Below are 260,757 nucleotides of genomic sequence, written 5' to 3'. Positions count from 1 at the left end.
GATGACTAATATCCTTCCCTCGCTTTACTTTTAATTCAATGCTGTGTTTGGTTGGAAATTTTCCTTTATCATAGAAGAGAAGAATCAAATTTTTTGAAAATTTTTAAAATTCCTTAAAATTGCTTTCACAACAAAATTTCTTAAAGGTTAAAAGATTCCTTAAGCCTAGCGCACACAGCAGATATTTGTCGCAAAAGACGAAGATTTTTGTCTTTTTCATAAAAACTGATTGCCCGCACACAGCACGATTTTTTTCGGATTAGTGCCTCGATTAAGTTTTGTGACCTCTTTTTCACATTGTTTGAACTTCTTGGCGCGTAAAATAAAATTCCAAACACGAATAAAATTGCTCAAGAAACTGACAAAGGTTATGAATTTGACAAAAAAGAAAGCACTGTTGGCTATTATCCTTTTAATAAGACGAAGAAGAAGGAGGCGAATTGCGAGACGAATGTGGGTGAAATCCTGGATTGAGCGTAGAAATGAGCTGGGAGCATATCAGAATCTTGTTCAGGAGTTAGCATCGGAGGATAAACCTATGTACCAACGCTATTTTCGTCTCAACGAAGACCTTTTCAAATCTCTTCTTGCCAAAGTAAGACCAATGATTCAAAGAAAAGACACTCACATGCGAAAATCAATTAGTGCAGCAGAAAGACTTGCAGTCACACTACGATACTTAGCAACAGGTGAGATTTCACAATAGTCTGCCAGCTTGATTCAAAGAGAAAATATAGGATACAAATGAGAAAAGTAAAAATATATTTGTGAATAATAAAAATAACTTTAAATATTCTAAATGTTTCTTCTACAGAGTTCGTAGCAATACTTAATAACAATAATGACAATACTTCTTACTAATTGATATCTTTCACAAACCATTTCACCTTTAATGCCAATCATAATGAGCATTTTGAATTGAGTATCATCAAAATGAATGCAATCATAAATCTGATAATCTTACATGGAGAAATTGAGGTAATCATATCATTTTAGATATTGATTGGTATAATAAGATGTTGCATATCTTTACAGGAGAGTCATTTCACAGCCTGGGATTTTCATATAGACTTGGAGAAAGAACAATTTCATCAATAGTGACAGAAACTTGTGATGCAATTTATCAGAATCTTAAGGATAGATATCTTAAGGTACATAACATTTTTTGTTTTCTACTTTTTGGTTTTCAATACAATATTTAATGTGCTAATTAAAACCAACTCACATAACATTGAAGAGTGCAGTGAAAGCAATATACTGTATGAATTTTAAAGATTAGAATTGTCCGTACGATGGCCCTTCACTCATATCTTGCTGGTCAAGTGACTGCCTGAAAGACTGCATTCTAGCATGTTGACCAGCATGATATGGGTTGTTGAATTCATTTGAGAAAGAGCCCATCTGTGCCTGAAAAAGAGCATTTTGAATGTTGTTCATTGCAACAAGTCTTGTTTTCTCATCCATCACAGACAAAGCATGTGTAACGTATTCCCCAAAGGCAGCTGAAGGGCTTGGCTTTGCATCCTTTTTTGCAGCTAAATTTTCATCTGCAGAGAAAGATGATGCAAGAGACTTCAGAATGGAGAGTTCTTCCTCTTCCTTTTTCTGCTTTGCAGTTTTGGATTTTTTAACAGCAGCCAGTGGCCTGCTTGTTGAAACTGGTGTCTCTGCAGCAGGGGCATCATTGTCGTCCAAGTCTCCATCACAGTCACTGTCACCAGTGTTAAGCTGTGGCTCAGATAAACTTTCAGTTGAAGACTAAAATTTAATATTTTTGTATTTTAGATTCCAAGCACATCTCATCAATGGAAAACAATCAGTGATGGTTTCTACAATTTATGGGACTATCCTTTTTGTGTTGGTGCATTAGATGGCAAACACATTGCAATCAAACAACCAAAAATGTCTGGATCAGAGTACTTCAACTACAAGGGATATTTCAGCATAGTCCTTCTAGCATTGGCAAGTTATGACTACAAGTTGATATTTGTTGATGTTGGTGCAAGTGGAAGAAATGGTGATGCTGGACTTTTTGAAACATCGCCTCTAAATCAACAGATGAAAGACAAATCAATTGCCTTTCCAGAAGCTGAGCAATTTGGGGAAACATGCATCAAATGTCATTATCATATCATTGGTGATGATGCATTTCCCTTGAGAAATGATATCATGAAACCATTCCCATTTAGACAACTGTTACATGAACAGCACATTTTCAACTACAGGCTTTCTAGAGCACGACGGGTTGTCGAAAACGCTTTTGGTATCATGGCTAATAGGTTCAGGGTGATGCTGACAAAGATTATGTTGGAGCCTGAAAAGGCTAAGCAAATTGTGCTGGCAATTTGTTGTCTGCACAACATGCTGATTGATGAGCAGCCTTCATATAAAAATGCATGTGACAGTGAAAGAGACAACCATGAGCTTTTTCAAGGCAGCTGGAGATTAGACAAATCTCTAACTGAGTTACAGAAGACAAAAAACAGAAACTGTTCATTAAGTGCTAAGGGTCAGCGTGAGCTTTTGAAACAATATTTTTGCTCAACATCTGGATCAGTATCATGGCAAGATAGTATGGTTGCAACAAAAAATAATGAACTCAACTAGCTAGTGTTGTATTGTACCTGCAAATTAGAAATAGACACTCTGTTGGATACATATGGGCTTAAAAATTGAAGGCGGTCTTCTATCCATTGAGTCTTCTTCGTCTTTTTTGGTCGTGCACTTCCACTGCTTGGGATTCTGCGGGAGCGTGCATATTGCGTGCGCAGAGATGCGATTCTTTTTTTTACTTGATTCACTAGAATGAATAAAACATGAATTCGTACAGCAATGTTTCACTTCAAATTGAGTAGGCCTAAGAAAAGAGGACTAGCCTAGCTAGCTAGTCAAAATTATTCACTCACCGTTTGAAGAAAGTTTAGTTGCAATTTCGTTCAGGGCTGCTAGCTTCTTGTTTCTGTCTGAATATTCTGGAGACGTAACCATATACAGACAAGCCTTTTCTTGCCACAGATCGACAAGCTGCTCCTCTTTGCTTGCTGTCCATATACCGACTTCGTCTTCTGTATTCTCCATGGCGTTCTCGATCTTTTTTCTTTTGGCGGGAAAGAAAGGCTCCACAGAATTCACGTGACCATATAATCCAAGTTTTATTGGTTTAAAAATTAAAAACTTGTCTTTCGACCCCGCACATTGCACGATTTTTGTCTTTCGTCGTAAAAGACAAAGACAAATATCAAACATTTTTTATCTCAAAGATAATCGTAAAAGACAAAAATCTTTGCGATTTTGCCCCGCACACTACAGATTTTCGTCTTTTGAGACAAAAATCTTCGTCTTTTGCGACAAAAATCTGCTGTGTGCGCTAGGCTTTAGTTTGAGGAAATTTCCTTAAAAGTGAAAACACTGGATTTATATCCACGAATCGCACGCTGTGCTCATGCTGATGTAAGTTCGCTTATCTGGCTACAACGATTATGGTATGGCATACCGAAAAACCAGACCCAGAGCTGGACCCTTAAGTACTAACATCAAAAAGGACCCTTGACACCAGAAGGGTCTTCACCTCGAAAAGACAATAGTTGATCGCTATTGACTGTCATCATGGCACCACGAGGACATATCGTCTGTCAAATCCCGCTTTGGTGCCAACTACTGCTACTTCCGCATATCATCCACAAATCTTTCAAGGTCGTTTAATCTCTTGGGGTCAACAGTAACTTGATTTTAAAAAAGATAAGTTTACCTCGTTAGCCATTTTAGACCTTTATAATCAATGCAATTGAAGATGAAAAATATGCATGCTGTATATTTTTAGATCTCGCAAAAGCATTTGATACGGTGGAACTTAATACCCTATTGGACAAACTAGATTATTATGGTTTAACAGGTACCCCACTTCTTTGGTTCAATTCAACTTTATCGGAGAGGACACAGAAAGTTTCCATCAATGGTGTATTATCCGATTCTTGCTATATCAAAACTGGAGTACCACAGGGTAGTGTTCTTGGACCGCTCCTGTTTCTTCTATACATTAATGATATGCCATTAGCCATCCAAAATTCCACCTATTTGCAGATGACACAAGTAATTTTTACTCGCATGAAAACCTTAGCATATGAAAAACAATGTTAATAATGATTATATAAATTAATAATTATATAAAATTTCTAATTGGTTAACTGCTAACAAATTGACCTTGAATATTGATAAATCGAATTTTTTAATAATTTCACATCCTCAAAAAAGCCTTCTAACCAAAATAAGCTATCATTAAACAAAAAAAATATCTTCCGAGAAATTTCATCAAGTTTCTAGGAGTAATCTTAGATAAAAACTTAAATTGGAAAGAACATATGAAACATATAAATATAAGATAACTAAAGGCATTGGTATTTCTTCAAAAATGAGACATTTTGTCCCAATCCAAATTATGCGCAATCTTTATTTTGCTTTTGTCGCTCCTCGTGTCAATTATGCTCTGATAAACTGGGGCTGCGCAGCTGCGACATTAACCAAAACGATTCAGCGAAATCTTAATAAAGCATTAAGAATAATTAGCTTTGAGGAAAACAAAACTAGCGCCAAACCAATTTCAAACAATTAGGTATTCTCAATTTTGGAGACAGTTTCAATCTTGAATGTGCCAAACTTATGGATGATATTAACAATAATAATCACAACTCTATATTTGAGAAAACAACATCTCGACATGGATATCGAACCCGCCAAGCAACAAAAAAGCATTTTGCCACTCCACAAATTAAAACAAACTACAAAAAAAGATATCACGGTAAAATTCGGAATAACCTACCCCTTGTAAAAAGAGAAATGAAAAACAAAACTCTGTTTTGCATACATCTTCGCAAATGGTTATTAGAATAATTTTAGAAAAGTATTTGATTTGAAATTCTGAAAATAGGCCATGCAAATTTCCGTAGGCCTAACAATCTTCTTTCATTCGTACACTAAACATTCCCATCCCTTTTAGCCTGAATTGTTTTAACTTTTATCTTGTTAATTAATTTTACAAATTTTCAAATTCTCTATTGCTAATTTACATTAAGAAATTATCGTTGTTGTATCTTGATTAATAATATTTGGTATATTATATATACCTTGTTATTATATCATACTGTATAACCTTATTCTATTTAATTTTGCTACTTAAATTGTGCCCACTCCATTATTTTTGTTAACTTAATAGGGTGCTGGGCTCGAAAATTGCCTCGAATCTCTCAGCATCTAAATTCTGTTTTTAGTTGATTGTCTTGTACATAAAATTTTATGTATTTAATCTCGTATGTATTTATTTGATGTAGTAGTTTTAACAGTTGGCTTGGATTAGCTCATTTTACTGTAAATAGCTATGTAGCGCCAACTTTAAATAAATTGATGATGATTATTATCACATCTCATTCTTCCATCTACCAAGTTCTTACAATGCCAAACAGTTATCCGCAACTCTTTAAGACTGTCCCCAAACCAAGAGATTCGCCCTTTATGGAAAGACTCTAGCACTGGTACAAGCATACAATATGACGTTTATCGCAACACCAAACAAGTTCTCAAATCCATCCAAAGTGAACACGAAAACCGCATTGAAAACGTTCTTACATCTCAAGGATTTATTATCTCGTGCATCTGAAAATTTGCTTCTAAGGGAACTAATCAACTTTGGTCTAGTGTCCAGCAAAAGTTACCAAAAAACATTTACAACTTTACCATCAAATACCCAAACAACGAATCTCATTCACAGCCTAAGCTCAGCCTATTCTTCTATCATGTTTGTTAATCTTTCTATCAGTTCCCTAGGTATCTTTGGTCTCTCCTGCTCCTCTTTCATCGACATGTGCAACGCTCTAGATATCAGCGAGAATCATCTCCGCTTCATGATCTCCAAACAATCCAACTTAACTATCCGCACTACCTATTACATTTTCTGCCGCAGAAATAAATCTTGGAATAATCCTGAACTTCTTCAATTCTAACGATCTCTGCTACTGACGACTTCTAAAACAAACAATGATAAACACACTTTTTCCTTTTTTCTTTTTTTGTTAATTTCTTTTGTTTGTGCTTGTAATAGTCTTTCTCTTTGTAAACTCAAGCTAGCCAATTGCAAATTACCTTTGTAATAGTGAAATTTGTAATTGTAGTTTAAGTTCAACTGAAAATGAAATGTTTCCATTATTATTATTATAGCCTCCTAGGCAACTATACAAAAACGTTGTTATTTTAATTATCTTAATATTTTATACACAGCTAATTAGTTATCAAAATAAATTGTAAACCAAAATTGTTGTTGCTGAATTGCATGAATTTGAATTTGAATTAAGAAGAGACACTTTCTTTGGTTGCTGCTTGTTGCTTTTGCGTAATTTTTTGGATTTTGCCCTCCCTATTCTGAAGAAATAGCATTACTGGCAAATCATGGGGTGTGTAACAGAAGTTTTCTATAAAAACGCTATTGTAAATTTGGTTTGGTGTGCAATTTTAAATGTTGGCATATCTAAGAGCATACTTTATGTACCCGCATATAAGAAACTTGAAACTTTTAATAACACACTTTGGTTTCTTATACACAAGAAAGTGTTTTTAATCGACTAATGTCTAGAAGCTGCCTTTTATGTATTGTTTCTGGCTGAACTTTCAGGAAATCAATAATCAAAAATAAACTAGATGCCATCGAAAATAGACCCGAAATTAGAAAAAATTAACGAAATGATTCTGGAACTGATATCTACTGACAGAGGTCAGTTTCAAAACTTCTCTGCTTGAAAATGAGTTCAATTAGTTGTTTGATAATTGTTTTTCTTAAATCCAATGCCAGGGGTTCTCAGGATACATTTTTCAATATAAAGATTTGTGCAAAGTTGGTAGGAAAATATAAACAGTTCTGTGGCAACCACTCTCAAAGGGAACAAATAAAGAGATAACTAGAAGAAGCCCAAAAGGCTGCCATAGACTAACTTGTCGCTGTCTGACTCCATGACAGACTGATTTGAAGACAGCAGCTGATGTGTATAATGCCCCCCCCCCCCCATACTTTTGCGTGATGCGTTCGTTATTGGCGTGCATGAAATCGTGAAAACTCGATCTTTTAAGCGTGATTTCGTGAATTAAGATTCCTACGTGAAGCGTGAAACACGAGTTTTTCTTGCGTTACACTCTTTTTTTATAAAAACCAGTAAATTTAACATCAGGCTGACTGTTCTTAATTTTTTTCGAAAATCTGAGGCTGGATTGTTCTTAATTTGTTCTTAAATTAAGAGGGTGTAAGCAGTGCTATTGTTAGCTTTTTCGCACTAAGGAGGTGTTCAGGCCTCATTTGCCAACAAAGTGAGTGAGACAGCCTTAATTTGATGACAAATTTGAATATTCACCAATAAGCACCCACACATCGCTAAAAATCCTCGATTTTGAGAAAAAACGTTGCTCAAAATTGCATTTTGCAGAAGCTCAGCCTCAGCTTGTTCTTAATTTGTTCTTATTTTTTGACCAGTTTTGAGGCTCGTGTTCTTATACAATTGTTCTTATAAAAAAAGAGTGTATGTCGTGACTCGTGAAAAGGCTTTAACTATCCGTCAATTCGTGAATTAAATTTTGAATGATGATTTAAAAAATTGCCTCAATTTGGTGCGTGATAAACCAATAGTAGTTAAATCTCAAATTACTATTTTGTTGAGCCTTATCACAGATGAATCTCTATTTCACTGCGACGGGATCAAAGTGCGGACATTCAAAGTTTGAAAGTAGTGTGTTGAGTCAAAAAATTGTGCGTGAAAGCGTGAATCACAACCACTATGGGGGGGGGGCGATAATATGCGGAACAACGCTGTAGTAGGAGCAAAAGTGCATTTGACGGTTGATATGTCCTCGTGGTGCGATGATGACAATCAGCTGTGATCAACTATTGTCTTATCGGGGTGAAGACCCTTTTGGTGTCAAGGGTCCTTTTTTATTTCAGTACTTTAGGGTCCTAGGTCTCAGGGTTTTAGGGTCTGGTTTTTACGGTACGCCTTATGGTATCACGTAAGATGTTCGTATTTATCACAGCTTGACTCTTAAGTCGACAAAACGCAAACCAACACATGTGGCTTTCCCGGAAGTGACCTTTGTCTGGTGATGTGATTTGAAATAGTTGCAAAAATCTCAAATTGCGTCGCAGTACAGTTGATGTCGCTGCAAAGAGAAGCGAGAAATGCAAAATAACTGCAATTTGATTAAATGGAAGGGTGCCATGAGGCTAACAGCCGCATTGCTTTCACTTCAGTTTATCGCACAAGGTAAGTTTTCAATGATGAGCTCTTACGTAATGTAAAACTGGGATACCAGAAAAAGCCGAAATATTTGCGGTGAAAACAATGCAAGCAAACACAGGCAGACAAAATGTGTGGTTTGGTGAAATTCATCTCAAAAGCTATAGAACTGAACTAGGATTATATTTTCAAAGATCACTGTAATTTTGGATGGAATAGATAATTCCTGTCAGTCGCTTTCGCTTTCAGTCTCTCTTGGCACTTCCAGATAATTTCCTGTGTTTTCTCTAACAAAAATTTAAGCTATCGCAAAGTTACTGTATTCTTTAAGAAATTTGGGGGTTATGAAGACAAGTTTGACCGATCCTCTAACAAAATGGACCAGCTCTTCAAAACAATCAAGCAGACAAACAAAATGAAAATGAATTAAGTGCGCGCATAAAAATTACCTGGGACCTTTCTGCTGTGGTAAAATTGATGCTCCATTCTTTATGTAGCTCTTGGTCCACTGAGATTTTCATCTGGGGTACTTTAAAATTGAATCTGCCATTGAATGAAGGTTGATGGCCGACGTCGTCTTTTAAGAACTGACTGTTTGCCTTTACCTCGGTTTCACTCGACCCATTTTCTGGTAGGTCAGTACGACACTTTGGACTCCTCCATTACACAGGACAGGAACACCGAAAGCAGTTTGGAGGTGCCTCAGTGTAGCTTCTTACAAAGGGTACTTTTCATCAACTCGCAATTGAAAAAATAAATAAATTTATCAACATTTACTTTTGAGATTTATGTTCTAAAATTGTCCAAATTATTTTTTGCATCTCAGTTCTCGCAACAAACTTATGTCCACTTGCTCTGCTAACATTTCACTTTTACAGTTTTTCAATTACACTACAACAGTACCACGTAATGCCGACTAAAAACATAGCAAATAGAAAACATAGCAAATTAAATGAATAAATGAATGAATGAATGAATGAATGAATGAATAAATAAATGAATGAATGAATGAATGAATGAATGAATGAATGAATGAATAAATAAATGAATAAATGAATGAATGAATGAATAAATGAATAAATGAATAAATGAATAAATGAATAAATTAATTTTATCAAGGGGAATTTCAAGGGGAAACTGTAGGCTCAATTTTACTAACGTTAAGACGCAACCCTACCCAAATTGAAGAAAGCTAAGAAACTTTTTATGATTTGCAGTTTTAATTTTCCGAATTGACACTCGAAACAGTCTTGACATTGAACATCACTGTATATTGCAACACTTGACATGCAGTTCATTCTCAGTTAATTGCACACTCAGAAAGTTTCCATATTTAAGATTTGTGTTAACTTCAACTTGACATTCAATTTGAAGTTCGAAAAGCTTTCTATTCTGTTAACCTCGAATCTGAATGCAAGCAGTGCCCTCTTCATGAAGTTAATGTATGTTCTTTGGCCAAAAGCGTGATGGAGAAGAAGCAGACATTAGTTTATCTCTGAATATGAGTGAACTATTTACTTTACCTTGGAAGCACGCTTACAAAATTCATTACCTACGAATTTTGAGAAACATGTAAGAAACTTTTGATACCAAAATGGCCAAAAAATTTAAGAAACTGCCAACCAGAACCGGATCTTAGTTTCTTATAAAACATGACATTCTTGAAAGTGCCCAGGGGCCAGGGTGGAATCCGCTTAGTGCATTGAGTAGAGCCAGGGATTGAGTAGAGCCAGGGACGCCTGCACAAGATTAGGGCAGGAGGGGCAGTGTTGATGCTGAGGGCAAATCGTAGAATTTTTCTACTAACATGATCGAGTATTCCTGGTTAGGGAGGGTGGGGTAACATAACAAAATATTAACATGCATATGTGAAAACTATACAGCTGAGTTGTTCTACCATCAATGATTCTAAACATAGAGAAAATTGTGACGAAAATATCCATACATAAATGGGTATTAAACGGCTTTGTCATTATACACAATATTTGGATTTATAAAACTCATGGCTGTTCAAAATGGGTTGGTTGTAAAATTTTTATTGCAAATACCGTTTTATCCATCTTTGGTTTCTGGAGTACTTCTGAGGGAACAGGTCACTTGTTTATCTACTATTATCTTTGCCGCTCTCCCTCTTTTTACCCACCTTGCTATAGACAGCCTTTTCAACATTTGTGTTTTTGTGCTGATTTTATCATTTTTCTAATATTTTCTAATGGAAATTAACATAACGAGAGCGCTCAAAGTGGTCGTCAATGATCAATAAGATTCTGTAATATTTTCTTATATTTCAGGGCACTTCTTGCCCCCTCTGCCCCTCCTTGCAAAGGGCAGGAGGGGCAGCTGCCCCTGTAGCCTCTCCGGTGTAGGCACCCCTGAGTAGAGCAGCCAGCGTAGAACCCGCTTACCGTATCGGTTACCGTACCGCTTTCCGCTTTTGAAAGTTGAAATCATATCAAGGCAGCTTTTCTTCGCGGAATTTGTAGCGTTTGACTCCACAAACGATCACATACGAGGAATTACGTTATAACTTCAGCATCAATTATCTTCGAGCATCGAAATAATTGCATCTATATCTTCGCCCGACACAAGAACACTGCTGCATACTGTAAAGCAAAACAATTGCTTAGGTACTGTTGCTTTTGCTTTTCCAATTATCGGTTTTGCTGCATGTCACGTGACGGGTACACAACGGCATTGCATCAGACGTTTTACTTTGTGTCGGATGCATGTACATTGCATCATATACTTTTCTAGGGTTTGCATCATATGATTTTAACCTTTACCCCTATTTATTCATATATATTTTTATATATCGTGTAGCGTAGTTTTTAGGGAGACTCGCCGAAAGCTGTAGACGAATAAAGTTGCTGCCGAAATAATTTGCTGTTGTCGAAATAACTTGCTGTTTTATACGAGACATGTCTTCATTCGAGTTCTTCTGCTCAAGGTCGTAAGTTAATTCTACTTATTATTTAGAACTCACGCGTATTTGTTAGATCAAACTAGTGATTTAACAATACTTTCGTTGTTGTTTCTTTTAATGCACTCTTGAAAGGGCGTGGCATGCATTCTCAAACTCAAACAATAGTGCTATTGTTGTACGCCTGTCTTTCTAGGCTATAGTACTCTCGTTGCAGACACAAGAGCCGCAGAATTATACAGTCTTAGTAGCTTGTGTACCTCGGGCATGAATTCTTTTCTACTTTCTTCTGAATCTGAAATCATTCTGGTTTATGACATCACTTTCAAAATTCTGCTTCAATCGGTTCTCTTCCTTTGGCACTGTTGGTTTTATAGTCCTTTTCATTCCTGATAGAATTTATGCCATAGCGAAAAAAGCTGTAAAATCCTCGTCTGAACCATAGTCTGGACTGAACCCTACCAGACAAATCTGAAGCATTCAATGCTGAATTTATATCATTCTGTCATCTGCCTCAAGGGCCATGAAAACATACAACCCCCTTCATTTGCGACTTTTGCTAGAGCTTCCACTCCAAGGATAGAACCCACAATGATAGTTTTAACGGTGCTGGTTGTGACCATGACGAAAAGAACAATGATAATGATGATCGTCAAAAACGATGAAAAGAGTGGCTGAATGATGACGTCATAAATTTTTGTTATTAAATTTTATGAATTCTGCACCTTCTTGAATCGCAATTAATTTAGTAAGTTTGTACTTTGATAGATGCTAAACGAGTCTTTTCTAAATTATTAAGTCCAAAGTCAAATCTTTTGGCCTTTTCAAAAGTTTTAACATTGAATCATCTACATTTATATTAACTCGTACTTTCCTCACCTTCTAACTTCTCAGCTAATAGGTTTTATTATAACAATTATGTTACGTTTGGGTAAAAGAGCGAAATACTCAAGACCCGGCCAAACGACTCGATTATTCACTTAATTTTCTACTCGACAAGAAATCAAGTGAAAAATCGAGTCGTCTGGCCACCTTGTCGAGGGAGTCGAATGGCGTCGAGAGATGTCGAGTGAAGTTTGATCTCTATCAAAAAAGTCGAGTGAAAATGGTGTTGACGAATGAAAATCGAATCGTTTGTCCACCTTGTCGGGTGAGTCGAGTGAGCGTATGCGCAGTTATCATCTATTATGCTTAGTTATTCATAAAATAAATATATTCGAGAGCGGGGCGGCCAAAAGGGGGGGAGGGAAGCTTACTACCCTGGAACCTCGAGGTCCAGGGGATCTCTTAAAGAGATGAATTTCATTTTAGGAATGGAATTAATCAAACGAAACAAAATTTTGCCTTAAAATAGTAATTAGTAATAAACGTAAAAAATAGTAAACGAAAAAAATATCTAATGGCGGTTCCTGCATGAAACGAACGAACAGGGTCTTATGACGCTAACGATAAGAACGGCAGCCGCTTTGCGTTTCGTTGCCTTCATTTTGTTGGCGTGAGTGAAAAGTCGAATGAAAAGTCGAGTGAAAAATCGAGTGAAAAATCGAGCGAAAAATTGAGCGAATAATCGAATCGTTTGGCTAAGGCTAAATTAAAGCATTTTTCTCTTTATCATGTTGACAAATGATCTAATTGTCGTTCTAGTGACCTCTGCTACAAGAAATGGGGAAATAGGCTGTAAAAGAGGTAAAAATAGCCACAACTTTTATTCTCTGAATATTGAATATAGTTTTTGTTTCTGAAAGAAACATGTTGAAGAAATCAACTGATTCGTAGTCATTGATGATTACAAATAACTCGTGCTGACAAAGTCTGAAAGTCAATGTATGTTGATTATTTTCAGTTCTGTTTTGCTATAAGAATGTTTTTATGTTATTCTTCCATCAAGAATCGTGAATTCTGCCATCAAGAATTCTCGGTAGGCCCTTTTCTGTCATTCCGAAAAATTGTTTAAACATTAAATGCCATTTGAAAATCCAATCAAATCAACTCAAATGCCATTCATTCATCTCGCAAACCTGACAAGACTGTTATTCTTGGGTGTCACAATACACAAAGAATTACGAATGATTTTTCTTTAGTTAGTCTAGCGTCCTCTTTTCAAACAAGTAGACACAATGACAATTATCGAGTTATTCGATTTCATTTTTAGCAAAAATTTTTCGTAAAAACAAGAGTTACTTGTACGGCTATGAAGGAATTATAGAAAACGGAATCAAAGGAGCATCTGAGAACACCACTCAAATGCGGCTGTCAGCAGACTTGCATATCGACCATGTTGCTGGTTGTCAATACTCAATGCAGGTATAAGCAGTCGGCTATTCTCATTTCAGTGAACACGTTTCCTCGTATTATTCCATGTAAAATTTCTATCGATATCTTGCTTTGCTGTGCCATGAACATTAAATACAAAGTCGATTTGGTCTTTATATATTCGTGGCGACCCCTTCAATTTTTCGTAAGTTTTTAGCATTGCATTTTACTGGAGGTCATGGCCCTCTCCCTCCCTTCTGGTACGGCCCATCGCCTTTGATGGTCATTGCAAATTAGAAAGTTCGTTTGTGAAATCAGTTATCATGTTCACAAATTCTCTCCTTGCAGATGAAGAATGTGAAACTTGAAGAATCATTTGGAAGCAAAAGTCAATTCACATTATCAGCGGGTAGCATTTCAGCCTCACAAGCTTTGGAACGTTTTCCTGTTCGCTTCGTCGTTGACCATGGCATAATCACAGATGTCCAACCTGTTTTAAAGGAGAGAGAAAGAAATCTTCTGAATATTAAGCGTGGAATTCTCAGCTCTTTTCAAGTCAAATGGTCCAAACGAAAATCAGTCCGTGAGGTAAGGCAAGGTTTTGTCTTGATATCAAGTGACTGAGCATCTTAAACTTTTTATAGATGCGCATTTGCTCTCACACTTTTCTCGGTATCCTCACTAATACAAACAAGAGGTGGCTGTAATCTTTCGAAACCTTTTTCTGCCTTGTGCTCGCGGAACATAATTTTTGACTCCATCAAATGATTGCTAAGCAGTTTGTCCTGCATACCAAGCTTCAAACTGCCACGAATACTCTTTAGCAACAAAGCGTCTTGGTGGAGCATTAATTGATGGATAGGAATCCCCAAAATTTCAAACGTTCTTATAGCACGCCCAGTAGCGGAGCCACGGGGGGAATGGGAGGACTAGTCCCCCCCCCCACTTTTTCAGAAAGTTGGTCCTTGAGATTCTTGCAAACCCGAGGAGAAAACTTCAGAGGGGGGGGAGTATGTACGTTATCTAGATCGTCACATGTAAATTACTTTTCTTGGGAGACAACAGGTGTTTCCTCCGAAACAAAAAGTTTCAAACATGGGGAAAGGGCGTGGTCCAAAAGGGCGCTGTCCCTGACACACCTTTTGTCCCCCCCCCCACTTATCCCAGGCTGGAGCCGCCACTGAGCACGCCTTGTTGTAAAAGGTCTTTCTCTCTTGATAGCCCCTCCATTCTCGATACAACCCTAAACAATACATCTTGTCTTACTTTACTGGAATTTTCTGCTAAGAATTTTTCATTCCTTTTCTATTTTCTTTTGTTTTTCGTTTGTTTTTGGAAGTTTAAAATTCAGTTTCATTGACATCATCCGCCCCTCTCTCATCTGAACAGTTTTCTCTTGCAATTTTAGTTGATCGAAAAATGTTTTAACCGAGCATCATGATCTACCTGCTCCTAGGTTGATGTTTCTGGTGAATGCAGTGTCACGTACAAATTAAAAAAAGAGAAGGATGGTACGAAAAATGTTACAAAGCAAAAGAATCTGACTAGCTGTGAGCGCAGATCCATGGCACACTCGAACATTGACACGTCCCAGTACAAAGAGGTTTGGCTGTTAATAACAATTGTATTCTTATAGTTCAACCCAGAAAAGCGTAGTTCATTCTGACATGATTTTAAAACTTTTGATAAAAAAGGAATTAGATAAATTGTTTGGTGTATAACAGGTATATAATACATATGTAGTGTGTGAGAAGGAAGAACCGCAGGATGGGCTGTCCGCCGGATTCTGTGAATCTTGCAATGAGATTTTAAAATGAAAGATATACAGAAACAAAGCAATACGACGACAAGAATCCAATATCAAATAAAATTTTCAAAATAAATTAAATTTAAAGAATATACTAATTATTCGCCCTGGCATACAGGGCTTCATCAGAGTAAATGAAACGAACGAGTGAATGGATTTGAAATGTGATATGGTGGTACCGGATTGGTGGATGTTGAATGGCGTGAATGCAGCGCAGTGAAGAAAAAATGGGATGATGGAAGTGGGGGAGGGAAGGGGATGTGGGTGGTGCTATGGAGATTGATGCAATGAGATGATAATGATGACTGTGAATATGAGAAATTTTTTTTTCTTTTTTCTCATTCACAGCATTCAACATCCACCAATCCGGCACCACCATCTCACATTCCAAATCCATTCACTCGTTCGTTTTATTTACTCTGATGAAGCCCTGTATGCCGGGGCGAAATATTAGTATATTCTTTAAATTTAATTTATTTTGAAAATTTTATTTGATATTGGAATCTCGTCGTCGTATTGCTTTGTTCCTGTATATCTTTCATTATATAATATGTAGTCGAATTTAGGGAAGTTGAATTGAAAATTGAGATATAATGGGTCAATATCATTGTTTATGATATGTAACGAAATCTCTCTATTTGTCCAATACCACTGATGTAAAAAGCAAGCTAACAATTGTCATTATTTCATTTTAATAATTTTGGTGTCATTGTGCTTTATTGGTAACACAATCTTTATTTTCGTTTCGTTGTTTCTTTTTTCGTCTTGTTAATAATTTATATATTTTCTTTTTTAATAAATTGAAGTTCATTAGCTATACTGACAGAAGGGGTATCGTGATAAAGTTAAAAATAAATCCGTTTTAGATGTCTTCAATATATGAGGGAAAAAGCACATGTGCCTATTTTCTGGGAAAGAAGAATGAAATAAAAAATGTGATGTGTACAGAGTTTTACCTCATGAGGCCGTTTTCGACCAGTTTTGGTGCAGGAGCATTCACAAACATCAGGTAACATAAGCCATTATTCGCCTATGATGCGGCAGTTGTTAAAAGATGTGTTTTAAATGTCCAACCACGATGAGGTAACAAATTCAAACTGTATCTTGCAAAGTCAAGTAGAGACTTGGTCTTTTTAGAATTCCATTGAGATACTTAAATTGATTACCATTGTAGTTATTTGCACTTAGAGGGAATATGGACCAAGTTATTAAGTTTAAATGTTAGGAAAATCTTAGAAGTAATAATCTGAATTTGCAATTTGTATCCGTACTCTTGAGCAAAGAGCTAAACATTTTTTTTTAAATTAGCTGGTGGTCGATGTAACATCTGGGAAATTTAATTTAAAGATCTTCTTCTTTTGCTGGCAGCAAATCAGTGTTCTTAAAGAAGATCAAGAGGATTCGAAGTCACAAACAAACTGAACATGGTAGGTTCTTAACTAATCAGAAATGGCTGCGAGATATCCTCGGAAATATAGAATGCGATTAGATGTATCTTGAAACACTTTTCGCTGTTTTCTATAGAACAATCTGTATTGAATTTCAGAAGCAAGTCGAGTTTTATACAATCAGTTACGCGCTAATCATACGCTTTCCTTTGTCAACAGAATTCTACTCCACTTCACTTCTATTTACTCATCAACACGAAGACGATCTAAAGTCCTCTGATGACTCACGTGTTGTCAAACTACTCACCATGCTGGTGGGATATTCTGCAGAAAAGGTTTTGCCTGAAACATCGAGCCTCTTTACCGAACTGGTATTTGCAATGAGATCAATCAACGAGAGGAGCTTGGGTGAAATAATGAAGAGATTACAAACGTGCTTCGGTCACTCTAAATGCCAAGCAAAAATTAATAATTACTGGCAAGTTCTTTTTTAGTTATAAACATTTTTTAAGTGTTTCACATGGCAAAAAGTATTGTTTTTAAGTTGTGTTTCTTCTCAATCCAGGTCCTACTTTTTCGAAGCATTATCTCAATGTGGATCGACGGCCTGCGTTAATGTTATAGGTGGACTGATTATCTCCCAAAAAATTCCACGGGAAAGAGTTGATGATTTCATTTCAGCATTGAACTTCATTCAGGAACCATCGCCTTCAATGCTCAATACTGTTATGGTGAGTTCATTCTGTATTGCATCAATGGTTTTCCTAGTTCTGCTGATATAATTTGTTGTGTTTGCTGCTACCTGGCATAAAATAATAATTCTTAAAATATTTGACTTCAACCTGTTGGCGATTTTGTAATGCCTTTGTTGTACATGACAAACCTACTTTCTTATGAATGTTTTTTATACATTTTAAGTAAGTTCAAATGATCACGTTCCCTGCTTTGTTTCCAGGGTATCTACAAATCAACCCAAAACCCTAATGCACTTCTCCTTGTTGGCACGTTGATGCACAAGATGTGTAGTCACCGACCATCAGAGTGCCAAGGAAAGGTGAGAACGCGTTCTTCCATTCTAAGATTGTCGTGCAATTTCCCTCCTTTAGCATAATTATCATTCGTCTAAATGGGACCATAATGATATTCAGCTTTTTTCAATCTGATTTGTTCTCAATTCATCATTGAAACTGAAGTAATAAAAAGTTGTAAGTTTTTCCGTGTTGGTGCTCTGTAGAAAAAGGCCTAAGACAACGACGTACCATTAGAGGAGACTTTAGAGCTAATGCATCTATATCTGCCTTAGAGATTCCGATTTTCGGTGTGATTTATTGAGTCATATTTCCATCAGTAGGGGAACTATTTGCCCCTAGCACGATTAGAAAGCTTTGTTTTATTGTTTTTTGTTGCAGGGCCTAATTGGAGGTGTAATCCAGGAGGCAGAATACTTTTTGATCAGATTGCTTGGAAATGACTGCCGGAAGAAGGATGAGCAGCGAAATGAGATAATTTATTACAGTTTAAAAGCAATTGGAAATGCAGGAAGACCTTTGCAGATGAAAGATGTTATTATTGATTGCGTTCGACATTCAACCGAGCCAAGAATAAGCGTAGCTGCTCTCCATGCCCTTCGAAAAATGCCATTGGGTGGTAAAATTGCTGATCAATTGCGAATGTTGCTCATTGACAGAAATGTCGATTTAGAGAAAAGAATAGAGTCATTTTTGTTGTTGTTGGAAGAGCCGAGTGAAGACGATATCTTGCTGTCCATTGACATGGTGAATGATGAACGAGAGGCCCATCAAATTAGATCATTCATTTCCTCATACTTGAAGTCATTACAAAAGAATTCAAATCCTTTGAAGAGCCGGTATATACCATTTCGTTTCCTGTAGTCTAGGTATAAATCACATCAACACAAACGCATTCAATTCATTTCAGAAATAATTTTGATTCTTTAAAGATGTTTATTAGTCATGTGGTGATCTTAAATGAAAATGTTTTGAAAATAAAACACAACTATTTTTGGCGAAATAAATGGTTGTTTTGCTAAATGAGAAAAGACAGTGTTAGTTGCTCATTTGCGAGTTTGTCAAAAGCTTTACATGAGATATTGATGTCATTTCCCTTCAATATTATTTCAAAATTTCTTTTAGCTTCCTCTCCTTCCGATTTTACTGATGTAGCGGTTTATATTGCACTTGCTTCTAATATTTAAATGTTTTTATCACTTCATTGTACATACATTGATTCGATTTACAAAGTGAATTATTTTCGAAATTCCGATGCGTATCCTCTAGGGTGACCAATTTGCTCAAGGAATCTCTGGAGAAGAAGAAGATGGTAGAACTGTACTCGCCGCCATCGAGATTTTCTAAAGCTTTTGACAGATCGTTTTATATAGGTAGGCGTAATTTACAATTGAAATTGTTTTCATTATTTGCCTTTATATAAAAATGTCACATATTCATTGATTCACTTTCAACAAATGCTGCTAAAATATAATATCAAGAGAGGATGCAGCCAGAATCTTGGCATTATCAATTAAAAACAATCCATGAGCGCCGTGAAACCAAACTCAATTCTCTCCAAAAAATCCAGAATAGAGCTGCAAGAATAACTACAAATAGTCCTAATGATGCTCCTGCTGTCCCTCTGCTCCAAAATCTTGGTTGGCCCTCAATCAGAGATCTTATCAAAAAAGAAACAGCAACGCTGCCCTATAAGGCATTGAACTCTCTTGCTCCTCAATATTTAGGAGAACTTTTCAGCAAATGCTCAGAGGGCGGTGTTCGCAATCTTCGCTCTACTGGAACAAACTTGCAGATACCTCTTTTAAGAACATGCACAGGCCAAAAAGCATTTTCATATCGCGGAGCAAAATTATGGAATGAGCTGAATAAAAGCGCCGCATCAAAAGTACCGGAAATTAAAAGAGCGCCGCGGCGCTCACTCGAGTAATCATGAAACGTTTCCCTTTAGCTAACTAATTTTTTTTCATTATCCTCCTGTCATCAAAAAGCAAATGATAAAAGGAACACTGTGCAATATGGTTTTGCCTTTGTTCTTGTTATATTCTATCCATAAATATGACTCTGTCAGAAATCCTTTATGGGGAAATTTCCTTCTCCATGAAATCCAGACTCACTGTGATCTAAAGCCAAGTGCAATGACGTCACAATAATCTATTTTTGGAGTTTTTGAAATTTTCTCCCATAACCTGAAAGAGCATCATGAAATATCTCTAAATCTGCAAAATCAGTTAAAAGTATTACGAATTGGCAGAGATATGGCCAGATGAGCACAAGCTCTGGCCCCATCAAAACCCTGTAATTTGGTTTCAGTTCATAACTTTATGAGCTGAGCCAAAATAACAGCAAAGTCTTTGATAACAGTAATCCGTTAGCAAACTTCAAATTTTCTTTTTGCCTTAGCTCAGCCGATTTTTGACAAATTTAACTGATTTTGCATATATGGGAGTATTTTATGGTATTATTTTATGTTATTTGATTAAAATTTGAAAATTCTAATAGAAGTTTTTGTGACGTCACACTTGAGAACTCTATTCAGCTCTAGCGTGTTATTTGAAAAGGAGGTCGTAAAACGAAAACCTGGGTCCAGAACGAGGACGTAAAACAAAATTGTAAATGATTGATCTTTCTGCAGGTCAAGCTGATGTTGGTGGTGGTGTTCATGGTTACACGATATTTCACCCGGAGAGCTTCATCCCACGATCCGCTAGGTTTGGTCTAGGAGCGCAGGTTCTGGGGCATTCTGTTGATGCGTTTAGTGTAACTGTGAGAATGGAAGGTTTAGAGCGTTATGTTGAAAAGATAGTTGGAGACACTGGGTATTTTTCAAAACAGCATTTGAAGACGTTTTTTGACATACCAATGGACCTGGCACAAAAGAAGAAAACTGGTTCTCGCAAGAAACGGAACGTTGGTCGAGAATCGTTTTGGAACATACTAAAGACGCTAGAAAAACAGGTTAATTTTGTGTTCGTCTCTGTCTTAGCTTAGCTTTTGTATCATAATTATCAAAAGTTTTTGTTTGGCAGTGATATTTTCGAGAAAATTAATTTTCTAGTTTCTCTTGGGTTTCAGGTGAATATGAAAGAAAGTGTGCCGCAGTTGGATTTGACGTTTAGTATTTTTGGAAGTGATGTCCGAATTTTGAAACTGAAAGATATCCACCTTCTGAACGGTGAATTGGAAGATTTTAACGTCGTGAGAGCTTTGTACTCCTTAACCAAGGGTAAGAAAATGACACTGCGAAGGAGCTTTGTTTTTCTAGAAGGAAGCTACGTTGTGCCAACGGTTCTTGGTTTGCCCCTGAACTTCGGAGTGAACGGCTCAGCTATAATGTCATTACACCTAGATGGAAAAGTCGGCGTAAACAATCTCGTCCTGGGTCCAAAGAACATGAATATGAAAGGCTCGGTGTTGCCTAGGTATGTTATAATCGCGGATCGCATTTTATCTTGTAAATATTATCATCGATCTGTGGAAAACTGTTCCTTGAAGAAAAGCACTATGAAACTATTATAATATTTGTTGAATATGAATTGGAGAACCGTAGCACTGCAGCTGAGCCACCTCACTTTTTCATGCCACGCCCATCTTGCTACTTCATGTCACGCTCATCTTGCCACGCCCACTTTCTACGCCCATCTTGTCCCGCCCACCTTGCCACTTCGTGACACGCCCATTTTGCCGCTTTGTACTATACTCATCTAGTCAGTCTGTAGAGAGTGATACTTAAATTTCAATGTTTGCTTTTATCCCAGTGTATCCCTGGCTATATCAGGAAAAGTAACTGTTGATGGGTTCTTCTCAAAAGTCGGTTTGAGGCTGCATTCTAATACACATACAACCGCCAAGATTGGGGGTGAGGTTGACTACAAGGAAGGAAAGATCTTTGAGGCAAAGATCGATGCACCCAGTGACAAGGTTGACTTATTCAAATATAGGTATGTTTTTCATTTTACGTCTTGAAGAATAATTAGTTCATTAAGAAAGTAGAATACTTGAACCTTTTTTAAGAAAGCCAAGAATTGAAAGAGTGCACCATTTTCTAGGCGAGCGTGCTATGATTTAGGCAAATCCCAGCTTAGTTGTACTTTGAATATAATGACATATTCATTTTAAGAAAAAGGAACCAGATTCTGCAGTTAAGTATCCGGTTCCACTACTTAATCCTATATCATTAAAGTAACTCACAATGATGCAATTGTAATTTTTCAACGAAGGCACGAGATTTTTCATGTCCTTGGTCAGAAGGAAATAAGATTTACTGGATTGCAACGAAGGACCAATGTAAGTGTTGTTTTCTCGACTTTTTTCAATCACTATGTAATTTTTTGTGTTTTTTAACCATCTTTGAGGTATTTTTAAACGATTTTTGTTCTCAAAGGCATCGTATAACTTCTCATCGCGGAAAGATGTTTTTTGTTTGATGTCGATTTTTGCTCTGCTTTACTTCGATGTCGATCGATGTTTTAAGATTGAGTCAGCATTCTATGTTGAAAGGTTGTCGCTCCCCGCAATAAGTATGCTTTCGTATCAAGTTTTATTTGCCCTAGCTTGAATGTGAATAGAAGCATCAAAGAGATAATTTCTCCATTTCTTTCAACAGCTGAATCTTTGCGCCGATGAAGTCTACAACAGCTCTGAGTATTTTGGTGTCGATGTGTGTTCAGAATTCAGTTTTCCTGTGGCATATCAAAGCCTTAGTGCACCCTATTACCCACTTACTGGCCCTGCAAATGTCGGATTTACATTTCATAAAAGGGACAAATCGCTAAGCTTCTTTCATTTCAAGATAGCCAGTAAAAAAGATTTTTTGCAGGCAATTTTCGGTACCCCTGGAGCAAAGAATCCACGTATGAACAAAATGAATCTTGCAATAATGCCTAGTGGTAACAAGGGTATTGTTGGCGCAACATTCGGAAATACGAATCGTGGACTTTTATTAAAGTATCGGTAAATATCATTTCCTCTTTTGTGATATATAGCTTTCCATGATTTAAAAAGATGGAATTTGATTTTTAAGCTCATCTGCGCGAGAATCTTTTTTTGACAAGTTTTTAGCTCGTGTTAGTCGTCATTACACTATTTTAGACTGAAATTGAGTTGGAACATTAGCCCCAATTCATGTATTGCTTGCACCAGGTCTTTTGAACCAAAATTATCAAATGAATATTCCATGTCAACTACACGAAGGTAAGTTTTTGTATACATTTTCAAAAACTGGCATGTCATTTTTATAACAAATGAGCTTGTCAAAAACCGTTTTCATATTTCTCAGTCTCATCCAATAAACACAAGAAAATAAAAACATGTTCTTCTATTTATTTCTCTGAACAATTGAAGACTTTATGTCTAATAGCATTTTTTTTCTTAGATATGACAACATATCTCGTGGGCTGGAAGCAGAGCTAACTTCAAACATCACCAAAAGTCCTGTGGTTTTAGCAACACGCTACTTCAACGAAACGAACCCGCTCACGCTCGACATCAAGATGGGGATAGAAATACAGCTGGTGTCTGGAAATTCTGTAACGAAGACCTTTTTACATTTTACAGATACATACAGCTATTGGGGCTTTAAGTGGCTATTTGAACACCAAAAAGCACGCATGGATGCAGAACTCAAAGTTGCCTACAACCCACAGACGATTTTCATGAGCTGGAATTATGGTGACAAGAAGTTTGCTTTGCAACTTGTTCCATCTTTTCCAATATTTTCTATCGATTTGCTGGTCAACTGGCAACCTAAATACGCTAACTTAACTTTGAAAGGTGACGTTAACAAAGGAAGACTAGAAATCGTCGCAAACACAACAACATATTCTTTCGGAGCCATGGCATCTTTGAATAGATACCAAGGTTACAACGAACTATTGGTAGGTTTCGGATTCTGTCAAGCCGTTCACATTGCATTTTCTTCTCAGATGAAATTCATATTAATCATCTTTATCTTCAAAGAGCCTTTCTCGCACTCTATTTTGCTTTAGACTTTGTCTTGGTCCAGGTCTCCCAAGACTGAATATGGATCTTCAATTTTACAATGTGTAATGCGGTAGTTGATTTGATGTTTATTTTCCTTGTAGCTGAGCATGCGCAGCGGACTAGATGTGTATACATGGCTGACAAAACTTGATTATGAAAATTCAAATAAAATAGTTCAAAGCCAAGTGATTTTTAAAGGTAAAAAGTACGGCATAACGAGTCAATTGAGAAGAAGGGAAATCGTCATCACTGTCGATGGAATGCAAGCGTATTGTCACATTGGTGCTGTGCAGACCTTTCATAATAAAGGGCTCAACCTCACCTGGAACATTGGAGGTCGCTCAGGCCACTTCCTGGTATACTTTAATACTAATGGTCACCGTGAAGTATGCGCTGAGACAAATGTTGGAAATCAGTTCTCTTTCTCTTGCTTGCGCTTTGTAGAAGCAGGTGAGCAAAAAGGATAAAATGAAACTGGGATAGGTTTCACGAAATGATTTATAGGTTGTTAACGAAGTGAGATGTAAATTCTATGTAAAAATTATTGCTTGATTGTTAGTTTTTCTTTCTTTTTTAGATTCGTAAAAGAAACAGCTGGATGTTTGATTTTAGGTTTTTTTATATATTCCGCTGTTAAGAAAGGTTTTCTTTCATTCTTGTATGTCGCATTTGTTGCTGAAAAATGTTAGCAAAAAAAAGAATATTTTAAGTTGAATAGTTCTATATAAGGTTGGACACAATCGAAACCAATTTAATGACATGAAAAAAAAATTTGTTAAAAAAACATGCATCCATGAAAATGTGCCTCCTGATTGTATCTGGCTGCAGGATTTGCATAAGAAAGCTTGCCAGTAGTTTGGCCTCTTGTGCGATGACAGCGTTTTTTTGCTCCACGTGGATCATTGTTCTGCATGTCTTTATTTTGTTAGTGCCGGTATCACGAAAATGAGTTTAGTTTCTACGTTGACGTCAACTTAAAATTATACTTTACCAGAAGATGATGCCTTGAATTATCTTCTAGGACCCACTCGTTTTATTGAAATATCTGGAAAAAACAGTGAATCACGATTCATGGCAGTGCTTTCGAATACAAGAAAAACACAGCTGATTGGAAGTAAACAGAACTTGAACATTTTCACTTTAAAAGCAAAGATAAATGACGAATCAATCTTTGACTCGAAGATTGTTCTAGAATCTGATCTAAAAACGAAGCAAGAGCGGCTGTCCAGAGTCAATGTATCACTAATGCGCAACAGTTATGCACTGGATCTTAAAGTGCCGAGTTCCGATATCTTCAGAAGAGAGGTGACGTCAACTGGATGGCTGAAGCTAAGTCAAAAAACCTCGCAAGGAACAAACCTGGCTAAATTTGATATAGTATGACAATTTTATGATTTCTATGATGGCAATTTTGTTACTACTATGAAAAATAGCAAGCACTCAAGCACATATTAAAAACTTTCTTTAAAATTTCCTTGAACTGGATTTCCTGGTTTTTTTCCAATTTTCAGTTTAAATTCCTTACAGAGACACATTTGGAATGCAACCCTAAATACTTCGGACATTTTCTCGGAAGCAAAGTTCATCAGGCACAACGAAAAGGACACGGGTATTTTGGCATATCTCGAGAGAGTTGTACGCAATGGCAACGGCGAGTTAATTCAAGTGAAAAGAGAATTTTTATCAGTTTGGGGAAAAACTGTGCGTCTTGTGGAAGGTAACAAACATTCTTGTGATTTTGTTAATGTGATACTCTGTGCCATTGTGATGCCCCAGGGTCTTATTTGTAAAATTCTTTACTTGATAAAACTAACTGAAGTCCATTTTTCCGAGTGTGCTAGGTATAGCTTTGGACCTTACAACCAGCACGAAAGTACCTTCTCGCTGGAGCGCTTGTTTAATTGCGACAGAATGGATATGCAACTGCCACAAAAACTTGATGACGATATTATTGAATAGCAATAAAACCTTTGAGAATACCCAAGTAAAGATATGTTTCTTATAGCTTGCTCAGCTTGATCAAAAAATATCTCATTCCATTGCAATCCACTCAGCTTTTACGTCCATCGTTAACAAACATTTGTTGTATCTTCATTTTTGTTGTCAGTTCCATGAACTGTTATGATTTTTCAGGTCATGGCTACGCGGTATACGCATTCTTGTGCTCCCTGTCATAACTTCCAAAAGGTGTAGCAAAGTAGTTTTGCTAGTTGTGTATTAAGTAATTCTTTGATGTAATTCTTTGATGTAATTCTTTATGGAATTTAACTTTCAATAACAAAATATGGTTCCGATAAGTGAAAAGCCGTGGCCTATTTGCAAAATAAAAAATGCCCAAATAAAAAGTAATTTGGCAATTGGTCAACATGTGTAGGTGAACTAGGCAATTGGTCAACTATGTGAGAGGTTAGCAGTCGCTGATTGGTGAAAATCATAAGAAACAATCAACCGCTCTCTCCCTCTCAGGTTGTTTTCGATCCTCACCTTATGATATAAATTTTCTGCTTACTTTCGATCATTTTCCAGCGTTTAAACTTTGAAGAGTGTCGGACGAGAATACTTCAGTATGCTATGTCTCCGCTATTCCGTGCCATCTTCAAATTTTGCGTTACCAAAAATGTTCTCCTTTTTTAAATTGTATAAAAAGAGATTCATTTAGAACAAAATTTTCATTCAAAAAATGAGAGTTGTGAATATGTTCAATGAAAAAGTATAATTTTGAATAAATATTTCTAACAATATTTGCAAAATTTATTTAAGACAAAATTCACTGACGTGTTTTTTAGATGAATTGACATTTGGTCACAAGGATGGAAAAAAAATAAAGTGGGAAACAAAGTACAAGTCTGGAAATACAACTTCTCAAGAACTCGGAGAACTACTGATAAATGGTGTAAGAAGAGAATTTAAAAGTGTAAAACCAAGTGTCCGTGTGTTTGGAGAAGTAAAGAAAACATCTGGAATTGCCAACGACTTCTTTTACCCTAGTGAGTTGGAGGTCGCTGCGTTCAAGAATCGTATTTTTTGTAGAATTGATTTGGAGAAAGGTTTTGCAAAGTTAAACTCAACATTTCCTCACTTTGCCATGTCTCTTGAGGTGCTTTTCAAAAGTCGTGAAAGGTATGTCATTGCTTTAAGATATATGAACAGTTCTTTGGCGATGGAGCAATTGCTGGCTGTTGTGACAAAAAGTGACATCAATAACTCGTGGGAAGTTGAAGTCTCCTACCCAAAAATTAAGCACATCATCAGAACACTGAAGTCTGTCTACCGATCGGGATACCAAGACTACGAGGCCAAGCTGCTGGCTGCGTTTACTAATGTATCAGAAAACCTACAATTGTCAGTGAAATCTAAATCAAAGCTGCTGGTACACATAGCCGATTTGACAAGGAGCCTGTTACTTAGCAACAATGCCAGCAAGAGTATAGATGCTTTGCCGCTGAAGTGGAAGAGATTTATGGGGGTGATTTGGGATCAGATTACATTGCAGGCAGTTCGTGGCCTTGCAAGTAGAAGTTCTTGGACTGAACTAGAAGTTTCTCAGCTTAAGAAAGACTTGGATAACGTCATTATGAATTTAGTCCGAGGTAATGCTGATGTTTTTAGACACTTGTCGTCGTTGAATGTGCTCCCTGCTGTTCAAGCAGGTAACCAAGCAGTGAAAATGTTTCAAAATTCTTTAAAGAAGCTTGTTGAAAGCACAGAAGTCCAAGCAAGCATTTTTAAGGGCATCGAAAAAGCTTTGGTTATGCTCAATTTTTCTAAAGAAGTACAAGGAATGGTTCGCTCAAAGTTGAAGCACGCAAAAGATTCAAATGCGAAATCCCCAGTGAATACTTTCATCTTGTACCGTAACATATCGAATGTTTTGATAAATGCGATAATTAAAGAAAAAGCTGCCTTCACCTTGAAATATTTAAGATCGAAATTAAAAGAAACATTTCCACCGAAAATACAGACGAAAATTATGCAGAGACTGAAAGATACTGAAAGAATTCTTGAGCTTCAGAAAACCAAAGGTACACTGACGATCACCGATACGATTAAACAATTGCAGGAATTACAAAATTTGATCCATAAGTTGGTTATTGACATAGTAAAAGAAGAAATGAGAATATTAAAACTTCCAAAGCCTATGGAGAGGGCGATTTTACAATTTACAAAGAAATTTGGATTCAATGAACTTTACAGCAATGTGCTGATCTACGTGTCAGATACATTGAACTTGACAAGGAAATACCCTGACCTTGCGCAGCAGATTATGACAAATGACACACGCAGCCTGCTTGTGATTGGCGCTCAGATTTTCAATGATATGGAAGTTCATGAAGTAGTGCGAAAGAAGTTTGCAAAATATCTCAAGTTTATTAACAGGTCAGAATTAGTGAAAGATCTTCTGAATGTAAGTTTATCAAGGGAAGGCTTTCAAGTTGAGACGTTTGAAGGTCTTTTAAATTTACTAGACCCTAGAAACAGAACTAACACTAATTCAAAAGGCTCGGCTGAAGCCTTTTCAACAGATATTTCTGCTGTATTGAACGTTTTATTTGCAGACTTGGCTTTCCAACCAGGAAATGTGAGCCTACTTCACTCTATTCTCCGTTTGGCACACAAAACGCAAAATACGACACGTGACTGGGTGCATACTTTGAAAGATGTTAGTTCAACGCGTTATTTCGACACCGTTTTCAAAGAGGTGTTAAAAGAGCTAAAAAGTTCAGCTGTCATCCGCAAGTTTATAAACAGATTGGAGAAAGATGGAAATATACCACGAGCTTTAAAAGAAATCGTAAAGCAATTTCAACTTTTCAAAAACAATTCTGTTAATGGGAACCGCAAACAAAATGCTTTCGCTCTTGCAAAATCATCCTTTTTGAAACTTTTGTATTCCACTGCGTTACAGATTCCTTATCCGTGGCAGTCCAGATTCCAGCCTATTTTAGGTGGAGTTGTTAATGCAGTCAAAGAAATTAAAGAGGAAGACTTAATTCACAATACCACTAAAGTTCTCTTTGATATTGGAGAAAGTCTGTGGCAACCTGTTTTCAAATACGTAACCCAAAACCTCACAACTGACGTTGCAAAAGATCTTGAAGCTGCTTTCCACGTTTTGGCGCCAAGAATATCATTTGGAAATATTTCAATGTCAGAAGCTGCAAAGAGGTGTGTAATTGTATTCCCATCTAACTTCGTATTCTACAAAACAGACACCATTTCTTAATTCTCTAGTATTTGGTTTTTGCAATCTCAAAGCACTTTGTTGGTTTGTGGGCGTTCGTTTTTCTTTAATTGACGATGAAGCTAATCAACATTTAGCTTCATTAGCTTCAACATTTTTCTAAACTTACGTGCTAGTTTGCTATAAACCTTAGCTAATCGCAATTTTGCTAACAATTTGCACAGCTAGTAACAAATATTCTGAAAGTTTTGTCTGGGATTTATTCACTTTTAAGGGTATTATCAAGATAAATGCATTTATAACTGGGTAACATATAAAAGCAGTTACTAACCATTTTACAGAATATCAGAACAACTGCGAGCCAGACTTCGCTTCGTGTTGAGAGTGGCTGCACAAGTGTTCCCTGACCTTGTTTCACAGTTCGAAAGGACATACTTAAAGGATGGCAATTTCTCCGCAAAGCTGTACCAAGATTTTTTAGCGACAAATTTAACAGAGCCAAGTTATTTGAATCGAACGAAAGCGGCAATTGAAAAATTGACCAGGAAAATTTTGATGGAAGTCCAGAATGCAACTAATGGATTTTCAAGTGGCACTGCAGTTCTGAACCTTTTAAAATTCGTGAATGGCCTAAATTTGACAAGCTTAAATTCAGCGTCAAAGAGTTTTGATAAAATGAAGGGGATGAAATATTCAAATTGGTCCCTACCTGATCTTCTTGATAACTGGAAAGAGATTTTGAAAACAATGGGTCGTTTGCAAATTGGAAACCAAACTGTAAACAAACGGCTTCAACCCATGATTCTTGATTTCAAGGACATTTTACCGCACTTGGTTCAAAAAACGGAATATATTGCAAAGAAAATTGAAATTCTTTTAGACAATAGCACAAATGAAGTAAAAAGGCTCAAACTGATGTTACACGAGGTTCTTAGTAACACTGCAGCAAAAATGAAATATGGATTCTCCAACTGGCCAAAACTGCTGAACTTTCTCTCAGATTTGTTGGTTCCTGTCATTGGCACAACAAGAAATATGCTGGGCGTTGCTTTTAAGAAGCACACGTCGTCTGTGCATGGAACAAGTTTTGCTAATTTGAATACTTTGTGGATGCGATTTGACCGTGTGGATTTTACAGCCGAGCTTGTGAAAGTGATTGAAAGCGCTTCTGGTACGCCAATTGAACAATCATTCCAAACATTGTTGAAGAAAGGTGCAGCCGTTTTTGATGAAATTGAAAATTATGTGTTAAAACAGCTACAAGTTTATAAAGAGACGGTGCACGAGGCGCAATCAGAGGTAATAATTTTCGACGAATGTTTCAATTTCTTCAATCATTCTCATTCTAATTATTAATTTTACAACAGCACGCTTCTTATAATAATTACTCGAAAGAAACTGTCCAAAACTGTCAAAGGGGAGGTTCTACAACTTTAAAAAGTCTAAAAACCTATTCCCACAGGCCCGGCAAAGCAATGATTATCGTGCAGTTATAGAATGTCACATGCAATTTGCAGTGTTTATTTGGGTAGCCTCTCAGAAAGAGAAATGGGACCTTTTCAACGTCTTCAAGACAATATTTTCAAGATTTGATTAATCCAGAATGTAATACGAATGTTTAAGTAACTTCGTACCTTTATCAAGTTCAGAAAGCAATGAATAAGGTAGAAGCAGTTCGAGTCTTTGATTGCCTCGATGCTAAAGGTATTTTCTCATCTTTGTGGGCTTGGGCTAAAGAAGTTGAAAAGCTTATCAAACAGCAAACAGAAGTAATAGCCATCAGACAATGGCGTAGATAGGAAAATTCACAGAAGGGATGAGAAACTTAGATTTTCTGACAAATATCTAAAAAGCATTTATACTATTCCCTAAATATCAACATAATATAACGACATCGGAACTGAAAAAATAAATGTTTTGATATATTCATATATTCTTATGTTTATTTAACTTTAAATTCTTTCAGATCAAAACAAAGCAATTAGGTAAACTAAACTTAAAACTTAAAACGATCTTTCTGGACAACGGCTATCCAGAAGACGTCATTTATCTTATACTAAGGAGAAGATCGCAAGTTTCTCGGCTGTTCAAAAGTTTGGTCCGCAAAAGTGCCCAGTTTATTTGAAACTACCATGGATTGGTAACACTTCCTTGCGATTCGAGAGTCAGATTAGGCAAGCCATAACCAAATGTTTCTTTGCTGTCAATCCTCAGATTGTTTACAGCACTAGGAGAGCCCTTCCATCCATTCAAAAGGATTGCGTTCCTACCTACCAAAAAAGTTCCGTCATTTACGAATTTACGTGCCAGTGTTATTCTGGCTACGTAAGACGCATAACCCAAAGATCTGGGGATAGAATAAAACAGCATGTTCCTTCCAACATAAGAAACAAAACTGCCCCTCAAAGAGAACAGCCTCCTCGATCTTGTAGGTCTAGAAACATTGTTAAAACAAGTGATTCTGCCATCGGTCAACATCTTTTAGATAACCCAGGTTGTGCCAAACTCTATAATGACGACATGTTTCGGATAATTAGCAGAGCCCGGTCGTCCTTCCATCTAGCAGTTTTGGAGTCGATCTACATACAAACGAAAAAGCCGCCATTGTGTAGACAGAAGAAGTTCGTTTTCTCTTTTGGACTCCAGTGGTAATTTTTCTTTAGGCTCACGGCACTGATTTGTCAACTATATTGGTCTTGTGCTTGCGTTTTTCTGATTGGCCTATTTCGATCCACAACTGGGTATATATTTTTCATCGTGTTCTTTCGGACCCTGATTCTGACGTTTTATGCTCCGAGGAATGTCAGACGAAAAAGCTTTTAGTATGTTGTAAAATGTTTGCTTTTTACAAAGCCATTTTCAAATTCTGTACCGCAAAAAAATTGTTCAAATTAGGTAAACATAGACAACCGTGTTAAATTTCCGACAAGACCAGAGGTTTTCCGACATAATAGAGGTTTAGCTATACAGGGGGAGGGTTTGCCCCCTCTGACCCCCTCTATCTACGCCACTGCCACTAGAACAGTTTTGCCACCTTAGCAATCTTAGCAACTAAAATAGCCACCAGAGCAACTTTAGCAACCAACATAGCAACCAAAACAATTTTAGCAACCATCATTTCAAAAATTCCTGGGAAGCATTCCTCTATCCCCCAGAAGCTTCTGCCTAAGGTATGCATTTTTCGTCTTGATCTGGGCCCATCAATCCTTTCCGCGGCCCTGGTTCCTAGATATATTGTGTATGATGAATTTAGAATGAAAAGTTTTTTTTGAAACGGACCTTTGAGAAGGCATTTTCTTTAATAACATTTCTTTAATAATTTTCTTTAATTTCCTCCAAATGGACTTCATATTCAGCTTTGCATCCATCAGACATGGCTTCAGTCGTACTGTTTCCTTACTTACTTATCATTGCTACATTAAAGTTTTCATTCAAATTCTTTCATTTGCTCTGTTCTCTACTTTTCTAGCTGTATTTTTTTGCTAGTTCTATTTTTATTAGGAGCTATTATTATTGTCTTTTTCTTATTTTAGCTGCAAAGTTTGTTGAAAAAGGCGAGTAGGTTCCTCACAGCCAAGGCTGGCTACCCGTTGCATAAGTTTGTCCACAAATCGACCAAACACATTTACAACTTCCTGAACGGCACGCTGTATAATTCATCTTTCTACAAGAATTTGCAGGCTGAAGTGAAAACTTTTAATGAAGTCAAAGTTATTCTAAAGAAACTTGACTCTGTTCTTAGAAATACTTCGCATGTTGTGGGAAGAGCTCTCAGCTACTTGCATCCTCATGCTACAAAGCAATGGGCGCAAACTGCTATTCCAGGACTGGTACAAAATGGAAGTATTGCTTTAACCAATGGAGTTATTAAAATTCTGACGTTGCTGGAAAAAGGAAGAAAAGCGGTTGTGCGCATACCATTTTTGAAAGATCCAGCTGGTTTTCTTTACAGACTACCAAAAAATGTATTTTTAAAGCTGCAAGAGAGCATATCAGCAGTACAACCAGTTATTTACAAATGGATTTCTGATGCAGAAAGGATGACGAAAGAGAGCATCTTTGGTAGAGGGTCCATGTCGTACAGGTTGCGATCTGACGTTAAGGACACCATTTTGAAACTCAATAAGCTTTGGCATTACATGTCGGCTTTAGATGTTATTGAAAAGCAAAACAGGGGAGATGGCAAAACATATAAGGCAAGCATGAACTCGCTAAAAAAAATGATTGATGTGCTCACAAAGCACAGCAGCTTTGGAAACAGGTCGGCAGCATCTAGAGATTGTCATCAGTTACAGAAGTTTAGAATCACATGTCTGTTGCAGAAACAAGAGCTGCTTGCTGAAAAGGGTTGGTTTAATATCAAAGCATTGCTGCTGAGAATCGCTGAAGGAGAGGGAAATTATTTCAATTTTGAAAAAGAGATGATTAAGAACATTACTTCTTCAATTCATTTGGCAAAAGAACTTGCCAGAAATGTCTCTGAGAAGATAAAACAAACAATTACTAGTGCAAAGGGAGAGTTTTTATTGCTAAAAGCAAATGAAACGATCAAAGACATTTCTAAAGTCTTAGAATCTATGGCAACTTTCTTCAATCAACATGTTCGAGTGAAAAGTTCGAGTGACTCTGTTTTGTTTGTTGTTCCTGAAATTCAAAGGTTTGAAGAGATTATTGGTCGACTAATAAAGATAAAGGTCAAGGTGAGCCCTGCTTTTTTGAGAAAACTCTCTTCTTTTAGAAAATAATTGTCTTATTGCTCTTCATGCTGGTGGTCGGTTGAATTATTCTTTTTGTTAGCTATTTATGCAGTGAGCTATTTATTACTTTCTTTGCTATTCTAGAACTCTGCTCGTGGTGCTCAGGGAGCACATTCGCACGTGAATCGGCATCGGCTTTTAATGCCACAACCAACGGTGAGCGGTCTGCCATCAGCTTCAGTGCATTTACCCTCAGATAAAACAACGGCTGGGAAGATACCTCTTCTTGCAGTGAATCAGCAGTTAGGAAGAGTTGTGGAGATGTCTCTTGCGATGCTTCGACAAGCCTTTGACAATGGTAGAGAAGGTCTTGACAACGCAGTGACGGCCTATCAGGCATTCACTAACAGCATCGATTCTCGCTTTGACCTGCTTGCCAAGCAGACATACAACACAACGTTGATGCAACCGTTAAGGTGGTTATCAAAAGTGGCAACTATACCAGTACCAGGTGAAAAACTGCAATCGTTCTTCAAGACGGAAAATATGTTGGTCGATGCAAAGAGGGTCTTAGCACCCCTGCAAGGTTCGTTGAACAATGGTGATAAAGGGCATCAAATTTCTATTGTGTAAAAATAGCTATGGAACAAATATGAACGGTTTTCCGAAAAGGTTCTTTGAGGCTTTTTAAGTACTTTGCTTCGAGCGAATTCAGGCTTAACATATTTTTTACATTTTTAGAAAGTGCGACGTTCTATGACAACCATGTGTTTACATTTGACGGAGGCTACCTGTACTTGCCACGGGTTCGAGGGAATGGCCGGTGCATGTATCTGTTGGCAAGGGACTTTCGCGGAGGAGCCTTCACAATCCTTTATAAAAGGGACCAATTGTTGATGTATATTGGTCAGACAACAATAACATTTTCAAGATTTGGAAAGGTAATCGTTATATGACACTTTCGGAATGTAAGAAAGTTAGATTTTTAAAATTTTCTGTTGTTCTACCGATTGGTAGAAAGCCAGGTTTATTTGTAGGTTAAATTCGTAAATTCCAGAGTCTTTTTCCACGTACTAGCTGTAGAGAGGGCTGATGATATTTCTATTTCTTATATAATGACCTATCGTATTATTTTAATATAAGTAAAGTTTGTTCCACACCCCCTCCCTCCAGCTAAATTCACTGTCGTGGTATTCTTTTGTACAGGTTGTAATAAGTTCATTGCATGATGGAAGAGTGGTATCCACAAGCGACCTTCCAATGGCTACAACTGACGTTTTCGTTGAAAGCCATGGTACTACCTTCAGAGTTACAAGCCGGCTTGGGTTGCAGATCAGTTGCAACAAAGATCATTTCATGTGTAGTTTCACAATATCTGGCATGTACCACAACAAAACCCTTGGTGTGTATAACAGCACCAAAATTATAAGCTTTACAATGTGTCTTCCGAAAAGGTTTAGATTTACACATATATTTAACGTCTGTAATGAAGACTCTGCACTTTACATGCTGTACCATAGGCCAGCTATTTGTTTTCTTTCATTTGCTTCGGCGGTGTGAAGGACGGGAGTATCATGGAACAGTCAAGTTAGCGATGGGACCAACCAATTGGCATTGTGACTAAATGTTTTAAGCCATTTCTATATTTCGTCATGCATTCTCTTTGTGAAGTTAATATGTTTTGTAGCATCATTGGCGGCCAGAAAATCAGAACGTTTTCTCTCCAGAAAGGACTTTTCCTGCATATTTATGGTTAATGACAAAGTTTTTTTTTAATTTTTAATTCCAGGTTTGTTTGGCACAAATAACGTCGAATATGCTGACGACTTAAGACTACCAAATGGCAAAATCTCGATTGATGTTGTGTCCTTTGTAAATTCATGGGAGGTTTCTGGATGCCCTCAGTGTCAAGCTCTTGAAAGAGCTGATCTGTTGCCCAAGTGTATAGCACAACCAACGGAAGTTTGTAGGCGTTTATTCAATAACAGGTCAACGTCGTTGTCAAGGTAACTATAATAACACTCATGGTAGCAGTATCCTTCGTGTGTCGTAACAGATGCTGTTTTTCAATGGAAGTATTTGGCGATTTTTAAAATTAGACATTGTTGATTATCAAATGTTACTTTTATTTTCGAGAGACGCATTGTTGCTTTCGTTTTCATAAATTTTTATACAGAATACTTAATAGACAACTGGAATTTTCAGGCTTGAGAGCCATCGGTCTATCAAAAAAAAGAAACAGTTCTGTTGTATCAAGATCTTCTAATAACAGTTCTGTTGTATCAAGATCTTCTAATAACAGTTCTGTTGTATCAAGATCTTCTAATAACAGTTCTGTTGTATCAAGATCTTCTAATAACAGTTCTGTTGTATCAAGATCTTCTAATAACAGTTCTGTTGTATCAAGATCTTCTAATAACAGTTCTGTTGTATCAAAATCTTCTAATATCCCTTTGTAAGTTCTCTAGAACCACTGTAAGTAATGTAACTTGACCCTCCTGACAGGGGTATGTCCAAGATGAAATTTTTACTTGCCACTATCTCATAATGGGGTTTATAAAGAATTTAAGCCGCCTTTGCTTCATTGATTCTATTGAAATGTAGAGTAAAATGGTACAATTTTTGTCTAAATAATAGCGCGTTCAATGTGTTACGGCCACTACCCTACTTCATGGCTTGTCGACAAGAGGCATCAATGTGTGTCAAAAAAGCAAGAAACGGTGTGCCGTTTCATTGTCCTTTCGCTGCGATTTATACGAAGAAAGCTTTGCAACTTGGGATAAAGTTAGAGTTCCCTAAAGAATGTGGTTTGTACTTTTTGCAGCATATCTTCCACAAGTTCTATCTTATTATGTTATTCGTATCATACTGTTCGTATACACACTTGGATGTTAAGCTATTTAAAGAAGCAAAACAAGTGAGGCATAAAACAGAGACTAGCAAATAGCTTAACATTCAAGTGATAGTGTCATCGAGACTTTCCATTTTCATTTAATTTCTTCATTCAAAATATTGCAAAAGTATTATTTGTATGCAACGATGGTGGATCAGAATCATTACTTGGGCAGCAAGGGCCTAAAGTCACAAACAGCTGCCCATTTAATTTTTCAGCGCCTTATCGCGCAATGGACGTTCATTTCCGGTAACTTATTTTTGATGTAACGCTTTTTTCAGTCACATGCCAAGACATCAACACTCGCTCGCACCTACACAAACCTCGGCATTCTGTCGACTTTGTATTCATCATAAGAGACACGTCACATACAAAAAAGGCTTTGAAAAATTTGAAATCTGTAATGGTGCAGTTGGACAGCCATCTTCGTCAAAGTAGAATCGACCCAAGGTATTTACCTCTTCTATGTTCAAGGTCATTCATGTTTGAATGGTTTGTATTTCGTCAGATCTACGGGCTTATTTTTGCTAGGTGAATATTAATATTTGTAAGGTCAAGAAACAGATGTACGCGTTTATTTTGAGAATCAAGGACATCACAACCGAACTGAGGAACTAAACCTGATATTGTAAAGAACTATTCGAAATCGCATCAGATTTCTCTTCAGTTGGTTACAATATAGCAGCACTTTTGAGCCTTAGGCACACCCGGCGATCAAATTGTGCTGTTATTAGGCGTTTTCATTATTATGAATATATACACACTTATTGACTTCTTTTGAATCGATATGGTAGGGGTATAATCTTCATTTCAGGTATGTTGTTGTTGGATTTAATGGTCTACACCATCGTACCAAGCCGTTCATCCAGACAGGCCGAGGGGAAGCGTCAGGGCATATTAGCAATTTTGTCGCTGCCTTGGATAATCTTGAGTGCAAGAACCACATGAGATCTTCAAGCGGGCTCAAAGCTTTGCAATTCGCGGCTAATCTGGCTTTCAGGGCATCGTCAACAAAAATTGTTGTCGTCCTTGATTCAATAGCTGTTTACTCGGGAGCCCTGAAGGAGCTAATAGCAACAAATAATATGCTGAGGGAAAAAGGCATCATTGTAAATTCTATAAACAATTATAGATTCAGGAAACGTGAGTAACAAGTTGTGTTGATTGACAACTTTTCTGTGATTTTCTCGCTCTTCGATGTAAGATTTCATAATGTTCTTGCTTTTGATAATTTTCAAAAAATTAAAGATGTTTAATTTTTTTTCAATTCAGATGTAATTGGGAAGGACTCATTCAACACCCGCTACCACTTGAAGATTCCTAATGGAGAAATCTTGCGCATGCTCAGTATTGACACAAACGATGATTACGTGCCATTGGTGAAAGAATCGCGTGGTGGCATCATGGCATTGAAGAGCTTGACGTCACTCAATGACAAATGGATGAAGGCTTTTCCAATAAGTTTCAAAAGGATGATTCTGAAGCAGGTGAAGAATGACAAGTCACGGTGCAAAGCATGCCGCTGCGTCCCTCGTGCAGATGGTTATGGTGAAATGAGATGCACACAGGCAGCTGACTGCTAACTCAGGGATGTGTCCTGTTACTCATCCTCTTTTCATCTTTATTAGTATTTACACTTTTATCGGCATTGTATTTTAGATATTTTTAACTTACATCTTAAACGTCTCTAACACAGCTTTTCTCTGAGTGTACCTAAAAATTGTAAAATGCAAATAACATCACGGATTGTTGCAGATTCGTCGGGAATATTGTTTATGTTCTCCTTGAAAATAATTGCAGAAGGTAAATAATCGAACTCGGGTTGTTAATGCTAATCAGCTTTTGACTATTAAAACCCAGTTAAAACGCTCTCAACATTTCACTTATCATATTTTGCCCTGGCATACAGGGCATCATTAGAGAAAATCATGAAGAGCAAGAAAATAATGCTTGGAGTGTCTAGAAATTGTAGCTGGATCCATTTTAAAATAGAACAATCATTATTTTGTGGAGTTTCGTTGATACAGAGAACACCCCAGCAAGCAACGCAACTGTAAATGCTTGAAATTTGCGAATGACGACTTATGTTTCCAATATTAACATCAATTTGTAAATTTAAGTGCAATATAAGATCCCTCACAAAACTTCACACCGATATTCGAAAGAGAAGTGGACGAAATCAATATTTACCTTTACCAAAATTTTAAGGGCTCAGTATGGTGCAAGTTCCTTTCTGCCACTATTCAAAATGGCGGAACCTTCGACGCTTCTATACATTGTCTGGACAAAATCATATTAACATCAATTCATCAATTTAAGTGCAATATAAGGCCACTCACCAAATTTCACATCGATATTCGAATTTACAGTGGCGTAGCGTCTGTGTATGCTACGCTTGCGGGTCAAGCGTAAATAAATCTAGACAAATTCTAAAATTCTTGCAACACTTCTAACGGTAATAAATACGTTGTAGTGTTAAAGCCAATGCATAACATTTTCCGCAATAAACGGCTTCTTTTACTGGTCATGAGCAGCATGCAGTGAACTCCAGCGCCAACATGCCAATTGGCTATTTTTCCAAGTAAATAGATGGCCAAAAATTGTGAAATTCGAAAAATCTAAAGAACTGAAGCCCCTCGACATCACTCTTTTTGCCTGTCGAAAATAAGAGAAACGTGAAATGCTTCAGTGCAGCTCGAGAGAAGCTCGAGAGAAGCTTCTGAGACCAGTGAGAATTTTCCGGACTTGAGCTTTCGGTCCGCCTTGGCGCAAGCATTCTCAAATATTTGATAATTCGCAACATTTTTCTGCCTATAAGCTGCTTTTTGCGAATATTCTTTGCGTGATGCATCATTTCAAATCTATTTATTTTCCATTCTCTACTTTGTGACTGTTAGAAAGAGAAAAAGCTTCGTCCAAGTGGGGTCAAAGTCTATTTGTCATGATCTGCATTCCGTAATTCAAGTCAAAAGGCTTGCCAGTATAGTCAGAATTTACGGACCAGGGCATGCGGAAGACCTGAGCGCAAGCTTTGCCAAATAGTTGATGATTTGCAAGGAACAACTTTCTAAAACCATTACACATGTAAGCATCTTCAATTCTAACAACTCTCACAGCTCATACAATTGAGCTTTTTCAAAAACTTTTCGCATGGGTGATAATTTTTCCCTTGGCCCCCCTTCACTTTCCAACCTGTGTCGGAGCCTGTGATGCAAAGAATAGACACCAAAATTTATTATGTGTGAGAAGGAAGAACCGCAGGATAGGCTGTCCGCCGGATTCTGTGAATCTTGCAATGATGAGTGTTGCTATGAAAGATATACAGGAACAAAGCAATACGACGACGAGAATCCAATGTCACGAAATAAAATTTCAAAATAAATTAAATTTAAAGAATATACTAATATTTCGCCCTGGCATACAGAGTAAATGAAACGAACGAGTGAATGGATTTGAAATGTGAGATGGTGGTACCGGATTGGTGGATGTTGAATGGTGTGAATGCAGCGCAGTGGAGAAAAAATGGGATGATGGAAGTGGGGGAGGGAAGGGGATGTGGGTGATGTAAGGGGATGTGGGTGGTGCTATGGAGATTGATGCAATGAGATGATAATGATGACTATAAACATGAAAAAAATAGTAATAATAATAATAATTGTGATGGAACTGAGAATAATGGAATGTTGATGATAGTAATGGTGGTGATGATGATTATAATGGTAGGGAAAACATGGTGTGGGTTGTGAGGGCGGCGTGATAGGTGATAAGTTGTTTTGTAAAGTTAACGGTCGGTGGTTCTGTTCATGCCGTTGGGGGTGAGGGTGTTCGCCAGGCCAATGAGATATTGCTCCTTAGCTCGACAAGCACTCTCTCGTTTGTCATTAAGTCTAAGTAGTGGTGTGATGGCAAGGTCGTGGATGGTGTGTGCTGGGCTGCAGAAATGTTCTGCAACACCAGACTTTTCTTCTTTTTTGTTGAGAATTTATTATCACGATTATCATTAATTACCGTTTGTATTTTTAAGAAGCTGAAATTAAGATTACATTCATTCAACATGGCCGTATATTTTATGTTACCGCATGCCTTAGTTCTGCGCTCACGCTACGCCACTGCAAATTTATACGGGCTCAGTAAGGAGAAAGTTCCTTTTTCCCACTGTTCAAAATGGCGGAAGTAAACAAATTTGCCTCACAGCGTACCTGTGAATTAGACATCTAGCGCCTTCGGCGCTTCTATATCATTGTCCTGTGGTGTTAGAACGAGGCTATCCTTTTCGAAGAAACAGGAAGCTCTTCCTGATATGGATGTCATGTGACCACAGAATTGGTCATTAGGTTTGTAAAAAGAAGGCTTTGATCTGAAGCTGTGTGAATAAAGGAAAGCGAAAGAAAACTTTATTTGTGCTTCCTTATTCGTAGAAGAGAAAACTACGAGAGGATTTTGAAAGCAGAATAAAAACAGACTCAAGATCAGTTGCTTCAACAATCATGTTGAAGCTTCAAAAGCAATATAATTGAGCAATGGAGATCCCAAGAACAGCAAGTACGTAGTATTTAGATTGATCTTAGTTCGATGGTGCTTAATCCTCATGATACGAAATGCTTAAGAAAACGTTTTGTTGATTTTGTCAGAAAAATATTTAATGGTTACTTTGGTTTTGTTTGGCCTTTGGGTGTTGCATGGATCTTATGAGACTGCGTTCTGAGACTCTATGAATACAACTTATGCGTATTAAAAATGATTGACAAGTTAAGCATGCAGGTTGATGAAGTTGACAAAGGAACTTATGTAGAATTTAACTCAGCCAAAAGAAGGTACATTGCGGAAATGTAAGAACAAATTTGTAAAGGAGGTGGTTGAGAGCAGAATAGGGTATCAACGCCTCAAAATTAATTATTTTAAAGCATGTTAAAGTGAGACTTGGAGTATCCAAATGTTTAAGAAAACTTTATTACTAAGTTCAAGAAAACTTAAGAAACTGGAAAATTTCCTTTTTTTTAAAAAATGTCTAATTTTTTCTTCTTTTTTTTGAAAAGGTAGCATACTTAGAATTTTGATTTGCAGAGGTTTTCGTGACTAAAAACCTTAAAGTGCCGAAACTCCATAATTTGGATGTCAAATTCAGAAAATTTATTTATTTTTGAAAGTTTATTTTACACTAAGTTTATTTTTAAAAAAAGTGTAGCCATGCCAGACGAATCAGTGGAGTGTATGATGATATTCGAATTTGTTCTTACCAGGATATTGGCATTCATAATCGCCATTATATCAAAATAAAATTCCAATTTTGTCGTTATAAATTTTTATTGCCAGAAATCATTGCATTTTATAATTGAACATGTTTCTGGACTACATTCCTTAAATGGGTTCTTTTATCATAGATTATCTTTGTTGCCAAATCAAATTTGATAATTTATCGACATTGTAACCACAAAGCTGTGAGGTCAGAATATAGCAACGAATTCGAAGACGTTGTCAGGTCCAAATACGGAAGACTTCTAGAAAGAGGGGCCTAATTTGCATCCTCCCTAAAAGCAGTGCAGCTTCGATTCCACTTTTCTCGCTTGTTTATAACTCAGTATTAAATCAAATTGTAAATAAAACATACTAATATATTTTCTGGCCCATTTATATAACGCATTACATGATACTTAACCTGTATAAACATTGTAAAACTCTAAAAGTTGGCCAGTTGACCTACTTTCGCGGAAATAAAAACATTGAATATAGAGAGCGGCTCATAATACAGAGCCGCTCATATTACTGAAACAATGACAATTGAACATACTCTGAAATAGAAAACATTGGTTTCCCAGGCTACACAAGATCATGAAATGGCCCGCGTGTGCGTTTATCATAAATTGCTCGTTACAATACTCGTTTGGCGTGGGAGCATCAACAACGGCTACTTATTCTGCCATTACAATTGCATCATAAAATCTAATGGTGGCATTAATTGGCTAGTTTCTCTCCTCAGGTTTAAAGTAACATGAATCAGCGTTTTCTAACTAAAGACTGATTTACACGAGACGAATTTTTCGCGCGAAGAGAATTTCTCGCCACGAATTTTTTAGCTGCCAATTTTACAACTGGCAGAACCAATTTATGTGTGAATGAAGAAAAGGCCACTGTAGCAGGCTGCTCGACGCTCTCCAAGGAGTTCTTGCGGCGAAAAGTCGATAAAAAAATTTACACTGGCAGAAATTTTTATGCGAATTTGCTGCGAATATTACAAAATAATATAGCGACTGTCTCGTCGTAAAAAACAAAAACGTAAAAAATAATACAATCGAAGTGCTCTTATCAGAAGCTTAAAATTTTAATTGTATCAAAAAAGCGAGCAAAACAGCAAAAAGCGATACTGGATTAGAAAATTTATTCAGAACGTTTTTAGAAGGGGGAATTCCATCTTTCGGTAAGAGAGGTTTACGTTTACATTTATAAGGCCAGTATAACTTCTTCAAATACTTCCAAAGGTCGCTATCGAAGCTTGCACAAGCATGCGAGATCCAGTTAGTGCATCTGCTTAAAACTGTTGCTGTTGAGCAGGCCAATAAGCAGCCGACAATCAGTAATTTGAAGAAATTCTTGCCAATTTTTATAATTCTGACATGACATTGGGAGAACGATGAAACTTTCAAGCCAGTTTTTGTCAATTTGAAATTCAAATGTTTGAATAATAATCTGATATAAATCAACTTACATGGATTGTGTACAAGTAACAGGAAATGAATAATTACCAACCTATTTTATTGACGTTTTATAGGCGAGATTGTTTGAGAAAAAGAATGCTGAAAGACGTAGGCCATCTGAAACCAAAAAAAAGTCAGGTGTCTTCAAATGCTGTTCTGATTGGTTTATTCTCAAGGCGAAAAATTTCACAGCGACTTTGAAACAGAAATGCATTAAAGCAGCCTATAAGAATACCTATATTTTGACAACACCTTTTAATAGTGAGCCACACCCTTTTTGTCGACAAAAAGCGCTTCTTTGCCCTCCCCCCCCCCCAAATATTTTTGGCTTCACCCCTGATTATATTTACTTTGAGCAGGAAATGCACACCCCAACACTTCTCTAAATCCGCCCCTTCCAGCACGCATGCAAATATAGCGGCACCCTTCAGTTAATCTTAGTGAAATCTTTCTTTGGGACATTATTTGGGACACGAAAAGCTCTTTTTGAAAGATTTGTCAACTTTATAGAAGGGTGACCAATTTGAGGATTTTGCAAGCAAAAAGCAACGAAATGCTTTGCTACCTTTATTATCATCTCCAAATCATCATCAACTTATATAAAGAAGAAAGGGTATTCAAAAAAGCGGTAAGAGTGCACCAGAGATATAGTGCGGGGGGGACTCAGGGGGGCTGGGCCCCTTTGAGCCAATTTCTACTTTTGCTTTTGTTTCTGCAGCACCATTATTATTCTGATAATATTTCTCCCTAGTTCGAACTATAAATCGTGGTCAGATCACTCAGTCTCCTGATAAGACTGATAAAGCAAAAATTCTAAAGACTCTAAACCTGATAAAAGCTTGGTTTCGTGAATATAAATTATAAATGCACACCTTCTTCGGCAGCAAACAAACTGCCTTATTCAATCCATGAAGTTGCTTCATTTTAGTCTGAATTGGTTTTCTCCACTTTTGTAACAGTAAAATTCAACATACAATGCAATAAAATACAATACAAAGCGATTTAATACAATACAATACGATAAAGTACACTACAATACAATACAATACAATACACTGCTACTATGACTTAATTTGATTGCTTTTCAGTTATCATTCTTGGCTGTCTTGCTCTGATTTTGTTCATCGCATTAGTGGGTCATCTTATCTACAAAGTTTGGGAGTATTGGCGAATTCGAAGAGAGCGATTCAAATATCATCTTATCTCTGACAAATATTCCAGAAAGATATCTCAGAGCAAAGTTGCATCCCCAAAGTTTTCGATCAATTTTCCCACCGCACCGGTTTTTCTTCAACTCAGCAGCAAAGAATCACTCAGCAACAAGCATATTATAGGAACTGCAGAGGAGAAGAATGCGGGAAAGTTGAAGGAAAGAAGACGGAAGTATGGAATAGCGCAAGAGGATAGTTGCCCGTTAGAAAAAGAATGGCAATATAGACGCAACAGAAGGGTTCACTCTGAGTCTGACATTTCTATTTTCCAAAACCATGTCGATAATAAGAAGGAGCAAAAATCACGACGAGCTAAGAGTGAGTTAGAAGTTAGAGTTAGGCCAAGAAGAGTTACCTCTCAATCCACGCTGCGTGTTGTCTCTGAAGTTGGCGGAGAGCTTGAGTTCACGACATTTTATCACAGTGACAAAAATCTGCTTGTTATTAAGATCACCCAAGTGTTTGATGTTTCTGAAATCATGCCAGAACTTTTTGCTGATCGATGTGATGTAGTGGACGTTGATGCAGAGAAACCAGGTGACCATCCATACTTGGTACGGCAGAAAAATGGAATGCTCACGTTCAGCGATCTGAGCCAACTTGGCTTGGCAGTAGAGGTAATGAAATACCCAAGAAAGGAGCATGTCGGCACCACGGACTATCAGTTCGGATTGCAGAACCCAACCTTCAATGAGACATTCACGATTCATTGCCGAAGTTATAACCAGTTTTTGAAGTTGCTGCTTCGATTCCAAGTTGTGTTGAGATATGGCCGGCTGCCTCAAATGCCAGTTATCATTGGAGAAACCGTCTTACCCGCTCGGGATTGCAGACAAGACACCCTGAACACGTATAGACAGCACTTGAAGCATCCAATGGAAGAAAAAGAACTGGAGGTAGAATTGTTATCATGTTTATGCTTTAGGACCTAGAGTTGTTTATCATCTAGGGTATTTAAAGGAAGGAAAGCTGGATAGAGCCACTCTCAAAACATAGCGAGCCGACCAAATTCAATTTTAAGGATAAAATGCTGCTATCTTTTTCTAACAGACAGAAATTGCAGAATATCTAGCCTTTTTGTTTTTATGATACAGATTAATGTTGAATTTGTTCTAATTTGTTTATAAGAGAAATGTGCCTCTCCTCTTTAGACAATCTTTATGCAGCAAAAGAACATTGAACTGTTATTATCATTGAAATGGAAATTGGATAATTAAAGCAATTTCCTGTGTTTCAACTGATTTTATGAAAACAATAGAAACCTTCATAGCATTTAAGAGTATTTTAGCTTCTTTTAGAAAACTGTGTAGTAACAACAATATCTCAATCTCTGGCTATGCAAGGTTGTCTTTTCAAATCGATGTTTTTAAAAATGTGAACATCAAAAATTTCCCTACCGATATGTTTTTCACAGGAGTTACGTATTCGTTAGCATCCTTCATGACTGTTGGCGCTCAATAGTTTCGCCTCGCATTATACGAAGGTACCGATTATTCGCTGCTTCAACTTTCTCAGCCACCAAAGACAGCATTCTGAATGCTGCAATTATTCATAAAGTTGACTTGTTAAGAAAAATTGACATCCAAAAAGATGGCCCCATGCCCATAGCCTACCTTTATACGGGAGCCCACTAAAATATGGGACAGGATAGCAAATAGTTTCTTGAACATTGTCCCTTGTTTTTTTGTCTTAGCCTAGCACTATAGCACTAGCACTATGCCGAAGCAACTCTTCTTTATCATTTTAGTCGTCTGCAGATGACCAGATTGGAAGTGGTCAAATGACAGTCTCCGTACGCTACCAGCTTTTGCGTCATTTGCTTACCGTTCGCATTGTGGATGCATCTTACACCACCAAATTTGGCATTCAGCAACCAAGTAAGAATTTTCTTGAGGCTGCCTTGTAGTTTCACTGGGCTTTATTCAAACGTCAACCTATAACGTTCATTCATGCATTTTTACTTGATAAACTATAATCTGATTAATTGGATCCTATACGATCTCTGCTTACGGACTTCGCGACTTTTTATGGTGGATTGTGGTCTCTTCAATTTCAAAAATTTAACAACCTCCCACTACTTAAACAGTTTCGAAATTTAATACTTTAGATATGGATAAAAATTTATGCACAAAAATATGCATTGCTGGATGCATAATTCACCTTTTCTGATCTTCTTTGCTCCGCTATAATTGGTCAGAATTAATAAGTTGTTATGTACAAAATCTTCGTGGCAAACGTACCTTGCACATGAAGCTCATATTTTATCAGACCGTTATTTTGCTCCCCTATTATCGGGCCAAGCATCAACTAGAAATTGCTGACATAAAGATTTGTATCTTATTCAAAATTCATTATCTTAGCATTCTAAAGTCCTATAATTCTTCAAATCTAATTAGAGCTTCTTCCACTGATATATAATGTATAATGGAATGAGTTCCCTCATAAAATACCCACATTAGCTAGGAAACCATTTGACTTTATGCCATCTTTTCATGTTCAAGGTTAACATGTGAACTCTAAGCAATGCCCGGGTTCTTATTGCAGGCACTTCTGTCAAGATTGGTGTTTACATGGCGGAAGAGCGAGTATACAGGCAGGTGTCAGATGTTGTTAAAAGGACAACCAACCCGCAATTCAATAAAACATTTGATTTTGATGTACCTTTAGAGAGGCTGGTAGAAACGGGGATCTTGATCGAGGTGAGAAACCACTCGACCGTGCAGAAGAATACACTTGGCTTCGTGCACATTGGTGCCACTGCCAAAAGGCCTGCTTGTGACCATTGGAAAGAAGTTCTAGCTTTTTCTGAGTTCAATTCAGAATGCGTCTTGGATATCACTGCTAATAAGCCAACGAAAATCTGTTAGAAGTAATCATTTCGTTAGGTTCTTGCATAGTAGTTTATTTGCGAATAATTTATTTATGTATTAAAAAAGAGCACGCAATAGAGGTTCTTTTTATGCAGGAATTTCTAGTAAGTCAGAGAAGAACTTCAGTAAGTCGACGACAAACTAAAAACCGTTCTATCTTGATTCCAGCTACAAAGTTTAAAAATGTTTCAACAAGGCATGCGACTAAGTAACAGTTCAGTTAAATTCAGTTCAGTTTTATATTAAATTTTATATTATATTTTATATATTATATTTTAACAGCATCATTCTCTCAGGAACGTCTTTAAAAAACACATAATTTTTGGAGTAATATTTATTTGGTCGTCGACATACTGTTTATAAGTTTCTGTTCTCCTCTGTACATATCTTGTCCTTAATTGCCAGATATAGAGTCGGTTATGTCACTGTTTTAATGTAATGTAACTTCTAATACAGAAAATAGTTAGCTGAACTTCTATGGTTGCTGTGGTTGTGCAACTCAGCTCTCGGGAAAGTAATTTAACGCTCATGAAATTTCATAATTGTTGCAAGAAATTTCTTACTGTCTTATAGCCCAATTGCCCCCTTGCTCTACTGCCCCCCTGCCAAACGGCCCCCTGCTCAATTGCCCCTTGCCCTACTGCCCCCTTGCCCAACGACCCCTTTGCGCAGCTGCTCCTCCAGTACAAAGTGAACGCATGAGATATCTTTTGGCATAAAAGTTATGTGGCATAACAGTCCTGTAGTTACATTATGACATATGAAAGGAAACGTAATTTGTGTAAATTGGTTGGTTTTGCAGCCTAACTGCATGATTAACCTGATAATTTAGCTTTGTCTTAATATGTAAGGTTGAATTTGAGCTGGTTTTCTTGATCAAGCGTGCAATTACCTAGCTGTTTATTTAGACAGCTACACCATTCTTTCCTACTTTCATTTTCGAATCATTAGCTTATTATTTATATTGAAATCGAAGCGCTGGTCAACGGGTAGTCAAGCCCAGTCCCGTAGCCTATGTTTCTTATCTATTACGAAGAAAAGGAAAGTCTTGCGAAGAAAAAGCAATTGAAGAAATGAATTGGAATTAACCTCTATTCGACTGCCTGATCAGTGATTTGCAGGTGGGGAAGCAAACAAATCAACGAGCTGACAAATAGCCGGGCGATTCAATAGACACTCAATGAGTTTGACAGGCGCCTATATGCAGCGCAGTTACCTGTCTTGCTTCACTAATTTGGTTACTGCTTATCGAAGCTCAATGGAATTTACCAACTTCTAAGCAGTCTTCTTTGTTTCGAAGCCATGACAAAATATTATGGATTTGAGCAATAGTTTTAGAGCTAGATTCTAGATTGCAAACTTGGATTCAGTTATGACATGCAAAGAAGGAAATTCAATTGACTAACAATTTTATTGCAATGAAGAAGCAAATTTGCATTTTCCTCCACTTGGTTTTTTCAGTACTTTTATCACCAATTTTCAAACAGTTAGCGGATGCCCAAGTGTTCGAGCTCAATCTGCAAAACTTTGACCAGTTTACAAAGGACAAAGATGTTATGATGGTGGATTTTTTCGCACCCTGGTAAGGAACACTTTTGCAAGACAACGCAAATGCAACGAATTTTGTTTTATTTTTGTTTCTTAATGTTTCAATAATAGCGCGATCATTTCCCTTTATGCTATTGCTTTATAATAACATTGGTGCTTTGCTAAAATAGACAGCAGGGGTTACCCCATGGCAAAAAATGTTTATTGTATATTATCAACAGTTTTAACATTTCTCGTGGACAAGATGCAAGTAACAATCAAGCAATTTTAATCGTTGTACAGTGTCCAATGGGAGCATAGTTGATCTGCTAGAGCTCCATTCCTACCAGCTACCTTCTTAATCAAGCTGCTGATCAAGGCTGAAACTTTCCTTACCTGTTTGGGATGTGAAGAAATCTGGATTGGTTTTTCTATGACGCAAGGTTTTTTGAGTTTCAAATTGTCAGAGAACCATTTGAAAAAAGCTTAATGTTCAGTATTGCTTGTGAAAACATTTACGTAAAGTAGAAGAAATGAACCTTTTTTCCTTTCAATATCAGGCGCTCTTTTTCTTGTATCCAATGACAACGAAACTGATTCTCTTATATTTTTTATAAAAGCAAGATGATAAATTCACTTATTGCCGGGTTGGTGTACAGCAAAGTTTTGCAACAGCAGCTTTAAAAAACACGACATCAGATTAAAATTGCTTAAGGGTTCAGAGCTTTAATGATACAGAAAAACCTTATATAATGTAAATTTGTGGTTTTGATGATGGGGTTCAGGTGGGGCAGCGCCTGGTAGCCAATCCAAAAGGGTATATAATTTTTTATCGTAGTCTTATACACAGAGGGCTATGCCAGGTTCTCAGTCCCAACCCATATTTACCTATGCAGTGTGCTTTTCTCTACCAAAAACATTAGATTTATGCAATGATGTCGACATGCTTAGCTGAAACACGCATGCTCGCGAGCCGCCTGGTCTAGTTGCCTATACACTCGATACTGATGAAAGATAAGAGAGAAAAAAGGAGATATGAAAACCTCTCTGATATGAAATCGCATTCTTGTTGATACTTAGCTAAGTAGATAACTGTACGTTGCTTGTCATTGAAGGCCTAGTTTAATCCACAGTATTGTACAATTTGCGAATTATTGAAAAATAATTTGATGGATTGTTATCTGTTGTGCGTAGGCAAAAGTGGAAAGAAATGTAGTTTATAATTCTGTAGGTAGCTGTGCCTAGAGTTCACAGCACAAAGTAATGAAGTTGCGTTTTTTCTTTGGCCTTAACTTGACTCACAAGGTCTATTTTTTAACGGAAAAGTTCACAAAAACTTTACAAAGAGAGAGAAATCAGCTGTTAAAAGAAAAGAAACGGCTGAAAAGAACATTTTTTAGGATATTAGCAATAAATAATCGGCAGATTTGTTCTTTAAAAGTATCATCAAAATACTTGAAAGTAGCATCAAAAAAATCTAGTTGTGATTGTAAATTCTATTAAAACTAGTTTTGACCAGCACAGTTTAAAAGTCTTTCAAATCCAGGGTCTTTTTGGTAAAACCACTCTATTCCCAAAAAATTAAAGATACGATTTTACAACATAATACCCAGCTGTACAAAATTACCTAATCTTTCATTTTAATGTTAATGCTGTTATTAAACCGTGTTTCAATAATTGTTTTCTGCTTCATCTAATTTTTGGTTACTTTTTAAATCTAAAAAAGGTTTCATTTCGAGCTACATTAAAAGGGAAATTCTAAAACTTTGCAAGCCCTTTCCTATTTCATGTCAACATTGATATAGACGAAACTATAGGACATATTGATAAAACAAAAGTTGAAAATATTGCTTCAGATTTTCCTTAAGTCAAAAACCATTTTAGATACAGTTTTTGGCCATCCCTAAGTTCCCCTTTTTGTTAATTTTTGGTGGCCTTTCCTGCTTCCTTTCAGAACTTTGGCCCCTGTCCCTGAACTTTAAAACACGTTTCACCGGCCCTGAAACGTGAAATTATTTAGTTCATCTGATGCATGTAGAAATTCGACCACTGGAGTCTCCTGCAAGGTTTTGACCACTGGAAATAAAGCTCAAGACAATAATTAACCCGTAGTTTAGAAGTGATTAGAACTGGGGAAAGTTAGTTCATAGAGGCATCGCTGTATGAATTGTATTGATCGACTTAATTCAATGCACTGCAAGTGGAACTTGAGTTTTGTGCCAAAGCCCTCTAAATGATGTACAATTTTCTCAAAGGTGCCATCATTGTCAAGAGCTCCAGCCAGAATGGGAAAAAGCAGCATCGGCTTTGGCAGTCAACAGAGAATTCATTTTAGGAAGGGTATGTGGCTGATTTCTCTTAACTGGTTTAAATGAACGAAAGGCACTGTTTCAGACCAATGATACCCCTTAATATTGAAATAAATTTCTAATGAATCTATGAAAAATACTTTTTCAGAAAACCAGAGCAAGTCTAAGGCTTTGTCTGCAAGTCTTGGTAACTCAATTTCGCCGTATTCTGTTAGCCACTGGCTAGCAAATCATTACATTAATTGTCTAAATGTAATTTTAAGAATGCACCAACTAAAGTAAAGTTGTGGTAACTTTTTCATACTTTCCGATGACGTATCTATCACATAGTGAATTGTATTTCTAGGCTGATTGCATTGGCAATGGAAAAGATCTCTGCGATCGCTTTGGCGTTCAAATGTATCCGTCAATAAAGCTATTTCGTCATGGCGTCTTTCAGGAGGATTACAATGGGGACAGAAATGCAGGTTAGTAAAAATGAGTTGCAGAGCTTTCATTCGAAAGCTTTCATTCGAGAACAGCGCTCGCTCGCAACATTTCTTTCAATTTTATGAATGAACCAGTGGCGGACTGGCTCAGAATTTTTAACCGGCCGCAAAGAACTGAAGGGAGCCATATTCCTAAAATGAGGCAATTTGTCTGCAAAGATGGGGCCCTTTTGCCGGATTTTAAAGGAGGCACAGCGGCTACGGGCCGATGGGCCCGTGGGCTAGTCCGCCACTGCGCATAACCAATGTTTGGGCTACTATGAAACGTGCTCCCAGGTTTCAAATCACCCCTTGAAACTTTTAACCTAACGACGTCAGCATGCTTGCATCATTCTGTTCTCCAACTTGCTTTCCCAAATCAATTTGTTCGACTAGCAATTTGCTTTTCTTTGTCTTTCAGATGCAATAATCAAATACTTACAACAAGCACAATCACAAGTAGCTGCTCCTCAGCCTGGTATGTATTGTGTTAATTCGGCAATTTTTAATGGTATGCAACATGGCATACTGGAAGGCATGGTGACCTCTATGTCCCCGCCTTTGACCTCAATGACCCTGTTAAAGGCATTGAGTTATGGTAAATAGGCCTTCTATGAGGGTCACTTGGTTTTGGCGTTATCGCTGCAGTTTCATGCGATATTGGCACCCGTTGTTGATAACTTACTATTGATGGGAATTGTTTTGTTAATCAGTATGAGGTGAAGTCATGTGACCAGCTCCAGGTCAACCAATAGCATCGCAGCACGAACATCATGACTCGGCGGATTTGGTTACGTTTGGGTATACCCTATCCTTTTATAATGACCCAATGCTTTTAACGCCTCTTAGGTCTGTATGTATGTCAAATGAACTATAGCTACTTACAAACAAACTGTTTCATCACAGTAATCAATGATATGTTATTGGCATACTGGAAAATCAGATCCCTTGACCTCTTTGACTCTTGTGGGAACAGGCTAGGTACCCCCTGGCACCTCCAACACCCCCATGAAATTGTTGACATTAATGTGCCAAACATCAAAATGATGATAGACAAGCAGCGTTGTGTCATTATTCGTCCATGGTATACAGATCATCTTTTTGCATTCGCTTCACAGTCTCTCCTAAAAACGTGAAAATAATTATGCTAATTTGATGTTTTAGATGGTGGTTGGGCACCAGGCAATGACCCTTGGCAGACAGGAGCGAGCTTTCAGTATGCGTACCCAATGACAACTCCGCCTATGAACCCTACTTTACAAGCAGCAAGACCGTTTGAAGCCGCCGCCCCAGTCAGACCATTTGCAACACCGGTCGCCAATCAGTGGGCGCCTGTCGCCATGAGGGCAGAACCGCAAGCACCACCTGGCCCACCTGCAATGCCACCAGCTAATGGTAATAATCTATGGAATATTTTCAATTCTTTATGGAATCCAAATCGTTACAAACCACCAGCACCGTCGCTGTTTCAAAGTGCAATTTCAAGTAAACCAACTTTACCTGGCTTTGAAACTGTTCAGCAACGTCCCCGCCCAGAACCAATGCAAACCAGGACAGCCAGCGCTACAATTCAGTATCAAAGTAACAGTAACGCCCCATTTCAAGCACAAACATCAGCTTATCAATTAGGCTTACAAAACCCTCCATCTTCAAGCATTGCTGTACCTGCCACTCCTGTTGCTGGCACATACCAGGGTCTTCTCGATTCTTCAAACAATGGCCTAGGCACTTCTTTCATTGTAATAGATGGCAAGCCATACGCAATCAGGCGTGTAATTAACAGATATAGCAATGTTTTCACACCTGGAAGTTTAAACATTGGTCGTTTCCAACCATTCCCAAGATTCGGCCCAGTTTTCATGAGAGGAGAAGCTATACCACACGTTGTTCGGCAAGCCTTAGTAAGATACAATGCTCCAAGAGCACCAGCGCGACAAAAAATCGAAAACCCTCGAAAATGGCAATCTTCACAGACACCCATTGCTTCCCCTTTTTCTCGCCAAGTCAACAGAATTTTAAGTCCAAACCCTGTCACTAATAAACACAAAGCACCACTTTCAGCCAATAAAAAGCAGCCAACAGCTGGAGCTCAGAGGTTCCATGTTACCAGACCTAATTATATGCAAATGTATTCTAATTATGTTAAAGCACGAGAAACTTACAATCCAAAACCAAGTTTAGCATATTCTAGAAATAGAAATGAGCTGAATGTTATAGGAAACCCGCCGGTTTGGGTTGCTAAGAAACAGCAAGCACCATCCGGGATTCAACCTCCAAGTCTTTTGAGCCCTGGAAGAAAATATGCAGTAAGTATCAAGGGAAACCCAGGCTCACATGCCTTAGAGGCAATTAAATACAAAGCAGCTGCTATCCCAGGATTCCTCTCGAGTATCTTGTCAGGCCGTTCTCAGCTTTCAGAACAACGTGTATCAACGCCAGTGGTGCCCAGGAGAAGCCAGCAAATGAAAATGAATTCATTTCATTCGCTTGTGAATCTTCCCCAGACAGACAGGGCCCTCATTCGAGCTAAAATCATTCGTCCGACTAGTCTAAGAGGCAATTTGGCACCAAAAAGTGCACTACCTATATTGCCTCCCGCAAAAATTGTGTACATTCCGCAAAGTGCGTACAGAAGACTACCAACATGGTACAGGCCGAAAATTGGCCCGGCTCTTGTCAAGTACACAATCAAGACAACTGGTCGCTCAAAAGCGCCTGCTGTCCTTGGTACTGCAAACAAGAAACAGGCAATGGGTCGGCCACCGACATATGATATTTGGAGACGAATATATAATTTCTATAACAAGAAAGGCACAATCAACGGAAAATTGCCACAGGTAGACTTGGGACGAGTCAGGCCACGATTTACCGTGGTCAATGAGCCAAAACTGATGCCAAATGCTAGAAACCAGCCGGGTGTAGCTGTGGGTTCTCCAATTGTCCGTGTGAGAAATTTCCAAAAACTTAACGATTTACGAAAGAGTGACCAGCAAAAAGAGAATCTGAAGAAAAATCTTCAAAATTTTTCACAACCAAGGCCATCAAATGTGGGTGCGAATAATTTTGTTAATAGAGGTCAGACGATTAATAAGAACGCGAATAAAATAATTCCTGCGGAGCTTTGGGATAAAAGAAGTCGAATTCGCTCGTTTTTTATTAGCAAAAAGAACACTATTCCGCACAGGCCAAGCAGCTCCGGAAATTGGGGGACGCTTAGAAAAAAGCGCTCTGGCAAAAAGCAATGAAATAAAACTGTCCTAACAGCATTTGGGTGAAGAAGATTATGCGAAAGAGTGTAATTAGAAGAGGGTAGAAGAAGGTCATGTATAGTTAGCATTATCTGTACTAGTACATTTACATTTTTGAAGCAACATTTGACAGTGAATGATATTGTCACAAAATGAATGATCATAACAGCTGATGATATTGTCACAAAATGCATTGCATGTATGCACAAGGGAAAGTAGCGCTCACTGTGGCTTACAGCGTTTCAGATAGTTGAAAGAAATTTGATGGATCTTGAGTGTACTGCTCCCTGTTCCAAATGTTGGGTCGGTTAGGTTTTGCTCGTTGTCTGCACACGTCAAATCGACCCGCTAAGGAGTATGTAATCTCAGAGTGGGTTTGGCTTCAGTCTAGAGAACAACCAACAATCAATCGATATCTTTGACATCTTCGATTTCTTGAAAATGACAACTTATTTTGTGTACCTAGTCAGTGCCAACAACATACATAACTTTGTTGCTTCTTTAGCATCTTTGTTCAGCAAATTAAGCGATCGAGTACTTCGATAACACGACACAAAGAGTAGACACGTGTTGACAGAGACAAGCAAGTTGAAAGCCATATATTGCATATTGCATTTCAAAGTCCACAGAGTGATTTTATTGCATGAAAACGTGAAAAGGTTGCATTGAACTTTGAAATCAATGAAATATTGCAAAGCAAGTGACTTGCTTTGAAATGAAGACCGACTGTAAATAGCTTTAATACGATTATATTACTGTTGATATACAAATAGTATAATAAAAGAAAACATGTTTTGAATTTATAGTTAATTCAATGCGCTGTTCAGGCTGACTTGCTGTAGTACGTAGGTATTCCAAAGGCGAACTGAAACATTGAAAAAGGCGATCTTGCAAAGAGGAATATTGGCTTGTCATCACAGCTTCTATTTATATTCTACTTTGGTCTCTGGTAGTTTTTTGCTCGCAGGAAACTACGAATTGCAGCAAGTACGCCTTTAACTTGGCGATTTATTGACTCGTACTCACTTCATTGGCTATTTTGATCAGCTACCTATCATCTCGACAGTCTAGTTGAGATGAATTGTTAATGAACGGAGCATTTAGATTCAATGCATCTGTTTTTGTCTAACAACTGCTGAATATGTCGTCATATAACGACAAATCCATGTTTTTGGAAAGGTTCTTTAGATCATCACGAAATGGTAAAAAATTATGTTGTAAAGTTAACACGAAAAGGCTTTTTACAGCACACAACATCAGAATAGTGATCGACAATTCAAAGCTAGGAAATTTATATACCTTGTTATGGATCAAACAAGCACATTTAATTTGTATTAATGCAAAGTTGAGGATTTTGTCGATCTTTCGGCAGTAGAACTGTGTGGCAGATAAAAAATTGATAAGAGAGATAAGGCATATGAAGTCGCTTTACAAATATTTCAGAGAGGCAAATGAAACAACTAAATGTACACAAATCAACATAACTTTCAGTTGCCTCCTTTTTATTTTATGATCAAGTAGATCCGGAACATTACAGAATCTTATAAATGGTATCACAAATGCTATTATTATTGTCAATAGAATTGGTGTATACAATAGAACTGGTGTTTTGGCGCTGTTTCGAACAGTTCTCTTCAAGCGTGAACCTGTTTTTATATTGATAATGGACATTAAGTGGATATTGAGGGGAATGTTTAGAATTTAGTAATCGGTGCAAAGAAGGGAACTAACTCAACGAATCTACTTCTGTTTCTGTCAATAAAAGCAGTAAATACCAGCAAAATACTAACACTTTGCAAAAGTCGCTGGTTTTTTCTGATGCTAAAAGCATTGCTTTGCAAAGACAGAAGGACAAATAAGTAAGATATTAATAAATGCATCATACAACAATAGAATTAGTAAATTTAAACTCATGGTAGTATTCAAAATGATATTTGCAAAGTGATTTAACTAATATAGGTCTTTCAAATGTGTCACTTATGGTGAGCTTACAAACAGAAGCACTCTGTTAAATTCAGCCTAAGCTTGGCTGTGTTATGTTGCGAGCACGCCAAATACCAGGCTACCTTTTGTATTTAAAATCAGCATAGAAGACTGAAAACTAAAAGTATTATTTGACATTTGTTTTGAAGATAGTCAAAGAACCTCATAAGCTCAAAATTTCTCCTCCGCATGATCAAGAAATTTGAAGAGGGGCAACTAACCAAAAAGCTTAGAGTGCTATCAAGCGCTTTTTAGAAAGAAAACACGATTGAAATACATTATATTCAAATTTAGAAATCGTTTTCATTTTGTTCAGTGCCGTTTAGAGAGCATAAATGTAGAAGCATGACATATCCTTTTTAGAAATAGTCTATCCTAAAAACAGACATTGACTGCCACCCGACGTTTGAATGGTTAAGTGAAAACCGGTTAAGGGTCAGTTTCCCTTGTTTACTCATTTGAGTCGGTTACCCAATAGCCAGCTTTCATGAAAAGACGTAAATTTAAAGTATCCAGCGTTTGTACAATGATGATTGCCGGACTTCCCTGGGTGCCAGAGCCTCAGAGAGTCAAAGGATAACGAACGGGCAAAGGAATTTCGAAAGTGACACATTCTTTGAAAGTACAAGAGGAACTTAGATTGGCAAATCGCTTTCTGCAGGGAGAATCCTAGACATTGAATGAAACAACTTTTGAAACAACTTTTGAGACTTTCCATTATTGTTCAAATAACCTTCATGGTGATTGATGGTAAATTAGGTTTTGATATAAACTGGAAAAGTGAAATTAACCACCGACGATTCCTGCAATCGTAATCAACCACAGATACAACCTCACACACAAGCGCTGCGCCCCTTTCATTTCAACGGTGATATTTTTATTATTAGTGACACACTTAAAAAATTAACGGGCGGTTAGGTGTTTGACTCTCCATGCACCCTACCCTACATTTGTCTCGGCATTTGTAGTTTTCTTTATTTTCCAAACAAAATTGCTTTTTAAAAACAGATAAGTAATCTTTTTACAGAATAGTAACCTTTGCTTTCAACGATCTTATCGATAAAGCTGGAGATTTTACCAAGAATGCATTTAAAAACAACTTAAGGTAAAACGCATCACAGCAACAAATTTTGTAAATTTTACATCAGCTTTACTCGTTGATTTCATGGCCAACGTTAAAATCATTTTATCTTATAAGGCAAGTCCAATCTTGTTGGGCTAACTGGGCTATAAGAGGAAAATCGCGTATAGAAGTGCCGGGGCACTAAACTTGGAAGTCGAGGTAACAAGGAATCTAGACTTGATATTAAGGCTACAGAGCTTTTTGCAGTTAAAGACAACGACGTTGAAAAATTGTTCATTTTTCACAACTATTGGCCTTAAGAACTTATAATGAATCGCCTAACGATCGCTCAATGTGCAGCCAGTCAGACTGAAGGCCTAGGCTCGCTCCTTTTGTCGATAAAATTCTTTCAAACTTCCACGCAGGTCGGCATCAGAATTTAAACGGCAGCATTTCTGAGCTGGGCAAAGACATGCAAAGTTGGGTTAGTATGCTAGAGTCGCTGCTGGACAAACAAAGAACAACAACTTCATCTATCACCAGTGTACCCAGGGAGGAGCTGCAGCAACGGGACAATACTGCTGCTATGGAGCCTCCGCAGCAAATGTCATTCGGTTCTAGACTACAAGAAACAAGCGATCCAAAGATTCAGAACTTATTTAATCAGTACCCACAAATCAGTGAAACGTTCAAGCCTGTTGAGCAATTCTTGGCTAATTTCACAAAACTTCAGACATCTACTAATGCCCCAAATTCCTGGAGTAACTATCAGTATCAGACAAACCCAGTGTTTCCATATCAGCAGGACACGACAGGAATTCAGGAGGACACCAGGCAAAATGGCACCCCGCAAACCACTATTTTGCAAGACAATGTTCCTAAAGCACTCCAGCCGAACCAGTTTAATAGTTTTAACAGTGATGCTAGAGAAACCGTACAGAATAATAATCAAGTCACAGAGAACCAGCAAGATTATCAAGGCATGAGAAGTGGTTCAACTGGAGACAACCCAACAGGAGCCCCATATCCAGGATTCTACTGGAGCCCTACTCAAACGTATCAGTCTGATTGGAGGAATCGTCAGTTCGCGCCATCAGTTCCAAGTCAAAAGAGCCTCGATATGCGAGAAGACGTCAAGACAACAGGAAAGCCAATTCGAGCATGGCCTACTCCAAAGCCATTCAATTACAATATGGAATTGCTGAGGATGTACCAAGAGCGTGCTCTGGAAAAACAGCTTCTGCAAAATGAGATGCTTAATAGAAAACCCGCGATTCAACAGGCCGACCCGTTGTCAAAGCAAGCCAGTTCAGTTAAAGGATTCAACACAAAAAATCCTGTTGCCTATGACCATTTCCCTGCAATTAAGATTTCTCCATTTTCAGGGAATACAAAGAAACAAGATTCGCGTGTGCACCCATGGCCATTTGCTCTTAAGATTAAGGTCATACCTCCCGATGGCGGCAACTATATAATGCGCATAAAAGGACCCCTTGACAGCCTTGCTGGGTCAGCATCCAAAGACAGCGCCGCAGAAGGGCGCTCTAAAGGACTTCCAAAGAGCAGCATACACCAGGTGGTAGCAGGCAATATGAATGCGAAATATATAACACCAATCAACAGAAACTACCAGTTTCAAGCAAAAACGGAGCAAGCGAATAATCCGATTGTCTATCTGAAAGTTCCAAGAAATCACCAAAAGTTTATTGAGCTAACCACTTCATTCCCAAATAATGAAGAAAAATTAAGCACTGCTGCCATTGGTCAAACAAAGGACAAAGTTGTTTCAATGAAACTGCCATTCAACGTTTCCCTTGCCACTGTCTTGAAAAACATATATGAGAACATGTTTGCTAATTACTTGAATAAAAAACCATCTGAAGTAATGAAAGAAGAAATAGGGAAAGAGATTAGAAACAATGCTGTGAGTTCATCTGCAGCCAAGTGGCCGAGTCAGAAAACGTATCCTAATTTTGGAAACAGAGGGACTGCGATGTTTCGAGGACAAACACCTCAACAATCAATAAAATCATTCTTCAGGATGCAGAAAAATATCCTGGGATTGCCATCTCTGAGCCAGCAGGTTTCGAATTTAAAGCCGTTTAATGGTGCTAAAAAGGATGGAACACCTTTTAATCAACGCGGAAATGTAGGCTCAAACTTTGAAAAGTTAAAGGCTCTCGAAAGTGCACGAGGCTATGCAAAAAGCATTTCGTTTATGAAAGCAAAGAATAACCCTGCTATGCAGTACAAAGTCAAAAGTAGCATGATGACTAGGGACAATCTATATCAAATACCAAGTAAAGAGAATAATCAGCCTCTTAGCAGATTTGATTGGAAAAGAGTCTACGAAAAGCTGAAGAACGTCACGAATAGAAATCAAATCAAATTGCCAAAACCAAATCAAGCAATCAATAGCATACAATACCGAAATTCTTATCCCAAAAAAGACACAGCGAAAAAAGACAGTGATTTCCCAGAATCAATAAAAGTCAGGTTGTACCCTGGTTCTGGATTCGATATAAAGAAATTTGCAAAAAAATTTACCTCAAACAACAACCAAGGCACTATGCAAGGAAAAGCTACCAAACAAAGCTACTTTGCTCAACTTGAAATAAACAGGCCTATTACAGGTACCAAATTAACAGATGCCAAAGGTAGCCCTGTTGCAAGTAAAAGACATAACACCTGGAAAGCAACGCCTGGATTTGAACAACTTTTGAAAGCACAAATTCAGCGGAAAAAGCATGTGCCGCAAGTTTTTCCCTATCAGAAGATGGTTTCTCCACTGACATCACTTTCTAATGTTCTTCTATATCAGCAACGGCCACCTAGTCTTCTTCAGCGACAAATGACCAGGCAGTTTTCACATCAGCAGGTTGCTAAAGAACTTGGCCATCATGTAGGACTGCCGATCTACAGGGATCGATCTGATATCATAAAATTTGGTCAGATGAAAGTACCGTACCACTATTTGAAGAATCCGATTTCGATTGGACCAAAACTGAAACTAGTGCCCGTAATATCTATAGGAGACGACAGCAAATCAACAAAGCTGAAATCTGATACAGCAATCATTACCCAACAGCAAAAAGGAAATATGAATGTAGAAAGACGATTTCCTCTGATCTCACTCCAGGCTCCATCGCAGAAGAAAAAAGTATTGAATTATGCAAGTCAAATTCAGATGCTACGAGAATTGCAAAACAGTCGAGAACGAAAAACTTTACAAACAGTTTTAAACCCGGTAAATCAGGCACCAATTAATTTCAGAGACTATGAAAAATTCAAATTATACTCTGGAACACTTCCCAAAAACAAAATTTCAGCCAACCTTCCTAGGGCATATACTCCGGGGAGCCAGCTGGGTAGGGGACCGCCCCTGATTGATCGCCTGATTCATGGATTGCCTAAAATAGCACCAAAGAGCCCCAAAGTAAAGGAAAAGCTTGATACTGAGGTATCTAAAAACAAAAATGGAAAGTATGAAAAGGAATCTGGAAAAAGTGGGCAGGCACAGAAGGAGGCAGTTGTGGGTGTGTATCCAATGAGTATAGTTAGCAAACAAACAGGGAATACAGTTAATAGCGGTCCGATATTTTTAACAGAGAAGGCTCAAACGAGGTCAACTTTGGTGCCTTTAAACACTGTTGAAGATAAGGAGAAGATTAAAGAATCATCCAGAATATTAACACAGTTCCTCAAAGAAACAGCACCAATCGATTCAGAAAATTGGGTTAAAACGAATTCTGGCATTCCACCAAGCAACCAAGTAGAAGACTCGGAGATTGTTTCAAGAAGTACAATTCCCAGATCAAACGGCAACATGTTATCAGATGATGACATCGTCAAGAAAAGAAAACATTTCTTAAACAACAGACTCGTTCGATTGAAACGAAAAGGAAACGAGGGATGGACACAAGCAGTTAAAAGCCGAACATTGCAAAGGTCGAAAAGATTGCGATAATTTTCAACCAAAGAGTTTCATTGCAGCTCTGCAACTAGATCAAAAGATCTGCCTAACACCTTAATAGAGTAATTGTATAATATTGCTGTTTTAACACGTTGATAACATAATTTTATCGACGTAGTACAGCCGTTTAAACTGCATTAACAAATTCAATATGATAGTAGGACATATCAAAAGGTATCCCTGTTTCAAAAAGATTCAATCCACTTGACATCGAAACAAAATGATTCATAACTAGCCTACGTTTTCGTTAGTATCATCATCTACCTAACCAACTGCCTAGAACAAAGCATCTCTGACTAATTTTGGCTAGACCAGTTTCATTAGAGACTAAGCCAGTTAAATGTGTTTTATCAACAAGGTTTTGTTTTCTCAAAGTCGTTTTGAGCTTTAATTTGAGTTTTAAGCTCAAGTTTGCAATCATGAGTTTTCTCAAAATAAAAATGATTACAATCTAGTAGATGAAAAGGCTTGTTGAAGGTCAAATCTGAAAATATTCGGTCACGGATTAATCATTATTTAAGCATAATTAATTTGGACTAATTTGCCATAGATTCGTAATATGTCAGGAAAAAGTTATTTTATGAAGCCATTATACGTGTGTTGTAATGTAAATATAAATGGTACATTGTTTATTTGCAAAATGATTCATCTTTTTTTCTCCAAATGTCTCTCAAAACTGAACAGTTATGTTTTAAATGTTTGAATAAACCAGCAAGAATAGTAAAGTCAACATCACCGCTTTTTCTAATGATTGATTTTGTATTATATCACTAATTTGCTAACTCGGGACAGAAGTCATGATGCAAGTTGTAAGGTCAAATGCTCTCTCGGAAAAACATGCAATAGATTTCAGAAGGTCAGTCGTGAGTCTTCGTTCCCTCATTAACGAGAACGAGTTTGGCCGTTGGTGCATCGGTTACCAAGAGAAGTTGCGTAAAAACCAAAACATAAATCATATCTGAAGGAAATGGACAAGTATAGTACCTTTTGCCCAATATGGCCCAATATAAGAAAGCACCAAAACGTCAAAAATGTAAAAGATTACTAAAGGTATGATATGTTTTCATGATGCTGGAAAAAAGACTAATATTGTTGAGGTAATGTCGAAAAGAACATTTTCGTAAAAGGAAGCAAAATGAGGGTGGGTGGAATGGCAAAAAGCGAACAGCACTCTTGCAATAAGGCTTCACCAAGCAATAGTGAAAATGAGGAATAGAAGGGGTACAAGAAATGAGCCTTAGGGTACACCAACATTAATTTCCATAATTGGTGAACCAACACCGTTTCCCCTAAAATATTGCTTCCGGTTGTAAAGATATGATTTGAATGAAATGATATGAAAATGAATAAAGATATGATGTGAATAAAGATATGAAAACTGACTTCCCAATGTCAATAATAACATATCCCACTAGCTACTCGAAAGCCAGTCCTTTATACCAGTCATCAGTGTTTTTAAGCTGAAGTTTAAAATGAAGTTTAAGAAAACCAGACTGCTCTGGGGAGAAACATCCATTATAATTTGTGTGCTGGTACAATTGGTTGGTCATAAGTCTTTCAAAGAGCCTTTAGATGACAGGTAAAATTGATATACGGTGATTGTTGGATGATAGTCAGTTTTGTCTCCTTCTTTTAAAATTTGGGTAACTCTGACCAATTTCCATGGGTCTGGAAAAATGTTAGTTTTAAGTCATGTATTGAAGAAACAGGCCAAAGCGTTCTCAATGAGTGGTAAGGCCAGTTTTGGGAAATAGCAGGAGTTATTGTCATTCCCAAAGCTCTTTGAAGACCTAGTTTTGAAAATCCCATTCCTAATTTCCTGAAATTCTATAATCCTAAACTTAAACTTGACATTGTTGTTAGTACTATCAAAGTTCCTAGATAGAAGAGAGTTAGGAACAGTTTTGGTCTATGTTTTCACCAACTGTACAGAAAAAACCATCCTACATCAACCAAGGGAGTAAAAATGCTTTAAAGCTCTGCAACTTCAACCTCAAAACCACAGATGGACAAAAGACTCTACTGCATTGAGCATTTTCTTGGAGATTGGCTACCGTACACGTAAAAAACGAAGAAGAACTTCACAAGAGACCATAACAAACAGCACACAGATATCAACTTTGGGTGCGTGTAGAACGTACGGAATGTGATATGTTGGACGTATCAGAGCTTTATTAGAAATAATAAAAAAATTCAAAGTGAAACTGAAATGTCGTTCTACATCTTTTAAGATATTTTGATTGCATATAATCATTTTAGTCAGATATTTTTATAATCATGGTCAATCTTTCAATGCGTTTCAAAAGTAAATTTTGGTTTTTTTAGAAATTCTCATTTGAATTCCCTTTTCCTTATGATAAGGGTTCGTAAGTTTCACTGGTCATTTAGAAAAATTTGAAATTTTTTGTATTTTAGATTTTGCGTGAAGACTGATGCCAAAATGACTAAGTAGGAATTCTATATAAATGTAGAACAAGGGTATATTGAAAATTCTCTACCACTGATTATGAGGAAGAACGGACGTGTGCAATGAAAACGGTTTTTGAGTAACGCATTAGAAGCTTTTCTGACCAATTATAATCCAGAGTTATAAGGATGTGATTTATCAGATATTTACTTTTAGATGTTGTCATTTTGAATAATTTGTTGGCCTGTGCAGTGCCCCGGTACCTATCAGCTGGGAAAGTGGCCTCTCTGATGTCCATGTCTGCTAAAAGCACGTTTGCTTGCGCTAAAACAGAAAAATGGCATAAAGAGATCCCTAATTACCGTTTTCTGTTCTAATGTAAGTACGTTATGGCAGAATCTATGAAAAAATAGCAACTATTTTACATTTTTGTCGCAAAATCGAAATTTAAATTTGTTCCGTCTACACGGTTTTCGCGCTATTTCGCATAATTATGCGCAAATAATTTATCGCGTGTTTGTTGTTATTTTAAATTTGCATAAATTATGCGTTTTGCGTTGCTTCACTCAAGAGAGGGCGGTAGGCCACACAAAAGGAGCCAGGCGATCATTTCCTCAAACTTTCCACCATGGAATGCTCACATTTAGAAGCTTCTGTTGATGTGTCACCAGCTTTTGTAAGAAAACTTACTTCGGAAAACAAAACGTCTTGGACTTGCTCAGGTAAAACTAGTTTGCTTGCTACTTGTTGATAGTCGTGTTGGCCTATAATAATGGCATCTACGTGGAGGAGGTTGATATCATGAATTTCTCTTTAGCAGGAAAGCATTTTTATTTTCTTCCCAAATCTTCATCATAATTAGCAATTTCAAGATAATCTTCAAAGTTAAATACCTCTAAGTCACTGAACAGGCCAAAGTCATGGTCTGTAAGCTCGTCGAAATCCATGACATACAAAACCATGACGTAATTTTGGCATGTACATTCAAACGCCAACAACAACAAACCGCCAACATCGTGCTGTCTTATGTATACAGTTTGTTTTCTTCCAACTAAGTGATTAATGTCCCAGAAATAAGTCCCGAGAAAAAATTTTCATACAGAGTCGATTTTCCATTTCAAATGTATTAACTCGTGCGTTTTTGTAGATAATTTGGGGTTGACACTGGACTAGCGCATTCGCGTCACATGATTCACGTTTGCATGAATGTTTCCAAAGTCAATCAAAATGATAATATAATTGGCAAATAAATTTAGTACCAGAATGAAAATATAATAGTTTGATTGTAAAAAATACGACGTTTCGAGCATGTACTCGGACAAAAGAAAGATCGAAGTCACCTCCAGTTTTTATCGTATGGAAATTCCAAAATTTTCATAAGTGACACTTTTCTCTGAGAGGGTCTGGTAAATTGGTATAAAGGGATCTATCAAACGTGCTTTCAACTCCCGAAATGACTGGAACATATTGAACATATTGCATCAAGTCATACCTCCCAGCCCCAAAATTAACACATTGTCTTTTTGGGCCATAAAAGCATGGATATTTGACCTAAAAATTGGGTGTTTTTTTTGCAGAAAATGAGTAAAAAACATCTTTTTATACTTCATTGAACTGACTTTTTCAAATATGAATAAACTCTTTTTATCATGAATGACTCCTTATTGTAGATCATAGTCGATTTCTTAGATTTTTGTCATTTGTGGCAAGAGACCTCTCATTTTTTAAATGATAACTTCATTGCTTGACTGTTAAACAGGGTTCTGTATTTTGATGAGTGTCTGTCAATTTTTTTAGAATCTCATTTCTTCGGGTTTTAATACCCTAGACACAAAAGTACCATTTGTTTGGAAAATCAGCAGTTAGACGCTCTTTGGATGCTTTAAGAAAAATATCAACTCTTAGGCAATGGAAAAGATTGGCAAAGTCATGATGCCATAAAATCTATATATTTTAAAATTTTGAATTTTTATCACAAAGGTGTGCTCTATATTGTTAAGATAGACTTTGGTGAAACTATTTCTTTGCCAAGCTTTTGTTTAGCATGAAGTAAAAATTTCTTTTGGATGAAAGTTTTCACAAAATAGCTGCAAATTTTGTTTTTGATGGAACAGTTCATTAAAGCAGAGATTTTGAAATGATGCCTTTTACCCCTTTCCAGATTCAAGTGTTGGAACATAGAATTATTCCCTAATTTTGTGCACTGTTTGTTTTCAAAGTTCAGCCTAACCTCCTTAATTTTGCCTTCTTGATTGTCTTGCAATTTCATGGTATCATTTTGTCTATATTAATTTAATATTTTACAAATTTATAATGGTTCTTTTGTCGGGCATGGCTAGTTTAACGATTAGTTGCTCCAGTGTCAGTGCTTTTGCTACCTTGTTCTATGCATCTATTACACTCCCCTCACAAAAGTACCCGGAGAGTTTGAAGATCCATTGAGCTTTCGAAGAAACAAATTTAGGCTGGCGAAAACGACTTTTTAACTTAGTTATAATGATTTTTTGAGAAACCCTTCCAAAATAAACCAGAACATTAAAATGCTGCAAAACTTCTGCGCTTTTTATCCATTATCATTTTTTGTTATAATGAGAAACTTTTGCGCTACATACCTTACGCATTCAACTGATGTCAAATAAGCAGAGAACAGCAAAGTCAGGTGACTTGGACTCAATTAAAATGGGCCAATAAAACCTGGTTCTTGAGACACAAATACTTTCGAATAAAGAGAAATACAATGTGTTTACTTCCAGTTAGGAAAAATATTTGCATGGAGATGCCACCGATCAATAATTAAACATGGATGACATTTGGTAACATTTTACCAGATCAAAAACTTTCTTGCAAAGCAGACAAATCATTCAGTGCAAGGCCATAAAGCCTTATTACTTCTTTACCGCTGCAAGTCTTGCTGAAATCAGTTGGTACGAGGGTACATTCACAATTCTCTATTATGTTCCTTGCGATATTTATTGACAGCTTTTAACAGTTTAATTGCTTATGAACATTTAATGCTATTTTGCATAATGATGCAAGCCAGTTTTGATGCAAATTTGGTTAGGGCGGAATGCTCAGACCTTGGTGTCGTGAAAGCTCTTGCTCTTTTTGACTGTGAAAAATATTTTAGACTTCTTGTTTTTCAAATTTTTTTGCATATCTCGAAAGCGGCAGGCTTTGTGCATACAATGATACTAGCAATTAAATGATAGCTTCATCTCATCATTGTGATAAAACATTATTTCTAGACACTGCTCAAAAAAGTCAATTATTTTGTTTCGGTCGCTACCATCTTGAGGAAAAAGCCTTACAGAGTTTGCTTACATATCGATAAGATTACCAATAAATGGATTGAAGGCCCAAAAAACTTCAAGAAAAAATTCGAGGAAATTGATAAAAACGTTTTCATTAAAACTGACTTTGAAATTTGTAAACAAATTTCTCTAACAACAGATTCACAACTTTATTTGAAACTGTCCGGATACTTTCGTGAGGTGAGTGTATTTCTTGTATCCAGCTTTTATTTCTCTACAATGAAGTGAATTTGAGTAAATATCAAAATATGCACATATTTTGTAAAAGAATATTTTAAACGGCAAAGATCTGCTGCTACCAGGCAGAAAGGAAGCTCTAAGTATTTGCCATTTCCCTTTTTTATATGATTTCAAGAAGAAAACAATCTCACTGAAATGTATGAAAAGGATGTTGTTACATGCTATGTCTAAATTGCAGTTAGACATGAGGTAGAGAGGCTTCATGTCCAGTTAAGTGTGAAATCATTTTGCATGCAACAACTGACAGCTTAAGAAACCTGTTTTCCAATGCAAACTTCTCTTAGTTACATACATACATACATTCTGAGTTTCAAAAGGCCCTAGAGCAGGGCAGTTTCCATAATAGATTGTATGCATTAAGGTTAGCAGCCTTTTTTTATAGATATAACTGTTTGGCTGCCATTTTACTTTGTTTGTTATCTTTTCATTTGTAAGGGTTCTATCTTTGATCTTGTGTAGGAGTCATGCAGCCCTGCTATGTTGATAATCCATAGCATCCATGAGGACATTAGAACTTGTGCCCCAAACAGAAATACAGTATGTCATAGAACTAACCACAGTTTTGAAATATATGTCCTCTTGAATCTTGATAGGTAAATACGTTAGTCTCTGGATCATTTAATTTCACAATTACATCCTCAATGGATTTGGAAACACAGTACATTGTGGTGTCATCAGCATACATAAAGAGGTGTCCCGCCAATACAGCATCTGAGAGATCATTGACAAGAATCAAGAATAGACGAGGGCACAGCCCTGCTTGAACCCCCATTACTATCCATTTTACTATCCATTGATGACATATTTCACCCTCCATAAGCTTTTTTGGAATGCAAAGTAAAGAATTTGGTCGATAATTTTCCCTATTCCATTCTTCTCCCTTTTTGAAGATAGATAGACATCCATAAAAAGCCATGCATTAACATCCATAAAAGGTCACATGCCCCCTATGCCCCCTCTCCCTGGCTCCTATACGACTTTTATCATGTCAAGCCAAATTTCTTGAGAATAAAACTACATGGACAGGGCCAAAATCAATTTGCACTGTACTGCTCATTTGCATTTGATGGAAGTACCAAACCAAGGCAGTGGTAGAATAAAATATTTCTGCAAAGCCAACTAAAATTTAAAGAAAAAGGTAGAAAACTGTTGCCCAATGTTTTATTAAATGTGCTCTTAGCTATTTCTTAACCATTAAGATATTAAGAATTATGGAATACCTGTTTCACAAGGTCTTTGCTATGGACAAACTGTTAAAAAAGTTACAGAAAGGATGAATGTCAGCTGTTGAAAGAAAAGAAACTGCTAGGAAGAATTTTTAGAATACAATTTGAGAAAGTGATGGCAGATTTTTGTCTTTGAAAGCCTCCACAAAAAAGCATAAAAGTCTGATTTTAACAATGACCTTGTACTGCAAAGAAAAAGAAGAAAGTGTTAATTTTAAACTATAAATGAATATTTTTTTGGTCAAGGGAAATTACACCCCAACTCTTTAAAATGACTTATCTGTTATTTTAAGTTGAAGTAGTCATTTTGTTAATATATGTATCTTTATGTCTTTTTGTTGATCTGTGTTTCATTTATTTCTCTTCTCTGTTTTTTTGACTTCTTATTTAATGCAAAAATTTCTTATTATGTCTACAATAAACCAGATAAAACTATGGGGCATCTTGATGAAAAGAAGCTTGAAAATATTGCCTTGAATTTTTCTTGGATCTAAATTTATTTCTTAGATTTTTTTTCTGGTCATCCTTGAAATACCATATTTCTAAGTTTTTTCTAAGTCTAAGTAAATTTGCCTCTACTAAATGCTTCCACATTTTAGATGTTTTGGCCTCTCCACTTAAAGATACATTTTGCTAGCCATGAATTGTGAAGCCCATTACTTTAGTACTTCAGTACAGCTTCAGTACAGTCAGCAATTGATTGATAGAATAAAATAAGTACCAACATGCCAAAATGTGTTGTAAAAAGAATTTCACTTAAAACTTAAAAAACAAAGAACCAATCAGTAGAATTTTCCTTTCACTCACAATTCATTCATTCATCGGGTTCGGTGACAAGTTGTGATTTTTACAAAAATAAAAATAAAACTTCCGAAAAAGAAGAGAGAAGAAAAATGCTTTCGACAAAATTCGATCCACATCTTGGGATAAATTTTCTGTAGCCGTACTTTTAGTTATTATTCCATGTTTATACTATGAAGAGTGTTATATGAAAATGATTCAGTTTGCAATGTTTCCTCCACTATTTCATGCGGAACATTAGAATATATCTGCTAGAGACTTATAATGCTGTTTATTATCAGTTTTGTAGTTTGAATTTTTAAACTGGACATTATTTTTGCAGGATAATTAAGGGCTGGATGTGAAATATTTCTCAGTGTAGTTTGTCATTGTTTCCCTCATTAACAAATGAAAATACTCATGGCAAAAAAGCATTTTGATCAGCAGACATATTTTTGGCTCAAATAGAGTTTAGGTCAGTAATGTGGGTCAAACTCAAAATACATTAGGTATTAGTGGGTATTATTGTAGGTTGACAGGTCATAGTTATTCAGACAAAACTAACTCACTGGACCCCTAAAATGGACCAATAGACCAGTAAAATGGATTGGCATTTGTTTTTTATCAGCAAAAATTTGTGAATCTGTCCACTAACTAACTATATCTTTTATGGTCATTCAGGAGCTAAGTATGCAAACTTGCTTCTCCAAGGTCCACCCCTACAACTGTGCCCTTGCTTGCCTTCGCTTGCCCTCCTAGCTTAATCAGTATATCTAATCAACCAGCATCTTGTTTCAGTTTGTAGAACAAACAGAAGTCCTTGGATTTGTTTGAAGTGTGGTGTTGTTAATTGTGGAAGGTATGCCTTGATCATTTTTGCCAGATGACAGAAGTGTGTGTTGAAATAAAACTAACTTTAGAGGCATTGAACTGACATTAATCTAGAACTACGACTGATTTTCCAAAATTGAACTGAGGAAATTGAATAAGTTATTTTATCTCTAATCATCTTCAGATGATATTTTCTGTTACTCTTGGAGAATTATGGTGGCTTGTTGACTTTGTCAAATTTTCTGCTGTTTTTTGGATTGCATCTGAACTACATCCAAGTTTCTTTTTTTCCTTTAGACAAAAGCTACAAATGACAAAAATCCTTTAAATCTCATCATCTTTCCCATTTTTTAGATCTTCACTTTGCCAGTTTTTGAATTTAATAGAAAATTATTAAATTCTCAGGTACATAAATGCACATGCCAAAACACACTCGGAAGGCAGTGATGGACACTTTGTATGCATGGATGCTTCCTTGATGGTGTTTTGGTATGTGGTTCTCAAGTTTAAGAAAACTGTTGTAATAAAATCTTGACAACTGCATAAGTTCAATGTAGTTCTTTACATATATCATTATTTAATGTTAAGTTTTCACATTGTATCAGTCGGTCTCTACCCCAAAAAAAAATTTATGCTGTTCCTTTGCAAGACTTGGATGATTTAGTTTATTAGCCTGATGTTTGGCTGCTTCATAATATCTTGCCATTTCTTTTTCCACTTGAAGTCCACAATTTAACATTGATGTTTACTATTAGTGCTAGATACCTGTCGTTGATAAATTACAAAAGGATTCCTAAAAGCCTGACAAGGTTGAAAAATTCATTTTAGATTAAGGTTCTTTGGAAAAGTTAATGTAGGGCAGTGATTTAATCAATGCCATGTGGTCTTTGTTTTGTCAAATCTTTTGGAACATGCCACTTCCACACTCTATCACACTCTATCATTCTTGTTCTGGCTTCAACTTTGCATAGGTCTCAAACAACTGAAAAAAGCGATTTTTACAAAAAATTTAACAAAACGTAACCTCCAAAAAAACCAGGTAAGTTAAGTTGCCAGAAATTGATCTTGTTTGTAAAATGAAAAACCCTTTCTTCACAAATATTAGTTGCTTAGCGATGAGGTTGGGTTCTTAGGGCAAGAGACTTCTTGTTAAGATGCGTTTTAAACCTTTGCAAGCAGAGGACAATTTACCTGATATAATTTGCTAATTTATCTTACTAATCTGACTAATTTGCTGACTAATTTATCTTTTAGCTATAAATGTGATGAGTTTGTAATTAATGACACAAAGACCGGTGATGTACAATTGGTAAGAGATACACTCGAGGAGGCTGCAGCACAGTGGTAAATTCATTTTTCTATTTGAGGCAATTATTTCAGAGATAGGGAGCAGTGGCCCTCATTACTGAGGAGGACAATTGGCTTTTAACTTGAAACATTAAAAACAATGTTATTCCTTATAAACCAAGCTTTCCTCATCTTATTTGCCTTAGGCCCATCCCTTTTTTCACTGAAGGAGCTTTTTCTAAAAAAAGTTAAACTAGGTGCTTACTAAAAAATGCAATGCTTGAAAAATATTTACCGAAATGTATTAAATAGGCCTCTTGGATCTGATCAAGGATTTGGTTTTTCAAGTGTTTGTTAAGTTGGTCATTTTATAATTTTTTCAGTGCATCAAAGAGTGTTGTAAATGGATCTCAGGCTGTGATACACAACTTAGTACTGTGCAAAAATTCTCACACCTTAAGTTATTTAGACATGCTGTGGCTTTCTTTCTGTAGCTATTATGACATTTTATGTTTGGGAAACATTTAAGCATTAGTTTTAAGATATAACATTCCATTATCAACTATGGTATCAAAGACTTTTGAGCAAAATCATTTGAAGAACAGAAGTCCTTAATAAATTAAGCAAGAACGATTTGTTTTTCCGCTTGCTAATCTTGCACTCAAATCTGATTTCCCTAAAATAAACTTTCAACATGAAGCCAGTGGTGTCCCCAGGGTGAAAAGATTGGAAGGGCAAAAGATGAGCCCATAGAAAGAGGATCAGGAGTTTACCCAGGGAAATTTTTGCAGACCACACCCTTCAGATTTAGGGAAACACCCCATTCTGTAAATATGTTTTTAAATTAGCTATGTTGTTTGTATTTTGCAATGATTGGTTGATCTAGCACAATGACAGTCATATGTAGCTTGCTATTACCTTCACAACTTCTCTCACGTTTTATTTTCTGAATTGTGTAAGGCAAGATTTTTCAAAGTTATAAACAATACTTTAAACTAATGCTCCGTTCTCATAGGAAGAATCCTTGACAAGCTACTCACAAATCAAACTAGATGTATCTCAGTATTTTGAGATACATCTAGTTACACCTAGTTTCTAGTGATTTAAAAATCTCTTCCGTCTCTTTTAACCCAATCAACACGACTTATTTGATGGATTTACTGATGCTTTACTGATCATTTGTTGTAACTGAAATACATCCTTAACAGTGTGTGAATAGCACAAGCTCTTATTTTGAGCCTTAATTCTTAAATCATTCTTAAGGATCATAATGTGTAAATTTGGATTTGCTTGGCTTGAATTAAATTTAAGAAATTTTGTTACAGTCATTTATTGCAATCTTTTAAAACAATTTACTATTATCTGACATGACAGAATTATTTGCCTGTACAATAGAAAGCATCTGGGCCTTTTCAGGGGCGCATGGGTGTATGTGTGTGAGCTGTCACGTGCCTCATATTACCAGGCCTGATGGAGCCTACACTTGATTGAATAATACATTTTGATACAGTGTATCTATTGACATTCAGGGGGAATTTGACAATGATGTATTCTTATCAATTAACAACAGTGCTGAATACAAGACATTTGGCTTCTGTTAACGGACATTTATCAAGTCTGCTAATATGTTTTGTGTTGTTACCTGCATTAAGGTATAACCTAATCCATTCAGAAAACTGGTTGCTCCATAGCCCTTACCAAAACCTTCAATGGAAAATGTAGTGAATGTGACTTGACTGCAATTGATTGGCAATGAATATCAAAAAAACTAATTTTTTTCTTTTTCTTAAGTAATTAGTATAATTTGCTTAATGAAGTTAGGCTCAAACCTGTCTTGAAAAGGAATACCATGTTAGTAAATTATCTAAGAAATTTCCTTCGATTTCCTTTGGAATTTGTTTACAAAGTGAGCCACTTTATCCTGTTTCTCATTTCGTAGTTCAAAAGGGAAGAAGAAAAGGAAGATGTCAATTGATCCTGAAGATCCGCCAAAGAAAAACAAAAATGACGTTAGTACCTCTTCTGATCTGTTTTTCTTCATCAGTCGAATGCATTTAGTATCCAAAATGAGCATGTTTTTCGCTGGCATTAAACCGTTTGCTGCTTGGGTTTACCTAGCGTGGCCGGGTAACAAAATAAACCTTGTAGAAAATCTTGGTCGCATAAAAGGATTAAATTATTTCTGGCCTGCGCAGCGCCGTGCAACGACAAGCTAAGCAAAAATATTCTTGATAGTGAGTGAATGCTACTTTGAGTAATAGAGCAAATTTCTTCGAAAGGAAAATGGCTACTTAAATGGTCGAATGCCTTCAAGATATACACCCGGCTTGCGGAATCTTGGCAATACCTGTTTTATGAACGCAGTGCTGCAGTCTTTGAGGTACCATTTTTGTTTTCTTTTTTTTTTGTTTTGTTTTGAGGTACCATTCTTATCAGTGCTTTTCACTACCGTTCGTTGTTTTTCAACATCGACTTTTTCTGTTCCAAGCTCCACTTCTGGTTAATTTGCTGCTGCTCTTTCTCTTCCCTTAAAGCAATCTGAAGCACTTTAGTTGCTACTTCAAGGAGATTCCAGCCATCGAGCTGAGTGAAAAGCAAGATGAAATGGTTGCTAAGAAATACTACACGAGAAGCTATAAACCTGAGGACGTGTAAGTGCCTCTACCTATTCTTTGTATTTTCGATATTCTGTTTGTTTTTTCGATGTATCCTTTATCGGTTTTTATATGTTTTGAATTGAAACTAGTTTAGCTTTTCTCTTATCTTTTGTAACGACATATCTTTTATGATTCTATCAAGTTTATTTATATGTACATGATTCTGTAACCTTTCATGACAGATCTTTAGTTGAAGAACTTCGAAAGATCTTATGTGCTCTTTGGCAAGGCTCGTCAGCAACAATTTCTCCGGACGAACTGTTTGCAGTTGTTTGGAAAGTAGTTCCCCGTTTTCGGTGAGTTCATCTCTGAAGTTGTTTTGAAAAGCAATTTTATAGGCCGTTTTCTTTTTCTTGCTTTACCAGAATTTTGCCTGAGTTTTTCGCCCCCTTCCTCTGATTAAATGACCCCAGAGAGGAGCTTTCTTTCTCCAAAAATTTCTTCCGGTGTAGAATCCACCATACCATATGAATGTTTGTTTTGATTTGTGGTAGATGCCACGGTAGGGAAATCATGCTTTTCCACTCCCTTACTCTTCCACTTATTTTGTTCTTAAAATATGTTGTATTGGTGTCTTGCTTGGATCAAAAAATATGACATGGGTGTTTTGAAAGTTGGTCCTTAAAGAGTATACTCTTAATTGCAGAGGTTATCAACAGCACGATGCACATGAATTCATGCATTATTTGCTGGACCGTGTCCATACAGAGCTTCTACAAAGTAACAAATTCAGTAACGGCAAAGACACGATCGTTACGAGCATTTTTGGTGGCAATCTGCAAAGCGAGGTTCGTTTCTGTTTAATTGCTTCCCACATAAATCCTCAAAATGATCAGTCGGAACTGAGAACCCAACTGTTTGCAGAGAAAGATATTTTCAGCACTATGCCTAGCCACGCTTGCAAAGAATTGCCATTGCATTCAGGTCCATTCAAGTCGATTTAGCATGCCTTTTTTGCATGCCTTTTAACATGCCTTTTTGCATGCCTTTTTTAGCGTGCTTTTACGTCATGCCGTTATCACGGCCCTTTTAGCATAGTTATAGACTACTTCGTTGTTTCATTCCACCTGCACTTTTTTCTCGACATTTCCTTGTTGAAACTATTTTTTCCATTTATTCCTTGTATAGGTCACGTGTTTGCAGTGCAAACATTTGTCCAGGAAACAAGAAGTATACCTAGGTGTGTATTTATGAAACGCGTTTTGCCTTACCACCGTCACAGTTCTCCCCAAATCCCATCATATCTCTCCCAGGTTCCCCCAATAGTTGTTCCAGATTCCCCACATAGAAGTTCATAATTTTCCTTGTAGTCCTCCCAGATTCTTTTCATAGAAACCTCTCGTCCCCCTTTTAGATATCCCGCGTTTCCCTCACAGTTTTCCTTGATTCCCCCATAAATGTTCTAGTTTCCCTCATGGCGTCCCAGATGTCACCTGGGACTCCTTCCAGTTTTCCCCTTATCTTTTTGTATGACACCCTTAGTTTAGGATATTGAAATGTATTCATGCTACCTGCTGTTTAAAATGCCAATAGGATTGCATGATTAATGATATGCCGATTCCAAGCAAAGCTGTTGAACATATTGCTCTGTAGATAAAGCGAATGAAGACGTCATGTCTTGATCAAGTATAAGATTGAATTTCGTCAACATTGCTAAAACCTAATATGGGATTTTTGCTAAAGCCTAGTATGTGCATTAAACACCATTTTGGGCATTCGCCTTATCTGTACGGTGAATTCTACCAATTTCATTGTGCAGCTGCTGCTAGTTAAAGGGCCTCTCCAGCCAAAAAAAAAATTTTTATTGACTAAAAAGTTAGCATCTTGTGCGTGTATTATGGCAAAGTCGTTGTTTTTGCAAAATTCCAATTAGTTTAGAAGTTATAAGGCTTTAAAGTTGCACCTTTCCGAGAAAAAAACGACAAAAACCGAATCAGTTTGGTGACATTCTGACGTCACAATGTGCGGCTCTCGTTTGCCATTAATTTAGTATATCTTCCACCAAAGTGTAAAAGGAGTCATGGTCACGCGTTGATTACTGCATCTAAATCTACAGCAGGAGCTTTTTAGGATCGAAAAATATTAAATGTTTACAATCGTTCTAAGTCTGCGGGTCGGAATGTGTCCATGCTGTGTCATGACTTTGTTTTGATCACCTGTGTAGGCCCACAAAGCTATGGATTCCTGTTCCAGCTCTTCCCTCGCGTATAATTAATCGAAATTGCCACTTCAGTTGCTCTCCAGAAACGATGAACAACTAAAGGCTTCAGAATTGTTGTCTGAAATGCTCAAACTAAAAGCCGGTGGAACAGAACTGAGAGTATCATCACTTGCAGTGTTCAATTTGCGAATCACCGTCGTTCGATTCGGTTTAAGGCGAGACTAACGAAACGTACAGTGACGTCAAAATTGCGTCACAGTGTCAGCAAACCGAAAAATTTTTGTCGGTTAATTCAATTCAATTATCGAAATGCAAGAGCTTATATCTCATATACTGAAAAAATATCGAAAAACAAATAACGAATTCGTGATCAGCAGGTTAAACTCCTTTAGATTAGCCAATAAAATGCAAGTGCAAAATTCGGCTGGAGAGGCCCTTTAAATGCTTTCTGTTCTTGTCTTTATAATTTGATGCTTTCATGTAATTTTCTATTCTTTTGTAGACATGTCGTTGGATATCCCATATCGCTATCACACGCACAGTCACGGACACAGCCACAAATCCAAGCATTCGAAACCATGCTACCTCACAGGTTCGTTCGCTTGACTCTTTTTAAAAAACTCTTGTAGCTGGGTTTTTCATTTTGTGTGGTTCATCCACAATACCTGTTTGACGATACACGATTATTGCTACGATTAGAAGTATGCAGTGTTCAATGATTTATTGAAATAAAGTTATGAATTTTTATTGTTTCGTGTAGGACTTTAGACTAGTGCTTTAAATAGGGTCGGGTAATGTAGCAATGCATCAAAGACCTTTGGAATAATCAAAGAATTACCGTTGATATCAAACTAGTTTTAATATGCCGTCTCATACACTAAATACAGCAAACCATGGCCTTGAAATATCTTCTACTTTACATAAAAACATTCTGCAGGAATCGCGTGTCAGCTGGTCATAGTTTTATAATCATACAGAAAAAAATTAGCGCTTTGTCAAAATTGAATTTCACGTTTACATACATCATGAATTACTGGTACGCAGGTCTTCTTCCCTAGCCATATTTTTTAATGAAATCCTTACTGCTGCCGAAGAGTTGCAACCACATGAAAGCGTTATTTTACCGCAGAGAAAATCAAGAATTCTTTTCGATTTTTTGTCTTCGAAGAGTCAAATTGTAACTTTTTCTAGTAACTGTTGCGTCATTAACGAGGAGGTGGACTTAGTGTACCATTCTCAATTAGATATACCTTGTCCAAATGGGGCCTGAACAGAGACATTGAGTCACTCACGCAGGCAACTGTGTCCCCTCCATGCCCTTTATCTACTTCAGCGAACCATTTTGCGATTCCTGCTTTGTACCGTTCCATTTCATATCCTCCTTGCTGGACTTGTTTTTGTGGAATAATTGGTGCTGTTTATTACTTTTCATAATGTCACCCTTCTCCTTTCCATGATATGTCTTAAAGTCTTCAGTTGCAAGTTTTTTAGGGTAGGTATGCGTAAACGGCATGATATCGCGCCTGTTTTTCATAGCCTGCATCAGATTTCTCGCATTATCCAGTGCCTCGAATGCCAATTTTTTGTCCGCGCGTTCCTCAGCGAAGCGCTGCATTTCGTCTTTGCCTACTAATGACGGTAGTGGTTTGTATTTGTTGAAGATGTCCGAGCCGCTTGTCGTCATTGCTTTGCTTCTTATATTAGACGTCCGGTTGAGCGGTTTCAAGTGATTTGTTGCCCTGCGACTTTGAGAGCCCGTATAGCTATCGTCGTTGAAAGCATGTACACGTTTCTCCCCCATTCGTTAAGTTGTTTTAAAAATATTCTTCACTCCATTGTAAGATATTTCGTTCACCTGACGATCATTTAGAAGCCAAATTCTCTTTCGATCGTCTTCAACCCATTTCCAAATCTAAACAAATAATGTGTTGCTATTTCAAATGTTGTTTTCAAATTTAAATATAATCCCTTTATTTTGCTTCTCAATGTTGCTACTCGCGTTGTTGCAACAACAAAAGCATCGATTCCCAGGCGTCTTTCTTGTCACCTCAACACCATCATTCTCCTGTGCATCTCCTAATTCTTTCAAGCAAATAGATGCAATTCACTGTCCGCTTTGTCCTAAATTCAAAGAAACAGTTCAGTGAAGGCGATGAAAAGATCAACGCCAACGAAGTCTGGCGGGAGCCATTATATCTGAAAGAATCAGAATACTACTCGCTTGGTGCTCAGCGTTGGCCTGGCAACAGATGTTTTCCTGCACGTCCAAGTATATTTACTCGTGATGACTATGTTTTACTACATTAGTTTGCACCAAATGATCCACCGTCAAATAAAAATGCTTCACAAATCCAGCCACTACCATCCGCACCACCAGGGTCTTTATAGCGTCTGTTTTCCTGTACCAAACATGCTTGCCCTCCTAGTCCTACTGTTAAACGTGGTCCCTACTTAAGTTTCTTTTCACAAAAGTAGTTTTTATCACAAAGCTAAATGATGCCCCGTCTACAATGACAGTCAAAAGTCTTGAAACACTAACATCATTTTTCATGGTCGGATTCAGGTCAACTTCCCCTCTCCTTTTTGAAAAAATATTTTTGTTTTGAAGAATTTTTTGTCATTTTAATTTATCCTGATTATCAACATTGCCTTAGGGGTAAAAGGGTGAAATGTAGTGATATTCGGAAATGAAATGAAAATATGAAACAAAACTCACGTTTTTGGATGCTACATGGCAGCGTAGGATTGAATTTACAGAGAAGGATTGCAATGACAGAGAAGGATTGCAGTGACAGAAGGAAAGGATTGCAATGACAGATAAGGATTGCAATGACAGAGAAGGATTGCAATGACAGAGAAGGATTGCGATGATTTCTTAGGATATTGTTTTTCCGATCGTCCTGCTTTAAAGCGCTCAAAACATATCAACTTAGTAACACTTGTATCGGTTCTTTAAATACCTAGTTTCTCGTGGCCTTTTTAAGAGAACAGCTTCAACCAATCTTTTTGTTTGTTTTCCAGATTGTTTACAACGATTTGTTGACGTGGAAGAATTGGGAGACACCGAACGGTACATGTGTCCGAAATGCAATAAACGGCAGCCCTCAACCAAGAAATTCTGGTTGACAAGTCTATCCAATGTACGTTATTTTCACCTGAATAATTTCTTTATTCATTTATTCATTCGTTTGTTTATTTTTCTACTGATCCACTGGTGACTCTTCTGTTCTCTCGACAGGTCCTCTGTTTGCATCTAAAGCGCTTTAGATATTCTCAGTTCGGACGAAGTAAAGTCGACACTTATGTGAAATTCCCCTTGCAAGACCTTAATATGAACCCATATGCGTTACGGCAATCGCAGGTGAGCTTTGCTGACAAAATTTTTGGCGTAAATTGTTTCAAGTGCACATTTTGAAAAGGCTTTGAGCTTCATACTGAAAGCTTTTTCGTCCACAGATTATAAAACATCAGAATGCCCCTCAAAGAGAACAGCCTCCTCGATCTTGTAGGCCTAGAAATACCGTTAAACCAAGTGATTCTGCCATCGTACAACAACGTTTAGACAACCTAAATCGTGCAAAATGCCAGGGGTTATTCTAAGAATAATTTTAAGAAAACCACAAATTCAATCATGGATATTTTTTCGTTAAACTTTTTAACTTTACTGTTGAGAAAAAACCAAAAACAACGGTAGTAAAAAATCCACTGACATAAAAAATAATTCTTTTTTACTTCAGTGTAAGCATTGGCGCTGTAGACTGTAAATTTTGAGGGGATGTGGAGGATGGTATAGTTTTACCTAATAAGAAATTAAATACTCAAAAAGCAGTAGATCTCGGCCCGAATAAGAGGGCACAGTCTCCTAAGTTCTATGCACATGAATGGTAGAAAATTGAGAAACCTTAAAACCCTGTTAGACAAATAAACATACAGCCGAAGCACCCTTTGCAAAGTGCGCAATAGAATATGCTTGAATCTGGACGTTACGGAACTGGTATTACAGCATCAAGATGTGTTCAATTCTACGAATGCCGCAATGAAAAATATGAAACTGGCATATTTGGTTAGGCCTATCAACATCACTAATTATGTATATCCGTATCTTATGCAAGCATTGGCTAGGATGCTAGATGCAGAGCCGCCCTCGTGTGATGTTAGGAGGCTAATGAGTGCATGCAATGTTTTGAAAACATTCACGTGAAGTAGAATCATCACTATATCATTATATGTACCACATGAAATCTGTACTTACATGTGCATTCTAAGTTGCCAGTACTCGAAATGTGGAACCCTTATCCCCGGTGGGGTTTACCTTTGAGAAAAACCACAGGGATGTGCCTTCTGCAATAATTTGTTGATCCTGTCCTGGGAAAACATTTCTGTAAACATGAGACGTATCCTGGAATAAGAGCATTAATTCCAAATTTGAGCATTAAGTGAGAAACTGACAAGGCTTTGATTTTAATGACAAATCTGACCTGTTCTGGGAAAAGTATCTTCGATGAGCATATATCTTCGATGAGCATTTCCCAGAATAACCCTTTCCCAGAATTTTCAGCCGAATGCGACGCTATTGGCAGGAACATCCCCGAGTAACGCCAAAATTTTACTTAAATGATTTTATTATCAGCAGCGTACTTTTACAGAGTGTTTTACAATTTTCTCTAGTTTTAGGGTCTCTATAGAAAATTCCTCCACGTTCTATAGACATAAAATAGAACCTAAAATGCTAAAGCGCTTCAATCCTTAAAAAACCTGGATTCTGAAATGCTGTCGGAGATTTTGCAACTTATGCTCCAAGGTGAACAGACTTAGTTTGCAAATTTTGAATACTGTTTATTGTTTTTTGGCTACTTTGGAAAATCAGTTTTACACTCAAATCTTTTCTACTCGCCTCGCCTTACGCAATTCAGAATATAAGCGTAAGAGGAATTGTACATTTGGTGCCATAGCCTTATTTCTATTCTCCTGCGCAATACCTTTCCCCCATTTTTCATCCTTTGACTCTTTCTGGCACCAAGATTAGGGGATTTGTGAAAGAAACAGACAATTGTAGGGGTCAGTGACACAAGGATACATATGACTGTTTGATTAGCCAACCATTGCCACGTAAAAAAGCCATAGCTTTTCCGAACGCATTTTCAAAACAGGGTGTTTTTCCAAATTCTTAAGGTTGTGGTCAGCAAACATTTTCTCCTCGTTGCCCATCTAACCGTCCCTATTTTGGCTACGCCCCTGTTTTTTATCTACTTTGCCTTAAAGGTAAAAACCGAATTTTAAAAATGGGCGAATCTTTCATTTACCAGTGACCTGAAGGGTGTGTACAGAAATCCAATTAGAGTCTAACATCCAATCATTGTTGCTCTTATCGGTCCTTGCTGACTATTTACTATAATTCGTCTGTTGCGTTAAGTTTTGTTTTGATTTGAAATTTTTAGTTTTACCAAACGATTCCTTATTTTTTGAAAACAAATTTCCCAGTGAGTCAATTTTTTTATACCACCACAAAATTAAAATCACAACACCACATATCAAATTTGCAACACCACAAAACGGTAACAAAACCACGTTAGAATAACCCCTGCAAGACGCTATAGTGACAATATGTTTCAGACAACTGGCAGAGCCCGCTTGTCTTTTAATCTAGCAGTGTTGGAATCGATCTACATACAAACAAAAAAGGAGTTCGCTTTTCTCTTGGACTGCAGTGGTGAGCGGTACTGATTTGATAATTATACTGATCATGGCTCGCCTTTTTTCGATCCACCAGTGGGTATATGTTTTCCATCTTGTTCTTTCGGCACCTTTTTCTGATGTTTTATACTCTGAGGATTGTCAGATAAAAAAGGCTTCAAGTTAGTATTTTTTTTTTCAAAGCCATTTTCAAATTAGAAATTTACAGTACGAATGTGAAAAGCAAACAGCTTCTTTAGGCACTGAGCATGAAAAGATCGAGACGTCAGTTGTTAAGGGAAAGACTTGTCAATGCAAATTTTACAAAGTCCTTTGCGATTATTTGATATTGTTTTATTGTTTCCTTGGTCGTTTCAAGTGCTGTGACCATCTAAGTCATACAACGATTTTCGAATTTTCGCATTTGTCTGATGCCGACACTCAGCAGTCATTCCATTTCATTTTCATTCTAAACTTTTTTATTCAGGGTATTTATACACTTGGGATCTAACGTACCTAATCCGCCAGTCCCTTAAAGTACGTTATAACCGGATTATTAATCCACCGGTCCCTTAAAGTACGCTTTACCCGATTATACTGTATTACAGCAGTATTACAGACGTTCCCTTTCTACCCTTTCTTTCCCTGTTCCTTGGAATAGACCCTGGGCTTATGTGGTAGTTCGTTGATTAGATTGTGTTTCAAGGACTAATAGTAGCCGTTAGTAAATTTTGGCAATAGCCGCCCCTCTCCATAGCATCCTCAATGGTAGCAGCCTAACTCAAAACTAAACAATGATCGAGTTTTGAATTCCATGTTTTAGCGACAAAAAGAAAATCGACCATCTGCCAAGAGCAACATCTATGACTTGGCCGCAGTTGTGGTCCACCACGGAGGCGGGTAAGAATTCTGAAGCCCTGAATATCGTCTTGTTCTGCATGTGACGTAATGAGCCTAAATGAAATGCTTTCTAGTTTATGTTTTTATTCAAAAAACACAGCACGTTGTTTTTGATAGCAGCTAGACCAGAATTCATAAACTTTTCTAGCATATCCTTTGAAGTATTTTCTTCTACCGGCGGAACCTTTCCCCTAAGCATCCCTTTCCCAGTTCTATGTGCATATATTTTTGCCAGTTGTTTGTCAGTCCTTCCACAGGCCTTCCGAGCTTTAAAAAATTGATTTTATTGCCGTCTTATTGCTGCAATATTTATTCTTCCTTCTGTTCTTATATTATGCCTTATATTATTATGTTCTTTATCATGATATGCTTTCTCTTATTATGACTCATATTATTATCCTTTGTGCTCCCTATACTCAATATTTATTCTTGCTTCTGTTCCTATATTGTGCCTTATATTATTATGTTCTTTATCATGATATGCTTTCTCTTATTATGCCTCGTAGTATTATTCTTTGTGCTCCCTACACTCAATTTTTATTCTTCCTTCTGTTCTTATATTATGCCCTATATTATTATGTTCTTTATCGTGATATGCTTTCTCTTATTATGCCTCCTAGTATTATCCTTTGTGCTCCCTATACTCAATATTTATTCTTGCTTCTGTTCCTATATTATGCCTTATATTATTATGTTCTTTATCATGATATGCTTTCTCTTATTATGCCTCCTAGTATTATCCTTTGTGCTCCCTATACTCAATATTTATTCTTCCTTCTGTTCTTATATTATGCCCTATATTATTATGTTCTTTATCATGATATGCTTTCTCTTATTATGCCTCCTAGTATTATCCTTTGTGCTCCCTATACTCAATATTTATTCTTGCTTCTGTTCCTATATTATGCCTTATATTATTATGTTCTTTATCATGATATGCTTTCTCTTATTATGCCTCCTAGTATTATCCTTTGTGCTCCCTATACTCAATATTTATTCTTGCTTCTGTTCCTATATTATGCCCTATATTATTATGTTCTTTATCATGATATGCTTTCTCTTATTATGGCTCCTAGTATTATCCTTTGTGCTCCCTATACTCAATATTTATTCTTGCTTCTGTTCTTATATTATGCCCTATATTATTATGTTCTTTATCATGATATGCTTTCTCTTATTATGCCTCGTAGTATTATCCTTTGTGCTCCCTATACTCAATATTTATTCTTGCTTCTGTTCCTATATTATGCCCTATATTATTATGTTCTTTATCATGATATGCTTTCTCTTATTATGCCTCCTAGTATTATCCTTTGTGCTCCCTATACTCAATATTTATTCTTGCTTCTGTTCCTATATTGTGCCTTATATTATTATGTTCTTTATCATGATATGCTTTCTCTTATTATGCCTCGTAGTATTATTCTTTGTGCTCCCTACACTCAATTTTTATTCTTCCTTCTGTTCTTATATTATGCCCTATATTATTATGTTCTTTATCGTGATATGCTTTCTCTTATTATGCCTCCTAGTATTATCCTTTGTGCTCCCTATACTCAATATTTATTCTTGCTTCTGTTCTTATATTATGCCTTATATTATTATGTTCTTTATCATGATATGCTTTCTCTTATTATGTCTCCTAGTGTTATCCTTTGTGCTCCCTATACTCAATATTTATTCTTGCTTCTGTTCCTATATTATGCCCTATATTATTATGTTCTTTATCATGATATGCTTTCTCTTATTATGGCTCCTAGTATTATCCTTTGTGCTCCCTATACTAATATTTATTCTTGCTTCTGTTCTTATATTATGCCCTATATTATTATGTTCTTTATCATGATATGCTTTCTCTTATTATGCCTCCTAGTATTATCCTTTGTGCTCCCTATACTCAATATTTATTCTTGCTTCTGTTCCTATATTATGCCTTATATTATTATGTTCTTTATCATGATATGCTTTCTCTTATTATGGCTCCTAGTATTATCCTTTGTGCTCCCTATACTCAATATTTATTCTTGCTTCTGTTCCTATATTATGCCCTATATTATTATGTTCTTTATCATGATATGCTTTCTCTTATTATGCCTCCTAGTATTATCCTTTGTGCTCCCTATACTCAATATTTATTCTTGCTTCTGTTCCTATATTATGCCCTATATTATTATGTTCTTTATCATGATATGCTTTCTCTTATTATGGCTCCTAGTATTATCCTTTGTGCTCCCTATACTCAATATTTATTCTTGCTTCTGTTCTTATATTATGCCCTATATTATTATGTTCTTTATCATGATATGCTTTCTCTTATTATGCCTCGTAGTATTATCCTTTGTGCTCCCTATACTCAATATTTATTCTTGCTTCTGTTCCTATATTATGCCCTATATTATTATGTTCTTTATCATGATATGCTTTCTCTTATTATGCCTCCTAGTATTATCCTTTGTGCTCCCTATACTCAATATTTATTCTTGCTTCTGTTCCTATATTGTGCCTTATATTATTATGTTCTTTATCATGATATGCTTTCTCTTATTATGCCTCGTAGTATTATTCTTTGTGCTCCCTACACTCAATTTTTATTCTTCCTTCTGTTCTTATATTATGCCCTATATTATTATGTTCTTTATCGTGATATGCTTTCTCTTATTATGCCTCCTAGTATTATCCTTTGTGCTCCCTATACTCAATATTTATTCTTGCTTCTGTTCCTATATTATGCCTTATATTATTATGTTCTTTATCATGATATGCTTTCTCTTATTATGCCTCCTAGTATTATCCTTTGTGCTCCCTATACTCAATATTTATTCTTCCTTCTGTTCTTATATTATGCCCTATATTATTATGTTCTTTATCATGATATGCTTTCTCTTATTATGCCTCCTAGTATTATCCTTTGTGCTCCCTATACTCAATATTTATTCTTGCTTCTGTTCCTATATTATGCCTTATATTATTATGTTCTTTATCATGATATGCTTTCTCTTATTATGCCTCCTAGTATTATCCTTTGTGCTCCCTATACTCAATATTTATTCTTGCTTCTGTTCTTATATTATGCCCTATATTATTATGTTCTTTATCATGATATGCTTTCTCTTATTATGCCTCGTAGTATTATCCTTTGTGCTCCCTATACTCAATATTTATTCTTGCTTCTGTTCCTATATTATGCCCTATATTATTATGTTCTTTATCATGATATGCTTTCTCTTATTATGCCTCCTAGTATTATCCTTTGTGCTCCCTATACTCAATATTTATTCTTGCTTCTGTTCCTATATTGTGCCTTATATTATTATGTTCTTTATCATGATATGCTTTCTCTTATTATGCCTCGTAGTATTATTCTTTGTGCTCCCTACACTCAATTTTTATTCTTCCTTCTGTTCTTATATTATGCCCTATATTATTATGTTCTTTATCGTGATATGCTTTCTCTTATTATGCCTCCTAGTATTATCCTTTGTGCTCCCTATACTCAATATTTATTCTTGCTTCTGTTCCTATATTATGCCTTATATTATTATGTTCTTTATCATGATATGCTTTCTCTTATTATGCCTCCTAGTATTATCCTTTGTGCTCCCTATACTCAATATTTATTCTTCCTTCTGTTCTTATATTATGCCCTATATTATTATGTTCTTTATCATGATATGCTTTCTCTTATTATGCCTCCTAGTATTATCCTTTGTGCTCCCTATACTCAATATTTATTCTTGCTTCTGTTCCTATATTATGCCTTATATTATTATGTTCTTTATCATGATATGCTTTCTCTTATTATGCCTCCTAGTATTATCCTTTGTGCTCCCTATACTCAATATTTATTCTTGCTTCTGTTCCTATATTATGCCCTATATTATTATGTTCTTTATCATGATATGCTTTCTCTTATTATGGCTCCTAGTATTATCCTTTGTGCTCCCTATACTCAATATTTATTCTTGCTTCTGTTCTTATATTATGCCCTATATTATTATGTTCTTTATCATGATATGCTTTCTCTTATTATGCCTCGTAGTATTATCCTTTGTGCTCCCTATACTCAATATTTATTCTTGCTTCTGTTCCTATATTATGCCCTATATTATTATGTTCTTTATCATGATATGCTTTCTCTTATTATGCCTCCTAGTATTATCCTTTGTGCTCCCTATACTCAATATTTATTCTTGCTTCTGTTCCTATATTGTGCCTTATATTATTATGTTCTTTATCATGATATGCTTTCTCTTATTATGCCTCGTAGTATTATTCTTTGTGCTCCCTACACTCAATTTTTATTCTTCCTTCTGTTCTTATATTATGCCCTATATTATTATGTTCTTTATCATGATATGCTTTCTCTTATTATGGCTCCTAGTATTATCCTTTGTGCTCCCTATACTCAATATTTATTCTTGCTTCTGTTCCTATATTATGCCCTATATTATTATGTTCTTTATCATGATATGCTTTCTCTTATTATGCCTCCTAGTATTATCCTTTGTGCTCCCTATACTCAATATTTATTCTTGCTTCTGTTCCTATATTATGCCCTATATTATTATGTTCTTTATCATGATATGCTTTCTCTTATTATGGCTCCTAGTATTATCCTTTGTGCTCCCTATACTCAATATTTATTCTTGCTTCTGTTCTTATATTATGCCCTATATTATTATGTTCTTTATCATGATATGCTTTCTCTTATTATGCCTCGTAGTATTATCCTTTGTGCTCCCTATACTCAATATTTATTCTTGCTTCTGTTCCTATATTATGCCCTATATTATTATGTTCTTTATCATGATATGCTTTCTCTTATTATGCCTCCTAGTATTATCCTTTGTGCTCCCTATACTCAATATTTATTCTTGCTTCTGTTCCTATATTGTGCCTTATATTATTATGTTCTTTATCATGATATGCTTTCTCTTATTATGCCTCGTAGTATTATTCTTTGTGCTCCCTACACTCAATTTTTATTCTTCCTTCTGTTCTTATATTATGCCCTATATTATTATGTTCTTTATCGTGATATGCTTTCTCTTATTATGCCTCCTAGTATTATCCTTTGTGCTCCCTATACTCAATATTTATTCTTGCTTCTGTTCCTATATTATGCCTTATATTATTATGTTCTTTATCATGATATGCTTTCTCTTATTATGCCTCCTAGTATTATCCTTTGTGCTCCCTATACTCAATATTTATTCTTCCTTCTGTTCTTATATTATGCCCTATATTATTATGTTCTTTATCATGATATGCTTTCTCTTATTATGCCTCCTAGTATTATCCTTTGTGCTCCCTATACTCAATATTTATTCTTGCTTCTGTTCCTATATTATGCCTTATATTATTATGTTCTTTATCATGATATGCTTTCTCTTATTATGCCTCCTAGTATTATCCTTTGTGCTCCCTATACTCAATATTTATTCTTGCTTCTGTTCTTATATTATGCCCTATATTATTATGTTCTTTATCATGATATGCTTTCTCTTATTATGCCTCGTAGTATTATCCTTTGTGCTCCCTATACTCAATATTTATTCTTGCTTCTGTTCCTATATTATGCCCTATATTATTATGTTCTTTATCATGATATGCTTTCTCTTATTATGCCTCCTAGTATTATCCTTTGTGCTCCCTATACTCAATATTTATTCTTGCTTCTGTTCTTATATTATGCCCTATATTATTATGTTCTTTATCATGATATGCTTTCTCTTATTATGCCTCGTAGTATTATCCTTTGTGCTCCCTATACTCAATATTTATTCTTGCTTCTGTTCCTATATTATGCCCTATATTATTATGTTCTTTATCATGATATGCTTTCTCTTATTATGCCTCCTAGTATTATCCTTTGTGCTCCCTATACTCAATATTTATTCTTGCTTCTGTTCCTATATTGTGCCTTATATTATTATGTTCTTTATCATGATATGCTTTCTCTTATTATGCCTCGTAGTATTATTCTTTGTGCTCCCTACACTCAATTTTTATTCTTCCTTCTGTTCTTATATTATGCCCTATATTATTATGTTCTTTATCGTGATATGCTTTCTCTTATTATGCCTCCTAGTATTATCCTTTGTGCTCCCTATACTCAATATTTATTCTTGCTTCTGTTCCTATATTATGCCTTATATTATTATGTTCTTTATCATGATATGCTTTCTCTTATTATGCCTCCTAGTATTATCCTTTGTGCTCCCTATACTCAATATTTATTCTTCCTTCTGTTCTTATATTATGCCCTATATTATTATGTTCTTTATCATGATATGCTTTCTCTTATTATGCCTCCTAGTATTATCCTTTGTGCTCCCTATACTCAATATTTATTCTTGCTTCTGTTCCTATATTATGCCTTATATTATTATGTTCTTTATCATGATATGCTTTCTCTTATTATGCCTCCTAGTATTATCCTTTGTGCTCCCTATACTCAATATTTATTCTTGCTTCTGTTCTTATATTATGCCCTATATTATTATGTTCTTTATCATGATATGCTTTCTCTTATTATGCCTCGTAGTATTATCCTTTGTGCTCCCTATACTCAATATTTATTCTTGCTTCTGTTCCTATATTATGCCCTATATTATTATGTTCTTTATCATGATATGCTTTCTCTTATTATGCCTCCTAGTATTATCCTTTGTGCTCCCTATACTCAATATTTATTCTTGCTTCTGTTCCTATATTGTGCCTTATATTATTATGTTCTTTATCATGATATGCTTTCTCTTATTATGCCTCGTAGTATTATTCTTTGTGCTCCCTACACTCAATTTTTATTCTTCCTTCTGTTCTTATATTATGCCCTATATTATTATGTTCTTTATCGTGATATGCTTTCTCTTATTATGCCTCCTAGTATTATCCTTTGTGCTCCCTATACTCAATATTTATTCTTGCTTCTGTTCCTATATTATGCCTTATATTATTATGTTCTTTATCATGATATGCTTTCTCTTATTATGCCTCCTAGTATTATCCTTTGTGCTCCCTATACTCAATATTTATTCTTCCTTCTGTTCTTATATTATGCCCTATATTATTATGTTCTTTATCATGATATGCTTTCTCTTATTATGCCTCCTAGTATTATCCTTTGTGCTCCCTATACTCAATATTTATTCTTGCTTCTGTTCCTATATTATGCCTTATATTATTATGTTCTTTATCATGATATGCTTTCTCTTATTATGCCTCCTAGTATTATCCTTTGTGCTCCCTATACTCAATATTTATTCTTGCTTCTGTTCCTATATTATGCCCTATATTATTATGTTCTTTATCATGATATGCTTTCTCTTATTATGGCTCCTAGTATTATCCTTTGTGCTCCCTATACTCAATATTTATTCTTGCTTCTGTTCTTATATTATGCCCTATATTATTATGTTCTTTATCATGATATGCTTTCTCTTATTATGCCTCGTAGTATTATCCTTTGTGCTCCCTATACTCAATATTTATTCTTGCTTCTGTTCCTATATTATGCCCTATATTATTATGTTCTTTATCATGATATGCTTTCTCTTATTATGCCTCCTAGTATTATCCTTTGTGCTCCCTATACTCAATATTTATTCTTGCTTCTGTTCCTATATTGTGCCTTATATTATTATGTTCTTTATCATGATATGCTTTCTCTTATTATGCCTCGTAGTATTATTCTTTGTGCTCCCTACACTCAATTTTTATTCTTCCTTCTGTTCTTATATTATGCCCTATATTATTATGTTCTTTATCGTGATATGCTTTCTCTTATTATGCCTCCTAGTATTATCCTTTGTGCTCCCTATACTCAATATTTATTCCTCCTTCTGTTCTTATATTATGCCCTATATTATTATGTTCTTTATCATGATATGCTTTCTCTTATTATGCCTCCTAGTATTATCCTTTGTGCTCCCTATACTCAATATTTATTCTTGCTTCTGTTCCTATATTATGCCTTATATTATTATGTTCTTTATCATGATATGCTTTCTCTTATTATGACTCATATTATTATCCTTTGTGCTCCCTATACTCAATTTTTATTCTTGCTTCTGTTCCTATATTATGCCTTATATTATTATGTTCTTTATCATGATATGCCTTCTCCTATTATGGCTGGTAGTATTATCCTTTGTGCTCCCTATACTCAATATTTATTCTTCCTTCTGTTCTTATATTATGCCTTATATTATTATGTTCTTTATCATGATATGCTTTCTCTTATTATGCCTCCTAGTATTATCCTTTGTGCTCCCTATACTCAATATTTATTCTTCCTTCTGTTCTTATATTATGCCTTATATTATTATGTTCTTTATCATGATATGCTTTCTCTTATTATGTCTCCTAGTATTATCCTTTGTGCTCCCTATACTCAATATTTATTCTTGCTTCTGTTCCTATATTATGCCCTATATTATTATGTTCTTTATCATGATATGCTTTCTCTTATTACGGCTCCTAGTATTATCCTTTGTGCTCCCTATACTCAATATTTATTCTTGCTTCTGTTCTTATATTATGCCCTATATTATTATGTTCTTTATCATGATATGCTTTCTCTTATTATGGCTCCTAGTATTATCCTTTGTGCTCCCTATACTCAATATTTATTCTTGCTTCTGTTCTTATATTATGCCTTATATTATTATGTTCTTTATCAGGATATGCTTTCTCTTATTATGTCTCCTAGTGTTATCCTTTGTGCTCCCTATACTCAATATTTATTCTTGCTTCTGTTCCTATATTATGCCCTATATTATTATGTTCTTTATCATGATATGCTTTCTCTTATTATGGCTCCTAGTATTATCCTTTGTGCTCCCTATACTCAATATTTATTCTTGCTTCTGTTCTTATATTATGCCCTATATTATTATGTTCTTTATCATGATATGCTTTCTCTTATTATGCCTCCTAGTATTATCCTTTGTGCTCCCTATACTCAATATTTATTCTTGCTTCTGTTCCTATATTATGCCTTATATTATTATGTTCTTTATCATGATATGCTTTCTCTTATTATGGCTCCTAGTATTATCCTTTGTGCTCCCTATACTCAATATTTATTCTTGCTTCTGTTCCTATATTATGCCCTATATTATTATGTTCTTTATCATGATATGCTTTCTCTTATTATGCCTCCTAGTATTATCCTTTGTGCTCCCTATACTCAATATTTATTCTTGCTTCTGTTCCTATATTATGCCCTATATTATTATGTTCTTTATCATGATATGCTTTCTCTTATTATGGCTCCTAGTATTATCCTTTGTGCTCCCTATACTCAATATTTATTCTTGCTTCTGTTCTTATATTATGCCCTATATTATTATGTTCTTTATCATGATATGCTTTCTCTTATTATGCCTCGTAGTATTATCCTTTGTGCTCCCTATTCTCAATATTTATTCTTGCTTCTGTTCCTATATTATGCCCTATATTATTATGTTCTTTATCATGATATGCTTTCTCTTATTATGCCTCCTAGTATTATCCTTTGTGCTCCCTATACTCAATATTTATTCTTGCTTCTGTTCCTATATTGTGCCTTATATTATTATGTTCTTTATCATGATATGCTTTCTCTTATTATGCCTCGTAGTATTATTCTTTGTGCTCCCTACACTCAATTTTTATTCTTCCTTCTGTTCTTATATTATGCCCTATATTATTATGTTCTTTATCGTGATATGCTTTCTCTTATTATGCCTCCTAGTATTATCCTTTGTGCTCCCTATACTCAATATTTATTCTTGCTTCTGTTCCTATATTATGCCTTATATTATTATGTTCTTTATCATGATATGCTTTCTCTTATTATGCCTCCTAGTATTATCCTTTGTGCTCCCTATACTCAATATTTATTCTTCCTTCTGTTCTTATATTATGCCCTATATTATTATGTTCTTTATCATGATATGCTTTCTCTTATTATGCCTCCTAGTATTATCCTTTGTGCTCCCTATACTCAATATTTATTCTTGCTTCTGTTCCTATATTATGCCTTATATTATTATGTTCTTTATCATGATATGCTTTCTCTTATTATGGCTCCTAGTATTATCCTTTGTGCTCCCTATACTCAATTTTTATTCTTGCTTCTGTTCCTATATTATGCCCTATATTATTATGTTCTTTATCATGATATGCTTTCTCTTATTATGGCTCGTAGTATTATCCTTTGTGCTCCCTATACTCAATATTTATTCTTGCTTCTGTTCCTATATTATGCCCTATATTATTATGTTCTTTATCATGATATGCTTTCTCTTATTATGCCTCCTAGTATTATCCTTTGTGCTCCCTATACTCAATTTTTATTCTTGCTTCTGTTCCTATATTATGCCCTATATTATTATGTTCTTTATCATGATATGCTTTCTCTTATTATGCCTCCTAGTATTATCCTTTGTGCTCCCTATACTCAATATTTATTCTTCCTTCTGTTCTTATATTATGCCCTATATTATTATGTTCTTTATCGTGATATGCTTTCTCTTATTATGGCTCGTAGTATTATCCTTTGTGCTCCCTATACTCAATTTTTATTCTTCCTTCTGTTCTTATATTATGCCTTATATTATTATGTTCTTTATCATGATATGCTTTCTCTTATTATGACTCATATTATTATCCTTTGTGCTCCCTATACTCAATATTTATTCTTGCTTCTGTTCTTATATTATGCCTTATATTATTATGTTCTTTATCGTGATATGCTTTCTCTTATTTTGACTCGTAGTATTATCCTGAATGCCTTTTTCATTATGCCTTTATATAGGTATGGCCTGTGTTTTTCATTTCAGCTTAACGTCGGGTCATTACACAGCTTACGCTTGGCACGAAGGTAACCTTATAAATGCTTCTTTTTCAGATTTCAAATTCTTTATCAATTTCAGTCATCATCCTCAAACACTTATTTCTTATTGTCGATTTTGCCTAACCCTGGTCTTTTTCCCAATACTCAACTATTTCTATTTTCACGCCTCCCCTTTGCATATTCAGAAAACGGTTGTGGGAGCGATAAGAATGCCATAATCTTCTTATTCTTGAAAAATGGCATTTCCTCCTTGCTCTATTATTATTGGTATTCACAACTTTTGATATTGTCGTTGCCTCAAATGAAAAGTCCACTCTCTTAACCTGCCCTCTTATGCACCCTTCTCTCCCGCCAGCTCTAAAACTTATTGTAACAAAGCAAGCCTCTTTCAGATCTAATGCTTGCGATGTGTAAACCCTGACTATTTTTGTTGAGATTAACTATTTTCCCTTTACACGACAGGTTCATGGTATCATTTTAACGACAGCTGTGTTAGTTTGGTAAGCGAAGAAGCCGTAGCACGATGCAAGGCCTACATACTTTTTTATACTCGAAGGCATCCGGAAACGGCAGTAGTTGAAAAAATAAAAGGCAAATTAACATCTTGAATGATGCCGAAACCAAGCGATCTTAAATTTGTATTTGGCTCGCACAAAAGACTTCTGACATTAGTTTTTCTCGGAATGTGATTCATCCTGTCTTTTGATAGCATGGTTTTATACTAACTGCGTCTGACCTCCTCTCTTGTTTGTTTGCGACCAATTTAGATTAGTTTAGTAATGTGATCAAATTTACAACTTGAGATGAAAATATCGGGCATTTTTTTGTCAATTTAACTGTGATAGCAAAAGTAACGAAGCAGTTAATTTTTCAGGGTCTTTAATGTTTTTCCATGTTTATCATTGCTCTTTTGAAGAGCAACCAGCCAATATAATTCAACTTTGCCTTCTGCTAAGGAGTTTCAGCTAGTGGTTAATTAAGGTGTAATAGCATTTCACTGTACATTTTTAACGGGTTTTTCCAATCTCTTCACATGCGAGTAACTGTGTGAAAATCATCCGTTGATCCTCCTATGAGCAGACTCGATCCTCGAAATTTCAAGGTGAGTCTGCATAGCCGGTAAAGTTCAGCTTATTGGACGGGGGACAATTTTCAGTTGGACGAAAAACATTAGCCTTCGTCTTGCGCCCTTCAAGGAGCAAAGCAAATTGTCTGCCAATGAAAGTTGAAGGTATATGTAGAAGGTTAGTTTAAGGTATATGTAGAAGGTTAGTTTAAGGTATATGTAGAAGGTTAGTTTAAGGCAAGTAGTTTACCTCTCCGTTGTGAAATAAACACAGTGGTATTGCTTGGTTTGAAACAAACATTGTAAGGCCAGAGATGATGGAAGTTCTATGGCCTAACATACAGCGAATAAAGCAAGAAAATCCCAACAACAACAACTTTTTCTGTTTTTATCAACGATTGTTACGAAGAAGTGAGAGGTGAACCGCTTGAGCCGCTCTTTGCAGTATTTTCCTAGCTATATTATAGCGCTGCAACATCAGTCATAGCTAATAGCTATCTGTTCGATTTCTGCAAAAACTATGGAAGAAAGAACCAGTTTTTCGTTAAATGACTGTGAAATGTGGATGTCTCGATGCAGCTGGCTCTGTTACAGCAGAAAGTGTGTAATTAAGTTGAACAGCATGGAAGGCAGCAGCGATTTGGAAAGCACAGTGATTATCGTCGCACAGTGTTGTCAAGTAGGATTTTATTTAAATGAAGCGCGAGTCATGAGACTTGAGACTTGAGAAATATTGAGAGAACAACGCGTCACAACATCTTATACTGAGAGATGAAAAACTAAATGCCTTCATTTACAAATTTTGCAGTCGAAGAATCAGCGGTTTATGGAAAAATTGGCATGGTAAATTAAACAGTTCAAATTTGATAAAACATTGCCGTGTTCGTTTGGCTTGTGGTGCTTTCTAGCCAGGCTACACTTGCAAGTCGCTTGGCTCGTCTGAACCCAAGCGAAAAAATGCCTCTCTATGTTGGGATAATCTACTAAATATTTTGCCAGTGCGCAGTGTTGCACACCCAACATGTTCTGGCGCGAAGCTGACAGTTGTGGAAAAATCTTCTTGTACCAACGTATAAGATTGTTACTTTCTTGGTGCATAAGTGAAACGATTTGTTTTTGAACACACATCAAAGCAACAAAACATGCATTTGCCAAGCTTTGCTATGTTGGGAAGGCTTTTGTGAGAACGTAGATAGAAAACCACCAATACACACTTAGAATATTCGAGTACACAAAATACTTTTGTCTCCTAATATGTTACTGAGCTATCTTTCCCGAATTAGGCATCTCGTGTGGTTGAGATACCCCTCTCTCTCTCTCAAATAGGCCCTTCATTTTCACTTCACAATTGGGAAGAGGAAATGATTTACGATTCTGTTTTTGCAGTAAATAGCTTCGATGCTATGGAGAGCAAGAGACTTGCGGGGATATCGTAAAGGACGTGTTTCTTTACCTAAAAAATTGTTTCTTCAATAAAGCATAAAATATTTCAGGGCAGAGGTATAAACATACGAACAAAATAGAAATAAAGTCTGTTCTATAAATGCTTGAACGGACAACTGAATTATTCTTCATTATTCTTTACTTGTATTTACAATTTATCTTAGAACCAAATTACCAAAGAATGGAACAAAACCATAAACCATTAGCCTTATTTATTCATATTGAATTCATTTATTAAAAAACCGAAAGTACTCTATGGAAATGCCCGAGAAACGGCATTCGCCAGCTTTCCTGCTCCTGTCCAGTTGGATAAGCCTCGTTATCGCATTTGCTGTACCTTTACCTTATCAGACTAGCGTCCGATTATCTTGCAGTGTGGTCATTGTTCAAATTGTAAAGCAACCGAACTATCGCTTTACCTTTACCCTTATTGTTTGGCTGAGCCCTTGCCTTTCGCTTTCTTCAGATTCTTTGCAGTTTTCGTGATTTTCTTGGCAATTCGGTTGGCTACTTTTGCGATCTTCTTGAGTTTATTTTTTGATAGCTGATCGCTCAAACTTTTCTTCGATCCCTTATTCTTATGGATCGTCGCTTTTGCATGTGCTAAAATTCAAAAGAAAAGCTTCTCTAATGTCTTGCTCAAGATATTGTAATTTGACAGATGACGAGGAAAGAAGCTGGCGTTTTCCCATGGGTTTGTCAACCAACAGAATGAACAGGTGTTTCAAGCATGACATTTAGCCCACTTCCTCGACCAAACTGTTACTTTGAAATTGCCTCGTGCCGCAAAACCGTTATTCAAGCGCGAAAATCGTGTGACTTGGCCTGACTCTCGTTGGCACTCCACAGAGACTGGCGTGAATAGTTGCAAAAGCAGATTGTTAAAGTATTCAAGCAACGAACAAAGCCCTGGCTTGATTGGTTTATGTCTTTTGCACTCTAGGGAACCAATAATGAGAAATCTTATTGACGAAAAGTCACCTAGCAGTCACATTCATGTGCTTATGTTATTTTTAATATGGACAGAACATTAAGTAATTTATTTTTGACCACCTATTCACTATTTGCTAGACTTGCAAGATGCAATGTGTTCTTTTCAATTCGATTTATGCAGAACAGAAACAAAGCTACCGTGAGTCACTTTTTGACGCTACTTCATGAATAAACAAACATGGGCGGCACCAGGTGAGAGGCTGGGAGAATAAAAAGTTTTTGGTGTTTTTGAGTGAATACAAAGAATAGAAAAAAATAGGAATAAAAGAAAAGAATAGTGCGATAATTCCTTTTACAGTATTGTTTCATTTCAAAGGAATGCCCCATAAAGTAACGAATTCCATTTTAAGATGGGGATTAATCAAACGTAAAAAACCATGCCTTAAAAATCGCAAAATTTTGCAGAATAGGACCGCAAGGAATATTCTGAAATGTATTTAAAGCTAGTCTAGAGGGCGTGGTTGCAAAAAACTTTCGCTCGCAAGGAAGCTTCCCCTTTGAATATACCTAAGGCCCCCGACAACCTATCGCCGGCTTTCCAGTGTACCGCTACACATAACGAGTACCCCCATAAAATCATAGGCATAAAATATCGTGAAGCAGTTCAATGCGTTTTTCAAAAGTTGGTTTTTTAGTCTAATAATGTTATCAACTCGAGCCCCTTCACTTTGAATTTCTTGGCGCCGCCCCCGACAAATGAGAAGAATAAGTTACCTTCGACTTTGAGTCCCGAGTTTTCGGGTGTGGAAACTTTTTGAGGTTGTTGCATTTGTGGCTGCGAGGCAGGGACTGCAGCCATGGGACCTGGTCCGGGTACCACTGGCTGTGCTTGGTAGGGCATTTGTTGTCCAGCGGCCGCTACATTTGCTGGAACAACTTGGTTTTCATAGGACTGACTTGCGAGACTCTCGACGTACAATGCTATTGCGTCTGTGAAAATAGATGCAGTTAGCTTAAGAGAGGGAGCAAGCTACAATCACTGCCAAAAGTCTTGGAACACTAACGTAGGTTTTCGAAGGCAAATTCAGCCAACCCCCTCTCCGCCAAAGAACAATGTTGATTTATTATTGAAAAAAGGGGTTATACAGTATGTTTTTTCTTGTGGCTTGTTTGATATTTTTCTATACTTTCAACATTTTTTGTAGTAGCATTCGGGAAAACAAATGAAAAATAGAAAAATACAGCGCAAAGCATTGGCTGTTCCAAGTAATTTTGGCAGTGATTAAACTAGGCAAGCTAGATTCAAAAAGGGAAATTGCAGTAGGCATGTGACTTGAAAATAGTTTGTCAGTGTTTATATTGAAAGTGTCAAGGTTTTAAAGAAAATTTGAAATTGTTATTTTTTGTATTCATTGTGGTAGAGTGCTCTGAATAAATAAGTCGATAATAGTCACGTGACATCGTTATACTTAGTGATCATATATGAAGCGATAAATTGTAGATAAGGAGAAGGATGATAATCTAGATGAATAGAGGAGGGTTTTTTCTATTTGGATGTATTTTACTTAAATTCGCCTCTGCAAAATTATCTACACAACGAATATATATGACAATTCGCCAATACGGCCTCGTTTTTTACATTACTCCAAACTTCATTATATGAATTTTTTAGCCATTTTAGAATTAACCGCCGTAATTTTAGCCTGGATACAGTTTTTCATGCTGCTCACACCTTTTTTGTAGATAAGACAAGGATGAAAAGTTTGAAAATTAAGGGTGTCTTACCGAAAAAAAATCATTCTGGGTGAACTTTTCACCCCTGACCGCTGATCATTGTCAATTCCCCTTTTGTTTTTAACTTTATCTCGTCATTTATCCAAAATCATGAGTACGAAATCAAGAAAACCTGCATGTAGACTAAAACCCTACTGCCTAATTTATTAGTGCTGCATAGCTAAACCTGAAGTAAAAAAAGGAGAAGTTTGAAGTAATTTTCTAAACGCGGCCGTAAATCGAAAATGTCATTATGGAAGCACAATTATTTTATCTACCTCCAGTTTGTGCCCCTGTGTATTCACCGATGTAATTGCCTTTCCTGAAAAGTTTGACCTGGGGCCAAGATTTCACCCTGTACATTTCACACAGTCCTTTGCCAGCTCCAAAACAGTCCACCTACGAAAAGACGGCACATTTTTACTTCTATCTATCGATCAGCATTTAAATTCAATAGCCATTGACTAATGAGACCAAAAAAAGTCATTGGTACCTTCGCGATGTCACCGCTTCTTGTTTCCAGGGTATCTGCTGCTTTGTTTATCTCAGGGTCCAAATTTTTGCAGTCGCTGCACCTAATGTCACGAAATGTATTCACAATATCAAATCAATTCAATAGGTCAGTCATTCAGTTGCTAAAATTATTGAGTAATTTATCCAGTATTGAACATAATCAGAACAAGATTCATCAAACCATAATAACAAAGTTTTTAAGCAAAAAAGGATATTTTCACAGAAAAACACTTTGCAGTGATAAATATGCGGGTTTGCATTCTCTGAAAATAAAACACTAATGTATATTAAGTGGAAATGACATGAACAACGACATGAAGTGGAAATGACTTGAAAAATCCATACCAGGGAGCATAAAAGTCGACCAAGACTACATTCTTGTCTTTCACGTACTCATAAAAATTGTCATCAGTCAGTTCGGTTATATACGCTGCCTCAAGGGCAGAAATAACTGCCAAAAATACCACAATTAACATGGCTTGCAGTCCTAGCACTTTTAAATTCGCAAATATGAAATTGTCTACGGAGTTTAGGCCTTTTTTGCGACCTCTGCTAAAAAAGCAACAAAAATCTGGGCTTGACCTTTACTCGCGGGTCAATGATTGCCTTTTCTACCACCTGAAATTCATAGCTTGCGTGCTTGCGTTGCTGTACCATGACGAACAGTTCCAAATTCAGACTTGATATTTTCGAAGCAATTAGAGGTTTTTGGCGTGACGCGGATACTTTTACACAGTATTACTATAACGAAAAGGCATCAATCGAGTCTTTGTTGTATTCAACTAAACCACACCTGTTAAGTCTCACGTTTCTTGCGTAAGTCTTAGAGTAATTTTAGTGATTTTCAAGACTTACGGTGTAAACTGGAAATTTTATGTTTTGGTCAATTTGCGATGTGCTTTTAATGTGTTTGTTTTAAACAATATGAAGTATTCGAACTGAATGAAATTTAAAACTGAAAGACGTTTACCACTGTTATTTGTTTTAAAAAGTATTGAAAATAGATTTAAGTTTGGTTTTGCTGTTCATTCAGTAGTTCTTTTTAATATTTTCTGTTTTCCATAATGTGTTGTTTGAACTGAGTCATTTGTTTTTGTTATTTACATTAAGTTTTTATTTTCTAATCATTTTGAAACCAATAGATAACGAATGGCAAAAGTACTGTTTTCTTTTGGATCAGTTACCGTTTTATACACAAACTGAATACACACAATCGTACGGAAGGACACCACTGCAGCTTAGCAAGTATGCTGAACCGCTTTATTAGGCGTGTTTTGATCATTTCCTAAATAAAAAATTTTGGGCCCCAATGTGTGGCGTTTTTTAGACTAAACTAATATCCTTTATGTTAAAATTTACCTAGTGACAAAAGCCGTTGCGCTTATATCGGAACTCTGGCAAGAACACGCTTCAAATCAGAAGTAATGAAGAGCCTTACTTTGCGAGCTACTCTGAGAAAACTTTTCTAATAAATCGTAAATTTTATGAAATGTGTTGATTTGAGGTGGGAAACTCCAATAAAGATTTTTAGATTTATAAATAGGATATCAAAGTTGAAAATAAAACACAAAACATGTTGGTATAATAGTAATTGCAATTTAGAAAGGCATGGTCGATCGCTTAAAGAATAAAGCAACTGATATGTATTTTCTAACGCATCCAATCTTGGGGATGGCTATATGGAACCGGCATCAAGCGGTTCTGTCAGTAAAAAAGTGACTTCAAGAAACATTTGATTAAGCTAAATCGCTTTGAATGAACAAATTTATTTTAATACATTAGAAATTCAATAAGAAAAGCTAAAGTTAGAAAGAAGGCAACTTCGTGGAGCATTCATAAAAACGGAAAACAAGAGGGTCACGTGATAAATGTTCCGACTAGGGTTCAAACCTTAGTACTAGTAAATTACACTGTGTCTTGATATTTTCGAGTTGGGAATTATATATTTTTTATTGTAAGTTTCTGCTCTGATAAATTAAAATTTGACCATGTGCTGCTTACTCTAAAATTTGATGGCTGCACAACCCTCATTCTTTTGTCGCACAAGCACGTAAGCACAAGCACGTAGTAAGCACAAGCACGTAAGCACACGCTCAAACACACACTTCACGCAGAGATGCAGAGTTGCGGTAAATTTTGTGAAAAGTGGTGTTTTGCTGGTAGATTTTTTATTCAAATGGAAAAGAACACGTGCCTAGGTCTATTGAACCTGTTAGACACGTGCTTGACTCAATCAGGATTGTCATCAGTAGATCTTTCTGTTGAAAAGATAGTGAGTTGACTTGGTTTGCCCTTTGCTTCTCAATTCAACGTCTTCTATATTTGCACGTACAGGACCAAGGTCATACCGCAAGTAATTGCCATGTGTTTGTGTGAATCCTCTGCTTAAAACATATTAGTACTTTTCCCGATAAGCCTAAAACCTTCTGTAAAAAATGTATTTCAATAATTATTCGCAATAATTATAATTAGCAAATTATAAATCTGCACATGGCACAAAATGTTTTTCATACAGCATCAGTTTTATTTCAGCTGTTTTCCTCATTATACGAAATCGTTGGTTCATTTCTCTGTTTTCCACAGAAACTGATTAAGACATGTAAGAAATTTATTAATTAGAGAAATGCAATTTGAGCTGCAAAAACGATTTTACATGTGAGATAAGGTTTGGTATTTACTATTATGATTTTTGACTTAAAAGGTTTAAATGATAATCGAGTTTTTATAGCAGCTGTTCAGCTCGCGAATCGCGCATACGGGCAAATCACAACGCCAGACATCATCGTCCCAATATACAGTGCAATGGCTACGTTTCTTGAGGGCTCGTGCCTCCAAAATTTTGAAGATGCTTTGTTTCAGAGATCCAATTTGAAAGATACTTTATGAAGATCCAATTTCTTGATTGCTGCTTTTCTCAAAAACTAAGCTACTGAAGAGGTTTTATCCCTTGTAAAGTAATGACTGCTTCATCATAGCTCTCTTTGCTTGAAAGCAACTGCCCTTGCCAAAATCTTTTTGCGAAAAGTGCTGCTCTAAATAAAGCACTGTCACTGTCCCTACTCTACATATAAGACTACAGGCTATAAGAAACTCTCCGAGAAAATTTGCCTTGGGCATGCGCATAGATAATAGAAGGGAAAACTATACGGAGAGATAATAATTGACGTTCCACTTCTACTATCTTTGATTTGTGCGAACTTACTTGAGAAACCAGGCTTGAGGACTTGGAGCAGAGTTACTTTGAACAAAAATGTTTTTATTTTGATTCATAGTAATGTACAGGGCAGCGGGAGAGGATTTATTGGCCCCGTGTCAAATCGAAAGAAAGATAGCAAGGCACTTCGAAGGCAGGCTCATCCAGGGGGTCTGGCAAAAATTTTTGAGAGGATGGGTGACAAAATTACTCTGGTGGACATGTAAAAATCTTTAAAAGTGAAATATGTTCGATTTCTAAATTCAGGCAAAACTTTCTTACAAGCTTCTAATTGAGTTATTATTCAAGATTGCCCATTCTATTCTAATTGAGTTATTATTTAAGGGCCCTTAATGTCTTGGACCCCCAGATCAGTGACCCCCTGACCCCCCCTCTCCTCAGGTCTGGTAACATACGTTGAAAAGATAGAAGATGAAGTTTTAGATGTCCAGAAATGAAACTCCTTTCCTCTAAAAGCGTTGTGGTTTTCTCGTAAGTGGACATGTTCGGTGCATATTTTACTTGCAAAAGGGTTCTGCATTACTTTACTTGTTTGAGACCTTAGTTGAAATGTCAGCAAAATTACTTTTTTCTTATAGAAAACGTGAATACAATAACAATGTACAAGAATGTTCAATATTATTCGAAGCAAATAAATTTACAACGAATGTGTATCTACATGGCGCCGCCTGTGGTTCGCAGAAACAACAGTAAAACCACAGTGTTATAACAAGGTCGTTGAAGATGTGTATCGAGATTACCCGTCCCATTGGCCACTTTGTCTCCGAAACACAGCAATGTACCATCGCCAGCTATCTCGCTTTCGGGGGGTCGCCTCTCTTTTCATTTCACTTCCAGGTATCATCTTACTCCAAGCTAACTGACAAAAGAAAGGGCAAAAGAAAGGGCTCTTCCTGTAAGACATTGTATTACCAGGTATCATCATTTTAACCAAATTAATGCTACAGCCAACTGTTCTGTATTCAGGGTTCAGCCCTATTTAACGTGTCATGAAGGAACTTTCAGAGTTAAATAAAAAGCTCAAATATTGTTCTGCAACAATGGTTAAAAAGGCATGGAAATAACATAAGAATAAACCAAACGCTGTTTCTGTATCCCTGTTGAAGCCTAACCTCCTTTTCTTCCTTTGCAGTATGGCTATGGCACCTTTCATTATAAGACCAAGTCAAGTAGCTTTGTACCACAAAAAGTTTCTAGGTTTGAACCGCCGCAAACGAGAGAAAATATTTAATATCGTCAAGCTCGGAGAAAAATGGAGTTACCCTAAACTTGATGTTCCGCAGACCTTTTTTCTCGCGATATGATCCTCACCATGTTTCGATATTGTATCTGAAGTGTAGGTTCGTCTTACATTCAAGGAGCTATATTGAGTTAGAGAGAAAATTTGTTTGGTGTTTGTTGTAAACATGGCCTAAAAAGTGTCGCTATAGACTGATTTGTCGCACTTATGTAAAACCTTTTCTTTGGATGCTGTGTAAAGACATCCTAATGTACTGTCAATTTTACAGCTAGTTTTCACTGCATGTAATGTTTGTAGGTCGAATGTGCCTGCTATCTTGTATCTAACATTGGTGACAGACGCTAGCCTGGCATTTATTATCATCATTTGCTTTCTCAAGGAAGGTTTCATATGAGCATTGTTGGATGATGCATTAATTGTTGGTACTCAGTGCTCCGTGTTTGTGCCATTGCTACTCAACATGTTTGTGCCATTGCTCTCGATCAAGAAATACTTCGTCATTGCATTGGAGTATTCTTCATTCTTGCAGTGGGACGTTCCTCTCGTCATATCCGATGACATTCTTAATTTAGAATTTTTACATTTTGGGACCCAGGATTAGCAAATGACAGTTGACAATTAGAGGGCAAATCACCCTACATGGCAATAAAAATACTTGTTTTAGAGGGATTTTTTTCAAATATGCTGTAACCTCCCCTCCAAAGTCCCAACTGTATCGTTGTAAATGTGAGCCTGTCAACTAAGCATAGCATTGCATCTCTGGTATAAGTTTAAGACAGAAGACAGATTCCTAAATTCTTGCTTAAAAATTCGACACGACGTAATAGGTTGAGAAATTAATGCTTGATCAAAGAGGTCAACGAAAATCAATCCATTGCAACATACCTCTAAAGATTTGCACGGATTATTGCAGTCCTTGAATTTTTGTTATTATCTTTGTTATAAAGATTCCTGGTGTAACAAGATTGTTTTGGATTGCAGAATCATTTTAGAGGGAAATTTCTGAAACAAAGATTAATATAGATATATATGTCCGTCCTTAGATAGATATTTTTTACTTTAATAATTTACTCGAATGCTAGGCAGCCATCTTAATTTTTTAATACTTATGTTTCCTGGCTTCAACAAGTTGCAAAAAATTTCATCTATTTTCTTGGTCATCTTTCTCTTCAGAAATGCGTTTTTCTTGGATCTTTTTTGTCTTAGTCTCATCCACCATACCTCTTGAGCTAGAAGACACTTCTAGCCTCTTTTTGTTTACCGTATCAAACAACCAATGATCGCAAACAACCAGTGAAATGCTAATCGAGGCACTCCTATCACGCTGCACAGCTGACATCAAACCGACAAAGACTGCGGTGATCGAAAGCTCCTGAACGTTTCCCACAAAGGAAGCTAATGGGAACACTTTGTGGGTTGCCTCCTGATAACCAATAGTTAAGTCAAACAAAAAACGTTAAAGCCTGCCAAATTGCCAAAAAGTAAGCCAATTTGTGGTTGAAGATATCAGATAAAATGCCTTGTAATGAATTTCTGCTGATGGGTACAGAGTTTTACATCTTTCAAGAGAGGCTGGTTTCCACTTGAAAGGAGACTCTTATCCTGTTAAGGATTACATCACGTTCATCAACCTTCCTACCCTCCTGTCACACATTTTAGTTGTGGGGCGAATGCTTTGTTTCACGGTGAATTTTACCTCACGTAAGCTATTTCCATTAAGACAATGACATGGTATTGGCTCAATATTTTACAATTTGTATTGCCACAGCATAAAAACACAGCTAAAATATCAACATGGTCTCTCTAAACTAGTAAAAATCCTGGCATTAAAACATTGCTAACAGGACATTCCTGCCTACAATATATTAATCAAACAAACTTATTTGGAAATTTATTAAAAGAAAAACATTCCGTTTTTGAGTTTCGGGTGATTGTATTTAGCCTTTCATTTCTTACTGCAAAGATCAGCAGCAAATTGACATAATTTCATCTTGAATATTAGCATAAAGTCACAAAACGATTATAATATCAATCATAATCATGTTGTGAATTTAAGTTTTTGTATTCTATTGCTCCTGTTTTAAATAAGATAAAATGTCATTCTAGATACAAAAAGATTAAATGCTTCGCAACAGATCATACCTCGATGTTCTAATGCCTCGACACTCTATGTTTCATAAAATATTCCGACAAATGCTTTGTCAGGACTTCAAAATATTTCTGACAATATTTATTCGAAGCTTGGTGTGGGGGCTGTTGCCCCCAGTACCCCTCTGAATCTAAGTCACTGATTGTAGTGAAATGGTTGTAGAATTTTTCAACCGAAACCTAAGCATCTTAGGCGTGATGTCAAATTCTTGCATATACTCCACTGTCTGCTTAAAACAATACCAAAGTTGAATTCGAGGAGATAAGCGGCCATAAGGTGCAAAGGTCATGTGGCGGTTATAGACCTTTTTGACAAAGCAAGTCAGACCCTTGCTTCAGCCAGTAATTCATCTTTCAGTCAGTAGTTTTTTATTTTCTTGGCATTTTTGAAATATTTTCTAAGAAGAAGGTACAGGCCTAAAGCTAGATAGTAAAGGACATACATTTTCAAGTAGAGACTGGATGTGTGATTTTTTATCAAAAAAGATAAATCATTATAGAAATTGCGATCAGTTACACACTGCTCTACTTTTACTTCAAGAAAATTATAATGCTTTTGTTACGAAGGTATTTGTTGGCATTTTGACATATTCGATATCTAGTCTCATGACTGTGAACAACTGAATAATTCATTTCAAGCAATTGATAAACCAATTGATTCTGCCTGGATGGCAGGACCAGGTGCCTAGTAAATGAATCCTTCGACTTCATGTCAAACACAAATGTGTCTTCCTAGGGAGATGAATCAAAAGGCCTAGCTGTATATATCTCCTGTTTATTCTATCCGTCTTCCCATGATGCCTCTGGTTCTACCTGACTTCACCCCATGTGTTGTCAAACGAGTTCAAGTGAAATCCATTCAACACTGCAGCTTGCTTCTCTAATTCAATTTTGGCTTTTAGCTAATTGTAGAACCTGCACATGACAGCTTGATCCTCCGCACATCTAAACAAGCTCTTTGTTTTTACTCAAAGAATAAATGAAGATTGATGTCAAACATTATTTTCTTACTTTAATTTAATTTCGTTAGTTTTTCAATAAAAAGCGGTGATTCTGTAGTTAATTCTCTTTCCTAGGCTTTCTTAGGACTATGAAATATACTTTTGAACAATTTTCTAACTGTAGCAGAAATAAAGCCTGTCTTTGTCTCGAATTCTTAATATCTCAATATCGTTGTGTAAACAAAATGAGGGCTGATAAGCGACTCTCTATCTTATCCTGGCTTCGCCTTCTTTTATGTCTTAAGGCAGTTAATGTGTTTTTCCAAATTTAAATGCCTTTGACAATCTGGTGTTTTGTGTTATGTGGTTCGTCGGATTTTTCAGCTTTTGAGTGCCATTAAAATGAATTTCGTTAACAAAATTTACTTCTGTATCACTATGCCAAGGTGAAGAGCTATTCAGAAAGAGAAACGGTATAAATTATCTTGCTTTCTTCTTAATCAAATTGCTTCCATCATGTACAGTGTAATGCACCAAGCAAAAGTGTTCTGTGGTCTGCCACGCAGGCTAAGGAATGCGCTGTCCAAACCACAACTGGTTCATTTGATTCAATTCAATTCCATGAGCAAGGAAAAGCAAGAGTGGTTTGTTCAAATCCAGATATAAGATGACAGGGTCGGCGAAACCAGAGACCGTGGGGGTAAAACCCACACCCTATCACTTTTCTGCAAAGCAAAAAAGTTTTTTTAGGCAAAAGTTGAAAGACATGTAGCTTACCACTCTTTACGTAACTTTGCCTAGAATCCCCTTAAATTTTCCTTACCTTAAACTTCGTTACTATGTCCTAACCACAGAAGACATATTTGAACATGAGCATTTGATCGAAGAAACCGGTCATTCGCTAAGTTATAACACCAAGTAACGTCGTTGTTACTAAGCTGTAGCAACTAGTAACAGCTTGGCTTAGAAAAATGATTTAGAATGACTTGGTGTCAGCACAAAATGATGGAGTTTCGTTTTTTCTCTGGCCTAAACTTGGCTCGCAAGGTCTATTGGTTAACGGGAAATTTTTCAAAACCGTTAAAAAAGAGAGAAATCTGTTTTTCCGGTCCGGAAAGAAACCGGAAAGAAAACAGCGGCAAAGAAAATTTTTGAGGATAAGAAGAATGAAGAATCTAAAAATTGCTTTGAAAAAGCAAACAATTTGAAACATGTTGCTAAAGCTTTTGTCTGACAATCTTCAGAGTATAAAATTTCCTAGTATATATAACTGCTAACGCAGAGTTTTCGATATATATTCTGACGTTTTATACTCTGAAGAGTCTCAGACAAAAGCTTTAGTAACATGTTTCAAAATGTTTGCTTTTTTCAAAGCAATTTTCAAATTCTGTACCACGAAAAGGTTGTTTGCAGATAAAGAATCGGCAGATCTATTTTTCAATATAGGCGTACTTATAAATATAGGCGTACTTATAAATTTTACTAGAGCTCGTTTTTACCAACACAGTTTGAAAGTTTTAAAAATCAAGAGTCTTTTTTGCTAAAAGCACTTTATGTCATAAAACTTTAAGATAGGTTTTTTACAGAATAATATCCTAAATTATTTTATAGCAAACTGCGAATGGTGTATGTAATGTGACGCAATTGTGACGAAAGAGCCATTACGTTGTCCAGGCATAAAAACATGGGTGATAATGTAGAAAATTGTGGAAACCCACTGTTGAAGCGTAAACTGTAGCATTTAAATTTACAAAAGAGAGGTCGTTCTATGGATGAATTTTCTATTTACTGTGTCCAGCTCTACAGCAACCATTACAACTCTGAAGAAGAAATAACGATTGCAGCATCAAGCAAATGGATGGCATCTTCAGTGGATTGCGGATGGCAATTGACGAGAAACAAGAAGTGGTGCAGTTTGTAATGTAACAAGGGCAAAGAGAGAAAAAAGCAAAAGCCTAGACGACGTTAGCCTGCATTTTCCTAGGTTAAAGCGTTTCCACACTCATCATGACTTTTGACAATGTTAATGACAAAAGAAAGAGAGCTGAAAGTACAAAGAACATGCTTTGGAAGGAAAGCAGATGCCATTTTAACTTTGCCCAAGGACTCAATTGATCAAAGCTACGATTATTGCTCTGTTAATACTTAACAGTCGTCATGGCATGGGATAAGAAGAGATAACTTGTGCATTGCTACAAACTGGAATCTAAATAATCAACATAGGAATTCTCCACTCTTGAACTATGGTGATTTGGGATGTCGTCAGCGTAACACTGTGTCATACGGAGAGCAAGAAAATTATGGAGGATGGTCTGAAAACGTTTGATTAGCGCATTAGGGGTGATGAATATATTGATGAACACTGGCTAAGCTGGATTAAGGGATTTTGAGAATAGGGCAATTTTGAGCTGCAAATTAACCCAAAAAACCAATGGATAAGCAAAATAGAAAACAAAAATCGTTTTTTAAAACCAAGATATGTGGAGATATTTGTAACCAATGTATGACCTAGCCGTTTTGAAACAGCTGGAGTGAATCTTCTTCATCTAAATTTAAAATCTTTCGTGGAAAAGTGAATGCTTTCTTAGCATTCGGGGCTAAACATTGCCAGATTGGCGAGGGTCATTGGCTGACTGATGATGAGGATAATCCTAGGATAAGCTAGCTCGCGTTTGCTGGATTTAGCCAAATCCTCCCTTAGCGATGCTCGTTGGTCGGTATTGTGCCCGTGCTAATTAAGACTTAAAGCCTCTTTTGCAACTATTTATATTGCAGCAAACAGGATCATAGTCAAATTTTTCGCTCAAGCAACAAACATGGACACTACTTGACGCAATCAAATCAGCTTTCACCATCAGTGTTTACCCTTTCCCAGTCTCTTTACAAAATTGACAAACTTTGTCTCACAACTCATCTTTCCTTCTCACATCTCCCAAATACCCTTTTTCTGCTTCCCAGACTCTTTTAACCAGTTTTTATTCAAATCTAAAAACATCAAGCTTGATCTTTCACTTCTACATTTTATTGCCTCTGTGCAGGAAACATTTTGACGCCTTATTTATTTTCTTACTGACTGTTATTTCAAGCCTGTGTTTTTTTTACTTACAGTTTAGTGGAGAAGTCTTTAAATGAGCATAATAACTGGCATTTTAGCTCGAAACGGCGCTTGAATGTTTCACGGAGAACAAACAGTAGCTCCATAACATTTGACATGTAAGAACTCTTGTACGAAGGATTTCATGACACTTTGCTATCCAATTGAATTTTTAGTCCCTGAATATACTAAACAAAAGCGATTTTGCATATGTTCAAAGCACCATGCTGAGCCTCAATGCCATGCTTATCGCAATTCAAAAGGAGATCGACAACAGCGAGACTGTCTCTCTCTTGATCTTGTATTTTTCAAGCAAAATCACATGCCTTTGCATATGAAACTTCAAGCTTCCCGTTAGAATTAAGGCTGTTCCATTCTGTTTCTGTGCTGAGCTTCTTTCTACTCCTGTCTTGCTGAGTCTTTAGACCAAAGAGGAAATTACCGGAGCGCTCTTTTTCATTCAACTAGGGGTGCTTGGAGCTTGGAAGGCATCAGCAGATTTTGCCTTCCGCTTTGCCCATGGTATCAATTCTTACTTTGAGATCACTGAAAGCAAAGCATGGCACATAGTCTTTCACACAAGAATCAATATGCAGATGAAATAGTTTAAATGGAAAGCAGCAAAGAAATACAGCTTGTCTTTAAATCAATTCATCTTACGGCCTCGCTTTATTAGTTTCTTCAAACTTCATTGTGCGAATTTTTTAATCTCCGATTTGGTTTTATCACCATAATTTTAGGCTGGTTGCAACATTTCATATTGTTTGAACTTGTATTTCAGATTTTACTGAAAAATGAAGCTTGAAAACTTGTAAGAGATTTGACCGCAAAAATCATTTCGGAGGAAACTTTACCCTCTTATTGCTGGTCACGGTCAAATCCCTTAAAAAAATTTTTATCTTTATGTCATCATAGAATCAATTTTGTGAGCAATAATATTATAAAAACTTCCAAGTAGACTAAAATTCTTGCTTTCATTCCCCATATGAGGTAAAAAAATTGTTGCAAAAGAACTTGAAGAATTTTTGCAAATAAGGCTGTAAGTTGAATATTGATTGGGCAGCAAATATCTTTCGGTAAATCTCCTCAACTGTAAAGTACAGAGATTCTTTTAGCTTTTACATTTTCCTAAAATATTGCGAATCATTAGATGGAATATTAACTAGGAGAAAAATCATTGCTGATTTTAATAAGCTTTGATAAAGTGGCAGCCGTGCCCTTCTAGGTCAGTCAGACACATCTGCTAAGTAAGTCAGCACCTATCAATGCATCAAGCAGGTTGTCTTCTCGTCTTCCCACTTCCAAAAAAACTTTAATTTGTAAAACTTTTACTCGTTTCTTATAAGAACAATTTTATAAGAACACGAGTCCTAAAATTGGTGAAAAGTTTAGAAAAAGTTAAGAACAAGCTGAGGCTGTGAGCTACTGTAAAATGCAGTTTTGAACAACGTTTTATCTCAAAACGAGGATTTTTGGCCACGTGTGGGTGCTTTTTCGGTGAATATTCAAACTTTGCGGCAAATTACGGTTGTCTCAGCCACACCGTTGGCAAATGAGGCCTGAACCCCTCTATAGCGAAAAAGCTAGCAATCTCACTGCTTACACCCTATTAATTTAAGAACAAGTTAAGAACAATCAGCCTGAACTTAAATTTACTGGTTCTTATAAAAAAGGAGTGTACTACAGATGACAATGCAAGGGAGCTGAAACCTCGAGATAATGCATAACATACGCGAAGAGTAAACTCTTTCAGGAAACTGTTTGGTTTGGCTGCAACTAAACAACAAATAATTCGAGAGGAACTGAAAGGAGACCACAAGCCGATGTATTTCTGAAAACAGTATGAGTGTCCACAGGGAATACAACTGAGGCATGTTCTGCGCTATGAAACAATGAAATGACTCAGGCTGCCATTATTCAATGGAATATGTGCGAAATGTAAGGCGGAATCCAAAACGTTTGAAGAATAGCTGACTATGCATAGTGTGATATCAGAAAAATGGCATGCCAGAAATTATAAGATGCTTTGAAAAAAGTCACACCGTTTTCTGTTTCACAATTGCTTAGTAAAACCAACACTCCCCAAGAGCTACTGCTCTAGTACAGAAGGCGCACAAATTCCAAATTTTTGAAGCAAGCACAATCAAAAATCTGACTAGGTGCTTCTGTTTTTGTGCGAAGGAAAATGTTATTTACAGGAGACTCGAAGTGAGAACGACGTTAAAAAATGCACATGTAAACAATTGGCACTGTGTTTGACCCAACCTTCTCAGCATTGAGAGAGGGTCGCGATGTTTCTTTGCTGTAGTTCGGCAAATTGAAAATATTTTGATCTGTGGAAGGCGCACATTGGTGAGCGCTCTTTAGCTGAGACAAATCCTTACAGCGCACTGCTACTGCGATATAAATGTTTTCGGAATATTTCTTTTGCTGGGTCATCAACATTTTGATTTGTGGTGACGTCACCAGTTCAGCGTTCAGCTGTGGCAAGACTCTCATTTACTGGCCTCTCAGGCACATTCTTTTAATGCCTACGCGATATCATAACACTATGAAACCACCACAAGCATTGAAAAACATTAGTTTCTAAGTCAAATATTCAGATTTATCCAGTTGCATCAATTTAAAAGGAGAGAATTCTGCGTGTTACAATTAAGCAGTAACTGGTGTAACACGCAGAATTCTCCCGTGTTAAATTCTTGTAATACGTAGAATCCCCCCCCCCCCCCCTCTCTCTCTCTCTCTCTCTCTCTCTGTATGGGGGAATTTAGCAGGGAAGAACTCTGCGTGTTACACCAATTTAGCAGGGGGGGGGGGGATTCTGCGTGTTACACCAATTTAGCAGAGGGAGGATTTTGCGTATTACACCAATTTAGCAGGAAAAATTTCGTGTTTTCCAGGCCAGAGTAGGTATTACGTATAGAGAAAAAAGAAAGTTTTCAACAAAAAGTTTTTGAGATACCTATGCCATTTATCGAGGCTCATGCCAGGAAATTTAGACATGCTTGAAACAAATATCTTAAAAAGTATCGAGTTTTTAATGAACAAAGTTAATGGAAGCCATATTCTTTTAAGAGCTTTATGCAAAGGTTGGGCTTGTTGCAATGACTTTGTGCATATTGCATTGACAATTTTATGTACAAAGCAATGCAATGAAAATATACTTTTCTTCAGCATAAACTGACACTGTATCAGAATCTTTAATAATTGCATTGACTCGGTTTCCAAAGTTTCCGTGCTCAATAGTTTCCCTGCGCATTTCATGCCTTTAAACTTTTCTTAATGCTGCTCAACCCCAACAAACAAAACATACAGATGGGACACACTGGCACGTGCACACATACATAAACACATACACGTTTTCTCGATCACTGAATGTTTGTTAGCCGAAAATCATTTGTAATCTTGACAAACTTCTCAACATAAATTTCCTTGGAAATATTGGAAAATGGCGCTTGAAATCGTTTTAAGAAATATGAGACACGAAAGAGACTCCTTTTGTCAACCAAAATTACAGAAAAGTTGAAAACCTGATAAGAGCTTTGCCTCTGGCTAACTTTAATTAATCTAGATATATTGAGTTGAACCAACTATTTAGCAGCAATATAGAATCTTCAATTTGCTTCGGGTTTCAAGGGCCACTTTCTTGAAGCCAATAAGACGCCCTGAAGGAACTATATCAGCCAGTTTTGTGGGAGCACGGAGAAAGACACGAGCAAACATTTCCTGCCTTATGTAGGCTCATGAACCATTCGTTTGAATTGCTTTCTCAAATTTTGGCGCCAATGATCAGCCTCTTCTCCTAGACCAAAAGTAGCACTTCTTTGTAACATCTTTGTAACAATTTGAACTATCCATTGCAAACCTCGACTATCCATTGCAAACTTCTAGATGTGATGTGCTCTTTAAAGTAAGACATTGCCTACTTACATGTGCTTAAGTATCGTTTTTAGATTCTTCGAATTCGCTTCTTCGTAATGGAAACAATTTAAGATTCGTTAGACATGGATCAAGCCATGGAAAAATAATTCACCTATTCATGAAATATTCCCTTTATACCCATTCTGATCGTGACTTTTCACAAAAGTTGCACCCTTAATTCATCTTCAGAACTTGATGCAAAGCCCTTGCCTTTTAATTTGCCAGTTCTGTTATCAAAGTTAGAAAGCAAACCAACGCGCTGTTCAAAGACTGCGCACGCATTGCTTTCAGTTGTGGCGCTGATGTGAGTCTCTGTCTGGAAAGCTTTCCCAGTTCTTTTCTTGACAACTGAAATCAACGAAAGGGAAAGCAAGATTATATCCTCTTTGAGATTCTAAACAAATTAACTGATTAAAGATAAATTTATTATTGAAATTATCAAGGAAATTGAAAGATTTTCTAGGAAGTATGTTTCCTATCTTATTCTTTAATCACGCAACCCTTGAAGAATTTCTAAGAACAAACATAAAGGCTCTAATAAACATGACTGGGCTTGGTCACTGTGAAAATTGAAACTTCTCGCAAAGCCTGCACTATATCCCTGTAACAGACAATTGAAATTTAAGACCAAAAGGTTTGGCTCAGCTTGTTACGGTAAAGAAAGGTGGTTCGTTGGAAAAAATCATCCTACCTAGATATCCCTCTCTTATCTCAGTAGAAGGTGATCCTTTGAAAAAGAGGCGTGTCAGATAAAAGTGCATTTTTCTTGTGGGCTAAGATAAGAAACGATTGATAAAACTGTGGCTGTGTTCTGTTAATAGCTTCTTGTGGCTGCACAGTTCTTCATTGGTCAAATTCAACCGCATCCACATTGATCTTTCTCACCAAATTTTATTTATTCCTAACAGTTTTGAACTACTTGCTTTTCTTCTTCTTCCGTTTCGTTTTCCTTTTTACATAGCTTTCAGAAAATAACAATCAATTTAAAGAAAGTACTATTAATATAATTATCATTAATATAATTTGTACTTAATTGCAACTCCTAGACCGATGCTTTATTTGATTCTGAGTAGCAAATTACTCCTAGAATATTTTTGTAGATTCCATCTTATTAATTACGTTGGCAGGAAAATTCCAAGTTATTTAGTTGAACTGGCTCAGTCACTCGAACCCATACCCCAATTGAAAAGTCGTGAGTACAAGATTGTGCTTTACTGTTGCAATTTGTAACATCTGAAATAAAATGGGGAACTCCTTAGTCAACTGCTATGACAACGAGACAATGAGTAAGTGCGAAAGCAATTTTTAGTGACAGAGCTAACCATAGACTTTGCAAAGATGTTCTTGCAATTTCTGGGTACACATGGCATATTGTAACTGACATTTTCTTCTGTATACAATTTATAATAACTAAATCAATTATATCATGAGCCAATTTTGTTATGACTCAATTTGAATTAGCTGTCTAGTACTACTATTAACTATATTTGTCTATAAACTGTCTATTACAATTATTAACTGTCTAATACTACTATAAACCTTCTAGTACCACTATTAGCTGTCTAATACTAGAATTAACTGTCTATTACTACTATAAACTTTCTATTTCTACTATTAACTTCCTATTTCTAGTATAAATTGTCTAATACTACTATTAACTGTCTATTACTATTATATGCTGTCTGATACTACTATCAACGGTCTAATACTATTATTAACTGTCTATTACTCTCATGCACTGTCTAATGCTACTGTCAACTGTCTAATACTACTATTAACTTTCTATTTCTAGTATCAATTGTCTAATTCTACTATTAACTGTCTATTACTCTTGCTTACTGTCTATTACTACTATAAACTGTCTAATACTACTATTAATTGTCTTTTACTCCTATTAACTGGCTATTACTACAAGTAACTGTCTAATTTTACTATTTACTTCTAATGCTAATATCAACTGTCTATTACTACTATAAACTGTCTATTACTACTTTAAACTGTCTATTACTAGACATTTTCTTCCAGATACATGGAACTCAAGATAATTATGTTTTCTTTTTATCTACTTATGCCTTCAAAAACTTGACCGAATTAAATCTTTTTTACAAAAATAAGAGGGTTGAAGATGTTTAGGGAGAAAGAATTCTTCAACGCTATATGTCATGATGATCTATATACATTAGGACCTTATCCTTTTTTGCTTTTTTTAAGACTACGGGAAAGTGGCTAGCGCTGGTGAAGATTCATTTAACTACATACTTTTGCTTAAAAAAGAATATGCTACAAAATCTGGGTGATTGCTTAATACGAGGGTACTTCTACCAGTGGTGCGTATTAACGAAGGCTCTTGTTTCAAAGATAAAAAGTGTCTAAGTTTGTAAAAAGGGGCTTTGGTGGCTTTATTTGTGTCTTCTGGTAGATGTGTAAGGTAACGAGAGGGGGCAACAAATAATTAGTATTTCTACACATGGCCGCCCACAATCAACATCAAATAAAGCTTTTCATTATAGACTAACTGTGCTTCAAGGATTAATGTTATCAATATATGCTTGAATATTTCTTTGAGAAGAGGCAAAATTCTGTTCATATCAAGATTTTGATAAGACGTAAAAGAACTGCCGGTGTATATGAGGTTGACCTAATATCACTGACCTGTTAAATAAAAGCCTGAATTTCTAAAATTTCGCATCTGGAAATTTGACAAATCCAGTTGATCCAACTGATGATATTACAGAAACGTGTTATTGCTCATTGTAAGTAGCCTTCCTGGCTTAGCCCCTTCATTGATTTGGATTTGTCTTTATATCATCGTTGCTTCTGTAAGGAACTCGCTAGCTCCATAAAGACTTCAACGACAACCGGCGTTCTACAGTGACAACACTGCAGCAAATAATTGCTTCATCAAATACAATTTTCTTCTGATCTCTACAAATTATTGACCCTGTTGACCCCACCTTTCCCAAACTGTGCCATTTTCTGCACTCTAAAGTAACATGTAATGGTGTCTTTATCGAGCATGACATCTCCTAACTTCCCTGGAATCGTCCCTAAAAGTCTAAAGATTTCTGAAAATTAGGTATTTTTTCTTATTTATGAATTATGATTGTCTTGATATAATTATATTTCCTATAATAGGTCTCGATATCAAAGCTAATATCAAGACATTTCAAAGACTTAGAATTTGAGTCTCGAGCTTTTTTAACGTTGTCCTTATATTTTCTTTCAATTTGATTCAAAGGCCATCTTATAATTGTTTTGTATTTCAAGTTTTACCAGCACGGTTTAGTATCTTGTTGTGTTTTGTTACATAAGAGCGAATTTCCATAAATCTTTTTTGTAAAGTTTCATCTGATTTTGCATCTGAGGCTTGGCAAGCCCTTCGCTGCTCTATTCTTTGGCAATTCAAGCTCCATATTTCTCATAGAGCCTGTTCTTACGAAGAAAATAGTGTATGAGCGGTAAGGAGCGTATCACCAACGATTCTTTTAAGTGAAGGTGTTCTTATTTATATCTTCAGGCCGTGGCTGTTTCATGAAACTGCTCTCAACTGCTCTTAACTGCTCTCAACTGCTCTCAACTGCTCTCAACTGCTCTCAACTGCTCTCAACTGCTCTCAACTGCTCTCAACTGCTCTCAACAGCTCTCAACTGCGCTCAACGGGTCTCAACGGGTCTCAACTGCTCGCAACTGCTCCCAACTACTATATAACTGTGGGAAGGCATGAATATGCACTAGGCCTTCATCCTAATCTTTCGCTCCTTTGATTGCAAACGACCTGAGTGCCACTGAGTTCCGTCTTAATTTTCAGAAGCTCGTGTCATTGAGAAGCAGCTGCAGTCTCACTGTTTATCAGTGAACAACATGACCAAACAAAAGGCCCACTTAGAAAACGTACTTTCTTTATCGATCATTCACAGACTTTACAAACTAAACAAAATTTAAGATAAAGATTTTCTGCATTTTGCGTGTAAAGTTCAACGGCCGTTATGATATCTTGCCCGACTGAAGTGCTTGGGTCAGATTGCTTTTTCAATTTTTCGGCACTGCAAAGTATAAGATCTTGTGTTTAGATCTTCTGTTTACAGCTTTACTAAATATTCAATAACTTAAATTAAAACAGAACATAAATTCAGCAGGAGTTTGCTGTTTAGAACGCCATACTCCCTGGAAATACACTCTTTTTTATAAGAAATAGTAAATTTGGAAATTTACAAGATCAAGTTCAGGCTGGTTGTTCTTAATATTTCCAAAACTTTGAGGCTGGATTTTTCTTAATTTTTTCCTAAATTGGTACAGCAATTGCTAGCTATTGTGCCCGTGGGGAGTTTTCCAGCCCTATTTTTCAGCAAAGTGAGTGTCTTGTGAAGATGTTGTATGGTGATCTAATATTGTAAACGAGGCTGTAAGAGGAAAAGGAGATTAAGGCGTACCGGATGATAGTTAAAGTGATTTAGAGTAAAGTTGAGTAGAAAAAAGGTGTTTGAGAAATTGAAGGGGACATTGTCCGACTTGGCAAGAATAACACATATAAGAAATATGTGTTATTCTTACCAAGTCGGACACTCCGTTACAGTCTATTGTGCTCGTGAGGAGTGTTGCAGCCCCATTTTCTAGCAAAGTGAGTGTCTATTATGCTCGTGGGGAGTGTTCCAGCCTCATTTTTCAGCAAAGTGAGAGTTGCTGTCAATGAACAGCTGTGAGTGTCTTTCTTGTTTGACGTTTGTTGTGGTTAAAAGGTGCCTTACCTACCTGAAAACGTCCTTCAAACAGTTAAACATGGAAACAGTTGTCCGATTCAAGCAATGAGAGGGAAGAAAGATCTTTTAAGAGAGAGGTTTTGGGGTTTCTCTATTTATCAAACTCAGAATCTTCCTGTATAGCTGCTGCGAAGCTTGAACTTCCCAAAAGTAAGTCTATTTTCAAGAAAGGGGGCCAAACCTTCTACCACTTCCCTAGACATTACTATCACGTCTTCACGTTCCTAACTCTTTAAAACACAAACATGTGAATCCATGTGAAGCATACAAACGACCACAAGAGGGTCTGAGGAACAAACGCACAACACATCCACCCCTCACTCAATAGAAGCAGGCGTAAAGTGCCTATTTGCAGCTAAAGGAGGTGCTCCCACCCTATTGACTGAATCTATCCTCTAATTCAATTTTCAAATTAAAATTCATTGGCTGCTATCGTGGATTTGTCATCATTTTTCTGAACATTGAAAACTAAGATGGATATGATTTGCTTTAGTCGTCTAAAAACTAAACATAGAATATTAATTTTTCTTGCATTGTTCAGTGTCAGTTGCACATTCAAGCATCTTTTTTAAATGCAAGTCAAATAAAAAGGCCATACGACCAAACAAACTTATTTCCATGTTTGAAAAAGCTATGCTGAAAATATGTACCTGAATTAAAAATTGTAGGGTGAAAGGAAAGATAATAAAGAATGAATTATTGATCCCCCCTAGCACTACGCCCCTGCATACAAGTAGCTGAAAAACCGTCCTGCTAGAGCTTCTATACGACGGGCCTTTTTCTCGTTGAGGCTTCTGCTTATTAGGAGATTTAGCCATTGGGAAGGAGCTGGCATAAACAGTGGGCGTGAGGAGAAATCCAATGGTGTCAACCAGGTGTTAGGTTGATCGGTGAAAAACGTCAACCACCGAAATCACAATAAATGCATTCTTTACGATTAGCCAAAAGAGGGCAGCAAATATGGTCACCTCGGCTTTAGTTAAAAACCTCGGAATGTCGCGACAAGCCAGAGGTTAAATTGAGTGAACTACTAGGAAAAAGGACAAAAAATCATTTCAAATTGTATAGATTTTTGCTTTGAAAACTTGAATATTAAATGATATTTCACAAATTTAATAAGACAATTATCAAATAATGTACCATTAACATTTTGTCCACGTCCCGCGCTCTCGATGACCGCTTTTATTTTCAAAGCTACCATTATGTTCTGATCAATTTTGTATAAAATTATTTCTGCAAATTCGATGAAAAATTTCGTAACTTCATCTTATAATGGAAGCCGGAGCAATTTGCGGGGAGAGGGCGTTGGGGGTTACTCAAGACAAATTGGCAAATTTTCATGGTAGTTTTTCCCCTTCTTAGATGCCACTATCTGAATATCATAATCTCGCAAAAAAGTAAGGGGGCTATGACCCCTAAGCCCCCCCCCCTGGCTCCGGCGTACCTGTATTGCAATGAGCCCAAAAGTCGACTTGGATTATCTCGGTGACCTAGGCAACACCTCTAATTGTAAAAATTTGATATAAATTGTTTTTGAATTAAAATGGAATTGAATTCGAATTTATGTCGCAGTCTGTCGAATACATTTTTGGACGCTTTTTTCGGTTTCAACGAACATGTTTTGCAGAATTGGGTAAAGATCGAGAGAAATTATCTGCTCTTTTGCATCTTCAAAATTTCATTAATATGTTAATATTTTAGGCAAATTGTTTCCGTTGCAAATAGACTGCCGTTGATTGTTTACACTATCTTCAAAACGTGAGGAACGTCATTTTCCTTCCTCGGCGGAATTTTTCCTTGAATATTCCAATATTAGAAATTCAATGGATTTTTTATCTAAAACACAATCCGACAGCAACGGCGATCGAGAATTCGCCCTCTGCATCCATTGAATTGACAAGTAAAATATTAATGTTGTCTCCAATTAATAGCGATTTGTCAAATTTGCATAAGAACAATCGGCCTTCGAAACGTATTCTTATCATTGACCAATCAACGCAGAGATCCTGGTGAGACAGCAAACGATTGTGGATAGACCAGCGCGTAATTTCAAAGACAAGATGATAAGCTCCACGGGGGTTCCTACGTGCTGGGGCTTCCTTACCAAAACCATAAAATCCAACAGGGTCGGCCCAGTTCAGGCTCGCTTCGTCAATCGTAGGGATTTGAGACCAAAAGCAGGGATGAAACGTTGTATTCGAGATAATTGCGTTACAGTAGAATGACTTATTAGGGATCTGGCATTTGCCTAAACGATTTACATTCTTTTCTGGTCTGAAGTGTGGTTGTCAGCTATTTATATTGTGTTCAAGTGTGGCAGTTTGATTGATTGGTGAGAAACTTGTTGACGAATTTATTCCTACACATAAATGGAGTTGTAAAGGACGTGCAAAGAAGGACATTGTTGAAACATTCGGTCTGTTGTGAAACCAATACACAGCTACGAAAACCGCGTTAACGAACACCTTCGTCAGAAGGTGACATACGAATTTTGTGTAAACAAACCAGCATTGCCATAAATGAAGTAGGATCGAATGATATTAAGATTACAACAGATGCTTAACGGAACAAGATTTTAACGGGATAGCTGGTACTTGAGTTTGGATTTGTCGATCAACTGTCGTGGTGTTGATGATTGGCAATACATCATGTACAAGTTCTTGAAAACCGTGCAAACCAAATGAAACCCTAGCCTTATTGGAGTTATTTTCAGCTCATTTCGATCCGGATATGCATACAATCGGGACAATTTGGATTTTATCAGCCACTGTATTTCGTATGGTTTTACTTGGGAACCCGTTCAGCTTCCTCGACGATCAGCAAGCTGACTCAAGTCGACGAAGCGAGAGCAGTTGTACTTGCTCGCCGCATTCAACAGCGCATGAAGATTTCAACAAAAATAAAGATGCCTACAAATTCTGTCATCAAATTCACACGACTCTCAGCTGTTTGAATGGACTGCGAAAAAACAAAAATTGCAGTTTAAGTTTATACATGAGAACTCTTTACACTGGGACAGCGTGGCAGTTCAAGAAATATAATTGTTTGACTGTTTTGAAGGGAGGATATTCAACGTTATCCCCAGCTTCTCCAGCCTCGCCAGCTTCTCCGGGCGTCACAAGGCCTAGGGAAGGAAGCCAGACTCGTGGGCCTAGCACGAACAGTCGATGTGTTTACAAGACGAAATCAGTGGAGTCTCTGCACTGTGGTTTGTTTGGAGATCCACATTTGAAAACTTTTAGTGACAAACGCCAAACATGTGTTGTTAAAGGAGCATGGCCCATGCTGAATAATAAATACTTTGCTGTACAAGTTACAAACGTTCTCATCGATCGGAATAATCCTGTGGCTACCGCAACATCAAAGGTAAACAAGCCGATGTAAATTCAAAAAAGTTTCTCAGAACCTCTTCAAGAATTAGAGTCGGACGACACGATTTGCTAAAAGTTTTTAAGTCTTTGCTTAGTAATGATTTCACGCCATTGTGCCGCTTTTATCTCAGCTGGTCAAGGGAAAATGTGGGTACTATCTTTTGACGATCGGTGTGTTGTCGATTTTCCCTCAGCTGGAATCAAGCAAGCCGTTGTTGAGCACAGGGAATAGTTAATTTGTCTAAGTTATTTCCCAAGGCCTAACGAAGCATAACAGCTCACTTTAGACTAAATTTTTATTTAACACACATATTCTGTTTGTATGAAGCTACCTGTATCGCCATTCTATTTCTTACGCGAATCCAGAGTTACTCAAACCTTTGCTTTTGTGTCAACAGATTAAGAATAGGAGAAAGCTACACGAAAACCATTGTGACTTATTTTGTGTGTGACAACCAAACTGCGGGAAACCTTCTTTATTGCAAGATCCCGTATAATTCCGTGGTCAATTGAAACTTAGCTAAAATTCCTCTTGTCTTTCCTATAAATACACTAAAATGGAACATCGTGAACTAATGTTTGTTTTCAAGCCTCAGTCATGATTTATCTGAAGGGCAGGATTAACTTTGTTGTGACATAACTATTTGATTTTCTGTTTCTTTTGTCGAACTTTAGATCACCGTGCTTATAAAGAAAAGCAAACATGGATGCACTCGTCAGAAAGTTTATCAAGCACAGGTCGGTTACGTGCCATCAACATTCAGGGACGGTACGATTGAAACAGGCCCGGCAAACTGCAAAACACGTTTAGTTAAAGAGCCTAATGCAGATGGCGTGAGACTGTATATTTGCTACTTGAATACTACAATTCTAATTCGCAAAGTTGGAAAATATCTTACGTTCAACATCCGGACTCCTGAGAATTACGTCCGGCAATCACGCGGGCTCTGTGTGACCGGATGTCCGTTAAGTGAGATGATCGACTATAATGGATTCTTTGGAGAGCACCCTAACAGTGTGCTATTTGGGTCAGCCCAGCCAGCCATGAGGCAGATTGATGCTGTTAACCAATGCAAAAAGGCCAACTTGACTGATTTTTACTATGACTCCTGCGTTTTTGATCTTATTAGCACGGGAGATAGTAGATTTTCCAACGCTGCGTTCCGCGCAATGCAGGACGCCGTAGCAATGGACCCAAAACTCAGACTTCGGCGGTCAAACAGTGTTGTCTTAACTTACCTTGACGGAGAGAGAAGTAATAAACCCCTAAAGACGAGCTTGGGTGAGTCAGTGTTGCCAACATCCTTATGTATAGTTTTGCCAGTTCTATTATGGTTCCTGACAGGGAGCTAGTTGCTGTTGTGTTGCCAGTTACAAGCATTTTCATCGTAAATGTTTTTAACACTTAATTTATTGCAAGCACATTACGAGAAAATCAACCGACTGGCTTACTTACCACCACGTGATGATCCAAGCATCCTCCAATCAGAAATGCGTTGCCTTGACTACCTGTGATGCCACCTTCCTTGAATGTGGAATTTTGGAGATGCATGTTGTATGTGAAGAGTGAAAGAGAATATCCTCTTAGGCTACAATGGATTGAAGGGGTCTTGAAGAATTTCAGACAGCAGCTTGTTATTACTGGTATCAGGATTATTTGAGGAGATAAGATGGTTAAGGAGAAGGTGGTGAGTTGCTAATCAAGTGGCTTGTTATCCTGCCATGAGCCAGGTAGCCAAAGGCCTCTACGTATATTCTACGTGAATCTCTCAAGATTTTGTTGTACAATTCTTGATGTAATATTATGTACTTGTGTACCCTAAGTCAGCTCAAAGCAAAATTAGTACCAATAAGCTATTGAGTAGATTCTTTATATTGCAATTTGATTTATTATTACAATCATCCCCCCAGATACAAGCTTTGGTTCTAACTGCCTGCAAATTTTCCCCAGTTCTGTTTTTGCCATTAATCTGAATCTTCTAAATCACATTATATTATAAAACATAAAACTGAAAAAATAACACATTTTGGATGCTTTAAAGTCTTAATATAAAACTCTATGCACATTCAATGCTAATTACCTTCAGAAAACCAGGCCTAAAAGCTAAAAAATAGATGCCTTTAAGAGATGTCCTTACAATGGAGACTGGGACAGTTGAAAGTTGAGGAAACTCACACATGACAACGTATATCGATGATAGAAAGACTCGTTTCACTCCATGCTTAGATATTTTGTAAAGTTTTGGAAAATAATCTACAGAAGCAATCCGTTTAAGGCAGATTTTGCTGTATCTTACGGACTGTGTTGGTACTGTTTGAGATAAAGATGATAGCCAGTCACTGTGTCATAAGAAATTGCACAAAATTTTTGCGATGATTCTCTTTGAAAATGGAATATAAAGCAAGCAACACGATCTTAGTTACGTCAAAGTTATCCAAAATACCAAGGTCATTGTCTATTTGGTTATTAATAGGTGACTTGAAATTAAGTTGATTAGACTCGATATCCTTCAAAATTAATTCAACACCAATTTGCTAACGAAGAAAACTGAATAGGAGATTTTTCAATCTTTAAAAGGAATGCATATTTTCCGTTAAGAAGCTCAGTTGCCCCCAGGATCCGTCTTAGCTTTGATTTGGTGGTTGTCGCCCTATCTCGGGATCTCCAGTTTCCTATCCTTTCGTTATCGACTTATTTCAATTTTTGTTTGGTTAATCTCTCTTTCAAACCCGCTAATCCTAAATGCAAAACTAATCTTACACTTACAGTAATTGCTCATGCGCATAGGCGGGTTGACCAGGCAAAACCAACCATTTTCACGTCCATCAGCCATGATAGTGGTATTGCCAGTCATGCTTTGTTTTATTGTAAATAAGGACGAAATTTTCCACTACAAGCACTACCTGGAGGAAGTTGCGTAATATTGACATGGAAATTTTTATCAGCCAAACCTCCAATCAATCATTCCGAATTCGTAGTTTAAAAACATTGAGTGATTAAATAGTGGTCTCTGACCGACTAAATTCCCCAACATTTGCCCATGCCCTCCTCTGTCCCTTCTGGCTCTTGGTGCAGTACCACTAGCCTTTGTATATAAAGCTAAAAAGCATGTTTACGTTCGTATCCGTATTTGTATGGAATGAGTCAGAATTCGACATGGCCTATTGACAGTTGTCGTTTGCCTACCCATAGGCGTTATTCAGTTATTTCCATTAAGCGTATGTCTTCTACTAGAAGTTCTCTTGTTATTAATTGTAAATATTCATTATCGTATCGCACAATAAAACCACCCGATATCTCCAATAAGTCGACTGCATTCATGTTTAAACCAGATCTGTAAATAATTTCCCATGCTCCATGTACACTTGTCATTTTGTGTTTTTTCTTTCTCGACTTTTCACAACACTCAAACGTCTTCTGTCCTCTGCGAGTTGCGCAAACAATGGCCCAGACGTCGTTGAACGTTGGTAAACAGGAAAGTTTTTCACCTTGAATAATCTTTGTTTTCGAAACATTAACCTTTCGGTGGTTTTTTGTAAGACTACCCGATATAGACGTCCCGGTTTAATTAAAAAAGAAATGTCTAAGTGAATCAACCGGACAGAAGAAAACGGCACATAATTTACTTTGCTTTTTTGCTGCGGAGCAGCATTTCCGTTGGTTGCCAGATTTTCCTTTAGCCGAAACACTGCGCAATCTCGGCCTACATGGGATATCATGTAAAGTGCTACATGCGATCTCAAACATCTTTGTACTTATTACTGGCACTTCATTCCTTTTTTATTTTCACCTGGCAGAACACGGTCGTCCATGATCTAAAAGGGAGGGGTTCACCTACCCAGGTTTGAGTTCTTTGAATGGGTTCTTGAAAACTGTCTCTAAAATTGTTTCCCGTCTGAACATTATTCAAGCAGCTTTTTTTAGACTCTATTTCAACATTTTTGTAGAGGTTGTTATGTGAATAATGGATAAACATTTTAAGTATACCACGCTTTTGGATTGCTAGATAGAAATTCTTTTTAGCTTGGTTTAGATAGAAGAAATGATAGCTCCCATAATGTTTTGTAGGGATTCCCTATTTTGCAAAAGTCATTTATGGGAGAGCCATATACTATACCAGGTCAGACAGAAAAGACATCGTGGCATGCAGGAACGATATTAATTGTACGCAATAATCGCCGAGGTAGCTGACCACGCTTGGTCAAATAATCATCAAATGCATCTAACAGTGTTATTAAATTCAATGCCCCATGAAATTCTACCAAATTACCTTTCTTTTGTATTACAATGGATAACGCAATCTGTGTGTAAAACTGTAATTACTCATTAACAACCCATCATATTCAGGCACGATAAGATCACGTGACGATAGTATTAACTATCAGATAACAAAGGCAGATTGAAGTTAGAAAATACGGGGGGACTAACTGTAGGGTAACAGCACTTATTTTTTAAATTAACATAATGTTACTGTTTGCCGAATACTGACCACGTTGAAGCTATTTCTGGCCGTTAAGTTAAGAAAAGATTGGCGCAGAAGGTGGCATTGAATGATCTAAAAGTTTGCAACGTTGTTCGATAACTGTTTGGGAGTAAATACAACCATTGCTCAAAGGTCCTCCCTTCTAGTCCCTGCCAAGAACCTCCAATGTAGACAGTGTCCTTCCTGCACGTAAGTCGTGAACAAAATATGGCAATTCTTTGTCAAGGTCGAGCAAATACCGTGGTTCAATATGAGTATTTGTCAATACATCTTACAATGGTTGTCTTGCAAATAAAAAGGAATTTTGTGAAAAATTAATCATTTTTAGCTATGTTGCTTTATGCGTACAAACATTTGTATTCTCTGGTAAATGTTTTAACTTTTGAACACACAAAGATTTACAAAGAAAGTGTACAAAACTCGGGTGTCTGTTTACACACAAGCCAAGTGCCTGAACGACGTCCAATTTTGTAATCAACACTTTATTCCTAACGTAAAAGCCGATTTTATTTCCATTTGCAATTTGCCACTCAGAATCCATGATTACAATGTGTAGATGCAATATTGTCTATCAATTTATAGGGGCAATGTTTTATAAACGTCTAATGTGTTTAATGGGCTGTCAACCATTTGTTCTTTATGTTTCATTGTCAGTTCTTTACAATAGATGGCTTCGTAAAGGCAACTACTGACCCCGTGCAAAACATGCCCAGGCAATTTAAAGTCATGTAAAGGTAACTAATGACAGGACATAAAGGTAACTAATGGACAGGTAACTAACGAGTCTAAGCTTTGAGTTGCAATTTTTTACAAGCAGTTAATCAAGGGGCGGCGCCACGGGGTGGACTGGGGTTGACATATCCACCCCACTTTTTTTAGATCGACTTTCTAATTTTTCCAAAACTGGGTTGGAACATAAGGGGGTGGGGAGGGGGTGTTAGTTTTCTTCTCTGTGATCGGAACCTTTTTCATTATGATGGTCAGTTACGGTTCTTTCCAGATCTTAGCTGACACAGAGTATGATGTGTTGGATCATCAGCTCCGTAAATAGTGAGAAACAAAAATGATGATGCCTTCCTTTCCTGTTAAAGGTTTTTGGCAATAATTGCCTATGAAATTAAACTCATCTATTGAGGGTTTCAAAATAGGTCAAGCTTGGTTATCAATAACGAGCGTGATTTCTCGTACGGTGTTGCACCGGCTCCACTGATATCAGATCATCTTGGCAAAGAGCAGCAGATATTTTCTGTTTACATAAAGGTTCATTTCAACAAACGAAGTATTAAGGATCTTGTAGCCTGTCATTTTGAGAGAGCTAAAATCATACCGTGAATTTGGGAGAATGGAAAGAGGTAAAGTTTGCATGAATTCAAAGCCCGCTTAGGTCTCCTTGGGGCGTACGACCCTTGCTGAACATGCTCGTGTCCGCTGCCAAACGTTTCGTCAGGCCCCCAAAAAATTAAGTAGAGTGGTAGCAGGACCGTCGAGAGGGGGGGTAACCAGGGTAGTTACCAGGGGGCCCGGGGCCTTGAGGGGCCCGTAGAAAATAAGGTATGTATTTTTGGCTATGAGTTTTCAATTAGCAGCATTGGCAGGGCGGGCCCATGACCCGATTGATATTCGAACTTTAATCTTTCAACATGGGATCAACAAACTGGTCTATGACGAGGGCCTTTTCTTGTGATGGTTTATAATTAAAACATTGCCGATACGATCATAATATACTTCTCCGGAAGCCGAAAAATTCGATTGCACTTACATATATCTACTTTTAGCAGGGCCCCCAATGAAGGAGGGGGGTCAGGGGGGCCTTGGCCCCCCATTTTTTTGCAAAACAATAGAGTTTTTTCAAAATCTTTTGTTTTGGGTGTTAAATTTTTCCTTGGTCCCCCACTTTTCAACCTTTGTCGGAGCCCATGTTTAGGTCAGATGTTTTAGTTATTCCTTGTGTGGACTTCCTATAAACGTAAAAGTAAATCTTCCATTCACGGTGTAGACCAGAGAGAAAGCACATGCGAAGAACCAAGACAAATCCAAACGCTATAAAAGTCTTTATCAAAATCACTAAGCGGGATCACGATCCAAGCAACCCCTGCGATGTCATCTTACAGGCACACATCTGGTGCTCAGAAAAGGCAGGTAAAAAAGATACGAGAAAAAGAAGCAAAGAAGGCCTCTCGCACATTGTTTGAGGTAGGTGCTTACAAAAGAGACAAGGAAGGTGATTCAACTTGAAATAAACCTGGTGAAAGCTCTGTTCAAAGCATTGCTGAAGAAGAAGAAGACACAGACGGCTTGGCTGCTTCGGTAGACCATGACACCACAGAAAGTAGAGAAAGCACTACCGATTTGTCATTAAATCAAGATACTGTTCATAGTGGATCATCTAGTTTTGATGTCGGCACATTGACCGGATTTCCAACGAAAAAGGAGTTAGAAAAGGTTGTTAGAGCTGGTCATTTGCCTCATTCTCCAGAGTTTCCCAAAGATTGCGACGGCCACAAATTTCCAACAACGGTCCTAAATGTGAAGCAGCAAAATGGGCAGGTAGTAAGAAGAAGCTGGCTTGTTTTCAGTCCTACAAAGGCTGCACTCTTTTTTTGCCATGCAGGTTCTTTGAGCACACTATTAATAATGGTTCAAAATCAAAATTGGCTTCTCCTGATGATTGGGGAGCGAACGACAGCTGGAGAAGATTGTGGAAAAAGATTAAGGATTCCGCCATGAGGAAAGCAAGGAAAGCAGTTTTTTAAACATTAAATTAACTCTGATTTTTAAACTGATTTGTTTTAATGATTTTTTTATATAGTCACTGATTACATGTTCTGTTAAAGGCCATAAAATACAAATTCAAGTGTTCCAGGGGCGTTGATTTCAAAATTCATGCCTTTTACAGTCCATCTAACTGCATTGCTAAGGGCGTAATCCAAAAAAGGTTTTTGCAGCCTTCGACGGTGGGCCCCATGAAAGTCCCAGCCCTGGGGCCCGGCCCGTCTCTCGACGGCCCTGAGTGGTAGTGGCGCTATCAGGAAGTTTGCTGAAATGTTCAATTCCCCAAGAAGTAATAGAAGGAAAAAGGAAAAGGAGGGAAGCAAAACAGAAAATGGCAAAGGAAGGGAACAAAATGAAAGAAACATGGAGAGAAAGGGAAATGTATTGCATTTGGCAGTAGCACTTTCAATGTAGGGCAGCAGCAAATAGCTTCTAGGAGAAGCATACAAAACCCATTCGAATAAATGAGCAAAAGTCCCTTTATTTACAAAAATAACCTGGGGAAATTTTAAAGCTGTTTTTTACGATTCACTGTTTTGTACATTTGTAGCTTTTTATTTTATTCATTTTATGTCGCATGTTTTACGTCTTTTCCTTCGAATTCCTGATTGGTGTCCATATTTTTATAGAGGCATATCAATGAAGCATGGCTAGCTTTAATCAAAGATTTTCCACTATTGCTTAACCCTGGCATCCTAAATGCAGAAAACTATTTTTTGCATGTGCCTTAAAGAAATTCAAAGGAAGGTTAAGCTGCTCGTTAGCTTGCTACCAGGAAGGAACATGGTTTTCTAGCCCAGCGTTCGTCGCATTAAGTTGAACATGCATTAAGCATTTACTGTTCCAACTGTCCTTTTCTTTTTATCAGAGATTGTTCTCAGTATTTTATCGTCAAACCTACTAAGGGCATCACAATTACAAAATAACTATCGCATGCAGAGTCAAGTCTTTGTTTCGAATCAACATTGCAATACATTCTATTCAATCGCTCAGTAAGGAATCATCTATCATTGGCAGTGCCAGAGCCACAAAATTTCGAACGGAGGAATAGAAGTCAGGAGAGAAGAAGCGGAGGAGCATCTAACTGAGAAATATCCATCTTGCTTCTCCGCTTGGTTTTCCATTTCCATGCTCTAAATTTTGTCACTCTGGCACCCAGGGTATATTCCCAGATATGATGTTGTATAAATCTGAATGTAAGCAGTGCAATTTGCAAGAGAAACATTCAGATTTTATCTCCGACTTCCTCGTGATTTGATTGGCATGGAATCAAATTTTCTTAATAAGTCATTCCAAAGTTTATTCAAAAGATAATTATTTTTCGAAACTAGTACAAAGTTTCTCAAGGTCGGCCACTCAGGCTCTCAAGTGATCTCTCAGAGCAGCTTCACAATATCTACGCCCCACGAGTCCACCAAAATCAATGACATTTTATATTTAAAATACTATCGACTTGTCATTAAGATGATTTTGCGGCTTCATTTGTTTTGATGAAGAAAATTTGAACAACGCGATAATCTAACCACTGGTTTTGATGGATTATCTTTCTCCTTATCTGGTGGATTTCAATTTCTACATTTTCATTATGAAATTGGCGATCCGGAAAAATCACATCCTGATTCCTTTCATGGAAAAGTTAAAAATAATGAATGGAATAATCTTTGTACCTTTGTTCGCATGGATCGTGTTCGAAGTTTTCTCACGTATGAAACTGAACTTACAAAAACAGAATTTCTTATGACGGACAGAAATACGCTGTTCAGTATCTCTAAGTTATTACGCTACTCTACAATGAGTGAACACTGTTGGTGATCGTTTTTGTGATAAAGCAATTTACTTTTGTCAAAATATAACATAATTTCTGTTTGCAGCTTAGGACTCCAAGTGTGTCTCGCTTATGAAATGCTATTGCGTCACCAAATTCTCTTTTAGAACTTGATAGAAGCCAACATAGCAAATAAAAATGTATTAGTGATTAACTTCTTTGTTTTATTGTAATGACAAACGACTCTTGTTCTTAATCCCGCTCTCTTTATAATTCGCTTAAACATCAAAATAAATGTTGAATCGAAGCTTTGTAAATCCAGGTGATGTTTCTTAATGATATACCATCAATAATTGGCAAATATATGGTTCACCACAGGGGCCGTTGATGTGAATCTTTTGCGATTGTTGGTGTCCCTCAAGGCTCATTGCTGGTTCCAGGGGTACTTTTACCTTAATTTAGCGATCTACAATGGCTGCCAAAATCATTGGTAACACCAAACAGCTTGAATCCTGTATCTATGTAAATGAGCATTCATATCTATAAAGAGGTTAGAGATATAATATGAAAGGTCTGAAATCATAGAAAATACACAAGCCGGCAAGCATGTTCACATCGGTGTAAGCAATGTAAATAATTGATGAAACTGATGAATAATGAAATCCTTGTAAAATAATAGAAACTATTCTTTTTTCTCCTCCCCATTTCAGCTTTCTTTATATCACTTTCTAAGCTTGAATCTACACCTTTTCGTATTTTTGACCCACTATTTTGAAAGCTTGCTTGCGTTTCCTTATCTTGATCATAGTCAATAGAAGCGCATAGTCAATTTTACAATGGCATATATGAAAGGCTATTCAGACCAACCATCTACAAAAAAGGAAAAATTCACAATAACATTAAAAAATTTACCTGATTTACATTTACAAATATTGATATAATTGAAATGATTTTTCTACCAACATCTTTTGCACGAGCAATTTTCAACCTTCCAAAATTTTGTCAGCTTTTTGAAGCCTCTTACAACAGACAGTGTGCTTTTTATAACGTCAGGTAGGCTGTTTCAGAGGACGCTGCCTCTTAAGACCAATAAGTTTGTTCCGTTGGTTTTAATTTCCACATAAAGGAAGGATTTTCGCATGGAAGGCACTGGTATATTTTAATCATCAAGGTACGTATATTTCGAACATGAAACCATCATTTTAACAATTCTAGCGATTAAAGGAAAAGAAAATATTTGATTTCTAATAATTGCCAATAACAGCTACGTCACCGTGGTTGGATCTGAAATAAAACTTGATATTATTTGCAACATTGCCCCCTAGAATGTGATGGCGGGCAGATACGTAGTATTGCCTCTAACATCTAGCGACGGGGTGTGAGCATGACGCAGTGACATAGCAGAAACGGATCTCATACATTGTTTAAGGATGCTTGTTGTTAATCTAAAGAGACAGGCGTAAAGAATACATATTCTTGAATACCTTTTTCTAAATATGCAAATATTGTAGACTGGAAAACAGAGCTGGAAAGGAACCAACATATTTGTGCTGTCCTTATGGATTTATCAAAGCTTTTGACTGTCAACCAAAAAACCTACTTTTAGCAAAACTACATGCCTTTGGTGTAGATAAAAATTCTCTTTTACTCATACAAAGCTATCTGCCTAATAGAAAACAAAGAGTCAAAGTGAAAAATCATTACAGCTCCTTGGGTAAACTCGGGCAAAGAGTGCCACAGGGATCAATACCTGGACCTCTACTTTTCAATATTTTCAATGTTTTTACAGCCTTAATTAAGGGTTTTTATGTAATTTTGCTGATGACAGCACGATATCTGTCACTGCAACAAATACTGATGAATTATTGCACCTTGTAAAAGTTAACACATGTCTTGATTGGTTTGAATCTAATGAAATGATTGCAAATCCCTCTAAATTTCAAGCTGTCACAATCGGCAGCAAAGATAAATGCATAAGTGAGTTTGGAATTGACAAAGAATTTGCAATTAAAATAGAGAATATCGTTACTTTGCTTGGTGTTCAGATCGATGAAAATTTAAAGTTTGATGCTCATATCGATAAGATCTGTAAAAAAGCAGCCAAACAGTTAAATCCTTTAAAAGATTGGCAAGATTTATGGGCGACAGAGAAAAAAAGATAATTACGAATTCATTTGTACTATGTCACTTCAATTATTGTCCATTGATATGGATGCTATGTGGTAAAGGAAGTCAGGATAAGCTAGAGAAAATTAACGAAAGGGCATTAAGACTCCCTTTTTTGGACTATTCATTCGTTTTCATACAAAGAACTACTTGCTGACTCAAAAGAAACTACCATACATGTCCAATCAGTTAGAATTTTAGCCCTTGAAGTTTATAAAACACTTAACAACCTTAATCCTGTTTTCATGAAAGACTATTTTGTACCCAAAAAACAAGTCATAACCTTCGACTCAAAATCCCCCTTGACATTCCTAAAGCCAAAACTACCAACAATGGTATGAGATCATTAACTGACAAAGGGCCTAAAATCTGGAATTCACTCCCGGAATCAATAAAGACAGCACAAAATACGGGACAATTAAAGAACTTGATCAAAACTTGGTTCCTTGAAAACAAGTGCGCGTGCTCGTTTTGCAGTAAATAATCTGTCTTATGCAATCTTTGAAATTGGCTTATGTTAGTCTTAATTAATGTGTTTTTACTATTGTAAAAACTAATATTAAATAATCTATACAATACAATACAATACAATACAATACAATACAATACAATACAATACAATACAATACAATACAATACAATACAATACAATACAAATTTCGAAAATATGCTCGACAGAATTTTAGATGCAAGGTACCTTCAAAATCTGCCAAAATGCTGAATCTAGACTATAACATGCAAATACGGCATCCCTGACGTCTAGCCGCGCCATAATCAAGGACACAAAACCGGAATAGTCGGTACCGTGCCGCCAAGAGGCTTTATGCCTGGTTCCTAAAAATTACAAAAACAATAACAGTATTAATAATATATTCATGGGCCCCATCTTTCTTTTTGTTCCAAGCCCCCTTAATGCTTTCGATGGGCCACGTTGAAGTCACCTGTTGTTGTCATCTTTATTATCTACATCCAAATTTTGGAATACATAATCATAATCAATGACTGCAAAGCAAATTTCTTCAAAATGCCGATATACATTTTGTTATAGAGTATTGTATATAGCTATGTTTGTTTATTTATAGGTAAAGTTTTTGGAAAGCAACAGACCATCTACCTTGAAGAAGCAGACTTGAAATCTTAAAAAGCAAAAACTATCATCATTAATTCTCTGCTTCAAAGTTGCTGTAAATTCTGAGCATTTCTGATGGTACTTTCATTGTTCCAAAGTACTGATTATGGCTTGACAAATTGAAATTGATTCGGGAAAGGACATACCATAACTATATGCTGTGCATTAAACAAGGTCGAGAAAAGCCATTGAGACGGATCAAGGACCTTACGAGGAGAAAATTATGAAAATAATTTTACTGATCGCAATATTTTATGAAAATAGCCCAGATAAGCAAAATATGAAGTTAGCTTAAGGCTAGGGGCTTCTGGAACAAACGTGAAGAAAACGGCTTTAAAATAAAATGGGAAGTTTTGCATTGTATATCGGAATAGCAGCTGATGGCCTTAAACTTGGCTCAAATGATTGGCTTGAGTTATTCCCTGAGGTGGAAATACTGGGAAGCTGTTCACATTTACTGTCAGAGAGAATGCAAAAAAATGTGGGTTCAGTTTACCAATCTCAAATAATTTTTTATACTTTTCTTAGAATGTTATCTTTTCTCCATGTATTGAATTAAATACTGAACGTGCATATGCAATGTACATTTACAGAAGATTTCGCAGCTCACTTTTACTTTTACCAAGCTCAAGGGTTAGAAGGAGAGAAGAAAGCCATGAAGAAGATGCTAAGTGCTAGGGGTGGAGACCTACAGGCAAAGATCTAATCTACACCTGTATGGAAAGCAAGGCAAATTTGAAGACTGCACGTGTCATTTTTATTAACAATCGTAAAGACTCTGTTTCGTGTATTTTGGAAGAGTTGTCCAGATAACAAATTCAATGATTTCAATAATTTTTTTGCGTCCGTACAATGTAGGAGGATATCAATCTAATTCATTTTGGAGCTAGTGGCAATTTATCTATTTTGGGAAATCTGCAAAAGATGTCTACCTTGGGGCTAGAGCCAACTCTATCTATTTTGGGACTTGTGCCAACTTTGTAGCCCCATTTGTTTGCAATTACAAAGGGTATATTTATTTCCTTTATTCATTCATTGATTTGTGGCTGCTGTGCAAAAATGCAAGTCTATACACACTTACTGAAAACGATAGATAAAACCACGGCGATTTACGCTTCAAAACGACAAAACCCCAACTGATTAAAAGCGAGAATGGTTAAACAGATTTTTACAGTTGCGCATAATAAGTATATAACTGAAAGTTATCTGAAAATCATATTTGAATAGTAAGATTTTTTCTATTAGTCAGATGTAGAAATATAAATGTATAAGAACAAGCTATAAATAAAACAGGTCGCTGCTTAGGGATTGGGATTGGGGAAGCATATGTAAGAACCGCAGGTCAGTTTTGAATGTTATGGAAGAAGGTACCTAATGAAACATAAAACGGGCGATACTCGACAGAAGATACCCGCATTAAAGCTAGATAAACGAATGATAACTGATTGTCAAATCATTCCAGCTTTATTCACAAAGGAAATGAAATGATGCGATCTTTAAACGGACACCATGGTACGAGAAAAGGAGAGCATTTTGTTGAAACAAAAATGTTTAAAAGCAATGAAACAAAGAACGTTTCAAACTAGCTAAAATAAAGGAATTAAATTCACTAACATATTTGAATGCATTTTACACACTATAAGTGATCAACTTTACAAACAACTAACTAATAAAAGTTTTTTTTAACAATTTTGCACTCACGATATTTACAAATACGTTTTGACATAAAATGAGACGGAAAACAACTGAGTTTAAAATTTCATGAAAAAATTGAAAACAAGCAACTTGCTTTTTTAATTTAACAACAGAATTTACATTAATTATACGCAAATAATTTTTTTTGTTTATAGAATCTAATTTTTCTTAACAACATGAAATATGTACACACGAAGATCACTCAAAGGAGGCCTATCAACCCACTCTACAACGAGGTTAATGTAGTCACACAGCAAAGGATACTTCGCCAGAGCATCCTCGATTTCAAACCTGTATTCTGCGTACGAGGCATTGAAGATGAATTCATCGTTTTCTTTGCCATTCTTGGTCTCTTCAAAGTTTCGATCAGGGAAAACAAGACTCTCCACGAAATTCTTGATACTCATGAGCGAGTTGTCGATGAAAAGAAACGAGGAACCGTTCGGTGCTGCTTCCAGGATCGTTCTCAAAGCGGACACTGCGTCGGAAAGGTTTTGCACGGCCGATAAGAACTTGACAAAAGTGAAGATCGTTGACTGAAAAACAAATCCTTGCACTTGTTAACAATTTTTATGAGAGATCATTTTATATGAGTCTGTTACTTAGCTGTTTGTTTTTGGCAAGGGAAAAATTAAAAGGAAAAGAAAAGAGAAGAAAACAAAGCAAATAAAAAGTAAACAGGAAACATCGACTTATTTTTGAGTTTGGATAAAAACAAAAATTCCGACATAAGGTATACAATATAAAAATCATTGCTAAACTAAGGCATCTTTAACTATAGAACAGATGTCGAACTCTTCCAACAAACTAAGGATCTTTAGGCACTTTTATTTTAAGACTGGGGTTTCTCGCAGAGTTTCTAAAAATGACAGACAAAAATATTATATGTGATAATGATTATAGATTTTAAAGAGCTTGAAAAATTTGGGATTCATGAAAACGACATTATGGAACAAGAAGTTTGCATAAATGCTCTTTAATTTTGACTTACACATAAAATTGAAGAAATTTTAGTCAATCTAGTTAGTTCTTCTGAGATTGATAATAAACAACGAAATCTCAGGAAGGACAAGAGCAAGCAATTTCTCGAGTTTGGCTGATGTCCATTTCGTTCTATGAAAGGGTTTTTAACAGAGTGAAGCATGTTCATCATCCTTTTTGCTTCTATTTCATTTCTCTAAACAATTCTAACTTAAATTTTCTATTCCTATCTCTAGCTCTTTCACTGGATTGTGTTTAAAATACTTTTTTCTTTGTTTAGATGCTTTAAAAGGGCACTGATCAATTGGCTACACAAAGCAATCCTTCTAAGCTATGAATTTTATACACTCTACAAATAAACACTCGTTTTATTTGAGTTAGTTGACTGTCGTACAGAACAAAATAAAGCAAAGAAGATTGAAAATGCACCATACAGTGCCCATAAAAACAGTGCAGTTGCATCATGATTTCAATGAGCTTGAATCGTTCGCTTACTATGAACCTTAGGCCATTCCAAAGATTAGCAATGGAATTTCGGTTGCCTGCACGTCAAGGCCGACTTTCAGCAGACGAAGCTCACACCCATACCAATCATCAAAGGCAAATTACCTGCCATTTTTCAATTAACTGTAGAGCTTCATTTCTCTGCCGAAATAGAGTAATAAAGTGCGACGTCATCAAAAATCTATTTTAGAATGTCTTAATTTTGACAATAATCTGAATAAATAGCATATATAGCCCTTTGAAGCGCAAATCCAGTTAAATTAATTCAAGGTTGGGCGAGATTTGACCAATGAAAGATTTTACATTTACTAACGGCTTGTTGTTTTTTAGCCTTGATTCATGAAGTTGTGAACCAAGACCAAATTACATTGATTTGATGGGGAAATGACCTCTGCTCATGTGGCTAAAGCGATGCCAATTCGATGCCAATTTGAAACATACTCCACTGATTCTGTACGATTAAAGGCATTTTATGATGCTCTTTCGGGTTAAATGGTCAAAATAAAAATTCTAAAAATATATTTTGTGACATCATCACTTTGGAACACTAGCCTCGAGCTTTTTGTCTGTTCCTTTTCTCTTCCAGTGAACTCAAAGAACAGTGATCAATAACATAACAAAGGAAATTTGGTTTCAGAAAACAAAAAGTGGAAATGTAACGCGATATATTCTTACCTTTTTTACTTTCTCAACAACCGCAGGCAAAATTTTCTTGGTAACATCAAATAAAGTAAAAGTGAATGAAATTTCGAACTCTTTTCCAAGAAGATCTTTGGCATTGTGCTCCCATGATGCACAGTTGTCGAAAAGATGGAACGTAGTGTCTTTGGGAAGGAAGTGCTGCAGACCAATGGCATCACTGCCCAAGGCAGCACCGAAGCAACAAACATCGACCCTGAAAAACAGGAAAAAAATCAGGAACCACTGTGTGCGGAGCAAAATTTAATCGGCAAAGCTGACCTAAACATACTCTTATCAACAGAAACAACTGGGAGGCAACTGAAAACAAAATCAACGCTCATAAAACTGCAATTAAATGCAGTCACTTCAAGACATTCAACTCGGTTGTATAATGTAGCCTGGGGGGGGGGAGAGAGATGTATAATCATTTTTAACAACATCTGCGAAACTTTTTGCGTCTTTGAAAATATTAAATAATGCTAGTCTGGGGTTTTGAACAAACAGAAAGTTGGTTATTACAAAGCCCTAAGAAACTACCACTGCTTACTATCTTAGACCAGATGAAGAATAGGGGAATGGTCGCCCGAGAGCAAAATTTACGGGACCAAGTGCTTTTGGTCAATTCGAGGGTGCTGATTTCGAAAATCGATGTTATACGGGGATTTTTGAGGACCATTAGCCTCTTTTTCGTGTTTGAAGTCTCGTTTTTTCGTATATGAAAGTAATAAATGAAAAAACAGTTCAAATAGAGATAATTTAAAGTATTGAAGTTAATTAAGCATATTTCTTGCCCATAAATGCTTAAAATTGAATAAGGGTCTGTTAAGGGGGGCCAAAAGCCTTGTTTTCACGCGAAAATGGAGTATTCTTGAAATTGTTATCCTTAAATAGACATCTTAAAAGCTTAATACATCTTTTGTTGGGAATAATTTTTGAATCGTCGTGCGAATGAACTATGCAGCGCTATTAATTACTAACTGATAAATAACACGACACTCTAAGCGTAAAGCTCTTTTTCAATTTGACAATAGAATCCTCATTCACCCCAATCATGATCTATCTACTAGGAAGCTCAACTGCAGCATCAAACCACCTTGAAAATCGTAGGATATGGTCTTCACACAGGTATGAATATGGATATGGTATGAAGCCTTCTATTTTCTTTTTACGGTAGCAGAAAACTGAGATTCATGATCTTTTTTTGACTTTGGAACTTCTGCACAAACAACCAAAGTCGGAGAAGATTCACTCAAGATGTTTTTCGATTTCTATAAAATACACGACTATATGTCCAAACGAATCCCGACATTAAGGTGCTATGTGATGTGACTTTAACAGCTTCCATATCAATGAAGAAAGCAAAGAATTACAATGCATCATTTCAACATGTGTTAGCTTTATTTGTGAGCTAGACGCATTTTCTTGAGACACAACGAAGTATTTTGTATTTGACAGAACCATCAGCCATAACACATGCGCCATTATGCTTTGAGTTTGCATATACTGCATGAAGTGCTAATCATGGATCAGCCTCGTTGTGACTGCTACAAAGAAATGGTACGCTATTCCACGGATCTGTTCCATTTGCTTTAATGAATAATTGGCATTTTATACAAATAGCTCTTTTCCAGCAAGGATTCCTTTAGGAGTAAGGAGTCAGCCAAAATACGAATCAGAAACGTTTTCCATTCTTCTAGCAATGACAGCACTGAGATTCTTCTCGCCTTTCCTGTAGTAAAGAATTCTTTTGACAAGCAAAGTTAATTACTGTCGTGATCAACAAAGACACGGCCGGCATGTCAAGGTACAGTTCTGAGCTGACATGCTAACCTCTCAGACTAGGCTTCAAAAGTAAGTAGTTTCAGGTTTTTGACTGGTCTAATCCTCACTACCTGCATTGCATCAACAATACAACGTTCTTGCTTGCAGATTGTTTGAAAATCATCCCTAAGAAAAATCATCTGAAAGTCGCCTTTTTACATTGACCAATGTATAGTTTTGTGCAAATCTAGCTTCTTGGAATCGTTCTCTGGCAGAATGGCTACGAAATATTTCCCTACATAAAAAACAGATGTTGCCTTCTTCTTCTGGACTAGATTCTCAAATTGGACGGTTTGACGATGGTAGGATAAAGCTCTTGAAATATTGATTACCTGCCGCTATTCCTCGACCTTTCCTTGATTTTACATTGTCGAACATATCAACAGTTGCTAACACGATATTGCAGATATCAACCAGAGGCCGCCGAGGAGACCATAATTCAGGAATCTTACTGTTATGTCTCGTGGGTGCTATCTTCTTGATTAGCAAATTTCAGCAAGCGCTTTGAGCCAGTGATTTTTAGAAAAGCTACTGGGTGAGATTTGAAAGATTTGTGATCCTTTCATATCAAGAAGCGTCTGGCTAAGGTCAATGCTTCTGCGTGAAGTAAGGAGCATTTGGTTAGAACGTCTCAGGTATGCCAAGAAGTACAGTTGTATACAAGTTAAAATGAGTATCCAAATTGGTAGGAATTTCATTTTGTGGCCAATTGGTCCTTTGCAATATTATTGTATGACTACTGCAAGATTCTTTTTTTATCTTTTTCCAGCTGTGGCTTATGGATGGTTTGAAGCAGAGCTATTTGTGGAAGCAACAGAGAGCTTTCAAAAGTTTTCATAAGATTCTTGTTGCCAAATCAGTTTACATTTTGATCTTTGCTCACTAATTTATATCTCTGCAAATTCTTTCAACACTTAACAAGGATCTCTGAAAATTCTTTCTTTTCAGCTTTTTCTGTAATAATTTGCACATGGAAAAACCTTCTTTTTTTCTGTCATTTTTCCTCATTTGCTCATTATTGTGTGCTACATTCGTTTAGCCAAAAAGATCGCTTCATTCTCACTTGTTTCAGTTAAATAAATCAGGATAGGATAGGAATATGGTTGAACATACCAACTATTAGATCAAATGAATTAGCAACATATTTCTATGGAAAGTTATATTTCATCAAGAAATGGTATGGCAGTCATATTAAATTATTTGGTAGCTATTTTAGACTTTTATTCACTATATTTTAAAAATAGGTCAGCACCATCATTTTCAGCACCATATTTTTGTCTAGAGCATATCTCCAAATAAATTTAATACCATTTTCTAGTTGGGCATGGCTATTTTGATAAATTTTCAAAAGTGTGAAACAGAAGGATTTAGCCAAACCTGCATCCTTCCTTTTTGTTCACAAAATAGAAACCTTTTACTAACCTTTCCTGATTTGGCATTTTCCATGGGAATTGGCCAATATTCAGTGAATTGACTGTATCGTATATGATGCTAGCATGGGCTGGGGTGTACACAGCAGCATAGGCCCAGCGGATCTCTGGCTCTGAAAAATCAGTTGTTTCTGTGCCTTGCAAGGAGAATGCATGTGTTGTTGATTCTATGTTGTACTTAAGAACTGTTTCCCACAAGCCAACATTCATTCCAGACAGTTTTAATTCAAGTTTGACTTTTTCTTCCAGATACTTTAACGACTTCTTCAATGAGGCAGCTACTGGGCTGCATACAAAATCTTTAAAAGAAAAGAAATGAATAGAGCAACAACAAAACATATCATTGAAATAATGTAAAACATATAAACTGGGCTGGATTTATGTAAAACATCATTCACACTTCACTTCCAAATTATGGTTTGTGTAAATTATGGTAGCAGATTTGATGAGGAATGGATTGGCAAGGGTTCTAATAGGCCACAAGCTGATGGTGAGAAAAGGCCTATTAGAACCCTTGTCAATGCAAACTGCATTACAAAAGAGATGAAAAAGGAAGTAGAATCTAGGAAGTTGAATGCTGTATCAAAGTAATTAAAACAGCTGGGAGACATTTCTGCCTATGAAGTTAGATATGTAAAGGATGCATAATCGGATATAGGAAACCACAAGCTTGTCAGGAAGGATCAACATGTGTAACAGAAGGGGTGGATGCCTCTTGTTTGCCTAAGAACACCTACAGATGTTAATAGGAATGAAATATAGGGCACTGGGTGTAGGTCTTCAAGAATTAAGCCTAATGATGAGAGGCACTCAACCTTGATACCCTCAGCACCTGAATAGAAAACTCAATCAATTTAGCATGTAGTGTGTTGGGGCTGTCTAAAACTATGTTCAGAAAACAAACTTTTGTTATTGATGACACTTGATAATACTTGGTAGTACAGTGAATTGTACAGTGAATTGAACTTTTCAAGAAACCAGCTTGACTAAAGTAGTTAACAATAGTTGTTGATGAGACATCACTTCAAGAAAGAAGATAGAAATAGAAGAAATTGTTTGCAGTGCTTCAAATTCAATGACCAAATAACCCCTTTAAGGCATATCTTATATTTGGTGGCAGAATGTAAAAGTTAACAAATTTGATATTTTCCAATACAAGGCGGACAGGGCGTTGCTGCCTTATGCTATCCTGACAGTTTTGTTACTTTCACCTAGAATGTGTCATAACAGCATGAAAACTGGTGTCCTCTGAGAATAAAGATTTTCAACTTTCAGAACTGCGACATAGAAGTTCAAGGTAATGTGGAGCTTTTTGGCTACAGGGAATAGTTTTGTATGACTTAATAAAAGTCCAGCTCCTCCAGAATACAACTAAAGCAAAGCTTTTTGGCCTTTATTTGAAAAGAAAAGCAAATGGGAGTTTAAAATAAGCCCTGCTTTGTGGAATGGAAGTAACCTGAGATACAACTTTATTAGATTCAACTGCAGTAAGTTTTTTAAATTGAGAGGTACATTTCTCTTAGGTGTTTAGTTGATTTTGGAGCCATATAATAATGTTTTCTCCTAGTCTAAAAAGTTAAAGGTGTTTGTAATAATACTTGCATTAATACAAAACCATGATCTACAGTATCATGCACTGTCACTGGATGAAATAAATCATGGGGGTTGAGTAGGGCTTGCAAAAATTGTCATGTATATATCAAGAAAGGGACATGAAAAGGCCTGAAACAATACTGATGAAGTTTTACTTTCTGAAAAAATACATACTTTATTTTAAAAAAATACATACTTTCTGAAAAAAGCAAATTTTTCATAGTTTTCTTCTTTCATTTCTTTGCAAAAGGGTAACCTACTTGACTGGTAGTTGAGGAAAATAAGCTATTATTCTATTGCTGAATGAATTGTTTGACCATAAATTCAGCAGAGACTTCTCAACTGGCCACAGATCTGGGGGTAGCATTGCACAGGTGATAGTTATAAGAGATTTCATTGTAGTAAATATATATCATATCAGCAGATTGAAATTTTGCTATTCATATACTTAGGTTTTTTACAAATAACAATATTAAGAAACATCAAGCATCAAGAAAAAGACTATACCTTTTGGTGTACTAATGACAAAAACTGGACCATTGAAAGGCTTTTCGCTTCTTGAGCCAGCATTGCTATTGGACTTCTCCAGTGACTTCTCAGGGGTGCCAGTTACAGCATTTGCATATGATTTTGCAATCAAACTTTTTGGATTGTATTTTCCAATGCAGCCAATTGTTGGTTCTAAGGAAATTCTCAAATGATACCTTTCCTTGAGAAATATCTTATACTCTTGAATGTCAAGAAGTAGCTTACATTCAATACATATGATGTTGTCTTTGTTTTGTTCACTCTTTTCGTTCCCATCTCTAATAGCTCTGTGACAACAATTTTCATCATAGCAATGCTTAAAAATTACAAATGAGCAAATATATTTGAACTTTGAGCAGTTCAGACATTGCTGGATAAATTTTCGAGTTGGGACCTGAAACGGTAGCGCGAAGCTGACGTGGAGTGTCTCGTTTAGCGCTGTACAATCCAGACATTTCCTGAACAAGGAATTTGAAACGAACCATTCTTCTAAGGTGTACATACAGAGCGGTGCAGCTTTATTACAGCAAGAACAAACCTGAATGCGGTAAAATACACAGTCCTGGCAAATGCAAACGTCTGCCTGCCTTTTCATATCAAGAAGAGACTGGAGCGAAGCCATTTGTTTTCCTAGGAAATCTTTATGTCGAGGGGCATTGTACACCTCTTCTCCACCAACATTTTGCTGACAGTTGAAGCACCAAAACTCATCCATGCTTAATTTTTTATAAAACGGGTTTTCCGAAGATTGATGGGGATATTCGGCTGCAGAGACGTTCAAAATAGAGGGCTTCGAAAGTCTAGGTCATCAAGCAAAAATGGTCAGCTGCTCGATTTCATCAGCCTATCAGCAATTTATTTAATTGCAAGACTTCAAATTGGGTTCGAAAACTACCAAAAACCGATAACCTTCATACCCTTGGTGGCTCTAACCAATCCTTGCTACGCCCAGTGTCTTTCTACTCCACTCAAACAAGTTTTTCCAAAACACCGCTCGTCTTGTCTTCCCTTTCTTGCTTTGATTTGAAATTGAAAGGAGAATTTCTTTTACGCCACTATCCCCTGTGCTGCTCCTCCGCATCAGAGATGAAAAGGCAGAGTGAAAAGGGCGCCATGGAGCTTGGAGCTATGATCCTATGATGTAAAAAATTTTCAACTGCAAAACTGAATAATGTATTTTTCATTTGATACGTACACTGAAGAAACGAAAGGTTCAAAAAGGATTTATGCAATAAATATTAATTTTTGTTGCAGTTGGAAAAAATCAGACTTCTTATCGGTCATTTGCCTGAAAAGGTTGTGATTTCCCTTGCTTGTTTGCTGCACAGTTGTATGTAAATAGTCATACACTAGGGTATCAAAAGTATCGCACGAAAGTTCACATTGACACTAGGATGGTATTTGTAAGCTTCATTTCTTCCACATCTCTGCCGACGATGAGCCTTTCCACGAACAGTCGTATTATAGGGAGGATGGCGATCCAGATGTGTGTAGCCATGCTTCTTTGCCTCTGCCGTACGACCAAAATACCCCTTGTTGTCAATGCCGTGGTTAATATTGAAATTAAGAAGTGGGCCTAGAATGCCTTCTATGTGATCAGTAATTTCATCACCAAATGCTTCTTGGAATGATTGAAACTTTAAAATTTGGAATTCAACAGGCAGAATTAGCCTCAACCGACACTTTAAAAAGTTTTATTATTGTTTAAGACTTTTTCATTGTATTTTCTCATTATTTTGATAAACATTTTCACCAAAATTGCGTAACGGACGGACAGTCGTAAGTTTCCTGAAAAGAAATAATTGATATTTCTGCTTGTGTAATCAACATAAATAGTGATTGAGGTACCATATCATAGATAGAGCAAAAGAAAAAATTTTTGTCGCTATTTCTAGGGAGGAAAAGATTTCTAAAAAATTTGTGACGGACGGACAATTCGAAACTTGTCCAATAACTCCGCACATGAGGTTTGACCATTTGACCTACCAAATGAACGATTTACATCAACCATTATTCACCTCTACTAAATGTTGATGACGAAGAATGTGCTTTTTAACAACTTTAATCTCAAACGACATTTTCCAGTCTCTTCATCACGTCCGTTCAGGGGCGAAAATACCGGGGCGTGTGGGGGGGTGTGACACCCCCTCAATCTTAAAATCAGCCGATTTCGCAGGGCGATCGAAGATTTTGCAGGGCGTCAAGAAGAGCTTTATTGCCACGCAGAAACGCCATCTCTGAAGTTCGTAAAGGGCCGTTTACGAATTTTGAAATGGAAGTATTATATTTGTTATGAACCTCTCTTCCTGACATTGCATTTTAGAGAACGGTACAGTTATGTCAGGAAGAGCTCCGTTATTAGCAGAGCGAAAGCATTCCTTACCGAAAATCATAGCCAATGGATGCAGTGATTGATGCATAAGTTTATGAGGGCAAGGTTGAGTCCACACAAATTAATTTAAGTTGTAAATTATTTTCATGACAGGTACGGCGCTGGGGGAATAGAGGGCTGAAGGCCCCCACTTTGGTCAAGATAAGAATTTTTTATCCTTTTTTCTATAAATTTTTAACAGAGTGTTAAATAAAAAGAGAATAAACTGTTAAAATGCCGATTTTGTTTGATCTAATTGCTAACTTATTCATGTATTTCAATTTTTTTTATTTGCATTTATTCAGTAAATCACTTTCTGTATCATTGCAATGTTTTTATTTTGGAAGTGTAAACATGGCCTTCTCGAGATAAGAAACTGCACATTCTGTTTAGGAAATAAAACTCTCCCAATCAAAAAAAACATTGCTCTGTCATTCACAACTATGTGCAATCTGAAGCGAAAGGTTACCGTTTCTTTCCTTCCCCAACATCTATCGCTAGCGTTTTAGCATGACATCCCCCTCCCTATTTTTCAAATAAACAATTATCAGTTTTTTAGCAGTATAGTATTTTGCTAAATTTTAGTCTGGGAGATGCCCTTTTACAAGGTATACGTCGGACCCAACCATGGTGGGTCCTCCTACCTCACTAAACTTGATATGCCATGAAATTAAAGCTTCATTACAAAGGAAAATCAAATTTGACATTTAATTTACTCTCACGTAAAAAAAAGATATTTCATAGGCAATGAAGTTTCAAGTTTTCTTTATTGCTTAAGAGTTTGTTCTTGGTAAAGACTAATTTACACTGGTGAAGCTTTCACTAGTAACCTTTAGAGTATAGACAAACCTTTGCTACGAGGTCTGCAGGGCACCACTCAATTTCGCAGGGTAGAAATCCTTTTCACCCCCCCCCCCCCAAATCTATTGGTCAAGTTACGCCCCTGCGTCCGTCCGTCACGATGGATGATCCATTGGTACTTTCGGCCTCAAAATTTCCAACCAGTGGCGGCGCCAGCTATTACAGAGTGGGAGGGTAATGGGCGTGGCCAGTGTGACCACGCCCCTTTTGCCTCGTTCCAGTGATTTCTCCCTTTTCTTGGGAAATTTGATCTACCCCTACCCAGCGCTTTTTAATCTATTTTTAGAAGAAATATATAGACCATATTTTCAGAAAAGTGGGGAGGTAATTACCCCCCATACCACCCCTTGGCGCCGCCACTGTTTCCAACTGTTGAGAAATAGAGTTGTTCAAAATGTTTGATGCTGTTCCAAACTGATATCTAATTGTTAAAAACATTTTAAATGCATCTCAAGTTTGTTTGCTTAGATAGAATTTGTGAACATGTGAAATTCGTCTTTGTGACATTTGTATCCTTCTGAGGCGACCTGTTTATCCCAGAAGTTATTGCTTCAACTCATCTACACCTCCTTGTGGGCTCTTTCATGATGCAAAAGGAGAAAATTCTGGAGTCATCCGTTTATTTTTGAGAACTTATGAAAGTATTGTTTGTCCGTCCTTCACCGAAAGTTAATTTCGTAATAGCCCTGATTTTCTTTAAAATAGAGTGTTATATATAAGCCTAAATTATATTACCGATTGGTATGGCAACTAATTAAGCATATTATCAATGGAGGGAGGCAAGAGGAGCAAATCGCCTAAGGCCCTCAAGGTCAAGGGGGCCTCATAAAGTAATGAATTGAACTTATTAAAAGTACCAAAGTTAGGCCAGAAAACAATATATAGGGAATAGTAGCAAAAATCTTCTTCTCACTTCGCTCGGAGGGCGGTTAATCTTCCATTTGCCCCCTTGCCTCGAAATGGCCCTGCGCATCATATACATTTTGTTTATCCTTATAAGAACCAATAATTATTCCTTCAACACAGTGAAGCGGAGAAAAATGTGCAATTCGGAATTGTTCTTAAAAAACCCTGTCGAGAGGTATCCACGTGCTCTAGAGAGGAACGTAAGTTTTTAAGATGAATGTTATTAAGACTTATACAGAGAACTTTCTACTTGAATAGAGCGATAAATGGTACATTACTTCAAAGTTTGAATTTCTATTCGCACAGTTGCAAGAGGTGAGATCTTTAGTGGCGACGAGCAGCAGAAAACAGCGGAACTTTACACTTCACGTATAGTTGTAGAGTACCAGGAACATTGAAGTCAATTTCTGCCTATGTCCTGTTTGAAAGGCTTTTTCGGTGGGTCACCTGAACATCATGAATTGGCCTCTAAATCTGCAAATCAGTTAAAGGTATTACGAATTGGCAGAGACATGACCAGATGAGCACAAGCTCTGCCCCCATTAAACCTCTGTAATTTGGTCTCAGTTCATAACTTTATAAACTGAGCCAGAATAACAGTAATTCGTTGGCAAACTTCCAATCTTCTATTGGCCATATCTCGCCCGCTTTTTGATAAATTTAACTGATTTTGCATATATGGGAGTATTTTCTGGTGTTTTTTCATGTTATGTGGTCAAAAATCGAAAATTCTTATAATAGTTTTTGTGACGTCAAACTTGAGAGCTCTATATGTGGCAGCAAACTTATCGACTTCATCTTCTGTGTGCGTCAATTAATCTTCTGATTCTTTCTCCGCAATTTGAAAAGAGCAATGTTTGTTGAAATTTTAGTTTTCGAGCTGTCTGAAATCGACAACAGTGTCCTAGGTGCCGGGAACATGCAAAACGACCCTGGGTACCAGAGCCACATAAATTCGAAGGCGGAAATAGAAGAGAGGAGCGGAGAATCAATGGGACTCAAAAAAGGCCATGCCTAAGAAAATTTGTTACATTTGCATCCTTCTAAGAAATAGACCACTTCATTCAATTTATTTCATCTAGAACTTTCCAACGGATAAGGGGGTTTTCCTAATAGCAGCTTTGGTCTCTCTGGTTTCTTTCAGTTCTTTTGCTATCCCTTTCCCCAATCCAAAAAATTATTATCTGCCAACACTTTATCTCAATGTTTACAGCCCTAGCCTGTGACATCGAATCGACTACACTCTTTTTTTTATAATAGCCAGTAAATTTGAGTTCAGGCTGATTGTTCTTAATTTTTCCGAAAACCTGAGGCTGGATTGTTCTTAGTTTGTTCTTAAATTTATAGGGTATAAGCAGTGCGATTTCTAGCTTTTCGTTCTGGGGAGGTGTTCAGGCCTCTTTTGCCAACAAAGTGCGTAGAGACAAACTTAATTTGCCGCCATGTTTTAATATTCACCGAAAAAGCACCCACAAATGGCTGAAAATCCTCGTTTTTGAGATAAAACGTTGTTCAAAATTTCATTTTACAGTAGCTCAGCCTCAGCTTGTTCTTAATTTGTTCTTGAATTTTGACCCATTTTGAGGCTCGTGTTCTCATAAAAAAAGAGTGTATAGCAATAACAATTATGTCGACGACATAAAAGATGTCATCAGTCGTTACTTAAATCTGCTTTATCACATGTCCTTAGAATCGACACTTGTAATGATATTTTGAACCTCAAGCACAATGGCGGGAATTGGGCTCGAAGTGAAAGTACTTTGGTTTAGCATTCTGATTGCGGTTAAAGTCGGTGTTTGCTACAAGGTAGTGAGATTTGACATTCTTTCGCAATTCAGTGATGAAATTCCGCTACTTCAGATTTTACCAAAGTGCATAATCACAAATAAAGTCACATGGAGGAAGCATGTTTTATCACCTTTGGAGCCTTTTGTCAGAAAAAACCTCACTCAAGAAACTTTCAGTCGACTGAAAATTGCAAGACGGAGTCGATTTGGAGAAGGTTTAACCTTAGCAACTACAGGTAAACAAATGCCGCTGCACGGAGGTCTGTTAAATATTGCAGAATATTCGAAAAGAAATGGCATTTTTGCATCAACATCGAGATTTAAGCGTTGCAAACCTTTTGATGCACCATTTAGGCAGCTTTTGATATCAGTCGATCGAAATTGCTTTCGGACAAACACGATCAAAGTTTTTGCATGGGTTTCATTCCGACGCTGTTCTTATACTGCATTATTTATTTGCTGTGACGATTATAGAACATTTTTCTTGGCTTGGACACAGATGGCCTTGACAAGGTTGGCGTCGACAAAGTTGGTGTGGACACAGATGGCGTTGACAAAGTTGATGTGGACACAGATGGCGTTGAAAGAAGAGAGAAATAAACGCAGACTACTACGGAGATCGAAAAGGGCGAACACTGGCACACCTGCACCATCAAACACGGGATGTCGGTTCACTTTTGATAATTACCCTACCCTCAGGCTTCCTCTGCTATTTCTGATAATATTTCTACAATTCTCAGTGCCTATTGCCCATCTGTTTGTCCATAAATGGAAGAAAATGTTAAGGCTTCTATCCATTCAGGCATTTTTCACCTTCTTCGCTTGGCTGACGTTTTATGTCGCCTGTGCAGTGGCAGACTGCCATCGGTTTGGAAAATTAGTGCATGACGTAACAATTTTCTGTAACTTAATGATGGCCATGAGCTACATAGTTTTGATTGGAGAATGTTGTGTTTCCGCTGAGTTTATTTTGCTAACAAACTTAAACAAGGATACGCCAATAACAGAATACATAGAGCTACAGCGTCAAGCCAAACCTGAGCGAGTAATCTTTGTAGAGTGTTACAACGTTGGAAGGCTTCGGCAACATGTATCTACTTATAAAGAAAACAGGGCTTTTCCCACAGAATATTGGACTGAACATTCGGAAGAGTTGACTGTCGAGCCTGGAATAGTTGAAGTGCACTTCCATGTAGAGATTAGCTGTGGAAACGAAGACACGAAAAGGAAATTCCAAGAGATGAAAAATGAAATTTTGTCTGCAAACCAAAACAAAGGTGAAATCGTTGAGGTTTCCCATCGTGATTACATCCCTGGTCTTGAAATGTCAGTATGTGGCCATACTCATAAAAAGAAGAAACCATTTTGGATTAGTCCTTGGCTCTACCTAGTTGCATCGATTTTTTGTTTGAGTTGGCCATACAGGTAAGGACCCTAATACTTAGAAGCGAAATCTACCTTTCTATGATGCTTGGTTTCTGCATAAGGCATACACCTTGCAGGCTACTTATTCTTAAGTTGCGAAGACCCGTCTTGACAACAATGAGAAGGGCGTGGCTTTAGCGCGGTGATTTTTATATATTATGTTTTAATCACTTTCTTCATGGACCCTGACTACTTTTAGTTAAACTTCCATTTCCTACAAAACTGATGTCGCTAGCCAATGTTTCATGGTATCTCTTTTAAGTTACACATTTGACTGTTTTCTAGCCTAAACACTTCTCTATACTGATACTACTTCCTAACTTTCAAGGTTTGTGCTGCATTGCATGGTTAAAAAAGTGACATATGTCATAAAGAAATCAATTTATTCAGAATATTGTAACGAGGGAACAGGAGCCAGTAAAAGAAGAAGCAGAAAAATTGATTCGGAGATTGAGATGAATGGAAAAGAACTGAGGCATCAACGACAACAGGAGGATGACAATAAAAGAAATTCTTCTCCGCTCGCGGGAACCATTTTCTATGTGCCAAGAAACGGAAACAATGAAAGCCGTGCAATTTTTCTTCAACAAATTTAATGTTTAAATAAAGGAATGGTATTCGAAAATAATCACAGTAAGAGATCCTTAAATTTAATACCAAGGTATATTTCCATGAAGCTACAATCTGCCCTTATGGAATGTAACAGAACAACGAAGTATGAAAGTAAGCAATCGATGACATTGATGTACTGAAGTATTTCGAGCTTAGCTTCCAATTGAAAAACTGGCTGCTGTTTATTATTTCAAGAGGTAGCCATGACTCAGGGCGTTATTTCAACCATGACTGTGTGACGACCATTGGGCGTAGGAAATCATAGGTAAAATATTTTTCTCACAGGGAATTTTCAACTATGAATAAACATGTTTTATACACTTCATGAGAAATTAATCAATTTTGAAGGAATAAAGATGCCCAAAGGAAAAGAATCTCATTACATCGGAAAAGGTCAAACTATGTATAGCAAAGTGATATTGTGCGAAAGAGCTGAAGAGAATTAGCTTCAATTGCAAAAAGTAACAAATTACTTTTTATTGATACGGATGTTTGAGGAATTTTTGTTTGCACCCCTGGCCCCTGTTCTTTTCGTAGCTCTAAACAAGAAAGATAAAAACGGATATGACACTCAGAAAAAATTCATCAAAAGTGAAAACGTTTATGCTTGCAAGCTTAAATAAAAACAAAGCTAATACTCACTACGGATGAATTTCACAATTCTGCAATGCCTTTACCAGGTAAATGCAGTAAATTCAGCAATATGTTGCAAAAATAATTTGATATTGGTGTTAATGTATCTAAAGAAATTAAAGTACTGTTCTTTGCCATCTGTAGGCCCAGCAGCAAGTGTTATTTAGTGCATTAGTAGAATAAATTGAAGTTTCCTAAAAAGATAAATAAATGTTATAACTAACAGGTATAACTAGATTACTGTTTAAAGTCAAAGAAGGTTTGATTTTAGTAATTACAAAGCAGCTAGCAATACTGATCAATAACTTGAGAATCAGTGAAATATGTCAGAGAAAAACATATCCAAAGTGGTGAAGGTCAGATAGATGGGGAGATGTCCTGCTGCAAGAAATTCAGAAAAGTTCTAAAGGGTGGATGAGCAGCAATTGCGATGCTGCAATAATTTTAGAATAAATAACTGAGTAAAGCATGAAAAGAGAGAGAGGAAAAAACAAAGAAGAAAGACTCTAATTCATTTATTATGATATGAGGGTTTTGAGTCCACAGAAGAGAGATTTTTTGCCCTCAAATTTGCCCTCAAATTTGCAAATCTAGTTTAAGTTCAATCTTGATATAAAAATACTTTACATTAAATATATTTTATGTGCCTGAGTAACGTTTTTGATAGGCTCTTCAAGAGGTATTGAAAGCCCTTTATTCATAAGAAGAATATAAGTGGATGGTATGCCACTCACCTTGATCAAGACTAAATTAATTGACTAAGGACTGGCAGTATTGCCATATGGTCTTGCCAAAGACGGCTAGGAACCCCTGGTTGGCAACACCAAGCAGGGAACAGATGCAAAGCCCTTGTAAACCAACAATTGAAAGTTTAAAGCCACTCATCCTAAAACATATAATTGGTACATAATTGAAAAAATATAAGTAGTAACAAGACAGACAAATTTTTAAAACTCTGAAGAATTAAAACTGTATCACTTTCCATTTTTAGTCAACACCTATGAGCGAAAAAGTCAAAATAGCCAGAAATTCCATGTAATTGAATTCTAGTGACTCTACTTAGGCCTGTTTATATTAATCACAGGCACCCTCTAGGTCACCACATAACACACCCTTGTTAATCCCTATTTTTTACTTTCTCTTTGCCAATCTATTCATTCTACTTATCACCTTAACTCACTCTTGCGATCACTTGCTTTTCCAACATAATACCTGTTGATTTTAGAATCGTAATTGGTATATAAATATGTTACTTTAAATAGTTAGTTTACAATACAATCAACATATAAAATCAAGGTCAGTGTTACACAACTTGACTCTCTCTGGCCCTGTGTTCTCTGCATGTAAACCAAGTAACAATGGCAAGGACAGTCTGTGGAAGCTGGGACACTTAGCTAATTAGGAACAAAACAATTGCTCCTAAAAATATTACAGACAGTAATCTAAGCCTTACTTTTTAAGAAAAGGCCTGAACACTGTATTTACCAGTTTGTTACAAGAGTCAGGGCTAGAGATTTGAGCCCTATTGTAAATCATTCTTGTCTAGCACACAATTCATGTTCCCTAGAATAAAGACAACAACTATCAAAAATAAAAACCAACAAAACTGAATGAAAATTAACCTCTTATCAGTAGCCTCTGAGTAGCCATTGAAGTATTTTTGTCTTCCAATGATGTAGACAGCCCCAAATAAACAAGCTGGTGCTGCAATGAATACATTTTCACTTTTCAAAGGTCTCTCAAAGCAAAAGAGGTATAGAAAGCAAGGAAAAATTTACAGTACTGAAACAAATATTTTCAAAGTACTCTCGGTGAGAAACTCTTAACCTAACAGTAGCTTTTTGTGAAGAGTACTGACAGGAAAAGAACATAAACATTCCATCATAAGGTCGTGCAGTATTAGAAAATGTTTAACAATTGCCACTTTAAAACATCACAACTTTTCTATCCAAGAGGTTAGGCTTTGAATCTCAAATTTGAAAGCAGATTTCCAAAAAAGCAAATTCCAGGTTTCCGTTTCCTAGACAAGATTTGACAAAGAAAGCTCAATCTTTAGTGTTAAGTTTAAAGTATTTTGAAAAAGTTGACATGAAAATACCTTGATGAAGCATAAGTGAGCTGGTCCACAGTCCACCAAGGAACAAAGGATAAAACTCAACAGAATTTTGGCTGTAAACAAAAATAGAAATATGTGTTAATTTTTCAAAATGGTACAAAGCTAGAGGTGGAGTTGACAAGAATTTCAACAAACTGAGTTCTTGTTTGGTAACAATATCGAAGTAAATAACAAAGCTAGATTAAATATATATAGAGAAAGTTAAGTCATAATGTCCAGTTCACTTTTCGCCCTCTGTGAGCTCTAAGCATGATATCACAATGGATCATAATCATTTCTGTGTGGCTTAGGCCAAATCAAATCACTGCAGCAGACAGTTTGTTATGGCAGCAGCTTTCTAACTCTGGTCCAAAACATGTTGAAATAAACACATAATTTCCTGGTTGCTCTAGGTTGAAACATTACTTGTCATAAACTTTGCTATCGCCTAATACAACACTTGCTTATCTCCATTCCATCGCTCGTCACATCAGCAACACCTGCTGATGTCACTGGAGGCATGCTTTGTTTTGCCTCTATTCTGTGTTTGGCACTTTCCGAACCTTTTAACAGCATATTCACATTCTATCTTCAGGAATAATTTAATTCATCGAAATCAGCGGAAAAATTTCAAGTTTCAAACAAAAGTTTCGGTTTCAAACAAAAAAAGATTTTTTAACCTTAGAGGCACTTGAATGTCCTAATTCCAGATTATTTAACAGGAAAATAGCTGGATTATCCACCAATTCTAGATGAAAAGTGCACAAACAATATTCCTGAGACTTACTGAGCTCTGTAGATTCGAACAAAGTTGTCATCCCCATCAATTGCTGGTGGTTGTATCTGTTGTGGAAAGTTGTAAAATTTAAAAAAAGAGCTTTTGAGAATTCTTTTAGAGCACAGCTGGGTAGCAATTTAAAATTTACCGCCAAGTTGCATCAAAATATAGAAGATGACAAGATGGCTTTGAAAAAAGCAAACATTTTAGGAATAAAAAAATTTAAAAAAATCTACACAACTACTCCTTTACCAAAACAGTGAGCTCTAACATTTGAGAGAATGATTTTATGGAGGCTTAAGGAGAAACTAAAAACTGCTTATAACGCAAAACATACCTTGTACTTTGATCTTGCCAATCCAACACGTTTTGCAAAAGCAGCTTGTGTCAAAAGAAAAAATATTGAGTTTCAAAAAGACAACAAACTTTGGAAAAAAAATTCTTGAAATGAAGATGTTAGGGGGGTTGTAAAATCTGCTACACAAAAATAATCTAAGATTATGGCTAATCAAATAACAAAAACCTGCAAAAAGTGCCACAGAAGACAACTCTGGGGCAAATACCAACTAGAAATGTCTGATTTGAACAATAAATAGATTTTAAAAATGTTAACTGAATAATGTCCATAAAATGCATAGGTTGTCAGCTGAGTAAGAGCTTATCTTGATAAAGGCTGTTTTTATATCAGATGTGACTGATTAAAGTGAAGACCCTTGCCGCATTATGGTATCATAGTCTTCAAGCATGACAACATTAGAATTAGTAATCAAAGGAAGCTCATTTCTATATAAAAGGAACAAGACTTGTACTAGGATGGCCCACTGTGGGACACTGGTTATAATGGTAGTTTGATTTTGCAGAACACCATTGAATCCAACAACCTGATTTTTGAGGGAAACATGAGGAAAATGTTAGGAGTTGGGTTCAGTCACTTAAATTTAGCTAGAAGGATGTGATGGTTAACAGTGCCAAATGCTTTCTGTAGAAGGTAGATTGCTCCAGTGAGTAGATGATTGTCCATCCTTTTATAAATTTACATTAAACAAAGATATATTAAACAAAAAATTCCTGGTCTACTTCTTGTCTTTTGGCAAGATAATGCAACCTGAAGGCTAGTCAGTTTGGATTTCCAGTTATACAATATAGAACTGGTGTGTAGTGTATCAGGCATGAGGGAATTGTGACTGGAACAGTGAACTCAGTGGCGTAGCATCAAGGTTTGCTAGTAATGCACCGCATATGCTCTGAAAAAATTGGTGGATCCTGGCTAGCAATCTTTGTTTGCAGCACATCTCGTTTCCAGAAATGCGGAACTCTGACCACATTCCCTGATTTAAAACATTTGTTGTTCCCCTTTTTGATGCAAACTTTCATTAAAAAATAAATTGGGTGGTTGTATCAACCAATAATCTATCATGTAATGGAAGATTGCTCCCTCCCATTTTTGACTGTGAGTGTTGAGGATGGAGCTTTGAAAGGAAAGCAACATTTTCAGTTGTTCATTAAGGCAAGTCACATGGCCAGTTGCTGAGAAATAAAGAGCCAGGGCATGCGGTTTGGCGAACGCATGTCCTAGATGTATGTGGGTGTATCTAGGCGTAATTTGTTGAGATTTGGTTCAGAACAAGTGCATTGTGTAGATTTTAGAGAAGCAAATGAAAAATTATAATATGAACACGACAGGCCAGGCCGTGAGCATTTTAGCAGGCGAGTGGTACATCCAGGCCTTTTCATTTCACGCGGGCGATCGCCAAATTATTGACGCAGGCTATTGACCACCCTTGCAAAGACACATTTCACCCACAAGAGAAAGGTAGAGAACTTGTGGAAAAGTAAACAAGAAATATCACTGTTGTTGTTGTCACTATCATTCAATTCACGTATTCTCGCAGCATCGTCAAGAATTGCTCTTGAGACCTTTTAGCTCAACGTTTTTTAGAACACAAGTGTTTTTGAAGTGAGGTAGAAATCTGCTGCTCTGGTCATTTTTAGCCTTAAGATTATTGAAAGGGCCTTTATTCAAAGATGTTTTTACAAGACAAAAAGTGAAGATTTCAACAAATCCTTAAAACCTTATAAAATAAAAAGAGCTGTTGATATTCATTTGGAGGAAAAAAGTAAGGCTGTTGAAGAGGAGCCTCTGAGTGAGAGATTTTGTCTTGAAGCTCTAAAAGAATCTGAAAACATAGATAATAATGCAATCAGGGAGGATGAGAAGAGAATTTTTAAACCGAGTCGGAATCTGATTACATAAAAATGAAGGAGCCTCAAAGTAAGAGACAAGTAAGAATCTGAAAACATAGATAATAATGCAATCAGGGAGGATGAGGGAGAGAATTTTTAAATCGAGTCAGAATCTGATTACATAAAAATAAAGGAGCCTCAAAGTAAGAGACAAGTAAGAATCTGAAAACATAGATAATAATGCAATCAGGGAGGATGAGAAGAGAATTTTTAAACCGAGTCGGAATCTGATTACATAAAAATAAAGGAGCCTCAAAGTAAGAGACAAGTAAGAATCTGAAAACATAGATAATGCAATCAGAGAGAATTGTTCAACCGAGTTGGGGCCTATGTGATTCATACTCAGAAGAAGAATTTTAAAAAGTTGAACTTCTAGATGGTGGTTTTGTTTGTTTTCAAGTTTTATTTTATGTTTTTACTTAGCTGGTCAAACTTAACATATTTTCTTTTTGCCTTGCTCTTAAAGTTCGTCATCATCATTACATCAAGTATTTTGGCTACAAACTGGCCGTAATTGCACATTTAGAAAATCAAAGGTTAGGTAGTCGTGGTTAGATTTGTTGGGGATTGCGGGCAATTTGTTGCCCTAGCAAACATTTCTTCACGAAAAGGCCTGGGTACATTGCTCTCCTCAATTAAGTCAGGCAGGTGATTTTTAGTCTCTTGAAAATCGTCAATAAAAGTATATAAATAAACAACATTCTTTAACAGCTAAGTTTATAAAACAAGATGGCGATTCTCTGACAGAAATAAAACAATAGTTTCCTATAGTCGCAAATCAACAACACTCTCACTAACAAGATTTGAACAGAACCAAAATTAAATCACAGCCTAGCATTCATTAGTGTGATTTTGTTATAACATTAGTTCGAACTAGCATTCATATGAAACTGTCATTTTGATGTTCAAGTACTTGAAGGCTTGTTTTTTCCGAGTTTGTTGTCACAGGAACATACACATATTTTATAAAGCGAACTAATAAATTCAGCTAGTAAACCACAGCTGTTCATAAGTAAAGTTATTTAGTGTCAAGTTTGCACCAAACAAATGCCACCATCTGTTTTCCATCTATCTCCTCCATTTTTAGAAGAGAATGCGGGAAGATAACCAAGCCGAGCGAGGCTCGAACTCACAACCCCTGACTCTGTACGTCAAGTGCTGAGCTATCAGGTCATCGACAGGATGGAGAGAAAGTGACATAGGCAACAGGATTTTAGAAGATAGTTAACTAGTTTGTTTAGTTAACTAGAAGATAAGTTTGTTTTCCACGTGACTTGTTAAGTAGTTAACCAGTTTACAGGAGCAGATGACTTCCTGAGAGATTGAAAGGTGATTAACAAAGGGGATCAAGTTCCTATCAATTTTTTAGCTTTACTTCAAGATGTGTCGAGAACTAAAAGAAAGACCAAGGCGGGCGGTTAACATGCAAACTGACATTGAGGCCAGCAATAGCTTGCCTTGCTAACCCGAGGCCAGCATGGAAACACATGTGGGTGTTCACCTGCCTCAAACAGCCAGGTTTGAACATGACATGGCAGGGGAGACAAGATAGTTTATAGAAGATGCTTTCTTATTGCAGTTATTGGTTCTTAAGACAAAAACGCCCTGAGCTGCAGTACAAGTAGATTATTTGTGTAGTCATTAAGTTATAAATTTATATGCGCACTATAGGCAGAGTGGATACCACCAATAATTAACTGCAGGGACTCATAGCATCATCTATTTGATAAATGTATTATGTAAAACCAAGATACACAAAAACTGATTTTGTCTTGGTAAAACGATGACTGTTAAAAAATAATTATATTTTTATTAGTATAAACTTCATTCAGGATTGAGATGGTAGAAACTTTCATCAAAAAGCTGCAGCTTTCAGGGGTTTACCCCTTGGATGTTGCCTGCTGACGACACCCAACGCCAAATACCCGCCTTGACGCTATGCCACTGGAAGGACTGTGCCCCAGGACCCAGGAAAGGTTTGAAGGGTTACACCAGTGCTTCCGCTTTTAAGGAATTTTCCTTAGATCAAGGATTTTTTAACTTCACAAGGATTTTTTTAAGGAATTACAAGATTTAAGGAATTTTTTAAGGAATTTCAAGATTCAAACAATTTTTAGAGTATTAACTATTTTTCCAAAAGTTCAAAATATTTTCAATGTTTGCTTTTTCAGATGTGTAATGTAACAGCGAAGATATAGCGTCTTATGCGCTAGCAACGAAAAAGTTGCGGTAGAATTGTCTTAATGATGACCCAAGAGGTTGTCGGTTGTTGATTTTCTTAAACCTGAAGGTTGCAATCATGACCCATCACCGACTCAAAAGGAAACACGATTTTTTGAATAACTTTTTCCGTATTTTTGAATAAGTCAGATCATTTCTTTGGGCTAAAACAGTTGGACTTAAAACTTCATTTCGAGTTGATCTATCGTCGCGATGAAGCGAAATTTTTGACGGTAAAAGTGCAGCTTTAGAAACACGTAAAAGACCAGCAGCAGAAATTTCGCAAAGCAAAATAGCAGCAAAATATACTAGCAGAAATTTCGGAATACATGGCTAGAGGATCCCCTTTACAAGTTTAATAATTTATGATGATTTTTTGACTTTTCAACACCTTAGCATTCAAATGGCCAATTAAAGCAAAAAATGAATGAATTATTCATTAATCGTTCAAAATTTGAATATGCATACTAACTGTTAGTCATGGCATGACCAATCTTTGGGATAAAACTAACAAGGAAATATTCAAAGAAAATAGAATTCCGGTTTAAGGAATTTAAAAAAATTTCAGCCTCGCTTTAAGGAAATTTAAATTTGAATAGTGGAAGCACTGGGTTACGCCTTGTCTGGTGATGGTAGCATCCCTTTCAGACTATATAACCTTTCGGTGTACGGTGTTTCACAAGTTAAATCATCAGTTCTTTAAAACAATTTGACGAGAGTAGAGCTTTTACAAAATTAAGGTGCGGGTGTGTCGGGATTCCGTGATGGCGCTAAAAGGCTAAGCTAAGGCCTAATTGATAAAAGACCAAGCATCAAGGCGAATAGGGTGATCATCGAAGCTTCAGAAAATGTCAATTAATACTAACCCATTTGAATTGAGGAAAACAGAGTCAGGGCACATGGCCCGACAACGTCTTCTACGTTTATGTGGGTCATCTTCTATTCGAGTGTCGTAAACCAACTTTAGACTTGGATTGGAACTCTCCTTGTTTATGGAACACGATTCCGAGGCTGGTAGCCTCTTATGAGCGTTTACTGCCAGTGGTCTTTCTTTTCGCTGTTTTAAAAATCTTGCCAAGATGGTGGGTTGTCACAGGATCTATATTTCATCTTATGATATCTCTTGACATCGAAGCGCTTTTGCCAATTTTTCTTTTTCCATTTAAAATCTTTGCTTAGAATGATAAACCAGTTGGCTAGTTTCAAAAATAGAGACTGGAATATATCTTTTCATTGGAATATTAGGCCAACACAAATGCACTATTACTATAATGCACTATTTTGATATATTTTAACTTAAAGATGTACATTAGTATTATTTCCTATCTTCAACCACTTTTGTATTTCTGCTGCTAATTTTTCCCTGTATTTCTGTCCAAATAAATCTGTATCTTTATAATCAAACCACTCATTAGTCACCAAATGCTGCTTACTTAGCCATTAATATCCAAATTTTAAGCTCTTGTCTCGAAAGCTTGTTATCATAGACTTTGCTTTTGATGGAAAGGATTCCCCAGTGTTAAGATCCAGAAATAGATTTAGGATATGTATAATACAATCTTGTTTAATGCTGTAAATGCAAGTTCTAATCAGAGATCACTGTGTATGAACACCTAGATATTTGGTTACATGTTTTCTTTATCTTTAATCTTGTATTTCTATTCATTTTAACTAAGAATGCTCTTTATTAGAAGACAGTTGTCTTCTGAGCCTAAAACATTTAGGATTGAATCTTAATTGCAAAGTTTTGTCAGCAAAGAGGAGAATGATCAGCACACAACATTGTGTAATTTTAGCTAAGAAATGTTTAATGATTTTAGGAGGATCAAGCAAAACTTGCAGAGTTAAAGAAGAAGAGGACATTCAGGAAATTCACCTACAGGGGTGTTGATCTTGATCAACTTTTGGACCTCTCATCAGATCAGCTGATGCAGCTTGTTCATGCAAGAGCCAGAAGGAGATTTTCAAGAGGTCTCAAAAGAAAGCCACTTGCTCTCATGAAAAAGTTGAGAAAAGCAAAGAAGGAAGCTCCAGCACTAGAAAAACCAGCTGTTGTGAAAACACATTTAAGGAACATGATTGTGTTGCCTGATATGATTGGTAGCATTGTTGGTGTCCATAATGGAAAAACATTCAACCAAGTTGAAATCAAGGTATTGCCTAGCCTACTTAGTTATGTCTATATGTTCTTCTTGTTGTGTCATATGGACATTCCTCATCAAACTTCAGAAAATAGTTCTTCTAAGGGAAAAGACCATTTTTTATGTACACTACCAATACAAAGGTTTTGCAACATCAAAGCCAAAATGCCATCCAAAAAAATTAGAAGCTTTGAAAACTTTATAACTTTTTGCTGAAATATTCCCCTCAAAAAAGAAGATAATCATGCCAAACCAGGAGTCAAATTCTTTGAAATTTATTGAAGTTTTCAAAAAAAATTTGGAATAACCATATTTATGAAAATGATAATGCAGAAAGGAAAAATTAACTTCAATGGTAAAATCAAAATACTAACAGCATGAAGAGCAAGTAGTTGTGATAAGACTTGGTCTAGGTTTTTTTATTCAAAAGATTTGAAAACTTTTTATATATACAAAAGAATAGCAAAATAGTGGAAGTTTAGAAAACAACAAATGAAGTCAATTGTCGGGACATTTTTAGCCTTGAAATTCTCCAACCCAATTTGGGTAATTCTTTTGGTATAGTTCGGCCCATATGATTTTGGTAAATTGGCAACTAGCAACATGGGAGTTAATGCAGGGATATGAAAGACTGAAAGCACATTTCATCAAAACATGTTGTGCACCATTTCCAAAGGACTTTTCACAGTTGTCAGAGCTCAAAGCACTTCTACAGAATTTGTTTCAACTGTTTATTTCAAATTTTGAAAAATAAAAATGGAATTTTTAAGTTGATGCTTCATTGAATTTGCTATCTTAATTATGCCCCATTATCTGAGCAAACAATAGCTTAATCAAACAATATATTAATTGCCCTTGAAGGTGTTGCAATACTTTTGTGTTGGTAGTGTAATGCCAAAGTGAAATTATTTGCTGATTTTGGTTTATTAGATCCTTTCCAAAGATTGAATTTGAATTTGCAGTTAAAAGGCTTGAAAAGTGCCAAATGCCAGGCCAAATGCAAAGCAAAGCATGCCCTCGTTGGTCACAGGAGTTGTTGCTTATGTTACTGAGATGAGCATGAAAATACATTTAGGCCTAACAAACGGGAAAGTCTAGTTAGCAATGAAGCCAAAGTGTGTGTGAATTAAGAGAAAGCAAAGTTCCAAACAGAGAATGTTTTGATCTAACATAACCAGATTTTAAAAGCTGCTGTCAAAACAAATTGTCTGTCGTGATTATTTAGCCTAGCCATATTACCGATGATAAACAAACTTAGGGCTCACAGAAGGCAGAGAATGATCTGGACGTTGTAAATTGACCTTTTTGTATATATTTCATTTATCTTCATTATTTACTACACATAGTCATCAAAGAAGAATTAATTTTGTGGAAATCATAGTTAACTCCACCTCAATGGCCCTTAGTGTGGATAAATCCATGTGACTCTAAGCCTCCAGTTGTGTCACAAATTATTTGCTGCTTTCATGGCCTAGGCTAAACTTTGAGCAGCAAAATCAAAAAATTGGGGTGCAATATAGCAATTTTGATTGAATTTAGATTGATAAAATGTGTTTTTAAACTCAAGTTATTTTTACCAAAATAAACTCTAGTGAAATTTATTAGAAAAAATAAGATATGTAAATATATTTGTGCCAAGTAATGAATTGTCTTTTTTAAACATACTCTGAAAAGGCCATACTATGTTGCAGTTTATATTGTATGGTACATTTGTGAAATTTTGTTTTTTAGCCTGAAATGGTTGGCCACTATCTTGGAGAATTTTCAATCACATACAAGCCAGTTCGCCATGGAAGGCCAGGTATTGGAGCTACTCACTCGTCAAGATTCATTCCATTGAAGTAAACAGTTAACTGTAATGCCTCGTGTTATGTTGTCTTGATCCATGCATGTAAATGTAATAAGATAAATAGCAACCATTGTGTTTCCTCTGTGGTCCCTTCTGTCATATTTTGTCACAAATAATTTCTTTAGTAATACATTGCCATTATTTTTTTGCAAAAGAAGACAATTTTTTATCATTCTTCCACAATAGAACCAAATGCAAAGATTATGTTGATATGCTAAACAGAAACTGAAATTTTATAGGTGCAAAAAAGTTGCAAGCTTTGACTATATTTGTTGCATTTTGATACCAGAGAGAAAAAGACAATCATTATAGTCTGCCTGTTATCTTTTCTGGTACTTACAAGGCAGCAGAATAGATTGACATCTGATTTTAATTTCTAACTAATGATTTCTCGATGGCTGACTAGATATGACCACAGTACTCAAATGACTTTTGGAGTAGCAAATCTTTATATAAATATATGTAGCTTTCATTTTCAACAATTAGTTTCAGTCTGCTAAATTGTTATTTTCCTTCTCTAAAGAAACATATATTCCAAAATGGAACATGTCGCTTATGGGGACTACAATAGTTATGGATAGTCTTCCCATCTGAAAGTTGTCAAGATCGTCAGGGTCTTTTCTTTTTGCAATCTTGGTCTACTTATCCTTAAAAAAATCTTACAAGCTAAGAAAAAATCTGCTCACTTTGAATTATAATCATAAATACATTGGAACATTGTGAATTATTGCATATGTCAGCAAAATACGAACTCAAGTTAAAGGGCAAAGCATGGGCTAAGTCATGTGGCCTTAAAAATTTCCCAGTTATGGTAAAAAATTCAATTTTTTTGATTGGCATATTAAAAAGGAAACAAAATTGCATTGTTGAGATGAAAATAAAGTTTGCTGAACAAACGAAACACATTGGACATCCTGCAAAGTAATCTCGGGATACTTTTAAAATAATGGTTCAAATTTAACTGGGATCTGCACCGTGTTGTCTGTAACGAATTTTTCAAATATGACGGGGCATTAACAATCTACAAAATAACCAGGGACCTGTGCCCAGATAACATGAAAGGAAAGTTATCAACAAGGTGCCAGTTATCCAGTTACACATTATGAACCCGTTAGAAATCGATGTACATAGGCAACATTTGGAACTCTCAAAAAGACATTTCTATTACGTTAGTGTTAAAGCTTAGAATGAAATTTCACTGCAAATTAGCAATAGTCGTACCATTTTCGAATATAAAAGAAGTTAAAAAACTACTTGTTACGTCAGCAATAATTACCAACGCACGATCCCTAGGAAGACAGCTATGTAATGTTTTAAAATCGTAAACACAATCAATCAAACGTTTTTTAGCACTGCCTTAGTAACCATTATTTTGCAAGCATTATTTCAGATTTATTTTTTTATTTAAATTTATTATAACATAAGCTGATAGTGTTTTGTGAATAAACATTTTTAAATGATATCAAAAATCTTGCCCCTGCTTTCTTTAAAGACCAACTGTACTCAATCAGTTTAACAAAGCTAGCCCGATACCCCGGACCCTACTAAGGAAAATTACTTTTAAAACTGGATTTAAAACACATGCCATTGAAGAGCAAAATGATGTCTATAGCTTGCTATGACTACATTAAGATGCAAATAATGAAAGTGTGCCGTTTCTACTGCTTAGAAGTACATCTAAAGTGTAATGGGTATATTTTACCAAACAGTTACCAATCCCAGGGTACCCTCCAAGTTGAAGATTACTATATGCTGGCAAACCAAGAAGTAATCGGAAGAAGCCAAAGCATTTGGGCCCATACGAAGGGAGTTTTCGTCCTCTCAAAGTCTGGACGCTGCCAGCATTATGACCAGCCAGCCTGGAGTAGCTAACCTTTTCATCGACGTTTTTTTAAATTTCTAAAAGTTCGACTTTATTGTCCGGATGAAATACGGGAGCAAAGTCGTACCGACATTCTTGCAGAAAAAACCGTATATTGAGACTGAAAATCTGAATTCGCGTTACACGGTAATCGAAAATCTTGTTTGGGAGACATTTTGCCTCTTACACACATGCGCAGTTAAAATCGATGAAATTATTTTCACATCGCCTGAGGTATTCCGTAGTAGCAACATTCGTAGCTTTCGGGGCAATTATCCAGTCTCGAATTAAGAGATTTAGAAATTAAGAGAAATTTTAGAGAAATAGGTTTAATATGAAGGGTGGGAATGGAACTCGGGTTTATATGATGCAGCTTTGACATATAATAGTTTTGATTCAGTGCTGTGAAGCGCCATGAAATGTAAATTTCGTCCACACAACTTCGCTTTAATGCGCATGTCCATATGATGCACAATTCAGAAGAATGGGCCCTAGCCTGAATAATTTCATTCTTGTAGTCATGTCCGAGATACACTTTGGCCGATGATACAGAAACGAGGGTGAATACGGCTGAAGACATGCACTACTTGTCTTCATCATGCAATTCGTGCAGAATTCTTTCTAGTTAGATGATTTTGGAAAAATTTAAATTGAAAAATTGAACGTGAGACGTTACTCAATAATAAGATAAGAATTTATTTTCAAGAAAACAACACTAAATTCATCATTTTAAAATGCAATAGGGAACAGAAAGCATTGAGAATTGGATGTAAAATAGGGTGACATCAGAGTATGACATACTGGGAGGGGGAGAAAACTTGCATAAAGCCAAGACAAAGATGATTTTGTATGTTTTTCAAAACATTTTGGCCCAGGATGACAAAGAATAAAAGTGTACTCGAAAGTAACATATCTTCGCTGCACTTTTCTGTCGAGAATGACAACAGAAGTTCTGGTAAAGGCTTATGGCAAATCGAGATTCTTTTTGTAAAGAAAAATGTCATTAATTTGTATTTTGGCAGGTCTCATTCTAATGCTCCAATAGTTCAACTCTAGGTTCTAATAATACATCACCTGTAATCCCAATATTGTGGGGCTTGTGTTACATTTAATCTGGAAAGAAGATTTCACATTTATATACTGCGTCGTTACTACTCTAAATATAGAGGCCCCCAATAGTGGTTGTGATTCACGCATTCACGCACGATTTTTTGACTTTCCACGCATTCACGGACTGCAAAAATGGATTTTCACGCTCACGCAAACAATAAATGTAATATCAGCTATTGCTCATCAGAGCCCTGTTTGAAGGACTAAAACACTACTGTCAAACTTTGAAGACTAATTTGAGATTTAACACTTATTGTTTCATTACGCACAAAATTGAGGCAAATTATTGAGATGAATTCACTGATAGTTAAAGCCTTTTCACGACATAAAGCAAGAAAGACTCATGTTTCACACTTCACATAGGAATCTTTATTCACGAAATCACGCATAAAAATCGAGATTTTACGATTTCACTCACGGAAATATGGCCAATAACGCATCACGCAAAAATGTGGGGAGGCCCCAATATAACGAGCTAAGAACATTAAGATTTCAAAAACTCTGGTGACTGTGTTTCCCATTTTATTACAATGTCATAAGGATGCCTAATCACCCTTTTTCCAGCTTAGAGAGATTTTAGAATAGATATTAATTTTTTAAAGTTATTCATTAAGACTCCCTTCGAATTACAATAAATTTAGATTATTTGGCATTTGTACTCTTGCTAAGAAAATTGCAGGGGCATTTTTCTTTCAAACTCAAAAGTCAAATGTTGCCTTTCTTTTGTTTTTAAAGATTTCTGTGTGACATCAATAGGAAAAGGACTGAAAAGAGTAATGGTTTTTTCGATATGCATAAATAAAAACTAATTCTCGTGTTTTTGGTTGACTTCTTTACTAACATAAATTGGGTTCTTCAAAGCTATGCATAATTATAAAGACGCGTTTGGTTGTTTTAAATTTTGCACCGCGCTCATCAAGTCAAAGTTGTTGAAAATATAATGATCGTCATAAACCAAAATTTGCTGCTTACAGCAGGATATCATGCTTGTATTCTCAAAAAATGTCGGACTTTCGCAGTTTCTTGCAGAAATTGACAGAAGTGATATTAACTGGGAATGTATCTTTGAAGAATTTCCTGAAAACAAATTGGTATGTCTTGAGTGAAGAAATTTAGATCTCCGGAATCTCTCGTTGTGTCAAAAACTGTCTACAAAAAGTGGTCAAGATACTCTCAAATAAGAAAATTTGTTATAACCACGCCCTTGGAAACACTAAAAACATAACTTTCGAAGATAAACCAGCAAAATATGGTGCTCCTACGTAAAGAGGAGTCAATTTTTCTCTATATGTGTTTTCAAATTGCGCGAAAGCCAACTTTTCCCTGCCCACTATGACGGTACAAATATTTTTGCTCCATAGTTGAAATTTTTCTTTAATTTACTTGGAGTGTCAGAATATTTCATTTTTTGGCAAAGAGGGCCACAAACCAAGCCTCTTTACTGGATATGTCTTTGCTCTTTACCATTTTCCAGACAACCTCTGGTAATCGCAAACAGTTGTGAGTTTGCAGTTAAATAGTTATCTCTCCTCATGAAGCCCGGATTGAGGTTATAAATTTTGGTCATTAGCAATTGCATATTTTGTAGCAGGGAAGGATTCATTGGATATTTTGCAGCAGAAAAAGATCTATGCAAGGGCAACAAGAATAGCTCACAACGATTATCTATCAACATTTGAACTTGTTAATATTTTTAAAGAATAGGAATCTTTTTAAAGAAACATTAAATAAAGAATAAAACAGTCTGTTCTCATAAGAGAATTTAACGATTTCTTGCAATAGTGCGACATCAAACATTAAATGGTTTAAATCCCCCTGGATGCCAGTGTATCCATAATTTAGTCTCAAAAACATTGTTTAATTCTGGTCCTAGAAATATTTATTTGAGTCTCTAGAATTTATTTATAGATGAAATTCGATAAGCATTTAGAGCATGTTGACATTTTTGTGCTCTGTCATATTTCCATGACTTATTAAAGTTGTCAGTGATCCGCATTATTACAGTTGTAGGTAAGCATGTAATTGAAGTGTTGTCGGGACGAAATTAAATGGGAAGAGGGCATTTTAGTACAACATTACAAAGGAAATTTAATCAGCTCACCAAGCGCCCCTTCTCAATTCTGACGGGCCTTTTCGTATTTTACAACAGCTTTGGACCACGTGATTTAAAATTCATGAATTGTAGCCCCGAAGATATAAAACGCGCCTTTGACTATATGAAACAGTTTCGACAATAGCTAGAAATACATTCCTCTTAGTCTATCAGCCTTTATTTGAAGGCTAAATTCCGTGCACGCAAAAATATTTCATCTAGCCTAGCTTAAAAACTAAGCTAGGCAAAGTTGCAAGTAGGCAAAGAAATGAAAAATCTACCGTTAACAAGAATCAGGAGTGGCAATCGCCCTTTCTAATTAATGCAGATCGACCTTTTCAATCATATGGGAGTGTGAATCCCCTATAAACTCCGGGTGCCTCTTCTTTTTTTAGTTTCGCTATTTAAAGCGTCCCTGCTGTTGAATTTCAATTATGAAAATTACTCCAATCAATTCCCCTTTATTTTTAAAATTTACAATGGAATCCCGATATAATGAACCCCAGATATAACAAACATCCCGGTATAACGAACTAAATGTCTGGCTCCTTGGATTCTCCCTAACAAAATCCTTGCAAATTCTCTGGGTATAACGAACCCCAGATATAATGAACTTCCCGGTATAACAAACTAAAGCCCCGGCCAAACGAGCCAACATTTCACCCAACATTTCAGCCAACACGCTCTTTTCGCATGTTGGCTCAAATGTTGGGTCGTTTGGCCACCATGTTGGGTCACCCAACATTGTTGGGAAAGATGTTGGCTGAATTGTTGGCTCGATTTGAAACTGGTCAAAAATGTTGGCGGCTATTGGATATTAATTAAAATATTCCCTATTGTTCAAGGTGCTGTTTGGCGTTGTTGGCTCGTTTGGCCTGGTTGCCCAACATTTGTTGGCTTTACGCAAGCGCTGTAAGCAATTTGTAAATGTGAATAGCGCTGCGCGCAAAGTTTGAGTTTGTGAAGCATAGATCAAAATTGTAAAAAGAAGAAAGTAGAATTGATTTGGACGACTGAAGAATATTGGATAATGGAAGAGTACGAAGAAAGAGATTTAATGAGTGAAGATGAGTACAACGAGGCCGTAAAGGCAATAAATAGAGTTTTGGGGGAAAAAAAGAGCGTTGCTTTCAAGATCAGGGATGGCAGGCTTAGGTCGTCTTGGACTCAATCCGAGTATCCCAAAAACGGTTGTGCTAAATGTTGGGTGAATTGTTGGATCGTTTGGCCAGCCTTCCTAACAACTCCCAACATTGTTGGGATAGGGCTCAACGAACCCCAAATATAACGAACTCTCGATAACACGAACCAAATGTTGGGTCCCTTCATAATTATTACCCTTGATATAACAAACTTTTCATAAATTTGTCCTTTGTTATTTATACTTAATTATTTTTCGCATTTATTTATTTCTCATGTTGGAAATCATTATTGTCATCGGCAAAACATGCTGATGATACATTTCAGGCACTGCCTGATAGACTCGTGGGATGACAGTTTGATTGCGTCAGGAATTACTGCGGATGAATACATTGACACTTTTGAACATTGGCAATGACAATGAGCGACAACAAAAATAAGAATGTGAAGTAATCGAAGACGTCATGCAACCGCCAGCTAGAATTGAAGTCATAACGGCTTTGCCAATCTCTTGGTCCCAACTTATAAGAGGAAATTTTTTTAAGAATAAAAAGCAGTAACGGGACAAATCAGAAAAAGAAGAAAAAATAAAAATGAAAAAGAAAGAAAATACCTAGTAGTAACACAGTATAAAAGGTGGGAGAGGGAACACTGCAGTTAGTTTCAAAAATGGTGTGCATTGGAGGGGGTTGAACTCAATATTCACGATACAATTGAGTGCTTGACTGAATATTTGGGATTTTCGCTATGTTGCAATAACCACTTATAAAGAAATTTACTTAATTTATTCTTACTAGACATAGAACGAATTTCTAAGGGTATTTCATTCCATATTTTGATTCCATTAAATTTAATAGATTTTTTACGACATTCAGTTGATACCAGAGACAAAGAGAACTGATTCTGGGTGTCTTGGCGAGTTTTATAGTTGTGTCGTACATTGGTTTTTTGAAACAGGTCGGGTGATGTTCTTGTTGTTAACATCGTGCATGAATTTTGCAGTTTCAAATTTATAAATTTATAAAAATCTTTGAATTTTAGTAAACCTAGTTTAGAAAAGAAGGGCTTCGACTCAGCTCCATGGCCTGCAAAGTTTATAATTCTAATCGCTTTTTCAAGACTTTTACTTGAATTGGCCGTAACAGATTTTGGAATACTACCCCCAATTAATGATACCATAGCTGAGATGAGGAGAAATAAAAGCATGATACAATTGTTTTAGTACATCTAATGAAACAAAGTGTCCCATTTTTGCCAGTTTTCAGATGCTTTTCGATACTTTTGTGTTGACATTTTGTGTATGTTGTTTCCAATTTAATCTGCTATCAATAAGAACACCAAGATATTTTATATGGTCTTTTTTTAATGGAAATATTATCAATTTTAGTGTCTAGGATAGAATCAATTTTTTTCTTATTCGAGGCCCAAGGATTGATCCTTGAGGTACCCCATATGTCATTTGCTCAGTTTGTGGTGTTGATTGATCGTAGCAGACAAACTGCTTTCTGTTGACAAATAGTTTCAAACCAAGCAAGCTCTGTATTTTGTATGCCATAACATCTTAACTTTTCAAGCAGTGTTCCATGATGGACAGTATCGAAAGCTTTACGAAAGTCCATAAATAATGCGCCTGTGCAGCGACCCTGTTCCATGTTATTTCGGATATGTTCAGTGAAAATAGTTACTGCATGCTGCGTTGATCGTTCTCGTCGAAACCCAAACTGACTGCAAGAAAGGAGGTTGTTACGTCCTAGGTACTCTGAGAGTTGTCGATGAACAAGTCTCTCTAGCACTTTAGATAGGATGTTTAATACAGTTGGTTGTTCGGAAAAGATCCGAACATAGGTTGTTCGGAAAAGATCCTGATCGAAGACTTTGATTTGCTAGAAAGTATAAAATTGCCGCGATCTGTTCTGCACCATCCTTTATAAGTTGTGCAGGTAGGTTATCTGGGCCAGCAGATTTGGAAACCTTTATTGATCTTAAGGCTGTTGTTATCTCATTCAGTTCTATAGTCCTGAACTTGAATACGTTACATTCCGGATTGATCTGTGTATAAATTGGTTTTCCATTAAAAAATTGCCAAGTTTTACTATTCAACGTAGAGGCATCTCTTTGGAGGGAAGACCCAATGTTGGGTGAAAAAGGAACAAAATCCGTTTGATATCTTCTTTTTATCAGAAACAAGTTCACCTTCAACTCGAAACACATTAGATGTTGGACTTTTCTTATTTGAAGGATATGATCGCTTAATTTGTTTCCAAAAGTCTTTTGGCTTCAAGGCAAAAGTCCTTGAGGTACACCATGTGTGATAATTTGGGGTTCAAATAAAGTCCCATTTATGCAAACTTTTTGTGTTCTATTTGATAAGTACGATTGAAACCAGTTTAAAGGATTTGCTCTTATACCATAGTGGTTGAGTTTGTCTAGTAAAATTTTTTAGTTAACCGTGTCGAAGCAGTGGCGATTCTAGCCTTAAAAATCTGGGGGGGGGGCTAACCGGGGGCCAAATTTTCAGTTATAGGAGCCAGCGCTAGCTATTACTTTGGGAACTAGTAGAATGTAAAGCAGTGGCGTGGTGGCTCAAAATTAGCTAGCTACGAGGCACCGGTTCTTAGCTCCTCATAGATAAGTATGTCCTTGGTACAGCTCTATCGAGGCTGTTATCATTATGCCAAATAGTTTTATTAGTGGTGTAAGGAGCAGCTGTGTCCCCTAGGAAAAATAAAAAATATAAATTGTTACTTGGAGCCCCTAAAGGTTTGGGACCGTTTTTTATTTGACCAAAAGTAACTTTGTTCTGTTACTTCACAGAGTTTTATCTGTTTAACAATAATGCATCATGAACATGGTTTTCAACAGAAGAACTAAACTTCTAAAAAATAAAAGTCTAATAGCTTTGTGAGGTTGATTGGTAAAATTTTTCCATAGTAGTTATGTCTTATACCCAACCTCCATGAGATCAAGCAAATCATTCTTTTACACAGAATTTCAAGTCATACAATTTCGATAAGCAATAGTAGATTGCAAAGGTATACTGGGATGGTATTAGGCTGATCCTGCGCACCCCACCGCAAGAAGGTGGATCTTCGTGATATTATTTACGAAATATATAATTTAAATTATTGTCAAGAAGGAGTTTTTCTTGGTAACTACAGAACTCTTGGTAACACTTGGTTTTTTACTTGGTAACTTATTAGAAAGGAGCCAAAATTTCAAAAATGTCCACCCCGATTACAAATAAGGGGCAAACAAAATTTCTGGGGGCCTTGGCCCCCTTGGCCCCCCCCCCGTAGAATTGCCACTGGTCGAAAGCTTTGACAAGATCAAGAAATATGCAGCAATAAGCTTCTTTTTATCTACAGTACTTGCTAGTTGGTTGAAAAGGTCTAGTACTGCTTGTGAGGTGGATTTACTTTTGGAAAGCAAGCCTATAAGTCTTTTATAAAAAGTCTTCTAAGGTTCTACTAGATATTGGTAGCAGTGATATCGGGCGATAGTTTGAAACGTCTAAACTATATTTAGCTTTATGAACAGGTATCACTTCTGCAAATTTAAGAAGGGTTGGGTTCAGGTTGGATGAACAAGTATCATTTCTACAAATTCCTGAGCTGAAAGATCTGCAAGAACGCCAGATTAATGAAAAAGCTCTCTTCTTCAAATAGGAGATCTGCTGAAGATCTGTGTGTACTGCTGAAAAGACCTAAAAACGATTTATCTCGGTTTATCGAACTCCCGATATAACGAACTATGTCCTGGTGTCCTTCAGAATTCGTTATATTCCACTGTTTGTTTTATACTGTAATTGCGAAGGAGCATTAAAATTTCATTTTGAATCCCTGTCAGAAGTCACTGATTTGATTGGTCAACGAACGACTTAAATCGAAGGCGGCAGATTTGTCGATTGGCCTAAGTTCGAAGTCACAATAATTTAACCCTTGTTGGTTCGCATAGGCTCGAGTGGTCGCGGTGAGTATCATGCTCTTTATATCTTTAAAAGTTATTTTAGATTTTATTCTAAAATGAAGATTCTAAAAGGATAAGGTATTCGGTTTTCAAGAGGCTTATTTTCCCTCCTGTGTGCATGTATTGAAACATTCATTTGGACATGCAACTCAGTAGTTCTGCATGTCCTCACACAGGTCTCACTAACAGTAGTTAGTTGAAACAAAGGGAAATATACATCCTTGCAAATTTTGTGCAGTCGTGCAGAGGGGTTATATTGATCATGCTTGTGCGGGAACAAATAATGTTGCAAAATAGCTAATTAAAAGCTGCAGGATTTTATTTTCAAATAGCAATTGCAAGGCTGTGCGCAGGATTCACACGAGCTTCAACTGCCCAGATTGTACTAAATTTGAAAAAATGTGCAAACGGGATTTGAGCAAAAAAATGTTGTGTGGGGTATGCCTACCTACTGCATGGGTTTGTTGTCTGTGTGCTTGCGCCAGTGTTTTTGGCCAAAAGAACGATTCATAGTTTCTATTATCCATTGTATCATACAGCTTTTTGTCTGTATTATTAAAATTCCTTTGGCACTAATTCATATTTTACTGGCCAATATATCTGACATGAGGTTTACATGAAGTCCACCCTGGCTTGACAATGGAGAATTTGTTGCTAAAGGTTTGGCAATGTAGAATTTGAAAAATATTTTGGGGTTAAGTGATACCTGCTGATCAGTGAGTAAGCTTTCAGCTTCCATTAATTTAAAAAAAACATTTTAATGATGAGTAATTGAAATTTAATCAGAGCTAATTTCATGAGGAGCTTTAGTGCTTTCATTAATTCGCTTGAGATGGTTATAATTTGCTATTTTTTATGGTCTGTTGTGCCATGCTTCCTTGTTTTCTTGTATTGCTCTACTAGTTTATGGGCAATACAGGAGTATCAAGGCCTTCTGATGATTTGTGTAAAACTTGTTAGTGGTAAGGTGTGTGTTTTGTGGTGTTTTCATTCCCTTGGTTGATCAAGTGGTATTTTAAGTTTTGGCTTAGCACAGTCTTTGTAATATGAGGCGTGCGATCGCACGCGCACGCCTCCACACACGCGCAAATTTTCCAAGGCGTGCTAATCATCGCACGCGCAAAACAAAGAATTTGCCACAAAATTTTTTTAAAATTGCTCAACTCAAAGTCGCCAAAGTCGGTTCTGTCGTTGTCCAAGGTGTTGTTAAAGTATTCCAATAAGGGATTTAACAACAGCGTCAAAAAGATTGCTTAACAGTTGACCCAATGGGGATTAATCTGCAATCAATACCTGGTGCTTACTGTCAAAACCCGGCAATTTAAATTTTCGATCCAAGAGATGTTTTCACTGTTCGATTGATTATTCTGTTCTTCGGTAATCATGGCGAAAAGAAAGAAAGTGGAGCTGGCAACATTCATTGGTTGAGGAAAGAACGAAATTTTCGGTTTCAAGTCGGAAAAAGAAGGTTGCTACTTCGATGATGCTGATGGCTTGTTTAGTACGATGAAGTTGTTTGATCGAAAGCAATGGAACGACAACAAGGATTACGGGGTCCCAGAGATCATTGCTTTTGCAGCTATTTTCAACCCCCCCCCCCTTTCAAGCTTTCAAGGAATGGAAGTCATTCAAAAAATACGTACAATATAATGCTTGTGGGATTGAAGCAAGAAAGCTGTGGAAAAATACGCTTTCTTACAGGGCAGACGAGTACCCCAACCTGTGCATTCTGGCAAAGATAATGGTTGCAATATCTGGCTCCAATTCATCGGTAGAGAGAGCATTCAGTATTCTCAGCATATTATTGTCAGATAATGTCACACAGGGTTATGGAGATGAGACTTCACATCGCAGTCAATGACATTATATGGACTGACGAAAAAAGGGAGAATATTTTGAAAAAGGCAACGGAGATCTATCTTTCGAAAAGCAGAAAGCGAAAGTAGGATAAGTGCAACAGTTTATCGAAGAAACCTAAGCTAGATAAGGAGGAGGAAGCTGAAGAAAGCTCTGATGAAGAAGAAAGTGACAGTGACTGTACTTATTTTCAAATTATTTTAAACTTGTTTTTGTGCCCAAAAAAAGTGTGTTCATTTCGACGTTTGTGTCATTTCTCTACCTTTTCATTTGATTGTTAGCTCAATTCCAAAGGAATACCGATCTAACGGTAAGATATTTTTTATGAATATCCGCTAAGATATTCACAGGTAATAGAATTTGAGTAGGGTCTACGGGTAATATAATTTTTTTTCAATCCAGATTTCTTTAAGTGACTAATTAGATTTAACATCTTTAAAAAAGAACAAGAACAGTTTCTCTGTCAATTACCTTGGTTTCCGTTCAGTTTATAACACAAAAGGTCTCTTCAAAAGCAGCACCCAGTTCTTGACAACAGGGATGAGAAAAAACCGATAAAAAGCGGTTCGCATCGCACGCCATCGCACGCGCAAAGTAACCAAGGCGTGCGAAATGCCGCACGCGGCCTATTTTCATATTACAAAGACTGTTAGCATGGGTCTCACCTTGCTTGGTGAAGATGGATGCAACAGGCCTTGCATGAAAAGGCTCTCAATTGAGCCGAGTGCATAAAGTGCACCTAAATATAACCAGGGAGAGCGATTTAAGGAGTGCCTGAAAATGTAAAACGATATTGCAAGGAAGCAAAATATTGTTTAAAAATAATGTTGATAAAGCATATTAAACAATCTTCTCAATTGACCAAAATATTTTGGTTTATGACATTTATAAGAGTTTATACCACTAATCTGTTGATTACTAGATTATATATCTTGCTTCTCATAAGGTAAGACCAGCTCTACAAGAACACCTTTTTGAATAAAAAAGGTTTCTTTCCATGCATTGTAAATACAATTGTATAAAAACAATTTTGAGAGTTGAATCATTTAAACTCACTTTTTAAAATGCATCGTTTCTGTTTGGACCATATTATTTGCCTCATTTTCATTAAAAAGAAAATGCAAATTTTGCAAACGACAATTTTGCACAGAAATGTGAAATAGATGGCCTTGAGTTTCTTAGTAGCTCGTTTTATGGAGCCCCTTTATTTTGCTTGGTGCAAGTCCTGATACAAGTATGCTGTGTTTTTCAGGCTTTTTCAAAGTAAGATATATAATATTGTTAATCCTGTATTAATAAAGACTTGATGAACCCTAAAATTATTGCATGAAAAGCAGTTAATACCAAATTTGTAACATTCTCATAAAGCCAGCAGACATCTAAATCAGCAGTTTTCTAAAATTTGGAAATCAGTTAATAAAAAACACCAATTGGATCGTCTTAATGTATGTTGATAATGTCCATGTGAGACCACGTGGCAGGGTTTAATGGTTCACAGGCTTGGTTATTTCTATGATACTCAAACCTACTGACTTTTTTCATCAATCAGAACAAACAAATTACCAAAATCTGCATTGAATTGTGTAACCCAATCAAGATTATTTCTTGGGGCTAATTGTAGTGAGATGTTTTTTTGGAAAACAAGACAAGTATCAATTTCAGTATACCACACTCCATTCTTCTATAATTGGCAGGCACTCCAGTGGGGGGTGCCCAAAAGCAAGCAAGTGCACTGGCACTCAACAGTACAGGCAGTCAAGGAAACAGGCACATGCTTATTTGAGAGCAATTAACTGCATTTCCAGTAATAAAGATTTTCCTGACAAGTTTTATATGTCTATTCCTGAAATAGGCAAATCACCCTTATCTTGAAAAACAGGCAATTTGTTGCTGAAGGTATACGAAAACATAAAAAAACTCCATCCGGGGATTTAGCATAAGGGTTTTGGAGAAATGAGTTGTTAAATCAGAGTCTTTGTCATTGATTTTCAATGGAATGACACATGTTTTATTGTTGTGTGCTTTGTATTGGTCAGACATTATTGATGTTTCAAATGTTTCTTCATATCTTTTATTTTTCTTGTTTCTATTGAAATGAATTATGACCTATTTTATACCTTTGTCATGTTATTCCTGTGTATCTCTGCAGTTGCATTGTGACAGCACAGGTATGTTTCAGTGGCTCTTTTTTATTTTCAGATTTATTTACATTTGTGAAGCATGGCATCAACAAGAGTTGCTGTGATGCATGATCAAGAAAACATCATCCACCAGGAAGGCAAGCCAGGCATAGGGATATCGAGTAAGAGGCCAGTCTTGAATACAGCCATCTCTAAGAGTCATTGACTTTCCTGCCAAATCCATGGCGTAGCTTGAACTTATTAAAAACCTTTCACTATTCTGACACAAATTCACTCCCAGCTACCCTCAACTAACTTACCAGGGTATGGAATCGCAACCAACCAAGGGGCCAGGTGCTGTCATGAAATTTTTTGTGCAAAAAATTCTGCAAGAAAGCATATTAAGATTTACCATTTTGCATGAAACATGTTTCTTTTATGTTCTTTCAAAGGAAAAGCACAAGGAAAAAATTAATTTACCTACTGTACATACTTAACACATACAATGGTTTACCTAAGAACTGTTGCAAATTGTTTGAACTTTCTTGTCTGATAAGAATTTACAGAGAAATAAAGCAATTGAATCTAGAAGTTATATCTACAGACTTGCTCAAACTGATACGCTGAAACAAATGTATGTTCGTAAGAAACATTTGAGAAAAGTTTGAGGCTCAAACCAACATGACGTAAAGAAATTTTGAGCCTCCCTGGTCTGATGTGTTTCTTAAAGAAAGACCTGTATAGCTTAGATCCTGTCTTGACGTCACACTTGTTGTAATGCGCTTCTTTTTGCTGAGTTATCCAGCTTATTCTTTTTGTTCACAGGAAATCCACCAAAGCCTTTCGTGCAAGACAACATCCATCAAGCGACCCCGAGGAGAGCGTTGGGAGACGTGCGCAATTTGCAAACTCAAAGAGTAATTGCACCACAAAAAACCATCCTTCAGAGCGATAAGAAAGGCTCTACTCATGGGGTTCAGCAAAACAGAACATCTCTAACAACCCCAGGAAAATTCTCTTCCTTTTTGAAACCATCAGGAACGTCCAAGAAATCCAATAAAAAGGCCATCAAAATTTTAGAGGACGACGAAATTGAGAAGGAGGCGGTAAAAAACGTTGATGGATCTGCAAGACAAAAAGGAAACATTGGACCTGGTCTGTTTCAGAAAGAGACTGCATTCCCGTTTATTGATAAAGGTTCGTTTACATATACAAACATACATTGGGTTCCAAAGGACTTCACCTCTATACTTAAATGAGTTCTGTCCAATTTCTTTCTTGTATCTTATGGTTTCAACTTGAAGAGGTTTTCGCAAATTTGTTTTTCGTTCACGAATTGTTCATAAATTTGTTTTGGGCATGTTTTGTAATAAATTCTATGCATCCACATCAGTACCCTCGTTTTATAGATGTAGCTAATTGGTTCCCATCCAGCTTTATTCAGGATTTCTTCCGTAGATCTTGCACCTTTTATTTTATGAATCATTTTTGCCGTTCTAGCATGCAATGCATCAACAGCGTTTAATATTGCAGGTGAAGATGTGCCCCATACTGTTATACAATAAGTGGCCGCACTAACAACTGTTTTGAAGTAAATTCCAATGACGTTGACGTAACGCTGTCTCTCAATTCGTCTGCTGTGTCTATCATATTTTTGTCTTTACCAACATTTCTTTATTGTTGCATTCTCAGAATAACTTTCCAATTCAAGTTTTAACGGTTTGACAATATGTTGATTTAATGATAAGTGTGGCCGGTTTAAGAAGCGCTGCTCTTCGATGCAAAGATAAAATGAATTTATTCAAAGGGTGTAATGTACTTGCTATTTTAGTAGATTGCCAAATTAACTCAGCCACAAATGCCTGATCCACTTTGATTGCATACCTGAGTCGAACTTTGTTTCTCTGACTAAATACCTAAGGTGAGGGCTGTGTTTGTTTTGTAGCATCTCGATCAAAGACCCTTCTGTGTATGTATGTAATGAAGATCCTGTGAAAGCTCGTTTATATAGTGTCCCTCCTTGGCAAAATGTTGTCATGACTCCTCTTTTAACTACTGCTGAATCTGTGCTCTTGCTATTGCCACTTAGACTAGAACCAAGCAACCTGTCAGGTCATAAGGGTAATCCTGGGCAATTCCCCCCTCTTTGCCCCCCTCTTCGCCCCCCTCTTTGCCCGCCTTGCATCATTCTGCAGTATCATTCTTCTTTTCTTTACTTTCTCCAATACTGACTTTTTATTTCACTGTAGTGATGCAGGTTAATCAAATTTGCCTCAAATTTGCTCCATTGACCATTCACCTATTGCTCTTTTTGTTTTTGATTTGAATTCTTTAACTAATTTAGGCTTATTATTGCAGATATTATTTTCAGCGTTCTTCAGAAATATCATTTCACGACAGTAACTCACTAACTTTAAATTTGAAATTGATAGATAAATGAATATCCAGTGATTCGTTGCAACTACTTCGGACATTTGTTATCGGCTATATTTTTTTACTGTCGTTTTGTACATATTTCCTTTAAATTGAAGCAGGTTGTTGTTATGTCATAGTTTTTAAGTCTGTTTGTCGAACAATCTCCCTGTTTTCCAAATTGAATGTTAAGTGTCTCTCCTTTTAAGATTAATTCTTTATCTCATTTCTCTTTCTTTAAGCAGCAACAACGTTAATCAATTTTCGTAACCAATAGCCTTTTCTTCTTCATTTTTATCTTCATCTGAGCAAACAAAGAGTGAAGCTTAATTCTTTGCACACAAGCTTGTTTCAGTCGAGACGAGAGTACAATTTGACAGGTCGCAAATGTTCAAAAAATATCTTTTCTCAGAAATATCAAAACGAATTATAAGGCTTTCAACTCAGTTACATAAGGATTGTGCAAGTAATTCCTTTTGTCAAGCTGTGTAAGCAGACCCTTTCAACATGTCCATGACAACTAATTCCTTCCACTCCCATCTTGTTAATATTTGCCAGCCATTTAATTTTCTAGGGACACGAAAAACTTGTTTTTTTTAAAAATGAGCCATCCCCCGTCAATCAACGACAGGGGGTTGCTCATTCGTTGTCAAGTTTTTTCCTTGTTTCATCCTTCAATGGCACACAAAAAATTTGAAGAGTGAGCTGACAATTATTACCGGGGGTGAGAGGAGGGCTAGAATATTCCCGACGTTTTGGCTAGCATGCCCCCCATCGGGGGCTATAGCCCCCTGGCCCTTTACTGACCCCATTCTGATTTTTATTGCATCTTGTATTCCGTTTTCTACAGTTCACGTCTTTTTTCAGAGCCAGAACTTGAGTTGCCAAAGTATCTGGTAGATCTCTCAAAGACCCGCCTGGCGGAGAGTGTTTGGTGGCCATCTTTCACCAACCCACTAAAGGAATGTCACTCTTCAAAAAGCAAAGATGTTGACTTTTCTCTACTTGAAATGGAAGATTTACCTTTCCGTTCAGACTTTGAAGGTAAGCTCTGAGCTGTTGTCTTTGATTTTTCATTTTTCAGACAATCGCTTGATATTATCATTTGTTTTTATCGTATTTTTTTACTCGTAGCATTAATTAGAACCAGTTGTCAATTTCAATTATTCCTTAACGGACATTAGAAAATGTCTTTACGAAATGTATATATCTTTCCAGATTCGTTTTTAAATGAATTCAAAATGGATGTGTTAGACATCTGCGCAGAGGAAGAGGACACAGTAGCAACATCTCGATTTCTAGAACTGGATCCGATTGAGCGGGAGCTAACCCTTGTAAATGATCAATGTTCGCTTTCCGAATACGGAAGTTTATTAAAAGAACTTGAATCAATTGAATTTCGCTGCCAAGGTGCAAGCAACGAGTCTGGCACCACTAATGTCGCTGAGATGTCCTCGTTTGGTTTTGGGGATGGTGTGCAATGGTGAAGTGGATACTGTTACATTGCAAAGTAACGGATTTCAGCTGTTTATAGAACGTGTTTCACTCTATAAGAACTTTTTTGTACATATTAATTTATTGTAATAGAAATAGGTAAGAAGGAATCGTTAAAAGTGTTCTTACAGCAGTAGTGGACGTTTAAATCTAAAATCTAAAAGTCTAAATCCAAAAGTATACTATTTAGTTTCGCCGGCAGTCCAGCTTACAAAATTGAAAGTAATACAAATTTCGACGAAATGCTTTTTCTTCGCTGTAAGGTAGTTGGTTAATCTCTTCTTATAGTTGCCTTTGACTTTACTTAGGACTCGGTCAGAAGATAGTAGAATACAGGTGGCAAGGGGGGGGGGGGGGGGGGCTCCGACTTATCGTGATGGCATTACAGCAAAACCTCTTTTTGAAAACCTTATCAGGGCATCTTCTGTTTCAAAGTCTTAGCAGTTCTTGGGCAGTTTTCTACAGCAGAAAAATCATATGTTGCCCCAGATCTCCTCCAAAATATCCGCATAGATTTTTGTGACAATTTGTTTCTGCCTCAATCTCATCAGGTGGTGTGGATAGTTTAGCCTTCGGAGAACTTATTTTTTGTATAATAAAGAGTCAATGGCGCATTCTTACTTTTTCCCGGTAAATCTGTATTCATCTAGTTATATTCTGTTTTAAAAATCATTGTCAGTTTTTTTGTTGAATCTGCTTCTTCTCTTAAGATTGGAAACCGCTCGGTTTGATTTGCGTTTCCTTACACAAAGAAGGTCATTCTGAAGTTATTCATCTATTGAAGGAAACTCACACATCCACGCACTGTCTGATGCATTGTGCAGACCAAAGGCAAAGTACTTGTTCTTCTGTTGTGCATATTTTAAAGGAATTAAAAACATTCATATTTTCAAAATTGTTTTTATATTTATAATTCTTCTGTGAATTACAGCCCTAACACATAAAAGAATGCACGTTCAATTCCAATGACACAGCTGAGCTTTGTCAAATCTGTTGCTGAGTTAAAAAAGCCCATGCATTTGTGCAGTTCGCATCAGTCTTTATAAGATAAAGTGTGAGAAGGAAGTACCGCAGAATAGGCTGTCCGCTGGATTCTGTGAATCTTGGAATGAGATTTTAAAATGAAAGGTATACAGGAACAAAGCAATACGACGACGAGAATCCAATGTCACGAAATAAATTATAATTAATAAATAAATACCACCCACATCCCCTTACATCACCCACCACCTTTCCCACTGCGCTGCATTCCCATTTTTTCTCCACTGCGCTGCATTCACACCATTCAATTATTGCTTTGTTCCTGTATACCTTTCACTTTATAAGATAAGCAGTTTTATTCTGACTTACCTGAATCTTAAGTCAGTGATTTGAAATGCGCAGCTTTTATTTTTCTCTCCAGAAACTTAGAAAGCGAGTGAGAGGAATTTTTCTGGAATTAACAATTTTTTTAAAGTTAAATCTACATCCATATTTTTGGAATAGAGTAGCCCAGAGTAACCCCTAAATTTTGACCCAACAGTGCTTTTGAAACGACCTTCATTATAAATGCTTTGCGAGATCGAGCTTTTGAAAGACAAAATGTTTTTCTCTTAGCATCCAAGTCACTTTTGAACCTCAGTAGCTGTGAATATAAGCAAGCCTTTTCTTATCTGTTTTCATCCAAAATCTAACTGCAGACTGCTAAATGCAATAACTGAATGCACGCTGCAATACCTCACTAACCAAAAGCATTTTGCTACATTCTCCAATATAAACTAAAAAAGGAATTTGAAGTTTGTTGACCCATGAGGCGTAACCAAAATTTTTTCAAATGGGACCATCTTCCCAGCAAAAAAACATAATAAGCCTTTGGTACCTCAACATTTGAAATGATATGTTTCCGCTCTTCTTTGCTTTTTTCAAAAACCTATTCGCATGGATTGTGTCAAGGTGTTATTCAATATGACATTTGCTGTTTAATAACGTCAGAATAAATGGCAAAAACCACTTTTTCAACGTTATAGCAAATTGCTAGATATAATAAAACTCAAGGTCTTCAGAAAAACATCCAACGTGATGGGAAATTTGCCAGATGTCCAATCCTTCTCTGGGGAACTTAAACGTAATTGATCTCAAAAGGTATATTTAATACATTAATGCAAAATAATACGATGAATTAGCCATGAACGTATAAGAAAAACGCAAACATCGCTGAACCAACAGTGTGACAAATAAGAATATTTCTCTGCAGTTATTGTTAAATATTTCGCTAACACTTTCATATTTTTATACTATCTCTCGCACGAATTGTTGATCGAATGTTTATAAACATTCTGTTAATACTTTTTCCAGCTTTTACGCGCTTAGGCCCTGTTCAAACGTCGAACTTCTCTTACGCCAAAATAAATAAACTTTTTTAAGTACATGAGAAGTGCGACGTTTCAATCAATTAAATGCGGCATATTTTATCAAGTACAGCAAAAGCAATTTGGCACGGCAGGTCTTACCAAAATTTACGATTGGAGTTTGACTTATTTTCCTTCCCAGATATCAGCAGTGCCATTGTTTTTAAGAATGCGCGTGAAGGAAGAGGACAAATCAAACTATAGTTAATATGATCAAACACTGTGAGTTCGCAAAATTTATTCTGCGAGGCTTTGCAGTGTTTGTCGTTTGAGAACAAAATGTTGCATAGCATGATCTTGGAATGGTTTTGGAATGGTGGATTGTGCGTGAGCACTATCTAACGAAGCGCAAAAACAAGGTGCTTAATTGGTTGGAGCGCAGTTCGAGGGCTATCTCTTTGGTAGAAAGCAAATTGTTCCCTATGATGAACTTTGTGAGAATCTCAAGCCAAAGGAAAAACCATTGGAGTTCTGCAGGGATCTAAATTGTGTTCGTTGCTCTTTACCTTACTGGTAAATGATATCGATTTGAAAGAACCTTTACCAGACAATTTGAAAAAACCATCTATGCTGATGATTCTGTTTTGTGCGTCGCTGGTAAAAAATATGATGTTATCAACGAAAAGTGATCTAGAACAGATTGCTAGCTGGTTTGTCCAAAATAGTTCGAGGAGAAAAGGTTTTCAATCAACTGACAGATGAAATGAAGACTGAAACATCAATTTAAGACCATCTGTGAAACTTTTGACTTTGATTTCCAACATTTTATCTTTTTGATGTATTTTGTTTATATCTCTTTGATTTATAGCACATTTTGCTGAACCCGTCTGGAAATATTGACTACCCAACGTTGACCATGAAACAAATGCAATGAAACATTGACCATCAAAATTTGTCATTCGACTGTTCCCGACTTTCATTTTCAAGTTCCCGCCAGCTACTTTAAATTTTTGAGGTCGTCTGATAATCACCTGTAGTTTTTGATTTAATCAACAAATTTCCTTGTTGCTTTGAATAAGATACAATGTTGTTGTCATGTGAATTAATCATCGAGGTCAAACGACATTCGCAGACACGACATCTACCTGCTAAAAGGCCGTTATCCTTTCTTGATGTTGCGTCGATCAACTGTTTCGTTTTCAGTAATTGTTAAATATTATGAGCATAACAATGCATTATTCAATGAAAAAACATGCAGCCGTGAAAGACTCTTACAATGGAGACTCTTGAAATTTATCAACAAAGTTATACCAAAAAATAATAAGCAAACAAGTAACCAAATATTCATCGTCCATTTTGTTGGGGCGGCTAAGAGTACAATTTAATAATACTTGTATTTACAACTAGTAGCGTTTTTCGAGCAAAAAATTGACTTAACTTACTAATTGTAGGAATCGGCATAAATATAATGGAAGGATTGTAGGAGCTAAGCAGTTTTTGGCTTCATCGATGGTCGATTCAGTTTTGGGAAATCGGGTCCAAGGATCCAAGAACCAAATACATACTTTGCATCTTTATATCGAGAGATCGCCAAACTCTACGGACAAGAAGCTCGGATCCAATTCTGGGAATAACAATCCATGAATTTTCAAGTCTGTTTCAACGCACTAAGAACTTCACTATTGATATTAAACCTTTATGAAAGGTATTTGTTCAGACTTTGGATGCTACAACTCTAAACTGCTTCTACAACACATGCAACCGGATAATATGCTCTTTTTCCTGAGATGGAGTTAAGTTTTCTGGTGAGAGATATCTTTAGACCTTATTCCTTCGTAGTATCAGATGTTGTCCTTTGTCTTTTTTTAAGATATCTCAATGACATGCCGAGAAAATGGGTAGTTCTAAATTTCCCTTAAGATGACCCCTGCATTATGCCTTTTTGTAACTTTACAGAATTTTTCACAATGCTGCTTATAGTATAATCCATGATAAATCATTTCAGTGTTTAAAAATGGCCAATTTCTACTTTCGTACTGTCTTCTGTGATATTTTGCTCGATAGTCTCCCTCATTCATTTCGTAGTACTTTTCCCCAGGCTGTTACTAACATCAATTTGAGCATCCGAATCCTATTCCTAGGTTTGTGTAAAATGTCTCTCGGTGATATAGTGCTACTACTTGTGATCTTATCCCATGCAGCAAACTGGCTACGAGAAATTAATATATATTACTGTATGAGGCTCAGCAGATATTAATATATGCTTATCCATGTCTAGTCAATCAATGGTTGAAAAGTCAAATGCCTTTAGTCAAAACAACAAAATTGTAGGCTTGAAAAGCGATGGAAGCCTTATTTGGTGTTGCCCAATTGGAGTGACTTGGAAAACAAGATTTAAGGGGTCGTTTTCTTATGAAAACAAGCTGGAATTGTTTCGATATCAAAAACTGATGTAACTTGCAACACATTGATTGGAAATCATATTGGATTTGAAAAAGCCTGGGCCAATCAATCAGAAACAAAACAATATCGAGGAAGAACTTGATGAATAGAGCCATAAGAAAAGCTAGTTCTGAAAAGCGTCGTGTATCACTTTTTTTGTCTAGGAACACTAATTAAACATTACGTCAGCCGGCTCCAAGTCTCAGACTATTGCCCTCCAAAAGAAATAGTATACACTTACTGAGATTTACTTAAGCAAAAGTGTCAATTCAAAAGATATCAAGTTCTAAAAGTATCCCTTCTGCAATAAGGGAACTTGCCTCTTTCGTTTCTTTCTCAGGGAATCAAAAAAGGTATTATCAGAAACAGTAAAATTTAGCGTCTTGAAGACCCGTAACTCAATTATAGTATTTTTAGCATGGATTGCTTTGAAGTACCCATGTGAAACTGATTAATTTGAAGTAGCGTGGAGTGATGACGTCACAAAAATGTACTTTAAGAACTTTTGAATCTGAATCCCACAACCTGAAGGAGCATCAAGAAATACCTTTCAATGTTCAAAATGAGTTAAATGTGTTACGAATTCGTTGAGAAATGGCCATGAACTCCCTGAGGCATTGCCACATGAGCACGTAATCTCTCCCTACCAAGATGGTCTATGCCATCCGTTAGCAAACTTCAAATTGTTCATTGACAGAGTCTTTTGACAGTCTACCCCCTTTGACCCTTCCCAGATCGTCTTTCTCTGTCTCTTCGGTTCGGTTTTAGCCTCCACGTATCCACCTTCGTTCGAAAATGCAGCAATTTGCTCTTTCGGCGGTTTTTGGCGAGTTAGATCAAGGTTTTTTTAACGTGCAGTTCTATAAAAAATGTGCAGTTCTAAAAGTTTTTGTGCAGTTCTAAAGAAAAATTTGTGCCAGTCTAAAATTTTACTTTAATAAACAAGAAATTCAGGAAAACTTTTGCGGAAAAAATAAACAAAAGTTCTAATGATGAATTAGAAAAAAGATAATAAAGATGGCGCTCAAAATGGGGGTACAGAAATTATAGATATAAAAAGATATTCGATATAGAGGAAATTTAATTTTTGCGAAACTTCATAGTCGTTATAACGTTTTTGAATCGCACATACACGAAGTACGAAATTGATAGTGTCAAAGCAGGAGCCTGTTTAAACTCTTAGATCAGAGAACATTAAAAATTCAGAGCAAAAAATAAATCATGTCACCAGTTGTGAATTTAAATTTCATAGTTGTATGGTCAAACAAAACAGACCGATAACTAAATTGGAGACAATTAAGCATTTTAGTTGAAATGTGTTGACACTTTTAATGTAAAATTTTATCATATACAGTTTTAATATTTTCTACTCTAGGTTGGGTTTCACTTAGGTTACTTTCTATTGCTATCAAATGTCGCTCTACAAACGCAATTTTGTTTTTCAAGATTCTATATAATTGACTTTAGTTTCTTGTGATTCTATATAACCAAGAACTCGCAATGATTGTCATATGCTCCAAATTTGGTTTTCTGTTAAAATGTTTAAATGTTGATTTTGCTTCCAAGTTTAGTCAGAATCTACTTGCTTTTTCTGCAAATTGATACTACATTATAAATTCAGTTCGAAAGATTTTCTTTTAAAATGGAGTGTTATAAATAGGCCTTAATTATATTACTGATGAGCATTGCAATTGAACACGCATATTAACAATATTCAAATAAGGAGTCTGGTAAGGAGTAATAAGGAGTTCAAATAAGGAGACTTTCAAGTAAGGAGTCTGGAGCAGTAGCAAGCAAACGACTGTAAGAAATGTTCTGAAATTTTAAGCTAATCCAAAAGGCGTGGTTGAAAAATTGTCTGCCTGCTTCGCTGGCAGGGGACCCTCGTCTATATCTCTACTGAATCGTTTGCAATATCCCCTTGTTTAAGACTTTATATAGAAGAGTCCTTCGCGTTCTTTAGAGATTCCCGATAAAATAGAAATTAAAAAGTTGGATTCTGAAATGCTTGTCGGGGATTTTGCAGATTTTGCTCCAAGGTTAAGGGATTTAGTTTGAAACTTATGCATATTGCTTATTATTTTTAGATATTTTGCTTACAACTTTGAAAAATCAGTTTTTATACGCAGCGCTTCCTCGCCTTACACAATTCAGAATATAAAGGTTATAAGAAGAATTGTGAAGGAAATAGACAGTTGTAGAATGGGCTCAGCCACAAAAAGCTACATATGACGGTTATTGTGTTTCATTAGCCAACTATACCCACGTGAAATAGCCATAGAATTTACAAAGTGGGGCATTTTCTCAAATTCTTAAAGGTGTGGTCAGCAAAAGTTTTCCCGTGGGTAAATACCAGGACCCTCTGCGGTCAGACTCCTTATTGGCCCTCCAGTATTCCAACCCTGGCTAGCTACTGGTCTGGAGCAAAAGCTACCTGTACCTGCGCATCATGTACATTTTGCTTATACTTATAAGAACCAATAATTATTTCTTCAACACAGTGCACCCGCGAAAAATGTGCAACTCTAAATTTTCTTAAAGAATCCTGAGCTAGATATACAATATTTGGAACAGATAAAAAGAAATGCAATATTTGGAACAACAAAACACAACTAAAAAATCTATTGTACAAATCCTATTCGATGCGTCAAACCCGTTTAAAAATGGTTACAAATAATGAGTAATTCGTTACAATTAATCCTTACAATCCTATATTCCGTTCGATAAATCAATCCGAAATCTGTGCTCTCAGAGCACTCCAAAAGCAGAACTTTACTTACAAAATTCTATAATAAGCAAATATAGAGAGGAAAATCTTTTCTACTCTAAGAATGCTAACCTTAGTTACCAACCTTAGTTACCATACATACATAGCCAAATAGAAAATACATACGTAAATAGGAGAATACAATAAAAACAGCAAGCTTGGGAAACATTTTCAACACCCCCTTGGGAAACATTTTGTTGCTTTGCTATTTTGTGCTTGAACACAACCTAGCCCAAGCCCTGTCATCCGATCTATTTTCGTCTGCTCTTGGTCACATTCGCTTCTCTGGCTGTTGAAATTGCCCGGAAGCATAAAGTCCGCAGAGTAGCAATTATAATATGAAATCTTCCAAAATTATCATGCAACTGCCGTCCCAATAATTGTTCCCAGTATATTTTATTATTTTTAAACTCAATATTTTATTAATATTCTATTAGACTCGCTTATGAACAATAATTTTTATGTAAGAGCCAGAAAACAGAGGTGAGGGTGGCCGTTTTACTGCTAAAAAGCATTGCATTTACAATGCAGCATCGCATACAGCTCAAAGTACGCAATGCTTTTTGCGTTTTTTCACATTGAAATATTTTAGGCCCCTTCCCTCGAATGGTAATAAGCTCTGCGGTCCCTGTTCTAATTCCGACGTCCTTGGGGCTTTGTACTTTACATTTTGCTAAGCGACATTGGCGGTTCTTATCGATGAATGACCAGCCGCTTGTGAAAGACTAGTGCTTTCAATTCCTTTGTTCGAAGTCAAAAGCATACATAGTGGGCGATTGAAATCACCGCCGTGGTCAACATTGAAACCACCTACAAAACCTGCCATTCTCATAACTTTATTGTGAAGTTGGCAGGTCGTTACCCACGTGGATTTGATTGACGTACACCAATAAACCAATTAAAAGAAAAGAAGGCTACTCTCTAGTGATTGGTCAGAAATGGAGAAAGCATCCCACGTGGGAACACTTACAATCATGAATGATTTTATCAAGGTGTTTATTGGTCTGCTATTTTCAGAGGCCTTAAAACAAATTAGAATAGGTGCCATATTAGGAGTGCTTAATTGTGGTGCTCGAATTGCTAATAGAACCGCGTGCCGAGTGTCTATTCCCTTGTGTAACGATAGATCTATTCCCTTGTGTATAGAGAAATGATTGCGTGAAATGCGTTGTTGTGGCAAGAACTCATGGCGGAAGGCTTCACTCAATCAACGCTTATCGTCAACTGGAATAGTCGCTGCCAAAAACGCACTTAGTCGTCGAGGAAATCATTTTATATTGAACTGATTTTCTTATTTCTAACAACTACAAATTCATGTAGGAGGGATATAATAGAGGAAGAGCTGCTTGAACTTTGGCCAACCGATTTCCAGAGGAAAAGTTGTTATTTCGAATCATCGTCATTCAGTTAGACCAAAGATGTATCAAGGTCGCCATACAGTCGGCCATACGGTAGGTCACAGAGTTGTCTAAACTCGTTTTATCGTTAATAAGACCTTTCTTTTGAGCTCAGTGTCTTAAACAAATAGCTAAACAAAGTCTGTACAAATAGGCCTGCCTCGTTCCTTCTCTTTCGCCTAAAGGTTTAACCGTTTCTTCTCCGTCGCTTTCCACTGTGTTAACGGCCTAATACAGCTTTCAGTTTGTTAATTCCTTCGTTCTTTTCGTTATATTTTGGCCTGTGCTATTCCTTTACAGACTCCTCATCAGCCGTCTGGGCAACCATTCTCCAAGTTTTCAGTCGCAGAGGCATGTGATCGAATAAAAGAAGAATTCAATTTTTTACAAGCACAGAATCACAGGTTATTAATATTTGCTTTTTGATCTTGTGATGAAAGACAGTGAATTTCTTGTAGCAACCATTGTCTTCTTGTGGGATAATCTCGTAGTCGTGTGTTTCAATCGACAGGTCGCCAGTATCTAGTTTTAGACATCAAACTTCGGGAAATTTGGATAACTGCGCTAAACAGGCTGCAACTTTGAAATAAACAATATTTGAATTCAAAGAACTTTGTTTATGGTTTCAAGGGCAGTTTATCACTAAGGGGATCTTCCTTCAATTTCCGTGCAGTCAAAATTGCTTAATCATCTTGAGGTTGTTTTTGAAGAGGTTTATGTATTGCAAACGTCAATGAACATTCATGTTTATTCCTCGTGTTTTGCTGTGCTGTTACGGTACACAGATGTTTGGGATTCAAAACAGAAGGGCAACCGTGTCTTCATCCTTCACATGACTGTTTTTGGTTCAAGTGTTTATTTACGTGATACAGAGACTTGTTTGACCTTGCAAATTAAATACTTATTTTCCTACACAGTTTGAAAATGGAATGCGAGAAGCTGGCATCAGAGAAAACAGAGATGCAGAGACATTACGTTATGGTAATTTGTATTTCTTAATACCTAAATCTGTCTGTGACTGATTTCGTTAGCGACAAGGCCGCGGTGGTGGATAAAGATTTGCATCTGCTTAAACTTATTGTTGTAATCAATTGGACACCCTTTGAACGTCGTTCTAAGACTTGAAAGACAGATTTGACTTAATAATATTTCATGGTGGATTTGCCAGTTGGAGGTTACAGTGTTATGACTGCTGGTTCGCGGATAAACATGTTTTAGGCTATTGAAAAGGTTTAAGACGTTATTTCTCAATCTTGACATTCCAACCATTCATTCACATGACACAAGCTTTTTAATTATTTTTTGTGTACTTTTTCAGAGTACATACAGTTAAAATGAGATTTACTCAGCTCAAGTTTCGGTTGATTTGAGAAACATTTGTTGAAAAGCCCTTTCTTAAGAGGAATTATAAAGTCTGAATATTCTATGCTCTATGCATTATTCTGATGGCTGTTGAAAAGTTTTCCAGACTATAAATGAGGAAACCCCCTTTTTAAGTTAAGTTTAAGATTAAATGCCAGTTATGGGATAGTTCTGTAGCAATTAGCAACTTGAAACCAAATTTAAAAATTGTCTTCCTATTTAAAGAAAATTCAACAACAGGCTTCATGTTTTTTACATGATGCCATATATATATTTACTTTTTCTTTCCCTATTACGCTTTTACTTTTAAGCCACTGCCATCATATGTTTCCACAGAACATATCACACAATGTGCAAATAGTTTTTTGTGGTACATAATTTTAAAATGGCTTTAAAAAAAGCAAACAAAACAAAATTCTCCCCCTGAAAGAACAGCCCCCTTGTATAAACAATGTACATGAAATTGTTCTTTTTCTCCCTTGCATTCTTTTGGTAATATTTTCTTTAGGCAAGCAATGCTAAGTCATGTACTTGCTTTTCTAATTGGCCTATTTTACCTATAACTGGGATATATATTCCCTAGCTAAAATTTTTCAAACATTATTTTGTTGTTTTATACTTTGAAGAGTGTGTTTTTTACTTTCAATGCAACATCAAAATGTCTACTGTGCTTTCCTTGCAAAACATTTACCCTTAAAAAATACCCTTTGAAAGAACACCTTCACTTTTTTGTGTTTATCAATAGCAAAACATAAATACAGAAGCAATTTATCTACTGTACATGCCTTGGACACATAAAAATGGTTTTCCTACCTTTCCCTAGAAAGTTCTTGAATTAAAATGTAGATAATATCTTGAATTCTTGTTGGATAAAATGTCTTTCTTTCATTTACACAAACTGTTAAGACATCTTTACTGTTTTTGGAACCAGACTTATAGAAATCCTAGGAACCTTCAAAAAGGGAAAAGACTGAAGTTTGAATTTGAAGCAAAATGAACCCTTAAATCACTTGGTATAACCATCTCATCACAATTTTGTTGTTGTAAAGAAAACTGATTCCAATCTGGGTTTAATTCTAATTTGGTTATATATTTTTAACATATCAGGCTATATGTATAAACTCAAAACATCAACAGGATTATTAAAAATATTGGTTTTTTTCTTGTGGAAGACATGATAATTTATGCAACATCCCTTTTTATAATTTGACACAAACTGCCATGGCCTAACTTTCAACATTGGTGCTATTCTCTAGCTAAAACTGAATCTCAATGTTTTGAATTCCTTTTGCAATGCAGGAAACTGGTAAACATTGTGAACATGTTTTCATCACTGTATAAAGAAAATGTGCTAACAATGTTTTCTCAGCATCTTGCATTAGGTACAACAGATTGTTTGGTACTTATTTGTGTTGTTTAAAGTTAAAATTTATTCAACTATCAATGTAGTAAGAAAAATTGGATCTGATGCAAAGCTTGAGGTTGATGGAATTGTAGATAATGTCCTTTTAGTGAAAAGGAACCCACCAATGATGTAAATATGAGGCAGTTATCGTCTTTGTGAAATATTTTCCAGCTTGATGCTTTTTCATTGTCTAATTTGCTTTATTTATGTTATATGCTAGAATTGTCTTTAAAAGATTTTTACAAAATTTGTTATTTCTAGTACTACGAGATGTCATATGGTCTCAACGTTGAAATGCATAAACAGGTATGAAATTTTATACAATGCATTATTTTCTAGTGTGTAAGCCTATTTCATTAGCTAATATGTTTTGTGAAATTTTGTAAAACTTTTTTCAGAGGTAGTTGGTTTCCAGTGTACAAAAGCATTGTTTTTATTGTGAAATTAGCTAGGACCTTTCTATTCTAATTTATCCAGTTTTTATTCTTTTGCTGACTAAATTTATTTCACTAGGCTAAGGTTAATGCTAGTATTTGAATAATTATCTCTTTCACTTCTTAATTTGTTAATATCACTTCACAAGCCTTAAAGTAAATCAGGGAAATGTCTTGTGATAAACCAAGGAAATGTATTGTTGTCAAAGTTGACATTTGATTGAATTTTAAGACAAATGATGGGTGTTTAGAAATATTCATTGTTGTGTAATTGCTTGAGACATCAATATCCAGGATGATTGCAAAGACATGAACCACAAAATAACAAGTTAATGACAGATTGGGTGTTTTGCCATCAAACAGACTATCTTCAAGTAAAACAGCCTTTTGTTTTGAGATGACAAGAAGACATTTCTTCCTCTTATCCAATTTCTAATCACCATTATCAGCATCCTTATTGTTTCCAGAAATTTCATCCCACCTATGTCTATGACAGGTTTACCAGAAGCCTGATTGGTTTGCAGGATTCTCCTTTTAAGATAATTAGTCTGCAACAAAACCATCAAGAATATTCATTAAGTAAATCAGCAAGTAAACCACTTAAAATTACCATTGCCTAAAAGCCAGCTGTTTATTTTGTTGATTTTTACTTAACATCTCAGATTTATTTCTTTTCTAAAACCAGAGATGTCCTGCATGTTTGCTATTTTAATTGAATTGGTAACCGCATCTCAGTCAGTCGTGTTTATATTGGTTTGACAGCCTGGACATCTTTCTACTGCCTGAAAATATTGGCAAACCCTTTAATGAGACTTTTTTATAACACCAGGGTTGTTAGGAGATTTTTCAAGGGCAAAGAGATATGCCCCTTGTTGAAGACAGTGGTCTTTTTTGAAATCTATGAGGTGCCCCGTGGCCCTTACGTATTCACCGAGCTTCCGGAACGTTGTAACGTGCAAACTTTCTGCCTTAGTAGCAACGATCGTGCGAAGAAGAGAGGGTACTGGGGAGTCACCATTTGAATGAAAGCGGCTTTTCACTCAACGCTTTTCTAGTGACTTTCAACACGAAACTGACAGAAACAAAGCTATTTTGGTAATAGACATTGAATAATGTTTACGGAAAGCAGTAATAAGGAAGCGCCATTAATGAGCTCGTTACTAGAAAACCAAAGGTTTAGCGGACTAGCTCGTTGTTTGCCATCAGCGGCAGCTTCAGACCTCTTCTATTTACCTTAGGTTGAACCGCAGATAACCGTCGATCAAAACCACAGGATTAATCACAATAAATGGAAGTACCATTATAGTGTGGTACATTAAAATTGACCGCGCTCCGTAATGTGATATTGGGTTTACACTTGAATGAGTTCGTTGGGCAATCCACTGAGATATTCACATCGGATTAGCACGTAATACACGATCTTTGTCTGTGAAAGCGTCATGTTGTGGCATGACAAGCCATTTCAAAGTGCGGTTGGCTGCCATCAGTTGTGGATTCTTCGGCAACCGAATATGGAACACCCTTCCTTGCAGCAAAATGGATTATTCTTCACTCTTCAGTTCTTTCATATTAATGACCGCTTAAGCTCTCGCAGACCTCAAGCATTGGAGGAATCATGGTGTGAAATCGACATTGGGTGTGACCAGAGTTAGCAGGGAAGAGGATACCCAGTTGATCATCTGGCAATCGATTATTGAACGTTGAGACTGTCGTTTCACCTCAGCCTATTTATTGTTTTGGTTTTAATCAGGGGCATCGCAACCGGAGGGTGTGTGGGGGGGGGGGGGGGTGTCACACTCCCCAATAGTATCTCAATAGGAAATTTCAGGTAAAATCCGCTCGGTGGAAGAAACGCTTTAGGTATTTCAGAGACCTTCTTGTCATAAAATCAATAAAGGATCAAGCAAAGGTAGTTGCTCCGTTGGTTAAATATTATATTCCTTGATATGAATGAAGGTAAACAAACTAATGATTTGAAGATTTGAAGATTGCTTGTTGGCAACAAATTTAAAAATCAAGGCCCTCTTTAGGTAAGATTGTGCCTTCTGTCCATTTCTCCTAAAGTTTCTCAGTAGAAGCGTCAACTGCAATTCACTATGAGCTCCAGATTTTTTTAACATTCAAAAGGCATGCTAAAATGGAAAGAGGGATCTAAATTGACAACCAGTGCTGCTTCTTACCTAGCATTAGAAGTAACTGACAACCTGGAATTTTTCAAGACCACGGCGCAATTGTTGTTTTTTTCTGATGTAAAATATTTTTGCAAAAAATGACAATTTTCAATAGGATTAGGAGGATTGTTTTAGTGAAATTTGCTTAAAAGAGTGCTTTTTCCAGGAAACTAGAAGCATCAAAATCCGAAAATTTTCTCCTGCTTCGGCGGCAACCATGGTGCCGCCTCAGGCAGTAACTATATCCTTTGCCTGTCCTGATATAGAGATTTGACAAAACTGTTAGGAAAGTCCGTTATTATCTAAAATGAAAGTTGCGAATTATATACAGAGTTAAATTGCCCAAATGTATTGCAGAGGTTTGTGACAGCAGCTAAAGATTTCAGGCAATAATTTTTTAATCAGGTAAATCTGTAGTTCACACCCCCCCCCCCCCTCCAACGAGGCTTGCCTCGCGACGGCCCTGGTTTTATTATGTATGAAAATAGACTTATTGGCACTAGCACGACCCCCCACCATCCCCTCGTGCCCCCACCTAGACAATCACATTAACTCACACGCAAAGATAAATGAGCATCTGTAAGGATGCTATAGAAGGTGCCCGTGCTGCATCGCCGATTGCACTTGTATCGTTTGGGCTTGGGTGCGTGTAAATCTAGGTCCAATTACAGACACAATTTTGCATAAAATGCTTCTCTTAAAAATTCTGTGCATTCGAACGAAAGCAATTGGATATCAGTTTTAGAACCAAAAATTGGATATCTTCGGAACAAAATGTCTATTTTGCAAACATAAGAAATTTCATTGTGACCCCGCTCTTCCTACAGTTGCAAGTGGCGTTTTCTGATGTTTGAATTTTATTGTTAGATCAATTTTATTTTGTACAAGTAGCTGCAATGGCACCGAAATTGAGATTCTTTGCATCTGCACTTAGGTGGCTATGGGCCCGCAAAAACTGGACGTGGCCCTGAAAAAACTCGCTAAGGCCTTGCATAGCTCGCTATGACCCTGTAAAAACTCGCTATTCCCCTAACAGAACTGACTATGGCCCTGCAAAAGCATATGCCGTGCCGCAGGTAAGAACAGGACGGTTCAAGGACGGCTTTTGTGGGCGGGCATTTAACGCGTCAGGCCAATAGCATTTCATTTTCAAGTTCGTAACTTGAGTGAGTATTCATCATGTCTGGGCATTCTATTGAGGTGACACTTTGGGTGTGGGTTAAGTTTCAATATCTTTGTTGGCTGTTGATCAAATAAGGCTTGGCCTATAATTGTCGTTTATAATGGTTGATTTATCGTACGTTTTACCATAGACCGAGATTGCAAAGCGACTCAACGCAATATGCACGCAGTTGGTGCCATTTCTCTCTCAAGAGGTAAGATTAGTAATGTTTTGAGCTGCTTCCCAGAAACACGCAAACCTCAAAGCGAGTTTTGTTGTTTCCATCTGACCAAAAACGGATGAATTATTCTGAGAATTCAAAGCATTTTGTCTCAGTTCATGAGACTGCTATTATGTTTACATTCAATAATAGCCGCATGCCAAGCTTTAGGTTCTGTGGTTTTGCAGTGGTGGATTTCCATAACGTTGTTGCTACAATCAACCGCTAAAACTGTTAGCAACAGCAGTCACCATGAGAATCTTCTTCAAAATCAGTCGTCTATTATTCATTACTCGTCAGAAAGTGCGGAGCTTGCCTTTGCGTAGCTGTCATCTTCTGCCCCCTGATCCGTGTGGAATACCTGTAGTTTTCCATTAGTTATGTACATTGGAACAAGGGGTTTCATCGTATGAAATCACAGTTTGCTATAATGTAAAATTGTGGGGCTAGCGCCGTGTTTATTTAGAGGTCATACGCCCACTCACTTGCCTTGCATGGAGACCATGACACTTGCACTAATGATGTTTTGACGAAAGTAGGTAATTTGGAAAAGCTGGTAAATCTATTCCCACACCCAACTTCTCAACGAAAACAGCCATTCTTGTTGATGTTGGCCATGAGTCAATGCACAAGAGTGTGAAATATGCGATGTAGTTTCGGAAAGCTGCACGTGCGCCCTGTCGATTTTGGGGCTCTTCGCTTTTTGGAAAACCTCTCGTTTTGTGTAGTCAAAGATGTGTACAGAAAAAGCACACTCATTTGCCAGTTATCAAGAACTTGTGTAGTTTGTAGCTTGCTCAGGACTCTAAAAGATATTTACCGTAAGAAACCACGTCAGATAGAAATGAAAATAGGAATCTTTGAAAACGGGAATGCCAAAATTTATGTAAATAACATCCAAGAGACTGTATCAAATAAAAGGCCTCAAAATTGGTTTGCGACTGCCTTGCTTAAATATCAGCATTTCGTTCATACTTTTTTTCGTCCACTTCATGTTCGTTTTTTAGAGTAAGGTTGAAGTTTAAGACTGTAATTTAAAACTGTCTTGTTCGATAGCTTACTTTGAAAAAGAGTCTTTGAAAAAAGTGCAGAATAACAAGTAAAACTAAAACTAGCAGATAATTTGATTTTTATTTTATAGTTTCAAAGCAAGTTTAGATCAGAAATCTCGTGTTCTATCAGTTTTCCTCCATGAGCCTATGATGAAGCATTCGAATCAGACAATGGTGTTGTTGTTGTCTGTGTTTTCTGTGTCACATAGATCCCTGTCTTCAAATCGTCAAAGCTCTAAAGCTCAGTGCGTTAATGACGAAGAAACATCCAAAGAATGCTGAAAAACCTGGATTGGATCTTACAGCAAATGCAGTGGTTGTGAAAAGAACTATAATCTTGTGTTGAACATTCTTTCTTCACCGCATTCCCATTTTGTTTTGAACGATCTGATGGGTAGTTCAGGTTCTTGTCTCTCGCCCAGATCTCGTCAAATAATTCAGAAAACCGCAGTCGAATATCCCCAGCCGTCACATACTATCAATGCACATCAAACTCTTTGTTTATTGTAGTCAAACCTGGTCACAGGGCGGCTACCTACTGTTGTATTTTCTGTCAAAGTTATCCCTGTTGTTAATGGGACTACGTGAATAAGACGTGCTTGGGCATTGCGTTTTGTACCAACCTATTTTGCTTATTTGTAATCAATAGTAAAATTAACTTAGGAAAACACAGATAAGTAAAACACCAATTCATATTTGTCAAATATCAGGTAGTTTTTCCAAGCAATCGATTTTACAGAACTAACTGAAGATTTCATCAACTTTTTCATGAAATGTGGGGGGTTTCACACCACATACACACCCCTGTAAGATGCCAACCCCGTCTACACAGTTTTTCAAAGGTAAAATTAGCTTTCAGTTTGCTTCTTCCGACCAACTCCGTTTGGCCATCTTCGTGCGACCACCTCCGTTTGGCCATCTTCGTCCGACCACCTCCTTTCGGCCATCTCCTTCTCTTTCAACTGATCATTAGTACCTCCTGATTTGCTTTGCAGATGAGGTTTCACTGTTAGGTTTCACTGTAGGGTTTCACTGTAAGGTTTCACTGTAAGGCTTCACTGTAAGGTTTCACTCTAAGGTTTCATTCTAAGGTTTCACTGTAAAACGCCTTTGAAACAGCTTGGGTAACTCTATACAGCGGTCTTTGAGTAGGGAATTCGCACTTCTATTTTCGTTTGCCTAAGCCGTTGAAAAGCCACGACAGCTCTGTGGTCCAGACCGGCGGATAACAGATAAATTATACCTTTTAATTTTCCTATCAGTCTTAGACATTAGCTTTTATCGTGAAGCTTGATAAAGATCATTGGTTTCCGACCAATATTTTAAATCAGGGTTTAGCATAACACATTGTGTGGTTAATTATGGCTAATATATTTCAAAACATAATCCTGTGGCAAGCAATACCTTTCCTTTATAACGTTTGATAGTACCTCTCGCTCTATGATTACTTCCACCTCGCCCGTTATTCTTTAATGTCGTTCTATTTTTGTGAGTTTCCCATTCAAGGTCTATTTTATCACATCTTCATCCAAATTGTGCCTTGTTGTTTTAGTCGAGGCAGCTAAGAATGTTTATTTAGACCCAGGAACTTTTGTCATTTTTTGATAATGTGAACCACAATGTTATCAATGCAACTTGGATTTCCTCTTACCAACCGAACTCAACACCACCCAACAACAAATCCATTTCGATACCTAACACCAATTTTTGTATATGAAAACTTCCTTCTCAAACTGAACCTCTTCTGCAGGTAGACTGATTCAGTTGCTCTTACACAGACAGGTTAGAATGCTCCTTGATGAAACAGCAACTTTGGCTGACCTGTTGGCTGATCTTGTACGTCTTTGTACGATTTGATACGTCTCCCTTTCTGATAAATGTCATTATGCGGTCAAAGTACAGCTAATATTCTTTTTGAAAGAGCTACAACCGGCGTTTGATCGTAATCCAGGCATCCATTGTTTCATTTTTTTCGCATAGATGTACAACAATAATTCCTCTTGGTATACCACGTGAACGAACCTTAACTTTCTGTTAAATGCCAAAATTTGTTTATGTTCTGAATGCAGTTCATTCGCCTAGGGAATAAGGAAAGTGCCAAATGATGAAAATTTTAACCTAGTTTGTGGACCCTTGCGATTCTTTTGTGAAATGACGATCTTTTTTGTATGGCAGGACCCATTTAGCGTTACACGCGTTTCTCTTTTGATCGCCATGAGTTTGTCGCTCTCGGAACTGGTTCAAAAAAAGTTCAAACACTCTCCACATTTTTGTGCGTTTCAGAGAAGAAACATTTGTCATTTTCTTTTCTGTGCTAGATAGAAATCCTGAATTAAAGGAAGATGAGATTGTTTGTTTTGATGCTACGGATTTGAGCTCCTTTAGTTGTCTGTTGATTTGAGGCTTCTTCAGATTTACTTAGAATTTTCGACCTTATTAGAAATTTGTGTGTATTGTCACTACTATTACTATTTAAAGAGCACTTAAATTTGGTCCTGCACGAATAAAAGGTACAATCTCTTCTGAAAGGGTTATAGAAAAGTTGCTAATTTATCTGAGTGTAACCCAGTTTATCATTATGAGAGCGAACAACAGAAGTTGAGAAAGTTGTAAATATTTCGCACTGTGGCCCTCAGTCTTGTCTGTTCATCATGACTTACTATTTAGATTTTTTTTTACTTCCCATTTTGAGAGTCATCTGCAATGGAAGTTTATTAGCCTTTCGAAATTCCACTTACAGTAAAAACTGGCAATCAGAATTCGGTTGATTCTTGTATCATACAGAAAAGTCATCATAAAGCGCTATATGTTTCCCTGCACACAAGTTTTTCATGTCCTCGTGCTAATATTTACTTCCATCAGAACTCCGTTGACATAATGTTTGAATGAGGATAGATGAAGACACTGTTTGCTTTCCCTATTGCCATTCCTTCCCTCATTGTGATAAGTGTTTGCGCAGCTTCGCTTGTTGACACGTGGATTTCTTGATCAAATTTGTGTACGTGTTTCCCTGAAACCCATTGTCGCGCATCTCCACCCCCCCCCCTCTCATTCGACCACTTTCCCCCTTTGAATTCGACAATGACAGCATGGATCTTATTCAATCAATTGTTTAATGATTGTGTTTCAGCATCAGCAACAAGTCTTGCAAGCAATCGACCGGGCAAAGCAGGTCACCATGAACGAACTCAATGCAATCATTGGCGTATGTAACTTTTATTTGTAATCGATTTTTTTAAAAATGATTCTGTTGTAGCATATGGTTTTTGTGTTTAATGAAAGTTTTTCAAATAAAAATGTCATCTTGTTTATAAATGAACCAACATTTTGAGAGATATTAAGTTGAAAATGATTTGTATTGTTGAATCTCTGCTTCACAAAATTTGTGTACAAAAATCTCCATACGTTGGACAGTTGTTAACTTAATCATTCACTCGAAGTATTTCTTGAATTTCCTTTTGTCAAGCTTTTTAGCTTTTGCAAATTCGCCAAGATCAACTTCTTTTAATCCATTTTAATTGGGATGTATTTTACTTTTTGATACAATGCATTCTTCTCCATCAATAGCAACAACTACATCAACAAGGCCTGCCCCATTCACATCCACCCGGCCTTCCTTTGCCGCACCAAGGTGCTCTTCCTCCTCCACATTTACCTCCTGGTTCTGGAAGTGGACTTCTAGCCTTGTCAAATGTACTCTCGTCAACTCCCCATTTGCCAGTGAGAGAAGAAAAAGGTGCTCATCGTTGAATTTATTTGTTTCCGAACTATCGGCAAACTGCTTGATACTGTCGCAATAAGCTCATTACGTAGGCTTTTTCAAAGTTTTCTCTAAAACTGGCCAGTGACAATAAAATTGCAAAGAAGTTTTGGCTGCTGTGTCTTGTTGCAGTAAATACTATTAGTCCCTGTTTATAAGACTGCAAAGCTTGGTCCCTGTTTATAAGCACTTTGCTTTCACAGATATTTCGTTTATGTTTTTTATTATCATGTTTTCGTGCTGCGCCATGTCATTTCTCTGTGTTCATCATTTTTGGTAACCAGTCATGTTTGATTAGACGCCGTTTGATTCGTAGATGTACTTGCTGATTCTGTTAATATTTTTAATTGCATTTTTAAAGTTTTTGCCCACACTAATGAATTTTCTTTCTTTTTTCTGCCCATTTCGGAACAGAAGGAATGGTAAGTAGCAAGCTATTTATATAAATATATTCAGTGAAATGAAAAAGTTTTTTGTCTATCCTTCGGTTAGACAATTGCCCCCTTATTGGCAACTACGATTATTGGAATTCCCGATACATCCAGGGACATAACAACTTATTGTTGTAGCAATCAAAGAGAGAGTAGTTTTAATAGTTGCCTAATTATCGCATTAAGCGTGAATCTCGGAGTAGCAACTAAAACCGTCCAATGCTATACACCAAAAGCGTATATATAAAGTTAGTTACATCTTTCATTAACATTTGCGACAGGTTTCTTCCAATACTCCAACTCTTCAAATTGCGCATGATTTTCCTTTCCAAGATTGATAAGAGCAAATCTTGCTTGATTTTATGTCCCAGTGATACCACGTAAACCAGCAATTGTCGCCAAATCAAATTTTCAAACCGACATTTTGTTTTTGCTCAGAATTCAGTGTCACCTGTGGGCAGCAAGTACAGGAACACTGCCGACAGTCATTCGTCTCATGGAAGTGACGATGGCAGAGGTTCGTCCTATCACTTTTTCATTCTTCCTAGCATTATCTTTTTGTCATCGCTACATTATATTGGCTTCTCCCTTTTTGTCTTTGTCATTGGTCCTTGTTCGTACCAGTTATAAGTGAATTCATAGGTCATAAATATTAGAAAATGTTTATATACATTTGTGTATTACTGTGTTTATTTGTTATTTTATTAGGCTCGTCAAACATGAAACACCCAAAACGAAGAAGAGAAGAAAAGGAGCCTGGCAGCGTGTGGAGACTTGCCGAGGTGCTCTTTCGGTTGTTTTTATACATTTTTCATTTCCCATGATTGACATATTGTATTGATAATGGATAGTTGCTTTAATGTGAACATAGATGTCAAGTTCATTCCCGTGGAAGAGATTTATCATCCTTCAATTTTTAGCTAACATCATTCACGCAAACCCAAAATAAGAATTTCCTGGTCGGGCATGTGATAAATCTCTATTCTCCTTGCTGCGGCATGCATTTGTATGCTCTTAGATTACGGAATAATCTTTGCTTTAGTTTATATTGATATGAACCCTAATGATAGTAAAAAATCCACTGAAGTTGCTGCCAGTGATGATAAGTAAGTGATTTTGTTTCTATTTTTCATTCTGATATTGTTTATAATTTAACTTTTACTTAAATTTTCGTAGGATAGCGATGCCGATAAGAGTGACGGTGAACTTGTCGTTGATGACACAAACGAAGTAAGTGAATTTCTGCTGACTAAAAATCCAGTTGTCTTATTTTTGTTTATGTATGTTTTTGTTGGTTTGTTTGTTTTTGTTTTGAATTAATTCAGCAGGTTTTTCCAAAAGCACCGTCTCTTGGAAGAGCAGAATATATTTTTAAGCTTAAAAATTTTATTTTTACTTAAATATAAAGATAATGTTTGTCTTTAATCTGCTCTCTTTTATATTATTATCTCCCAAGTATTGTATTTGCATAAGCTGATAGAGTATTGTGTTGAACGATAGATATAATAGATAAATGAATTAATGATAAAATCCGTTGTCTTTAATCACTATAATTGACTTTCTCAACTTGACTGTTTAGCCATTTCTTTGCTCTGATTTACTTTCCTTCTTGCCAAAGGATTCTCGTTCGCCGGCTGCGTCAAAGCGACTTGAAAATGGCGATTCCAGTCCCCTACAAGGTGAAGCGGTTGATAAAAAACCAAAAAAGGAAAGCTCGCGGGAAACGACATCCTCTGCCGCTTCATCACCTCCAGTCCCGTCATCAAAACACGGCAAGGCAAGAATTTTTGACAAAACTTTCTCTTATTTACATTTTTTACGCGTTGTCTGGTACGGTGTTGTCTCGATCTAGCATACAAAAACATTTACTTGCTTTCTGCTTGCATGTTGTTTAGTACTTGCTTTCTGCTTGCATGTTGTTTAGTACTTGCGTACTGCTTGCATGTTGTTTAGCACTTGCGTACTGCTTGCATGTTGTTTAGTACTTGCGTACTGCTTGCATGTTGTTTAGTACTTGCGTACTGCTTGCATGTTGTTTAGTACTTGCTTTCTGCTTGCATGTTGTTTAGTACTTGCGTACTGCTTGCATGTTGTTTAGTACTTGCTTTCTGCTTGCATGTTTTTTAGTACTTGCTTTCTGCTTGCATGTTGTTTAGTACTTGCTTTCTGCTTGCATGTTGTTTAGTACTTGCGTACTGCTTGCATGTTGTTTAGTACTTGCTTTCTGCTTGCATGTTGTTTAGTACTTGCGTACTGCTTGCATGTTTTTTAGTACTTGCTTTCTGCTTGCATGTTGTTTAGCACTTGCGTACTGCTTGCATGTTGTTTAGTACTTGCGTACTGCTTGCATGTTGTTTAGTACTTGCTTTCTGCTTGCATGTTGTTTAGTACTTGCTTTCTGCTTGCATGTTGTTTAGTACTTGCGTACTGCTTGCATGTTGTTTAGCACTTGCGTACTGCTTGCATGTTGTTTAGTACTTGCGTACTGCTTGCATGTTGTTTAGTACTTGCGTACTGCTTGCATGTTGTTTAGTACTTGCTTTCTGCTTGCATGTTGTTTAGTACTTGCGTACTGCTTGCATGTTGTTTAGTACTTGCTTTCTGCTTGCATGTTTTTTAGTACTTGCTTTCTGCTTGCATGTTGTTTAGTACTTGCTTTCTGCTTGCATGTTGTTTAGTACTTGCGTACTGCTTGCATGTTGTTTAGTACTTGCTTTCTGCTTGCATGTTGTTTAGTACTTGCGTACTGCTTGCATGTTTTTTAGTACTTGCTTTCTGCTTGCATGTTGTTTAGCACTTGCGTACTGCTTGCATGTTGTTTAGTACTTGCGTACTGCTTGCATGTTGTTTAGTACTTGCTTTCTGCTTGCATGTTGTTTAGTACTTGCTTTCTGCTTGCATGTTGTTTAGTACTTGCGTACTGCTTGCATGTTGTTTAGCACTTGCGTACTGCTTGCATGTTGTTTAGTACTTGCGTACTGCTTGCATGTTGTTTAGTACTTGCTTTCTGCTTGCATGTTGTTTAGTACTTGCTTTCTGCTTGCATGTTGTTTAGTACTTGCGTACTGCTTGCATGTTGTTTAGCACTTGCGTACTGCTTGCATGTTGTTTAGTACTTGCGTACTGCTTGCATGTTGTTTAGCACTTGCGTACTGCTTGCATGTTGTTTAGTACTTGCGTACTGCTTGCATGTTGTTTAGTACTTGCGTACTGCTTGCATGTTGTTTAGTACTTGCTTTCTGCTTGCATGTTGTTTAGTACTTGCTTTCTGCTTGCATGTTGTTTAGTACTTGCGTACTGCTTGCATGTTGTTTAGCACTTGCGTACTGCTTGCATGTTGTTTAGTACTTGCGTACTGCTTGCATGTTGTTTAGTACTTGCGTACTGCTTGCATGTTGTTTAGTACTTGCGTACTGCTTGCATGTTGTTTAGTACTTTCTTACTGCTTGCATGTTGTTTAGTACTTGCTTACTGCTTGCATGTTGTTTAGTACTTGCTTTCTGCTTGCATGTTGTTTAGTACTTGCTTTCTGCTTGCATGTTGTTTAGTACTTGCGTACTGCTTGCATGTTGTTTAGTACTTTCTTACTGCTTGCATGTTGTTTAGTACTTGCTTACTGCTTGCATGTTGTTTAGTACTTGCTTTCTGCTTGCATGTTGTTTAGTACTTGCTTTCTGCTTGCATGTTGTTTAGTACTTGCGTACTGCTTGCATGTTGTTTAGTACTTGCTTTCTGCTTGCATGTTGTTTAGTACTTGCGTACTGCTTGCATGTTTTTTAGTACTTGCTTTCTGCTTGCATGTTGTTTAGCACTTGCGTACTGCTTGCATGTTGTTTAGTACTTGCGTACTGCTTGCATGTTGTTTAGTACTTGCTTTCTGCTTGCATGTTGTTTAGTACTTGCTTTCTGCTTGCATGTTGTTTAGTACTTGCGTACTGCTTGCATGTTGTTTAGCACTTGCGTACTGCTTGCATGTTGTTTAGTACTTGCGTACTGCTTGCATGTTGTTTAGCACTTGCGTACTGCTTGCATGTTGTTTAGTACTTGCGTACTGCTTGCATGTTGTTTAGTACTTGCGTACTGCTTGCATGTTGTTTAGTACTTGCTTTCTGCTTGCATGTTGTTTAGTACTTGCTTTCTGCTTGCATGTTGTTTAGTACTTGCGTACTGCTTGCATGTTGTTTAGCACTTGCGTACTGCTTGCATGTTGTTTAGTACTTGCGTACTGCTTGCATGTTGTTTAGTACTTGCGTACTGCTTGCATGTTGTTTAGTACTTGCGTACTGCTTGCATGTTGTTTAGTACTTTCTTACTGCTTGCATGTTGTTTAGTACTTGCTTACTGCTTGCATGTTGTTTAGTACTTGCTTTCTGCTTGCATGTTGTTTAGTACTTGCTTTCTGCTTGCATGTTGTTTAGTACTTGCGTACTGCTTGCATGTTGTTTAGCACTTGCGTACTGCTTGCATGTTGTTTAGTACTTGCGTACTGCTTGCATGTTGTTTAGTACTTGCGTACTGCTTGCATGTTGTTTAGTACTTGCGTACTGCTTGCATGTTGTTTAGTACTTTCTTACTGCTTGCATGTTGTTTAGTACTTGCTTACTGCTTGCATGTTGTTTAGTACTTGCTTTCTGCTTGCATGTTGTTTAGTACTTGCTTTCTGCTTGCATGTTGTTTAGTACTTGCGTACTGCTTGCATGTTGTTTAGTACTTTCTTACTGCTTGCATGTTGTTTAGTACTTGCTTACTGCTTGCATGTTGTTTAGTACTTGCTTTCTGCTTGCATGTTGTTTAGTACTTGCTTTCTGCTTGCATGTTGTTTAGTACTTGCGTACTGCTTGCATGTTGTTTAGTACTTTCTTTCTGCTTGCATGTTGTTTAGTACTTGCGTACTGCTTGCATGTTTTTTAGTACTTGCTTTCTGCTTGCATGTTGTTTAGCACTTGCGTACTGCTTGCATGTTGTTTAGTACTTGCGTACTGCTTGCATGTTGTTTAGTACTTGCTTTCTGCTTGCATGTTGTTTAGTACTTGCTTTCTGCTTGCATGTTGTTTAGTACTTGCGTACTGCTTGCATGTTGTTTAGCACTTGCGTACTGCTTGCATGTTGTTTAGTACTTGCGTACTGCTTGCATGTTGTTTAGCACTTGCGTACTGCTTGCATGTTGTTTAGTACTTGCGTACTGCTTGCATGTTGTTTAGTACTTGCGTACTGCTTGCATGTTGTTTAGTACTTGCTTTCTGCTTGCATGTTGTTTAGTACTTGCTTTCTGCTTGCATGTTGTTTAGTACTTGCGTACTGCTTGCATGTTGTTTAGCACTTGCGTACTGCTTGCATGTTGTTTAGTGCTTGCGTACTGCTTGCATGTTGTTTAGTACTTGCGTACTGCTTGCATGTTGTTTAGTACTTGCGTACTGCTTGCATGTTGTTTAGTACTTTCTTACTGCTTGCATGTTGTTTAGTACTTGCTTACTGCTTGCATGTTGTTTAGTACTTGCTTTCTGCTTGCATGTTGTTTAGTACTTGCTTTCTGCTTGCATGTTGTTTAGTACTTGCGTACTGCTTGCATGTTGTTTAGTACTTGCTTTCTGCCTGCATGTTGTTCAGTACTTGCGTTCTGATATTGTTCACGTTCTGTTCTTCACAGATAGTCGAAAACAGGACCTCAACATCAGTTACAACATCACATTCATCATCGAGCCCTGGCCGCTCCTCGCCGCTTACAAAAATGTCTTCACTCAGTAAGTAGGCCTAGCAATCGTGATCTAGCGATATTTTTCTTATATCATTGTATTAATTTGAACCAAGCATGCTCCTTTCCTCTCTAAATTTATGATAGGACGTTTATTAACGTTTATCACATAGATAACTAAATGTTAATAATGATAATTTAAAACATCGTTTATTTGCATTTTAGCACCCTCACTACGACCGCCCAGTTCCATTAGCAACGGCCCCTATCCATTCATACAGTCACACAGTATTGGAAGGTTTGTGTCTTAACATACATACGTTGTCATTCAATGGTGCTAATTCATCTTCGATAACTTTGCCTTGTCATTGATATGTTTTGTCAATATTTCTGTTTCTTTATTTCAGTGATCTGAGTCCAGTTCCCTTTCCAACAAGCATGGCCAATAGCATATCACAGGGTGAATTGTTAAAAAACAAAGGTACTTTGACTCCTTTCAGATTATTCTCTCAGATTTCTCTACTGTTTGAGCTGTTGTATTGCAGTTCACTCTTGGACTTAAGGACCCACTTTAATTGAAAAATTCTACTTTAATTAAGTCTCTTGTCATCCTTAGTTGACTTTCATTGATCCCTTTCTTCAAAGCAGGGATTTGAAATTAATCTAAAAAGATCATTGAGTTACATCGAAAGCGTTGTACTAGAACAATGGCATCATGGGATGTCTTATACATTCCAAGGAAATCCGTATGGGCTTTGTCAAACTCAATTACCTAAGTTAAGCTTCTTTTTTCTGTAAATCCTGACTCTTCCAGGTACGAAACTAATGCATGTTGTGTTCAAGAAGTTTTTTTTCATGATTGTGTATTAAAGCAGTGCAAATGCTATAGATCATCAAAAGATGACTTAGTTGTTGTTTGTTAATTGTTGTTAATGAACCAATCTCTATTTTAGGCATTCCTTATGGAAGACCGCCCATTGTAAGTATCCATATTTCTACGGTGTGAAATACTGACGTTGGAAGTAGTTAGTTAGTTAGTTAGCTTGTGAATTGACAAAAATTATTTCACAAAAGCTATTCAAGTCATTTGATATCTTGTCATGATCATCCAGACTTGCTAAAAATTGCTTGGCTTCCTTGACGTCATCCGTCTGAAGAGGAAGGACCTCTCAGCCTCCAAGGGAGCATGTTACACCCGCAAACCCAACGCTTAAACCTACCGCTAGCTTTGTTTTTGTTAACAGTAGTTAGATTATGTGCTTTCTGGTGATTGCTCTTTTCTGGTTTTCGTAGAGTGGTTTTGACCCACATGGACCTTCTCGAATGGGGATGCTGCAGTCTCTTGGGATGCCTAGTGGCAAACCCGCCTATTCTTATCACGTCTCTGGGGATGGCCAGATGCAGCCTGTGCCTTTCCCTCCCGATGCTCTGATTGGGCCTAACATTCCGCGTCATGTTAGACAGCTGTGTACGCTGAACCACGGAGAAGTTGTTTGTGCCGTAACGGTTAGCAACCCGACGCGACATGTTTATACCGGAGGCAAGGTAGGTTTTGTGGCTTTTTATTTCTACACTGTGGATAATTAACTGAGTTAGTCATGGCTGAGTTTTGTTTTCTCTCATTGTAATATAATATGGTTGAATCGGTGGGTGGGTTGTGAATATCGTCTCCTAGTCATCTATTCCTAACTTGCGTTATTCCTAGAATTAATGTTTTTCCTTACAACCACTTTTCCTTTCCCATTCGTCTTGTATTTCTATCTTCTTTATTTTTTAAAAGAAACTTTTTCTTACAAGCGCCCGGGCGTTTTATTTATGTCCGTAATTATTCAAGGAGGCGCTTATTAGAAACTGTGAACTTGTAAGAAGATTGAGCTTTATTTAATTGAACGATTGGATGAAATCTCTTTAGAGATATATTTTGAGAAAGATACGAGGCATGCTTATTCAAGAGGGTGCCAACTCATGGCGGCGCCAAATCATGGCGGCATAGACTGTCATCGAAATTAATTCATACTGAAAACTGTTAGATAAAAACTTTGTGTTCAGACAATTCAGCTGTTTTAAATTGAACCGAGTCATTCTTGTGGTGAATATTCAAGTTTACCATGATCACTCTTTTTATGATAATTTGATCTTTGGCTACTTTGATCGTTGGTATCGGACCAAATGAAATGCGTCAGTCTTCTGATTGACTGTTATTCAACATCGCTACTTCTGTTTTTAGGGCTGTGTCAAGGTTTGGGACATAAACCAGGCAGTTACTCAATCGACATTGACCAAACCAGTTTCAACGCTTGAGTGCCTGGTAAGTCACTAACAACGCTAACTAAAACAGCAGAACCTCTATTATTTTATTGTCGTATGAGAATCCATGTGTGCTTGAGTGTCAACGATGAGCTTGGAGTATAGAACCATCTGATGTGGCTATGATATTTGTATTCATCAGATCTTTAATTGAGATTTTACTTAGTGATATTTAAGTCATTGATATTTGGCTATTTTCCTGTAACAAGCTATTTCCCAAATCAGACCTGTCTACACTTCAACGTCTGCACTCTCAAATTCGGGGTGGCGGGGGCAGGGGGGTGCTGCCTCGATTGGCCTGAAATGAAAAATGTTGATTTGGATAATTGTTTGGAGGTAATCTAATAAATTAATATTGCATAATAATGTAGGTAATAAGAAAAAGGATGTAGGTAATAAGACGGGTATTTTACGATTTTCTTTTTTTAGATAGGTTTTTTTAGTTTTTTGTACTCGGACCTTTGAGCAAGCCCCTGTTCTTGATCTCTAAAGGACCTCCTGGGTCTACACCTTAAACTGATTTGTGCCAGGGATACTCGATTAGCTTTTAATTCATGCGCCTCCCTTTTCAGCGCGACATTTACATACGATCCTGCAAACTGCTTCCCGATGGCAGAACCCTCATAGTCGGAGGCGAGGCAAGTATGTTGACAATATGGGATTTAGCAGCCTCGACTCCAAGGATCAAAACTGAACTCACTTCTAATGCTCCTGCGTGCTACGCTTTGGCTATCAGCCCTGACTCAAAGGTCTGCTTCAGTTGCTGTAGCGATGGCAACATTGCTGTATGGGATCTTCACAACGAAACACTGGTGCAGCAGTTTCAAGGCCATACTGATGGTGCTAGTTGTATAGATATTTCTCCTGATGGATCAAGGTTGTGGACAGGTACTGTATGACCTGTAACATTGTTTTGAAATATTACTGAGCATTTTAATGGTAGAAGGGGGGTTGTCCCTTCTTCTGTTGTTTAGGGATTGCCCTACTTGCCGTTACTTTGTCTATCGTTATGAGGCTATTGGTTTTGCATTAAGTCTTTGAATCTTCATTTAGGTGGTTTGGACAACACGGTGCGGTCATGGGACCTCAGGGAAGGAAGACAACTACAGCAACATGACTTCAGTTCGCAGATATTTTCACTTGGGTATTGTCCAACAGGGGAATGGTTAGCAGTTGGAATGGAAAGCAGTAACGTTGAAGTTCTTCATGTAGCCAAACCCGATAAATACCAGTTGCATTTGCACGAGAGCTGCGTGCTGTCCCTAAAATATGCTACTAGTGGAAAGTGGTTCGTCAGCACGGGAAAAGACAACCTGCTAAATGCATGGAGGACACCCTATGGCGCGAGTATTTTCCAGGTGAGACTCGTTTATTAATGCTTCTCCATTTTGGCAGCCCTTGTTTTTGTTAAAACCAAGTAATGATCAATTTTTCCACGTTTGATTATGTAACTTTAGATGTTAACATGTACTTGTTTTTGTTGTTAGCTAGTTTTAATTCATAGATATACTTGCTTTTCAGTCTAAAGAGTCGTCCTCGGTTCTGAGTTGTGACGTATCGTCAGATGACAAATACATTGTGACGGGGTCTGGGGACAAGAAAGCGACGCTGTATGAAGTGATATACTGAGGGCTGGCCGTTACCTTGGCAATCGAATATTCACTGTTAGGTTACGCGTGTTCGCTACAGAACTGTTGCGAATGCTATTCTGCGCTCGTAGGCCCCAGGCCTCAACCGTCGACAAACTGCGACCACATCCATGCTGATGATAGATCTGTTTTGTTTTGGTTTGATGAAGGCACGTGTTGCTGCAGGACTTAGCAACAGATAAACAGTGAACTTCCCTTACACTGTGCTCTATAAGAACAATATTTGTTCATTTGTGAAAAGGTGATCGAAATCGTTTTAATCTGTCAATTTGTTGATTCCATGCAACGTACATCAAGCTCGTTCTTAGAATAAGGCTGGTCCATTTTCTTGTGTATTTCCTGCTCTATTTCTTTTAAAAGAAGTATTGTAACCATCAGCTGCTCTAGATTCTGCACGCGACTTGATGTGTTTCTATGCAGAAACTTACATTAGAATTGTATGTAGAGAGAATATGTTAGAATCTCTATCTATAGAATTGTACGATGGCGTGATTTTATGATTAAACGGAATGCATGCAGATCCGCTTAAAGAGGATGGCATCGTTCCAAGAAAGCACCGAAATATTTTATATTGAGCGGCCAGGTCACCTTTTTTGAGCTGCATTTTTGGTTACGGATAATTACCTCGAATTTTGGTTTTTGCGGTGATAACAGAAGATTACCCGGGGTTCTTAACTGTGTTGCACATAACACTTGGCGGTCAGTAGGGAATTTACTTGGTGCAAAAGTGAACTACTGCACTACGTTCATCATTTCCATATTCTAGAGAGGGTTTGTCTCTCCAGTTATTCTGTCACTTACCGTTTAAACCTTGATACAAGAAAAGCAAGATTGAATCGAATGTACAATATGGATTTATTTCTTGAGGACTTGAAGTAACCGATCAAAGCCATGTAGTAATACTAGGTTATATTCGTCTCAATTATCTTGTTCCTTGTTGGTGAATGACTTGATGCTTATTCGATCCATTGTAAAACTGAAATTTCTTGTTATGTACCTTGTGTCCAAAACAGTGATAAAAATGGCCACTTATCATTAAGAGTGTTAGGTGGAAACGCTTTTGAAGTTAAGAAGCTGCAGTATTGACACAAAGGAAGAAACTGAAAGCCTTACTTTGGGTAATTATCTGCCGTTTATATTCCGGAAGAGTGTCGGACGAAAAGTGCTTTCAGTATGTTTTTCCGCTATTTCGTGTAATCCTCAAATTTTGCGGTCCCAAATTTTTTTTGAACCATAGAACCGTATGATAATGCACTTAATACACAAGAAAAGCTGTTTAAATTGAGCGTCAAAAGGGAGTATCATCATCACAGCTCTTTTATTTTCTTAGAAGTCATTATCGATACCTTGACAGTGATATCGTATTAGTCATTTCGTATTTGTTGTTATGAAGTTATCGTCAAAGTTTTGTTCTTTTAAGCTCTCGTTGTCCAATGTCTTACAAATCTAACTAGATGAACATTTTTGGGGCAGTTGTAGGGTTTCAGAAAAAGCATAGTGTTAGGTGTACCACAGTGCTCTTGTCTAGGTCCCTTTCTTTTCTAAAAGTACATCAACGATGCTTTGACAATGCAAATTGTCAAATTGTTCCTAAGAACTGTGTCAAACGGTTCTTAAGGTTTCGAAACTGTCAATTCTTTGTCTATCAGTAGATTTTGACACTCAACATTCAGAACAATAGGATGCAATAAAAGACCAACTTGTGAAGTCTTTTCTTGGTATTTAGGGTGATATTTCTTTTTTTATAGGTTGGTAAGGGATGTGTTTGCGTTTTAGCAATTGCAGTCCATCCCATTAATCTCTGTTAAGCCTTCGATGTTGTTTGTTAATTTTGTAGCAAGATAAGTGAATTCTATCACGGTTTCAACCGGAACTCTATTTATTAGTATTTGTTGGAATTCTTTCAATTTACATGACTTTGGTTTTTGTAAGTAGAAAATATGTCACTCGCTAATTTTACCCAGTTCAGTTCACTTTCGTTTTCATTTGACTGTAATCAATCCTACATACAATTCTATTTAATTGAATACACTACAATACGTCAACTTTAAAAAAATAAAGACATTACATGATGATATATAGGATAGATTTAGTAAAGAGGAGCTCTCTAAATAGGTTAACTAATCGAGAGGCCCCCCCTGCCCATAAAAACAAAGAGACAAAGACTATCAGGTAAAGTAATCAACCAAATGGAATAATAAAACTAATTTGTAGGTCTTGGAGTTATTTCATATCTCCAGCTATTAGTGCGACATTATCGGTGTATTGGTTTTCTGAGGACCCAACTGCGATGCTGCCTTCAGACCATTCCAGTGCATTTCTCATTATTGATCCAGAACAGATGTTGAAGAGATGAGGAGAAATGATGCATCCTTGTCTGACACCTTGTTCCTGTCATAGCATGTTCCTGCGTGTTCATTATATTGAATTCCATCAAGTATACCCATAAAACCCACAACAGTGAAAATGTTCATAGATGTATCTTCGAAATTATGATTTGGAAGTAGCATTGCGAGTTCCCTTGAAGCATTGGCCATTAGATTGTAGTAACGTTACAAGGAATTATCTTGGGTGGAACGCAGTGTAACCAGCATTGTAGAAGCCTGTCATGAACCGAGGTTCGCTAGAATATGCTAAGCGTGTACTTAATACGATCGACTTCTTGTTTAGCTGGATTGAGCTGGGGCTAAACAAAAATATCATGTAATGAGCATTAAAGTGAAAAAACAAACTGAAGCTGTTTTGCAAAGAGGGCTATTTAGCTTTAAAACTTGTAAAGAATTGTCTAACAGAGTAGATCCTGAAAGCTCACGATACTGTCAAGCCCATTATTCGGTATTGTCGTTTTGTTTTGGCTTTTTGGGCTCTACTGAGATTGACCGATTGCAAAAGCATGGGAACTTAATTGATAAAACTTTGACGACCCCAAGACAGTTTGCTTATCGTAGGGTTGGGTTGGAAGATCATTGACAAATTTCGTAGCAATTGCTTTGTATTATGGTTTACAAACGGCTTAATGTGCTCAAACCTTGGTATCTGTGTGGTCTTTCTGCAAAACCGTAGAATGCTCCGCCCAAAGCCTTTCCAATACAGAAACGGACCCAAGGCTGACAAAGAAAATCCTTCTAATGGAAAAATATGTTTTTTTGAAGATCAAAGTTGTGGAATACCAAAGTTGTGGAGTCCAAAACCTCCTCTGTGTCCTTCAGCTACCAAAAGAACTCATTTGATTGACAGAAATAAACTTAGAACAAAAAAGGAGCTTTTGTGGTTGCATCTGGCGTCCCTTCCAATGTTGGTGGAGAGCGGCTACAAGGGTGGCCTGGAAATCGGTTAACACGTTGTCTTGACTAGGTCCAAGAACTTTTTTAGTGCTTCATGTTCGTGTCATGGCGCGTCTTCAGCTGTCACTGTGAAGGCTTTAACTCAAGGTTCATAGAAACTGCTCATGCTCTAAAATGATTGAAAAAGGTTTCCCGCCTCAACTTATTCTTTCGTAACTGTCAACATAATTTGATCCTTTATTGGAATCTTGAAAATGGGCCAGCTTCTGGAATAAGAATTTGAACATTTTTTTGTCGGTACAGAACTTGAAAATGGCTTTGAAAAAAACAAACATTTTACAACTAATTAACTAAAAGCTTTTTCGTCTGACACTCCCAGAGCATGAAACGTCAGAATGAAGGTCCGGAAGAACACGATGAAAAATAGATACCCAGTTGTGGATCGAAATTGGCCAATCAGAAAAATGCAAGCACAATTTTTTAATAAGAATTTTTTAATAGAAATATGAATTTGTTAGATGTTTTCAGAAATTTCGTTATATATAATGAAGGCATTACAGGGAATATTCCAGGGAATCTCTTTAGAAATCATAACTGGCCTTTGACAAGGGCACGTTTATACGGAGGGAATTCTTTTGAAAATGGCACTTTCATGAAAAGGGCACCCTGCCTATCAAAAGGCAAAAAGGGCGGTTGCCCCACCCCACTGTGCCCCCTCTCCGGAGTCCCTGCTTAACATCATCTAAGTGCTGTATGGATGAAACAAAACACCATGTAACATAGATTTCGAATGTGTAAAACAGATACCAAGCTTTCTTTGTGGTGATCGCCTTCGTTTTGCTCTTAGTCGTTTTGAGATATTTATAGGAGATATATCAGTTTTGAAAGACCTCTAGGATAGTTCTTGAGAAATATTATGCCCATGTCACGTGTTGATTATTATGTCGTTTGTTCGCATGCAAGTTATGTAGCTGCTGGGACGATTTTATCGAAAGAAAAGAAGGAAGGATTTAACCGATTTACGTCGCACCATTTATTGGCCATAATCTGCCTTTTGAAAAGTCCTTAGAATTATTAGTAACATTTTACAATAAGAGTATTTACCTTTTGACCACACCCTTAATGATTGAGACACGCCCTGTTTTGTCGGCAAAAGGTACTTCTTTACCCCTCCAAACATTTGTTTGGCTTCGCTCCTGCCAATTCTCTAGACTTTGCTTCTGGCAATCCTCTAAACCAAAAGGGAGTGGATGGTGCAAATGAACTATTGCTTATGAACCTGAGCTATTGCAAAATTGAATGCTTATCTTGAATGGTATGGAATGTGCAATGATTTATGCGCAATTCGATATTCCGATATTCAGATATTCTGATGGTGTGCCAGCATAAGGACCTTTTCTTTTTAAAACATAGGTCAATTATTTATTTTAAATAGTAAAAAATGCGGTTGTATCAAGCGTTCTTGGTGATACATGTGATCACAGCTAGAAAAGCCTTGAAAAAAGTTTTGAAGAAAAATTACCTGGGGGGATAAAAGGGTAGTTACCTAGGGGGATAAAAGGGTAGTTACCTGGGGGGATAAAAGGGTAGTTACCTGGGGGGATAAAAGGGTAGTTACCTGGGGGGATAAAAGGATAGTTACCTGGGGGGATAAAAGGGTAGCTACCTGGGGGGATAAAAGGGTAGTTACCTGGGGGGATAAAAGGGTAGTTACCTGGGGGGATAAAAGGGCAGTTTCCTGGGGGGATAAAAGGGTAGTTACCTGGGGGGATAAAAGGGCAGTTTCCTGGGGGGATAAAATTGTAGTTACCTGGGGGGATAAAAGGGCAATTTCCTGGAGGGATAAAAGGGTAGTTACCTGGGGGGATAAAAGGGTAGTTACCTGGGGGGATAAAAGGGTAGTTACCTGGGGGGATAAAAGGGTAGTTACCTGGGGGGATAAAAGGGTAGTTACCTGGGGGATAAAAGTTACCTGGGGTGATGAAAGTTTGCATTTACTATCTTTACGTATCTTTTTAAGCTATACGCCAACGTTTATTTAAAGAATTCCTTACAAGTCATAACAAGAACGTTGTACGATCTTTTCAACTGGCCACATTTTGCGGGATCTTTTCCAAATAACTCGAAAAAAGCTGGTGTTGCTATTATTTCAGTGTTCTAGGAAAGATAGGTCATATAAGGGCAGAGTTCTGCTTTCCGGTCCTATCACAGCTTTTTGAAAAATAAAATACGTGGCAGGTAATTTTGTGAGTACTTCGGAGTTACCTGACTTTAGACAACATCCGTTTAATGTGCCTGAATAAAATTAACTAGGGAAGAATTTGTAATGGTAAACATTTTTGGGTTAATCCGCATTCGAGTAATCGCAAATAAAACAGAAGAATAAACGTTGCATTATCGGAGATAAAAGGTATCTGCCATATCAAAATATAACACAAGGAATAGGAAGTATCTCCATTTGCAAAAACTAGCATTAGAGTACACCAAAAAGAGATTCTTTGCTAACTGGTCCAATTGCTTAAAATGATATCCCACAATCCATTAGAGATATCGAACTCGTCACCTTTTGAGATAAAAAAAATCAGCTCGGCACTAAAGGCAATCTGTCACGACGTTGATTGGTTATAAGAACAAAGGGATTTTTATTGTTTCCAGTCCCCCTTTAATTTATCGCATTGCAAAAAAATATGGCAGAGCGCTGGAATCGTGTTTAGGCTATTGTTCCAGCTATTGTTCTCGTTATCCACAACGATTCAGATATCTTTCGGACAAGTCTACGGTTTTAAGCACATGTTCAATACCATATCATAATTCCGCACACTGATGTCTATCTTTTGCAAATAATTTGTAACTGTAGCGTAGAGGCAGGAGCAACACTGTCATTAAGCTAGCAGGTGCTGAGGCATCCCTTTACATTTTTCTAAGATATGCTGCAAAACTTTATATATAACTGTTTGATGAGCTAAGGCAAAATTTCTCCGGGCCCTTTTTACAATAAGTAAGGGTGTCACAACTCATACCCGCTTCTTTGTCAGGCCCCTTAGCAACAGCCAACATGTCTCAACCCAACCCGTGGTCTCAAGGTCTCAACAGTAAGATTTGGCTGGAAGGCGGGAAATGATGCGATAACTTGTTACGAGGCTACCTACTGAAGGTTGCATTCTTGCAACAGCAACAACACCATGCACGAGGACTACATTGACCGAGGAGGTCAGGTAGAGAGCCAAAGACTGAAGAAATGTTTCTGCATTCAATTTCAAATGTATTTTAATAACGATATGATCTTAATTTGCACTGGAGTAGCCATTATTGCATTATCGCACTGAAGTAGCCATTAGGAGCAGTATCATGTCTGAGAATGTTTGCTGTATTTTACTGGCTACAATCATAGAAGGTTTGAGAAATATAGTATGAAAATGTCCAAGATGTAAATCTGTCCTGTTTTACGAATAGTTTATATTTTCGTTAAAAAATCATGCTGAGAGAAGCGACATTCAAAGCAGGCACATGGCTGAAATGCAACTCAACATTGGACTGCTTTAAAATAGCCCAAAGTGTGCATGGAGTAAAGTTACTATTGCCGACGGCCGTGTGGAAGCCACGTTATGCTTGTAGTGATTCAACTCACAATGGAAATGCCACTCTTGACAATGAAAGAAGATTTAATGAAATCAATATTCAAATGTTGTCAAAAACGATTCACCAGCAGATATTCTCAGATAGTGACAGCATAGCTGGAAATGAAGAGGTTTTTTCAAGGATTAAGGAACACTTAACTGCTCATGGGCTGTGGGGAAAGGACTGTACTGTGATTGATGACATCAAGTTGCAATTACCAAAATTTGATGGAAAGAACATCAGTGAACATTTTGAGAATATTGCCAGAAATCAATCTCAAGATTACATGCATCTTGCAAAAAAGATTGCCAGCTCCCAACCCCCACCAATGCCACAATCTTGGTTGTTTGAGACCGGCTGGACAAAATATGAAAAGGACGGCTCAACCAAGAAAGTTTCTTGTCCAGAGGACTCAGCCTTTGTATTTGATGTTGAAGTCTGCATCAATGAAAATGACCTTCCAGTTATGGCAACTGCAGCATCCGAGGATGCATGGTTGGTTTATTTTTCCAGTGTTTTTTTCAGTCTATGGTATATTTCTGTATGCCATATAAACAGAGTTTTACACTCTATTTGGTGTATAGAACAGGAAGGTTCGATGCTGTTAACCTCTAGTTTCACAGCTAATGGGATCATCAAGCAACTGATCTTCCTTCAGGTGCCATTGTTGTTCTAAATTGTTTATTGTGTTGAATGGTGGAAACGTTCAAAAAAGTGGCTCAATTTTACTAAATTTTAGACACCCCTTCATTATTTAAACTTGTTAGCTTAGGTTCTTGGCTCAGTTCTTGGCAGGAGTAGCTTATTAAGAAAGTCAAGTTTTTTTAGCAGAACCTGTAGCAAAAATTATTGCAATACAAAGCTCCATTTTTACCTTTTTCTTAATAAAAAACCACAATTTTGGAGTAAAATGTATTAAAACATGTTCTGGGGCACGGCATGAAACATGGTAAATTGAGTGCCCATATCAACAGTTTTCAATGTAATCAGGGATGCTCCATTGTAAGGGAGAAATCAGTGTATATGTTTTGGTTTCATACAATTCAGTTAGCTATGCCATTATGGTACATTTATCATAAACATCATTCCATAGTTTCATTGGTATCTGACCCTAGTGTATTTAGTATTTTATGATCTGCAATCATTTGAAATTTAACATGGTATGTGGAATTTTGATTTATTCAAAACATACAAAAAGGATGTTTTTATGATTATTCAGAATTTGAGCTGTGAAAATCTTTAGAAATTACATCCTATCCACTAACAATTATTCAGCCCCAGCATATGAAATAATATTATCAAAATATTGTAATTTGACATCATTTACCATAATTTTTACATTTTTGGTTCCAATACCAAGAGCATGTTTTGAGCAAATGGTTGTTTGACTACTGCTGCTGGTCAAATGCTGATAACGTAACTCTCCATTTACAGCAAGAAATGAGAGGAATAAGAAAACCCAATAATTAGTGATTTTTGAGCCAGATTGTTGAATGCAAACCGGTTTATCAAATGTAACCAGAGACAGATAGTTTCTGAGGTTAATATCAATTAAGCAAGAATCACTCTATCAAGACAATTTATGCATAAAAAGTGTAATTTTTCTAATCTATGTAGTAATCTTCATAGAAGAGCAAATATGATCTTATTGATTGCTTTCTTTCATGAAAATTACCATAGAGCACCCAATGTTGACTCATTTGCAAAATTTAATCCCTAAAGATGACAATTACTCACATTCTGGCATGTTTAGTGACATATTTTGTGTTAAGGACAAAAGATAACAACAGCACACAAGAGTCTAAATTTGTGTGCATGATTTTTATTCTAGTTTTCAATAGTTCTAGTTGTTTATGTTGTTGTTTTATGTTAATTACAGCTTGGAAGGGACTTGATAAGGTTTAATTTTGCAATATCGCAGTTATTCTTTGTTTCAATAGACCAAAGATTTAGCATTTTCTTAAGCTAAGTGGAATTGATAAACTTTTTTGTTGCTGTAAATTTGAAATATTTTTTATGCTTTATTTAATAGCTGTAAAATTGCAATGTGTCTCTATAGATGCATGAGAACAAAACCTCTTCTTAATACATTTGGTCCTGGATCAAAAGCCAAAATGCCCCAAGCATCAAAGAGCCTTGTAATGGATGTTAAGTAAAAAGAAAAAAGCTGATGGAAACTGCAATACAGGTGCAATATAAAACAAATTTCCATAAATTGTCTCTGCTGTGAAGGTGTAGATTCTGATAAGTGGAACAAAACCTTGGATTTCTGAAGAGTTTCTAGTTAAATGCACCAGTAAATCTAAGCAGATTTTTTATCAAAGAATAACCTTAATTGGCTTTTGTTAATTCTAAGCCACTAGAATTATCAAGCAATGCATTTTTATTTGATTCTTTTTTTGCAATAAGTATTTTTTTATAGAAATACATCTTTGCTGAAGATACTTCCTTTGTCATATAGATTCAATTTTTTCATTTACCCATAGGTACTGCTGGCTTAGTGATGCTCTTATTAACAAGGAAAGTTCACACCAATATACACAGAGAAAGCAACCAAATTTCTTCATTCCCCTGGAAAACAGAGAAAATAAAGAAATTGATAAAAAGCTTGTTATTGGTCACAATGTTGGATTTGATAGGAGCTATGTGAAAGAACAATATTTTCTGGAGGTACCAAGTTCAGTTTTATTTGTTGTTAATTTTTTTTGTATAAAATGAGCTAGCATAAATGGCAGCCATTGGCTTGAATATAAAAATTTTCATATAAAAATTTGCATAAACTTTTTGCTCCCAAAAGTATTTGAACAGAAGCCGATGTTGTATCATTGATTTATTATGTTTATTTCCTGACGCTATTGTTTTATTTTCCTGCCAAACATATTTTCTTTTTGCTTACATGGCACAAAAAAATTTGAGGTCAATTAATTTCCTATTTGTTCAAATACTTCTGGAATACTTCTTCATGAGTTACTTGCAATGATTCCTTTGTCTATGCAAAATGCATTTTTTAATTAATGTGAGGCTTTGTTAAGTGTTTCATCAATTTTATGGCTTATAGTGTAGCAATGTTCTGCCTTACATAGTATAGGTACCTTTTTGTCTCTCTTGATTTTCGTACCATTCCTTCAATTAGTGGAAAGAAGTGGTTCAATATAATTTATTTTTTGGTATCTTGACACCCTTTTTTCTGTGGCTACAGTAAATACCCTGGAAATACAGAAAATTCCTTCAATGATTCCATTTAGCACTATTTACACACTGAGATAATAATTTTACTATGTCACACATATGGATAATAATTTCACTTGCAAGTGTCTGCATTTTATATAGAGTTAAATTCGGTATATATATTAGATATAAAATGGAATTGCCTAATGATGATATTAAAGCCTCTCGCACAACTGGCACGCTTTGCGACTATAATACAAAAGATGGGCCTAATATCGTACTGCATGAAAATACAGTCAATTTCTCATGACAACTGCCGCTCAGCATGCCAGTTGTGCAAGAGCCTTTAAGCTTGAAACTAGAGTTGTCATGATACTTTATCTTGTGTTTTTATGAAATATTTTTTATGGTATTATAGAATTAGAAATTATCTTTTTAATAGATATCTAGACCGAGATGGCCCATAATCTTACTTGGTGAAACAAATGTTATGTTTGTAAAGGAGTTTATAAGTAGATAACTGTTAAGAATGGATTGTCAAGGGACACAAGACAGAAAAAGTAGCTAGCTAACTACTGATTGTTCACTCAAGTTTTACAGTTTTAGCGATAAGTACTTGTGTAAATCCTAGATTGGCACTCTGTCTTTTTCTCTGTTTGATTTCTGCTAGCGATCGCATTGTTAAAGGAGGATCTACCTCTTAGGTCACCGCAAGCTAGCCTAACAAATGCGTAAAAATACAACAATAACATAATTAAGAAGCTAACGATAACTGATAAGAATTATAAGATTCTTTCTTTGGTGGAGTGGTAAAACATTTTTTCGTTGGGTCACTGCTTTTTGAGCCAATGATTTGTTGAGATCCCGTGTGTTTGAGACAAGTTAGACCTAGTTTAGATGGCGCATTATAGGCGCAGCGAATTGAATTACATTGCCCCGAGAAAAAACTAACTGGAATGAAGAAAAGGTCACGGTAGCTGGCTGCTCGACGGGCTCCACGGAGTTCTAGAGGCGAAACGTCGATAAAAATGTAGCAAATAGGAAACACCGCAATGCGACGAGAATGAACAACAATAAATACACGTAAATTAGTGCCAATTTAATTCGGGTTATCATCGCACAATGTGCTCTCGGTTTAGACGCTGCATTATGAGCGTGATGAATTAAATTGTGTAATGAAAAATCACAAAGGAAAGCTATGATGCGCACTGATTCCAAGTGATTAATTACGGCTACGCATGCATAAAGAGAAAAAACTGCCAAATCAACTGAGGAAATCGAATCAAAAATGGCTGCTCTTTCAAAATTCTTTCGATTCTCTTTACTTCGATGCCTGTTCACAGAATTGATTTGCGAAAGAAGACACAGATAAATTCTTGGAGGCGCCATTTCAGAAAAATTATGAACTTGGCAATTATAACTGTTGCCATAGAAACGACAACGCACGCGACAATTTCCCTCCTTAAATTCGCCGTCTAAAGCCCTGGTCAAACGATCCAACATTTCGCCCACTATTTCGCCCAACATTTTTTTCAATGTTGGAAGGTCATCCAACGTTGGTGGTCAAACGATCCAACATTTCACCCAACATTTCGTCCAACATTTTCTCACGCAGATCGAAAAGGGAATGGGTAGTAGGCAACATTGATCTTGTTTAACAACAGTAGGCACACCAGACGCTCACGATGATGACCGAACATAACGATGCGCCACATTTCGATCCGAGAAAACGAAAGGCAATCGCCGCCATAGCTATAAATGTTAGCAAAATTGAGTCGAAGCGAAAATCGAAGCGAGATTCGAAGCGAACGAAATAAACCCGAGAAGTCAACAACAATGCTATGATTGAATTTTGGCGGTCTTTTACCAACTACGTGTGCGCAGAGCCAACAATGTTGGCTGAGGTGGTCAAGCGATCCAACATTTTATCTAACACTTCAAAACAAGAGAATTGTTGGACGTCGGCAGCCAACATTTTTGACCTCAGTCAAGTTTCGTCCGAGGATGGACGTCAAATCTCGGTGCGAGGATGGCTCAGTTGTTAGAGGCGCTGGCTACAGACCCAAGGGTCCATGGTTCGAGTCCCTGGCATGACCAAACTTCACCCAGAGTGAGGAGAGTCACCAGCTCTCTGTAATTCCAGGCGTAGGAATCACGAGGTGTGGTCACATCGAGAGGAAGGACCAGGACACTGCTCGATAAGCATAAGCTTCTAAGTGTCCTTAAAACTACTTTCGGATGCTAGTTAGAAACAAATACAAATATAGATTTCGTCCAACATCGAAATTTAAGATGTTGGGTGACCCAACAAGGTGGTTAAACGATCCAACATCTCGCCGAACATCATTTCGCCCTGAGCTTAATGCGCCGTCTAAACTAGGTCTTATATTTAAAAACATTATACCTTACATGAGTTTAAATAACCTAAAAGTTTAAAAACACACTTACATATTCATGGTATATTATTAGCAACGCGTAACTGTGTTTTTGAATATAGTTGTTTAAACCCAATAAAAGTATGAAATAACCTAAATACAATTCGCTTTAACATTTTTTATTAATTGTGCGTTTTTAATTAATTTCAGAAGTCGCAGGTGATGTTTTTGGATACGCTGAGCATGCATATGTGTATTTCTGGACTGACGGGTATCCAGCGCATTTTAATAAATTCGAAAAAAGCAAAAAAGGCAGATTGGATGGACATAGGATCATTGAATAATCTAGTAGACGTTTATGCTTTGTACACGAACAACGGTGTTCTCAGCAAGACGATCAAGGACCTTTTCGTGGAAGGAACACTTGCTGACATTCGTGACAACTTCCAGGTATGTATTTCATTGCCTTATTTGTTGTAAACATCCTTGCACATTATTGTTATCACACTATCTTTACTTGTTTTTCTTTCTGTGTACATTATCCCTGATTACCAAGTTTTCCATTCCCTAATCATCTGCGATTATAAAGTACATAGTCAGCAATTAAGTACATATTGAACCTCACAGATCTCAACCAGTTAGGTCCTATTCTGTGGTTACGTCATATAATGTAGAAGAGATTTGTAGGTACTGCTAATCGTCCGTCTTTTTTATATTAGGAGCACTGACTGATCTTGATACTTGAGCTTTCTTGCTGCCAATGCAAGCATTGTTTAAGCAGGCGAATTCACTCTCTAACTGCACCAACTTTGCAAATAATCCATATATATGCATCCTCTTCTTTCTGTGTTCATTCTGATTGCCCGGACTCTAAAGCCAATTCGCCATGGCGCTTAAAAAACACCTGTTGCTTGTTGTTTCGTCCTTGAACTTTTACTCGTAACGATACTGTACCCAGTTTTTTCAATATATTCACTTTTAGTTGCCTAATCGTCGCATTAAGTGTGAAACTCGGAGTAGCAACGTAGATACGTCCTCTCCTATACAATCGAATTGTGTACAGCTCTGCCCATATGGCTTCGAACACTTTATGTCAGACCGGTAACTAGTAATTTGCATCACTTATAGTTTGTATAAACCTAAAATGTTTGTAACAATTTAGGAATGTGTTGGCTACTGCGCCAAGGACGTTCAAGCAACATTCGAAGTGTTTACAAACATGTGGCCAGAGTTCCTCAATCACGTGCCTCATCCCGTGACTTTTGCAGGGATGCTAGAGATGGGGACCTCATACCTTCCCATTGATGACAGTTGGGAGCGGTACATCAAAGATTCAAATGAGGCGTATGATGATTTGGAAAATGAAACGAAGACAATCTTGATGAAGCTCGCCGAAGACTCGTGCAGACTTATTCACAATAAAAGGTGCTTTGATATTTAACGTGATATTTTAGAAGAAATGTGTTCCTTTACTCTTTGTTGTTATTTCGAGAGAAAATAGAAAAATCATCAAATTTTATAAGAAGTGAACTCCGTATTACTTGAAATCTTGGGTATAGACAATATCACATTACGTCATTCTCTTGGTCTGTTGTTCATTAGTTTATGGATCTTTCCAGCAGTTTTCTCTGCTCTCTCTTTCCCATGTAAACACTGTCTTGAATTTCCTGGCGTTTCGAATGATATAGTGATTAAGTGGAAATCTTGGCTGTAGATAAGGGGGTGGTAAATCGCGTAATATTACGGGATTATAGCAACAGATTAAAATTCTCGTTTGAAATTTCCAGTCATTCTCAGTTGTACATATAATTATAGGTATCAAAAAGACCCTTGGCTTTGGAGCTTAGACTGGTCAGTGCAGGATCTGTCTTTGAAGAAAGAGAAACCAAAAAAGAAAGCTAGAAAATCATCAAAAGGGACGGCAAAAGATGAGTTGAAAGCAAATGAGGAGCCTTGTAAGATTTCTAGAATCAAGACTCTCGCTGTCGATGAGCTGCTGGAGGAGGATATTTCAGACTGGTACCCAGATCTCCCCCTGGCCGATGACGTTCTGTACAAAAGGAGACAGCATATGGTTGGGTTTCCGAGGTATGTAAAGTCATTGTATTGCATTAGCCGAGCTGTGGTATGGATTTTAACAGGTTTTGCAGCAATCAGGACAAAATGTCAGTTAATACGTTATAAGAGTTAGCAGTATATTGACGTTCTTACATTTGTCTTTTCTCTGCTTTCTAAGGATCTGCTGTAAATTGCCTGTGAGACATTCTTTTCTTTAAACATACGCTTATAGCATTCTTTGCGCCAAAGAGAAGTTGCTGTTAAAATCCACCGAATCAAGTGTTGATGGCTGCAACACCTCTCTCGTTTTTCTTCCATAATAGTAGTGGATTTCTGACAAGCCCATCAGCTGGGAATATCGATCGACCTGAAGGGGCAAAGCAGTGTTTCTATTGACTGGGGCTGTGTTTATCGGCTTCAGCTGTTATTCTCTTTACATTGGGAAAAGAATTAATCATTAATTCAAAGTTTGCCATTGCTATTGGTAGCTTTTCAGATATAAACCACAAATTGTGTATTTGCGATTATTGTTACGTGCAGACTTTTTATATTGCTTTAAGCTGTACTAGACATATTATATGTCCCGCCTACATTTAAATCTGATGTATAATTGTCACGAATAGTATATTTGATTTAGTTGATCGCTGAGCTTCTAAGGGAATGTTTGTCGTTTTTCTGATCCTCGCCTTCGAACCATAAACGTTACATATTGGATAAAATTAATAAGATAATGTACAATAAAACCCTATATTATCAGCAGGACTTCAAGTCAAAAGTCAGGCATTTTTAATACACGTTCTATAAAGGAATCATTCCTTAATTTTGGTCTGTAAAACAGAAGTATTTAAAAATATATTCCTATATCATATACAATTAAATACGTTTAAAGCTGTCCCTGTCACATAATTTATTGGAAACGACCAAAAGCCAACTCTTAAAAATACATCACTCAGTTTTTTAACTTCTTTTAACACGTTCGAGCAGATAATTTTAAAATAGGCTCCTTTGAACTTTTACTGAGTTGATTGCACACCCTCGTGACTTTGTTTTAGGTAATGGAAACAAATCGTTATTCTGTTACTGCATACCAATCGTTCTTTTACTTCTATCTCTATAATTTTTTAAACAAGTATGTCGTTTTATCGTTTACGAAGTAACAGACATCAGACGCTCGGTTATTTTAAGAGTGTTCGTTTATGATGACGTTAATGATCACGTCTATGAATAGAACAGTTTCCAAAACAGATCTTTGCTGCATTTTATATGAATTGGTTCATTTCTTAATGATTTTTTTAATTTCTATCCATTTCATGCAACTGCTCAGATAACTCTTTTATTAGTTTAAGGGCTGTTCTGCCGAAGCCAGGAGCTACTGTGAGAAGATCCTAGTCCTATGCAATATACAGTTCCATGAGGTTCCGGAAACTTGACAGAAAAATCCTCGATTTCGGCGTTTATAATCTACATAACTGCCAACAAAGTTTTTATAAAATTCTGCGTTAAAATGTATGACTTCAAACAAATTTTTTAAAGTTTGAGTTGATACATTTTGTGAGACCATATCTTGTATCACCTTATCTGGTACAGTCGTATGCATATGATCGGGTCAATAAATGTTTCCTATTCGTTTAGCGCATTCAATGCGTTTTCAATGACTCAGAAGAGTGCATCTAGGCCAATATAATTGCAGAAGGTAAACGTGGAAGAGATAAATGAGAAATATGTTGGTATGGTAACATCCAAGCATTTTCTTTGAAAGGCTAGAACTAAATGGAGATTGTATTTGAAGCATCAAGTATCAAATCAAAGTGTCTATCAAAGTTGTTGGCATTTAGCAAATTTGTTTTTGGCTTTCAAAAAAGCAAACATTTGAGTAAACTAAAGCTTTTCGCCTGACACTCTTCAGAGTTCAAACAGCATGTTCCGTCTAGTATTAGAAACAAAACCCATCCCCAAAGAGAACAGCCACCTCGGTCTTGCAAATCTAAAATTACAACTAAAACCTGCGATTCTGCTATCGGGCAGCATTTGCTAGAAAACCCAGATTGTGCAAAAAACTATAATGGCGACATGTTTCGTCCTATTGGTGAAGCCCAATCGTCGTTCAACCTAGCAGTTTTGGAATCTATCTATTTAAGCACGAAAAAACCGCTACTGTGTAGACAAAAGGAGTTCGTTTTCACCTTAGGACTCCATTGGTAACATTCTCAATAGGCAAGCGGCACTGATTGGTCAACCTCAAAAGTCATGTGCTCGCGTTTCTGATTGGCCTATTTCGATCCACAACTGGGTATATATATTTCCTAGCGTAGAGTTTTCGGTCTATGTTCTGACGTTTAAACTCTGAGGAGTGTCAGACGAAAAGCTTTAGTTTACACAAATGTTTGCTTTTTTCAAAGCCATTTTCAACTTTTGTACCACCAAAAGATTGTTTGCAAATTTGTTTTTCCATGTTTCAAATTCTACCAGGCCCCAATTTGGCTTTATCTGAGACACTTGCTTTTTTTCAGTTGGTACAGAAAATTATGCCCAAAGATGTCGGATCCAGAGTGGGAAGCAGGACCGTCTCTGGTCAGCCCCCAGACTCGATACGCACCAATCTTGCTTCGGCTGACATGGGACGGATTTCCGCTCTTCTTCAGTGGCAAATACGGATGGGGGTACCTTGTGCCTGATCGTCATGACAACTTAGATTCCCCGCCATATGATCCCCCGCCAAGTCAGACGGCTAAAAAAAAGAAAGGAGCTGTTCTTGTTGGACCTGACGCTTTGGATCTGGATGAGCCAGGAGAAAATGTTCTGGCTAAAGATTCCGTGTTCCCTACGGAGTAAGTTTTCATATCTCCAGAAGATCATTTTAATTGTCTCTTGATTTCTCTTTGTTAATATGTAAAATGTCTTTTTTATGGATTTGAATTTTGCTTTTTTCAACAAACTGATCAGGTGAATTTCTCATCAATTTATTATGACCAGCTCTTTTCTCAACCCAAATGTAAATTATATTTTACAGGTCATTTTGCGAAGCGCCATTTCGACAACGTGTTGGCACAGCCCACATAGAAAGCCTTTCTGACGAGGAGATTATGAAGCTGGATGAAGAAGAGATACGGAGTTTGGAAGAAGGCTCCTCCACGAGAGATTGCTCAATGCATGACGGGATAGGACCTTTCAATGAAGTAAACTTGCCTGGTGTTTGGTTTTACAAAATGCCTCATAAGGTCAGTATTGCCTGCCCGCAATATTCGATTGGTGTATTTTTACTTAACGTAATAGCAATGTACATGACTATATTATGACAACCAATGCCATGAAGATTTTTGATGTGATAGCAATGCCATATGCTAGGTGAGACTTTAGAATTGGGTTTCATGCTAATTTAGGTTTGATTATAAATTTTAATGAAAATTTTTTTTACAGTTGGCAACGAGATCTAGCATTAAGCTAATTTAAGCCAACTATTTGCAATGAATATGAAAAGAAATTATTTATAAAAAATCAAATATGTATACAATAAATGCTTTGTTAAATCTACAACTGCACTTGAAGTTTTCTAAAGATCCTCTTTAATTTCAATAGGTACCTTTTCTCATACTTTTTGACATTAAATCTAATGGTCTCTCTGCCATATGTTGTTATTCTTGCACTGGGCAAAATAATGTTGCTTTTTGCTCGAAATTCATATTTTTGGTTTCTAGTAACAAAAAATCGTTCCTAATTGGTGGATCTAGGTTTTTGACAGTTTTATATATCTCGATTAAGAGCAGTTGTAATTTTCTCTGGTGAATAGACACTGATTTTGCTATCTTTGCATCTGATTCGAAAAGCTCGTTCATGAATCTTGTTTATTTCATTATTTATTCTTCTATCGTGGTTGGAACATCCATACAAGTGGGCAATGACTAAAATGAGAAATTATGAATGAGGTCATTGTTAGAGCTAGTTGAGGTGTACCATCAATGTTGATATGTGATTTGGAGCATGATGTTCTTGACTGGCTTTTTTGCAAAGGTTATCAGCATGAGATTGAAAACTTAACCTTTTTTAAAAGCTACCCCAAGAGGAGTAGATCCGGTACTTTATTTTACCACAGACCCACATATATTTACAGAGACTTCAAAATGGGTAAACTGGGGTAATTTCACACGCTGATGACGATGCCGAACAGACACAAGCCGAAAAATGCCCCCAAGTGCTATTTTTAGACTGGGGTACTTGGCCCCAGTCCTCGAATTGGGCCAATCTCCATATGTCATTACTGATTTATGAAAAAAGTGGGAAAGGAAAGATTTAGGTGCATTATCATATATTAAAATATATTAAGAGAAAAGGAAATGAAAAATTGCCCCTTTTAGAATACGAAATTGGTACCTATGTCTCTATTTAGGCATTAATCTCTAAATAATTACTCTCTTTTATATGAATATGAAATGTAGCTTTCTCCATTCTTTCAACAAACTGAAAATTAACACGAAAAGATGTAATTGACAATCTTACCCCTCGATGCTATTTTTAGAATGGGGTACCCAGTTCTCGAAATTGGGTTCTACCTTCATAGTCTAGGCTCTAAGCACAGTATTTGACATGAATTGTGCAAATTGTGGTACCGGCATGAAAATGGGTAAACTGGGGCAATTTGACACGTCGATAATGATGCTGAACAGACACCAGCTGAAAAGTGCCCCCAAGTGCTATTTTTAGACTGGGGTACTTGACCCCAGTCCTCAATTTTGGATTTCATCCATACGTAGTTAACTAAAGTTTAAAATGGGCGTGAATGTATAGGTTTAAACACAATTTTTCACGATGGAAGTATAACAAAGAAACAATGTTATCCTTTGATTCTATTTGTAGATTAGGGCTGTTGCCTCTAGGCCTCTATGTAAACACTCTCCTACAAGCCATTCTTTCTTTTGACGTAAACATGGTAGTATAGCTGTCTACCTTTTTGGTTAACCAAACAGTATTTTTAGAAAAAAGTAGAATATTACTTCTAGATGCTACAAATGATAGACCCACTTTTTAGACTTGTTTCTATTGTAAGTTATTAATCATTAATGCTTTTAACATAAAAAGTCTAGCATTCTATACTTTGTGATACACTAAAATCTGACGGAGAGATAAAATTCCGCCTAGTACCTCTTTTCTGAATGGAATATTTAGATTCAAGCTCATTCGACTTTTTCATCTACTGTTAAATATCGCTAATTTTGATGTAAATACTAAATTTTACCTTCATACAACTTTTCAATCACCAAAAAATATTATGAAAAAACGCAGTTAATATATGCATAAAGCGATATGTTTAAATATGTACGCGTTTCCTGCCTCTGAAGGTCAATGCAATTTATCACATGTACAGGAAAATGTGACTTTCTCATTTCGCTACTTCTGAAAGTCTCATACAATTTGTATAAAATGCTGACTATCCAAAGTAGCAGAAATGTTAAGTACCCTTACTGAACTTTCAAACTCGAACATATTCGGAAGGGCGAAAGTTGTTATAATCATAGGCTACTTTCAAATACGATTGGTGTTATATTGGCAGCTAGCGCGAGTAGTTTGTATGACAAAGGCTAAACATCTAAGGTACAATCTAATGAAGGGCACTTAGAAACATGTGGAAATTTCACTCCCTTATTGCTTCAATTATTGCTTCCCAGCATTGACTCTAACAGAAAGTCAATAATAGAATTGCACTGATTCTTCTAGCCTCTGTGTTTTCCAAACTTCAATAGGTAGTTCTTCTATGCTTTTCTTGAAGGCCTCTGAGAGGATTAGTAGCAATCCAGAGATTTGATATTCACTTTATTTCGTATTCATACCAAAAATAGTAATGATTTATAAAAGAAAGCTTATAGAGGCCTGGGCTCCAGTAGTCAATTCTAAATATAGCATCAAGAGTAATATTTTAATTGTTTCTGTGTTATACTTTTATCGTGTAGAATTGTGTTTAAACCTATACATTCACGCCCATTTTAAACTTTAGTTAACTCCGTATGGATGAAATCCAAAAATAGCACTTGGGGGCATTTTTCAGCTTGTGTCTGCTCAGCATCATTATAAACGTGTCAAATTGCCCCAGTGTACCCATTTTCATGATGGTACCACAATTTGCACAATTCATGTCAAATACTGTGCTTAGAGCCTAGACTATGAAGGTAAAACCCAAATACGAGAACTGGGATCCAGTACCCCATTCTAAAAATAGCATCAAGGGGTAAGATTGTCAATTACATCTTTTCGTATTACTTTTCAGTTTGTTGAAAGAATGGAGAAAGCTACATTTCATATTCATATAAAAGAGAGTAATTATTTAAAGAACAATGCCTAAATAGAGACATGGGTACCAATTTCATATTCTAAAAATAGCATAAAGGGGCAATTTTTCATTTCTTTTTCTCTTAATATATTTCAAAATGCACCTAAATCTTTCCTTTCCCACTTTTTTCATAAATTAGTAATGACATATAGAGATTGGCCCAATTCGAGGACTTGGGCCAAGTACCCCAGTCTAAAAATAGCACTTGGGGGCATTTTTCGGCTTGTATCTGTTTGCCATCGTCATCAGCGTGTAAAATTACCCCAGTTTACCCATTTTTATGCTGGTATCACAATTTGCACAATTCAAGTCAAATACTGTGATAAGAGCCCAGACTATTATCTTTCATAAGAAGATAACATACTGCTTCTGTCATTTTCATGTAATTATTCTAAGACCATGGAGATAAAAAGCAAGCATCCCTTTCAAGTGATTCTAACAATACGTGAAGATCGGATGCACATTGAAAGTTAGGGGTATCATCCGCATAATTACATAAATCAGTATCTTTCACCAGATAACAAATGTCGTTGATGTAGATATTGAAGTGCAGGGGGCCTAGCTCTAAGCCTTGTGGGACGCCCAACGGATGTCTTTTTTCAAGTACTGAAAGAGCTTTTACTTTAACTCTTTGCCGCCTTTCATGCAAATAGCTTTGTATAAGATTAAGAGCGCCTTTGCTGAAACCATAGTCAGTTTTTTCTATTGACTATGCTGAAACCATATGCTGGAAGTTTTGCTATCAGGTGTTTATGATTGAGGAAGCCAAAAGCCATGGAAAGATCCGTGAAAACCGCATAAGCATATCCTTTTGTATCTAGGGATGACTTGCATCTCCAAAGAAGTCTTATAAGTGGCTGCTGTGTATTGAAGCCTTCCCAAAAGGCACAAATATATTTAGATAGAAAGAGATCAGAAGAAGGCCCAATTGCTCTTTCATCATACGCTCATAAACTTTTGATCTTGGAGGTAGAACAGTTATTGGATTTCCCTTTTGCAATGAATCTCGTTTCTTATAGACAACCGCAACAGTGTCCTCTTTTTCATTCAGAAGGAGACATTTCGTTATTTATATAATGGTTGAAGAGATTTTGTAATATATCAGAAAAAATATCAGAACATGTTTCACCCTCTTAGTAAGCATACAGGATTTAATTTTGAGTAGTTGTGCTTCAATTAGAGTCTAGAATGCTATAGTTCATTTCGAAAGGAAATGAGTGATTTCGATTGTCTTAGAACGGAGAACAGTTCAGATGTGGAAATCCTTTAGGAAAAGACTACCTTAGCAAATTGGAGGATGGGACGCTTGCATCATCTGGGGGCCACAATGCAACGCGTACTTTGCAGAACAACAAAATGATATCATTTTGGAGGAATGCACAAAAACGAATATGGTGCGATCTCTCACTTCTGAGTCGTTTTAACGTTAAAATTCGTTATATACAGAAATAGCGTCAATTCAGAATTTGATGTCGTTGCTAACTTTTTTATTCAAGTTTGAAATTTTTATTTGCTTGTAGAACTCAAATAGAAAATCGCGACTGTTTAAGAAAGTATAGACTTTTCTTGTTTGCCGCCCTTTGTCTTATTTTTACGAAAAGTTCCATTGCATTAATAAAATTCGATTTGTTTGTAGCTCACAGATGACTGTATATTTGAATGACAATGAAATCAATGAGACAATGAAATGGTAAGAGGAAATATTTTGCATTTTAATAAAGATGTAAATTTAAGTTGTAAGAGTTTAAAAATGGCTTTGAAAAAAGCAAACATTTCACAACATACTAAAAGCTTTTTCGTCTTACACTCCTCAGAGCATAAAACGTCAGAATCAGGGTCCGAAAGAACACAATGGAAAGTATATACCCAGTTGTGGATCGAAATAGGCCAATCAGAAAAACTCTGTACCGCAAAAAAATTGTTTATAAAAGTTTGGACCTTTCTTAGTTCATCGGATTCTTTTGTTGTCATAAATTGGGCAATAACGAGGTAAAGAAAAAATTTTTGACGCGAAAAACATTCAAAATTTTCTTTTTTGGTTGAAAGAATATTTGACGCTTAAACAACCCTGAAACACACAAAGATTCACGAGGAAGATTGTTTTCAAAGATCAAGAAAAACCTTGCGTGTCAAGCTGAAAAATTATTGAAAATAAGCAGGACTGGTTACAAATAATCTGTTGTTTTGTAATGTTTCAATTTTCCCCTTCGATATTTGTTTTTTCTTTTATAATTTTTTTTTCATTTTCTTCAAACTGACGTCAGCCATAAAGACTACGATCCAGATAATCATTATGGCGCCATTTTGCCAAAGGTAATAACAGCCGGGACTGTTACAAGGAGAGCTGTCGAGATTACCTGGCTAACCGCGAGTAACCCGCGGGTAAGTGCATTTTGTACATCCGAGCCTTAGTTACAGCATATTCAATAGAAAAAGTTTTTCAACCGTTCTGACTAAAATGAGCCATTTACTAATAAACATCGCTGCATTTTATTAGCTTATTGCATGATATTAACCAATTATTTGCAATGTGTTATTATTTTATAAGATTGAGGACAATAAAGCATCCTTCCATATTGATTTATTCATTTTCTTCGTGTCTATCGTGAGTTTTTTGTGCTTGTAGTTAGAACAAAGAGGATGAAAAGGAACAGTAATGATATAATAGAGATGAAAATGTATGTTTAAAAATGCAATCGACATTTTATGATGCACTACCTCTATATGGTGAGAAGAAAGCATCCATTTTAATGTTTGAAATACATTAACTTTAGGTTCATCTTTTTCTTTTTTTCTATTCCTCTTATTTTCAATAAAATGGCCCAGTTCCAAGAAGACAGCCTGTCCTTTTAGCTGCTTTAAAGTCATTCTGAAAGGACTTCCATTTCTGCTTTCATTCCATCTCTATGTTCGGATTCAGGCAGACAGAGTCGGGTCTGAATTAAAAGCAATGGTCCGCTCGCCGCCCGGCTATTGTTTTGTTGGTGCAGACGTGGACAGTCAAGAGCTGTGGATTGCCTCTATCCTTGGTGATGCCAAATTTGCCGGCATTCATGGTATGGAATGTTCACTATCATACTACTTATACAATGCAAACTCAAGGCAAGCGGGGTCACCCTCTTGCTACTGCTGATATTTCGCTGTTTTCTTCGCTGTGTCACTTCGCTGTTTTCGTTTTTCTATCGGCCGCCGGCCAAAGGGATTTACGAATAACATCTTATGTTGATAACATCTTTCAGAAGGGAACTTTCCATAAAAGAACAGCTTGAAAAACTGTTTATCCAAAAAATAGCAACTTGGAGAGGGATAATTTCCGCAAGGAGCCACTCACAAAGGGTTTTTTCAGCACGGGAAGATGTTTAGAATTGAAACAGATGTTATAAATAGTACATTTATAATATCGCTGTATGGGTCATATTACTTTGCCTAAATTTTCTACAAGTCTATCATCTCTATGTTATTTTGTTGCTTTTATCTCTTGCCAATTGTAGTAGAATAATACCTTTTAGATTTTGTATATTTCATTTGATGCCACAGGTTGCACGGCCTTTGGGTGGATGACGTTGCAAGGAAAGAAGTCCGATGGAACAGATTTGCACAGCAAGACAGCGAACACGATTAAAATTAGCAGAGACGACGCAAAGGTAACGGGCTTTATAAAATGCAAAATCGACTGCTTTTATACACCAATTCGACCTACGGCCTCATTTTGAAAAATTCTTCAAATTCTTTTGTACACAATTTTTGACCTCAGATTCGGATTGACAGGAATAATTTTAGTCTACTTGTAAGTTTTCATTATGATATTGCTCACGATATTGATTTTATGACGACATAAAGATAAAAACTTTATAAGGGATTTGACCATAATTGGCGACTAGGGGGGTAAAGTTTCCCCCGGAACGATTTTTGCGGTCAAATCCCTTACAAGTTTTCAAACTTCATTTCTCGGTTAAATCTAAAATACAAGCTCAAACAATATGAAAAATGGTATCCCGCCTGAAATTATGACGATAAAACCAAATCTGAGCTTAAAAAAATCGTATAATTAAGTTTGGAGAAATTTCCAAAACGAGGTCGTAAGTCGAATTGGTGTATTGGAGGAGTTGGTGTGGCGCAGAATGCATCTCTTTTCCTAGATACAATTTTATCTTTATAAAAGAGTTAAATATCTTTAAGTGAATATCTCAAAAAAGGTTCATAGTTTTTTTTCAATGTGGGTACAGAATTCTTATTTTTTAGATGTTGATCAAAAGATCCCCCATTCCCTCGGATTTTCCAAATCTCCTCTCTTCCCAAAATCTGTTTCTTGGTTTCTTGGTTTTCTTGTAGCCGAGAAATAGGCCATGATAATAACTGTATACTCAAGTTTGTCAGGTGATACACGAAAATGGACTATTCACTACATTGCAATGGCTTAACTTTTGTTTAATGCTTTTATTTAACCTTTCGTGTTTTTTAATTTATCTTTTTGGTTTTAGATTTTAAATTATGGTCGAATCTATGGTGCTGGGCAACGGTATGCAAGACAGTTGTTGATGCAGTTCAATCACCGTTTAACTGAAGAAATGGCGATGGAAAAAGCAGCACAGTTGTACAAAACCACAAAAGGATCTATAAGGTGGGGGAGGGCAGTTGTTTCATTTTCTTGTTATTACTCTAAGCTTTTTTGGTGAAATGGAAAGATTTAAATGAAAACCAAGGAGACTTCTGCAGTTGTTAATGATCCTGTTAATGATTCTTGAACACATCAGTCAGGTGCCAAATATCGTTTGAACCGATAACAAAATGGGTAGCCTTTCAAAATGGGCAATCTGACAATACGTTGATCTGCATTGAAAAACAGGATCATTTGCTCTCAATGTTATTATTCTTTGCTTGACAACGTGACTCCACTTTTCTACAAATCAATCGTTAGCCATACAGAATAGAAAATTTTTTTTCACTTTCAGTAAGCAAAATAAAAACATTTTCCGATTCGGGTGTTATTTTCACCTAAAATATTGTAAAACCTCATCAGAAAATAGAATGTTGGAAAACCAAAATGAAAGAATGATCTGTGATCTCTTTTAGAGAGATTTTAGATTTTCAGATTTTTTGATAGACCGTTTCTTAAAAGACAAATCAAGTGTGCTTAAAATGCAGCCTATTGCCAAAGGGTTAGCAGAATGTTATTGGTTTTTTTATCAACGATCTTCACTTTTATTTCATGGCAATGATGGTTCTGAATGAACGTTCAGATGTATTTTTATACATGATAAATGCATATTGAATCTATACTTTGAACTTGGTGGAATTTTCCTTGCTTTCTTGAGAATTTTAACGAGAGTAGTTCTTTTTGACACCTGAGATTTTAGGACATCTCGTTTTTATTTCAGTTTTTATTTCAAGTAATTATCGAGTTTCTTAAAAGATTCGACTCAACAAGATTTTCGTCATTTCAGCTATGAGCTATCTAGTTTTGGCAAAGAACTCGCAAATAAGCATGGTATTCCATTCTCAGACGACGGCTTCCTTGATTCAACGGCGCTCAAAACAATTTTAAGGAGATCTAGAATCCCTCGGTAAAGATGTTTTTTGGGTTTATGATTAATCGTACCTCGCATTTCCAGTTTTTAGACTTTATTCGATTTTACATGATCATTTATTCGATGTTTTCGTTTTACATTTAACGTGCTAACATTATTTTAATAAATGAAAAGCTGAGTACTGAAAGCTGAGTCTTGTGGATCTCATATAATGAGTTTATCTATGTGCCACTAAGGCCAATGTCCAACGTTGCTCCTCTTTTGTGTTGCTCGTCATCCACATAATTCAACATTAGATTTTGGGCATAAGAAGAGCCACGTCTGACGGAAGTTGCTCCATAATCCCATGTGCAGCTGCTCCAGGTTGATTCTGATGCATCTTATTACTTCAACTACCCCTTGAATCACATGACTGATTTTTCTTGATTCACTTGAAAGCTACTCGTTGACTCGTATGATTGCTTCTTTCTTGATTCGCATGATTGCTACACCTTGAATCACGTGATAGCTAGTCCTTGAATCAAGTGATTACTTCTTTCTTGATTCGCATGATGATTGCTACTTTTTGATTTACATAATTGCTACTCCTTGATTATTATATTCTCTTCATGATTCACTTGAGTGAAACTTTTTTATTCTAATGATTGCGTCTCATTGATTCACATGGTCATCTAAATTCTAATTTTTACTACCCTTTGGTTGACATGATTTTTCCGTCGTGATTAACGTGATAACTTCAAGGTCGATCATTTACAGTCAACATGGGTCAATAGTACTCAAATCAAGGTGATCTGTCATGCGGGGTCCCTCGGGGGTCTTTTCTTGGTCCTCTCATATTCTTTCTATGTGTGAATGACAAGGCACAGGCTGTCGTTATGCAGATGGTTCTTGCTTAATTTTTTAAAGACAAAAACATTGAGCAAATAGAGGACAGTTTGAATAGAAATTTCAATTCACTCTGTGATAACTTTTATACATTATAAACATTTTTCTGGCGCATTATGCATACAAACACACATTTTACCCCTTGCCTGTCTGCATTTCTGTTTCAGAGGAAGAGAGAGACAGGTTGCGATCAGGAGATGGACAAAAGGAAGGTTTGTTCTTTTTTTTTCACGTTATCAGCTGCTATTTTATATTTTGGTGTTTTGTCTTTTGTGTTCTTCTTCAACAGCTACCGACTACGTTTTTGTGAATTTTTTTCAGCGAAAGCGAGATGTTCAATATGCTTGAGGACATCGCTGTGTCGGAGGAGCCGCGAACCCCCGTCCTTCAATGTAAAATAAGTCGCTCTTTAGACCCTGGGGTCGTGAAGGACGAGGTCAGTTTTACATGAGACATTATTGATTGATTTCATGTTCTAGGCCTGACATAATCAAGGTCTCGTTTATCGAATGATAGGATCGCTTGCCCACATTATTGACCATGATTGGCTGAAAAGCACTGTATTAGCTAATTCACCAGTTGACAGAAGAATTGGCCTTATGATTTGGGGGATTTTCGCTTTGTATAGATGATGTGTTACAAAAATTCACCACGTTTTGTTACCCATGGGTGGTACTGTGTTTTGAAAGCCTGCCGCTGAAAAACATTTGTTTTCTTTTTTAAATCTTTTTTGCAACCCTTTCTTCTAAAATCGCTTTTCCAAAGCACTTTTAATCAAAGAACAGTTGAAAGCAAAATTTTAGTTTTGTTTGTTATTTTGTTGCTTAGAAACTCGTACTGAGATGTTGCCCCATTTAGAATGTGAAAGGGGATTATTCTCCAAAAAGGTCAAATAGGATTATTGTTTGTTTATCACTTTATTCCTATATATTCACAGGTTCACTCAAGCCTTACGTTATTTGATGGTGAATTTTCTCATAGCAAATTAAACATCAACACCCACATTCAGAATTTACTATCTTTAATTACATTTTTCCTAAAATGGGGCCTTGAAACCAGAGGATTTACTGACCAGGAAAATCTAGATAGGCCAAGCCAATCTTGTTTTTTTGCTTGGTAATCCTACCACAGCAATGTCAAAAGGGACATATCGGCTGCTGTTATTGCATTTACCTTTGTTTAGTCCGCATGTGATGAAGATAGATCATTTCGTATGACAGCCGATTTGCTACATTGCCAAATCGCGATTTTCAACAAAGCTGTAACTGTAAACAGATTGCAGTGCTTGATACTTTTGTCAGATCTAACTGAAATCGGAGACAACTGTTTTCGGCCTCAAACCAAAACAGAGAAACTTCTAGGCTTCGCCAAGTTGTATTTGTCATATATCAGTTTCTGACCTTTACAAAGGCTCCTGATTCATCTGATTCGATAAGCTTAGAAGAACTAAGCTGTCGATCGATGGGCAGAAGAGCTCTAATCCTAAAAAGAACTCTACCCTCTTCTTGTTGATAAATTATGTTTCTTATCAATTAATTGTTTATTTTGCTTAGTTGTCATTATCTCTGGAATCTTTGCCTGAACCATTTTGTTATTTTTATTGTGACCGTTTCTATCTCTAGTTCATCACGAGTCGTTTGAACTGGGTGGTGCAGTCATCTGCTGTTGACTATCTTCACCTGATTCTTGTTTGCATGAAATGGCTCTTTGCTGAGTTCAACATACAAGGCCGTTTCTGCATCAGCATTCACGATGAGGTAATATTCAAGCATCCTGTCATTTTCATCCTGTCACCTTGATCATATCATTTGGCGATTCTGACGTTCTTTCCGTAAATGTTAAGACAACAAAAGCTTAGGATTTTATTCTGCAAAATTAGTATGTTATCCTTGTTAGTAAGTATGCAAACTCGGCCGTTAGCCTTTTTTCGTATTGTTAATGATTGTATTGTACATTTTACGATATAAAACTTTGAAAACCTGTCAAGAATTTGGCGGCCAAATCGTTAATTTTTTCATTTCAAACAAATTTATACTGGGTTGCAATTCAGAAGTTACTATCTGCTTTACAAATGGCCCTGTGAAAAAAGCATTTATTTATTATTTATTAAAAGCATTGAAATATGCATTTATTTAAACTAAATATACAATAACAGTCTAATTCATAATACAAAATAGTAAAGAAACGAAGATAAGAACGGATATATTTCACGTTAGATACCCGCGTAAATTTTCAATTTAAATTGAATGCAGTGGATTGAGGGTGCGAATTTTTTTGTCTGAATCGTTCCAAAATTTGGCTGCAGGATAGGCGAATGATTTTTTATCCCATAAGTATTCACATTCTGGTATTTGTAAATCAGACCCAGTGCTGCGTTGTACACGAGTATGGAAACCTGACAATTTGGAAAACAACCACTTAAATATTCCGTGACTAGATTGTTCAGACATTCATAGGTTGTTTCTGACGTTTCTCAGTGATTAAGACTCCCGATTGTAGGCCACACTAATTCTTGTATCAGAGTGCTGCAGAAATATCAAAATACTCTGTGTTTACCATTCTTGCTGCCCTGTTTTGCATTTTTTGTAATTCATCCGACCTGGTGGTCCCACAGGAGCCCCATGCCGAGCAACAATAGATGAGACGAGGCTCTAGAAAACTCTTATATATACTATTCAGAGTGGTACATAGAACATATCATATTTCATATATCATATATTTTTGGCATATTTCAGGAGGCGAGAGCTCGCGAAGTTTCAGATTGGTTTTTCTTGATTTGTGGCTGTCCCCTTTAAAGTTATTGTCAACCATTATACCATTTTGTTTTGTTTTATTTTCTAACTTTATGTAATTGCTACAAAATCATTATTAAGAACACAAAACGTTGGTGTATGCTAAAAGGTTGTTCCTCAATCTGAATCCGAAGTCATTAATTTAGTACAATGAACGTTCTTTAAAGCGAACTCATTTATTTAATTAATGTATTTGTGTAGTTTGCTGGTGAATGGATAGCTTTCTAGATATTAAAACAGAAAGTAACAGTTTTTGGCATCAAAAAAGTAAACTTAGTTTCTTACTATCCCTTCAAACCTCTCAATACATCATTAATGCTATGTCAAAACATTAATACATCATTAGTTCTTTAGCAGCATTAGGTGAAGACTTTTAGTCCAGCATCTTCATCTTTTGCTCCATTTATCTTCTAGGTTCGATACATCGTAAAAGAGAAGGACAGATACAGGGCAGCCCTTGCTTTGCAAATCACCAACTTGTTCACAAGGGCGATGTTTGCATACAAATTGGGCATGAACGATCTGCCACAGGCTAGTAATTGTGACACTTGTAACTTTGCTGCTCCTAAAGATCAAAACTTTACCCCTCTTCCTATTTCAAACACGTCTTTGCCAGTCTTGGGATTTGTGTTGGAAAACAAAGGTCCCATGAAGTACACTGGATACGTGCTTGGGAAATAATCATTCAAATACCGAAGATACAGCACGAGTATGCTCTGTTCCATTGGAATTTAAATTTAGTTTTCAAGGCTTTCACTCGTAAGAGTCGTTCATCTGTGATAATTCTTTTTAAGTTTTTGTCAACCTTCATTATCTGCATCTCATTTTCTCGGACACTTCCAAGAGGATTTAAGCCTTTTGCTACATAAGCTCTTCATTTTGCACCTTCCACTTTGCTTGCTCAGTCTAATTACGGATTTTTTTTGCAACCCTAATTAATTTGCTCGGGGATGCTAAGTGCTTATCTACCATCGTTCTTATCCACTCGACCTAATGTTTGAAAATATTATCGCTGTTCAAGCAGATCGTCAATTTGTTTGGCCGTCCCTGTTGAAAACTAGCAGAACAAAATGTTATTAAAATGAAAGCCTGAATTGTTGAGAACAGATGATTTCTGCAAGAGTCCAGTAAAAGGCTATTTGAGTTGAAGTGTTTTCTAATATCACCAGTATTAACAATGCTAACAGAAACCTTCTTACAATCAAACCTCTAAGACTTTCTGTCTTGCCTGAAGGCCTAAAAAATGGATTTTGCCCAGTTTAACCTCATATCTTGTTACACTCCATTACGTTGACAAAGGTATTCAAGCCATAAGTTTCGTTCAAACCGCTATTGACGTAAAGAGATAGGCCTGCTAATTGAAATCAGTGAAAACTAAATAGATCTGCATTGGATTCTGCTTACTTTGATTACATTTATTGCTTTCAGTAGAGGATGACAAAAAATTTATGCTCTTTTTTCAATAACAAATCTCTTTTAGGATATCTTACTCAATTATTTGCCATTTTTGCTGCTTGCAATAACTTATGATAACTTGTTTTATTTTTTTGCAGTCAGTAGCATTTTTCAGTGCAATTGACATTGACAAAGTGATTCGCAAAGAAGTAACGATGGATTGCAAGACACCTTCAAACCCACAAGGCCTGCAAATTGGACATGGAATCCCCCCAGGCATGTACAATGTCTGCTAAAAGTACTTGGAAAACCCAGCAATATGCGTTACACCTTCATTCCTTTTCCAAAGAAAATTCTATTTCCGCCCCCTTACCCCTAGAACAATGTTGATAATTTAGAGAAATATCATGATAAAATACGTAAAAAGAAAATGCTTCCAAAAATCCTAACCCGTTTAATAGTAAACCAACATCTTTCCGTGGGGAAGAGGGGATGATTGATTTGAGCTTGTAAATTGACGTCAGTGTTCTAAGACTTTGGCAGCCATTGTAACTTCATTAGACTATTAAACTCAATTTTATTGGTTTTGTCAATTCAGTTTCAATTCAGTTTTTGTCAATTTTCAGTAGCACTAAAAATATTTAATTACATAGTGACATGCGACCTTGAGTTTGTATGCATGTATGTATTTGTATAAATAAACGAATGAATTATTGCTTTCAGGTTTTAATGGGATACAAACAGATATAATATGATTTTTGCATGTTTGCATGTTGGGCCGTTTATTAGTTTTTTGAAGTATTTTAACGATTGTTTCACCGACAATTTGTGTGTTTTTTCGAAATCGTTTACTGAACTGCTATTGATAAAAGTCATTTATTTACAGGCGAGGCATTGGATATCTATCAAATATTGGATAAAACGAACGGGGGTAAATTGGCACCCTGAGCTTAGCTGTTGTCGTGCACAATGTATATTGTCGTGCACAATGTAGAAAAATGCAGTTTGGAATGTGTGGATTGTTCTTTGTTTTTTAGGTGTTGTTTTGTGATAAGAAAATTCTGTTAATATGTGTAGATAAAATAGGAAATAATGATCTTTGTGCGATTTGTTTCGTCTCATAAGCATTTGTTTACTCTCGATTTTAAATCATTTCTTGAATTGGCCTATCTCGGCTGATGCGGAAAAACCCCTTAAATGTTTTCTTATTTTCATTGTAAGCTTCAGGAAGTGTTCACAAGTCTTGAAATATAGAGTTGACAACATTTAAGCCACAAGTTTGATAACGCGCCATATATTTTTTCTATGAATGGGAGTTTATAAGAACGTGATGTTAAGTTTAAGAAGAATAAATGTTCAGCTATTGTAAAGGATTAAAGCCTGGTGGCCGAGCATGGTGTATAAAGGACCCCAATATGAAATGTTTGTTTGTTTGGTTGGTTGGGTGTTGAGTGTTGGGTGAATGATGGGTAAATGATGGGTGAATGATGGGTGAGTGTTGGGTGAATGATGGGTGAATCTTGGGTGAATCTTGGGTGAGTATTGGGTGAATGTTTGCTCGCTATTCCCGGGCTTAGAATTCCTTTTTAAATCCCTAAATTCTCAAATTCACTTCCTAGAGAGAGATACAGTTCCCGTAGTTTAGTTAAGCTCCTTGCAATGAAAACAAAATAACAATTTTAGAAATGCAGCACTTTCCTGGTGCTACGTCCAATTTGTTTTGTGTTTAACTGAAATGGAGAACAAGTTTTTCCCCTCTCCTTTCAGAGCTTATTCTCTCACATGGAAAGTGACGAGCATGATTCACGTTTTCTGAGTGATCTGTTTAGCTGGGGCTAGGCAAAAATATATTGTAATATTACGTATAAGTTAATCCTAATTTGTCCGGAAGGCGTTTCTTTTCATGGCTTGGCATATTATTTTATGTTAATAATTAAAACACATTACTGTTATGGATTTGTCGCCCGTAGAAACATTGTTTTTAGTTTTTTATCTCCAGATAAAATCGTCTTGTAGGCTTGTATGAACTGCCATCAGTCAAAGAGATTTATAAAGGCCTTTGATTGTTTGGTCTGAAGTTTACCAAGCAAGTTCCCGTTGGGTGTCAAATCTGACAGTTTTACAAACAGCAACCAAAAAATAAAAGCCTTCTAATTTACATGTGGTTGGCTCATCGTGAAAGCAGTTTAAGTTAAAACGGGGTGTGTAAAGCAAACTTTCATTTTTTAAGTGTAGCTTAGAACGATTTTTCTCATGTCAAGAATTTTCTGCTTTGGTGGTTTTCACTATTTTGACAAAACATCGTAAAAATTCGTAAAATAACACCATTTTACAGATGAGGAAATTGAAATACTAGCATCTAAAATGGCTGAACAGCTCTATATTTCTGTTCATAGTCTCCGACGACGAAGAGGGATGTGCGCTCCAGCAATAGTGAGCATTATATTCACACCCTGGGTATCGGATTCTCCGTAAAAGTAGTCTTACGAATAAATGCCGTTGTGAAGGGGTTTAGGAGTTGTGATGAACCTACGAGGACCAAGGGATATACCTACGAGACATAGTTTAATTATTCTATGAGCTTCCTTCATTCTCGAGGCTTGCCAGATTGGCCTTTATTGCCGGATTCAAAGTTAAATTGCCTGGAAAAACTGTTTTTGGCCTTTTAATTAAATTTGTTTAATTAAATAATTATTTAAATTTTAATTTAATTTGAAACTTTCTCGTGGGCCAATAGTTATGCCTGTCATTTCTACCGAACTTTCAGATATGACCCTTACATCGAAAATCATTGACGAAATCTCAAACAGGCGTTCCTCTTGTGTAGAATCTTCTGCATAATTCTCATTTTGTGGAAACTACCCGCCAGAACTAAGACACTTTTATACATTAGCAAGACTTTTCCAAATAATATGAAAAACTTTGGCGTAGTTCATCTAAACCTGCAAATGATGGAGATTTCAATCTTGAAAACTTTGGAAAATATAAACGTGCTAAACTAGACGAAAGTCAAGTAATTGATTAACTTAACCATTTGGGGCTACTCTATGCCTTTACCCTTTATATATTCATTGTAACATCATAAGCACTTACGCCTCATATCTTGTCAAAATGGATATTCCACAATAGTATCAATAAAAGAGGCCCAAAATGGCGGAAATTACTAATTTCCCGTACTTGTGACGTCATCAATACTTTGACACGTGATAGTTTTTAACTGGTTTATTTTAGGATTTATGTTTCTAAGCAATTTTTGTTCAGTTTTTTATACTCATTCGATTGATGTTGTTTGTTTTCAAATTTGACGATTTTCATTTTTTTCTGACCGTTAAAATTTACGTCATCGATCACATGACATCTAGGGAGAAATTTTTTTGGACACCCTTCAAAATTTCAAGGTATTAGTCCAGGGAAGTGGAAACAACTGAAAAACCTCCGGTTACCCTCTCCGCCAGTTTGTTAGGAAAAATTCCCTGTCAATACCAGATTGGCCTTTATGAGGCCAAATTTTCCAACTTTGGCCTTTCCCAAAGTCAAATTGCCTGGAAAAGTTGTTTTTGGCCTTTTAATTAAATTTAGCCTTTTTTTGATGAGATTCTGAATTGAAAGAGTAATTACTACATTGATGGAAAACTTAGTAGTTTGTTACAAAGTGTTACCCACATGTCAAATAATTTCACCTAACCAAACTATAAGCAAAGGAGTTTTTTGAAGAAGAAATAAGTTTCTTATTTGAGTTTCGACTATAAATCTCTGTGAATAAATATTCTGATTTCAAAGTTTATTGAACAGTTTTTGAATGATTCTGGCAAGATTTTTGCAACGGATGTATTACTGTGAGCTTTGCCGGTTCTGTAAATATTGGTTTGGTTGATACGGATGGATTTTGCTGAAAATAGAAACTTGAATCAGCCTCAGGTAATTAGCTATTTTAATTATCGCTCCCAATTATCAAATGTGCATCTTGCAAGAAAAAAGTAACCCAGTATCATTCGTTTGATTGTCGTTGAATGCACAGCACACCCTGTCTGTGCTGTTTTCAGATGTTGGTCAAACTTGATATTAAGGTTACTTTTAGCTTTGTAACCACGCCTCAGGGGAAATTGTATATTGTTGCAAAATGGTCGAACATTATGCAGCAAGACCTTTTTCGCTGTAAAAGTGCTTGTTATCTCATTAATAATGCATTTACGATACTTCTCTTTTATTACCTTCAGTCGGAACCGGTATCCAATAGCAATAGTGTCATTATCACTTTGCGATGCAGTAAGATGCCAAAAATCAACTCTTTCTTATGAAGTATACATTTTTCGTACAAGCAGCAGCATCTTGCAGCAATCACCTTACTTATTTATGAATAATGCACCTATCATTTAAGAATAAAAACTGCACTCTCTTTTTGAGAGACAGACTATGTCTACCAAGAACAGACTTAATATTTGAGAGATGAGCTTATTTTTTAAAACTACACATCGAATCCAATATGTAAATATTTTTACGTGCAAAGATATTCGTTGGTATCAACGAATGACTCGAATAATTCGCTCTGTGGGAGCCTTCTTCTTCGTCATTAGGATTTGTGTCAATGTAGAATAAATGTACCAATGTAGAATAAATGTACCAATGTACAATAAATGTACCAATGTACAATAAATGTACTAATGTACATTAAATGTCTTCCACCACGAGACCTTAATACTCCGAGACCTTAATGCTCTTTTCTTATTTTGAACCATTTCCCTACCTTTATTTATCTATGCTTTTAAAGATGTTTTTAAAGCTTCTTGGTGGGTGATTTCTTCACTTAAAAATGAGTTGCAAAATTAAAATCTCCATACCTTTGTACTTTTCAAACATTCATACAACAATTAATACATTAAAGTCGAGATTCTGCTTACTTTCCTTATCATTCATGTAATGATTTTCGTAAATGAATAAAATTTAGTTTTCTTATAATCCTCCGCTGTTTTTATGAAAATAACCTAGAGTTCTTGACGTACGCCATTTGCAAACTTTAACCTCTCAGGGCGATCAATATATAATAACATGAATAGTTTATATAACATTGTTTTCATGAGCTAAAATAATGCTGGATTGCAAAAGATTTCAATACACTTTAATTTTAAAGTCTTTTCAGGCTCATTTTAAACTCTAGACTAAACCTAATTGCAATAGGATTTCATTAAAAATGGCCGAAATGGCACCTAGATAATTTTTGTCCAATACCAAAAGAAAAATTTGCCGATCGCCGAACTTGAGACCAACAAAACATACAGCAAATGCCAAGGAATAGGAAAATGGTTGTAGAAAATAACAATTCTCATGCAAAAACTATTCGTCCATAGAATAAATGCAAGGAATTTCAACTCAAAAACATTGCTTGCACTTTTCTTATTTTACCCTTGATGTAGGAGGGATGTACACGGCCAAACGCTCTTTCAATTTGACAAAAACCTTCCATTGACCATTGTAATAAAAATAGTTTCAAAATGGATTTCATAAAGCAAAAATAATTGAGCTTTCCGCCTGACATTCTTCAGAGTATAAAACTTCAGAATAATTATCGAGAAATCGGTTTGGTTTGGCTGACCTTGGTAATTTTTTCCTTATCTTTTTAATGCCAAACCTTATGAATTGCAAAACATACAAATTGTTCTGAGGAATGATTTCTGCCCACCTAACGTGAAAGTGTTTTGCGATGTGAATGATTTGCACATGTTTACGTTTATCTCGCTCCTTGTTTCTTTCTTCCATTGCTCTTATTCCCAATTGTAAGTCTTCCTTTTCTCCATTTTCCCCTTTATTACGGGCACGGGCATTTCGACTCAAAGCTGGTCCCAGAAGATCTCACGAATTTACGCCTAGACTCCCTGTTGATAATTTTAGCCAATCGGGTTGCCCCTAGCTGGAGATTCAAATTCGAGCGTTTTTCCAACGGCCATTGTCATTTTGATCACACATCAGATGCCCTGAGCACCAAATAAAAGAAACTCGTTCCAAGGTAGAAAAGAGCATATTTTTGTCAATATATTTACACTGAAGGTTTCTTAAATCATACACAGAAATGGAGGCTGCGAGAAGAATTCGAAACGTGAGTAAACTTTGCAAAAAATTCATCTTAGGCATCGTGCTTGTCCCTAAAAAAAATACTGTTTTAATTTGCCTAATTCTTTCAAACGTCCCTATGCTTCAGAAAAGTACCATAACTTTTTGTTTTGGTGTCTGAATGACGTTGCTTGCTTCCTTTTTCTATTAACGGTTTGACGGTTGTCCGCTTTTAGGAAGGTACATAATATTAGGCCTACTCCGAAGCCTCCACGTGCTAGCGTCCCCAAATGTTTCTCATCTTTAAAACATTAATAATTCAAGTTTGCTGATCTATTAATAAGCAATGCGGAACAGAAATGTGATAATTGAATGCAAGAATCTGCTAAGTGGCCTATGATTTAACATTTAAAAAAGTCAACAGCATATTGCCTTTGTTGTTTTGCAACTGGTGTTTGTCTTCAATGGCAGTGCAAGATCTTTAATCTTTGAATTTTTATTTTATTTAATATTTTCAGCTACATTTGCTAATGAAATATTATTTTTTAGAATATGGATTATGATTTCAAGAGAGGAAGTACAAAGCCTGGTATCAAACAGACCAAGGGTACTACAAGGACTGCTCTTGGAGATATCAGGAATGTAGCTAAAGTATGTTTCTTTTTGAATCCAGAGACTTATAAATATTTTCATTGCTCGTGTTATTTGAGACACAATTTTGTACAAGATTAAAGAGGAATAAATTCAGGAGCACAGCCTTGAATGTTTTTCAAAACTGCCATTTCAACTGTGTTCTTCAACAAAGCAGATGGTTGAAATGACATTTTTTAAGGAAATGTTTATTTAAAACCAAGATAACAAAGTGCTTGTCAAATTAAGTGAATAGATGACACTGTTTAGGATTAACAAACAAGCTACACTCTATTTTATAAGAACAATTTTGTAAGAACACAAGCCTCAAATTTTTTCAGAAGTTAAGAACAAATAAAGAACATGCTGAGTCTGAGCTTTCTTCGTTCTAAAATACGTTATAAAAAGTAAAAAAAATGTATCTTAGAACAATGTTTTATCTCAAAAAATAGGAGTCTCTTGCCATCCAGGGGTGTTTTGGGTGAATTTTCAAACTTGAATTGCACTGCATACCCCTTAACTATTTAATAATAAAGTATGAACAATGCAGTCTCTAATTTTTTTAAAAAAATGAAGAACTGCCAGCCTAATCTTCGATTTACTGGGTGTATACAGAAAAATGTCTGTCTTTATATCCAACTAGCATCCTTTTTCAATGTCACAATTTTCTTCAACTAGGGCAATAAACAAAAGACCTTCTAGTTTAAACAAAAGCTGAAAAAGTGCAACCTAATAGCATGGGAGATGATTTTGTGAAATAATTATAAATGTTGCAAGTGAAGTTAGTTTGCTTTCATTGGTATATTTTCACTCTGCAAAATTTGTACTCTTTTGTAAAATGGGATGTCTTGTTTGAAGCACTTGACACGTAAAGCAGAGATGCATAAACCTCCCCAGTGAACCAAATTTTATTTTTTTTCCTTCTTGAAATTTTGCCATGCTTCCTTACACCTAACTGTGCACCAAGGCAGTACCGAATGCTTAAATTTAGTGTGCCTGATTGAAAACTAAGTAAATTATCTGCTACAATATGAGACAAACCCTTTATCGATTCGTACAAATGGTTTATATACACTTTTGTTTTCTAATCCAGGAGAGAAATTTTGATGTTAAAGCCCAGCAAAGAAACAAGAAAGTTGAAACGCAAAAGTTACTTTCTCGTGATGCTGGTAAAGAAAATGAAAATACTGATTTGATGGTGAAACGAGGAAAAGCCATGTCAATTTGTGAAACATTGCCAGAAAAGGTTATTATAAATGTTATAAATGTTTTTGTTACATTTATATCCATGTAAAATTGCAGCCCTCTTGCTATGAACAATTAATTGATCAATATTCTTTTGAGAGAGTTTTGTGAATCTCCCTACAAATTTAAACATATTCATTCCAATCCATTTTCTCTTAAGTCATTCTTTAATACTTTGGAATTTCAGTTTCACATTAATTTCTTGTACTCAAGGAAGCAAAAATTGAAGAAGCAACAAAAAAGAATCACTTAGGAAAAACCGAAGAAGAAAATGTTGAAAAGGCAAATGTTGGTGAAGTGCTTGGGCATTGTAGAGCCATGTCAGTTTGTGAGAGTGACCCAGTCATTTTAGGAGTCCGATCAATGTCTATATGTGAGACAATTCCTCCAAATATCATAGACATAGACAAAGAAAGTGAAAAAGACCCATTCCAGTGTGCTGAATATGCTGCTGATATCTATACTTACCTTCGCAAAATTGAGGTTAGTTTTTGTCTATGCTGTTCTTATAAATAAAATGTCCTGTAACAAAACAATACTTTTTTCAAGAGATGTGTACTGAAAATATCTTGTTGAGACTTTTGGAGCTTTTTTAGGGTTTGAAATAAAAGATGACCATGTATTACAAATATGGTTGTCGTGTGACAAAAGCAAACTTTTGTTTTATTTGCTATGCTTCGGTAGGCTATGTTTCGGTCAAAAGGCATAGCATTTTGTGTTTGGTTCTTAGACAAAAAAATTCGGATTCATTTTATTGCTAGTTATGCAGCAATAAATGCTACAGATCTTGCCTTGTCTAAATTCAGTTTTTAACTTACATCTGACTCTCTTTTGACTTTCTTGTTTGCAGAAGGTGCTTTGTGCAGGTGATTACATGCAAAAGCAATCTGAAATAAATGAGCGAATGCGATCAATTCTTATTGATTGGCTGGTTCAGGTTCACAGTCGTTTTGGATTGCTGCAAGAAACACTTTACCTCACTGTGGGCATCATTGACAGATTCCTGGAGGTTTGTACAGTTGTGCTCGATTAAATATATGAATGAGTTAACTTTTATGCTAGGTCTATGGTGTAACTGTATTTTGAATCCTATAATTAACTCTGAATGTTCTAGTCGAAGCTTCTTATATTGGGTAGAGAGGTCAATTCAAACATGACAGCAAAGAAGACTGACAATGTTCTGCTATTCAACTGAAACATTTAAATCAATCTTTATTAACAATCAGTTTGCAGAATACCCAATACTTTTTTAAGAAGGGCCATGTGATTCGTCATTTTAAGTTTTGTTTTCCTTTTACCTTTTAAATTAGCATCAAGTTGTGAGCAGATCAAAGTTACAACTGGTTGGAGTCAGTGCCATGCTTCTAGCTTCAAAGTATGAAGAAACATATGCACCAGAGATTGGTGATTTTGTTTACATAACTGATAACTCATACACCAAAGGAAATATTAAAAAAATGGAGCAACTTATTCTGAGGACACTTGACTGTGACCTGAGTCAACCACTCTGTCTCCAGTTTTTAAGAAGGAATTCAAAGGCTGCTGTGGTAAGTTTCCTCTGAGCTTTATCTTTCATTTCCTAAATATTAAAAAATGACACATGTGAACTATCTGTTTGTTCAAATTTGACTTGGATGTTATCTTTTGTAATCTTTTGTACCAAATATTTTGTAAGATATTATCTATTAAACAGGCAGATGCAAAGAAACACACTCTAGCAAAATATTTAATGGAGTTAACACTGGTCGATTACAAATTATCAAGAATGCCCCCTTCAATAATTGCTGCAGCGTCTTTGTACCTTGCTGGGAAAGTTCTTGAAAATGCTGAATGGACAGATACGCTTGTTTACTATAGCACTTATACTGAACAAAGCCTGATGCCAGTTGTGAAATCAATCGCAAAATTAATTGCAAAAGCCGATGTATCCAAATTCCAGGTTTGTTCTTTAAATCTTATTTGTTATGCATTTTATATACCTTGCCAGGAACAGGATATGTGAGTATTTTATATACCTCAAGCTTTCAAGCCGAAATAGCTCCAGGTGCTGTTTCTTTTATCTGTTATGAGAGAGGTTTACCCCCCCCCCCCCTTCCCCCACTCCTCTAGATCTCAATATGTTGCATTTTTGGTTTTTTTGCACTACCAGTCTAAGAAAACAGAGAAAGTTTTTTCATGAAAAACTAAGCTCCGACGTAGAACTGAAAGTTTCTTAAATGCTGCTCAACTTGAAAATACAAAAGGGCTTATTTTGATAGCAAAGAAATACAATGGGTGACGGAAGCTTGTGTGGTGTGTTGATGCCAAGAGAATGAAATTGTTAGCAAAACCTATTTATACCAACAAACCAAATAATAAAGAGATGTGTCAATTGATAATTGTTTTATGATAGCATGTTTATTCCATTATAAATTATTTTGAGAAATGTTGGCTTAGTAAACAAGTTTCTTTTTTGTTTCAGGCTTCTCGGACGAAATATGGAAACAACAAATTCATGGGTATATCGCAGATCTCCGAATTAAAAGGAGACTTGATATTCAAATTATCCCAAGATTAAACAGCTATGGACCAAGCTCACGTGACATTATTGAATTGCAACTGAGTCTAGAGATTCGTATCTGAAGAGAGTCTTTGTCAATAGACACTGACAAATTGAAACGACTTTTTCACTGGATTTAAGTTCTTGTCTTTCGACAGTACATGTATTAAGGTCGTTAGTTACAATCAAACTGGTACCAATTACAGTGTTACCCTTTTTGCTGACGATGTCCTCTGATGAAATGAAAAGCCTCTTTAAAAGGATGTCCCGTTTCTCCTTTACATTTCATGACAATGGACTCCTATAAACGCCGAAATAGAATAGTCCCCCATTTATTCTTGTCGGCGGGGAAGATATGGTAATCAACTGGTATCTGTTTAATTGCGAATTATTATTCATTTAAATGCATTGATTGTGTAAGTATTATATCTTATTTTGTAAGTGAAAACTTTTGTAAATATTGATCTTATAAATCACATGTGGTTATTTGTTTTTTTACAACCTTTCGAAGCCAAATCTGGAAAGTTTAAAAAGCATGTTATCGTTTTTTGCTATTGAGAAATTAGTTTTAAATTTGAACGGCATGATTGGAGAATTTCACTAAGGTTTTAGGATACGAAATTGCCAAAGAAACTCCCTTTGAGTCGCAGTCATGCATAATTGTTATCCTATTATTAACTTCCACCCCTCCTTTACTGCGGTCTACGGGGCGGGGACTAAGACTATTATTTGAATTAGGCTACATTAACGTAGTCCACAGAAATTTCATTACACTGTCTTTAGACCACAGCTGTCAATTTTTCATTTCCTAACTCAAAAACGTAGATGACGTGTCAAAATGATTTTGAAACGACCGGTAGTGGATAGAAACATTTTCTGTGTCTCGTGTTTACTGTCATTCGGATCCTATTTCTTAAATTATTGTAGTTGGTAACTTTCCTAAACCAATAGACAAATTCAAGCATTGTAAGTGCGTTCAAAGTCTTATGTCAACCGCTTCAAGCCGATTATAAGCCCGCTTTCCCCCTTACCAACTTTTTGCAAATGCAAACGGCCCTCCACTAACTTAATCTCAATTTCTCATCACCATACAAATGAAAATTTATGTGGACTCAAGGGAAATTATTTTCGATCATATTCTTTTAGTATCATGATAAACCGAGTGGGGAGTTTTTGGACGTAGATTGGCCTAGTGGATTGGTATGTTCCCTGCTACAATTCATAATTGATAACCCTATTCCAGTGCAGTATTCGTTGTGGTTATAAACAAATTGCAACATTGCTGATGATATCTCTGCTACTCTTGACATTAGATGCATGAAACGGAGAAACACTAAAAAACTTGGAAGTAGGTGTGCCCAAAAATACTGAAATTGTTTCGAGGCATGGATCCGGTGGTAAATAAATGATAAAAACCTACACACCTTCAACAAAAATCACTTTGATTTCGAAAAAACCCTCTCGTACGCTTTTGACAAGATTTGTTCAACCACAGGAAAGGGTGACAAAGTGAAGCTTTGAAGTTTGATCCGTTTGCGGACAATTGATTCCAAAAGTAAAAAGTCTTGCTTAAAACATTTGAACACGTAGCTCGTGAGATATATGAGACTTTGATGAGACATTGTTTCTAGTTTGCTAAAAATTAATAACAATTCCTAATGGCAGCTGCTGATGTCACAGGATAGAAAGTGGATTAGCTAAGGGCTTAAAGGTGATTTTTCCGTTCATTTTTCATTATCGAGGAAGAAGAAACACACAAATGAAATGATTGAAAGTTTATTTTTAAATCATAACCAGTTTCTTTAGTTTGAGATCATCAGTTCTATTTAGGCACCCAAAATGTAGTCTTTTTCACGGCATTTTTTGATATGAAGGTGTCAACAAGTTCATCAATTGACAGTCTCATGACCACTTCTCTATGTATGTTCATTATTGCAACAGCATTTAATCGTTCTTGAGACATTTGCGATCGTAGGTACGTTTTCAGGCGCCTTAGACCCGAAAAAGATCTTTCAGCTGTGCAAATTCGAGACAGGCAAGGTCAGTATCATCCTTACCAACTTATTGACCTCTGTGACCATTGATCGAAACAATTCATCTTTGATTGAAAAATCAACAACACATTGAATGTCTTCTAAATGTACCTCTTGACATCTGTGTAGCAGCGATCTGGGGCCATCTACATCTTTACCATAATATTGTTTAATGTAATCCACCGATTTTTCTTCTCCAGTAAGAAACTGCTCAATTCTCTTCAGATGTTCTGATGTTTCATCAGGCTCAAATCGGTCGGTCAGCCCAACAAGCACACTATCCAAAATAGTAAAATACTTTTGCCTGTAAAGGCCTTGCGCAGTGACTGAAATAGACGAAGCTTCTGTACCCTCATCAATGCGTCTTGGAACCCTATGCTGTTTTGTTAATTTTGGCCTTACTTTTTATGCTTTTTGACCTTATGCTTTTTTATCTATTTCTAGCAACATCATCTAATATTGACTGCCAAATGCAAACAAAACTGGCATCAGCTCTTGCATTTGATACTGACTGTCTGATACAAGTAATTGTTTTTTCTGATTTGCTGAAAGAAAAGCTGGATTCCCTGCAATGTTGAACTGCCCCCTCCAACAATGGTAAATACCATCCTCAAAATCTCTAGCAAGAAGAAGCTGTTAAATTTGGTGAGCGACTTCAAAAAAGCCACCAGCTTTTACACCATTTGCGTTCTTCTCTTTCAAATTAACTTCTTCAAGCCATCTCAAAATATCAGTATAGTTAGTGGTAATTGCTTGTATAGATACCAATCGCATTGTCTAACGAGTGGGGCAAAATGGCCCAAAGACTTTGATTGGTGTTCTTCATGCTGGTCCTTGAAATGAGAAAACCAAGCCAACCAATCCAAGGGGAACCTTGGATGAAAGCTGTCAGTTCCTGAACTAAGACCATGACATTGCGAATTTTTATCGTTACTATTCATGGCATCTTGGACTGCTAGATTTAGCGTGTGGACCCGACAGTGAACATATATTGCACGACTTTCCTCCTTAAGGACCTTTGATCTTAAGGACCTTAAGGACCAGTTACATGGCCAGATACGTTGGCCGCGCCGTCATAACATTGGCCTCTACATTTGGTGATGTCTAGCTGCATTCTCAGCAGCACATCTTCCAGTATAGTAACAAGTGCATCACTTGTGGTTATCGAAGTTTCATAGAGTTCAAAGAAAATTTCTTCTATGCTAAAATCATCATTGGCAATGCGAATGCAAAAACATATCTGCTCCTGACCGGATAGATCGGACGTTTCATCCATGATGATCCCGAAGTACTCTGCAATTTTGACTTTATTTGCTAATCTTCTCAAAACTGCATGGCTAAATCGAATAAGATTTCATTTGAATTTTTGGGGGACAGCCATTTGTACTTTTCTTCTCTTTTTAACCATGAATCTAATTCTGGAATGTCGTCTCTTCTTTCTTCAATAGCACTTCAAAGTTGCTGTTTCCCCCGCTGCTAAACCCTGGCGACCTAGATATCTAATACTTGTGAAGATGGCAACAAGTGTTATTCTGTTCTCTTTCATTTGCTCTAACTTTCCGGCCTCCAGCAAACTTGAAACCGTTTTTTCCCACATGCAGTGAACACAGCTATAGAGGCACGGTGAAGGTCAGATTTTTCATGAGACCGGAAGGTCTCAAGAGCTTTCTTGCAATTTGTAAAGCCATTCACAACAAAGCATCGATACGAATCTAAATGTCTTGCAGTGGTTGGCTTTGGCAAACCTTGATTTATGGCGCTAACGCAAACTTGAAAAAATACCCGCTTCTTTAACTGTCATATGATAACCATGTGTACGTTTTCTTCCAGTTATCTTGGAACTTTCTCGTTGACTTCCTTTCCTCTTGGTCTAAGCCAACTTCAACCAACGCTGCTCCAGCTTCTCCTATCAAATCTAAAATATTTTCTTCTTGTTCTTTTCCTCCTACTGACTTATTTACATTTGTTGGTTTCTTCTGTTTAGATCTTATCACAAATTTGTCCATAGCTATTATCATTTCAGCAAAGATCGCACGTTGCTTTCCTCTGATGCTTCCAGCCTCTCTGAAGGATTGGCCTCGAGTTGGATCGGACCTTATGTTCACAATAATTTCATACTTTATTTTGCTGTAAACGCAATTATCTAATGCAACAAATCTTATGCGTGAAACCAATAATATAACAAACTAATCTAAAAATTGGTAAAGCACTTCCTTATTTTCCAGGGGGGCTTAGCCCTTGGTTTTCGTCAGGAGGGGCTGAAGCCCCAGAGTCCCCTCTGAGTTTACGCCTATGATTACAGTGCTATGAAAATAAGAAAGTTCTTGCAAAAATTTTTGTGAAAAATAATACGAAAAGTAGATATTTGCCAACCTTTGGCATCAACAAGGGGTGTTCAGCCCCTCTAGTACTACACCCCTGATACAAATTGTGGCAAAAGAGGTTTGATAATGAAGCCACAGACAAGAAAAAGCTAGTGGATGTTGGTGACTTAATGGTAGATAACGAGATCAGAGCATGATTACATGCTAGCGAGGTTTTATGCACTTTGAATCATAATTATACCCTTGCGAACACATGTGACCTCGAGTTCGCGACGCCATGATGGAATTCTATTCTGCTAAGCAAGTTCCAATCCCTCAGGTGGGGCAATCCAGCGAAAAAATAGTGATGGATAGAGACAATTCTTTTATTCTTTTTGGTCGTGAAACCTCTATAGAGCGTAGAATAGAGAAAAATATAGTGAAAATTTGAATTTCATTGAAGGCTAGAGTGACACTATACCGGATTGCTATAGGAGCAGAGCGGAGTCCGGAGTGATATTTAGGTTAGAGATATTTATATATAATATAGATATTTAGTGAACTTTTACTCCGGAGTGATATTTAGGCTAGCAGTTACACTACGACGCTCCGCTCGCTCATAAGCCTGTATTCCTTTGCATTTCTGGTATACAAAATCCACTAGATTAAACAACCATGAAACTGAGAGATAAATGATGGGGTTCGTAGGACGGATAGCGAGATTGTGTTCCATCTGATGTGTTAAAGTATGTTTTTCGTCCAAGGACCACTTCATTAAAATTCTTGAAGAGATGAAATCCAAATACGAAAATGTTTTCACGATTTCGATTTGGCATTATCCAACAGCAAAAAAAAAAACTCAGAGAGCGCCATTGTTCACTATCGATCGAATTGCTTCAAGCAGAAAACAATAATAAAATCCTTTGTTTCCAAGTGGAGCATATCGGATTCGTGCGATTACACTACAACGCTCCGCTACGGAGTGACTCCAGAGTGATTTTCGTATCAACTCCAGAGCGGAGTGATTTTCACTCTGCTAATCAGAGCGTTGTGTATCGGATTGGTGTAGCATGGTGTAACTCAAACCCCTATCCGATATTAAAGTTAATCCGCTCCGATTGCAATCCGGCATAGTGTAACTGGCACCTAACAATAAACCTCGTTGAGCTACAGAGGAATTCACAAATCTCGACGATACACGCCGCCATTGTATTTATTGCGGTTTTGCCCCATTTGTGTCATGGCGTCGCGAACTCAAAGATGGTCTAGCTAGAATATTATCTTTTTGCGTTTATAGATATTAGTAAATTCTAAAACGAAACGGTGCCCCCCTCTGCCAGAATACTTAGAGGTTTTTGCCACTGAAGAGTCTGCCATAACATTTACATGTACCTTTTGCCGGAAAATATGGATTTAAATACTTTGCCGTTTCAACAACGCCTTTATCGTTTAGTTGCTGTTAGTATTTAGTCAGTACCATAGCAATTATGATGGGTAAAATTCTGATTTAAATGGTTTTTTGATATATCCGAGGGAAGAAATTGGATAGACACCTCTCACTTGCCTCAAACCTCATTTAGATAAAAGTTAGATAACACACCACATTTCATAAGGCCACAAAAAAAATATTTGTCCACCGTCCAGCCTCACAACCTGTTTTATGTAATTTGAACCAGTTGTACTCGCAAGCAGCGTACTTATTTATACAAAGTTAATGTAGCTAGTAATTAGGTGTTTCTTGAATCTGACGAATGACGTCACAGGTACGATGACACTTGTTAAACATATCATTGTAATGTTTTTGCATCAAGATTTCTTGGGGTCATTTTTTATCATTGATCCCGGCTTCAGAGAGGGGCAGAGCCCGGAAATTTGTGAGGATCTAACCTTGAGGGCAGGGTATTTGCCTCCAGTCTTCTTAGATCGAGCGATGACGAAAAGGCAAGACAGAC

At 36.6% G+C, this 260,757-nt stretch overlaps 15 protein-coding genes across 15 annotated transcripts; 11 read left to right on the top strand and 4 right to left on the bottom strand.

The window, feature by feature from the left end:
* Positions 1 to 754: 754 nt before the first annotated feature.
* Positions 755 to 3,386, bottom strand: LOC135695256 (uncharacterized). Its single transcript, XM_065214249.2, has 3 exons — positions 2,907 to 3,386; positions 2,625 to 2,800; positions 755 to 1,758 (listed from the first exon to the last, which is right to left on the bottom strand). The coding sequence occupies exons 1-3, from the start codon at positions 3,244 to 3,246 to the stop codon at positions 1,276 to 1,278; spliced, it is 999 nt and encodes a 332-aa protein (XP_065070321.2). The 5' UTR covers positions 3,247 to 3,386; the 3' UTR covers positions 755 to 1,275.
* A 4,712-nt stretch (positions 3,387 to 8,098) lies between these two features.
* LOC135687806 (uncharacterized) lies at positions 8,099 to 38,105 on the top strand. Its single transcript, XM_065204474.2, has 32 exons — positions 8,099 to 8,291; positions 12,829 to 12,870; positions 13,337 to 13,488; positions 13,786 to 14,025; positions 14,894 to 15,040; positions 16,111 to 16,253; positions 16,613 to 16,671; positions 16,852 to 17,110; positions 17,198 to 17,363; positions 17,588 to 17,686; positions 18,042 to 18,499; positions 18,930 to 19,033; positions 20,296 to 20,618; positions 20,736 to 21,082; positions 21,419 to 21,601; positions 21,881 to 21,947; positions 22,267 to 22,613; positions 23,035 to 23,536; positions 23,744 to 24,092; positions 24,664 to 25,019; positions 25,170 to 25,359; positions 26,429 to 28,808; positions 29,166 to 30,123; positions 32,358 to 33,524; positions 33,666 to 34,107; positions 34,263 to 34,462; positions 34,728 to 34,923; positions 35,311 to 35,527; positions 36,159 to 36,328; positions 36,696 to 36,864; positions 37,229 to 37,557; positions 37,687 to 38,105. Exons 1-32 carry the CDS (start codon positions 8,207 to 8,209, stop codon positions 37,995 to 37,997), a joined length of 11,157 nt encoding a protein of 3,718 aa, XP_065060546.2. The 5' UTR covers positions 8,099 to 8,206; the 3' UTR covers positions 37,998 to 38,105.
* A 200-nt stretch (positions 38,106 to 38,305) lies between these two features.
* Positions 38,306 to 47,186, top strand: LOC135687813 (synaptotagmin-11). The gene is made up of 4 exons (XM_065204481.2): positions 38,306 to 40,956; positions 44,195 to 45,213; positions 46,065 to 46,194; positions 46,862 to 47,186. Exons 1-4 carry the CDS (start codon positions 40,935 to 40,937, stop codon positions 47,182 to 47,184), a joined length of 1,494 nt encoding a protein of 497 aa, XP_065060553.2. The 5' UTR covers positions 38,306 to 40,934; the 3' UTR covers positions 47,185 to 47,186.
* A 1,419-nt stretch (positions 47,187 to 48,605) lies between these two features.
* On the top strand, positions 48,606 to 63,785 carry LOC135687807 (uncharacterized). The gene is made up of 6 exons (XM_065204475.2): positions 48,606 to 48,769; positions 50,970 to 51,054; positions 51,370 to 51,490; positions 51,912 to 51,968; positions 52,655 to 52,885; positions 58,210 to 63,785. Exons 1-6 carry the CDS (start codon positions 48,606 to 48,608, stop codon positions 61,749 to 61,751), a joined length of 4,200 nt encoding a protein of 1,399 aa, XP_065060547.2. The 3' UTR covers positions 61,752 to 63,785.
* A 922-nt stretch (positions 63,786 to 64,707) lies between these two features.
* On the top strand, positions 64,708 to 94,883 carry LOC135687812 (ubiquitin carboxyl-terminal hydrolase 3). Its single transcript, XM_065204479.2, has 16 exons — positions 64,708 to 64,886; positions 70,520 to 70,580; positions 70,958 to 71,041; positions 71,807 to 71,896; positions 73,779 to 73,848; positions 74,119 to 74,219; positions 74,374 to 74,490; positions 74,679 to 74,792; positions 75,143 to 75,284; positions 75,625 to 75,676; positions 77,160 to 77,249; positions 79,679 to 79,797; positions 79,896 to 80,018; positions 83,154 to 83,230; positions 94,060 to 94,100; positions 94,536 to 94,883. Exons 1-16 carry the CDS (start codon positions 64,793 to 64,795, stop codon positions 94,679 to 94,681), a joined length of 1,521 nt encoding a protein of 506 aa, XP_065060551.1. The 5' UTR covers positions 64,708 to 64,792; the 3' UTR covers positions 94,682 to 94,883.
* A 1,776-nt stretch (positions 94,884 to 96,659) lies between these two features.
* On the bottom strand, positions 96,660 to 100,389 carry LOC135687814 (uncharacterized). Its single transcript, XM_065204482.2, has 5 exons — positions 100,147 to 100,389; positions 99,782 to 99,863; positions 99,567 to 99,687; positions 98,290 to 98,505; positions 96,660 to 97,185 (listed from the first exon to the last, which is right to left on the bottom strand). The coding sequence occupies exons 1-5, from the start codon at positions 100,275 to 100,277 to the stop codon at positions 97,010 to 97,012; spliced, it is 726 nt and encodes a 241-aa protein (XP_065060554.2). The 5' UTR covers positions 100,278 to 100,389; the 3' UTR covers positions 96,660 to 97,009.
* A 20,812-nt stretch (positions 100,390 to 121,201) lies between these two features.
* LOC135687285 (repulsive guidance molecule B) lies at positions 121,202 to 125,859 on the top strand. The gene is made up of 2 exons (XM_065203810.2): positions 121,202 to 122,482; positions 123,163 to 125,859. The coding sequence occupies exons 1-2, from the start codon at positions 121,847 to 121,849 to the stop codon at positions 123,838 to 123,840; spliced, it is 1,314 nt and encodes a 437-aa protein (XP_065059882.1). The 5' UTR covers positions 121,202 to 121,846; the 3' UTR covers positions 123,841 to 125,859.
* A 9,435-nt stretch (positions 125,860 to 135,294) lies between these two features.
* On the bottom strand, positions 135,295 to 145,083 carry LOC135687379 (uncharacterized). Its single transcript, XM_089114562.1, has 4 exons — positions 144,016 to 145,083; positions 141,908 to 142,214; positions 138,659 to 138,878; positions 135,295 to 137,034 (listed from the first exon to the last, which is right to left on the bottom strand). The coding sequence occupies exons 1-4, from the start codon at positions 144,749 to 144,751 to the stop codon at positions 136,657 to 136,659; spliced, it is 1,641 nt and encodes a 546-aa protein (XP_088970688.1). The 5' UTR covers positions 144,752 to 145,083; the 3' UTR covers positions 135,295 to 136,656.
* A 3,652-nt stretch (positions 145,084 to 148,735) lies between these two features.
* LOC148957891 (uncharacterized) lies at positions 148,736 to 152,716 on the top strand. The gene is made up of 2 exons (XM_089114375.1): positions 148,736 to 151,386; positions 151,715 to 152,716. Exons 1-2 carry the CDS (start codon positions 149,903 to 149,905, stop codon positions 151,980 to 151,982), a joined length of 1,752 nt encoding a protein of 583 aa, XP_088970501.1. The 5' UTR covers positions 148,736 to 149,902; the 3' UTR covers positions 151,983 to 152,716.
* LOC135687245 (microsomal glutathione S-transferase 2) lies at positions 152,564 to 160,974 on the bottom strand. The gene is made up of 7 exons (XM_089114376.1): positions 160,835 to 160,974; positions 155,842 to 155,885; positions 155,514 to 155,569; positions 154,730 to 154,800; positions 154,254 to 154,335; positions 153,366 to 153,517; positions 152,564 to 152,825 (listed from the first exon to the last, which is right to left on the bottom strand). Exons 1-6 carry the CDS (start codon positions 160,902 to 160,904, stop codon positions 153,382 to 153,384), a joined length of 459 nt encoding a protein of 152 aa, XP_088970502.1. The 5' UTR covers positions 160,905 to 160,974; the 3' UTR covers positions 152,564 to 152,825; positions 153,366 to 153,381.
* LOC135687244 (small ribosomal subunit protein uS19) lies at positions 160,911 to 164,025 on the top strand. Its single transcript, XM_065203760.2, has 3 exons — positions 160,911 to 161,050; positions 161,789 to 162,121; positions 163,841 to 164,025. The coding sequence occupies exons 1-3, from the start codon at positions 161,048 to 161,050 to the stop codon at positions 163,952 to 163,954; spliced, it is 450 nt and encodes a 149-aa protein (XP_065059832.1). The 5' UTR covers positions 160,911 to 161,047; the 3' UTR covers positions 163,955 to 164,025.
* A 9,988-nt stretch (positions 164,026 to 174,013) lies between these two features.
* On the top strand, positions 174,014 to 182,955 carry LOC135687429 (uncharacterized). The gene is made up of 5 exons (XM_065203985.2): positions 174,014 to 174,130; positions 178,184 to 178,286; positions 178,930 to 179,301; positions 181,384 to 181,560; positions 181,735 to 182,955. Exons 2-5 carry the CDS (start codon positions 178,205 to 178,207, stop codon positions 182,001 to 182,003), a joined length of 900 nt encoding a protein of 299 aa, XP_065060057.2. The 5' UTR covers positions 174,014 to 174,130; positions 178,184 to 178,204; the 3' UTR covers positions 182,004 to 182,955.
* A 7,689-nt stretch (positions 182,956 to 190,644) lies between these two features.
* On the top strand, positions 190,645 to 212,901 carry LOC135687004 (transducin-like enhancer protein 4). Its single transcript, XM_089114370.1, has 21 exons — positions 190,645 to 190,997; positions 191,244 to 191,347; positions 191,861 to 191,924; positions 193,972 to 194,016; positions 197,629 to 197,691; positions 201,880 to 201,954; positions 202,317 to 202,494; positions 202,924 to 202,931; positions 203,379 to 203,457; positions 203,649 to 203,722; positions 204,117 to 204,170; positions 204,559 to 204,717; positions 208,588 to 208,681; positions 208,858 to 208,930; positions 209,040 to 209,113; positions 209,586 to 209,611; positions 209,926 to 210,177; positions 210,860 to 210,940; positions 211,512 to 211,827; positions 211,993 to 212,297; positions 212,461 to 212,901. The coding sequence occupies exons 1-21, from the start codon at positions 190,965 to 190,967 to the stop codon at positions 212,566 to 212,568; spliced, it is 2,265 nt and encodes a 754-aa protein (XP_088970496.1). The 5' UTR covers positions 190,645 to 190,964; the 3' UTR covers positions 212,569 to 212,901.
* A 6,141-nt stretch (positions 212,902 to 219,042) lies between these two features.
* On the top strand, positions 219,043 to 245,108 carry LOC135687262 (DNA polymerase subunit gamma-1). The gene is made up of 20 exons (XM_065203779.2): positions 219,043 to 219,985; positions 221,977 to 222,160; positions 225,244 to 225,483; positions 226,196 to 226,458; positions 226,849 to 227,121; positions 229,602 to 229,919; positions 230,102 to 230,309; positions 234,647 to 234,804; positions 235,047 to 235,100; positions 235,675 to 235,792; positions 236,331 to 236,466; positions 236,948 to 237,054; positions 237,892 to 238,031; positions 238,855 to 238,974; positions 239,991 to 240,035; positions 240,145 to 240,259; positions 241,446 to 241,580; positions 243,030 to 243,146; positions 244,169 to 244,286; positions 244,897 to 245,108. Exons 1-20 carry the CDS (start codon positions 219,348 to 219,350, stop codon positions 244,956 to 244,958), a joined length of 3,549 nt encoding a protein of 1,182 aa, XP_065059851.2. The 5' UTR covers positions 219,043 to 219,347; the 3' UTR covers positions 244,959 to 245,108.
* A 4,835-nt stretch (positions 245,109 to 249,943) lies between these two features.
* Positions 249,944 to 254,947, top strand: LOC135687391 (G2/mitotic-specific cyclin-B). The gene is made up of 8 exons (XM_065203935.2): positions 249,944 to 250,101; positions 250,605 to 250,706; positions 251,779 to 251,931; positions 252,144 to 252,413; positions 252,781 to 252,939; positions 253,241 to 253,477; positions 253,624 to 253,869; positions 254,392 to 254,947. Exons 1-8 carry the CDS (start codon positions 250,075 to 250,077, stop codon positions 254,485 to 254,487), a joined length of 1,290 nt encoding a protein of 429 aa, XP_065060007.2. The 5' UTR covers positions 249,944 to 250,074; the 3' UTR covers positions 254,488 to 254,947.
* The last annotated feature ends 5,810 nt before the right edge of the window (positions 254,948 to 260,757 follow it).

Source organism: Rhopilema esculentum, chromosome 20 (assembly GCF_057945365.1).
Source record: "Rhopilema esculentum isolate cy_ngs chromosome 20, ASM5794536v1, whole genome shotgun sequence".
In the NCBI taxonomy this organism is placed as follows: Eukaryota; Metazoa; Cnidaria; class Scyphozoa; order Rhizostomeae; family Rhizostomatidae; genus Rhopilema; species Rhopilema esculentum.
This window is presented reverse-complemented; position numbering and strand designations above follow the sequence as displayed.

Coding starts and splice junctions, on each gene's coding strand:
- LOC135695256 (XM_065214249.2), bottom strand. CDS start 3,246: ATGTTTGATATTTGTCTTTGTCTTTTACGACGAAAGACAAAAATCGTG. Junction 2,801..2,906: donor AACTAAACTTTCTTCAAACG/GTGAGTGAATAA, acceptor TATTCATTCTAG/TGAATCAAGTAAAAAAAAGA. Junction 1,759..2,624: donor TGTCTATTTCTAATTTGCAG/GTACAATACAAC, acceptor ATTAAATTTTAG/TCTTCAACTGAAAGTTTATC.
- LOC135687812 (XM_065204479.2), top strand. CDS start 64,793: ATGGAATGCTCACATTTAGAAGCTTCTGTTGATGTGTCACCAGCTTTT. Junction 73,849..74,118: donor CAAAGAAAAACAAAAATGAC/GTTAGTACCTCT, acceptor TTTCTTCGAAAG/GAAAATGGCTACTTAAATGG. Junction 74,220..74,373: donor GCAGTGCTGCAGTCTTTGAG/GTACCATTTTTG, acceptor CTTCCCTTAAAG/CAATCTGAAGCACTTTAGTT.
- LOC135687379 (XM_089114562.1), bottom strand. CDS start 144,751: ATGGATGAGTTTTGGTGCTTCAACTGTCAGCAAAATGTTGGTGGAGAA. Junction 142,215..144,015: donor TGTCATTAGTACACCAAAAG/GTATAGTCTTTT, acceptor TTTCTTTTAAAG/ATTTTGTATGCAGCCCAGTA. Junction 137,035..138,658: donor TTGTTGAGAAAGTAAAAAAG/GTAAGAATATAT, acceptor TTTGTTTTTCAG/TCAACGATCTTCACTTTTGT.
- LOC135687244 (XM_065203760.2), top strand. Junction 162,122..163,840: donor TCAACCAAGTTGAAATCAAG/GTATTGCCTAGC, acceptor TTTGTTTTTTAG/CCTGAAATGGTTGGCCACTA.
- LOC135687807 (XM_065204475.2), top strand. CDS start 48,606: ATGAAGAAGCAAATTTGCATTTTCCTCCACTTGGTTTTTTCAGTACTT. Junction 51,055..51,369: donor GAGAATTCATTTTAGGAAGG/GTATGTGGCTGA, acceptor TTGTATTTCTAG/GCTGATTGCATTGGCAATGG. Junction 51,969..52,654: donor AGTAGCTGCTCCTCAGCCTG/GTATGTATTGTG, acceptor TTGATGTTTTAG/ATGGTGGTTGGGCACCAGGC.
- LOC135687429 (XM_065203985.2), top strand. CDS start 178,205: ATGGCATCAACAAGAGTTGCTGTGATGCATGATCAAGAAAACATCATC. Junction 178,287..178,929: donor GCCAGGCATAGGGATATCGA/GTAAGAGGCCAG, acceptor TTTTGTTCACAG/GAAATCCACCAAAGCCTTTC. Junction 179,302..181,383: donor ATTCCCGTTTATTGATAAAG/GTTCGTTTACAT, acceptor GTCTTTTTTCAG/AGCCAGAACTTGAGTTGCCA.
- LOC135687814 (XM_065204482.2), bottom strand. CDS start 100,277: ATGTTAATTGTGGTATTTTTGGCAGTTATTTCTGCCCTTGAGGCAGCG. Junction 99,688..99,781: donor GAAGCGGTGACATCGCGAAG/GTACCAATGACT, acceptor GTCTTTTCGTAG/GTGGACTGTTTTGGAGCTGG. Junction 97,186..98,289: donor CTCGGGACTCAAAGTCGAAG/GTAACTTATTCT, acceptor TTTGAATTTTAG/CACATGCAAAAGCGACGATC.
- LOC135687245 (XM_089114376.1), bottom strand. CDS start 160,904: ATGACCCACATAAACGTAGAAGACGTTGTCGGGCCATGTGCCCTGACT. Junction 155,886..160,834: donor GTTTTCCTCAATTCAAATGG/GTTAGTATTAAT, acceptor TTTTGACACAAG/CTGCTTTTGCAAAACGTGTT. Junction 153,518..154,253: donor TCAGAGGCTACTGATAAGAG/GTTAATTTTCAT, acceptor TATATGTTTTAG/GATGAGTGGCTTTAAACTTT.
- LOC135687813 (XM_065204481.2), top strand. CDS start 40,935: ATGGAGATCCCAAGAACAGCAA. Junction 40,957..44,194: donor GGAGATCCCAAGAACAGCAA/GTACGTAGTATT, acceptor ATTGCTTTTCAG/TTATCATTCTTGGCTGTCTT. Junction 45,214..46,064: donor TGGAAGAAAAAGAACTGGAG/GTAGAATTGTTA, acceptor TTATCATTTTAG/TCGTCTGCAGATGACCAGAT.
- LOC135687806 (XM_065204474.2), top strand. CDS start 8,207: ATGCAAAATAACTGCAATTTGATTAAATGGAAGGGTGCCATGAGGCTA. Junction 22,614..23,034: donor GGACTTTTATTAAAGTATCG/GTAAATATCATT, acceptor TTTTTTTCTTAG/ATATGACAACATATCTCGTG. Junction 23,537..23,743: donor AAGGTTACAACGAACTATTG/GTAGGTTTCGGA, acceptor TTTTCCTTGTAG/CTGAGCATGCGCAGCGGACT.
- LOC135687391 (XM_065203935.2), top strand. CDS start 250,075: ATGGAGGCTGCGAGAAGAATTCGAAAC. Junction 250,707..251,778: donor ATATCAGGAATGTAGCTAAA/GTATGTTTCTTT, acceptor TTTCTAATCCAG/GAGAGAAATTTTGATGTTAA. Junction 253,870..254,391: donor CCGATGTATCCAAATTCCAG/GTTTGTTCTTTA, acceptor TTTTTGTTTCAG/GCTTCTCGGACGAAATATGG.
- LOC148957891 (XM_089114375.1), top strand. CDS start 149,903: ATGGCGGGAATTGGGCTCGAAGTGAAAGTACTTTGGTTTAGCATTCTG. Junction 151,387..151,714: donor TGTTTGAGTTGGCCATACAG/GTAAGGACCCTA, acceptor CTAACTTTCAAG/GTTTGTGCTGCATTGCATGG.
- LOC135687262 (XM_065203779.2), top strand. CDS start 219,348: ATGCTGAGAGAAGCGACATTCAAAGCAGGCACATGGCTGAAATGCAAC. Junction 237,055..237,891: donor TTAGCAGAGACGACGCAAAG/GTAACGGGCTTT, acceptor TTTTGGTTTTAG/ATTTTAAATTATGGTCGAAT. Junction 240,036..240,144: donor AGGAGATGGACAAAAGGAAG/GTTTGTTCTTTT, acceptor AATTTTTTTCAG/CGAAAGCGAGATGTTCAATA.
- LOC135687004 (XM_089114370.1), top strand. CDS start 190,965: ATGTATCAAGGTCGCCATACAGTCGGCCATACG. Junction 209,114..209,585: donor TGAATTGTTAAAAAACAAAG/GTACTTTGACTC, acceptor TCTCTATTTTAG/GCATTCCTTATGGAAGACCG. Junction 210,178..210,859: donor ATGTTTATACCGGAGGCAAG/GTAGGTTTTGTG, acceptor TTCTGTTTTTAG/GGCTGTGTCAAGGTTTGGGA.
- LOC135687285 (XM_065203810.2), top strand. CDS start 121,847: ATGCATACAATCGGGACAATTTGGATTTTATCAGCCACTGTATTTCGT. Junction 122,483..123,162: donor TGGCTACCGCAACATCAAAG/GTAAACAAGCCG, acceptor GTCGAACTTTAG/ATCACCGTGCTTATAAAGAA.